The sequence below is a fragment of the Fundulus heteroclitus genome, chromosome 15, assembly GCF_011125445.2.
Source record: "Fundulus heteroclitus isolate FHET01 chromosome 15, MU-UCD_Fhet_4.1, whole genome shotgun sequence".
In the NCBI taxonomy this organism is placed as follows: Eukaryota; Metazoa; Chordata; class Actinopteri; order Cyprinodontiformes; family Fundulidae; genus Fundulus; species Fundulus heteroclitus.
In genome coordinates, this window is record NC_046375.1 from 11297173 (window position 1) to 11550810 (window position 253638).

Sequence of the window (253638 nt, forward strand, 5' to 3'; positions counted from 1 at the left end):
TACAGCTTTTATTATTCATGAATTTATGTTTCGCTAAAGATAGTGCCCCACTGTCTCGTTGCCCTCTTCTCATCTCATTTGTTTATACTGAACTGAAAGCAATCCTGCTTAAGGCCCTTTCTGTGTTTCCTTTCATCCCATTTCCGTTGTTGTCTTTGGAATGAGAATCGGTGCGTAATCAGGCTTTTTGTGTGGAACACAGACTCCCACTGGAAAGGAGGTTATCCTTTAATACAAGCGGGTCCGGGCTGACAAAGCTCTGCACCTTGTTGTTGTTCCCAGATCAGCAGGTGAACAACAGAGGCTTGGTTTCGGCGAAGAACCGCTGCCAAACTTGGCTTCTTTGTGCACAGATTCCTGTTGATGAGGTGAAGTAAAAAAGTAGAACGGCTAAACATAGCAAAAATATTTTTACTGTCCAATGATCGGCAACAAGGCTCTGCATGATCGTTGCTGTAAGAGCTACGTTCAGGTGGCAGATCTGGGAGGAATATGGCTGAGGTGAGAGTTTAGTTCTGCTCCGGGAGATTTGCGAGTGCAGTCTGTTCAGTCGTCAAGTTCCGACTTCAGTTCAGCCTTCATTAATATTTGAAAACAACACCTGCTCAGAGGAACTTCCTGTTCGCCTCTGCAGAGGTTTGAAGACCCATTTAACATATGCTCTCCTGATTTAATTAAAGACGGCTAAATCCCAACATCTAGGCGGCGAAAAGTTAAAACCTCCGCATGTGCTATGTTATATTACAGTTACAGTTCATTCCATATTGAAGCAGTTCATTTTAGTTTCACAAGTTACATTACATATAGAGATTAAAAAAAAAAGGCGGATCCTGCTCAGACTCACACATTTGAGAAAGTTTATTGATGAAACTTTTTGTTTTTTTTGGTCAGGCTTTTATTGTCCCTCCTGCAGATCATTTTTCTGTCTCTAACACGTGAATTAATAATATTACTGGAGGCAAACAATGCAAAGATATTTAATTTATTTAATATTAAATGAATTAAGCACAATGCATGTTTAATATCTTATGCAGTGTTGAAGATGAACCAGATCAACTTTGTTGCATTTGCAGTTGTGTAGATAAAAATGAATCCCTCTGCACTTCCTGAAATGGCCGGATTATTTTTTTTTCTTTCCACAAGGAAAACACACGATACATAATCACCGCTCAGCCTTATTTATGCCATTTTCTTTTATTGTTACTGCTACAAGGCCAGCATTTTGGTGTGGAATAAAGGAAAAGTGTAACCCAGTCCCCAGAAACTTTTCATGCCATCACTATTTATTTATTTATAGGTTTAAATGTTAAACCACTGACTTGGTATGGCAGAGTAAACGTATTTAAGTTTTTTTTTTTTTTTTAATAACATTTGAGTTTAATCTAACTGAATTCTCCACCCCCAAAAGAGGGTTCCATTATAGTAGATTTTTATCGGATAATGCTGTATCAAAACTTAAAGAGTCTGTCCCCTTCTTAATATCCTCAGTATTGCAGAAATGCCCTGTAGATGGCAGCATTGCTGTTTCTTCCCATTCACAAATCGATACCTTTGCTAACAATGTGACTTCCTCATTGCGTTCTGCATTAGACAATGTAGCTCCCTTGAAAAAGAAGGTGATTATTCACAGGAAGCTGGCTCCTTGGTTTAATTCAGAGCTGCGTTCCTTGAAGCGCAATGTTAGGAAATTGGAGAGAAAATGGCGCTCTACACACCAAGAGGAATCCTACTTAATCTGGAGGGACAGACTATTGTTGTATAACAAGACCCTCCGCAGAGTTAGAGCAGCATATTTTTCATCATTAATTGAAGAGAATAAAAATAATCCTAGATTTCTCTTTAGTACAGTTGCCAAACTTACCCAGAGCCACAGCTCTGTTGATCCATCCATTCCCTTAGCTCTCAGTAGTAATGATTTTATGGGATTCTTCATAAATAAAATTGATGCCATTAAAAATAAAATAATTGGCATCCTCCCAAACATGATTACCTCGTCCTCAGTAAGTGAGGCAGCATTGGAGGAATCTTTAGAATCTGCGCAGTGTTTGAACTGTTTAGAAGCAGTAGAGCTTTCTGAGCTATCTAAAATTTTAGCTTCATCTAAACCTTCTACCTGTATGTTAGACCCAATCCCAACCAAGTTGTTTAAGGACATATTCCCTTTGATCAGTGGCACTATTTTAGACATGATTAATCTATCCTTAGTAAATGGATATGTACCACAGGTTTTGAAAGTAGCTGTTATTAAACCTTTACTTAAGAAACCTTCTCTTGATCAAGATGAGTTAGTAAATTACAGACCTATATCTAATCTTCTTTTCTTATCTAAAATTCTTGAAAAAGTAGTTGCTAATCAACTTTGTGAACATTTACAAAGTAATGACCTACTTGAGGAGTTTCAGTCAGGCTTCAGAGCTCATCATAGCACTGAAACAGCTCTGGTGAAGGTCACTAATGATATTCTCATGGCCTCAGATAATGGACTTGTGTCTATACTTGTCCTGTTAGATCTCAGTGCTGCGTTTGATACAGTTGATCACAATATTCTCCTACAAAGACTTGAACATACTGTAGGGATTAAGGGGAAAGCATTAGGCTGGTTTAAATCTTATCTGTCAGACAGATTCCAATTTGTTCATGTTAATAATAAATCTTCCTCAAACTCTAGGGTCACCTGTGGAGTACCACAGGGTTCAGTCCTTGGACCAATTCTATTTACTATATATATGCTTCCGATAGGCAAAATTATCAGACAGCATGGGATTAATTTCCACTGTTATGCTGATGATACTCAGCTATATTTATCCATAAATCCTGATGAATCCAATCAATTACTTCGACTGCAGTCATGTCTTGATGACATCAAAAGCTGGATGACTTTAAATTTCCTGCATCTAAATTCTGACAAGACCGAAGTTTTAATCTTTGGGCCAGAGTCCTCAAAAAATAAACTTCTTAACCAATCACTTAATCTGGGTGGCATTAAACTGGCCTCTGGTAATAAAGTAAAAAATCTTGGTGTTATTTTTGACCAAGACATGTCATTTAAATCCCATATTAAACAGGTTTCCAGAGTTTCCTTTTTTCACCTCCGGAATATCGCCAAAATTAGAAACATTCTGTCCAGGAGTGATGCTGAAAAACTGGTCCATGCATTTGTTACTTCAAGGCTGGACTATTGTAATTCTTTACTATCAGGAAGTCCACAAAATGCAGTTCAAAGCCTTCAGCTGATCCAAAATGCTGCAGCAAGAGTTCTGATGAAAATCAACAAGAGGGATCATATTTCTCCAATTTTAGCTTCCCTTCATTGGCTTCCTGTTAAATCAAGAATAGAATTTAAAATTCTTCTTCTAACGTATAAAGCCCTTCATAATCAAGCTCCATCATATATCAGAGCTCTGATTACCCCGTATGTTCCTAACAGAGCACTTCGCTCTCAGACTGCAGGTCTGCTGGTGGTTCCTAGAGTCTCTAAAAGTAGAATGGGAGGCAGATCCTTTAGCTATCAGGCTCCTCTCCTGTGGAACCAACTCCCAGTTTTGGTCCGTGAGGCAGACACCCTGTCTACTTTTAAGACTAGGCTTAAAACTTTTCTTTTTGACAAAAATTACAACTAGTGACTCATGTTACTCTCAGCTACCTTTATAGTTTTACTGCTATAGGCTTAGGTTACTGGAGTATATCAGGATCTAATTTTCTCACTATATTGAGTTCTACTGTTCTTCAATTATGCATTATGTGTTGTCATTTCTGCTTTAACTTTCTGTTCTCTCTCTTTTCTCTTCATAGTAGGTACACCTGGTCTGGCGTTCTGTTAACTGTGACATCATCCAGAGAAGACGGCTCACCCGCTACTACCATCTAATGTAGAACAGATTACTGGATCAATGTGTGCTTCTGTGCTTTTTTGTCTCTCTTGTTGTGTCTCTGTTCTGTCTTCTGTAACCCCAGTCGGTCGAGGCAGATGACCGTTCATACTGAGCCCGGTTCTGCCGGAGGTTTTTTTTCCCGTTAATGGGTGGTTTTTCTTCCCACTGTCGCTTCATGCTTGCTCAGTATGAGGGATTGCAGCAAAGCCATGTACAATGCAGATGACTCTTCCTGTGGCTCTACGGTTCCCCAGGAGTGAATGCTGCTTGTCGGGACTTTGATGCAATCAACTGGTTTCCTTATATAGGACATTTTTGACCAATCTGTATAATCTGACCCAATCTGTATAATATGATTGAACTTGACTTTGTAAAGTGCCTTGAGATGACATGTTTCATGATTTGGCGCTATATAAATAAAATTGAATTGAATTGAATTGAATTGAATTTAAGTATAGAAAGCCTGCTCACTGTTAGTAGGACATATCTTGGTTGGTTGGATCTTGACTTTTACAGTTGTGGAGAAAAACATTAACTAAATACTGTATATTGAAATTTAATCTTTATTGAAGATCTAATAAAATTTACACCTTCCTCCTCTTTTGGAATCTGTTAATAACCTCCATGTTTGGCAAGAAAATAACACATAAGTAAAAAACATACATAAGTATTTTTGGCCCGTAGAGGAGTCTTCTACTTTCCTTACTCCGAGGGCCTTCAGAGCACAATTAAATCGACTTGATTATAAGAATCTTCTCCAGAATCTTTCCAATCTGGCCTTTTCATTTTAAGGAATAAAATAATTGTTCATATGTTGTTCTGTGGGCACCTTATATGGTACACCCATTCAAAAGCTTGTTAATGCAAGTAATGAATCAGACAATCACATGGCAGCCATTCAACGTGTTTATTCATCTAAACATGGTGAAGACAACCTGCTAAAAGTTCAAACAGAGCATCAGAACGGGGAAGAGAGGGGATGTAGTGTGGCCTGCTTCTTGCTGTTAGATGGGCTGGCCAGAGTAACTCAGAATCTGCTGAACTATGGGGAGTTTCTCCACACAATAATTTCTCTAGTTCACAGAGAATAGGCTGAAAATACCCAGTGAGTGGCAGTTACGTGCACTAAAATGCCTTGTTGCGGTAGGAGAATAATAGACTGGTTTGACGTAATGGAAAGGCAACAGTTGGTCAAATGACTACTCCTTGAAAAGAGGTAATATCAGACCACTACTCTGGCTGTCACACCTGTCAGCAAAGCAAAGGAAACTAAGGATGTCATTTGCACCGGCTCACCAAAGTTGGACCAAACAAACAAACAAAAAAAAACAATGCCTGGTCTGAGTCTCAATTTCATCTCTGAAGCTAAATTAACCCAGTCAGAAGCAGGTTCAAATTGCAGCCGGGAGTGTGATCATGTGGAGGATATTACCACGGCACCCTTTGGGCCCCTTAGTACCAACTGAGGATTGTTTCATTGTCAAAGCCTACCTGATGATTGTTGCTGACCATATCCATCCCTTTGTTACCACAGCACACCTATTTTCTGAAAGCGTCCTCCAACAGGATAGCACACCATGTCACAAGATTAAATCACCCCCAACTGGTATCTTGAACATCACAATAAGTTCACTGAACTTCAAAGGTCTCTACAATTACAAGATCTCAATTGAATGGAGCACCTTGGGATGTGGTGGAAAAGGAGAGAATCTCATCCTAGACTCACAAATCTGCAGGAATTGCACGAGGTTCTCATATCAACATGCACCAGTATCTCTCTAAGTAAGGCTTCTGACATCTCAGTGAATCTATAACATGATGAATTAAGGCAGTTCTGATGGTAAAAGGGAATCCATTCGGGTACAAGAAAGATTTACGCAGTGATGTGGCCAGTTTCTATATTTTAATGAAACATTCCTTTTTCTGCTGCAAGATAATCTTGCTGAGCATGCTAAACAACTGAATTTTAAAATGTGTGTCTTTTAAATTTGCCTTGTTTCTGCATAACAACCAGAAATGCTTTTAATGAGTGAATTGGATCAAACATTTCGAGGATCCAACAACTTGTTTGTGGAAATGTTGCAGCTCCAGACCTTGTTTACCTGGTTCATTTATCAGGAAATGGTTCTGGTCCCACTTTTCTTTCGTTTGTGTCACTGTCATTCCCGAAACCTCTCCGGCTGAATACTCTCAAATTAAGCAGTCTTATATAACCGTAACTCTAATATGTTTTGACGGACAACAAGAATTTCCAAAAGTGTTGGGTGATATTTCAGGATAAGTCCCTGGGGGTGAAAAATATATATGGATGAATTTAATTTACACTTAAGCTAATGCCCTTTGGAAGGAGGTTTAAACATTAATTTTCAGTGAAAGCTAAAAAAAGCCCTTGATTTGAGCTGTATAATTAAAATTTCACCAAGTAATAATGAAACGAATCAAAGGCTAAATGAGCATAAAGGTTAATCATCTACCCAGAAGGTCAGACTGGGTGTATTTTTAGATCATGACTTATATTTGGTGAATTCATACTCCTAATATCCATCTGTGCTCTGAGTTGAAACTAATGGACATGTAGAGCGCACGCTCTGACAAGCTTTGTCGATTAAAGGTCAATTGTTAGTTAGCTATGGTCTGTGGAAGAAACACTAATTGCAAAGCAGGAAGGGAGCAAAGATTATTCATAAGCATGAGACAATGTGACAGAGAGACAGTGGCAGAAAGTGAGCTAGAAAGAGAAAGGCCTGAATCATGCATGCTATACGTGCATGTGTGTGTTTTTTAGGCAATGCCGCTTTGCTCTAAATGTCATGCATCTATTGTGCCTTCTTTGAAACCTTTGATAGCCATGAATAACAAAGCCCACAGCTTATGGCTTATTTTTCTGAGTTTTAGCACATGAACCTATATGGCAGAAAGAATGAAAAACAAAAGGTTCACTGTAAGTCATTGGAAATTGCTGGTCCCCCTACATGGTTTACTTGCATTGGATTTCACTTCTATATAGGACACACAGCAGACGTGTGGCTTAAAAGAAGCTGATAATAATGATCATAATATATGTATGCATATCAGATTATCTTTTTACCTATTTTGTTTTATATTATATGTGTATTATAATGAAAGCTTTTTGTTTTGTTATAGATGTGTAGAATGGGTTCAAAGTCTCTTAGATTATGATCTTTAACCTGCTAGTTTTAAGAATCCAGATTTTCTTTTATAATAAATCTTATAAAATCTATTTGTTAATTCAGTTTTCTTTATATCTAATAACATGATTACATGTTTCATAAATTCATCTTCTGATTTGTGATCAGACCTGATGATGTGGGCTTCTCTTCCAGACGCTAATGGCTGAGGAGTCCAGCTTGACTCAATGCTAGCTAAATCTAAGAAGCAGTCAAGTAAATTAAGAGATTTTGACCATTTATATCCTATTATAATTTTTTTTACTTGTGCTTTTGCTGTCAGTAATATTTAATAATAATTTTTATTAGAGATTGTTAATTTGAACATTGCATCCACCATTAGTGTAAATTTTGGTATGATGCTAATTAGCGACAATAGGCTAGGAATGAATCAAACTTTTCAATCTCAGTATACTGATTATTTTATTGATGCTGTTATTACTACAACACTACCTTGAGTCAAAATACACGTTTATTGAATAACAATTGCTTATCCATCATTATAGTTAGTGTTTCAAATACAGCCAAAACTGCAAAATTCCTTTACTACACAGTCCTATGAGCTCCTACTCTCTTTACTATAATACTAAATCTGTGTTATAAATTAATCTTCAACATATGTTTTTAAATAATCATTGGTCTGTCATGTGTGGTTAGTAAGACCCTGGAGCAGACAACTATTACAATCCCAGGTTGAAGAGGTTTATTATGAAAAGGCGACAAGGGAGAAGTAGTCTTGTACATTCTCCTACTTTTTCCTAATTTAGCAATATTTGCAATTATTTCAATCTTTAATGTTATGTTGTCGTAGTTTTCTTCTCCCTTTATAGCAGCTATTACTACACAGTTATTGGGTACCAACAACTTTTAGTTGATCTGCGAAGTGGTGTTTCTCTCCTAGAGGAAGCCACTCAAGGAGCCTTTATGTTTTTACTTGCCTTTAGATAGAAAGTATTTTGACAAATCTGTCTGTATGATTTGATTGAATTTGACTAGTGCTTTGAGATGACGTGTTGTGAATTAGTGCTACATAAATAAAATTAATCATCGGAGTTCACCTCATTGGTTCAGCCGGGAACATATCGGGGACTTAGTTCATTAGAGAGTTGCATTCAGCTTCTCCTGTCCTCCTGTGATCATTATCTTCTTGAACTTTTTAAATTTTGTACAAAGCAGCAGGCCTTTTCTCATTCTCTTTAATCAGCATTCCTTTTTATTATAGAAAATTTCTTCATATTCTATGAAAAAGGGAATTATGACAGCAGCTTTCTGCCCTAACAGATGCCACCTCTCCGGGTGATTTTTACTTTTACTTGCATTGGTCGACATAACAAATTCCTCCATCCCGCTGGTGTATTGGGCAAAAGGTCACTCTGAGTTGTTGTTTGAGCCTTAACTGAGTCCTTTTCCCCATTCTAACCTTGAGTTTTACGTCTCAACTCTTAAATCATACAACATATTTTTTGGGTGTGTGATTTACATATGCCATTGTCACTGTTTCCACCGCTTGCTCTGGTCAGATCACACTCTCTGTGTCTGCTCTCTTAAACAGTCTCCATCTTCGTTGACAAAACAGCATGTCCTTGCTGCAGGCTGGATCTAACACATTACAGCCAGACTTAATACTTACGTTATTTACTATTATTGCAGATACATGGAAATCATTTCATGTTCTTAATCATCCAATTCATTAATACATGCAAATCTGATCGATTGATTTCTTGATAATATGGCCAGTCAGCATTGTCATGGTTCACTGTTACACCCACTGTTGCAGGTTTGCCTCTAAATATGCCTTTTTTGCGGATGCACTGAAGCCATGGTTAAGTGACATTATTATGGTGCCTCACAAAAATATTCATACCCCTTCAAAGTTTTAAAAATTCTAATACAATGCAACACTAACCCTCTACGTATGTTATTAACTTAACACAAGATAGCACAGAATAGGCGACAGAAATTAAAAAAAGATGCATAGACTATATTACATATACAGGAGAATCAGTTCATATTCTTAATCATCTGATTCAATAATACATGTAATTCTGAATGATTTCTTGATCATATTGCTGATTTATTCTGTAAAGGAAGAAAAGCAAATAATTAATGACAACATAGCAATCAGTGCAGGCTTCATTCTTAGGCCTTTAGACGAGTGAGAAAGGAATTAATTAAGCAGCTGACACGGACTTTTATTCCATGGCCTGCAGATTCAGGGGATTTCGATATTTTTAGTAATTTTTGCATGAATACGTGGAACGACCTCTCCTTATCTTGAAAAACCCCACCAAAGTGGTCAATTTATGATTTAATAAGGGATGGCACGTTGGCGGTATCGATTTACATAGCCTTCCTCTCTTAATGATTGAAATCTTCATTTGAAAATATTTTCTATTCACTCAGGTTACCTTTGTCTGATGATAAAGTTAGTTTGATGATCTGAAACGTCTAATTTTGACAGAGGAGCAGAATAATTCTCCACAAAATTGGATTCTGTGTAATAATTTGGAATGCAGGGTAGCGCAGATGACATATGTCTTGGTTCTGAAACTTTTTTTAGTGCCTTTGTGCTGTGATTTTGAGTGCATTTAAACATTAAAACATGATGAGGCTTTTGCACTTAATGGGATGATGCCTTCATCCGAAGAGGTACTAAGATGTGAGAGCCATGATCGTAATATTCCTAATGTTCATCATTTTGATCACCTTTTAGTGGAGACAGATTTCCATGGTTATACTGCTGGTAAGAAGAGAGGATTAAATGGTTAACTGGACCAAAAGACAAGTAACATTTCAATTTCAAGTTTGAAAACCTGTGAAGTGATGTAGTCAACTCATTTGTTACATATTACTCCACAGATTTAGCATTCTGTCCTGAAAGTCAATATCTCCTGTATTAGTTCAAACCTAAGACTCATCGGGGACGGGAAGCTCAGTGTGGCTGACATGACTTGCTTAGGGTGTGGGGTCATTATTGATTCAGGCTAATCCCTTCCCCGTGTACAGGATTATCCATCTCCGACACTAAAAATAAGACTGTTTACCAAGGGCAACAGCGTGTATCAGAAGGCCCAGGTGAATTCGGTCCGACCAGCGGCTAACAATGATCCATGCTAATCCGTCCAGTGATCAGAGCAGGCTGCCATGGTGACAGCTGATATGCTGGGATGGAAGGGGATGGCTTTTGTTGGTACGAACGGTTCGCTATGTAAAGATACGCCGGGCTGTTTTGTATTCTGTTCAATACGTTCTTGATCTCTTTCCTGGCAACGGGGAGCTTAATATTCCAGCGAAACATCAGGTAATTGACGGCAACAAATGCCTGCAACATTTTTTTTTGCACGCACACTCGTGGTTGTGAGTGTGCGTGTTAGCTCCTGGATGAGCTTGCCGAGCAGCTCAAAAGTGACACGTCGTTTTTCATCGGATCCCTCTAAAGTGTGGTACCTCTTCAAACGCTGTTTTTCCTGTGTTTTGTCTCTTGTACATTGTTTTGATATGAAATTCTACACACTCCTGTGGGGGCTGCTTTTTGACTTCCAGCCAGGCCGCCGGGTGGCACGAGACCAACGTCCGTGAGGAGAAACAGGAGCAGGGATTCTGGGAGCCCACCATGTAATTTTGATGCTACTGTCGACAGCTGTTTCATGATAACGTGGCCGGCTTAGAGTCCTGCTGTTCAATTCATTGGGATCTGATGAATTATCGCAACACACTCCTGCGTTCGCTCTTCGCATGTTTCATCGTGCCTCAGCAGAATGCACCCACAAAAAGCTAGAGAGTTGTCGTGTGTGGCGCACGGATGGTTGCAAATGGATGTTTGCGTGTTATTTTCTTTATTTGCAGCTTCAATATTTGAAATCTGGTTATTGTCTGTGTGGGAGATATATACGGCAGTCCAAGGTCTATTCTTCATGATAATATTGTATTGCACTGGTCTAATCACGAAGAAGATGAGACTCTGCTGAATTAACACAGCTTTCGTTGCCTGCACAAGAAACTCTATGTTAATTTAGTAGAGATCTTATTTCTTGGTAGACTTTGATATTAAACCTGGGATGTGTGCCTTGTAATAATCTGATGCAGAGCTAGACTACCTCTTAAAATGCATAAGGATCTAGCAGAGCCCTGCAGGGGGATTTCAGTTGTTTCCTGAAAACCTTTTGATTTGAACTTTATTAAGATGGCTTGTTTTACATTTGTTACTGACCTAAAAAGGATTTAAAACTTAATATACTATCCCTGAATTACTTAACTAAAATTGTATTATGCATGGTTTAAGGGTATGAGAATAAATCCTTACTGTGACTGTTCCTTTTTACGTTCAGTGTCTTGCAAAAGTATTATCCTAGCAACATATTTCATGGTATGATGTCTCACAATCTGGAATTAAAATTGATTGTTTTGAAGTTTGCAGCATGTCATTTACAGAACATGCCAACAACTTTGTAGGTTTATTTTTTCGCATGTAACTGACACATCATGTGACACTTGGTTTGCACACAGGGGGACTTGGTTGCAATTAGGTGCCTTTTGAAACTAACTGGTTGCACCAGAACTTTTCAGGGGCTTCACAGCAAAGGAGGAGGTTCTTTATGCACGTGTCAACTTTGCGTTTATTTGTTTTATTCTTCATTTTATATATATTGTTCTCATTTCACTGCACCAACTTAGACTAATTTGTGCAAATCTATCACATAAAATTAGATAATAAAAAACACATAAATTATGTTGTAATGTAACCCAGTAGGTAAAAGGCCAAGTGAGGCGAACATACCCTGCAGTAGTGTAAACAGGATTTCTTTCTTTCTTTTTCTTTCTTTCTTTCTTTCTTTCTTTCTTTCTTTCTTTCTTTCTTTCTTTCTTTCTTTCTTTCTTTCTTTCTTTCTTTCTTTCTTTCTGCCCGCCTTCATTCATTCATTCATTCATTGAGTGGCCTTTTCTTCACTTTCCCAAGACTACCAGTCAACCTGGTCATGGTTCGCTGTTGAACCCATTGTTGCAGTTTTTCCTCTAAATTTGCCTTTTTTATTCACACAAGATAGCACACAATAGGCGACTGAAGTGAAAATGATACATAGAGTTCAACATCTTTGCATTATGCCTTTAGATTCTGTGTGTTCAAACTACATGGGACTTCGTCTAACTTCCTCGAACAATGGCTATCCTCTTGTTGCTCTTGCATAAAGACCTGATTTATGGAGTGCCATACTAACAGGATGTTGACAGTTTTCCTGTCAACACCCTGAATCCAATGCATCTCATATATTTGTCTGTGTGGTACAAAGCAAATTTCTCCCAAAGGAGACAAAAAGAGACTTAGATGTCCATCTCCTACAGTTTCTTTGAAATTCCCTGACATTTATAATTGTAACAAGATAAAATGTGAAAAGGTTCAATGGTTTTGGATAGTTGTGCAAGGCACTGTACATCTTCAGACAAGAAAGGAAAGAAAAAAACATCCCTGAGTTCTAGGTTACAGATCTCAAATCGATCCACCGCAGGGAGTGCTTGCCGGTGATGTTGCACAACAACCTGTAGGTTGTATAAATTACAGTATTGCACCTCTGTTCGGCCCTGAAACCACACTTTATGTCCGAGTGCACAACAAACACACAAATCCAGTCAAAAAGGAGGGTATGTAACGACTTCAGCACACCAACTTCCCTCTCCCAGGGCACTTTTTTTTAACTCAAGACAGAGCTCGTGGTTCAGGAGGGAGGTTGTCAGAAGCACTCATCGTTGCATATCTGATTTGCATAGATAGTACAAAACGGATGAGGTGCATTCCTTGCTGCACTTTTCAGAAGGACGAATATCTGTGGTGATTCAGGTACACACACACACACAAAAACAAGACTGAGAAATGTAACCAGCTGTGATGCCATACGTTTGTCTCATAGACACTGCACAATAAGGTAGCCTTACTGTTCTTATGCAAGCAGTGTAGTAGAACCTTCACAAATTGAGAAAAACAGTTCATACCACCAGCCTGCCTAAACGGTGCAATTTGTTTCAATGCAACAAGGCCAAAATGAATCATAGCTGCTTATTGGCTGCTTTGTATGCGTCTCTGTTGGATTCTCCGTTTTCTCAATGAGCTATTTCTCTGCAAGGTGAAGGTCCTACTCTCTCCTCATAACGTGCTGCTTTTTCAGGGAGAAATCGATCTAAACTGCATTTTTCCTCTGCTGGCATCATTGCAGTTATCTTAGATTTACTTATTTATGTATTCTGTTTTGGAGGATTGAGGCCAGGAGAACTGGGCCCTTAATCACGACGCTGCTCAGAGATAATGTCTGAAAATTGTGATTCTATTGGCACATATGGTTACTACTTCAGAGAATGGAAGGACTTGATGTTACATTGTCAGCCATCTGGATGCAGCATTGACTAAATTAATCAAACAAAGAAGATTCATCATTTTTGTTGCTCATTGCATGCAATGAATTCCAGAAAATTGTGAAAGAACTTATTCTTGAACACATTTAGAACAAGTTAAATTGTTCAGGTCCAAGGCGTGAAGGAAACATGCATCACTGCCTCCTAACAAGAACTGAGTTCTCAGATATAGGATCTCAGACCTTAATGCTCCAGCTTAAAATGATTACCAGCCTCCAAGCAGATGCCCAGCATTCCAAAACCCAAGATAAGCAGGGGAATGCTCTGAGATATCTGCATTTTCCAGGTATCTATTTTCACAGTTTATGTGATTACAGTGGCAGATGGCAGCCTACAGGAAGTGAGCAGAGGAAAGCTAACCGTTGGAAGATCAAGAAACTTTCACAGATAACTGCTTTTCGAGCTGGTAATTCGGAAAAATGTTCTCCCATGAAGGCTGATGGAAAGAGGAAATGGATACAGAGCCACAACAGAAGTGAAGGTGAGATTATGTGTTTGCCATTAATTTCACTTTGCCAAAATCTCTTAAAAACCCATCGTCATGAATGCATAACACTTTAAACATGAGAGCATATCAAACTGTTGCATTAAAGCCGTCCTTTGTGTTTACATCATTGTACTGGCATTGCAATGATGATTGCTGTTGAGTACATTGTGCAGGTCTATGGGAATGTAACAAATTGATATAAGATGATTCATTATTATTAATATATCTGCTTGGTTAGGTAGCCCCCAGTCAGCCATGCAACAGACGCACGGCTCATAGCTGGAGAAAAGTGGTTGTAAGAATATTAGCTGAATAAAAGTGATGGGTGAATCCGTTTAGTTACCACAACATCACTATCATGTCTATCTTGTTTTTCCAGCTAGCTGACCCACACTATGCGGTAACAGGTAGGGGAGGGATAACATTGCATTACTGTTGTTCAGTCACTGCATTCCTTTTTTTGGAATGTTATAAAAAAAAATAAACAGTATAATTTTCTAACCTTTTCCTTTTCAAACCTTTTTATATCTCGATATAAATAGGTGGCCCAAGTCTAACGAACACAGGGAATATCAAATGAACCTGCATTTGTGCTGGTTGTTGTACTGCACAAGAGCTTATTATTACCATCATCCTGGAATGTCAGGTGGATTATCTTGAGTTTTTTTCCCCTGACATTGCCTTCATGCTTCCCACACAAGAATCTTATATCTTTAAAGACACAGAAACAGTGTGCACATTTCCTACGCATGCACACCACAAAACACCCTATAAGAATGCTAAACTCGGTCCTAGTGCATTTTAAATACTCCCAGATGAAAAATAAAAGTTTGATTTAGAGCAACATTGAAGTTTTTCTTTTGTTTTCCTATTAAATGTCATTATTTATTCATCCTAATTGGTGTTAGAATCCAGTCATCTATTGCTTTTTATACTGAGGGGTGCTAATTGTCCCAATATATCTTTATTCTTTGTCGCTGCTAAAGTTCGATAAACGTCACTTCAACCTTTAAAAGTTTTTTTTCTCTGGTCCTGGTCATCTGTGAGATGGTGCCAAGCAGCCGACTAAAAATTTTAATTATAAAGGTTTGCTATTCTTTCAAAAATAACAATTAGTTATTTTAAATGTTCTGCCTATTTTTTGTTTATGAACTAATCAAAATAATGTGATTGGGAATACTTGAGACATAACTATATGTCCAATATGATTGGAAACATACAATTTGATTTCAGGTAGAAATTCCTGTTTTACGTATATTTTTACTTTCTAAAAATATTTTGCAATCATTTAACCAAAAAAGTTTTTGTCTTTCCTGGTATTTCCATTAAAAACACATTTTAAAAAATGTGTCCCTTGAAGTGATTGCCTATTCCAGAAAAAAAGTAAGCATAGCATCATAGATGTATTTAATGGGGGACTACAGAAGGAAAATAGTCACTTTAGTTACCTTGAAGAAGAAGAATCCCTTGAAGGCGCTCCCCTCTTACGACTCAGCCAAATTGGATATTTGGATGGCATAAAAAAAACAACAGAAACCTTTGATATGAAGAAGTTTTGAGGGAATCGATTTTTATTTTTATTTCTTCATGACAGAGACGCTAATGGAGCAAACATGCTTTCAAATGCATTCATTACGTCTGAGTCATCTACCTCCAACCTCCAAACAATACCGACTAATAATGTAATGGGATAGTTTTCTTTTTAATTGTGGTTTCAGAAATGGGAAACTGGGAATGAATGCTGCCAGGGTAATCATTTCCGGCATTATCGTGAACAGTAAAAGCACTCCTAAAAGCCCTAACAGCTGCTCCAAGGGCTGCATTCAAACGCCAGCACCCACACAATTAACAGTCACAAATAGGCTCCCGATGCACTGTTGGAAAATTTAATGAGATTTTGCAAGATAAGGCCTCATCTTTCCCATTATGACTGTTTCACCCCCTCCGCTCTGTTTTGTATGTCTGCTGAGACAATACACCACGCCAAAAATAATTGCTGTTAAAGTTGAAACTGTATGACTAGAGGCAAAGATTTTTAGGGAACTGGGCTCACTGGCAGAAGCAACTGGGCTCTGAGAAGGTTTTCTCATTCCCACTGTTGTCCTATTTCCTGCTCCATCTCTATAAAAAGTCACTTCCACCCACTGTGTGAATCACGTTACGGATGCTTTCACACTCTCTGATCCATACTGTGCCTGAGCAATCTTCTCAGTAATTATTCAGGAGGAACAAAACCTCCTAGAGAGCACCTGATAAAGTTCGCCAAAGTGACAAAAGAGGCAGTGATAAACAGAGCTTCAGTGAAGTGAAACATTTTAATGAGTTATAAGTTAAAGTCTGAGCAGCCTGCCACTGGTGTATAATTTTCAGGGCAAATCATTGCTGCTACGCTGCACATTGTGATGACTTTTGTGACTTGCTGCAGAGGTATATATTTCAGTTCACAAAGTAAAAAAAAAAAAATCAAATTAGGTGTTCAAAGTAATATTTCATGTTTGTGCAGCTAGAGACCAATAAATATGAGTTTTATGCGCTCCTGGTATATTCTAGTCAACAAGAAACAATAAAAGAAGAGAGAGGAACTATCCAGAAGAAGCTGTTTTACTAACAGCATACTTTACTGTGCAAAAGTTTTCAACCGTGCTGGATGTCTTTATATTTTCCAACCAACAAACCACTCTACTCAAATATTTCAAACACTATATTAGAAAATGTTTGGGAAAAAAAAACAAAAGAACATAAAGAAAGGTGAGGCAAGACTACATGGTATAGTGTGGCAAATGTAATATTGCATACTAAACACCAGATGAAAAAATGTGACGTATCTGTCCTTGTTTCTTGTTTGTTGAGGAGGACCCAGATGGCAACAGGAAGATAGCAGACAATGAGGGAAAAGTATAGAAAGACATGAGCAAACATCAGGGGAAACCAGGGCAAGTGCAACAGCAGAATCCAGCCGTGGGAGAAAGAAACCAATTAGCTTGAATAAACAAGTAACATGAACATCAGGTGAGCACAATGCAGACATGCTGGGGGAACTCCAGACAGGGAACTGGGGAAAAGTTCCCTGATTGGAGTAATGGGCATGGGAGAAACTGAAGGGAAACATGAAGGATCCAACGAACCAAAACCCAAGGACTAAGATCAACTAATAGATTAAATAAAAATGCCTGTGTATTATTGATCCAAATAATGGGTTAGACTTAAAGGGAGTTTGCATGCTCCCCCTTTGTGTGCCTGGATACTCCTGGTCCACCCCACAGTCAGAAAACCTGACTCATAGGTTAATTGCTCTCTCTAAATTGGGTTTGTGTATGCATGGTTGTTGGTCCTCTGTTTCTCTTTGCTGCACTGTAATGGACTACTGACCTGTCCGGGATGTACCCTGCCTCTTCCAGGGTACAACTTTGTTTTTCCACTTTTGCACAAATATTCAAAACTAAGTCTTATTCTATTTTCTGACAACTAAAGCACTGATTATACAAATTAAAGTGTCTATGTGAGCAAAAAAACCAGGAGAGAATTAAACAGACATAAACGAGGTGGCTGTTATGGGAATTCTGCACAGATAACTGACTTCCTTGAGTTACTGAAGAAGGAGATGGTGGAGTGATGACGTTCGAGCACTTTATTGAGAAACAGAGCAGAGATCACATAGATGGAAAGTAATTGCACCCCACGGTCCCGCTGCAGTCTGCGTCTGCCCTGTCTCTGCCCTGTCTCGTTTCTCGGCTCTCCCTAATACTGCACAGTGGCCTTGGCTTGAGAAATAACAAAGACAGTCTATCCTAGACAATAATCATTTACGCAGCATGCGCCTTGAAATGAGCAAACAGTGGATCATATACACAGCCATCAGGTCTGCACGCCTCCAACGTCTGAGTGACGTGAGGCCATAGTGACTTCAGAATAATATTTCTTATAACAGTGGCAAAGGTCAGGATGCAATTGCTATAAGACCTGATTGACACCTGATTGACACCCTTCCTTCAAATAATCCCAACATCTTTAGTTTGATGTCCTAATCTAAAACGTCCCCTGTACATCAAGGTTCTTATGCCTCCTTTTCTGTATCTTTAGGTTTTGCAGAACTCTGAGTGGGAGAGTAGCTTTATTAATGTAGTATGTGAGCGTTGTGCAGTCTACATATAAATAGCTAAGTCTTGCAAAACCTTTTTTTTTTGTCAATGTAAAGTTAAACTCAAAATAACTCTCGATTATTGTGACTGAATTGATGAATAACTTGTTTCCCACCAGCCCGAAATGCATTTCTGGTAAAGGTCATTTATTACCAGCCGCACAATTGAATTCTTTCAAACAATGCCCTTTTCCCGTTCCACTTGCTCAACCCATCAAACTCACCAAGATACACACTTGATACTGTGCAAAGCCAGTAAGCTAAAAAAAATATGGAGGGGCCATTGTGTCCACTGCAGTCACTTCTGAAAACCTGCAAGGAAAGTGTACGTGCCTGAGGATCAAGATGGAAAGAATTAGTCTCCTACTGATAGGTGTAGAAATACAGATGGGATGAGAGCTGATATCAACTCTGACCTGGGGGAAACATTTCACGTGCAAAGTATTTGTTTGGGTTGATTATACTGGAGGGATGAGCGTTTTGTCTCTGCAACCGCACACACTAAGGTGATGATATCAGAATAATGAACTTTCTAGCCCAAAAGAGCACAGGTGATTAGGGATTCCTGAGATATCTGTTAAGAATTGACTACCTCCAATTGCGGTCACCCCAGGTTCTTTGCCTGAATAATGGGGTGTTCTCAATTTGTTGACTTCCTCAGTAATGAAACGACTCCTGAAATGGAAACCACATTTTAACATATTTAATCTAAAAGGCGGAGTGATGTTTACAGCTTCAGGACTGGACTCTCATACAAAAACAATGCGAGACGGGCAGAGATCCGAACGCCAGAGAGGGTCCAACTCTTCAGCTTATATGGAGGAGCAAAGCCTGCTCAGGACTGGTCGATTACCCCATGTTGTCTTAGGGGATCTACGTCACAATCAGGCTGAGAGCTTGGCCTCAGGGAAGATAAATGTCCGTGTGTTTATGTATGCCAAACGTCCTTGGGTTCGTTTCCCAGGTAACTGTCTTTCTCATAACGCGCAACAAATGGAGACTTAAGGTCAACTCATGAGAACAGAGCTAAATCCTTTACCTGTCACTCAGTGTTTTCTGGTTAATATAAATGGGAAAAGACCAACAGCAAAGACAACTAGTTTGAAATGCATCCAAATAATTTTTTTTACTGAACTTGAATGGTTTCAAACACATCCCCTCACCTTTTCACATTTGACTATGTTACAACCACAAACCTTTGTATTTTACTGGGATTCTACGTGATAGAAAGTAGTCGTGCATAATTGTGAATGGGAAGGAAAATAACACATGGAAACTGATTAGCGGCTACAAATGACCTGAGACTGAAGCATACCATCCTGCATGATAACATCCCTAACCATACTACAAGAAATACAGCGGAGTGGTTTAAACCACGACTCATTCATATGTTAGAATAGGCCTGTCAAAGTCCAAATTGAGTTTCAGGGATGCTTTTCATCCAGTCTGACTGAGTTTGAGCTAATTTGCACAGAAAAATAGAAAGATATTTCTAGTCTCTTGATGTCTGAAACAGACTTGATTGAAACGAAAGGTTGTTCTACAAAGTATTGACTCAGAGGGGCTGAATTTGAAGACACAGGCCACACATTTATTTTAGGATTTTAAAGATAAAAAATTGAAAAGCCTCATTCTTTTTTTTTCCACTTGAGAAATATGAACTACTCTGTGCTGATCATGAAATCACTATAAAATAAGTTTCAAGATGTAATCTGACTAAACGTGTCTAGTGCTGCGAGTCCCCGAACATAAATTCTTCCTCGCTCTTCATGTTCTTCCTTTTTTGACAATCCTACCCCTGACAACTGTAATGAGTTACTTGCGTGTGTGAGTAATGTAAAATGGGACACCCTGGTCTAACAGGCTCAATAAGTGTATAAGACACCTAAACTGAATGCTAACCAGACAGCTTATTCACAGGCTGAGCAAAAAATACTTAGCAAGAAGGCAAAAAATCAATGCATCTCATTTATATCCAGACCGAGACTCTATCTGCCACGCACAGCATTTCCAAATGAACCAATTTACCCCGATACTTGAATCTGGAGTCAAACCCACATGTAAGGCCATTTTCAGACTGGGCGCCTCCGCTCTGAGCTTTGACCCGCACAATTATTCGAGGTGGGATGGACTCAAAAGGCTCTCTCATACAAGTGGCACAGGCTCTCAGCTGATAGAGGGAATTTCACTTGCAGAGTGAGCCAAGCAAGTAGGGCAGCAGCTGGCGAAAAGAAGAGGATCCAAGCGGAATAAAAAGATCCTGCTCAGGGCCTGAGGGTGGGAGCAGAGCTACTGCCCTCGAACAGAGGGCCATCGCGAGGACACAGTTGTATAATCCGCTTTAACGTACATTTCTTCCTCCTTTTCTATTCACTGGAGCTGCAGATGATCAGCAGCATCTTGCACCGTTTTGCAATTGATCCCGAGGAGAAGGCATGATTCAAGCCGCAATGTAAATGACAAAAGTCACATGTTCTTTTTCATATTTGCTGGTAAATAAGCGGCGCGCAGCTGGTTTGTTGACCATGCGTGGGATCAAACTGCAGGCTCACTCTAAGCTCCTCAATACAAAAAGCCCGATTCTCTTCTTTTTTTTTTTTTGCTGGCTTTTTTCTTTGAACCATAAAAAGAACAAAAAAATGAGTCTGTCCATCCTCTGTTTCCTCTCATTATGAAAACACAAACATTTCCCCGGGAGCATATTTAAAAGTAATTTCCCGTGCATTAAAGCAGTTTCTGCTCTTCCTCTGGAAATTAAGCTACGATTGGTCTATGTTTCTGACCAAGTCTCTCAATTAAAAAAACATGTATTGGGTTGAAAATGGTTGAGTGTTTCAAATGCATTTTGTTTACAGATGTTCTATGCAAATACATATAAATCTGACTTTAAAATTTTTGACTTTCCTTGCTCAATTCTGAGAATTACAGTAGAAAAATCATAATGAAAGAGTAAACAGCAAACAAAAAAAATAATTTTTGATTTATTAGCTGCAATGTAGGATTTCAAGATATTGTTGTTTCAGAGTTGTCTTTCAATGCATGCGTGCGTCAGCAACAGTAAGGACAAATATTTGTACGACTCCTGACCTGGTAGGTGCCCACAGTTGATAAAACATTCAGTTATGTGCATTAAAGTACTAATGTACACAATGAGTCAAAGGTATGGACTCTCTTTCATTTTTCAATGGCCTTTGCCTATTTTTATGACTTTCTACATCGCAAGATACATGGTGAAGTCATCAGACTCAAAACTATATGGAATTATGTATCAAACACAAAATTGTGAAATGTGTTAACCTAACATGGATAATCTTGTCGGAGGAAGCCCAAGTATCTGGAGAGAACCCAGCATGTACAAGAACCTGAATCACAGAGAGGATTTGAACTTTTTGCTGCAGGGCAGAAGACACAATAACTACATAATCGTGCAGATATTGTTATAATAATAATAATAATAATAATAATAATAATAATAATAATAATAACTTCACTCAGTCACATATTGGCTTTTGCACATGTACAGTGCACACAAAATTTCTTTTGTTTGACATATCTCTTTTTTTACTGTAAGATTTTGTTTAGAGATCGAGATTCTGTTTCTCAGTAGGAGTACTTGTTCGACCAAAAGTAAATATAAATAATTAAGTAGAATATAACAAAATAAACACAAACAGCAGAATAATTTACGTATTTGCAAATTTTTTAAGAAAGTGACATTAATTCCAATGTAGCAAACTTGGAACTGCCACAAAAGTGATTTGTTCAAAAAACGTGTTCCCTGTATGGACTATTTACAAATATTTAATGACTAATGCACATCCATTAAACAAATATAATGTGTAACTGTCTAGTTTTTGTCTGCCAAGCTCTCAGTCTGCAGCTTAAATGCACAATGTACCCATTACTCAGACTGTCGGGGATTTAAAAATGATTAATCCGCCTTAAAATGTGTTTTTATACATGCTTAATGGTGTATTGTGAACCTTTACAGGATTTTTTAAGCAACTGAAATTAATTAATTTAAAGTTAGTTTAGCATTAAATCCACGTGCGATTTGCTGTTTCCTTATGTTCATGAAGCTCAGTCTCAGACACATCACTGGAAGCAACGGGCATTCAAAGTAAAGCAGCGTTATCTAAACCATCAAAGAGCCTTAGGATCTAAATGTAGATGTATCATGGGCTCTATAACTGCAAAGGGAAGGCTTTTTGTTCTCACAACATGCAGTAGGTAACAATACCAGTGGTCCTCTGACTTGCAGCTAATGCCATTAATAAAGGTAGTATATGTTAGACATTTCTGCATGGTAGCCGTTTCAACGTTTCAAACATAGTGTTCTTAAACACTAATATAAATTAATTTGAAGAGTGCCTTGTGGGTTAGTTAAGCTATCAGGAAAAGAGTAAAATCTCACCCTAACTCCAAAATAACTCTGGTCCTTAACATTCAAATTACTTTGTTTTCTTTGTCTGTACATTTGATGAACACTACTGCTGAAAAACTGAAACAAAGCCACCAGTCAGCGATAGCTATTGTATACTTGGCTTCAAATCGCAATGAAATATCAAACGTATTTAAATTACAATATGCAGTTAAGTGTACTTTTTGTGTCTGCACTTTATTTCCATTTTAACATGCCTATGGTGAAAGTTTCACATTCGGAGCTGCCGTTAAACCAGAACCCACAGGTATCTTTCTTGGCAATCATTAGCAACTCAAGCTCCAGAACTTGCAGAATCCATAAGGTCAGAATCCTGGTGCCGCTGTGTTATCCATAGCACTTGATTAAAAATCAAAACAATAAACTTCGGTCTTGTCAATAATGTTTTTCCATACTGCTTTATCCAATGTTAAACCACTCTAAATTACCCTCAACTACAAAGCCCCCCAAGTTTTCTGATTCTTGTCTGTCAAGATCAAAAATCTTTATTGTCACCATGTGTTACTATGGTGAAATTTCCTTTAAGGCAGACACTGGCTTAGGATGTACATGTATAACATGACACTCAGACACAACAGGCTTAGTATTTACAGGTTGATGTTTTTTTTTTATATTAAAGCATGCAAGTTTGTATTAGAAATTTTCATAAATCTTCATATATTTTTTTTATTAGGAGCACTTCAAATAAAGTTTCTTCTGCAAATCTTTTAACAAATTTTTAGCTCCACAGCAGGTGCAGTTAATGTTCTTTTAACTTGTATTGTCCATGTGCATCACTTATTTCACCCATTCATGATATACTGTTGTCGTTTAGCTTCTATAAGGCTGTATCTGCCCCCTGGCAGCAGCTAAATTAAAACAATTACTCATGGACTCAATATACATGAAAACAACTCTCACACTAATTCTTGTAAAATAAAATTACATTTATTAAAAGATAGGTAATGGTCCATATCCTTCCTTTACATGATTAATGTGGAACATAACAAAACTTAAAGGAACGTTAGCCCCTTTTCCATTACAAGCCCCAGGATTTTTGTGTTTCCTTCTGCTATGGGCCGTTTATGTAAAACAACCCAATGACGTATGGGACGTTGTGATGAAAAACAGCAGTACCACTCCCATCCAGCGGGTGGTGGTCAAACATACAAAGGCAGAGATGCTTCATCAACATCCTGCCAATCATCCCGACACTGGGAACAGGACGATAACACACAGTTGATGGCGTCACATTTCCTTAGTCCCTTTTACACCACCCCCAACCCTATTTCTCACAGACGGGCTCCACATTATTCAGCAAACATCTGGAGGAAGTTGTTCTGGTCAGAGACACCAAACTGGATTTTTGGCCTACAGTCAAAATAATGTGTGTGGCAGAAATTCAACATCCAAAACACGCCATCTACACCTTGTAACATGATGGTGGCAGTCTGCTTTTCTTCAGCAGTGACAGGTTAGATAGACGGACACACATACAGGAAAAGAAGAAGAAAATCTGTTAGAGGTTGCTAAGGACATCCTCTTTCAGCTTAACAACAATTGGTCCAGTCAAAGTCCACACCTAAATCAAAATCAGAAATGATAGCAAGACCTGAAAATTGAGATTGATAGATGAGCTCCATCAACGTTGACCGGGGTTGAACGATTATCAATAAGAATAAAAAAAAAACTTCAGCCTGTGGATGTAAATAGCTGGTAGAGCCATTGCATGAACAAGGGGTTTTGAATAAGTGTGCACGCCACACATTTTATGGATTAGCATTTGTAAAAAAAATTGAAGACTTCATAAATATACATCATTTTGTGTTAACACATAAAATGCAGGTGAAATACAACAAAGTTTATACATTTTTATTAAAGTTAGGCGATCTTTTTATAGCAGGGCAAAAAGGCAATACAGTAGTTGTAATTGTATGTATTTATTTCTTGTAATGAATGAAGACTTCTTTTGGCTAATCTGTACAAAATTTAAGAATTGTCATTGCAAGATAAAAAACAAAAAAAAGCTGCCAGACTTCCCAAATGCTTTTAAGTGTTCGGTCATGGCTTTACAGCTTATAACACAATTTACACTGCTATGCAGCAATATTTGAACAGGTTAAAAATGTAACATCTCACATTTTTTGCAAAATTTCCAGGTTGGACAAGAAGTGAACTCTTGAATAATATTCTAAGCTGTACTAACTTTGTCAATTTACTAAACTTTAACATTAGAACCAATAATCTTCCCTTTTCAGCCATTGTTTCTGAATGCATGTTAAATTTGATAAGGAATAAGTAAAGATTTGTGAAATCATTTAGTTCTAGAGAATATGAAAAGAAAAATATTTGAACACCCCATTAGGATATTTCTTTTCTCACCAGAGTTTCTAAAGTGTTAGACACCCAGTCGAGCTATCCATTTGTTTTTAAGCGGAGATGACAACAGAGCTCTTATGGTGTGGATGATGTGAGGAGAGTGCAAGGAGGAAGAAAAATCAAGAGGTGCAACTGGGAGTATATACGAATAAGAACAGGGGTGCCTTTGTAGAAAATAGAAAATCAATTTGCTCCTGGAGAACTTTTATTGTATCTATGTGCCAACGAGAAATGAATGTATGCCATTGGCAAGCAGTGGAGTCTGTAGTGTGATGGACCTAAACAATCTGCAGTCTTCTCCAACATAATAGCTTCTCCATCTTCTCCCACAGTTGCACTCTTATGCATCCAATGTGGGCACAAATGGATGTATTGTTAATCTGAGCACAACAGCGCTGCTAGATGTAGAAGTTAAGTTTCCAGCAGCATTTGCACACAATCAACTGAAATAGTTCAGACAGACTACATCTGTTGATGACGAAACAGCTGCAATTGTGTTGGGACACAATTGCAGCTGTTATCGGGAGATACAGAATATGCCACAAAATGTGGTTACAGCTTAGACGGTTAACTTCTTGAAGAATCTAAATTTGAAAAACAGATTGAAGCAGCAGACTGGGCACAGGGATTATGAAGCAGACCTGCTGTGAAGGCTCAATTTGTAAAAGTTCTGGATGCATAAAATAACTCTGCACGGATCATGTCCAAGACAAACAATGGTGTTACTTTGAGCAAAACATAGCTGTGCTGAACTGTTCAACTAAACATGAAACATTAAGCAACATTGCTCATTTAGCCACCCATGTTAACTCACCCCTTTTTTATTCCATTTTGAGGCCTTATTTTCCCAAGAGAAAAAAGGGACAAGCATTTTGCAATAAAATGTGAGTTTAACACACATTCTGAGACTCAGGTTGGCTGTATTTTAGAGCATAGATTTTATGCCCGAGCCTGACCCGAAATTCGTCCCTGTCGGGTCTTGATATCGCAAGACTGTCTGGTGCGGGTCGAACTTGGGTCAGGCTTTAGGATTTTCTTTATTTTTTGGCTCTCATGCGATATAGGAGCCCACCCTGCAGCTGCAGGAGCGGGGCAGATACCACATCTGCACAAAACGCACATCTGGGCCAGACCTGCCCTGGGCCATTGCTAGCTGCTAGTGTTCCTTGCGTGACCAGTCAGCGTGGTGCGCACCACATCTAGTAACAATACCTTAAATATTTATTCACTTTGGGTATTCATCGAGCTCGGGCCCACCATTCAAGTGCGTTGGTTTGGCTTGGGTCGAATCTTAACCCAGTGGGCCTGGATCGGGCTGGATTTAACTAGACCCGATCTATGCTGTATTTGTACAATTAACAATGGCTTTGGTGTAAGCGTCCATGTTTTTTTCCTAATATCAGACAAGCTGGAAACTGAAAAGGTGATAGTGTTTGAATAATCGACTCCGTACAGGGCAACAAATGCAGAGGCAGAATAGCAGCTAAACTAGTTGATTGAAAGAGGTAATAAGGTTTCAGGTTGGGTGTCTGGATGTCCAGGAATTACCTAGCTGACTGCTGACGAGAGGAAAGCAGGGTTTTAAGGGATTGTAGATGTTCACCAGGTAATGCAGTAAAAAGAAAATTTAGGATTGAGCTGTTGAAGATGGGCCGGAGAGTTCCAGGAAGAGGTGAGATACCCACCAGGACTGAGGCTAGCAGGTGATGAATTTATTGGCACAGAGTGTTTCTCCGTTTATTTCACTAGCAGGTGGAAGTGAATGGTGGAGTGACCGTTGTAGCAGGGTGAACAAGCATATGAGTGAAAGGCAGCGATGGTATGGAGGTGACTCTCGGTAACAGAAGGTAGGCACCAAGAGTCAATGGAAGACTCAAAGCAGAGTTCATATGTGGGAGCTTCACAGCAATTCAGCACTGAGAACTAAGAACTCTGGCCAGATTACCACGCTAACAATCTGAAGTCTCCCGCCTGTTTCCTTCTCCTTATGAACCCTCTTGATTAGTTCTGATGAGGATCACCTGTGGAACCGGCAAAGGTTCATGGGTGGGGAGTCGAACCCGGGATGGCCGCCTTGAGGACTAAAGCCTAAGACCCACTGGATGTGATTTGGCATCTGATCCTCTGGAAAATTGGACTGGATAAAGTCATAGCAGTTCCATGTGATTGAAGTGAATGGGGCCAGAGAGATTGCTGTATCTTCAAAGTTCCGACTGAGCTAGACCCGTTCAGATGACTTCTCTGTGATACACGCCGGGCCCTGTAGCAGCAACTCTATCAGACGTGAAAGTTTCCAGAATCAGCTTAGGCCCCTATTGGGAGCGATAGCTGTAAAATATCTTTGATGGTACGTGGCAGAAATAACAAAGCTAAAAGGATAACAAACGGCAATTCTGATGCCAATGCCTTCAAACTACAATTTTCTTTGTGAGAGCAGACAGCAAAGGAAAGGTGGAGGAGTGGCCACTTTGTTTAGTGATTCACTAAAGAGTAAAAAGGTGTTTCTGGGAAAATTTGACTCTTTTTTTTTTTATATATTTGACTCTCCAGGTAAAGAACCTGGCACAAACTATGTTTCTAAATGTTTACAGGCCTCCTAAGTCCAAATCAAACTTTTTAAATTATTTTAATGACCTCCTATCTGTGATATGTGTTGATTATATTATTGATATGTGTTGAACTTTCATGCTGACAACCCTGAAGACAGAGGTGCAAAAGAACTGTGTGACATGCTTAGAAACTTTGGTTTGACTAAACATGTTAAACAACACATCTGGACCTCACTTCATCAGGGCCTGCAACTAATTTGCTCACTTCTGTACAGAGAAAATACAAAAAATTGTCCCAATTGAGCCAAATAAACTACAAAAGCTTGTAGTTTTAAATCAATTGAATTACCATGAACAAACATACTATTTAACAATAGTCATATTTTAGCATGTTCAAAATAATAATAATTATTTATTAGTTTTTTTTTATTATTATTTGAAATTAGTTTCATCAAATAACAAATTCTGCAGACATAAAAATAAATAGAATTTGTTTCAGGTTCAGACACTTAGGTAACCATACACACATTGCAATAAAAAAAAAGAAGAGTGCTATTGTTTCCTTCTTGTATATAATTATCCTATGAAGAGACCCCATTGGGACTTGCCATGTGTCCAAAAACTGCTGTAACGCGATAGGAGCAACAACGGGTTTCTTGGAGTGTGAAGGAAGGACAAAGTCTGCAATGAATCATAATCAGAGTTTAGCTTGTTGATCATGTATTTTTACATAAAAGGAATTTGATGTGACTTTGTTGTGGTGCACAACATGCAACATATACAGCAAATTAAAAATATTAATAAAATTAAGTTGCAAGGCAAAAAAATAAGGATGTAGAGTGAAATATTTCTTGAGTAAGGACTTGCAAGTTGTTTCTTCACATTAACTGATACCTGTACTGCATTCATAGGCATTGTTTCATTCAGTATTCACTTATTTTATTTCATATTTGGTGTGTCTTTTAATGTACTATATCAGAACCAGAATATCTTAATTTAGGTTTCTGCTATAGTTTTTTTTTTTTTTTTAAGTATTACACGAGTTCACTAAAAGGCTCCATTTTATTCCTATCAGGTTCACCAGCTGCTGAATTCCTCCAACCAAATTATAGGGAATTTATGGCTATGAAATCCCATTATTAGGTTTGTAATTTTTATTCCAGTTTCCTGCAATATATCCTTATAAAAATTGTCAATCTTCATGCAAGATCACGGAACTAATCTTTGTCTAAATTGTTGATTCTTTCTTCCCGCAAAGTCTCTTCTGTGACAAAGCTTGACCTTCAGCACCTTTTGTTGTGCTACCCTCATTGTGCTAATACGAATAGCCTCAGGTGTGGGAGTAATTAAATGTGTCAGACTTGCGTTATTTCTCTGGGAGACGAGAGGAAACAAGACCGTATATTTACACCTGTGTTACCAACAAAATAACACACCTACTGAGTGTGCCAGATGTATTGTAGAAGGATTATGACATGTTGCATTACAGGTTCTTTTTTCTGTGAAAAGCCATCAGACAGCATGATGATACTCCATAAGTCACCAGCTGCTCTGTTACAAAGACCGAACAGGATCCATCACCGGTAATGTGTTTTTTAATTAACACAACATTGGTTCTAGAGCCTGTTGTGTCTTTTACCCCCCTCCCTTTTGTCCCTCACACACCTAATTTAATAGAGGGATTTGGGAATTTCTCTCTCTGTGTATTTATCCAGTGTGAGGTACAGCAGACATTCTGGGAAATGTCTGCTGATGTGTGTGTAACTAATGGCACAGATGGTTTCTTTCTCGACACTCTCGATGTCCTACTTCTCCCACCTATTGTGTTCTGTTGAGGAAAACAAGCACCCCACAGATATAAAACCTGATGCAATCAAACAGGGCTTGGTCATCTCACCCTGGGAGGTCTGGTAACACAACGAGACAGGTAGAATGGGTCATAAAATAAGAGAGAATAGGAACATTATCCAGGAAGTGCAATAACTGCCCAAGTTTACCGGAACACTGATGCTCATCTGTCAAAGAGATTCAATAAAGCAGGCCGTATTTGCTTGCAAATCACATCTGTATTCGCACGTCGGCAGCGTGAAAGGCATTTCTTTCTCTGTCTAGCCTGTTTAATTAAAAACAATATTAATATGGAACAGAAAGATATCCCTGTCTTATAACCAAGTGATGTATTTTAATGTCATCCAGTATGAAAAGCTACTTGATGGAGAGAGCTGAGAGCAGGAAAAACCCCTTGCTGTCAGATGTCGGAGAAAAATTATTAAAAAGTTTCATACTGCTTGCAGAAAAGAAACTTTCAAGTGTCAAAACGGAAAAAGGTGAAATATGAACAAAATCTAAAACTACAAAGATTAATATTTGTGGAACAAAATTACAGTGAGTTTGATTTGGTAAAAGGAGATATTTTGCCAGTGTGTAAATAGCAGCCAAAAACCAACATGTTTCCCTCTCAGTAAACTGTTTTAAAAAAAAAAAAAAACATTTTATCTGCAATAAATCTCCACCTCAGTAATCAAATCAAATTCCATTTATTCCTGTTTAGAGATGAATCAAGCTCGAACCTCCTCCACACGTGCATATCAAATGATTGGCTCACCTCTAGTAAAACAGTGCTAACGTACCATAAATAGTTCACTGTTCCAGGAAGTCATAATGTAAAGGTTTGGGAGAAATACTTTTATAAATTAAAGGATGTTTTTGCAGGTGAGATTTGTTTTGTTTCTGGATTAAAGTCATTAGTTTAGGCGGAAAATAAAGTTCTTAACTGCATCGAACTTTGTTTTGGCTTTTATTGGTTTTAGATTCTGATTGTTTCCCACTTTTTCCTGAGCTCTGTGCTTCCACTTCAGTTTTTTTAAAAAAATTGCCCCTAATATGTGTGTTCCATGTGTGGCAAATCCTCAATCCCCTAAACATGTAAAAAATGGGGTTTAAGTTAACATAAATAAGCAGAAGAAAGCATGTCTAGTTGTCTGCAACTGAAGGAAAACCTAAAAAAAAAGGCCTACAATGCAGAACAAGAAAGGTTTTTATAGTTTACAAGTAAAAATACTAAAACCCAAACCTTCATTAGGTGTGCTTTTTTGCAGTTTGTTTGTTGAAATTTATTTTTCCTAATAGCTTTACTTTTTTCATTTTTCAAGCCTAACTGCTTTTAATAAAAAAAACACAGGTCACAATTAAGATGACCAAAAAAAGTGTGTAGCCACTGGAAAGCAAATGTAGCATGTTTGAATTATAGGTCTGTGCTCATTTGCTAATTGATCAGTATGTATTTATTTTTTATTTTTTGTTTTTCCAATGCAGGAAAGATGGCAACTGAGACATTCTAGTCTATAAGTAATAAATTAAATATTCTAGTTGAGGAAATTATTCATTTAAAAAAAGAAAAAAAAAAAACTTAATGCTTTGGTTTGTACCACATAAGCGCAGTTATTGAACTAAAAAACTTGTATTTATTAACCCAGTCATGCTTCCTCTATATTAGTATAAAGGAACAGTTCCTGAAGCTAATTACTGGTAGTTGGGAGCAGATCTGACCAAGTGCTGAATCACTTTAGATCAGGGGTAAGGCAAAGCAAGTTTATTTGTATAGCATATTTCAGTAAGAAGACAATTCAAAGTGCTGTACATGAACAGAACATAAGAAAATAAAACATTACAGAGGGGTGACTAGGTCCAGAGCTGCTATCCTACAACTTTTAGATGCATGCCTTCTCCAACACACCTGAATCAAGTGGCTGAATTCTCTCCTCACAATGTCATTCTGTTCTGCAGAGGGCTGGTAATAAGCCATTCATTTGATTCATGTGTGTTGGAGAATGGATAAATCTCAAAGTTGCAGGATAGTGGCTCTTAAAAACTGGACTTGGGTTTCCCTGTTCTGTGATATTACATCAAAAATGTATTCCATCAGCCTCGAGTCTTTGACAGAGGAAATAGTAGCAAGTGAAGAGCTGTTAGTGAACTGTAAGGACACTTTGCAATCAGTGTTTAAAGATTACAACCGAGATTGTTGCCTCCATAAAAACACAAGTACTGGTCCCACAGCATTATATTCTGCAAAACAATTCTGGACATGGAAATGGAGAAACAGTCTGGCTGATACAGGTTTTACTTTAGATCCTAGTATCACAAAAAAATAAGGTTTTTATTGTGAGCTTAGTGTCCATTTATTAACTTAAAAACTGTGTGAATTTCAGGCCTGGAACATATCAAGAAGTAATTAAAAACAGACAAATTTCTTATTTCCTATTTTTTATTAAACTTAAGATATTTTTGGATTGTGGATACAAAGCAATAAATCATTTTAGGTGTTACCTTGTTGCATTTATTCTTAATTTTAATAATTTATTTTCCCACAAACTCATATGTGGGTACTGTATGTAACAGTACAAATTTGTCATAGTGTAGTACATTTAAAATAATTGTGTGGTCACTTTTTTGGCTAGGAAAATTAGAATCATTTTAAAATTTTCCTAATATTTGGATTTAATATTAAGCAAATGTGTGAGAAAGCCCACATTGTTTCTGGAAAGATATATCATTTTTTGACTAAGTTTTATTCAGGTTTATGGTTCTTTCCTTGTAAGTATAAAATGTCCCATCCCCTACCGGCACTAAGAAACTTGAAGGTATCCCGCAATACTTTGTGTGACATGACGTATCAGCTCAGCCCCCCTCATGGAAATCAACGAAAATGTCAAGAGAATAGAGTGCACGCTTTGTAGTTAATCTTTGGAAGGTTACAGGCCCAGTTTTGACTCACATCTTCCATGTGCGTTTCCAACAAGTAATCAGGTTGAGTTAAAGGCTTTTTCCGAATTTGGCACAGCAGTCTGAAGGCCCTTTCCTCCCCACAATAGAGTTCCTACTGTTGACCCTATGAAAGGTCAAGGAACAGGAGCTAGGAACCGGAGCTAGAAGCTATTTTTAAGGGTATTTGGATAGAGCCCTTGCCTTATTCCTGTATTGTTATTACAGACCACAGCAAATAAAAATCCATACATCGGACAGGTTAACAAGTAAGCAACTCTGACAGGTTATGGAGTGAGAATTTCCTCCCAAATAATCCTATAACACTACTGGAACACCTCCTCTACTAAGAGGAAAGCTTTGATTTGTATATGACGAATGGACAGACTATACCGTAAGATGGATAGGTAGAGCTGATACTCAACCTCCCTTTGAAATGACAACCCCAACCTGGCCGTACTGGGGAAGTGTATTGTGCATCCAAAAATAATTGTGTGGCCTCTCTTTTCTGTTTAGCAAAATTGCAATAATTTTCTTACTGTCCTAATAGCCTAGTAATTGCCAGCAGCACCTGTCCTCTTTTGTGGATGGGTGGGATGTCAGGTTGCTTCAGGCGAAGCTCTGCGCTCTGACACCAGATGCAGTTTATGTAATGATTTGTTATGGAGGAACCCAAATGTTAGCCGGACACAAAGCTGATGCTTAAAAAAAAGGGGTATATTAACAAAATTCAGGAGGCAAAAAGGTAGACTACAGGCAAGGAACAGAAGCAAACTGGGACAAAATCAAAACTCAAAACCAGGCGGGCAGAAAACTGTACGGGCAAAAACTGGCAGACAGGCAGGTTAAACTAAAACAGACAAGGGTGAAGTGCTCTTACCGAGTAGCTTGCAGATGAGGAAAAAAAAACAAGACGTTCTGGCAACAGACAAACAACTAAGGTAGGCTTAAATAGGAGGACGGAACAGGTGAGCAGGGTGGGACCAATTAACCAAAACAGATGATAGCAATTAAGGGAACATACAGACTGATAAAGAATAAAGCTAGGATAGAAAGCAAGACAAAGACTAACGAACACGAGCTGACATAAAATAATAACAAAGACCAGATAACTAAAAACAGACTAAGCATAAATCCAAAACAATACAAAAACAGAAATAAACCCTAAGACAGAAAAGTTGGCTAACTGAAAAAAATAACCTAAACCACAACAGAACGTGACAGTTTAGAAGACAACCGGTGCACATCATGTGTTTATTGCTGCCACTCTTTTTTTTCTGTGCTTTGCAGGGTTATCATTTTGTTACTGTGGTACCAATCCTGGGACCCTTAACAGTAGCTTGTTTAAAGTTTCTCACTACATTGTCTCCTTAGGACAAGTCAAGACTTCTGACAAGTCTGTCCAATAACCATGCGTTTAAACCATCCTTTTTTTCCTATCAGTAATAAATTATTGTGGCTGTAGTGGGTATAATGAGTCACATTATCCCCAGTAATACAGAAACACTGTATTAAAAATAGAGCAACGCTTACATGTCGGTCAATCTAAAATATATATTTTAGATGATATTCTATACTGCTCTGCTGACGCTTTTGCAGCATTTCGCTTTTGCTTTGACACTGAATGTTGTAGCCAGATGTTGATAAATGTCACTATCAATGGTCGGACTTCATGCTTTTCAGGGAGGCAAGTGTTTTGGAAATGCATGTAAGTGGGCGAGCAGGGAGGCAGAGGACAAAGAGGCGAAAGAGCTGGAGGAAAGGTTCTATGGAGAATCTGAGTATGGCTTGGAAAGGTAAGCTTCTTGGATCTGAGGCCTCTGATGGAAAGATCGCTTGAGGAATCTGAGGCACGATCAGGCAAGTCTTTTCCTCAGATGTTTTGCTCCTGAAAATGCAGAGAAGAGGATAACATTAAAAATGCTCAAAGAGGATTGAGGCAAGGATTAAGGTGTTAAGCATACTCATCAGACATCAAGTGGTTATCAGATAGCTCCTAATATGCTCAGAGGTGGATTAGGTCATTGCATACAGGTGGAAAAGCAACACTCTGTTGCCCTCAGCTGTAACTTGGGGAAAAAGTCCACAAACACGTGCAGTACATTTACATTCTGAACTATGACAGTAATGTTTTTTATTCATGTGTTGTTTTGAGTAACCACAGTTTGATTGAACCACTAAAATCTGACTAAAATTCCTGTCTTCTCATATTCTTTAGTGCCTCATTTGCTCTTTCTCTTCCTGCCTCTCCAAGCCAACCATCTTTTTTTTCTCCACCTTGACCGCTGAACTCAAACCGCAGATGCTGAAATTCTGGATGGTCTACCAGTTCACCCATCAAACAGATAAAATCAGTCTCACATTCATGGCTGAAACACTTTTGGATCTCATTTCCAGATCTTCTCAACCACTTCCTAAATCCGTCTTTGAATTGCTTTGTTAAATGTTTCTGACTGTTGTCGCTGTTCTTTGATCTGATCTATAGTGCACGGCTTTGCTCGCGCTTCTTTTATCTTTGCACGTTCTTTATCTTTTCAAACAGATGATTCCATGCATCTCTGAGCCTGCACTTCTTGAATGTTGATTATTCATTTTAGGATTCTTGTCACAGCACAGTTTACCCATTCTGAAGTTATGTGTTTCACACAGACATGTGGGCAAAAAAACAAAAATATTCTCTTTCTGATGTCATGTAACATAATTATGAAGATAAACCAACTAATTTCTAAACTTGTGAGCACTCAGACTGGACATATGACTAAATAAATGGTATAATAAGTGCAAATAAAAAGCATAACTAGGTCACGCATCTAATATTTACATTTTTAGCAACAGGTTTGGCATATTTTAAAGCATTCACAACAGTGTTTTAAATTAAAAGAATAACATTTGAGATGCAGCTGCAGGCGACTTGAACTTAATAATGTAGCAGCTCTCATTAAGTACTGTATTTCAGGAGATTTATACACAAGAGTGCTTTAAAATAACTTTAACTAGGCGAAAAGTATTTACAAATGCATTGTTCATGAATATGATCTTTCCCTGCAACTATGATAAGGGATTGTGTAAATTAATTTAAATCATGTCTTTTTTTTTTTAAATCTATTCCATACTGATGATATTGTTGTTGTGCCTCAAATTTGATTAGGGATACCATGCTAGCAGCTCTGGTGTTCTCTTAAAAATTGAATAACTTCCATTAATATGGTAAACATATTCACCTTTCTATCTTGCCTGCAGGATGTTTTCTGCACAGGACTGTGAAATGACTGTCACAAGGCTGATGAAACTTAGGCTAAGAGTTCATTACAGTCAGCAGTACGTGGCCTTGGAGCTGATGTTTACTCCCTTTGAATTGTCAATTTGAGGTTTTCACAGATAATAGAAGGGAATTTGACATAAGCACTGACATAATTGAATTCATTCAACTCATTGTGACATGAGTATTTCAGTAATTTATAATATGTTTTCTTACTTTAACCTGAGTTGACTATTTTCTTCACAAATTGCCCCTATATGTTGTTAAAATCTGTTATTGAAGAGGGAAACCAATATATTTGGCACTGACAGGTGGTGACATGCAGGGTGATGAGAGGGTTACATCAGAACAGTATGAGTGCTGAAGTAGCAAATTCATCACACAAAACAAACAACTGAGGTTGCTGTTAATGACGGTGGGAGCGAAGTTCAGGAGAGTCCTGATTGCATGGAGCACAGCCTGGAGTCTATTCTGTTGTTATACATTCAGACATTTAAAATAAAACCTGGACTTCATCTTCACAGTAAAAGATGATCTGCCCCGAATTCAAATTCATCAGCAAAGGCATAGTTGTCAGGATTGAGTGCTACTTGATTTTTTTGTACTTCTGAGGTAATAAATTGCTTCTAAAAAATGTGTAGGATGTATGTACTACACCCATGTTTAAACGTGAGTTTAACAGAAGACCTAAGGGCCATTTGTGAGCTGTCCTTCATGCCCACACAGTTAAAATACACCAAATGTAAAATCTTTAGTCTTAACTCATCTGCAGCAGCAGAATTTGTAAGATTTCATTTATTTAGACTTTAAGTAGTGATACCATCAGGAATACTGAAATTTAAATGAACAACATAATGTCATATTGTCAATATTCAACAAACTGTAGCTGAGTTTATGCAAAACTATACCTGAAATGCTTTCAAGTTATTTAAAATCTTTCAAAGTTCTGTTAGAAAGCTTGAGGGCTGAAAAAAAGATTGTATTCAAGTAAAAAAAACATTGAAAACTGTTTCTGAACGTTTTACACTATTGAGGGACCCGAATGATTGCGTGATGCACCCCATTTCTAAAGGAGCGTCCTGCCACCCCACAGAGGAAGCTCATTCCATCTGCTGGTATGTGGGATCTGATTCTTTATGACCCAAATTCCATGACCATAGGTAAGACAAACTATCCTTTTTCTAGTAAAGAAAAAGGACACAATAGATGTTTTTTTTTTTTTTTTTTTTTTTTTTTTTTTGCAAAATTGCACCCCTAAAAACCAGAGAACATCTGGAAACCAGGTTTTGTAAGTTTCATCTTCCTCAGACTTGGAAGAAAGCTTGAAAGTTTTTCTTTACAAAAACATATTGGTAATGTCAAGAAAGTAAAATGCTTTAATATTTGTTTACAAAGTGTGTCTCAGCTGGTACTTTAAGGTCACTATAACAAAGTGCCGGACGATATAGCACAAAAAGTATATGGACAAAATATAAATCATATTGATCGATATCCATAATTATCAATCAAGTGCTGCCCTGACCATTTTATGCTGTTGCTTAGTGATTTATTTTTAGATACAGAACACACAAACACTGAATTCAAACTCAACCCTTTATTCAACCAACGTTTTACCGAAACTGCAAGGATTTAAAAAATGAAAACGTATGCTTGCTTTCTCAACTCTTTGAAGAGGGCGGAGCATGGGGGTGGAGCATTCCTGGATGTAACCACTGTGATATTAACGTACATGATAGGCTAGAATGTAAAAGGAAGGAAAACTGTCATATTAAACTTTTTATTGACCCTTTTTTTCCTATCGATATACGTCTACCGATCGATAAATATTGTTATTGAATTATCATTCAGCCCTACCATAACATGCCCTTCTAACAACAAACGGCATCAAAACAACAATCATTGGCATATTAAATGATATAATCTGACACACTTGCAAAAAGAGCATCGATGCCCAGAAATCAATAATTGCTGGAGCCACTCAGACAGACCAGGAAAAAATAACAGATAAGTAAAGGTTCAAGCTAAGAAGGAATATCAGTGTGGTTGAATATGTTTGCTGTCATGCCGTACCGTAAAAGACTGAAATTATCTAAGATTTTACTTGACGTCTTGCTGAAGCAATTGTAGCATTAACGACCATCAGAAATCTGACTTTGTCCATGCAAATGGACAGATGAACACGCTTTCCCGCTTCTGAACAAGACAGATTGTTAGCATGAGACTTTTAGAACATGTAATGCTCGTGACCCTCAAGCTGTTTAGATGAATAATTTGTTGAGATACCTGGAAAAACATGTCAAGCATATTACTCAAAGTGAATGATCTCGTTCTGCTAGTTTAGTGCTCAATAAGCTTTTAAAGTGACCAGTTACTACTTTATGATCAGTCATAGTGTTGCAGTGTTAAAATGAATGCAGACTTGCATGCCTTGAAATAGACCTCTGCATTCAGCCAGAAGGATGTTCTCAGATGTTTTGGAACTGTTTCTCATACTGAAATCTGAATAATAGAGTTTAAAAAAAGTGTAGAATTTTTATTTCTTAACTCTGACACACTTTCTGAAATTTCCTAGGCTGATTAGCCCCTGATGGGCAGCTTCCTCTAAGCTGATCTCTGAGTATGAAGTCAGACTAAAAAAGACACAGAACCAACTCTAACTGGAGTGTTTGATCAGATACAAACCTAATCAACTTCTTTTTTATTATTCTACTGCTAAATGAATTGCTTTTTTTTTAAATCATTTTATTTCATACTTCTTGAAAACTTTTCATTTCTGGAAAGGTTACTCTTCAGTAATGTTAACAGTTCAATCCCAAATTCTAAAGAGACATGTCCAGACTGTGTCATAGAGCCGACAGCCTTCCAGTCCCAGACTGACTTCCCTGGCCAGCCTGAACAGCTGATAGAGCTGAGGCTGACAATCCCTCCAGCCGAGAGACAGATATGTGAGACCTGGCAGAACCCGAACCAGAAACCACAGCTGCTTCCAATAAATAAAACAGATGATTAAACCAAATGTAAGCACCCTCTTGCCTTGATCAATGATTATTTCAGTTCTGGTTAGATGCTGAAAGACCTAAGCTTCCTTTTTTGAAATTCTTCACTTTTACAAATTTTCCACCACAGATTTAAGACAGGTATTTAAAGAGACCTTGTGTAACGAAGTTGGCTTTTTTGTAATAGCAATAATCAAGAATTTCTGTAATAAATACATATCGTCTAATAACACAATCGCATCAAAAACGAAAATGTTCTCATAGCTTAGAATGAGTTGTTTAGAAATACATAGGTGGCGGTGCACCCAGTGGAAGACGCCACGTTGTCACCATTTTTACAGCCAACAGTGGCCATAAAGGGAGAAACTTGTTAGCCATATACGTTTTACTTGTATATGACTCTTTGCCCAGCGAGAGGGAAGATAAAGTAACCAAGAAAAGAAAAAGAAGTAATAACCGGCAGAAAATGAGAGTTTATATTGGTGCAGCTATCATTACCAGGCAGAGACCATTCATGAGGTAGCGAGGCTTCAAATGGATGTGGAGGTTGCAGGCTTTCTGCTGGACACGTAAGTTAATGCAACATAACAGTGAGGTTTATTTTGCCGTTATGTTAGAAACATGGGAAGTTTAGTCCGGGAACTACTCTGACCTCCCGGCAGAGACGGCTAGTTTGTTCGTCTTCATCACCCTCTCACTTCATCACGTGATCTCTGAGTCTGCAGGTCACCAAAAAACATTTTTACACAATCACCATAGCTATTAGCAGTAGCTTGGTACCAGATACATGTAAGACTAACTTGTTGATATTGGCACATTTATTACACTCCTTGGCTTCTGTAGTAGTTGTTATGCATTTAACGACGAGGTCATTTTTAATTAATTTAGCACACTACTAGATGGATGTAAATCTTACACACTAGGGCTTTAAGTTAAGATAACTTTATTGTCCTTCGCCTTTTGAAATTTGTCTTTGACATCTGGTAAAACAAGCAAGCACACAACATTTACAAATTTAAAAGGAAATAAAATGCACAATATAGCTAAAAGCAACAGCTTCATATAGACAATATACTGAATTAATTGAAATAATTTCATTATAAAAAAGACAAACGTGGTCTAATCAATGTGTATGTTTAAAGTACTGCCCATCAGGCTCTACACTCATAATCCAAACGTGTCACGGTTGTCATCTAGGTGTCTGGATTTTGATTTTCATATTGAGTTTGTATTTTTGACAAGTTCTTTGCTGTTAAGTTTCCTAGATTGTCCTAATGCTTGTTATCCTTTGGTGTTTGTGTTTTGGGGTTTTTGATTTTTCCTTTTATATCTTCTAGTTGTTCCCATTTAAGTTTAAACTTTTGTGGTTTAGTTAGTAAATTTTGTTATGATTTCATTATATGTACATTTTGTTACATATTCTGTTATATTCTTTCCATGTGTTTTCCTCCAGTCCCTGTTCATTGCATTCATCTATTTTTTAAGTCTCAGCTGTTCCTTATCTCCTCCTGATTACTTTCACCTGTTTTCTGCCTTACTTTTCTCCACACCTACTTCTGTATTTAAACTCTCTTGTCTCCATTTCTCCTTATTTCTTCAGTTAGATTCTCTGCTCCTAGCAGCTAGGTAGGTTTCATTCTCCCTGTTGCTCTGCCTCATTTGACTTTGCCTCTTTTCTCTGTCAAATTTCTCCATGCCCGGTCCAGTTCCAATACTTCCTGATGGATCGCCTTGTTTCCATTTACTTTTACATTTTTCACCACTGCCTCGCTCTGTGATTGGACCCTCATCATGAAAAAAATAAAAACATCATAATAAACACACTTCAAAGCATTGTCTTTATATTTCAAATTGAACTTTTGACAAATTAAGGCCTTTCAACCAGTTAAAAATCCTCTGAATTTTTATTATCAGGCCCCCTCAAAATTCCCATTTAAGTTATCAGATTTCATGTTGGTTTGTTTTGTTTCCTTAATTATTCATTAACATGTAGCAGTGTGATTACTGATTGGTTAAATTAATTATTAATTCTGCAAGTGACTAGTTCCAAAATAATTGTTCAATTAAGTGTTAATGTTGTGATTCTCAATATTAATAAATATCATAAATGGCATCCATTTCTATTAAGTGTGCAATACAATGGCTACATGATGAAAATTATTTACTTTTTAATAAAAAAATTTTCATTCATGATCATAAGTGTTTTCATATGCTGTAATTAACGGTAATTTGGAAATCTTTACCATTTCCTACAGAACTGAGAAAAAGAAAGAACTATAGAAATAGAGAAAGTCATAAAACATAATTTGGAAAAATCCAGCACTAAACAAGCTGCCACGAACAGCTGAGTTTTTTCCCCCAACATGTACACGTTGCAAGAGCCAAAACAAATCTTTGGGTGTTATTTGCTATGGGGGCACGGCTGTTCACATTCGTCTTACACCTCAGGTAATTGCATGGTGCCGTGATCACACATTCCTTTCCTGATGTTGGAGACGCATCACCCAACAAAACCAACTCAGCTGGCATCAGCTTCAATTGTGATTCAAAGTTGCTACAATCACAAAGCACAGTGGAAAATAGCTGCACGGTGCTAAAGAGTGCAGCTTACAGTTCAATATTGTCAAAACCTCCTTGCCAGACTAAGAAGGATGAAGTCTTTGCAAACTTGTACTGTATTTTTTTCTTCATTTTATTCATCCTTACTTACAGGCCAGTGTCCCAAATATTAAATCTTACTGTTCTTGGGCCAAAGACCTAAATATTTATTGCAATATTACACTCTCAGAGAGTAAATGATAACTGACAGGGTGCCATGTGGCAATGAGCTGACAAAACTAAAGACGTGCTGGGCAGAGTGGGAAGTTCTTTCAGTGAGAAGTGTGGAGAAACTGATCCAGTGTCTGAGCCAGCCTGGAGTGAGTGGAGGTAGACAAGGCTTTCAGAGAGACTGCTGAAGGCATGACCAGAATGGGAAATGATTTTGGAGCAAAAGGGGGCTGAAGGTGAGCATGGAGGGAAGGAAGGGAAACTGGCAGAGATGGGTGCTTCACAGGCACAGGCAAAGGTATCCGCAAGGGACTGACTGTGGAGCTGGTTTGTAAGTGTTAGCTGCCAATTAAAGTGAAAAAGTGGTCTGGCAAACACATGAAAAGAAAGCTGGAGTGGACACTGCTGATATTATCTGAAATCACAAAACTCCTGTGGACAGCTTCATTGCTCTTTAACATTATTAATGACCTGACAAATCATTTGAGATGGTCAATCTTAGTCTCCCCCGCTCATCTCAAGGTGCAGAAGATGTATTCCTTTAACATTTTCAGATTCTGTCACACTAAAATCACAAACATTAGTGTCATTTATGAGGATTTTATGTGACACATCTATACATATTGGTGGATAAATCTGACGTAGAAGGAAGAATTAAATTTTTTTTGTTTAACAACTTTAAGTAAATAAAAATCTGAAAGGCATACCGCCCTTTTATGGTCTTTGTTGTACTTACAGCTACAAGGTCTTTTGTGTGGTCTCCACTTGGGTTTCACATCTAAAGACTGGGATATTGCCAATTCTTTCTAGGAAAATGTATGGTTCCAAATTAACTTTGAAGGGGTTCGTTTAGGATGTGAATGTGATTCGACCTGGATTCAATACAGTTTTTAGGTGTACGCTGCATACTGGAAACAAACAGCTCCCCATAGCCAGGTTTGGGTAGCATTGTGGGATGTGGTAAACAAATGATTAAACAATGATGTTGCATCTTTTTAACAAAGCATAAAGCCCTCTGCAACTTTCAAGACATCTTCTCAAAATCATTTGATATACATCTCAGATCATTTTGAATAAAATAATATCCAGAAACCCTCAAATGAACAGACTGAACATTCCTATGAGGTTTGTAGGGGCACAATTTGGTTTGCTTTGGTCTGGTTCTCTCTGTGGGAAGAGAAACTGAACCACCCGAAAAAGTTACAGGTTAATAAACCCAGCAACTGATTCAACAAAACTAAATGAAATACTGGTGTGAAAACACCCTAAATGAGCCAATAGTTGGGATAAAATGAGAAGATGGGGCTTCTTGATTACTTCTGTCGTTTTCATTTGAAACAGCAAAAGTGTTCCGATGTTAATTTAAAGTGAAACAGGGGTCTCGCATTTAGTTAAAGATCTGTTCCCTCAATTTCATTGTATCGTGTCTTCTACATTTATCACCGGAGGATGGGACTTTAACACTGAATGAGATTAAAGATGAGAATGGGGACAAACACAGAGACACCAGTAGAGCAAAAGCAAGAAACGGTGCATTTAATAGGTAAGGCTTTGAAATATGGATGCTTTGGGAAAGGAAATTAGAAATTCTGAAATACCTTTTCAAAATCCCAGCTGAGGAAAATGACAATTTCCTCGTAGAACAATCTGAGTCCAACCAAATCTGTTGGTGTGTTTTTAGGCAGCCATTTTGCTGTGTCTTTGCCTCTTTTTTTTGCCCCTATATTCTTTAGGCCATTATCTGTCCAAGAGGACATCACTTTGCAGAAGATGTGACATGAAATTACCCACAATCCCCTCCTGCCCTCCCATCAACTTGGCAGTTTCACAGCTCCCTTGGAGTTACAGTATAATTTAGGATGGGATTTAGGGGAAATTGCATATGCCTGTGTGTGTGTGTGTGTGTGTTTGTGTGTGAGTGTGTGTGTGTGTGAGAGAGAGAGAGAGAGAGAGATAGAGAGAGATAGAGATAGAGAATGCAAGCCGGTGTGTCTGCATGCAATAAGGAATGAGACAGCAATAATGTGTATACTAAAGTTGAAAAATGTATATTAAATGAAGTGAAACTTTCACTCTTGCGGGAAAAGAGAGATACAGAAAAGCCTGCACATGTTTTTTTTCTCTTACCCTATCATTTGCAAAGTCATGATGATGTATCCGTTCTTTGATGTACACAATTTGACTGTTGAGGTAAATGCTTCAAGTTTCCTATTAGCCTGCATATGAACTGGACCCAGATTCCTCTTTGAATACTGCCTTAAGGGTTTGCATCATAGTGAAGCTCAGTAATCAGACACTAAAGCCCATGAGGCACCACCAAAAGCCTCTGCTAATTCCTTCTGGGATTTGGTGGTACCAGCACATTCCTGAATCAAACCCCGAACACCTGGCTCAATCCCCAGACTGAAGACAGGGCTCATCTACTTTCCATCTGTCAGGCTGTGGGGCCCAGATGTTCTGAAGAGAAACAGTAATGAATAGAATGTATAGAAGTGGAAATTCAAGGCAGTGGTGAACAAAGTAAAGTAAAATGTACAAACAAACCCCTTTTGAGCATACCCCAAAGTACAGATTGGTATAAGCAAGTCAATTTAAAGTACCTTGTAAAAAGTATTAACAACCCTTGAACTTTTCCACGTTTGGACACATTACAAACAAACTACAATGTATTTGTTCAGATATAATAGCAACACAAAGCAGTGCATTGTTGTGAAGTAGAAAAAAAATCTGAAAAGGACAGTGTGCATTTGCATTCAGCCATCCTAAACTTCTCTTTTTCCTGAAGCCACAAGCTGTATTTTGGTGCATGTCTCTACCAGTCAATAGACACACCCCATTTTTGTCCATTGTTTTGGCTTTATAGCTCAATCTCAGTCAGATAGATGGAGATAGATGTCTACAGATGGAGAGCATCTCTAAACTTCAAATTAGTTAGTTGGAATTGGGCCATTCTAACTCATGAATATGATTACATCTATTCCTTTGTATTTCTTGCTTCATGTTTAGGGTCATCGTCCTGCTGGAAGGTGAACCTTCACCCCAGTCTCAAGGCTTTTGGACTCTCTAACAAAATCCCCTCGCTAAATGCGAGGGGATTTCTTCCTCTTGCATCCCCTCGCATTTAGCGACATCCATCTTCCCATCAACTTCGACCAGTTTGTCTGTCCCCGCAGAAGAAATGCATCCCCACATTGTGATGCAGATATTACCATGCTTCACCATGGGAACAGTATATTATATATCTGACCAGAGCACCTTTTTGCACTTCTTTACCGTGTCACCCGCATGGCTTATAGAAAATGTTAAATGGGAGTTCTTTCAACAATGGTTTTCTTCTTGCCACTCTTCTGCTAAGGTCAGATTTGCAGAGTGCAGAACTAATAGCTTTCCTGTCAACAGATGCCCTTGCCTGAGCTGTGAATCTCTGCAAATTTTCCAGTTCTCACGGGGCTCTTGGTTGCTTTTCTCATGAATCCTCTCCTTGCCCAAACTTACAGCTAAGCTGGACAGGCCAGTCTTAGTAAGTTTGCAGTTGTGCCACCCCTTGTCCAATTTCAAATTATGTATCAAACAGTGCTCCATGAGATGCCCAAAGCTATTGTTTTATGACCTAACCCTGATTTAAAGCTCACCACCCACCACTAATCCCTGGGTCTTCAAAATGCTGCTTGTTTGCCTATGTTATCCAACAAATCTCCAAGGCCTTGACAGAAAAGCTGTATTAATACAGAGACTGAAGTATGCACAGTTGGAGTTTATTTAATAATTTGAAGGCGGGTGGTTGTGCTTGATTTTATACAAGCATGTCCGGCTGAAAGGGAATGAACACTAACGCATGTAACAATTTTCAGATTTTTGCTTATAAATAAATTAAGAACTACACATAACTGTTAACTTAGTAGGTGACATCTGAAGGCACATTTAGTTCATTTAGGGGTATCAGAGTAAAGAGGGTTGAATATACATGCATGTCACACTATTTACATTTTTATGGAAAAAAGAAAGTTTCAAATCATGTATCCTTTCCTTCCACTTTACAGTTGCACACAGCCTTGTGTTGGTTTGTTACATACATATCCCAATATGCTAAGATTGTGATTGCAATGTGAGAAAATGTAATGGGTGTGAATGCCGTCATATGTTATAATGTAAATCAAGAAGTTGGTCAACTTTTAAAGAAGCATTCTCATTCAACTTAGCTGTTGTCACAAATCTTACATCATACCCTCTTCTATCACTTTGGAGAATCCGTGGGGTGGGTAAACCAATCTTCTCCGATAGGCCGGCATTCATTATCCGTTGTCATCTGTGATGTATGAGGCTTGTGGTCCCACACCCTGGTAGACGTGTCTCCACACTCCTAAACTCAGGACTGATCTACTAACGACGTTTGAATTCATCAACGCAAGCGAATGGACTTTTAATAGTATTGACAGTAGCAGATCTTTTCTCCCTTCCACTTCCTGACTCTGCTTAACAAGCATAACTGCACACTTTGATTTGGGAAAGAAAAAGCTCAGGGAAGCAATTTTGGTTTCCAATAAAGAGTTGGAGTTGCCAAAAGCAGACAGAGAAATTACAGTGCTCCGATTATCCATCAGTCCACGTGGGGTAAGGTTGAAAGGGAGAAAATGACACTAGATCGAATAATGGTCCATTAGCTGATGGGTACATTTACTTCCTATTGTCTGTGGTTACCCATTACCACTAATACCATGTAAATGATAGGATGTACACCATCAGCTTTTGAAAGTGAATTACCCAACTAAATCGTTCATAGAAGGGTTAAAATTGTGGATAAAACATTTTTATTAGTCTGATGTAATATTCTAATCTTAAATGTTGCTTATTTTTATTGTAAGCAGAAGATCAATAAATTAACAGAAATAAAGGCTTTAAAATATAAATCTGTGTTTAATTAATCCATATGATGTGTTTCACTTAGTGATTTGAGTTATCAAAATAAATGAACTTTTCAGTAATAGTCATACTGAATGGGTTTGGACAACACTGAAGGATCAGAGCAGCCATTCTCTTTCTGTTTTGGTTGGGTAACTAGTAGCATCTATTCAAGCAGTCAGATCTAGTATATCACCAGCAATGTTTTTTTTTTCATTTTTTTTCTTTATTTTTACATTTGAGCAAGTTCATTATTAGAGGAAAATATATTAACACATAGTTAGGCTGTCCTCTGAAATGTTATTCCTACACTAGAATGCTGGCTCTTTGCATTGGTCCTATATAAGATGCTGCAATTGCTAAACAAAATACATAAATAGATAATTTGAACAACAAATAAAATACATTATTGTAACATTTTGCTGCTCCACCTGGTGCCATTTCATCATGTTGTGTCCTGAATAATGAATAAATAGAGAAAAACTATAAATTACTTAGGTATAATTCTATCAAACACAAATAATTGTTCACAAAAGTTAAACATGCAACTCAACCTGACCTGTTCATCTAAAAAGCTTTGGTCCATTTTTCTAAACATGCAGGCTATAACATTTTATCCTTACTACGGAAATAAAATGGACAAATATTTCTAAAACTGGTGCAGAAAACACTATAAACTGTAGTTTGCATCCAGATAATAATATACATTTGATTTTAAAGTAACCCAACACAAATATTTAACAATACATTTAATTTACACAAGGAATATAAACTGCAAGTTGCATATTAAAGCTACAAAAACTTATCCAAATAATTCAAAATTTAAGGTTTGTCAAAAAAACAAATTAGGATTCACACAAACCACAACTCTTATAAACCAGCTAGAAGGTTTATCAAATTTCTGTACAAGACTTGAATTTATTGCTTGCAAATAATTAACACACCTCATTGAGTTTCCCAGCTGGTTAGTACCAGGTGTGCAGCAAAAAAGTAAAATATGAACACTATTAACTAGACGAAGACTGATAATTATTTTTTTTAGAAACCCATCAATGTTTTTGTCCATGAATATTTTTGCTAGTTATATTCCTAGGTTACTTGTGTTTTCAGGATGTTTTTGTTTTTGATATTTATTTTCTGACATTTGAATTTTTGGACGTTGTTTTCAATGATGTGAGGGAACAATGAACAAAAACATGACACTTGTCTTTTTTTCTGTGTTGGTAAGACAAAGCCCAAAACTTGTCTTTTCTTGCATTTCGTTCTGTGTATTTTGTGTTATCCCTTTTTTCTTTTGTTAATAGATCCTTTTTGTGTTTTTCTTCTGCTCCTCCTGTGGCAAGTTTTTTTTTATACTCCTTGTTTTACCCCTAAATCTTTGTTGTAGTCTCCCGCGTTTCCCACTTTGTACGTTCCCTATTTTTTTAATTATTAAATCTTCTCAACCTCATGCGCCCGCCAATGTCATGTTTGCGTTTGGGTCCATTTCCACCACAGTGCATTAACCCCAATTCATGTTCCTTAGATTTTCATTTTCATTTTAAATATTTGCTCCTCATTTGAATACCTCTCATCAATATTTTCTAATATCTAATGCACATAAACTACCCAAAAAACATCACTATACCTAAACACTCTTCATCATCATTACATGAATCACAGCTAAAATGTTCATTAAGGTTTTTGCTTAAGTATTTATTTTTGTGCGCAAACTTAATAGTTTCACAGTGTGTTAAAAACAACTGCGGTTTTACATCGGAGGGCTTAACATTTTCTTTGTATGCCCTGGACACTTTGGCAAACTGTTGCCTCTAGAATTTGTTTCTGCTTTTAAAATGAATACATAATATCAAAAGAAAACACAAATTTAAAACTTCATTGTTAGCTTATGTCTACTTTTCAGTTGCTGGTTCTCTGTATTTACAAATCCAGGGTATAAATTGTCGCAAATCGTTATATTATGTTATAATGATGTCCATCTCTCTCATTTGGACCATTTAGCACTCATTGATCTCACCATTACTGTGTTTACTGAGCTGTCAGCTTTGGCACCTGGCATCACTGAATCAGGCAGGAGGGAAACAAACCAGTAGGCAGTCCCACTTATCATGCATGGCCACACAACATCTATTCTCTTTCTCGGAGGCCTGGCTACCTTAATTACATGAGGAAAAAGACTCTTTCACGGAGCAATGTATACTTCTACGGGCTTGTTTAGTTTATTATACTGTTTCGTGCTCAAAAGAACCACAAACAGCTCTGTTTTGTTGCATATTGTCATGAAAGTAAACTGAAAAACCTATCAGGTTTGATATCAGGAGTGAAAACAACAAAGTGATTGATTTGTCAAACTGTCAAACATGCTTTTTGCACTTCAGAAAATCAGATACATGTAAAAAAAAGAGCCTGATTAGCTCCAGATGAAAAAAAAACAACAATAATTTGGCATAATTTCAGCATATTGGATGAGGATAGATGAGTTCCATGTTTCATCCTTTTACAAGAGAAGCTTGGATAATAAATCATTGAGACCAAAGGGAGTTTACATGGTGCCCATTTAAATTTATGTTATAATTCAAACCCTTTTAGTTTGATTGAAACCCAGCAAACAAGCAGATGTGATCCATTCTTTTAAACAAAGACAAAACTTGAACCCTCTCAATTATTTGAAGTCATGTTTAGCAAAAATAAATGTGATTTTATTTTATTATCATGAACAATAATTTGGAAGTAACAAACTAGATAAGATGCATGCACTGATAATTTAATTATGATATATGTTCATTTGTCTTTGTAGAAAACAGCCTTATGGAATTGAAATAATGCATTTTATTATTCAGAGCGGGTTTTGGGAAAGCTTGAGTTTGCAAGCTACTAGCTACCGTTTGTTATCTTTACACCACGTTCTGTGGCTTTAACTGCTTCAGCTCAGAGAAATTTGCAAATCCAAAATCCAAAATTTGTTTGCTAGATCATTAACAAAAATAGAGGAAAAGTAACCAAATTAGCAAGAGCAAATAAAAATTTTGATATCCAAATTAAGCTAGCAAATCTTGGCTATCTTGCTCTAGGTTTAATAAGTCAAAGCGCTGATTTTTTGTTAGGACAAGAGTTATATGAGTAATGACATCAAGGACATTTCCTAATGGCGTTCATGTGAAAATACTTAAATGCTTTTTTTTATTCAATTGAATGTAAATTAATTAGTGTATGCAGATCTCAGCTAATGTTACGCTATTAACAGATCATAGCTACCAATACTGCGACTAAAAGTCTTTAACATCTTATGTTCTGGAAACACAGAAAAAAGGTACAATTTAGAATCCAGATTGAATTCCACAGGTAGAACAGATAGAACTACAAAGAGTTGTCTCTCTCAACAAATGTAAATAAAATGCACAGAATATTTGAAATAAATAATGAGATGTCAGTCTTTGTCAACTTTAACATCCAAACTGTTTTCCAATTCATGAGTGTTTCTATAGAAAAAACACATCATCGCGCGCCAGTGTTTTTCTCGTTCAGCGTGGCACGCCGGCTTTGTTTCCCCATCAAAACCTGTCCTGCTGACACTGATCAATGGCAATGGACATGCAGAGGATAGAGACAACAGGGGCACTGACAGCAAGAATGGATTTTACAGGCAGCCAGTCGGCAGAGTCACGCCGGGATTAGACATCGCGTGAACTTGTCGTAGCAAATGACTGACTTCATCCATTTCTCATCCTGCTCTCTCTCCTTCCTTCCATGTGATGAAAAGTGATGTGCGGAGATTAAGCGAGGTACTCAACCATCATAAACGAAGGCAATAATAACAACTACAGATACTCATTTGTATCGCCTAAAGTTGTGTGTTGAAATTAAAAAAAAAATGTATTTGCAGCCCTGCGACAGTGAACAACAATCTGGTGCCAGTAGTTACAGCCGCATGTAATGAGAGTATAAACAATCTGTGTGTGACAGAGATTAGTCTTGTTGAAACTCATATGCAAGGCTACATTTATCAGCCAAAGCTTTTTTAAATTCCAACTAAGCAACTGTCTAGCCACCCAGTCATGAATTTTAAATACCGCCATTTGTCTGAAGGGAATAAACCTGACACCAGGTGTCATTAAGAGAAATCTGGTGTGGACTCCCCGACTCAAAGCCTGAGCGCTAAAAGAAAATTTCAGAATATTTGAAGCTCATCAATTTGGTTGTTAAATATTCTATACGAAAAACTTCATTTGGACCTGTATTGAGTGGTTAAGCCTTGCTATTTTTGTTCACTGATATAGGGTGCGGATCCACACGAGAGCGGTGATTACAGTATCTTTTGTAAATTGATATCATTTGTTCAAAAGAGAACAAGCGTCTTCTCTGAATTACTGATTTTGAACCGAACAAAAGTAGAAACGCCGGCGCATATGAATCTCACCTACATTTATCATGAATACAATTAAGCTTCTCCCTATCTTAACAAACAAATAGGGAAATATCACCTGCTGCACAGAAAATTAATTCAGTGCGTCGTTTGTGTATTGCAACAAACAAATAGTTTTCAGCCTGTGTTCATTGTTAGTATGAGAAATGTTAAGGCTGCGTTCATTAGCCCGGTCCTCCAGGGACAAAGACCGTATTTTATTGATTATCAGTGGGGCGCTGCCTATTGCAGCGGTTGGGAATCACTCACACTGCAAATAACAAAGTTCAGTTGCCTGTCGGATCAGCATTTAGGATGTTTGCATAATCCCCCCACTGTTACTCAATACATTGAGTAACACCTTTCAATTTGTTTTATGTTAATTAGATGTTAAAGGTTTACTCCCTTACATCACAGGGTCATCCTGATTCCTAGATACCTTTGATTTGATTAACTTGTTTGACCCCCCCCCCTCCCTTCCTCAATCAAATCTTTGTCTTCATTCTTTTTTAATAAACTCTGACAAAGCAACCAAAGTTAGAAGGAAAATGCTGCTGTTAGTATTCGCTGAGACATGCATGGCCGTCAGTGTTGTCACTATTGGTTCTGGAGGATCAGATGCAATTATCTGCTTCAGCTTCAGCATCTGCCAAGAAGGCTGGACGCTAAGTCAAAAGACAAAATGATCTTTCTTTTGGATTGTCGTTTTATTTACTGAGACAATTGAACAGGCAAATAAAAACCTGGACCCAGAAACTGTTAAAAATAGTACACTATTATGCAGTGTGATATCCTTCAGCAGTGTAACATCTTCACTAAAGATGCTCTATGCTAAAAATGTATAACAAATTAATTGAGGTCTGTGTCAAAAAAAACAACAAAAAAACAAATCATACATCCTGAATAAACTGACCCATACATTTTTTTTAAATACTTGCTCTCTCCTAACAGGGTCCCTGGTGCCCTTCTCTAGTTGTCATTGGGTGAGAAGTGGGGTAGGCCGTTGGCAGGTCACCAGTCCTTCACTGGGCCACACAGTGGCACACAGAACAGACAACCATATATGCACACACTCGTTTAAAAGGATAATTTACAATGGCCAGATGACCAAACATGCATGTTTCTGGACAAAATAGGCAGAACCAGGGGCACCCTCAGAAAACCCACACGTGTGCGAGAGGATCTTGCAAACTGCACAGAGTAACGCTCAGACGGATCTAAACCAAGCACCATCTTGTTGTGAGGCAACAGTGCTTACAAGTGCAACAACATGCAGTACAAAAGAAATAAAAGAAACAAATTAATTATCTCTGGCTGGAAAAGGATTCAGACTTTTAAATGGAATCAAACAATTCATAACATCAATAACTGTTACCTCTTAATGTGGCTTGGAAACTGAGATTTACTTCAGTTGTTTTTTTCCTTTTTCTTGGGGGAGGGGGGGGGGGTTGTCTTCTAGGAGTGATTTTGGTGCAAAGTTGGAACATCATCCGAGACTCAGCAATCATAAACCAGGGGTGGCCCACTCGTAATGTGAGGGAACAGTACACATTTCCCTGGTTAAACACGGCTGAATCAAATGAATGATTGTTCTGCAGAACCTGATGACGTCCTGAGGAGGTAATTCAGCTGTACTAGAGCAGGGACAACTGTAAAATTTGCAGGACACAGGAGGACTGGAGTTGGTTAGCTCTGTCATAAAACATCCAAGAATACACCTTCGGTTTTATAGGCTTCCCCTATAAAGCGTGCAAGGAGTCTGTTTACCACATACATTTACTAACATATTGTTAATTGAATTGACGCTGGTTTTGTGTCTTCTGTCTGGAAGCTTTATTGTTGAGAGGGTCAGTGATTCTAGTAAAATTTGTGGCCCCTTTCAAATGCTTGTCTTTGAACGGAAGGCAGCAAGATCGAGTCATTTTAGAAACCCTGGATATCAAGTACAATGAAACCCGTAGCCTCATCACAATATATACAGTTGAAACCAAATACTTTCCAAAAAGACAAGCATTTTTCTCACTGTTGACATTAAATTAGACTAAACCCATTCTATTGTAGGCCAAGGATTACGAAAATTATTTGTTTGCTAAATGGCATTATTACAATCTATCTATCTATCTATCTATCTATCTATCTATCTATCTATCTATCTATCTATCTATCTATCTATCTATCTATCTATCTATCTATCTATCTATCTATCTATCTATCTATATATATCTATATATCTATATATATATATATATCTATATATCTATATATCTATATATATATATATATATATATATATATATATATATATATACGTCCCTAATTAACTGAAATGAGCCTTGTGCCTTAAAATAAAATGAATCCACAAAAGCATACTTTGAATGCTTTGGAAGTAAACTTGGCTCCTTCACTTCAGTAGTATAGGAGCGTGGCTCTATCCACCCACACATCCCAGATGACATCTAGCTCAGGAAGTTGCTGAAAAGTAATGATAAAGATTTTTTGCTTCAGCAAACAGTTTTTTTAGTCTTCAAAGTGACTGACATTTTTCTAATCAGAGATAGATAAAACCATTCTGTCTCACAAAAAGTCGAGTCATAGTTTGAAGTGTTCAAAAAGCATTCTGTCTTAACGGCTTATATGTGTATCAATATGACCTGGAAATTATGTTGTTGTTATTCAGAAGATGGATTCTGACAGACACATGAAGGAGCGAATGCTCCAAATAAGCACTTTTAGAGACAGCTGTACTCCTTGATGTCTTGGAGGCAAATACCGCTGAGAGGGAGGTAAAGTCCTTTTTGATTTATTAGATTTGAGGATATATCTGTGTCTCTGGCAAGGAGGAGTACCATTGCCATATGGTATATCAATCCTATTCTGCAAAAACAAAAGAAAGCAACTTTTTCTTCCTTCTGAAGTCAAAAGACACATTTCCTAAAACAATACACCATTAGAGTCATTATCAACTGAAGAACAGTATGTTAGAGGAAATTCAGGGAACACAAACATTAGAACACAATGTATATTTTTCTATATTTTAATTTTTGCAACTAAAAAAAATCTTATGTCTTCATGCCAACTTTTTAGCATTAGACTGTCTGCATGTTGCTTTTATTCATTTCGCTTTAACGCCTTTTCCAAATGTCAACTCTATTTATTGATTACAAGCAAAAGGGCCAAAAGCAAAGGTCTTTCTAAACCACCCCCTGATGGCATATGCTGAAAATTAGTAACAAGATCCATACTTTGCGACTGTGTGTGGGGCAAGTGTTCAAAGTTAAAAGCTAACACAGTAAGATTAATTGCTTGCAACATCCCTTCTGGCAGCCTGCGGGACTCTCTCTAAAGACTCAGAAATCAACCACATTTTGAAAGCCACTCAAGTGAAGTGGGTCATTTGCATACATTAGATTTTAGTAGAGCAGTTTTTATATTTGCTACATGTTATTTTCACCTTCTAGCCCATTTTACCGGAATGAGATATGGTGTATCGTACATCCAGCTTCCCGATTTAGGACATGCACTCGGCTGTCATGTTTCTGGGTAAGAGATCGATGATCGGAGGCGGCCAAACTTCTGGAAGAAGTCTGGCTGAGCTTGGACTAAAGCTTCCTCGTCTATGTAGACCGCCGGCCTCCTTGCGGTGACAAAGTACTGCACCTTCCTGAGGCTCCAGCCGAGGAGATACATGAGAAAGCCGCATACAGCCGCCGTGGACCTGCCGACTCCGGCGTTACAGTGAACATACACGGTGTGGCCATTTTCCAGGAGGCCGTGGAGCAGGAATACAGCCTGGGGAAGCATCCTGATCCGACCTTCAGAGGAAGACAAACGGACACCGTGAATTAGTCGTGCTGTCCGATCCACATTAACATAACTAGTGTCGCTAATTGTTGCTGAGTAAAATATACATATTCCACATTAAAGGATGTCTTTGAAACGTCATAATTCTTCAGTAGTCGCAATGCTTTTTCACAAGCTGTGAACTTGATGCCTTCTTAGCCTTTTTTCATAAAAGAAAAAAAGTTAAACATATAACAGTATAAATAACTAAATAAGGTGAAGACAACTTTGGGCAGTTTGCTTTGAGGGTCGCCCATATATATTTAGAGTCCTCATTTATCATAAACAATAAGTGCACATTAGCAAGAAATGTAGAAATTTAGGAGTCATGACTGTATTGACTGTTATAGATTACTTGGGATTTTAACCTATTTTCATTTACCTTAGAGTAACTTATAGTTTTATTTTAAACATGACATTTAAGAGACAAATACAAACCCTAATTGTGCTGTGCTGAGTTTTTGATGCCTAGCATTATAGCCGAAGGAATAGTTGAAAAAAGGAAATTAAAAACATTTATCATTGAGGATTATTTCTTGCATTCATCAAGTTCTATGAAAGATATTGGCTCAATCTGAATACCCTTATAGAGTAAGGACTCTTTAGCCAAAGCGGAAGTGCATCAGCCGTCTCCATGATCAGTGCTGTCCGAATAGTGTAGTCAGTACGGAAGGAGGTAGTAAAAGAAGCTTCTGTGCTTCCTCCCGCAGCTAGCTTTGCCTAGAAACCCTGTGACCTCCCTTACCGGTGCTAAGAAGACTTAAGGTATCCCACAATCCTTTGCGTGACATCATCAGCACAGCCCCCTCATGGAAATCAACAAAAGTGTCTGGAGAGAAGAGAGCGTGCACGCTGCAGGCCCAGATTTGAGTCGTATCATTCATGTGCGTTTTCCGTCACGTAATGACAGAATTCAGCACCGCAGTCCGACGCTCCTTTCCTCCCCCCATAGGATTCTTACTGTTGACCCCATGAAAGGTCAAGGAACAGGAACTAGAAGCTATTATTATGTGTATTCGGATGGAGCCCCTGTCTTATTATGTTTTGTTTGTGATGAAAGTGGTGATATGATTTTTAGATTGTGAACGATTGGAGCATCCAATGTGGAGAGAATGTGGGTCTCATCTGTAAGACAGATTCTGTCCATTGCAGTTCTATATTCTGGCACAGACTCGTTGGTTTTGTTTTCCTCCTTCTCTGCTTTTACCGAGCAATAATCCATTTTACACGAGTGTCGTTCCTATTATTATGTAGCTTTTAAATTAAAATGCAGATTTTGAGCAAGGCAAAATTGTTTGAGATGGATATTTAAGTATTAAATGTCAACTGTAATTTTACACAAGTTGACATTTCCCCAAATAATGAAAACCTGCTAAAAAACATTCCTTGGCCTACATGTTGTTTCATATGATCCTCTTTAAGAGCTTAGTTTTTATGTAGCAAAATTGTGATTTACTGTAAAATAAAAAAAATAAAAAATAAATATATATATATATATATATATATATATATATATATATATATATATATATATATATATATATATGTATATATGTATATGTATATATATATATAGATTTACTTTTTTCCTATATGTTAGAATGTAAGGAACAAAGTTTTGTAAGAGGCATCAGATGCAGGATGAGCTGAACTCAAAAAGAATGTTTGAGAGCTACTTCTGTTTGAAGTAAACTGACGTGGGAAACAATATTAAAATAAAATAACCTTAATAGCTGCAAACATCTTTCTGTTCAAAAATGAAAACATGGATGATTTTTTATTTTCCCTTAATGGATCCAAATTAAAAAAAAAAAAAAAAACATGGACCAAATGCTGTACACTAGCTCTAATTAAAACTCTAATACATACTCTCGTGGCGTAATCCAAATGTTAACGTATTACTCTTCAATGGGCACATAGCCAAATTCTAGTGTTAAGTAAGAACGGGATAACGCTTTCTTTTCAAAAGGGCAGTTTGCAATGTTGTTGCTTGTTAATAAGAGGCCTATAATGCAACATAAACTTTTTGAGTTTTTAGCAATGTTATATGTCATATATATGTGAAAAAAAGCATGATATAACACCTTAAAGCATTCTTTGATAATAGTAATGGCACAAATACTACTTTTTGTGATTAATTAACTGTTTATTAGTTTTTATTTTTTTATTCATCCCCCTTATCAGACTTCCACCTATGTACATTATGTTTAGCTTGTTTAGTTCAGTTCTTTTTTTTTTGTTTTTCATTGGCTCCTGTTTTTATGTTATATAAAACACTTTTCATACACAACCAGTAAAACATTGGTTGTGTATGAAAAGTGCTCTATTACTGACCGAAGGAAAATATTGAATTCTGTTATTTGCATTTTGTAGCATTGTGTGTTCAAAAGAGGAGCTTTTTTCACTGAGATATCATCATAACCGAAATGTAAGCCCACAAAGCCTCTCCTTACCCTCCGTGCTCATGTCCGGTGTCGGTAGCCACACGTACACAATGCCGCAGTCTTTGTACAAATTAGCCATGGTCTCAGGGGTCATGGCCTCCCCGGGGTTACGCCTGCATCCACCAGAGTTGTTTGCTACATCCCACTCCGTCTGGAAGTTCATCACGGCGGTGATGCCCAGTTCGTGCTTCATCTTTATGGTCACGTGCTCCAGCTGCCGTGGGCAACTTCCCAGCCAGACACGCGTCAGCACTCTAGGATCAGCAGGCAGGGACAGATTTATATTTCCTTTTGAGTCTCAAACAATGAATAACATGAAAATATATAAATACTTCTTTCTAGAGTTTCTATAAGCAAGACAATGCTACATTTAAGAAGGCGTTCTTAAAGGGACCAAGATCACTTTACATGTATTAGATCATATGTAGTGTGACGGCAATGATTTACTGAGACGAGTGATAATTCGATTCTAACGCTTGAAAAGTGAGGATACAGAAATCTAACGGTCAGACCAAAGATCTTTAGGGATTCTGTGAGCAAATCTGACTTCAGCTAGACCTCACAGCTAACAAATTAAAAGAAAGCTGACTTTGGCAATTCAAGCGGCTAATGAGCAGAAGGCTCAGCCTTTATGTTCCGCTTCTCGTCGTTCTGCCTTTCTCCATCAAGGCCCTGATGTTTTGTTGACCTCTCCTCCTTCTATTTTTGCTCTGGCAACTATAGCTGGAGACAGACTCTGCTCAGTGACCATTAGTATGCACCAAGTCAGCAAGTAGAGAAGGTGACACATGAAAGACACGACTGACACTTTTAACTTCTGATGTCCCGCTGTAGCGCCCTGGTCTCTGCATGGTCGTGTCGCATTATCTGATGTTTTTCAGGTTTATTCTTTAAAAAAAAATAAAAAATATCAGACAAAACAACATATCTTTTAACCTTTTGTTTTGCTGCCACGAATAAAAAGAAGCTAAAGTCTACACAATCATTAGGTCTCCCTTTTTTTTATCTAATCATGAGCATGACAGGTTAGTTATAAAATGAGAAAGTCCCTTTGAATGTATTGATGAGTGTGTGTGTGTGATAATTGGGGCTATGTGACTGCAAAGTTGGAGAGACTAAATTAGAAAGCTATTAATAGGTGAGTTACAAATTCACCGCGCTTCCTCCTGAACACCAGCCCTTGACATAAGCCTTGTAAGGTCTTTTAGGCACAAATTAAAACCCAATGGCATGAGCCCGGGCAGCTCATTCTTATGCAAGCAAAGCGCTCCCAACTTCAGGGATCTGTGGCTCATTTCTGTTGTGCCTGCCGTAGCGTGGCGCTGACTCTGTGCCCTGCAAAAAAAATCGACATGCAGGGGTGATTTGGCTCACACTGGCCTAAGATGCAGATTTCACTCAAATAGGATCATACAGAGTAGTTCCTTCTATGTTTTGCTTTTTTTAAATCAAAGCTAACGGCAGGTCCACTTGTTGTTCAGAACATGATATTTACTGTCCGTCGCTCCAGCTAATGCTTCAGGAGTCAGCCGAAGTTCATGTTTTCTTAAAGCCGTATGCAAGGCAGGGGAAAAAAATCAAACAGTGACGGTGAACTGGTTTTTTTTTTCTAAACTTAGAAAAGATGATGGACCGCAGGGCAGTCACTATTTGACAGCCAATAACTATATCTAGTTTCACTTGAAATTATTTAATTAAAGAATAAAAGTATACTAATCGCTATTGTTTCATACCAGAGTAAAGGTTTTTACTTTTATGTATTTTTTGTTCAGTAAAACAAAGGCTTTGAGGGGTAGCAGAGCTGCAGCTTGACTCTTAACATTTATTACTGTAAAAATTCACTAATTTAAAAAAAAAGAAAAATGAATTTTAAATTCTCCTTCTCACATATAAATCCCTTAATAATCAATCTCGAGCATACTTCAGAGATCTGATTGCTCCATGTGCTCCAAACAGAGCATAGGCTTGGGCTGCAGGAGGACCTAATGACCACTTTTCCACTCTACATATCCTTTCTTCTACTACTGCATGCTCCAACTGATCTCCGATTTTGCAATATTTGCTGATATTTCAACCTTTAACTTTATTCTTTCTCTGTTTTTTCTCTTGATATTAGCTACATCTGGCCTGGTGTTCTGTTTAGCTGTGACAGTGTCTTGAAGGGGCACATTGGCTGAGCTATTGCTGCCAGCAACTTCATGTTCTCCTTCTATAGCTGACATGCATGACCCTGTCATTCAGTGTTTAACCCTGTCTCTCTCCTAGATAAAGCCACTGGCTGAAATTTTACTGCAACAAACCATAAGTGCTAATTTTCATCCTATTAACTTGAAAACTGACTGATTCTATCTGTTTAGCTGTGCTTCTCTCCTAGATGAAGCCAGTAAAGGAGCTAGTCCTGCCATTTTTGATTTTACCTTCTCTCAGACACAAAGTGCTCCTGTGTTACTTTTGTGTAATGAGCCTGGTTCTGCTGGAGGTTTCTTCCTGTTAACTGAGAGTTTTCCTTCCCACTGTCGCTACATGCATGCTTACTCGGTATGAGTGAATGCTGCAAGTCAACGACTCGGTGCAATCTGCTGGGCTTCGTGAGACAGAAAACCTTTTGACCAATCTGTCTTTATGACTCAAATGCTTTGACTTTGCAAAGTGCCTGGAGATTACATGTGTTGCGAATTGCAGCAATATAAATGCACTGAATGTGATTTGATTTAAGTGCCTCACAAACGTATCCACAGCCCTTCACCCTTCTTGCATTTTGTCCCATTACAACTCTTAATGTCAGTGGTTTTTGTTGGGAATTTAGCCAACACAAAATAGAGCATCACTGTAAAGGGGAAGGAAGACAACGTGGTGTGCATTTTAATTCTGCCAACCTAGAAACTGTGAATTTTGCCCTTTTTTGGCAAAATAGCTCAAGCTGAGTCAGATCGGCTGAAGAGCATGATTTTGTTTTTCTTTGTGATTCTTTTTTATATCTAGACTCTGATTAGGCTATTCTAACACATGAATATACTTTGATCTAAGCCATCCATTGGAATTCTATTTATATGTTAAATGTTTTTGTCATACTGGAAGGTGACCCTTTCCCCAGTCTAAAGTGTTTTGCAGAACATGACCAGCTGAAGAAAATCATCTTCTGCAGAAGAAAAACCTTCCACATGAGGGCATCGGTATGAGAGAAAATGTGCTGCATGCAAATGCACAGAGCACTTTGGATTTTAATTTGTAAAATAAAATAATATCAAAGCCACGTATAATTTTCCTTTCACTTCACAGTTATTTTCTAGTTTGTGTTGATCAAACTATGTCAAGTTAACAGAGAGGTCTGTGCTTGCAAGGGGTGAAAATCTGAAAAGGTCCACAGGGTATGAATACTTTATATCAGCAAACACTGAAATTTAGAGGCAAACAAACATGGTCAATCCTTTAAAAGCAGTTGTAAATAGCGTTGCATTCAAACAGACCCGGATTTTTGTGGAGTATCCATGGTGGAGGTCTCTCTGAAAGTAAACCTTGAGCAGAGCTCAACTTCCCCTCAACTATTCAAGGTGAGAGTATGCAGTGTGCAGGAAAAACTGGCAACAAAAATTGGATTTTTTCCCCTGCATCTCTCATCAAGAATAGACGGTTGTTGTGTCATAAAGTACAGAAGAATAATTTTTTTGACAGAATAAATCCAACCAGCTGGCAGAATATGCAATATCTTTATGCAAAACCTTTCTTTGAGGAAAGACTGATTATGTACAGAAGTGGGGTTAAGTGAATAGACCGGCCTGATGCAATCCTCCAGGCTGTTCAAGAAACAGTCACTGTTTAGGGTTTCTAGAGGCCAAATGTTTAAGGCACACATAACAATAGTGTCTACATAATAAGGCAGCTCCATGTCTGTAGCATATGCTGCCTCTTGTCATATCTTTCTCTTTTCCCATGCCTCCTGTTTTTATACTGTAAACTGAAACGAAGCCATTCTGGCCCCTGGCACAATTTACTTTTTTTAAGCAGAAAAGCTACTTTGTGTTTGCGTTGCCGTTTTGGGAGCTTAAAGATGAATATAACGAGTAAATAACTGAAAATGACAAAAGAAATCTTCATTCAAGAAATACGTCAGTATTTCAGAGAATTTATAATCAACTTACACGCTAAGATGTAATATTCTCTCAAGATAACATCAGCGCTTAATGGTCTTTTAGTTTCGTTAAAACTCAAGATATGAATGCTGCAGCTAATTGTTTAAATCAATTTAATGAAGCTGACAAATTAAAAGAATCACCCACACCATACTGTTACCTGGAGAAATGTATGGCCTTCTGACCCGCAACCTTAAAGTAGAAGTTAGTGGTGTGTTTCATCTCATCGGTGTGTCCTGTTTCTTCTATCCAGTGACCAATCGGGTGGCAGTACACCCCATCCACCACGTTCCTCTCGTCATATGAGCAATACCTGTCATGATGCGGACCGCTACCTGTTGACAAACACAACCAGCATTTTTTTTCATGTTAAAGGACAAACTGACAGGAAGTTACATTTCAATTCTCTGTTAGCGTCCCCAAATTAATCAGAAAGTGTTAAAATCATTTCTAACTTGCCCTTTCAAGCATCTAGCATCCTGAGGTGAGTGAAGCACCGACATGTGATTACGCAATTAGGTAATATTATTATGTAATTGTTGCACTTTTTGAGTCAGATATGGTTCCGTAGCAGCGGTGAGGTATACTTAGTGTGTGAGAGCTAGCATGCACATGCAAAGACAACATAATTATTATTTAACATGTTCAAAAAAGTCTGTGGTTGCAAAATGAAATAGGTAACACTGATGCTGAAGCTTTTTTTCTCTCTCCTTCTATGGCATCTTGTCTTCCCGTACCATTGAAATTCAACAAAATTATACAAAAAATGGAACAGCAGTATTAGTATTTGGTATTTCACCTGAAAACCGTTTGAGTTGATTCATTAAGAAAGTAATTGGCCATGATTCCAATCTCTTGCTGTTCGAGTAGTGCCTCTCTGCTTATTACAGGTCAGTCTATAAATCCCCTTTTAAAGTCAATCAACTGGATGGGATTTTTTTCTTCTGTGGTATTTACAGACACCTAGATTGTTATTTGTGAAATGCAACAGCTCATACGATGACGTTTATTCTACTAAAAACGACGGGGAGTCTAATTTCGTGTTTTAACTTGGTATGCTTGGAGTGCTTCTCGTTTTGCTGCTAACTGATTCTCGTGAAGCAAAAAAATTCAACAAACGTGAAACTTTCAATTTAGTTTCAGGTAGTTTGACAATGTAGATACATAACAATACAGGCCAATGAAACTAAATAAATTAATGGCTATTCTTATTTAAGACTAACAATCTTTCTAATACCATTTAGAAATGTTTTATGGCTTTGATGGGGAAAAGATAATTTGCGACATTTGTATGCACTGTTATAGAAAAGATTTTGAAACTATCCAAGTGACTTTGCCGCCATCACGTGGCAGTGAGGGTGTATTACACCACAGGCACCAGACATGGCGGAGTAACATTATGTTCTCTCCATGTTAAGAAAATATGACATTTTATTCAACGATTTCCGTCTTGGCGGGTTGCATCTACGAGACGCATTGCTCACCTTCCCAGATAAAGGTGCCTCTGGCCCTTTTCACAAACTTGAACCACAGCGTGTCTGTGAACGGCTCGGCCAGCTCCACTTCGCCGGTCCACAGACACGGTTCATCAGGTGACGGCAGCTTCTGAGAAGCCTTCATCCGAACCGCCCCGTTCGGGTCCCAGTGGCCCATTTCCTCACGCGAACCCAGAACCAAAACCTCCACGTCCGAGGACTCCGGAGTCAGAATGACGCCGAACCTGAACAACATTTTTTGCAGCTCTAATTCATGTCTTCTTCTATTAGAGCGTTTATTCTGGCAGCGACGGGGGCGTTATAGCTGCTCTGTAAACCCGGCAGGCACGCAGATCTTTAAATAGGCCATGTTTGGGATGGCGCTCGGCTGCGTTCGGCATCAAAGATGTGGTTCAGATTCAGAGGGCTCACTCTCTCAGAAACCCGAGGAACCGAGCATGAGCCGCATCTCGTTAAATCCATCTCTGAGACCTCAACACAAGAAAACTGAAATGAAACGACGAAAGCTTCATTTTGACACATTCGGCAGAGCCGTGCAAAGTTCCATGAGGCCTTAAGTAAAAGTTCCTTTGTGGGCCATCCTTTTCACTTTTCTCCAAACGCAAATTATTTTTGCTTTAAAACTGGGATTGAAATATTCCTAAAGTAAATAAATTGACGGAATTTTGAAAGTCGTATTTTTTTTAAAAGAGAAAAATGGTTACATGATTTGAAAAATAATTTTTAAAAGTTTAATAATTATTGACCAGTGAGCAGCAACTTATTTAACTCACAAGAAATGCACTAGGGAAATAATTTATGGCTTTATACTTGGAGACAAATGTGCATCCATTTTTTTTTCTTACCTTTATTTTTTTTATGAATTCAGCATGGGGTAAGTCAGATAATCAATACTGGGAGGAATGATAGAGTAAGATTTGGGTCAGAATCATTCAAACATAATCATCCCACTGGTATGCTACATATTCTGTTGGTTGTATTTCTGAGTCTCAATTATTCTGAAATATAATTTAATTTGACATGTTTTGATTCCTTTTAAAATAGGGGTTTGACTCCTTCCTTGAATAAAAATGGTTTTGGCAGCAAATATTACACTTTGCTTTAGGATTTTACTCATCAAAAAAGTGCCTCCAGATGCTTCTGTGTTTTTTTATTTTTTATTTTTTTATATATTTTTTTTGGATGGGATGAGTCATTTTATAGTCACCAGCCACTTACTTCAAATAAGTAAGGCTGTCCCCCTTTGACTGCAGCATACTAAACAGTCAAGTGAAGACACGGTTGACATTTCAGATGACATAGTGGGATCTTTGCATATCAAATAAGTGGCCTGCACCAGTATACTATGGTGCATTAGGAGCTGGTGTGTTCATCAATGGCAATATAATCAAATTGGTGAAAAGTTGTATAAATTATTATAAGGTTTTAGTGTACACATTTATTATTATTAAGGGTGCCCTATAAACGTCACAATTCTATAATGCCCTATATTGCATTACAAATGTTTTAAAAATACTATTTTTCAGTTCCTTTTGGGGAGGAAGGGCAAGCTTGCATTCACAGGGGTTAAAAGTTGTTGTTCTATTTGCAAAAGGTTAAATTGTGCCTGCAATGGTTTGACAAGCTCAGACAAAATCCGTGGGATTTATTCAGTTCGCTTTAAATGGAATTCTGTTAACAAATTTGAAGGTTTTCCTGAGTTTGTGTGCCAATGGTGCATTTGGCAACTTAGGTTGTCTTTGATGAAATCAATTTGTTTTGGGTCCGAAGGACAGCAGGGGCCCCTGAGCAGCAAAGGGCCTCCACTGGCCCTGAAGTAGAACACAACTAAATAATTCAGGGAAATATTATTCCTACAAATATACAAAGATATAGACAACCTGTATTAAGGGTTTGATATGTTGGAATCTGATCTCTCTGTAGTTTTTCATCTGTATTGGATATTTATGAGTATTCCAGTAAAAAAATATTTTTATTCTTAAGGTACTGTTTGTTTGTAAAACACATTATTTTAAGTCGTAAAACAATACATCCGACTTCTTGGCTTCCCTACTTAGTATGGCACAGGACCAACTTGCCTCGCCTTTAATAATTTATTACTTTTTTTGCCTCTGCTACAGAGGTATTAGATTATCAGGAGCGGATTCAGTTCAGCCATCCTAATGCCATAGCTAGTTCAGTGAGAGCAATGAACACTTTCATTCACATCTTTATCTAATTAAAATCTTGAATAACAAGCTGCAACATACTACCTGCTCTTCTGGAAAAGACAGAGACCAATCATGAACTTTTAAAATGATGTTCAGCACCAATTGTAAAATAACTTTATTTTAAAGAATCTTTATTGTCAGCATGTGTTACTGTAGTAAAATCTTTAAGACAGACAACGGCTCAGATGGTACACAGTTTATATAACATGCAGACATATGAAAAAAGTTGCGCTGACCAACACACTTCCTGAGAAACTGGAAGCACACAGATAGTCTTTAGGGTCTGATAAGACTCATATCTGTGTTTAAAAAGTCAGATAGCAGTCCCTTTGCAAATACCATAAATTACTGTTGTTGCATGAACTGATCACCTGAACGCTCCCTGGATGATACATCCATGCCCACAGTTTTTGATTTAATGTTTCGGAACTGTTTACCTGATGGAAGGGGATCGAACAGTGCTTTGTCCAGGTGGGTGGGATCTGTGACAATGCGTCTGGCCCTTCTCTGGACATGTGCAGCATAAACCATGTCCAGATCTTGTAGACAGCATCCCACAATCCCCTGTGTTGACCTCACCATCCTTGCCAAATCTTTCCTCTCCCGCACCGTGCAGTTCCCATACCACAATGTTAGGCAGAGACACAAAATGCTTTCTATTGTAGCTCTGTAAAGGCTTTTTTTTAACAGCTTAGTGGAAAGTCCAGTTCATTTCAGTTTCCTGAAGAAGGAGAGCTGTTGATGGGGCCTTCTTCACCAGGTGGGAGGTGTTCACATCCCAGGGGTGGTCGGAGGAGATGTGCCCAGGAAATGTTGCACTCTGAGAAGGTTGTGGGTCCCTAAGTTCTGTGAAAGCTGCCCACTGCTCCCTAAGGGAAGGGTTAAATGCAGAAGACAAATTTGATTTGAATGTACAATTGCAATGACAAACAAAGATTTCTTCTTCTAATTGGTTGCTGAGATCAACCAAATTTAAATCAAAGTGTTATTACATGATATGACCTTGACTAAATCTTTTTTTTTTTTAGGTTAATAAGAGTTCTAAGCCTTACATGATCTGATCTACAAAATGTGCATGATCATTTCCTCTCTGGTGTGAAATCATCGCATTTATATCTGCCATGTTTTTGCCACCGTCTGATTTGATACTTTTTCTGGTTTTGGGTAAACTAGCAACATACCTTGATGTCCTAAGCCTATTTAAGAGTTGGATGGGTATCTCTATCTATCATGATACTTATCTAATTTCTCCTGCAAGGTAACGTTCACATAATTCGATTTTTATAGGGTGTTCTGTTTAAGTTAACTACAAATGTCCGATCTCAGCCAAAACTGTGTGGAAGAAAGTAAAAAACACAAACTCTTTATCTCTTTTACAAACTAGGTTGTGAAGAAATTATTCCCTTCCACACTGTGCATGCCTCACTCTGTATGTCAAGTTGTTTTTTTGTCCTAGATGGTTATCAGGGTTTGAAGCATGTTTCTTGTTAATGTTTTTATTTCTTTTTTTGACACTCACCAGACTTCCTGAGATCTTAACTGACACAACTCCATCCTCCTACCTCATTCTAATTTTTCACCACCAGAAGACAGACACTCACCATGTTTTAGTATGTACCCGCTTTAAAGACATGAAGGACCCATGATTATACACAGAACTTTTGAGAAACACTTTTAACTATACAGAAGCAATGCTGTTTTAGAACAGGTACTCAAATCACAGCGCTGGTTCATCCCTTGAGTTTCATGCTTGTTTAAAGCTGGTAATGATAATGGCTAACACCTAATGAAAACCCAAGATTCAGTTTCTCCAAAAATCTTAAGAAGATTTTTAGCACAAACATGTTGGCCAGCTGAAACATATTCACACCCACTGTACAGTATATGCAGTCAGTGCTTGGTTACGGCTCCTTTTGGAAGAGTTACTGCCTCAATAGCTCTGTGGCTCTACTGGACCAGCCCGGTTTGATGTCTAATCAAGCACAGAGATATGATGGTTAAAGCAGATGGTGATCCTTTTTTTGCAGTTTCAGCAGGTGTCAAGTATTGCTGGAAATTAAATCAGAATCTTTGATAAAGCTTCTCTGTAGAAGGTAAAATTAACTGGCTGCTGTGATTTGACATGAGAGACCGTGAGAAGTTCACACCAGACCTCATGCAACTTGAACTCTGTACATCTCTCCATCTTCCTTCAGACTCTGGGACCTTGGTTTTAATTTACTTTACTCTGAAAAGAGGTTTTTGGAGTACTGAGCAGCACTGCACTCCTTTTTCTCATTAGCCCAACTAAGACACTTTTGTTGTCTGCTGTTCAGGAGTGACTTCATGCTCAGACCACATAATTTCTAGCCCATTACTGATAAACTTACCCCACCTGCAGTCTGTGCTTTGTAAATTGCTCTCAAAATGTTTAATGGGCTTTGTTTCGCAATGCTTCCAATAGTAGTAGCTTGCACACCTTTTTCTACCACGTTTCTTCTTTTTCTACCATGTTCTGTAAATATTGTATATTTTTATACATATATCTCTTTAAACAGCCAGCTTCTTTACCAAAAAACCTTCTGTTGCTAATTTTCAGCACTGAGGGTGTCAGTGATCAGTTTTCTGGATTGTTAACTGTCTAGTTAGCAGTTTTTCTCAGGATTGCGTGGGACATGACATGGCCATAGGGTAATATTTCTGTGTAAAAAAATCTGTTTGTTTTTTTGTTTTGTTTGTCGCGATGGACTTAAAAGTAAAAAAATAGTAAAAGTCAATATTAATATAAAAAAATAACTCCCCTTCGGAGTTGTTTTTTTGGGTGTGATCTGTGCTGTTCAAGCTTTTGCCTTGATGAAGATCCAAGATGGGTCAAAAAAATATATACAATACATTTCCGCTGTGACGACGGTAAAGCAAGCCGCCCTTCCTATATTTGTCACCACAGAATTGACTTTAGACACTTGGAGGTGATAAATCTGGCTTTGGACAGAAACCGTGCCAGACTTGACTGTCAAATGTGGCCTTTGAGAGAAGCGACACAGAGCTGTGAATCAGTAGAAGCTGTCTGGCTACCAGCAGGTAAAACTTACTAAACGTGTTACTTGTCCGGTAGGACACGCCCCCTTCACATTCTTCCATGGTGTATCCAGGGCAAAAGTACTGAGTCATGTTTTGAATTAGGCCTGGAGACAAAGAGGTCCTGCTTTTGCTGCTGTAACCAAGACAGGTAGGTGTTTCATGGGAGTGCTTTTTTTAATATAGCATGACAGCGAGGAGAAGTATCACTCAGATGAAGGAACTTAACGTATGTTTGTCAACGCATTTAAGTTAGGGTTTTGTTTCTCTTCTGGACAGTTTCCTAAAAGAAACAATGGCTGAATACAAGCTGAAAGTGACAACTGGCGACATGAAGCACGCAGGGACCAGAGACAACATCTACATCATCTTGTTTGGAGCAGAAGGGCAAAGTGAGCGAGCAAAGCTGGACAATTCTGGGATCGACTTTAAAGCTGGGAAGGCAAGTGGCAGTCTGGCAAACACAGTTTATGATTTTTCAAACAGGTTATTCAGGTTTTCAAACAGGTTATTCAGGTTTGCGTACAATGTGCATTAGTTGTTGCAACACATCTGTCTTCCTTTATTTTCATGTTGGTGATTGATCCTGCTTTTACACTTACACATTGAAAAGCCTTTTCTGGTAATAAACGCGTAAGGATCTCTCCTGTGTGGAGAAACTAATCACATGCACGGTGCAGGATGTGGTTCTGGACGATCCTTCTACATACACGGGCTATAAATCCTTGATGTTCTGTGGATTCGGTCTTTGCCCTCTGGTCTTTGTTTCTTCCCATTCATTTTCTATTTGATACAAGTCAGATGAATGAATGGGCTATTCTAGCAGTTTGACGGTCTTTCTCTAAAACCATGTAGGATCATCTTGCTTGGAAATCCACACATTGTACTCGAGAACTTGGAACGGAAGAAACTGGAGATTCTGGAGACAGAATTGATCATATATGAAGTCTGCTCATGATTGATTGATCAGTGCACCACATTCATAATTGACCATGTTGTGCAAGTCAAAATTTTAGGCTTGTTGTTCAGGGTTAAGATACAATTTTTTCAGTCAATGGCATGTACATTACTCACTTTCTGGGTTCATATGTGTTCTCTCCACTCAAAAAGGAATATAAGAAACTCTTCCTTTCTTTATGAGAGGCTACAAAATAGGCAGGGGGTCAAATACTATTTTTCTCCACAATTATTGTAATATTTAAATGTCACTACTCTAACACAATACAATTTTTTTTCATTAATTCTCAGACAAGGATGTACACTGTCAATACTGGCTCCTCTCTGGGGAAACTTCTGCTGGTCAAAGTGGAGAAAGATCCCTTTTTCATCTTCCCAGAAGACGAGTGGTACTGCTCCACGATAGAAGTGACGACTCCGGAAGGAGACGCCGTTGTTTTCCCCTGTTATAGATGGATTTCCAGGGGGGAATTTGTGGAGCTCAGGGGAGGAAAAGGTAAGCTGTAAATGCACACTATAATAAATTATAGCACACTATATACTAGAGTCCGTGCTTTCCAGGAACCGGGAGGTTACGTTCCATAACTTACGAGACACTTTCTGGGAAATTTTAATTTAAATTGCCGACTGTTTTCCTTGAAACTTCGTGGAATCCTTGGATAGACATGCCTCCCACTTTGACAGAATTAGATGAGGTGACTTCAGCTATCCGCTGCAGTGTGTATATTTTCTGATTTGGCTAGCGTTATACGGTTTTCTGCGAGATAAGGCTTTTTTTTTTGCTTATGAGCTACAGACGTGTCAAAGTGGGTTCTTTGGGCCGCTTAACTAACATAAGAATGTGCCATCTGGGTGACTCCAATTTGTCATTGGTTCCCGACATAATTGTTTGGAGAAACAAATGATCAGCTCCATCTGCTTTATTTCTGCCATCCCGTAGTTCAAAAATACTGGGATTTCCATTCCAATATGGAGGAAATTTCACTAAAATATCTCCCTCTGTTGCTGATAGAACCATAAGCCTAAGCTTGGCCTATAGCTCAAACACATGCACTAAAAAAGAGATAGCCCTGAGAGAGACAGTGGTTTGATACTGGAGCTTTCTGCCAGCGTGTGAGCCATGAACGAGACAGAGCAAAGCTTCTGCCACCCAGTTCAGTTTTTTTCTTTTTTTTTTCTTTTTTTTTTTACATTATTTAATTCTGTGAGACTCAAGGTCATAGATTACTGGACTGACATGGCCAGGGGTCTGCAACCTGCTGCTCCAGAGCTGCAAGTGTGACCTTCTACCATGGCTCCTAATAACTTTGGCTGAACATGATGGGCCAATTAATGTTTTTTAAATATAGTTACAATAGAAAATCAATTAAATAACAACATAGATAGAGTGCTAATTTTTTTTTGGATCTGTTGCCTTGTTACTAAGCTGGTGCTTTTTCTTTACTACACAATTTTCTACAAATATCCCTTTGAAGAAAATGCTTCTATCCTTCTATCCTCTTTTTGAAAAAGTTTTTATTTATGCTAACACCTAAAATTCAATGGGTCGTTAAAAAGCGACAATACATTTCCTGTAGAAGATATTTGTCAAAAATTACAAGTCCCCCCCCCCCCCCCCCAAAAAAAATAAATAAAATAAATAAAATAAAAAGTCAGGTAACATTTGCTGCTCTAAAAGAATTTTGTTAGCTGGACTCAGAATAAAAATGGCTCTTTGGGTTATAAACGTCCGCCAGCTCCCCATCCTTTGAGAGCTAAGTAGTTAATCTGAAAAAAGAAGACAATTTAAATGAACAAATAATTAACAATTTAATAGAAAAGGAAAAAAAATTGTAATAAGAAGCAATTGATAATTAGATTTGTTAATGGTGAAATTGATGATACTGATAACCCTATTTTATTTTATTGTGTATGATTTAAAATAGCGCTAATCCATGGTACATCAGGTACTTTCCTAGAACTGAATACTTAGTACAAAGTGACCTATAAGTTGCTTTATAATACAGCCAAGTTTCTAGAAAGCTCCATGAAAGTTTCAGGAAAGCCACATCAGTTCAGGAAAGGAACTGGGTTTTAAGAAAGTAATCTTTAAGGTTCATGAAAGTTCTACAAAGTAACCAGTGAGTTTGGGAAAGTCAGCAGTACGTTTTCTGACACTTCTAGAGCAGGACCTCGTCAAGGATCTTGTAATTTCAGGAAAATTAAGTTCTGCAAGGTAAGTAATGCTTGGGGAAAGTAATGAGCGAGTATTATTAGGTAACATTGTATGCTTAAGGAAATTAAACAGTAGGTTCCATTAAAATTCCAAGAAGGAATTCCAAGAACCTCTACATTCTGGGAAAGCACAGACATAAGCACTGCTACCTTAAAATTTATCGATAACTAATGCCAATATTTAACAGCTATTTGTTACAATGTTTCCTATTGGCAATAATGCATTTGTTTTTTTTAAAACCTGGAAGCCATGACGGTTTTTGAGGAGGAACATTCCCTGCTGATTGAGCACCGAAAAAAAGAACTTGAACTTAAAAAGAGTTCATACCGGTAAGTTTCCGGTACAGTTGGTCTCAGCTGCTTATCTGAACAAATCTTTTAAACTCGTTTTTTCGGTCTCAGATGGGAGATTGCTGATGAAAAGTTGCCACACTCCTGTCACTTTAAAGAAATATCTGAGCTCCCTGCAGAAATTCGCTACTCTTTGTCCAAATCAAAAGAGGTTCAGCACACAAAAAGAAGGATGTGAGTCAAAACTTACTCCATGATTGTTTACAATCTCCTTATTTAAATTAACATATGTGCACCGTTTAACTCAAGGGCCTGTTTGTTTTAGTGCCTCTGAGCTGACATTTAAAGGAGTGGCAGGATCCCAAAAAAAATGGAAAGACATTGATGACATGAAAAAGATCTTCAGGTCCAAAAAGACGACACTATCAGGTAGGTCATCCAATTTTAGTGCAAGTGGTATTGTTTTGTTGGAATTTCTTAAAAAACAGGCATTCTTGCTTTCACCTTTTCAGCAGCCTCTTTAAACTATTTTAGTTTTTTTATACACATTTTCGAGAAACATTCAGTTTTAGTAGTGCCACTTGTGTTTCATATTTTATTAATCACTAAAGATTCTCTAAACACTGGTTTACATGGTGTGTATGTATATAATGCTGCACTTTTTTGTACCTCTCTCCTGACTGATACCTTTGAACAATGAAATAAATGAATCTTTTACACCAATGCAAACCATGTATTTTGGTAAAGAAAACTGATTTTTTTACACCACTAAAATCTGAAGCTTTAACAGTGGTGTTTGGACTTTTGAGCTTCAGCTCTTAGGCCATGTTCTAAAGAGGCTGAACATCATTGCTCCCTCGATATGGTTGGTGGGGAAATCCATATTAAGGTTGGCTCTGTTTACCAATCTTCCACACTGCTGTCTAACAGCTGATTTAGTGTCAAGATTAAAGGTGACAATACTTTCTCAAATCAAATTATGGGTAATTCTACTCTTATACTGGATGTATTTGTTTTTGGTCTTTGTTTTATTTGTGTGGATGATTTCCTAAGTGTCTAAGTGATTGCACCAACAGAAGAGTTATTGCTCTGCACTCGTGTAGTTGAGACTGTTGGAAACAAGTTAGTTTTGTTTATACTGAGTGTTAGAGTTGTACTGTTTAGTTAAGATTTTTCTTTGGTTTTAAAGTGAGATTAAATCAAGAGCCCAAAATTTGGACTACAATGACTGTTTTTTTGGGCTGTTTTGCTATAAGGTAATATTATGTAACCTATTTTTTTACTGATATTCTTCCAGAGTATGTTTCCCAGCACTGGAAGGAAGATGACTTTTTTGGATTCCAATTTTTAAATGCAACAAACCCCAATGTGATCAAGCGCTGCTCCAAACTTCCGTCAAACTTTCCAGTGACGGAGGAGATGGTTAAACCTTTTCTGGAAACTGGAACCAGCCTGGAGAGGGAAATGGAGGTTTTAAAGACTATTCATTGGTTGACACATTTATCGTTATGTATTTCCACAGCATTTAATCCATTGTTCCAAAGGTTTGTCTGATTCTACTATAGTTTGTTGTCGTGTACAGAATGGCAATATATTCCTGTGTGACCAGAGGATAATGGATGAAATCCCAGCCAGAGTGAAGGATGGAAATCCTCTGTATGCGACTGCTGGTTTGTGCTTGTTCTACCAGAACCCCAAGAAAAAACTGATTCCAATTGCAATACAGGTAATGCACAGCAAAGACAGATCACCGGCTATTACCATCTAATGTAGAACAGATTACTGGATGTGTGCTTCTGTGCTTTTTTGTCTCTCTTGTTGTGTCTCTGTTCTGTCTTCTGTAACCCCAGTCGGTCGAGGCAGATGACCGTTCATACTGAGCCTGGTTCTACTGGAAGTTTTTCCTTCCCGCTAATGAATGGTTTTTCTTTCCACTGTCACTTCATGCTTGCTCAGTATGAGGGATTGCTGCAAAGCCATGGGCAATGCAGACGACTCTCCCTGTAGCTCTACGCTTCTCCAGGAGTGAATGCTGCTTGTCGGGATTTGAAGCAATCAACTGGTTCCCTTATATAGGACATTTTTGTATAATATTATTTATTTGACTTTCTAAAGTGCCTTGAAATGACATGTTTCATGAATTGTGCTATATAAATAAAATTGAATTGAATTGAATAGCTGGCTCATTTTGGGTATACAGAACGCAGTTTTCATTTCTCATTTTGGCAATCGTGTTATTTTTTTGATGACAAAAATGTGTGGGGACAAGAGTGATCAACCAGCTAAGATGTGTTTAGTCTGACATCGGTTTTAGGTAACATTTTATTTTTAAAAGTCCTACTAAATTTTTTTTTTTTTTTTTCTGGAATGACATTTTTATTCCAGCTGCACCAACAACCCTCTGAGCAGAACCCCATCTTTCTGCCAAGTGACTCGGAGACGGACTGGCTTCTGGCCAAGCTGTTCATCAGAAGTTCAGACCAGATCGAACACCAGGCAGTCCATCACCTCATGAACACTCACTATCTGGCAGAAGTCTTTGCTGTTGCTACTCTCCGCTGCTTCCCTACCATTCATCCCCTCTACAAGGTATCAGCTGCCATAGCACAGCTGATGAGGCAATCCTCCACTTAATTTGATGTCATTTTACATTCATTCTTGGTATCTTTACAGCTGCTGATCCCACATTTCCGTTACACTCTGCACATAAACATTGTGGGCCGGGAAACTCTTCTTGGACCTGGCGGCGCTTTGAGTGAGGTGCTTCAATTTATCATGCATTCAGTTCTATCACCACAATCCCATTTCGGCAGCAAGGAGTTCTGTTTAGACATAAAGAATTACATAATGAACAACATTTAGACATATTTGACCAGATTTAAGTGAAGTTGGGATTTATGACTAACAGAGTTCACTTGGCGTGGAGGGGCTGACGGAGCTGATGAGAAGAGCTCTGTCTCAGATGACCTACGGCTCTCTCTGTCTGCCTGAGGACATCGCTGCACGAGGACTGGAGTCCATCCCCAACTTCTACTACAGGGACGACGCTTTGAAGCTGTGGAAGTACATCAACAGGTAGTGTTTGGTAAACTGCTCAGTTTTGCTTTTAGGCAACAATACTTTTTTTGTCAATAAATTGGGCCCAGCAAAAAAAAAAAAAAAAAAAAAAAATGGAATGATACATATTTTATAGTGTTGCAGTGGCAAACATTTCTTTCAAATATTGTATTTTATTTGGTACACTGCCCCCACTTACCCTGATTTGGCCTCATTTGATCAGAGTACCTTCCTCCACGTGCCACTTCTTCTTAAAGGCTAGATTTCTAACCTGCACGACCAATAGTTGTTCTGTCAACAGGGAAAGCTCCACTGTCCCTGCTTGAGAACGGCTATTCACAGCATAACACTGCCACTTCCATATTTTACTGTGGGGGTAGTGCGTTTAAGGGGATATGCAGCGTTCTTCTTCTGGTCTGTGGTGACCACCGCCTGGCTTGAGGCAGGGCGGTAGGGATTTCTTTTAGAAATGGCTAATTTTGTGGCAAGATTTGTCTTCGACTGATGACTGATTTTTGGTCTTGTCCATAGAGTAACCCCATCTGAGCAGTGATCCACTGCAGCTCCCCCAGAGTTACCACTGGCCTCGTTGCTGCTTGTCTAAATGGTTATTCAAGGGTGGACTTTTTTTTCCTGAATAGATGACTTTTGAAGAAACTGGGTTGAGCTGGACCAGACTCTGGTACCAGAGTAAGGAGAACTGAGCTCAAATGCATCCCACGCTCTAAAGATTTTATTTGCATAAATGTTTCACAATCAGGTGTTCTTTTACGGTGGCCTGTTGTAATAAAATTCTAATAAAATACAATAAAGTTTGAGTTTGTAATGTCAAAAAAGTATGGGTGTTAATACTTTTGCGAGGGACTGTATCGCTGGAATATTACTGCAAAAATGGACAGCCATGTTTGCTGATTTTGTGCTCTCTGTGTGCTTTCCACTAGCTTTGTGGAGGCTGTGGTGGAGCACTACTATACCTCGGACAGCAACGTGTGCAAAGACTCTGAGCTGCAAGAATGGATCAATGAGATATTCACACACGGTTTCCTAAAAAACAAACTGTCAGGTGAGTGTCAGAGTTTCCCGCGCTGTTTCAGAGCGTTCTTGATCAATATTTCTTTATAGTTCCAACATTTTTCAAAGCAAGCCTGACTTTTGCCAAATCCAGTACGTGGTGTGGCTTCTTTTTTTTTTTTTTGGTTGCTGTTAAAATGATGTTGCTGCCGGTGTTAACAGGTTTTCCATCATGCTTCAATACTATGGAGGAGGTGGTCAAGTTCATCACCATGGTGATCTTCAGAGTGTCAGCACAACATGCTGCTGTTAATAATGGACAGGTGGGCTAATAATATCTGTTTGGCACCTTGTAAATGACTGGAATGTTTAGGATATATGATCATTTTCTGATTTTGAATCAACTATAACATTTTTCAATATTAAACCAGAGTCTAACCAAGGGGAGTTTACATGATTTGAATTGTGTTTTTAATTAATAAATAATTGATACAATTAAAAAAGAACATTCTTTTATTCTAGTACGACTACAACTCTTGGATGCCCAATGGCTCCCTCCTCTTATGTAAACCTCCTCCGACCACTAAGGGGCAGTCCAGCATGCAGACCGTTCTAGACGTTCTCCCAGATGTTGGAGACACAGTCAAGATTGTGTCAACTATTTGGATCCTCTCAGACAAGTACACTGACGTGGTGAGTTTAATGTTCCTTCGTGCACAAAAAAAAAGGCTGATTAAAACTTTTTTCCTATCCTCTAAATGAATAGGTGCATCAGTCTTACTTGATACCTTTCTTCTGACTGCAGGTTCCCTTGGGCACATACCCTGAGGAACATTTTGACGAGCCTGCCCTGAAACAGATGATTAAGGAGTTTCAAGCTGAGTTGAACTACCTGAGTGAAGAAATTGCATTGAGAAATTCTCAGCTTGAAGTACCTTACCCTTATCTGGACCCTGCCCTGATAGAGAACAGTGTGACCATTTAAGAAACGACGACAGCAGATACCTGATTTGTTATTTTTCCAGCTGGCTCCTCCTGTTATTGTTGCAGCTCCTTATGATATCCAATCATGTTTTATTTATTATTTTTTAGAGATTGTATGTTTAAAATGATTTTGCTTTTAAATTTCTTGACAGCAAATGTTTATTTTCTTCTCATAATTCCTGTAAACCTGGAAGCAAATCCAGGCTTTGGTTCTGTCTGCCAGAGGCAGGAAAGCTGAGTTGAAGAAGACAATGAAGATTTTGTTTTTTGCTCCTGGTTTTGAGATCTTTCCAACTTTGCCCAGTCGTGTAATTGCTACAGTAGTCCCACAGCCGCAAATGCTCCAAATCACATTTGAATCAATAAATAGTTCAAGATTAAATGAGTTTTCCGTTTTCAGTGGAGCTTTTTCAATCTGAAAAAAAGCAAAGTGGGCCAAAACTACAGAGGTGGACAAAGTTGCGGACCAACATTGATATTAATCCAAAAAACAAATGTTATATATATATTATGTTCTTTGGTCACAACTACATTGGTTCCATATACAAGACAAACAGGTGTGCCTTTTATCTTCGTGAACAGATGCTATGCTTCCCACCTGTCCACAAAGTGTTGGTTTTCCACATTGAAGTTAGTCATTTTTGGAATTGGTGGCACAATGTGACCGGTGGTAAGCATCTGGTTGCTAAATGAAAGTCAACAGAAAGAGGAGGATTGTGAATCCTGAGAGCTGCATAAGGTGGGTAGCGCTATTGCCATGCAGCAAGAAGGCCCTGGGTTCAAGTCCTATCATTGCCCTGGGTATTTCTGCATGGAGTTTGCGTGTTCTCCTTGTGCATGCGTGGGTTCTCTCCGAGTACTCCGGCTTCCTTCCACAGACCAAAAATCATGACTGTTAGGTTAACTGGCTTCTCTAAATTCTCCTTAGGTGTGAGTGTGTGTGTGAATGGTTGTTTGTCCTGTTTGTCTCTGTGTTGCCCTGCGATAGACTGGCGACCTGTCCAGGGTGTACCCCGCCTCTCACCCATTGACAGCTGGAGATAGGCACCAGCAACCCAAAAGGGATAGACGTGTTAGAAAATGGATGGACGGATGTGAATCCTGACTGACACCCCAGCATACCAGGGCATTCTGAGACCTGTAGTATTAGCTGTGCCTGCGCTGTATACAGGTTTATCTCGCCGGCCAAATACATTTGGACTGTGAGCCAAATTTGTTCTGCACATATGCTTTGGAGTGTGGGCCAAATTAATGGAATCAAGAATTTCTGCCAACTTCCTCTTAGAACGTTTTAGAGATGGAAATCGGCAATACGAAAGGGTTTTTCTTACATCTTCACCATAAAATCAATTTGAGATTTATCTGTGCAGGAACAGCAGAACCTTTTGCAAATGACCAACAACACCTTGCTGCCATCATGTGGCAGTAAAGATACATTACAGCATCTGACTAAATCCTAAACGCCAAACTCACCCTAAACTTAAAACCCTTTAAAAAACCATCTCTGCTATGGGGAAAATTATATGTAATTTTATGGTATTAATTTGTTTTTATTTTTATAGGTGGTTAAGGTTTAGGTGACTCAGAAATTGTTGGTTTTAATCAGGCACACAATCTGAACTGGACCAGTTTTGTTGTACATCCTATTACCCTTTTTAAAAAAAGCTTCACACAATCAGGGAAATTTTTTAAATCGAGTATTTTTAAATCAACACAACCTTTCAACATTGCATGAAAAGTCATCATAGGTTTAGAGTCAGTGACTGACAAAGGCATCACGTGGTCAAATAAAGAACCCCAGCAACCCCTTTACAAGCCCACATATAAACTATTGTAAATGTTTGCATCTCTCAGGCATATACACACAACGTGTACAGTACACACCAACACACTTTTATTTTCCCAAGATTATATTTTGTTGAACCGCTGGTGCATTTTAATCAATTCTAAGTTCATTAAAGGGTTAAAATGTGGCATTTATTTAAAAAAAAAAAACTTGAAACTTACATAGATTAATTGTGCACAAAGTTATACTTTTCAAGCATTTGTGTAATTTTATTGTTTATGTGAAATATTTATTTTTTTATTTACCAGGGCAGTGCATATTGATGATAGTACACCTGGAACATGCCAGAGTTAGCAGGTTGAAATAAAGTTTTTATTTGGTTATCTTTTTCCCTTTTGGATATAAACTGAGAATTTGAATTTCACGTGAAGTCGAATTTGTGTATGAGGACATTTAAATCCTTTCAATCACATTTTTGCAGGTCTGTTGTCATATTCACACTTTCAGGGAGCCGAATGTTGGACTTTATTTGCTTGAAGGCATGATAATCAAAATGAATAGAAATAAGTTCCTAAAAAAACATTACTGTGTATAATGAATACACAGTAATGATACATGGATTTCACTTTTTGTAGTTAAATGACGGAAATAAATTACATTTTGATTACATTTGAATTTATCAAAATGAACCTTTATGTCTTTAAACTTTACCCTGACTGTTTTCTGCTTTTAACCACTCACCTAACCTGTTGTCCCTAGTTAACCGCACACCTGCGTTCACTTTCATGATTGCAGTTTCCCTCCTGCATCACCTCCATAACACCGTGGCTTCTTTTAGTCCTCAGATAGCTCCCTGTTAAGTTTTTATTTGGTTATACCTACACTGGTTTTGTAAGTAAAACTTTATTCATTAGCTGACATGAGTCTGAGCATTGAGTGGGTCTGATTATGTCTTCCCTGCAGTGTTTCTGTCGTTTGCTTCACAAAAGACAGCTTTTCTTTAAAACTCATCAACTGGTCTAGAGTACTGCACATTTTTTTTAAAAAGATAAATGTTTGCAAAATGTTCCATCTGAATGTATTACATATCTTACTCAGGCGTGCCGATTTCTGTGAAATTACCTCGTGGGAGCAAAAATAAAATTCCTATGCCTCTGAATGTGTTGGCATCTAAGGTTAAGGTCTGGGTAAATTAATTATCTTTAGTGCGAAAATTACAAAGTAAAAATGCTTTAGGACTTTTTTTCCCCTTGATGTAAGCCTTCAGTGTTTTAGAACAATGTGGAAGTTTTTAAAACAATGCTAAAAAGCCACTTTGATAGGCAGTCAGAAGGTCACTCCTCTCCCCCATCAAATATGAATGGGGGGGGTGGGGGGGACTGTTCTGTAGGTGCAGTTGTAAGGAATGGCTTGTACAACTTAAGCTATACTGCCTTTTCTTATTCTTTAGACAGTAGAGGGACTGATAGTTTTTCTTAAATGGAATAACTTTTTTTTTTCTCTTCCTACAGTGTCCATTCAGACAATGGCTGAATACAAGCTCAAGGTGACAACAGGTGCCATGAAGCATGCAGGGACGATAGATCACATCTATGTCATCTTGTTTGGAACCGAAGGGCAGAGCGAGCGCACAGTGTTGAACAACTTGGGGATTGACTTTAAAACTGGAAAGGCAAGCTGCAATCTATTGAACAACTCTTACTTTAAAACAGACAAGTCAAAATATGGCCTACGATGTAAGAGTGAATTTCTGTACGGTCTCTCTTCAGTTGTTCTTTTGAATAAAAAAAATAATAATAGTAAACAGAGATACAGGTGTCAAATGTTCATTGCTGTGATCTCTATGAGGGGTTGCTGATTTTTGTTTTGGATGGTGATTTTCAGACTGGTGTGTACATGGTCAAAACCAGCTCGTCTCTGGGGAAACTTCTGCTTGTCAAGGTGGAGAAGGATCCTTTTTTCATCTTCCCAGAAGACGAGTGGTACTGCTCCAAAATAGAAGTGACGACTCCAGAGGGCGACAACCTTGTTTTCTCCTGTTATAGATGGATTTCCAGGGGTGAACTTGTGGAGCTCAGGGGAGGGAAAGGTCTGAAACAAAGTGCAATAATCAACCATTATTGACACTCTGCAGGCTTTGCAAAGTCTACTCATGATTTGTTGGCTATGTGATCCTAACTGTGGGATTTATCTATTTTTTTTTTCCTTCCACTTAGCAATAAAGAGTTTGGAGGAGGAACATTCTCTGCTGATTGACCACAGAAAAAAAGAACTGGAACTCAAAAAGAGCTCGTACCGGTAGGTTTACGGTCACTCAGGTTTGTCCCCGAAATGTATCTTAATGGGTACAATTTAATTTATTTTCTTTTTAGATGGGAGAGTACAGATGATGGGTTGATGCATTTCAGTCACTTCAAAGATATATCTGAGCTGCTTGCAGAGGTTCGGTTTTCCTTATCAAAATCAGAAGAATTCAAGTGCACACAAAAGATGATGTGAGTCTAATTCTAGTTTACACACACTCCTAATGCGGTTAAGTCAGTATTTGTTCACAAATTGTTGCTTTATACTCTATACTTCAGTTCTACTGAACTGCTGTTAAAGGGACTGGCCAAACCTGGTAAAAGATGGCAAAGCATTGAGGAAATGAGAAAAATCTTCACGTTTAAAAAGACCATCATGTCAGGTGGAAAACGGCATCGCATTTCTTTATCAATTGTATATTTACGTGCTGAATCTGTTTAAACCTCTCCAAATGAAACCAACAATTTTTAATTCTTCCAGAGTATGTTTCCCAGCACTGGAAGGAAGATGACTTTTTTGGATTCCAGTTTTTAAATGCAACAAACCCCAATGTGATCAAGCGCTGCTCCGAACTTCCCCCAAACTTTCCAGTGACGGATGAGATGGTTAAACCTTTTCTGGAAACTGGAACCAGCCTGGAGAGGGAAATGGAGGTTTGACTTTCATTTTTGGACAAGTGGTGATTAATGCGGGGTTTCTGGCTATCATACAAACATCTGCTCTAACAGTGGGCAAATTTATTATTTTGTCCTGTTGCAACCACAAATGTTTGTGTTGGGATTTTATGTAATTGACCAACAAAACAGTGTTAAATTGAAGCAAAATGGCACATTATACTTTCTTTACTGATAATGAACTGAAGTGCTCAAGTAGGGGTGCATTTGTACAAAAAAAATGTATTTTGTAAGATGCTGCATTCCCAAAACATTCACTTCCACGGACTTCCATCCCCTCTGTCCTGCACAGAAAGGCAACGTATTCCTGTGTGACCAGAGAATAATGGATGGAATCCCAACCAGAGTGAAGGAAGGAAATCCTCTGTATTCGACTGCTGGTTTGTGCTTGTTCTACGTGAACCCTGAACAACATCTGAAGCCGGTTGCAATACAGGTGATAAGGAAATGTCTTTGTGCAGGTCTTGCACATAAACATGCTTTATTCGTGCCTGGATACAGATAAATGCGTCTTTGCTATTAATTTGACACACTATTAGTGATTGTTTAAATATTTCACCTACAATTGGAGTACATTCAGGGATGAAGTGCATTGGGGACATTAGGTATTTAATTAACTTGATTATCCAAGCTTTGGTGTGTATGCTTATGGGGGTGGGGGGGCTGTTTACACTGGGAAATTGAGTTGCAGTATGACTTTTGAACTTGGAAAAACTTTTCCTTCTTCAGCCAGTGCACAAATATAGCCAAAATATTGAAAAATGACCTTGTTGCACAGTTCTAACAGCTCCCCTTATTGGCACTAAAACTAATTATTTAATCATAAAAATCAAGTAATTTATATCTCGCATACTTAAAATATATGGACTTGACTTACAATTCCTTATATTTTATCCAAATATACATCACTATCCTGTTAGTCATTTAAGTTAAAGGAAAAAAGTAATGGAAGCCTTGATGTCATTGATCACAGATTACTACACAAACATCCTTCTGATATTAATAGTGCAGATTAATCTCCCTTAAATGTCTTAAATATTTTGGCCATGTTTTACAATCCCTTCAGCTGCACCAACAACCCTCTGAGCAGAACCCCATCTTTCTGCCAAGTGACTCGGAGACGGACTGGCTTCTGGCCAAGCTGTTCATCAGAAGTTCAGACCAGATCGAACACCAGGCCGTCCATCACCTCATGAACACTCACTATCTGGCAGAAGTCTTTGCTGTTGCTACTCTCCGCTGCTTCCCTACCATTCATCCCCTCTATAAGGTATCGGCTGACATAAACTTGGTCCAGTAATATTGGAATTGCCTTAAACTTTTCTTGTTTTGTTTTGTGCAGCTGCTGATTCCACACTTCCGCTACACTCTGCACATAAACATCCTCGGCCGTAAACTTCTTCTTGGACCTGGTGGGGCCTTAAGTGAGGTATGAGTGGGGAAATATTTAGTCAAGCCTTTAAACTATTTGGCTTTTTTCAAATTTAGGAAGTATGCAATGTAGCTTTTAATCGTCAGAGTTCTCTTGGAGTGGAGGGGCTGACGGAGCTGATGAGAAGAGCTCTGTCTCAGATGACCTACGGCTCTCTCTGTCTGCCTGAGGACATCGCTGCACGAGGACTGGAGTCCATCCCCAACTTCTACTACAGGAACGACGCTTTGAAGCTGTGGAAGTACATCAACAGGTAATCAAACTCTGCAGCTTATTTTAGAATACTTTTGCTCCGGAATGCAATCCTAACCCATTTTCACAAGTTTTGCAACAGGCATGGTGGAGCACTACTATCCCTCGGACAGCGACGTGCTCGACGACGCTGAGCTGCAGGAATGGATCAATGAAATATTCACACATGGGTTCTTAAGAAACAAACAGTCAGGTAAAAATGTGTAATATTGTACATTTTGTTTGGTAATTACGGCTGCAGAATAAAGGACGATGACTGTGTGCAATAGGTTTTCCATCATGCTTCAATACCACGGAGGAATTGGCCAAGTTCATCACCATGGTGATCTTCAGAGTGTCGGCACAACACGCTGCTGTTAACGCTGGACAGGTGGGAAAATACTGTTCATTTTTTTTACACCGGAACAGTGTTGGGACTTTAAATAATGCTGCCGCATAAAATCGGAGTATTCTTTAGGTGCAGCTTAAATGCAATTACAATTGCATCTCAGTAAATCAGAATACAATTGAAAAGCCACAGTTGTTGCACTAATGTGAAGGACTTTTTATGCACAGACATATTTAGAGGATTTAACTCCAAGTGTTCAAGTGTTTTATTTCTTTTAATGAAAACCCCCAAATTCAGTATCTCATAAAATTAGAATATTAAGACAATACAAAAAGGATTTCCAGAAATGTTGGCCAACTGTGAGAAGTATGACCATGTACAGCACTCAGTACTTGGAGCTCCTCTTTCCCTGGATTACAGCAGAAATGCGGCGTGGCATGGAGTCAATCAGTCTGTGGCACTGCTCTGGTATTATAAGCGCCCAGGTTCATTAGTTCAGTTCTAATCAAAATGAAAAATTAACACATTTTATTCATTACAGACTGATATATTTCAAGTTTCACGTTTTGAGCTGAATTATTGTGAAAAACTTTCATGATATTCTAATTTATATGGCCAGCATCTATATATCCGTTGGTGCTGCTCCGTGGCTTTTTCTCAAGTCCAAAGTCATGAAGGTGGGGATACTCCTGCAGACTGTGGCTCCTGCTCACTCTGCCATCAGCACCAATACCTGGTTTCATGACCTTCAAAGAGGTTCTTTTATTCTAGTATGACTACAACTCCTGGATGCCCAATGGATCCCTCCTGCTGTGCCAGCCTCCTCCAGCCACTAAGGGGAAGACCAGCATGCAGACAATTCTGGAGGTTCTCCCAAATGTTGAGGAGACGGTCAAGATCGTGTCAACTGTAAGGATTCTATCAGAAAAGTACACTGACGTGGTATGTTTTTAGTAATTACTTTTTTTATGTGCAATGTTTTAAAGTCAATAAATGGATTTTCTCTATGAACTTTTCACCGAGTGTCTTTGGGACATGCAGGTTCTCCTGGGGGATTTTCCAGAAGAGCATTTTGACGAGCTGGTCCCCAAGCAGATCATCAAGGCCTTTCAGGCTGATTTGTCTTACATGAGGGAAGAAATCGCAGCAAGAAATTCTCACCTGGAAGTACCCTACACCTATCTAAACCCTGCTGTGATAGAGAACAGCGTGGCCATTTAGGGAAAACAAAAAGCACAACTTATTTTGTATCTCTTTTATTGTCTGAGGTTGGTCATGTATCACATTTGCAAAATAAAGGATTTTGTGAAAGGCTGTGCTTTAATTGCTCATTGTCCAAAGTACACAAGTAGGGAAAAGCCTTGACTGTCAAAATACCCCTGGAGACAGGTCTGCACAGTGCTTTTAGAAAAAAAGTATTATCTTTGATGCGCACTTTAACATTTCCTTGGGTAAACTGGGTCTCACAGCTGTACTTGTGATTCACTTGAATATAAAAGTGTGTACAAGGGTGAAAGTCCATATAAAAGTTTGTTCCAAAAGGCAACACTATGTTTGCAGCATTGTTACAGTGAGTCCTGAAAGTGTGAGTGATTAAAAATTAATGATCGGGGCTAAAAGTGGGATGACTATAGAAGAAAATGGATGTAAAAGTTAAAATGTGCTCTTTTAAGAGCAGAGTACTTGCTGGTTTTACTTGAGGTGCCGCAAGAACAATGCACATCCTGACCCAGACCGTTTCATACTTTGCAAATACAAAGTTTTTACTTACAAAGTATGCAAGATATAAATTACTTATGCTCTGTCCCTAAGCTGTCAAGAACATGCTGCACGTACAGTTTAATTTAGTAGTCTTAGCCCTGGGAGAGGGAACACGTTCATTTCTTCTTACGGAGTACATGTAGGCCTCTGGACTTAGACAATGTTGACATTTGCCTGGGCCATTGGCTAATTTAGGTGAGTGACACGAGTCACTCGAAGCAAAGCCGATTGATCACATTTAACTAGACGCACCAAAAGGAGCTTGTGCCCAAAAAACTCTGGACCTTTTTAGGAGTGTTTTCTGAACTCATCACTTTGTCAGATATTACAGCAAAAAGACTGAAGAGAATGTTTAAAACTTTCATTAGCTTTGTTTTGTGAGGTTCTTTTTAAATGTTGAGACAAGTCTGTAAAGTGATGGGATGGTCAAAACTACAAAATCCGTATTAAGGCGATCCCAGAGTGGAGGCTGCATGGATGTCAGTGGGATGATTGCTGGCAAGACTTCTGCACAGACTACAATGCATAACCATATCTTCATAATATGTATGCTTTAATTTTGATACTCTAAAATTTAAAATGGGGAAAAAAGAGACACAGGCAGTAGGAATGAATAGCCCTCTTGAGTGTAATCTTGGTAAACAATTTTTTTTTTTTTTTTTAGAGAAATGTTATAACTCAAAATCAAACCAGAAATCTAATGATAAATACTTCAGTCCACATTTGACCCATTCACGCTGCTTTCATTCAAGTCCACTTTAATTTTGCACTAAAGCCTAGAGAGAGCTTTCAGAAGGCTACTTAGCTCCAGTTGCTCGGTGAGCCACGTTATACATTTAGAAACCTGCGCCAGGATGGAGGTGCAGGGTATAATCAGAAGATATAATCAGATTTTATTCCAGCTGAATTCCCAACACAGCTGCTCTGAGTTTTAATGCTCTTGTTGGCAGAAATCGAGTGAAATATTGATGGAAAACTGGTTCATTAGACTATCACTTTTAACCTATCATCACCCATTCAGAGGATTAGATTTTTTTGTTTTGCCCTTTAAACAAGTGTTGCACAGACAAAAAGAGTCAAACTGAGTAAATGCCAATTTGCCCCTGTAAAATAGTTCTTAATGTAAAACACAGCATAGTTTAGCTCAAAGTTCTCATAAAGGTTAGCTCACACAACTAAAGCTTCTTCTCTTTTCTCTCGCATAAATATATAAGTCAACCAATCAGAGACACCTTAAAATCAAATATTAAAAAGTCAGTAAACACTTTATTAAATTGCAGCAATCAGATACATTAGACATTTTGTGACATCCAACTGTTAATACTCCAAAGATCAGATAAACCTTAACATGCACGCAGCATTTGACCCTTGCTAGGGAACGGAAGCTCGTCAGACCAGGTTCACTGCGCAATTTGGAAGGAATTAAAAATGTATATAAAGTGCTGGCATGGTTTATGCTATACAGAAATAATGGAGTTTTAATACGAATCGCTGTTTTTCATGGATACAAGTCAGAGGCAGAATAATAAACGTTTAGTTCACCCTTCAGGAGAATATAAATCTATTGTGCACAATTATCAATTATCTTTGTCAAAATATGTTTCATCTTAGAATAAAGGTGCGCTTTCAGCACAAATCCATGCAAAAGTAAACGCCGATTTTCTCCTTCCAGATACAGACCTGAAGTCTTTTTTTTTTTTTTCCCCCCCCATTAAGGCGTCTTTGTAATCAAAACTCATCGGAAACCGTTCCATTTCTTTAGCAACATTCACATAAAGCTCCGCCTGGTTTGGTCAAGTGTTGACGTGGCGCAGGACGCGACGCAGCGACAGGCCGTCTCGTGCGGTGCACATGGCAGGCAGGGGGATGGGCTCCGTCTTCTGCTCCACGACGTTGAAGGGGCACTTCTTGAGGTGAACCGACATGCTGGGGACCTCGGTGAAACCCCACGAGGACACGGGAGTGAAGGCGGTGCTGAATCTCCACACCTGTGACAGTGATATATATATATATTGATTTACTTGTTTTGTAAAAAGTATTTCACGTTTTCTTTACCTGTGCGACCAAACCCTCACAAAAGTAGTGCATGACTGCAAAGTGGAAAGGAAAAAAAAAGATGCACGGTTTCGTTTTATGTGAGAGCTCCATTTGTGTTCAGTCCTCTGGACAATGTTGTGTGGCATTAAGCTCAGCTGAAAGCTGAGACTCCTTTGAGGTTTTTCTCCACCGGCTTTCTCGGCGCACAGATGCTCGATTGGATTGACGTCAGCACTCTAACAGATGAATCTGCCTGATCAAAACCACTGCACCGGTCGGCGGCATGTTCAGGGTCACCGCCCCCGCTGGAAGGTGAACCTCCACCAGGTCTCGAGCCGTTCGCAGCCTCCAACAAGCTTTCTTTCAGGGATGCCCGGAGATTAGCTCCCATCAACTCTGAATGGCTTCAGTGGCCCTGCCTGAGAGAAGCATCCCGACAGCATAGTGCTGCCACCACCATTAGACCCCCAACCCGCCACGGTGGTGCTGATTAGCATCATGTGCAGTACTGGTGTTTTGCTAGTAGGTGGAAAAAGTCCCATTTTGGTCGGTTTGACCTGTTCACACATCTCCCACATCTATGATGAGTACCCTACATTAATTGAGGCAAACTCCAAATTAGGGTTGGGCGATATGGATTAAAAAAAATAAATCTCCGATTTTATCATACCAAATCCGATTAATCGATTTTTTTCCTCCTTTTTGTTTCATAAAAAGAAATTATTTTAAAACCTTGCATTTATGTCAACCATTTCGTCAGGGAGTTGACCTGAATTCAAAGTGCAACTAAAAACAAGCTGTGAAACATGCTTGTAAAACAAGATGGCAGCCGTGCCATTATAAACAATGAAAATATAACAAAACATTTGCTGCTAGTGGTATTACACATTGAGCTAAGAACAGGCTTCACTACACTTGTGAACTTCAAACCAAGTAAAAAAAAAAAAAAAGTAAATAAGTAAACAAAGTACCTCGTATTATGGTAAAAAAAAAGTTTCTACTTAACAATATTTTGACAATATATTTGCCTAAACATATATTCAGCATCACACACTGTTCTCTTCATGGAAACCCAATGAGTGTATTGGCAAAATAAAATCCAGATTTTCCAAAAATGAAATCTTAAAGAATTGTAAATTCGAATTAATCGATTAAATCGATTTATCGCCCAGCCCTACTCCAAATTGATCCTTTTATGGCTTTCTTCTGAACTGGATTTTAGTTAGGGGCGATGCAGCCGAGAGACTCATTTGTGAAAACCACACCATCCTTATCTTCCCACTTCACTATCGTGCACCATTTTGTGCTGATCTCTCCCATTAAATCTCAGTAAAACAAATTAAAAGTGTGTGGATGTGGAATGACAAAGCATAGGAAAATTCAAGAGGTCTATAAAGATATGCAGTTTTTTTTTACTATTTTCAGTAGTATAATTATTTTTACACGTCAAAAAAATGCATCTGTTTTGAACTCACCTTACTTTTGACCTGCCATGACACGTTACGAGGCCCGCCGGGACAATCTGTCCGCTCCCACTGCAGCTCCACGATGCCCCTGGCCTGGAGGAGACTGCCACACACTTCCCTCATAGTCCTTGACACCAGGGACAGCTGGCACAAGCTAAAACTGTCCAGGAATCCGGTTATGTGCCACAGTATCTCAATTGGGAGCCCACTAAAGCGGTCGGACTGGCAGTCCGTCGGTGGTGCCAGTCTGGTGCAGGGCTGAACCCCAAACGCCTTGAGGTGCCTGTCGTGAACCACCTTGGCTCCCCGGGTGGAAGGGTAAAACCGACGCTGGGAGAAGGTGCAGCCATAATACGCGAGGGGGCACCGCTGCTCTATCCAGCCACTGAGCCAGGCGTGAATCTCGCCGTGGATGTTCCTGAAATGAGAGGGGAACTGGTCCCGCCTGAACGACTGCCCGCACGAGAAGGGAAAGGTGTGCTGGTGTTGGGGGTTAGGCGGGAGGTAGCGATTGTACGGCACTGCCTCCGACTCCAGCGCTTCGAGGACCTGGCCGAGGCGGAGGGTGCGGAGAGGGCTCGGGTAAGTGAGCTGCGGCGCGGCGTGGTCGCAGGCCGAAGCGGACGCCATGTCGCCCACTCTTGTATTGGTCACCAGGATGGCAGCCGGGAACGTAAAGGTCTGCGTGCCCAGGTCGACACGGTAACCGTCGACGTAGACCGTATCGGAGATCCTTCTACACTCCCTGGACTCTTCCAGACAGAAGAGGAGGGCGGCTGGGATCGCGTCGATCTCTCCGAGACCCATGGGATCGTCGTCGTGCTCCAAGTCTGACGTGTCCACCGCTTTGTCTTCCATTTCTGTCCGCATTCGGTACGGCATCCTGTCTGGTTTAACCCCCAGTTGTCCGTTAGCTAAACGATATTGGCCCTGGCCCTTAAAGTAGTGGCTGAGGTGGAGCAGCCTCTCGGGTCCCGGATTTCCTGGAAGAACCAGCCCTTTATCGTCCAGAACTACGTGGTCAGCCCGCTGTGCCACACCCTGGCTCACGTGCACCGGGGATGCCATTTGAGGGGTCACGGGTTCTTCGGACGCATCAGCGCTGGCTTGTGTTGCTCCCGTCAATGGTCCATTGGCTGTGCTTTTGCTCTGTAGAGCGATTCCTTCGAGAGCTCTAGTTTCCTCCAAACAGCTCAGAGCAGAGCTGTTCTCCTTTCTGCTACTTTTGTACAAACTATCAGCGGCTTGAGGGGTTGTGTCTTCCACTTCGTTCTGAACGTTTCCATTGCTGTTCAAGCTGCCCTTTAGCAACGCGTCTCCTACGCTCTCTCCCACTGAGCTGCTTTCGCCACAGCTGGCGCTGCTAACAAAGTCCAGGGCAGCGGCCAAGCTTCTGGCGGTCTCTACCGTGGCTTCATACAGCTTACTGAGGTGTTCCTCTTTCAAGCCGTTGATCCCGCTGAGAATTTTCTCCTTTGCCGAACATTTGGAAGCTGACTGTGACGGATCGGAGGGGGACGACTGCGAAGTTGGGTCTTCAGGAGCGGACGGCTGTGAAGCCAAGGGTTTCGCTTTAGCCTCCTTTCTGACAGCTGGGTCTTCCTGTGCGGGTGGCGTCTTGGCGATCATCTTCATCGAGTCAAGGAGTGTTTGCTGGTCCTGGAGTGCGAGCGCCATGTCCAGCTGCTCCATCTCCTCCAACAGACTGATCAAGCTGTCGTAAGAGGTGTAGTTCAAGCAGCTAACGGGCCACCTGTTCCACTCCATGGTGCAGCAGACGACTCCGGCCGGACACACGTCCAGGTGTGCGGACATCTGGCCGCGAGGCAGCATAGCCGGGCAGCCGTAGCCACTATTAAGGCAAGGGACCTTCATCAGCGGGCACAGGAGTTGGTGCTCGCTAACTTTGCAGGAGTGAAACGCAGCCCCGCACACCAATGGGCACGTGATAAGATCACAAGAAACTCCTGGTTCGGGTTTGACCGTGCACCTCAGGTTAACACAGGAGAGACAGTGAACATGGTGCTCCATCTTAAGGGCCAAGCGGGGTGGAGTGGTCTGTTTGGCTGCCTCTGTGGGAGAATGCAATAAGAAATAAGAGTCAAACTGCGTAGACGTTTTGAAGATACACAAAGACAAAAATGCTTTAAGGAAAAAGAAGACTGATACCGAGACTAAGGCAACAAACACCGTTTAACCTCTATGAGTTATCACATTTCTGCCATATTTTTGACGTAAACTATGTTTTGAAAATGTGGGCACTTTCTATTTAAACTGAAATATAAAAAGTTAGAAAATCTGTAGAGATAATAATTATATAGATTCATACAGATTCATGGAATATTTGAAGGCTATATTTAATGATAATGAAAACCCAAAATTCAGTGTCTCAGGAAATTTGAATATTACAAAACAATTTTTAAAAAAAGGGCCATATTATGCCTTACACAATCATGGGCAAGGCTGCTGACAGGACGGATGTCCAAAAGACAAGGAGGGTAAGCCACAAAAGGTCATCACTGCTGAAGCTGGTTGTTGCTATATCCAAGAATATTCATAGAAGGTTTAGTGAAAGGCAAATGTTTGGTAGAAAAAGTTTAAACAGCACCCCTGAGAGGATTGTCAAGCAGAATCCAATCAAGAATTTGAGGGAACTCCAGTCGTGAAGAGTGAACAGAGGCTAGAGTTAGTGCATAAGCAGCCACTACGCACAGACGGATCCTACATTTGAGCTACAAATGCTGCATTCTTGATGTCAAGCTACTCCTGAGCTAGACACAACATCAGAGGCATCCTACCTGGGATAAGGAGAACAATGCAGATGAACCTAAGAATCCTATCAAAGCAACCCGGGTTTCCCTTACACCTTAGTGGTGCCACGGGCTGATCGCATCCATGCCACGTCCCCATTGAGGAAGTAATTCATGCAAAAGGAGGCCCAATCAAGTATGGAGGGAATATATATGAAAACACTTTTCAAAAGCCTTGCATTTCTCTTTAAAATATTCCTTTTTATTGATTGAATACGATACTCAAATTTCCCGAGACACTGAATCGTGTGTTGTCATAAGTAAGCCGTAACCATCAACTCCAGAATCAGATAAATGCTTGCAATATTCGACTCTATATAATGTAGGAGTTACATGTTCTGAAATGAGTGACAAAAAAATCTGAAGTATTTCATGACATTCCGTGTTCAGTCTTGAAAGGCCGCTATAACATCAGCAGCCAGCAGATGTCACTGGTAATTCATGCCTCACTGTTTGAAATGAACTGCAAGTGACATAAGAGAGCAATTAAGTATATGATTGAGGGACTTTGTTCATCTAGAAAAGAATCCAATAGGTTTCAAATAAAACAGTAAATAAAGAGGACATGCTGATGTTTTCACGTTTATTTTATGTGCAAAATTGAAAATAATCACAAATAACTTCTCGGGGTCTACAATAAAAGGTAGTCAGAGTTAGTTATCCGCTCGTGTCTTTTGGTAAGTTTATTTGAAATAATAATTTTATCATGTATACGTCTTCACACCGACCTGCGTAAACAACTAATAGCGCGAGCAGAACAAACCAGAACAAATGCCTCTGGCAGTATAGAGCTTCAGATAATCTAATTTAGTTCTTTGAAAACAAAACAGCAAAGGCAAAGGCGAGGATATGCAGTTAAACAAATGTGCGTGATACTTTTAGGTCCAATTTTAAAACTATACAACTAAAAAAAAAATAAATAAATAAATAAATAAAGTCAATGAAATATCATAGCACAGATAATCCTAATTTCCAGTTTGGCCAATGTAACAAAGATCATGATCCCCCTTTTCTATCCTATGGCTAGGATAGGAAATTATAATCTTTTTATAGACTAATTATAGTATTTTGATTGAAAATCTGTTGTACATGGTTTCGTTTTATTAATGTATAAAACTTAACCCTTAAAACCTATAATCAAAACCACTAAAAACGTTTTTCTAAGTATCAAAGATGCTACGAGGCTGAAAAAAAAAAACAGCTTGCAAAAATCGAAAGACACAACTGCGTTAGCAATTTAAACATGTAATAGAGCAAAGGACAAATATGTATGTAAAGTGTAAAACAATATATACATACCCATATCCATAACCTAAATGAAAAGGTGGTGTATTTCTTCAACACATTTCAAAGTCCTTGTGTTTAAATTAATTCTTTAAGGAAACAAGCTAACCTTAAATAAATCAACTAATCAAAGAGTCCTCCAAATCGTACATTATCTCTTGTTGGGATGATTGGGGAGTAAATATAGCAGCTACACTGATAACAACTGAGACCATAACAACAGATTGGAGCTGCTTTATGTTAACAGGAAAAGTTCAGTCCCAACTATCCGCTCCATAGCAAAGTTTCCAGAAGTATTTCTTTTGTTTCGGTAACCCGTACAGTTTCTTTATGCATCAGCCTACAAATAACCCCCTTTGTTGTCATCTGTTATTTATTGTTTTAACTAAAGCAACTTATAAAGGTGACAACAGCCGGCTAGCTAAAAGCTCAGCCTGAGCGCTGCTAATGTTGGCTAAAAACAGCTAGCTCGAGCGGAAGTTGGAACAGTCCGCAACAAAAAAAAAAACAACTTTTAGTCAGATCAGCGTCCCAGGTGTTTCTCACCTGCGTGTGGTGTTGACGGAGGGGGGAGAGAATAAAAAGGAGTGTCACGACGTCTTTGGTTGTTTCGACATGAATGCGATAAAAATCCTAACCGTAGTTGCCTCAGAGGGGAAGAAACTGCTAAAGATAGCTAGCCACTCTCAGCCAGTCATCATCTCCACAGCCTTTTTTTTCCCCCTCTTCAAAACTTTATTGAACATAAGTGCTCAACACTCAACAATGTGGTTGCCGTTTAACCCATAGATATCTCTATGGTTTAACCGACTGAGGAGGATGTAGAAAAAAAATATATATGTCACGGTGAGCCAATGAGTTGTTCGGAACAAATATATATATATATATATATATATATATATATATATATATATATATATATATATATATATATAGATATATATATATATATACAAATATATATAAAATACAAATATATATATATATATATATATATATATATATATATATATATATATATATATATATATATATATATATATTCAGATTCAGACAAACGTTAATGATCCCAGGGGAAATTACTTTTGTTACATGGTCCAGAATGCACACATTGTTATATATATATTTACAACATTCACGTAAGGTATTACCACATGTCACTTCACCTAGGGAATCCAAGTGAAGTGATGGTGACTTCACTTGGATATATATATATATATATATACATCCATTTATGCAAGAACCACTATTGGCTACAAAAAGTAATTAGTTTCAACTTTAGGGTAACAAATCTCTTTATCTAAATATTTGTATCTTATCAAAAAAAGGTTGCAGTTTAGCACAACTCCACTTATTTGAGTAAGCTGAGATCTTAATTCGATTGTAGGTCATCACCATTATTTTTAGATGACTGCTGTTTTCTAAATAATTGTTAATATTTAACATTTTAACATTATACTGTATGAGGAAAACCTGCTGTTATGTTTCAGTTATTCAAAGTACTAAAACTGGCACTTATAAATTCCCGACGGAGTGGAATGGTCTCAGAATGTGGCTCATGTTTTCCGCTTCTTTTTGCTTTATTTTTCAACCTCTGCTATCTCCTATCCATTTCTATTCCTCTGTGTGATGGAAGTGGAGACAGCTGGTTTTTGTTCCCCTCCAGTCGACTACACAAGTTTAGGCCAAACACTTTCTGTATACAGCTCGTTACCTGATGGACAATTTGATATTAAATATGATTCAATATTTAAAACTGTAAGCAGAGATCCTGTGTATGGATGGTCAATATATTGAGTTCTTGAAGATAGTAACATATTTTTAGATTAATGGTAAGATAATATTGCCTAAGTGATATGGGTTCGTTGAGGCCAGGCCCAATACTGAGAAGAAATATATATTACAGAAGGAAAATGTAACAGTAATAAGATTAGCAAAATCGTAAGTGTAAAACTTGTCAGTTTTTTACGTTTTTAAGGATAATTTCTTATATTTCTAGGTTTTTTTCATGTACATGTTAACACCATGAGGCTTGAAGTTGAAAGTGGCTTTATGATACTATGAATTTCGCTCATGTGGATTTGATTTAGTACTGGCTTTTGTTCTTTGTCATTTCTATACAATGCAACTATTGATCTATAGATAGATAGATCTAAATAAAAATATTGCTCATGTTTCTGTCCCATATTTGTATAACATTAAGGGAAGTACCAGCACTTATTTTTTTCCATATAAAGAACTGATTGAAAAGAACGTGTAATCGAAAATTGTATATTTTTTTACTGCCTACATATACATAGATGGAATTAGAAAAGGATGATATTTATGAAGCATACCCCGACCAACAAAGAAAAAATTATCTGGATGAAGGGGATCAACTGTGTGGCCATCCCTCCACTGAGAATGTTAACTCAGTAGATGGCTAGAGGATCTTAGCAGAAGTCAAGATGGACCAAGATGACCACTTTTGAAAAAATATCTGTCTCGCCTGTTTGGAAAAACATCGAAGTTTGACCAAAGGCTAACTTGATCAATAATTTCCACATATACAGATGCATCTGGGGAAACAGAATATAGTGAATTTATTGTAACAGTTTACATTAATCAGTCTCATACCATTTTTATACCTTTGTATATGCCTTAATTGAATAGCAGAATACCACATATTCATCATCCACTTAATTGGTGACTGTTGCAGATGTCAGAGTTCTGGGTGTATTTGTGTTTGCATCTGTGTGTGTTGAGAAATGTAGGAACAAATAATCCTTTATAGCACCCTCAGTAAAATGCTTTGCTCCCCTCAACACCTGCAGAATAAACTGCCTCTCAGTACCTTGTTTTTATCATCGACATTTATAATAATAATAATAACAACTAAGCTTTGATTCTTGGGCTGCGCAGTGGATAGCACTATTGAATGTCCTGGGGTCTTTCAGCATGGAGTTTGCATGTTCTCCTTCTGCATGTGTGGGTTTTCTCCAAGTACGCTGGCTTCCTCCCACAGTCCAAAAACATGATTGTTAGGTTAATTGGTCTCTCTAAATCGCCCCCGTCTTTGGATCAACCCTGTTGAAGACAGGGCTATTATTTGCGTGATCTGATGGATCATCAGTTAAACCCCACAAGTGCACAGGAGTGAAGGCAAGGCTAAATCTCAACACCTGCAACATTAAAAGATAAAGGAGTGAGTTCACTATTGTTCAAACGGGAAATGAAAACATGATTTGCAGTCAGTTCATTTTGAATTTACTTTATTTTTTGTAACTGTCACCTCTACTTGTGAGGACGGCCAGGGAAATGTCTTTGTTCCCACTGCAGCTCTAGTACGACCCCTTTGAAAGGGAGGAGACTGGCATACATTTCACTCATAGTCTTTGACACCAAGGACAGCTGGCACAGGCTAAAACTGTCCCGGGAATCCAACTATGTATCACAGTAACTCAATTGGCAGCCCACTAAACCGGTCTGCCTGGGAGTCCGTCTAAGATTCCACCCTGATGCAAGGCTGGACCCCAAACACCCTGAGGTGCTTATGATGAACCACGTCTGCAGCCCTGGGTGGATTAGTACAACCTCTGCTGGAAAAAGCTACCATCATACAACACCAGGAGGCAGTGGGACTCTATGAATTAAGAAAGTTGGGGGAGAAAGTCGTAACACATTTTTTCTATAAGGGGGGATATGGGTTATGTTGGAGCGACTCACGATATGTTAAGTATATTTATATATATGGGCTGCTGTTTGTATTTATTATCAATACTTTCATGAGTCCAGCTTTCACCTGAACAGATCAGACTGGAACAGTTCTTCTTAAGTCTCTTTTGTTTAAACCTTCAGCATCTCCGGATGTTCTGCATTCCTGTCCTTTCGGAACATTTCCATTGCTGTTCAAACAACCTTTTTTAACGGGACATATTTCCATGCTCACCCTGCGATATGCTTTCACCGCAGCTAATGCTACAACATCTAAAGAGGCAGACAAGCGTCTCTCAAGCTCAGCTTTGGTCTTATACAGCTGATGTAGGTGTGGTAAATTTAAACTATTAATTCCACTGACAACTTGCTCGGTTGTGTTCCTTTGAGAGCTGATTGCAATTAATGTGGGGAAGACAACTGTGAGGTTGGAGATTGAATAGCAGACAACTCCAAAGCTAATTGCATTGCTTATATTCCCATTACAGGATCTTTGCAAGCTAAGCATACCAGCCAATCTCTTCTTTGGTATCAAGGAGTGCCTGACAGTGCTCCAGAGACAGGTGAAGGTTTCTATGGTGCTTGATCACATCCAATATACTTCCTAATTCCCCTTCAGGTCCCAAATCCAAGAGGTAAACAGGCTGCAGCTTCCATCCTTCGTCCAGAAGTCAACCACACACACGTGTCCAGGTTTGCAGGGATTTTGTTATAGATCAGCGTAGCTGGGCTAATGCTATTAACACATTGGACTCTCATGAGTGAGCGCAGAAGTTCTGCTTATCAGCTTTGCTGGAATGAAATGCATTCCACCAAACCAGTGTAGATTTGAGGACATCACAAAAGACTCCTAGTTGGGGTTTGACAACGGACCTCTGGTTAACACGGGACATACAGGGAACATTGTGCGCCGTCTAAAGACCTAAGCATGTGGAGGAGATTGTCTGGGAGCTTCTGTGCAAAAATAAAAAATAATTTGTTCAATATGACAAAGATCAAATGGTGTAAGACATGCAAAAACACTCAGATACAACTGGAAAAGGTGAATGAGATCAACACCGATGCAATAAATGCAAAGTAAACAATTAAGTAAGCACAGCTTTCTTGAGTTATTTCGTCCTGTCTTAAAAAGCCACCAGCAGATGTCACTTGGCTACCTGCAAATATGTTCATGTTTTACAGCTTAAATTTCTGTTGCACAGGAAGAGTGGGCTCGAACACCTATCACATCACAGAAGCACCAAAATGCCTCTATTTCAGAGCTTTAGTTTATACAGTTAGGCTCAGAAACATACATATATCTGTTACATTCAAGGTTAAAGCTATACTTTATTTTTACTAAACAATTTATTAGACTAAAAGTAGTATTAGCCTTTTTGGTGTGACCCAGCCTTTGGAGGAAGCCAAAGATTAGGGTGATTGGAAGGAGGCCAACCAACTGTAGACACCTTGAACTTATCATCATAAATAAATTTACAAAACATCAATGGAAATGTACAAAAAGATGGTCAGAAATGAGAAGAATAGTTTGAATGCTATAGTGCCAATACAGACCTTTCTACTGATTATTGAAAAGAAAATTAAGAATTTTGGACTTGCTATTTTTTATAAAAAAAAAAAAAAAAAAGATTTATATATGTTGCCAAGTAAAAACTGACACTGTGTTGTGGGAGTTTTGGATGGAATATTAAACAATAATAACTGAGTTCCCATCTTTACTAAATGACGAGACGGTGGTATAACGTTCCAGCACTTTTATTGAGAAACAGAGCAGAGATTCACATAGTTGGAAAGTAATCGCACCCCTCGGTTCCGCTGCAGTCTCTGTCTGCCCTGTCTCTGTCTGCCTCGCTTTTCGGGCTTCCCCTAATACTGCACTGTGGCCTTCCCATGAGACAAAACAAAGACAGTCTATCGTAAACAATCAGTATCCCTCAGCAGCTGCAGCATTTGGCCTTGCAATCAGAAAACAGTGGATCTTATACACAGACATCAGGTCTCCAGGCCTCCTCTGTCCGAGTGGTGTGAGGCCATAGTGACTTCAGAATAATAATTCTTATAACATTCCTCTCTTTTTTTTTTTTTTTGATGATGGCGTCGTCAGCATCAAGACAAAACAAGATGACCCATCACAAAACACAGAGGAACCATTTCTGTAAACTCGTAAAGTGGGACCCAAGGGGTTCCCGTGTTGGAACCGGGTAGTGCTGGAACTTTTAATACAGATCAACATGAATGCTTCATAGAGCTTTAACACACAAGATCAAAGGTTTAGCTTTCATCTACAATTTAGGATTCATCTAATTAGGTAAGGCCTGTTTTAGGTACCTATGCGCACATTATTTTAAAATTACATTAGACTATGGTAAGCTAAACCCTGTTCAGTAACCAAGGTCGAATCCGTCTACTCTTCACCCACCCTGTAAAACCCCTTACTTGGTTCTCCATTTACCATTCCCATGGACAATCATCCATGACTTTCATACCTTACAAATCCAGGAGTACCACTGAGGGGCATCAGAGGGCAGGCTGGGCCTTTGTCATCAGAAAAATTCATCCTATCTAAAAGATGACAAAAACTGATTTGACCCCAGGTGAAATCACGCTCTCGGCCAATCTGAGCCTGAAAACCCTGTATTGAATCTAAGTCTTATCATTACCAGCTAATATTAAAGGATCTTTAGAGCCAATCCGATCCTGGTTCTTCCTATATCAAATCAAAAGGTGCATAAACCATAGATCCTTGTGTGTCTGAAGCAAACAGTTTCCAATTTTTCATAACCCCATATTGATCAACATGATGTAACATTAAAGTGTAGATCTCATAACACAAAAAAATCAAACATGTGAGTCAGTGGAACAGAGCAGTTAAACAAACAGCAACACAATATGAGAAGAGTCCTAAACGTCAAGAACGCAAAGTTAAGGAAGCCTTCAGGCCATTCAGGCACAAGGCAGAAAATAATCTAATCGCGCTTAGGGTCTCTTCAGGCAACTCCTCCCGTTGAAGAATAAGGAATCAGAGTTCTCTGGCTTCTTCATCCCCAGTCCTCTTCTTGGTTCCTCCTCGCAGGCTGGACGATTGAGCTGGATGGTAATAAGTGTTCAGTTCTGGATGGGCACTGAGCATTTTATTTTGCATTTCTCTCTAATAAAACACTTTGTGAAGATGGTCTGCAGACACGAGTCCTTGTTCCCACTAGAGAACAGAAACAAGGTGTAATTAGTGTTCTTATCAAAACCCCTTTCATGTGTCATTTATTAAAACATTCTTCAAGCACTTTCACATTCAAGATATTTCTGTGCACAATTATTTAGCTTTCAGAATTCTGCAATTTAATTATTAATGAAAATAGTAATCTTTAAGCTCAAATGTATCTGCAGTAAATTCATAATAATTCTTAACAGAATGCTTTTAATGTGTGTCTTAACTGTTGTTGTCTGACAGTTGAAGTTCTCTGCAACATAATTTCATCAACATATTCGTTTCATGTCATTTCCCAATTATTTTGAAAACCCAACTGAGAAAAAGAAAGCCTTTCCATGTGAAAGCCTTTTCCCTCTCTCCCTCTTTTTTTTTCTTTTTTTTTTTTAAGGAAAGCGAGGTGCTGTTCTGCACCGAAAAGACAAAATATTTACACCATGCTGTTACTGTTCAAGGACGCCATGGTTCTACAAACAAAGCAATGAGAGAGAACAGGAGCTTTTGAAAATGCTCTAACATTGTAGAACAACTAAAGCTACTTAAGCAAATCAGAATTAGTTCCCAAATTAATCCTAAAATAAAGTAAACCTTACATTGTGTACTTTGTGATTATTAATCTATTTATCTTCTTAAACTGAGGATTAAGGACTTTGATTAAGAAGTTGTTGGATGAACGCGTCTCTGCGTTCCTATTTGTCTAGGCCTCTGCAATCTGATCTATGATCTATGTATTCTGAGTACCCGGTCAGGAAGGGTGAAAGGTTCTCTGAAGCTTTCTGTTTTCAGCAACCCTGAAAACCCAGAACCATTTACAGTCAGTGTCAGGTGTCAGGTGACCTGTGGGACCACCTCGTCATCCCTCTGGTTCCACCAGCTGTGTCAAGTCCACAGCAGCTCGTCCTGGGTGCCATGCCCCAGGGGTCTCCACACCCCCCTGTGTGGAACGTCTCTCATTGTAAGGATCTCACCTTATGTCCCGTTCAAAACAGGAGTTCCAATGTGGGGTGTCTTTGCTGCTTTAATGTTCCTCAGAGAAAACCTTCATTCATTGATATCACCTTCAAGCTGTTACCCTTTTATCATCACAGCCCCCCAACCATCCTGACCAGATCCAAAATGTCCCCATAATCTAATCTAATTAAATTAATCTTACTTATGTTCTGTATGTAGGACGATAACCATTAAATTATCCTGATCTAAAAGCTGTCAGGTTAAAGGTTTGCTAAACTCAGTGTTGTGTTTTTTCCCTTAGGATGTTTAACTGGTTAATAAGACTACTGAGATATTTGTGTTCTAGTTGAAAGAAATTAAATCTCCATAAATATTGTAACCATTGTACCCTGATGCTTTAATCCTAAATTTACCCATGTTAGTTAGTAGGATGTGTCATTATGCTAATTTTTTGCAACCTTATCCATTTTAGCCAGTAACCTTTTCTTTGCGTTTTATTGATGCCTGCCAGAGTAGCAGAAATCAGCTTACTCTTAAGATGTTTATTAAATGAAATGCTATTTAAAAGTTCACATTACTCTACTTATATAGTGAAAACTAATTAATTCATTTATTTATTTAACTGTTGATATAATACCCACTTAATTTATTAAGTTGCTCCATGATTCCATCAAGGTGCTTCTTTAAAAATTTTCACCTTTACATAATCTTAATGTGTTTCGTAATGTGTGGTTTGTTTTAATTGTGTACAACAAAATCTGAAGTGAAATGCATGAAGTCGTGTCTGCAGAACTCATCTGTGTTTGTTGTCGAAGGTTGTCCGATGCCTCAGTCATAGTCCTTCATTGTCCATTTTCAGTCCAATGTCTAAATTCAGCAGCCCAACATTCTCCTTCTCATCAAGAGTCCATCCTCCAGTCCTCACGCCTGCAAACAGAATGAATTCTGCCAGCATTTTTTGCCAAAGAAAACGCTCCATAGGTTGAAAAGAAATTACAGCAAAACAGTCACAAACATTTTAACTACAGTGTTCCCTCTAACATGACAAACATAAAAGAAACAAAAGGATAAAAATAAATCAAACTTTTGTCTCTGACAAAATAAAACTCAAAACTGGATCAGGCTGAAGTCAATGACATCACCTTTAGTCCTTGTCCCCAGGATCAGCCCCCATGGCACTGCGGCACTGTTTCGGCATTCTCTCGCATCTGAGAATGTCTAAAATGAGACTAAATCTCTATGTTAGCACAATCCTATCATATTGACCAGGTTTATTTGCAAAGAAAAAGAAGCAGAAAGATAGAGCTGTTAATAGCAGAAAGCAACAAACATTTTTAAGACACCACCTTTCCCCGCTGGAAGATCTGGCATAACTTGGTTAAAACTAAGTATAATTTAGTGTCCAAATCTGATTATAACTCCTTACCGCACTGCTATCACTGTCTTTTCAGAGTCTTCTGTTGGCAGAAAAGGTGGCGTCTCCTTTAATCTGAAAGCAATAACTCAGAGAAAAACAAGAGTGTTAATAGCATGCAGTTAAAACTCTGGTCCCCTTAGTGTCCCTTTAACGTGATGTTTTTTCCCTTTTTTTTCTCTGATCCTGGGAAGGTTTCTATTCTTCCCCTTTCCTTTGAAACTCTGTTCAAAACACCTCCAAAAGAAAGAAAACAAAAAAACGAAAGAAATGAACCAAAAAAAACTAAAACAAAATTGTTTTCCAAGGAGCACAATTATGTCTTTTCCAATATGACATAGGTTTTTTTTGACTTCTTACAAACCTTTTTGATATCCTTCTGGTCCTTTGACCATGTGTATTTGCTGTTAGTAATACTTTTATTCATTTATACCTTTTCAATCTTAATTGGTCAAGTGTGAAACTTTAAAACAATGATTTTTCCCTTTTAGTTTTTGAGCTTTTAGTGTTTCTCTATAAATGATAAGAGTTTTCCCCATAATTCAGCACATTGAGAAGGCTACCCAAAACAAACCAAGATTAGAATTAGAATTTAACCCCTACAGAAGCTGGCTTTATTTATTTTTCCCCCTCTGACATAGTTTTCGTGCCCCAGGCCAGAACACACAGACCCAGCCTCGCCATAAACATTCAGATGTTTAAATCATGGTCAGATTTGTTTATCATATCTATTGTCCTTCTCAGGTTATGCTGTCCGTCTGAGGTTCACCTCAGTTCAGCATAACTAATAACATCAGATGATTTTGTAACTGATGACGCGTGTAACGTGGCCTTCTGATATTTTGACGCTTTTCAAAATTTCTCATTAGTTGCATTCAAATTCCAAGTAAAAAATAAATAAAATAAATGAATAGGAAACCCTTAGAAAAGCAACCATATTTAGTTCCATACAGTTTTGTTCAAAGCACAGTTTTTCCTCATCTATTTAAATCAAAAATCTTGTATATCTAAACTTCTTTCAACTGGACTGGTTTGTGATGAATCATTATTATTATAAGCAATGAGATCTCGGTAATTTTAAATTACTTTAGGGCTAAAAAACAAGTGATAGGATCTCAGCCTAAATTTGTAAAACAGTAAACTTAACAAGCTTATGTAACGCTTGTTTCCAATTTCTAACAAAGCTGAAATATTTCGGTTCAAGCCATGTTAATCTCTCCGTGTATCAATTTAATTTGGTCCTGATATTTAATGTTAAAAAACAAACTTTGTTATTTTAAATCTCTCTTTTACTGTACCTCTATTGTTAACACAGTCCATGCTTAAAATGTCATTTGAATTACGGAGCTGCAGTTCTCCCAAAACAAATGAACATTCTGAAACCATGAACATTAATTTTACCCCGAATTAATTCACACAGACGAACGTTTAGTTACATAGATACATACACACGTACGGTTACATACAAACGATGACATTCAGACAGACAAACACGTGCAGGCCTGCTTTTTCACCATCTTAAATAGTTATATGTTTTTCATAATTTTTAAACGTCAACGCCGAAAGATGTTTTCAACGCGTTAAGTTCCCGCTTAGTTTAAAAGGTGGAGAGCGTGCGCTGGTTACGACCCCCCGATGCTTCGTCCACACGCGGTTTTACGCTTCAGTCCCGCAAGGATACAACTCTGTGTCTCGCAGACACTTGGACGCTTACCCATTTTTGAAAGTTATACGTCGCTATTAGCAGTTTTGACCAATTTTATCCACAACGGAAGTGCCTAATCGGTCCACACGTAAACGCTTCCCCGGTGCAACGCCTTTTTAGTTTCGTTTCCGTTTCCTTGTTTTTATCGCTTTTCTTTTTTTCTCTTAATTTTATTTTTATTATTTAGTAGCAGTACTGCAATAAAATAAAATAATAGTAATAATAATAATCCCTATGTGAGAAATCTGCATGTTTAATCAAATCATTTCAAATCATTTATGCATGTCATGCGTCTGGGCCCCTACGTTTTTCAGCATGAAATCGAACGTCTCACCCTGGGGCTAGGCTGGACCCTGAAAAACCTCTGCCTTTGAACCATTACACTGACTCTTCTGCATCCAGACTTTTTTTTATTATTTTATTTATTTTATCCTTTTTTGTGTTTTTATTATTATTTTTTACGTCCTTAGCACGATCGACCAACTAAATGAAAGGCCTCACATCCGATGGTCGCCTTTTTGGTATAATGGTCGGGGTCCCCACTTATCAAAGCTGCAAACGTCTTCGCAACAGTCAAGGACTTAAGCATCCCTGCCGCTTTCATCCACAACAGAAGTGGACAGCCTCTTGCACAAACCCAAGACAAGAGGACTTTAATGGACCAGCTGGAAACTGCTCAGCCGGTCACCTGTTCTCCAGGTGAAAATCACTCTGCCACTCCTCCCCCCTTGTGGGAAAGTCCGTATTTCAGCTGAAAACGTATTCTAATTAAATTTTGAATTTTAGTTTAATGTTTAAACCTTAGTCACCGTTCGGTATTGCGAACCCTGTTTTATTTGCCTTAAGGATTAAATATAATTCATTATTTCTACCGGCTTTTACTTTTACTACCTTTTAGGTTTACAGTTTTTAATTTTAAAATTTCTTGAGGTATACTTCAAAATGGGGTTTAAAATTTAAAAGCTTGCAAGCATTTTTGACCAATTGTGTTTGTTTTTAAAAGAGCTGGACAAAAAAATCCCCTTACCGTCTCATGAAAGAAAGGTTCGGATCTTCGCGCCGACGCCCAGAGACGCTCCGAGACCAGGAGCTCCTCCACATCCCTTGAAAATCCATTCGGGGTACCAGAGGCCGGATAACCTCTCCGGGCTGGCCAAAGCAGCTCCTGTCCCCGGACTCCCTCGCTCGTCGGTCGGAGATCTTGTTCGTTTACGCCAAATTGTTGTGGGAGTTTTGGATGGAATATTAAACAATAATAACTGAGTTCCCATCTTTACTAAATGACGAGACGGTGGTATAACGTTCCAGCACTTTTATTGAGAAACAGAGCAGAGATTCACATAGTTGGAAAGTAATCGCACCCCTCGGTTCCGCTGCAGTCTCTGTCTGCCCTGTCTCTGTCTGCCTCGCTTTTCGGGCTTCCCCTAATACTGCACCGTGGCCTTCCCATGAGACAAAACAAAGACAGTCTATCATAAACAATCAGTATCCCTCAGCAGCTGCAGCATTTGGCCTTGCAATCAGAAAACAGTGGATCTTATACACAGACATCAGGTCTCCAGGCCTCCTCTGTCCGAGTGGTGTGAGGCCATAGTGACTTCAGAATAATAATTCTTATAACACACTGTCAGTCACATTTAAGTTGTAAAGAATAACTGAGTACATTTCTAAATACTATGACAAACTATATATCAAATGAGAAGAAAAATCATACTTCAGAAAAGAAAGTCTCCATCAACACTCCTACAATGGCTCTCCTAATTACTATGGTATCTTTATACCTAAGTTGTTTATTATATGAGGCGCAAACTTTCACCACTCCTTTCACTACTTGATTTCCTGGAGCCTAAAGACACCTAAAGTACTGAACACAACTTTTTTTAACTAATATGTAGTAACCTGGTTGAAACAGGAGATGTCACCGTAACACCTCACTTTTTTTCTCTCTGTTGAGGAGAGCCCTGCTCATGAATGTTGACAGAGGGAGATGCCACATTTCCAGGCTGGGGTCACCTACACAACATAAAGGCCCCCAGGAGCAGGAGGAGCTGACTCACGAACACATCAACAGCACGGAGCATCCTTGCCATGAAGGGTTTAAGCAAAACTGTCATGTGGGACCAATGTGATTGTCATGTCTCATCTAAAAGGTATTATATTTAAAAATTAGAACAATAGTTCTATAAAGCTATATTATTCAATATATGACCTCTTCGAAGTCAGCCAACTAAATCAATCAATATCTTTAAATAAAACGTGAAGCTGATAAAGGAGAAGTAGGATGTCATTTGGCAATATTATGCTCAGCTCAACATGTTTTAGAATATCTGAATGTAAAAGTATAAAATTAAGATTTTACAAATTTTCATGTCTACAAGCCAGATATTCACTTGTGGAGAAAAGTTTTTTTTTTTCAATTACCTAAATACAGTGTTTTGCTAACTTTGCTGCATTGTTTGTTGTGCGAACAGTTCACATTCTTGTTTTGATCACAGTTCAATGTTCATTTGCACATGAACACATTTTAGTGTTTTGTTGAGTTAAAATGTTTACATCAAAATCACATTATTTTGATCTGCCATTAGAGGATCAACAAACTTCATTTCAGTATAATTAATTTCTCATAAGCCCATCTGAAGCTGCAGAAGACCACCACACTAATCCCTCTCACTGCGATGAGCAGACCGATAACTATAAAACAGAGATAAAGACTTTTTGAGACCAACAGAAAGGGCAACAGTGAAGGCTCTTTTGAGAAAAAGAACATTACAGACAGAGTGATTTTTTTTATAGTATTAGAATGGACTGATGTCATGTTATAACCTCAAATGAATCATCCTACTAAATGTTTGGGCTAGAAAAAGCCTTTGTCTGAAGAAAATTAGACTTAACTTCACACAAGTCCTGTGCCATGCCACCAACAATACATTCTGATGCAACCTATTTATGGCGTATCTTGGGTTTGCACACAACTGTGCAAACACAAGAACACTACAAGAAGAAAGAGTGGTATCAAAACTTCCTCCAGAAAGAATCTGGTGAAAGTCCAAGTAGCTTCCAGCACGAGGGAACAGCATATCATGAGGGTATATGTCACTGTGGTGAAATTATTTCAGGACAGACACTGGTTTAGGATTCATACAAACAATATGTACAGGTGGACACAAATGACAGACATTTATTTATAGGGATTAAGTCAGTCAGTGGGCTTCATTGGTCAACCACATTTAGTGAGAAGCCCAAGTGTGCATAACAGTCTTTAGGGTCTGTTAGGATTCACACCGTGTTCAGAAAGTCAGTAACAGAAAGTAGTAACAGAGTTTCTGAACAATTTTAATCTCATAAAACCTGTGGCTCCAAGTACTAATCCCATTACAGTACATGTCATCAATTTTCAAGTTTGTATACCTGATTATCAAGCACAAAATCTAAAACTGTTAATGTCACAAAACACTTTTTATCACTGCAATTAAATGATTAAGCATATAAATCACATTTAGCTCAAACGGTAAATTTTTTTCTATGAAAAACAGACAATCAAAAAAATAAAAATAAATAAAATGCCAAAATATATAAACTGGATATTGTTGCCATAAAAAAGCACTTTCCTATATTAAAGTAAAATACAAATAAAAAATAATGGGTGATAATTCAGAGCCTCGTGGATCACCATGCGGGCCCCGCTCCGTGGCCCGCATGGACGGGGACGTGATCATCGGCGCGCTCTTCTCTGTCCACCACCAGCCTGGTATATTTTAATGACGCGTGATGTATATATACAGACCACAATCTTAACATTAAATAAATTGAGTTGTTAGAATGGATGTTTGCAGTATGGATTATAATAAACCATTTTAAACAGGAAAACTCTTAATGTGAATACCAAATCCTCCATTCTTATTGGTTTGAGAACGTCATTGAAATGCTTTAACCTGTCAGTTTATTTAGAAAGATAAAAATAGTATCAAAGTGAGTTACATAAAAGTAACATAAAAGTAGAAAGTTATAGAAATAGACTTCCCACAGTTTTAAGACGATAGAAAAACACCAATGCGTCTATTATTAAAACAATACAATTTTCAGTTCTGTTTAACAGCAAACCTGGAGAATAAATTTAACATAATGTAAAATGCATCATCTAGTTCATATCATTTCTTTATGGCTGATAAGTAGACTCACCATCAACAATGTGTCATGATGATAACAATAGGACTACACTGCTTAAGTCATTGGTATGCCTTGCAGTCAACCCACGCACACTGCATAGCGAGAATAGACCAAGCTCAGCCGTAGCCCTTTGGCCTGAAGAGCGTCTGCAGCATCCAAATAGTCTTTCCTTCTCATACATGTCACTTTTATTGAAGGTTCAGTAACATATGATAGCTCCCCAAGCCTCAGGCAACAGTGTCACAAAGACTCCTTAAGTTTATTTGTGATTTATACCGCCTGGTGTGAGTCACGACATGGCCCTTCATGTATAGGGCATGTGTCTTCAAGGAGGTGAAAGTTGACCTACTCACTGTCTCGTTTGGCACTTTGTGGTGGACCGTCTTAAAGGTAACTCGCAGATTTGCATGTTTTTTTTCTTCATGGAAATGTTTTATGTGAAGATATTTAGACAGAATGTCATTACAGACCAACTTTGCTTCACCTGGTCTGTATATAATATAATTCAGATTTATGATGTGTAAAGAAGTTCTCATCGTCTTTATTTGAACTTTAAACAAATGGTAGATGTTACACAAAAGGGAGTCAAATGCTTTCAGTGGTGCTGAAACACTATTGCTCTTCATTTCAAGCAATGGGTTCCAGGAATATGGAAGTTAAAAAGTGCCACAATACAAATTTCTTGATAATCACTACATAATTACTTAAAAGTACACATGTCATGACTAAAATAATATTAAGGAATGATTACAAATCTAATGTATTTATCAGTACATCTATGGTGGTTAAAATGAATATTGAATATGTCAATATTTTTCACAGTAAATATACATATTTATAATATCTCTATTGACTTGACACTTTTATGGGATGTTGGTAACATCCCAATTCCCACATGCAAAGAATTAGAATAAAATTTGTACTTGTGCAGATTGATTTGAGATGGTTTACATTAACTGATTGTTATCACACCAACCATCTAGGACTCCAGTCCTAGATAGTTGGTGTCCAGAAACCTTTAGATGTGTCTCTGATACAACACACCTGAATTAAATAGCTGAATTACCTCCTTAGAATGCACTCTAGGGTTCCATTCAAATTTGTCTAATTATGGCTTCTAGCTCCTGTTCCTAGCTCCCGTTCCTCTACCTTTCATGGGGTCAATAGTAGGAACAGTATCGTGGGTAGGAAAGGAGCTTTTAACTGCTATGCCGATTTCATACAGCCTTCAACTCATACGTCATTATGCAATGGAAACGCAGATGGATGATTCTAGTCAAATCCAGGTCTACAGCCTTCCGAAATAGAACTACCAAGTGTGCGCTTTCTTCTCTCTGGACATTTGCATTTATTTCCGTGAGGTGGGTTGTGCTTATATGTTATGTCACTCAAAGTATTGTGGGATTCCTTATAGCTCCTTAGCACTGGTAAGGCACATTGCGAGGTTCCTATGCTAAAGTAGCTGTGAGAGAAAGCATACAGGCTCCTTTTCCTACCTCCTTCCTTACTGACTGCACTATTGGGACAGCAATTATCATGGCGACTTCTGACTTACTTACCCAAAAGATGTATTCAGATGGAGCCAAATTCTTCGGGGTCCTGCTAATGACCTAATTATTTGACTCAGGTGTGTTTAAGCAGAGACATATATAAAAGTTGCAGGACACCGGTCCTCGAGAACTAAAGCTGACACTATTTTTTTTTAAATGAAACCTTAACAGCACACTTTTTCTACAAATGTAAAATTGTATTAATTGTGAACTATTGTTATTTATGTATTACGATTTTTAACCATCCATCCATCCATCCATCCATCCATCCATCCATCCATCCATCCATCCATCCATCCATCCATCCATCCATCCATCCATCCATCCATCCAATATTTACACCTGAATGTACACCCTGGATTGGTCGTCCTTCTACATTTAAGGACTAATTTATTGATGTGTATAATATTTTGGCACTTTTGGATATCCATAAGATATAAACTTGGTAACGCTTAAAAATTAAACTTGCTGGTATAGTTGCTAGGGATCCAAAAAGATGACGCAATGCCACAATTAACGTTTCATGTTTTCCCTCAAATTCCGGAAGTGGGGACTTTATGCATTTTACTAGATAGAACAACATAATAATTGAGCATATGTTGGTCATAGTTGCCCGCAAAGAAAATCAGATGGGTTATTTTTTACTGTTAAAAATGCTTTAAGTAAAACCAATTAAGTTCTACCCTAAAGATACAGACTCAGAGACAGCTCTGCAGAGAGAGAAAAAGAGAGAATTTGAGAGTGGGGTGGCATGGGGGGAGGACTGGAGGGGGTCCTCCTTTTTTACATTTAGAGTTGGGTGAGTGAGAGGGAGAGGGAGTGGGAGAGAAACTCAAGTAATACCGACACGGACCACGCGCCACAGAAGACGGACGAAGGCACGAGACATGATCCAAGGATTGAGGTAAGTTTGGATGCGACAACAATCCGTATGCATGGCATGAGAAACGGAGAGATTCAGGGTAATAATACATCTCCTGCTTCATTGTTAAAGATTATAAACCAATTACTGTAATAATGTATCTTTAATGATCCTTATGTCATCTGGTGATTAAGAGAGACATGAAATGAACGAGACAGCAATGAAAATTCAGGATCTGTGAGAAAAAAAAAACAGTCGAGGGAAGCTGTTTTGTGACATTGTTCAAAGGAGATACCGACTGGCACTCGTTTTTGTTTTTATTTTTGAAATATAGATTATTTAGGTTAAATCGTGAAGAGTTTGTCTCCGAGGGAATGGTGCGTGCAGACAACAGTCCCAAAGACGTCCTTGCCGCGTGTTTGGAAAGCGCGCTGTCCGTGGTGCTGAGACCTGGTTTCTGTCTCCTTTTTCTCAATGGATGAGACACAGGCAGCACCAGCATTCATCAAGCGCAATAGTTAGATATTTATTTTCTGCAATTTTTAAAAAAATAAAATAAAAATAAAACAGTACTAAAAAAAGGATCGTTATTGGACTGTGGATTAAGTGCCTTGCACAAAGGCATCCTGATGAGAGAATGTAAAACAGGTTGTATGAAAAAGAGCATCCGTGCTGCTCACTAAACTCTTAGCCTTCTTTCTGCACATCTTAACAGTTTTCTCGTTTGTCCCGCAGGTGCCCGTGGACATAAGCGTAACCCCCACAGGTAATGGCTGGGATAAGCGTAAAAGCCCCGACAGACAGCAGATAATATGCCATCGAAGTCGGCAAGGCTCACGCTCCGTGGCACGATATGGCACGCGTAAAGATGGGTGTCTTCGCTCTCCTGTGTCTCTCCGCATGCCTCGTGCTCACCCACAGCAGCATCCACGAGAGGTCGGCGGTGCCCCGCGCCGCGCCCCGCTCCGTGGCCCGCATGGACGGGGACGTGATCATCGGCGCGCTCTTCTCTGTCCACCACCAGCCGTCCGCCGAGAAGGTGGCCGAGCGGAAGTGCGGGGACGTCCGGGAGCAATACGGTATCCAGAGGGTGGAGGCCATGTTCCACACGCTTGACCGCATCAACGCCGATCCACACCTCCTCCCGAACATCAGCCTCGGCTGTGAGATCAGGGACTCCTGCTGGCACTCCTCTGTCGCCCTGGAGCAGAGCATCGAATTTATCCGGGACTCCCTCATCTCGATTCGGGATGATAAGGACGGGTCCAAATGGTGCATTGACGGAACCCCGTCTAACCAGCCGCCGCCCTCTAAGAAACCCATAGCAGGAGTCATCGGCCCCGGATCAAGTTCTGTGGCCATTCAGGTGCAAAACCTGTTACAGTTATTCAACATCCCACAAATCGCCTACTCTGCCACAAGCATAGACCTGAGTGACAAGACTTTGTTCAAGTACTTCCTAAGGGTCGTTCCTTCAGACACTCTGCAGGCCCGGGCCATGCTGGACATCGTCAAACGCTACAACTGGACCTACGTGTCTGCAGTCCACACTGAGGGTGAGAAAAATCATCACAGACTCCAGGGCCAGACTTTGGAGAATGTGGGGCAGGGGCTGGAGTTGGTGCCCGTTCACAAAAGTGTCTTTAAAACTTGCAAACAACAATATATTGACAGATATGAGGGATCTAAAAAGCCACAATCCCCAAAAGAAAAACAAGGCTACCCTTGTAAATAGCTTGTAAATAATTAATAATTTTATGTAACTAAGTCTCAAGTGGAAAATAAACATTTTTTTTTTTTTTTACCAGTTACAAGGCAGCTATAAGATACTTTTCATACTCTGATACAAAATAACTTTTGGCCAATGTGCTGTTTACTTTCAACATAAATTACATCCTTTAAATAGCACACTTTAACGGCATACTAATGGTTTATAAAATGTCAACAGGTTCACTATTACCTGGTTGAATAAGCATTTATTAGTCATTTTAAAAATATAATTGCAGCATAAGGAGTACCTTATAAAATAAACTGTTGTTGTTTTTATTAAATGTGTAAAGTAATAATGAAAAGTTAGAATGAAATAAAAACTGACTTTCTTAAATAGTAAAAACTGCATACAATATTTTCAGTATTCATTAGATATCTCTATTCCTGTGCTAGAGTGCTCCAGGAAATTATTTTAGCTGTTGTCTTGAATTTTAGCTGTTGTTTTCACCACAAAAAAACAAACAACACATGACTGATTACTCTGCATACCACGTGAACTTTAAACCAATCAGTGTTACCTATCAAAGCATTAGCTCAGCCCAACTCCTGACCATCCTCATCTATGAGAGTCTAAAGAGTCATAATTCAAAAATCAATAAAATATATGAACAATTTTAAATGGCAAGAATATGGAAACAAATAATAAGTTAAATACATCATTGGGAAAATATATTTTCTTTATGAAACACAAATAGTTAATTGTCCTCATAAACAAACCTTATTTGTTTGTGAGGTATGTGCTGCAAATCATCATGCATTAATATTATCTCCAGCCTTACCCTGAAAAAGTCAGGGAGAGGGACTAACACTAACTTACATCCATATATATATATATATATAAATATATGCACATATCAATATTATTATATTTACCTTGTGGCATGGAGATATATTTATTTATTAATTTGTTTACTTGTTTGTGGCATGTTTAGCCATTTATACCACCATAAATAAACTTTAGACTTTTTATCCTCATGAAAACAGAGTTTTTCTAAGACAGTCTTTTTATTTACCTATTCTGAAAGGTTTAGCATTATTTCTTGAAATCTCTTCATCGGTACAAAGAAAAAAAACCTCAAAATGTAATAAAAATTCTGTCAGGTTGTTTGTAGATATGTAAAGCAGTCACTGAAATACACCAACAACAAAGGTGGCAAAGAGCATGCACTTGAAGCTTGATATTATCATGTTTGGCCGTTTATTCAAAGTATATTGATTTTCATGGACCTCAAAACTTTCGTGCTTAAGGTTTATGCCCTCAAAATCTTGTTAAGGTCTAACAGCTCCAAACCCACTCCATATTACAGCAATGGATCTTAGGAATTGTGTTGTCTGTTAATAAGGGAATAGTTAGTTTATTGTGACCCAGTTCCTCTTTGTGACAATTTTAATTAACTATAACATCAAAGCAATGCTTTTATTAGGTCTGACACAACCGCCTATTAGCTGTTACATTTATAGAAGAGTCATACACTTTGACATATCGAGGATCACATGCGACCGAGGCTTCACAGGTCCTTGGGGTTTTATGCTGGATTATAAATATGCTCAAACCCCAGAGCGGTTTTTATGTGTGTGTTTTTTTTTTTTAAATCCAACTGCACACGGGTTCTTTTTGTGTCAACCTTTTCAGGTTGAACTTGATATCATTCTCATTGTAATAATGCCTCACACTTTGTTGGAACATTCACGTCTACGTCTGCACACTAAGCGTGTAAAAAGGGCAGCTATTGTTTCCACAAATTCACACTTAATTTGTTTCTTTTATCACACAAAAAAAAGTGTGAACTTCCTGCCTTTGTCAGGATGGTCACCACAGCAAGTTTCGCAACTCTTGTACAGCACACAAAAGACTATTTCAGATTTGAAGTCAGACTTGGATAACGTAATTTGTATTACACGTTTAATTGAAGAGGGCATGACTAAAAACCGTTTCCAGTTTCATCAGATACATATTAATTAAAATGAAGATTAAATACTCATAAGTAAACTCAAATTCAGCTTTTCACATAATGAATGCCTCAATGCCTATTTGAAAACTTTTCCTCGTTTGTGGATCCGAGCAGCACACCGGTGTGTTGTGGTAGAGGCAGGAGATAACAGGGAGAGACGGGTTGAGTAGACAGAGTAATTACTGTGGAATGAATTATGTCCGTGGCTTTTCATTAAAGTCTTGGTGAAACACAGTCAGTGATATGCACCCAAATTATGACTGACAGGCTGCATTAACCAGGATCCCTCCCTCAGGAACTGCAGACATGCCTGGAGTGTAAAATATCATTGGAGGGCCTTATTATAGTTAGGTGTGGGAGATTAACACGGGCAGGCATTAGGTAAATAGCAGAGGGAGTTAGGAAAAGTGTAGTACCTGAAGGACCAACTCTGTGACAGCAGGTATCCGACCCTCCTGAGGAACTGCAGTCAGAGATTAAAGTTACAGCAGAACAGTGGCAACAAGGAAGTGTTGCTAACTAATTTATATCTAATGTACAGTATAACAGTGGTAGAAAATACCTCCACTACCTATATAATTATATCTATATTTTATTGGTATTTGCAGGCCAGTTCTCACAAACATAAGCAGCTAATCAGTAGTTTGTACAGAATATTTTATTTATTTATTTTCTGGCAGCTACAAATCACCAGCACTGAGCAATGTACTAGCAAAATCCTGAATCTTTTCACTGCAATAATTTTCCTTCAAATGGCTGCTATATGGTTGGGAACTAATCTGATCACAAACAATCCCATGATTTAAGAGGTAGAAGTAGCTGGTGGGAGTTCTATGATGTTGCCTTTCTAACTTTCGGTGGCAGCTAGCTGTGCTGCAGCACGAACACTGTCTTGTACCTCATCATTTCAACAGCGATTTACAGATAATTTTATAATTATAACTATAATTTTGCAATACAATACAATGATACATTTTGTATGATTGTATGTTTTTTGTGGTTTTAGGTCACAGACCAATGCACACAATGGTTTCCCACTGTTTTATAACGACAACAACTAAATAAAACTTGAAAAGTGTCGCTTGAATTCGTAGCTAACCTCCGCTCTAGATAAAAAGCAGTGTAACTGACTGTGTGGGATTTAATCTCAGTATAGAAACATCTGCTCTGGGAAGGCTTTAGAGGTTTGCCACACGACAGAAAGCTTCACGAAGACCAAGTAATAAAAAAGATAGGTAATGGATCAAGTTTTTGAGAAGATTAAATCGACACCATGCTATAAATCATGTTCATGCCAGCATTACGCTGTGCATATGCAAACATTTAGAAATCCACATAATCGTTCCTTCACATCACCATTTCGCGCCTTTTTTTGTCGTCCCGTTACAAAGAATCTGAATAAAACACATTCAGGTTTGTAGCTGCAACAAGACTAAACGGCTGTTAACGCGTACTTTTTGCAAGGCGATGTTCTGGTTTGTCTCATGTTGTTTGAGTAATCTCTGAATTTGTGGTCACGACTGGCTTAAGCTCATCAGTTCTCTCCCTCCATCGCCTGAGACAAGTTATAAGTGCAGCTTGTTGCCTGTAGCAACAGCCAGAGCTGTGAAATTGCATAAATTACCTGTTTCGATTATCATCTGTCTGGCGATGAATGCTCAGAGCATGTTTTTTTTTTTTTTGTGCGTGTGTGTGGTTGTTTTGGTGGTCATTGTTAGGTGTCAACTAATGCACCACCACCCACCTGTCTCATAGCTGAGATGGAGAGAATAAAATAATTGGATATCATTATTTCCATTTACCTGCAGCAGAATGAAAAGAGGCAATTGAAAGTATAATCAAAGGACTGTTGGCAAACCAACACATGGACGCATTGTGTGCCTGAGTAAATAAACGACTGATGTCTATTCCAGCAGCTACGTAAAGCTGCTCCATGCACAGGCGCCGGTTGCTCCTTCTCCTCCACGGAGGAGCATGGCACGGCGTTCCTTCGGGAACCTGGCCACTCATCGGCTGTAAGACAAATGGTTTCACATATTTACAGCGAGGTGCTTCTGATTTCCCTATGATGACATGTCTGTTCAAATGCAAAAACATGCTCTGGCACACAGAAGTGATTGGATTGCCCGCGTAATCCAGCTCACAGGCTGAGAAGCTGTGGGTTTTCTCATCAATTCAGAGCAGCATTGCACTCTGCGTGGAAGGGGAAGATTTAGGCGCCGAAACAGCTTTGCCGGGCTCTTGATTGGGACAGTTTAGAGTTAAACAAGAAGAGTCGTCTTCACCCTTTTCAGTTTGATTGCAATCAGCAGCAAGTCAAGCCTGACTCTCATTATCAGTGGATCAGAGACGTGGGTCAGTCAAGAATTGAGGCATTGAGAGACTGCTGAGAGGAATACTTTAGGCATTACATTGTTTGTCTATTACTGAAATATGTAAATTATGTGTGGTGGATACACCAGTCACACCAGTGATCAATATATATATATATATATATATATATATATATATATATATATATATATATATATATAACCAAACAAAGACAACCCGAGTGAATACAAAATACAGTTTTCAAAAGATATTTTATTTTATTATTGGAAGACATTATCTAGTGAAAATATGATCGTCCCCTAAACATATTAATTCCTTGTGCCACCAGTAGCGGCAACAACTGTCATCAAGCGTTTGCCAGACCTAGCAATGGGTATTTTCAATAATGATTGGCCTGTTTGGGGTTGTACCGCAGCATCTCATGGATTTAGGTCCAGGCTTTAACTAGGCCACTCCAAAACCCCTTCATCATTTTATTTTTTGTTTTTAAGACTTTCAGAGGGAGACTGGTTGTGTGCTTCGGATCTTAGTCCTGTTATGTTACTCAATTGTCCTTTACGCTTAAGGTCACAAACTGATAGCCAGTACTGAAGCAGCAAAAAGGGCCCATATCATCACACTACCATGTTTGACTGTTGGTATAACGTTCTTTTTCCCTGAAATTATGTGTTAGTTTAATGCCATATTTAACAGGACCCACTGAGTGATAGTTTTGCAGTTAGTGGACAATGGGCCTCACTGTGGTTTGCTGGACACCCAAAGCCTTAGAAGTGGCTCTGTAACCCTTCCCAGACTGTTTCATATCCATCACTTTGTTTCTCATTGCTTCTCTTTTATTTGATCGGGGCATGATGTGTTGCTCTTTGAGTTCATTCAGTCTGCTTCTCTTTGGCTAAAGGATCAATTGATTCTGCAGGTCAGACAGTAATCAGGTCTAGATGTGGCTACTGAACCCCATAGTCACGGCTTGGTTAGTAAATACCTTTTCACATTGGGCCAGGATGGTTTGTAGCGCTCCCCCCCGAATCCAAATACTGTTTGAAAAATGCACTTTCTCTGTACTCCTGTCATATTTGCCTAATTTTAAAAGGTGTTTAATGAAGCGAGCAAAGCTGACCAAAAAAAAAAAGGGGAAAGAGAAATCTTTACATCAGATTAACTTGTTTTCACGCACAAATTCTGCAAGGTAAAACAAGCAGTGGTAAACAAATCAATATGAAAAGTAAAGCAAGGGATATAAATCAATGTATGCTCTGTTAATCACCTCCAGGAAACTACGGGGAGAGCGGCATGGAGGCGTTCAAGGAGCTGGCCTCTCAAGAGGGCCTATGCATCGCCCACTCAGACAAGATCTACAGCAACGCCGGGGAGAAACACTTTGATCGCCTTTTGAGGAAACTACGGGAACGTCTACCCAAAGCTCGTGTGGTGGTGTGTTTCTGTGAGGGCATGACGGTCCGCGGTCTCCTGATGGCCATGAGACGACTTGGGGTGAACGGGGAGTTCCTCCTGGTTGGCAGGTATGGATGTGTGTGTCTGCCCCCCCCCCCCCCAACCTCTTTAATTCACAGTTCAGAGCGTCTTACCGGATGACAAGGACTCTGTTAACAGGCTGGGAGACTGAGAGATGCTGTTTTGTCTTCCTAAGGCACATGTCACCAAGGCAACCAAGTAGAATTAGAGCACAGATCAGTGGCAGTGAATAAAAATGTTCGGCTAGATTGAATAATTATCAATTCTGTCGCAGATGCAATACATAGCGTGGCCGTCGATATATCCTGTCCATTTTCTGACTGCTTGTGGGTGCCCTCTACAACATATTCATCTCTCAGGTTGCATTTTCATTTCAGCCTGGATACATTAGAATCCCTAAAGCTTTCTCACTGTATAAATACCGCATTTGTAAAAAAAAAAAACACCACCAACAACAACAGTAGTAGTTGCAGCAGTTTAAGCAACACATGATTCCATTCCTGCTGCTAATAAGTAGCCTGAGTCTTTTATGAGTTATTTTTCCCCTTTTTATAGACAAATGATATTTTATATCATTATACAACAGCTTCGTGTGTTGACATTTTCAGCTGGATGAAGTAAACCACCTTCTGCTCCTGTTTGCAAGAATAAAAAAGAAAATCACTTGAAGCAAATCAAATAATATAAACCTGGTGCACCGTTGTGGCGGCTCGCTGAATCAGATCCTTTATGGTGTGCAAATAAATGGATAAATGAGCAAAGTGTTCACTGTTCCCCAATACAGGCTAACAAAACTACTTAGTCACACGTGAGTCAAGCAACCGAAGCTTGTTTTTGCAGTCGTGCATTTTTGATAAGATGACAAAATTATGCATGTGATTGACAACTATGTTTCCCGCAGGACTTATGTGATCAGAATGACAGTCTGTCTTTCCAGCTTTTTGTGAAAAAAACTGAAGTCCTGACCAGCCAGTGTCCGATACTGCTATGTTAAAGTTTGCTCATGGTTGTAAAGATGCTTCAGCTGCTCACCTGTTAAGTGCTTTTCTAAGCTTTTCAGTCTTTCATAAGGGACTTCTAGGACGGTGTTATGCATCAAACCATTGGGCCGTGGAACGTCATGATTTTGTGGAACTGTCAGAAAAAGTTTCTGAGCCGCAAAGTCTTCTGCCTTGTTACCTCACAGCATTAAGGTTTGAATCCCAGGTGTCCAGGCTTCTCTGTGGGTTTTATCTGGGTGCTTCAGAGGCCTATTTGCATGTCAGGTTGAAACGATTATGGATTTTCTTCCTCTTTTTTTTTGAGCAGTGGGAGTCTGAATGCATCGTTGTTTTTTATTTGTTTCTCAGTGTTGGTAATGTAACGAACTGATGACTTGTTCAGGTTGTTCCCCGCTAAAATGGAGAGGTTTTGTAATGTTGAGCAATTTGTAGATTATTCCAAAGGTTTTTTTCCCCCAATATATCTTTTGGGGTGTGTGTGTGTGTGTGTGTGTGTGTGCTGCTCTTTTGTTAGTGGTTATTGTTGCTTTGAGTCTAACCTGCCTTTTCGAATTTTGACCAAAAGTTGAAATTTGGTTTCATCAGACTGTAACACATTCTCCTGCAAGGAGATTTTCAACAGTTCTCGATGTTTTACTTGGAAGGAAAGGTTTTAAATTAGCCCTACTCTTTATTCGAATAAACAGAGGCATGTATTTCCCCAAATGAGGAGGATTTTGTTGTAGAAGAACACAACCAGTGCCATAAGTTTCTGCACTTTATTCTAGTGTTGCTTTTAGCCTCTTGGTTGCTTCATTGACCCTGTTTTGTTGTTTGTATTTCTATCAATTTAAGAGAAGCTTCAAGTGTTTGAATTGTCAGTTACTGTACTCTGGTATTTATTCTGCTATGCTGTACAGACAGATTGACAGACAGGTGTATGTTTGCTCAATGAGATTATGTGGCTTAAACTGAAGGATGCATATAACCAAAATGTCAGCAAGTTTCTATTAGGAGATCTGAACTCTATTTCTGCTTCTTCAGAAACTGTTTCGTATGACTGAAAGCTGTTATTGAATCAAAAATGGCTTTGAGATATAATTTGTTTGAAGGGGACATATAATGCAAAGTCTGCTTTTTAGCCCTCAAAAACATTTTGTTGTATACTTGGAGTCTTTAGGAGTGCTGAAAATATGAGGTTAGTCTGTCCAGGTACAGCGTCGATATCTTTAAGTTCTGTTTGGGTCATATTTTTAAGCTGTTCAGCTTTCTCTCTCCTCTATTCCATTTTTTTAAAAACAGTTTCATCACAGTATTTGCTGCAGAGCTGCTAAACAAGGTTACAGACTTCAGGTTAACCAATTTCACAAATCCACCATTTTTATTTCTCACAACAATTTTGTAGTTCAAGCTCAAGGATGCTGAAGCTTTAAGTGTATAAGTGAAATTTTTCGTTTCTTGGGTGTAATAACCCACACAATTCATTACACCATCCCTCCGCATACTAGAAAAACGGCTGAACGGGGTGGAGTGGAATGCTCTGTGACCTGGAGGAGGGCGGGGTGCAGTGCCCCCTTTACAATTCAAGAGACATCACCAAAACGAGTTGCACACAGCACAGGCTCACTTCAAAACAGGGGCAAAAGACGGGCTGTGGAGCTAAATTAACAATGAATACAGCCCAAATAATTACTGTTCCACTTTATATCGATCACAGCTGAATGCTGGTGCAGTTAATAGTTGTCATGTTTTGCCAAATGGTGTCCAAATAAGAAAGGCATTGGTTCAAACTGCTCAGAAACAGCAGAACCAGCACAATAACAATAACAGGTGTCAAACAGATGGCACTTTTTTACTGAAAAAGGAGAGAAATTTATAGCAAATATTGACTGAGGAATCAAGCAAAACAGATGCGGGTGGACTTAAAACAGAGCTAGTTGTATTAAATAACACCCTATTGGGTAATGGTTGCTGTCAGCAAAAATTGGGTCTTTGCTTTTTAAACAGATCTCTGGTACTGAGTAAGACCGTTTCTCAAACAGACCAGAGATGCTGTACACACAGTCACCACAGTGGTGGTGTCTTTCTTCGATTCTCGTTCAACGTTTCGGCGGCATCGTTGTGTAACCATAACTGAACTTTGGGTTTGGACTTCTTAAACTTACCAGGAGCAATAAAGTCCAGAATCTCTCCACAAGTGCCCAATAAAGAAGAAATAAAGTCATCAGGACACGTAGTCTAAATTGTTGTCTTATCTGGAGGTTCCAGAAATCCCCATAGAACACAAAGTTCAAATGGCTTTTGATTTTCACTGCGCGGTTTAGCCTTGTTTCAAATTTTGTTAGCATCTGGACAAATCCAGTCTAGTGCCTATAGGTCCAGTTCCACCTGAAGTTGACATCCAGCAAGGCATCAGATGGCCCTTTTTGATTTATTAAATGAGTGAGCATTTAATCATTATCCAAAAAAACCAAAATACTATTGGGTAAAATGTTAAAGAGTCAGGTATGATTTAGAAAATGACAGCTAAAGAATGTAATTGAAATATAAATCCATCGAAATCCTGTCGCTATTAATAATCGTCGCTAGATATCTGTCCTTAAGAAAATCTAAAAACAGAAAAAAATTTGGAAAGCAATTTTTCCAGACATTTCAAAACAGCGCTTACTAAATGTACATCATACCCTCTAATCCATCAGATCTTTCCTTTTTAACGACCTCTTGAGATTCTTTCATGCTGAATAATATTCATTAGCCTTTGAATATAAGCCTTGCCCAGTCCCTGTATTATTTCCTAAAAGCAGAAGCAAAGGGGATTTAATTGGGGCTCCTACCGGCTGCCTGTTTATACTTCTATGACCACTGCAGCCATGCGTATCTGAGTTCTTAGCAGGGCACTCTTTCTTTTTCAAATGCCATCTAAATTATCTATTGTAACGACACTCTGACTGGCTGCATGCCTCCCATATGTCTCCCTTTCTCTTTCCTCCATAGAAGAGGAAAAAGTGAATCTTTTTTTAGCTTTTTGTGGAAGTCTCCATGGGCGGAAGAAATACTTCTAGGTCACAGAGAGAGAAAAAAAAGAAGAAGATAGAAATAAGGAGCGTGTCCAATGACAGAGCAAGTCTGGGCCAGCGCAGATGCTATGCCATATGTGTGGCCAAATAAAGCTGGCAGGTAGGTATTAGCTCACCAAAGGGAGCTTGTTTTCCTAATTCATGCTTTCACCTCGCAGGAAGCCTCCTCATACGTCATGTGCATGTGTGGTTCTGGTTGTGTGTGTGTGTGTGTGTGTGTGTGTGTTTCCGTTTGCATCAAGCAACAAGGGTCATTAATACTGATAATGTGCAGTTGGCAAAAAGGTCAAGACGTGATGTTGCAGTTTAAACCAACATTTTGGACATAGCTGTGCTTGAAACAACGGGTTAGATTTGCTGTTTCACTTTCTGTGTTCTCATCTGGTTTGTTTGCAGTTGTCGCCAGTAGCTAGGTTTTTTTTTTGTGAAAAACCCCCTTGGAGACCACTTTTTGCTAGAGAGCACACACATAAACAGATAAATTAGCACTCAAACAGTGTGGAGTGCAAATGGATGGCAAGAGCTAAGCGTACGCTTGTAGCTGAAAAAAACAAACAGTTTCTTCTGAAAACGGAAGGGTAAATCAGCACAGACGTGATATTAGGACTACCGACAGATGAAGTAAATATCAGTGATTATTTGTCTTTTTCATGGCACCTGTCAGTGGGATATGTTAGACAGCGTGTTAACGTTTTGTCCTCAAAGCTGATGTCTGGACGCAAGAAAGGATTTGAATGAATTTGACAAGGGGTGATTGATGAAGGCTCGAAAACTGAATCCAAGGACCTCCAAAAATCCAGCTGTTGTTGGGTATATCTATCAAAAGAGGCCCAAGAAAGGAGCTGTCGTGCGACTGAATGTCGAGTTGCCTTGTGGATGGGGGAGCTATTGAAGCATGTGGGGAGTGAACGGTTGCCCCTTTAACCCAATCAAACAGATGAAAAACATAAACACTGAATTGGGGGAAATGGTATTAGCTGATGGCTGTGGTCTCTTTCATCAACTAAACAAAAAAAAGTTTTTTGGATGGTTTGAGAAGCACAACACCTTTCCATCTGGTTTGCTATCTGATACTAACACTGCCATTTAAACCACAGCTATTTAGGAGTTTGGAGATCTGCCTGATGCCATTGCTTAGCCTCACTGGTCTCTGGATAAATTTGTTTCTGATTGGCTGGCGTTGTAGATCTCACACTGCAGAGCATTTAAGCAAGCTATCGAGTGAATGCTAAGTAGAAATTATATATATAGATCTAGACAGACAGGAAGAGAGAGAGATTCATCAGACATCTTGGAAGACCAACTAGCAGGAATGTTTAAACGTTGCAGAACCATGTTAAATGTAGACTCCATCAACTTTCTCATTCCCAAATGTCTGTTTTATAAGAATTGTTAATGCGCTCTTCATGGCATGCTCTCTAACATAGAAAGCCGGGTCTTGCCTCGTGACATATAAGGAGATTTTCTACTGAAGCCCACATCTCTTTGACATTGTCTCAATTGCTACTACGCCAATTCATTTGATATACCAACAAAAACAACATAGGGCGGCTGAATAAAAGCTCCAGGGCTAAAACATTTCAGTATCCTGTCGGCGTGGTGGTTTTCATCCTCATCTCGTGCGCTGGGATATTCATGGAACACCACAGAGGCAGACAAAAACACTACAGCAAGAGGAGATATGCAAGTGGTTTGAATCTGAGAGCTTTTGTTGTTGCTGTTCAGCTAACCTGCTCTTCAGACAAGGGCCGTATGTGGCGTCATCCTCGACCCACTTCATCCTTTCACTTCAACATTTTCCATCCACTCTGCTTCTCTGTGGTCCGAGGGTCTTCTCTGTCTCTCTCCATGTTGTTAGTCACTGTTGTATCAGCCAGCTCCCTAAGTTTCTCTAGGGCTGCAAACATGAACACACACGCCTGCACGCATAAGAGGAAACCTCCATTTCATAAATGCAGTGCCTTGCGTATGTATTTATGGCTCTTCTTCTCAGATGCTGTCACCTTACAACTACAGACTTCAATGCATATAGGGTTTTTGTACGCTGGACCAACACAAGGCAGAAATAGAAAGAGAACAGTACAGGTTTTATCAAACAATTTTACATATAGAAAATTGGAAAATTGTTGCATGCGTTTGTATACAGCGCTGGTAACTCTGACACCCATGCATATAATCCTTTGAAACATTGCCTTCAGAGTTCACCTGTGTCTAATATAATCTCGCTCCATATGGTATAAATACTTTTCCAAGGCACTGCACAGACATGATACATCATGGTATTTTCTATATGATCCATCATGTCTGCCTTCATATTGCCTGACGTCTTTTTTCGTTTAAATTTGTTTAATTGGTTGTGTTTTTAGAAATGAAAAACAGTGCAGAGGCATAAAAGGATGATAGATGATGATGATTAGAGGTGAATGGGGTTTAAGTCAGTGGGTTGTTTTTCAGCTCTGCAATTAAAAGTGGTTGGAGATGAAGATCAGGATTCTTCATGTATGGATTTAGATTTTCTTTTTTGAAGTAACTGTTTTGCAAAGTAACTGTTGAGAAAAAGAAATTGGATAAAAGAAAAACATTAGGAGATGTTGACAGAAACATAGACAGATTGAAAGCAGATAGGAGAGCTGAGGGAAGGGATTTTGTTTGATTATATCTGTGGTTTTCAGTTTTCAAAGATTGTGCTCTTCCCAGCAGACTGGAATCTGTTGTTGCTTTTAGTTTTGCAGGGAATGTGGGCTGCACCATGGCACAGCTGGTAGCATTGCTACCTTGCAGCATGAAGCTCCTGTGTTTAATTCCTAGCCTGGGTCTTTCTCCATGGAGTTTGCATGTTCTCCCTGTGCATGCGTGCGTTCTCCAGTCTGCCTTTCTCAGACTGTCATGAACATAACTGTGAGGTTAATACCTATAATGAAAATGCACATTTTGGTCTCTACTGCTTCTAAAAACATGCTAAGCAGCTTTCTGGAAGTGTTTGTTTATGTTGAGTTTGTGCTCCATTGTTTCACCGTGGTTCCAGTTAATTGAGTGGGAACAAAACTTAAAGAACATGTTTAGCTGTTCTTTTTCAAACATTGGCACCTACAGTATTTTTCAATGTTATAAAATTCAATTTCCACTTTTTCAGCTGCCTTCTTTGTAGCTCTGCTTGGACTGACACACTGGCCTTGCAACTTGTCAGAGCAAATGGACAGACCATGGATATGGTTATGTTCAATAAATTAGAATAATATTTTAAAATGTATTTCCAAAATGTCATTTATTTCACTAACTCAGTCCATTAGTGAGTTACACACAAACTGATTTTTTGAAGCCTTTAGTCGTGTTAATTATGACGATTTTCCGCTCATAGCTAATGAAAACATGCCATTTAAAATTGGAATATAATATCAGACCAATAAAAAAAATATATATAATGTAGACCTAACCTTATGATGCAGAAATGTGTGAAAACAACATTTGATACCTGCTTTAAGGTGAGTTTCAAAATATACCATATAGAAAGAGAGTGTTGGAGAGAGATGATAGATGAAAGTACGAAAGATTTAGGAAATGGAGTTGAGTTATTTTCCACCCAACTGAAATGTTTTTCATTGTAGCAATAACAGAGTCAGATTCATTCCAATATACGGCTTTGAAGGGCCATGAAATATTTTATTGCGTGGTTTGTGGAATCCTAAATCTAGTTTTGTTCATTAACAGCTGAAAATCTTGACTTGATGTATGGATGCCATTATATAAATGTTCAAATTGCTGCCTGAGAAAGAGTCATCATGGCAAAATCAAACGTCCTCTGTATTAATTTACCCTCATGACTGAGTGCAAACTGGGATGTTTTGACATTTTTATCATACTGGAAAGTTGATAGAGTAGCTTAACGCTCTCCTCAGGTAAGGGCACGGTAATGGGAAAAAAAAGCACCAAACCCGAAGCAAAATTTGTGTATTTGACAAACAATTTCATTTTTAAGAGTCCCTAGCCTCAATAATATTATAATATTATAAGTTTGTTCAACAATATAATATTATTATAATAATATTTATATCTAGCTCCAACAGGTTTTTGTAAAATGGTAAATTTACTAGTGTGATGACCTTCCAAAAGCCCTGCATAAGACAATGTTTTTGAAATGCTCAAAGAGTTTATTGATAGAAGGGTGACCTTGCATCAGTTCTGGATAAGATCAGTACTTTTTTCTGCATATCAGTGAGGCTGTTATGTTTTGTATGAATGAAAGACTGACTTCAAGAAGAAATGTGAGCTTCTCAGAGGGTGATTGTGCAGATGGCCACAGAGTGTTCACTTGTTAGCTATGTGCCAAAGCAACATGCACAATGACTCCCAGTCTGCCTTGTTGCAGCTCCAACTTGATTCTGTTTCTGCTCCTTTCTTTCATCAGTACCTTAACCAGATGTGAGTTCTCTGAGGCTGTAGAAGCATATCATAGAACACTTATAGGACACAGTGAGGGTCCTATAAGTTTTCATTTTGATCTACTTGTGTTGGCAATATAGTGTCTGGCAAAAATATTGATACCCCTTGAATTTGATATGACGGGAGTAAAACTTTGTGAAGTGGGAGAAAAATTCATAAAATTCAAATCTGAGAAGTGTGGGTGTCTGTGAAAATTAGTTTTCAAATCTTTTTTAAAAATTTAGCATTTGGATTTTGAATGCTTACTGAGTCATTGTGATACACAAAAATCATTTGATTTAAACCAGTCTATTTCTAGCTCTTGCTGTAATGTTTCTGTGCCATTGCGCTGCGAAAGGGTGAACCCTCACCCCACACCATAATGTTGCCACCGCCCTGTTTCACCGTGGAAATGGTGTTAGTTTTCTACGTTTTGCAAGTAAGCTAAATGTTACGTTTTGGTCTCAATTAAGCAGACCACCTCCTTCCAGCTCTTCTCTTTGTCCCCAACCAACTTATGGTGAACTGCAAATACAAGCTTTTTCTGTGGACTCTTGCATTAAGCTCAAATTCTTGGAGTGCCGAACAAATAGTTACTATTTAAAAAAATCCTCTCACCTGTGCTGTAGATCTCAGCAACCCCACCAAATTTCAAAGAACAGTTGTGCTCACATATTTTTTCCCATTCATTAGGTGATGTCTGAAGGCAATTGGTAGCCCCAAAGTATATTTATGGGTTGCAGAGCACAATGCACACCACACTTTTCAAATTTCTATTTACATTAAAGCTTGGTAGTCACATTTCATATTACTTCCACTTTCCTTCTTTGGTTCTAGTTTGTGTTGGTCTATCCCATAAATGCCAGTTAAAATGTTGTAAAGTTGGTAATTATAAGGTGAGGGGAGTTGAAAACCTTTAAGAAATATGAACTTAGTGAATATACGTTGCTATAAATGTAGATTTTGACTGAAAACCTTAACATTACTGCCACATAATGCAAATAAAATTCTCAAGGTCAAGTCATTTCCAGCTCATCTTAGTTCCTTTACGACTGACTGCTTTTGATGTCAGTTTCAGCAAAAACCTGCAAGATGTAAAAAAAAAAAAAAAGGAGTTGTGTCTGAGAGAGTGGCCCCTCTGAAATTTGTTCTGGAGACTGCATCAAATTCAGTCATATTCAATTAAATTTAACTCAGTTTTATTTATATAGCGCCAATTTACAACACATGTCATGGCAAGGCACTTCACAAAGTCAAATTCAATTATATCATCCAAATAGATTGGTCACAAATGTTCCTATCTAAGGAAACCCAGCAGATTACAGCAATCGCTCAAACTGAGCATGCGTGAAGCGACAGTGGAGAGGAAAACTCCGCTTTACCAGAAAGGAAAAAACCTCCAGCAGAACCAGACTCAGTGTGAACAGCCCTCTGGCACAACTGACTAGGGGATATATACTGCCCCCCTGGATGGTGTCAGAGCTAACAGAACGCCAGACCAGATGTAGATACTATGAAGAGATAAAGACAGAGAGAGTACAAGGTTAAAAGTTGAAATAACAACTAACAATGCAAACTGGAGAACCATAGGAGAAGTTAGCAGAGTGAGAGAAATAGATATTGATGACGATATGGAGTCAAACCTGGTTTGAAGTTGGCATATTTCAGTTTTTGATCTGCACACTACCCAGTTAGATCCTTATTATAGCCAACAACATTTAAAAAAAATCCATTATGTTTATTCAGAGATTGCTTCGTTGTGAATGTGTTTTGAGATGTTTATGTATCTTACAAATACAGTGTTCAAATGTGTGTGAGTTCCCTGGGGCCAACGCCATTAGGTTCTTTTGCAGTTCAAACTATTTGAAGGAAGCTCTGAATCCTGAATAATATTTTCCACCCACTCGGTTCTAAAAAGAAATTATCATGGTATTCAAGTCTGTCTGCTAAGCTCTAGTTCTTGCGGCTTCATAAAACCAGATATACATTGACTGTACAGTGGCTTTTGTTATTATTCCCTCTACTGCTTCCCCAGCACCAAGTTTCTGAATGGTGGCATGCAGTGAATCCACCCACTCATTTGCCTGCCTGCTCTCTTGCAATTAGAAGCATTCATTTTCTCTCTCTCTCTCTAATGCTGCTTGAATGCTGTTATTACCAAACACCATTTGCATAAGCTGCTTTTCCACATGTAATGTTCAATTCTCTCCCTCTCCCACATTCACGGCCTTTTGGTGGGGGTCCAATTTTCAACACTTCGGTCTTGTTTAGTCTGTCAAAAAGGACACTGACTAGCTTGACACCACTCATTACGAGTTGCATGACTCTTTATCTGCAAAGAGAAAGCTTGAAATCCAAGCTGTATGGGCCAGCTGTATTCAGCTGTACCATTGACTGTGTGTGTGTGTAAGGATATTGGTGTTTTCCTCTTAGAGTGAATCATAAAATGTTTAGGGCTACAGGAAAAGAGGACTTTTTAAAAGGACACATTTTAAAGCTTTCTTCCTTGTCATTCCTGGTGCCTCATCTTCTCATCTCACGAAGGAGAGCACTAGGGATGCTCTCTCTTGGCTTCTTGAAACGAGTTTTTTTGGCAAATAGCACGACATGAGCAAAGAGAGATTCTCCCCCTGTCAATAGCAATAAAAGGAATGATGAGATAAATGGGTCTCTTTTCTGGCCAAAACTACACATCTGGAAGTATTTTTCACTTGTTGCCAAGCACAATCCATCCTCCTGAATTAAATGTTCCAAACATATTGCGATAATAAAAAGAAAATGAAAAATATTGAAAAGAATCAAGATATTTTATCACATGTTTCATAAATGGTGATGGTTGCAGTTTATCAAAAAGAGAAGATAATATACTAAAACACACATAATAAAACCATGATGCTAAACAGGATCAAATTTAGTGTTTCATTTTTTTTATTGTGTTTTTTTTTTGGGTGTAACTAAGTGTTCTTAATCATGGCTCTACCACCACCATGCTTCATATAAAATATACATTTCTTAACAGAGCTTCATCCAGGAGTTTTTACTTTTATCAGAGTGAAGGTCAGACTCATATAGGGCTTTCGATTTTTGGTTTGAACATTTCAGTTTTGAGTGTGGATTAATGATTGAAACAGTAACTTCAATTATTGACAAATAATTAAAATAGTGCAAACAGGTTCAAAAGTTGACATAGACCTCCAATTATATTTACATAAAAAAAACTTTTTGTAGCTAACTTAAAGGTGCCATGACATCACTGTATAAACCATTTTAATTAAATTTAGTTCAATTCAATTTTGTTTATATTGTGCCAATTCACAACATATGTCATCTCAAGGCACTTTACAAATTCAAATTCAATCAAATCATACAAACACATTGGTAAAAATGTTTCCTATCTATAGAAACCCAGCAGATTGCATCGAGTCTTGACAAGCAGCATTCACCCCTCCAGAAAGACCTTAGAGACACAGTGGACAGTCGTCCGCATTCATAAAACCATGCTGAGATGATGGCCCTGTTGACACAGGTGTTTAAACTCTGCCTCTAAATTACTGGCTTTTTTATTCTTTTTCCAAATTGCAAGAGGAGGCTTTAATGTTTCCATATCAATCCCATATTTCTTTCCCCTCCAACACTTATGGTTTTATGGCTATTTCAGTGTACCTGATGACATTTAGAAGTCCTCTAGACCATTAGACAAAAACACTGCATTAAACACAAATCTACCAAATCATACCGTCCATGTTCGGTATCATATGAAACTGAAAAACAAAAAAAAAACGTTGAGTTTTGTAAAGCTCATCTTTGTAACATCATATCCGATGACACAATTCCGTGCATAATCAAGCTTATGATTTAGCTTTGTGCATTGCTTTGTGTGTTAGTTACATTTTTTGTTTTTTATTTGATAGGGACCCGTGTGTGCAGTGTAAACACATTTATTAAATACATTTATTCACCTTTTCAGCCCCATCTACTTTTTCAACAGCGGCACAAAAGGGAGAAAATGACATGGGAAGAAACTAATACATTGTTTTAAAGCTCTAAGGGACCATGTCTTCCTTGTCAAAGGGCAGGCTGTCACAAAAGAACAAACAAAACACAACTTTAAGAGAGCTTACAAATTCACATTATACAAAAGTCCAATTTAAAGTCAGTTCATATTGCATGAAATATGTCTGCCACGTTGATTCCTTTTTAGAACATGTTTAAATTAATTTTTAAAAATCTCCAAATCAAGGTCCTGTTTCAGTTCAGGAGACAAGGAGTTCCGCAGTTTGGCTCCCTGGATGGAGAAGGCCGACTACCCAAAGGTTTACCTCAGGGAAACTTTGACATTTCCGTTTGAAGTTCCTCGTGTGATGGAACCCACTGATCTGAGTGGGACTATGAACTGTCTGAGGATGTCAGGGGCCAAATTGAGTACACATTTATGCATTCATTTTAAATTGGAAAACTTTGCAAAGTTTTCAAAACTAAGAAAATGAAGTCTCTGCAAAACTTCACAATGGTGTGTTCAGATGGATTTTCTGTCACCTATTTTCAGTGCTCTAGTTGTAAATCATTCTCACCGGTCTGATCGTTGATATAATGCCGTACCCAGTGGTACATTTTAATGATGCAAAGGATAAAAGTGTTGACCAAAAACTGTTTCATAAAGCTTTGACCAGATTCCATCTGATGAGGTGAAAAACACATTTGGCACAGTTTTAGCACATGGAGCTAAATTATGCCAAAATTACAGCTTCACCTGGCACACGGTCCACTGAAACGTTTGTGGAACAAACATGCTTCAACTGATTCACTTAAAATTTACTGCATTTATAGTCAAGATGGGGCTCTATAAAGTCTGATGCTTTTCCTAGTTTAAAAGGGGTTTGTTCAATCAGCAGTATACCAGGCGTAGTAAGAGTTGCATTAGTGGCTTCACTGGAAAAAAATCTTTTCTATCTTACAATTACACAAGGTAACACCTGGATCTGCACAGTTGTAAAAGTCATAAGAACAGTAGAGAGATTTGCACACACAGCACCTAAGATCAAGAAAGAACCAATGGACCTGACCCAGGAAGGCTGCTGCAGCCCCAGGCCAGGTCCAGGGCCTCCATATGCTCCACACAGAGATAGGTCTTCTGTGAATCACAGGAGCAACAGCCCCTAGGCCAAGAAACCACGGGGTGAGACATGTGCCACGTTCCCCCCGACCCAAACCGACCACACCAGCATCTTCAGCCACGCATATCAACCTGAACCAGCCCCCCCCCCCCCCCCGTCCCCCCAGAAGCAATACATCTCCTCACCAAGCTGGGGTGTCTCTAATTGGACGAGTTTCACACTTCTTTACACCTTCTAGACATGTAATAGGTTAAGTGTGCTATTTTTTGTTCATTTTGCTTACTTTCCTTAAAACGTTTGTGAAATTTAGCCCATATGTGGCAGATTGCATACAGTTATGAAGAGTTAATTAATGCTGGTGTCTCCCCATTCATTTAAGGAGCACTGCACAAGTTTAAAGATTACATTTTTTTATTTCACATACATGTCCTTACAATTGCCTGACATGTAAAATGAGTTTTCCTCTATTTACCACAGTTGCCCCTATAGGCTCCATTAGTCAGTATATGAGAGAGTGATTTATGTAGCATTCTCTGGGCGTGTGCATTGGTGTGACGTGCTGCGCGCTGTCGTTCACCTTGATGCCTTAGTGAGAGAACAAACTTCTAACCTGACCAGATGGATGTAGTTCCACCGAGCTCCACACGGCTCCACACATGTGGATTAGGTTAAAGTGCAGACGTTTGATTGAGTTTAGATTTCAGATTTTTCTTTTGAATGCCTCATGTAAGTCATTCCAGTTTCTGTCTGCAGAGAAGAATTTATTGAATCAAAGCAGGAAGAGACAAACAGAAATAAATTTGTGTACTGCTTTCACCATTGTCTCCATGGAGACATTGTTTGACCTCTTGACAAAGTTGGTGTGATCATTGCATTGCAGATCTGTTATGTGCTCCGTCAGTGGGGCTTTGCAGAAGACAACATCACAGCTCTTTCTCAGAAGATATGGCAGAAAATATTCCCTTAATAAGTAAAATAATTAATATATAGGTAAGGAAACCAATGTAACTATTTATTTAGCGAAGGAGTTGTTTATAAATACATGGTTGATGCATTTATTTGTCTTTACCCTTAGAGCACAATGTTCTGCATCTGGATATTTTTAACACACCTATGATGTTAATTGAGAGCAGCCACACATTGTCAAGGGCGTCTCTCTCTTTCTAATTGATGCCTTGTGCTCCAAGTACAAGGAGATGGCTCCACGGCATTAGAGGGATCAAAAATAGCACACTGGCCTCGCATCTGGACATAGCTGTCACATGCTGATTAGCAGAAGCTCTAACGTTTTTTTGTGCAGACTGGAACAAAGTGTGTGTGGGTCCCAAACAATTTTGCTAAAAAAATAACAAAACTTAATAATTCTTAACATGTATCAGTAAAATCTTTCGAAGAAGCATCTTTAAAATTGTATTGTTTTTGATATTTTTCTCTTCTGCGTCAATCCTTCGGTGTTTGAGAAGTAAAAGAAGCAGTTTGAAAAGTTTCTGAAATCTGAAGGGTAAGAGAAGCTGAACATGGAGTTTGTGAAAAATTAAGATGGCCATGGTTTGCATGTGCACTTTACAAAACCTGCATAAGTAGGCACATCTATCGTGATGGGGAAAAAAGTATTTGCTTTCAATTTTTCTTGTTTTAGATTTTGTCACACACATCAGATCACCAGAGAGGTTTTTTTTTTTCAAATCAGACAAACACCACCTATGTAAATACAAAATGCAATTTTAAAATGATGATGGCCCTGTGTGACAATGTAATTTCATACATTCTCCAACCATCGAATAACTGGAATAAACCACATTTTCTGAAAGCTGAGTTCAATTTCAACAGCCACATCCAGGCTTGATTGCTGCTAGAATTCATTTCAGTAGAATATTTTCCTGATCACATAAAATTGGGGGTTACAAGGCCATTTTAAAGACTTTGAGAATCCACTGAACATTGGAGAGGATATGCATCTACGGGCTGCAGGATAGTAGCTCTGAAGGACTGAACTTGGGCACCCCTTATCCAAAGCTTTCCAGGCCTCATTTGCTTTAGACTCTGAGAAAGAGACATAAGTCTGATTTCCCAGGCAAAAAAAAAAACGATGACCAAAGGAACAAAAGGTTTATTTCACATTTGCTAAAGAACAACTCGATGATACCCAAGATTTCAGTGAAAATACTCTGTGGACTGAGGAGGCAAAAGTGGACCTTTTTGGAAGGTCTACACCATGTTACATCTGGCATAACTCTAATACATTTCTGGAATAGAGCATGATGCAAATGGACAAACATGGTGGTGGTAGTGTGGCAATCTGGGCTTGTCTTGCTGTTTCAGGACTCAGGACAGCTCCCCATAAAGTCTCTTCTACACCAGCATATCCTGCAGGACAATACCATCATGACCTTAAGCCTAAACCCGTTTGGGTCACAGTGCAGAACATTTAGAAAAACTGAGTTATATATTTATTCAGTTTATATTTTTATATGTGAAATATGTTTTCTTAAATATTTAGAAGACTGTAGGTTATTACCTCAATGGACCGTCATATAAATTAAACTCAGGCATGCCACCAGTCACCCTATGCACACTGACTATGTTCTGTGTTGAAAATCATGACTTGCGGCAATTCACACTGGATGCCTTTAAAATCTGTTCATGCATACGTCAAATGCAGAGGCAAATGGACTCATCAGAGCTCAAATTTGTGGGGGAAAAGCAAGTGCACACGGAAAGTGACGAGTTCACGCCTAAACAGCCATAAATATATGTGGAGCTGCGTGTAAACTTCTTGCATGAACTTCTCATCATCCATGGTGTGAAATAACTCTTGAGACTATCTCACTTATATGTGACCTCATGTCACTGGTCCTAATGTAATGTTTGCATTGCATTAGGATTGTGTGTCTCGTATTGTGTGTCTGACTTGCTGTCAGGCTCCATCTAGTCTCTGGAACTTGAGGCATGCTTGCTCTAACCTGACTCCCGCCAGATGGATTTCATTCTGAAGAGCTCCATGTGGAGCTCGGTGGAACTACATCCATCTGGCGAGAGCCAGGTTATGTTTGCTCTGCCAGCTATCAAAAATAGACTCAATCCGTATTTATGATGGATGACGGGGGAGGGCATCATAAATAAACAAAGGAACTTAGGTACTTCAACACTACCTGAGTTCCTTGCTAGCATTATTTTGAAATTAGGTATTTTGTTCCTCTCTTGACTAAAAAAATATTCTGTCAAGGAATAACAAACAAATTGATTAAACTATAAGGTATTATTTCAGGATAAACTCTGCTTTGGGTTGTTACTCTTTATACAAACAACCCAGAGACCCTCAAATGTCCCTGACAAAATTGTCAGATTGCAAAATTGTTAAATGTTGTGTGTGTGTGTGTGTGTGTGTGATCTATTTAGTTTATTCCTCCTACCATTAACTAGCTTGCATTTGTTTGCTTATAAATCTAACATTTCAGAAATAAATCAAACATTAGACAGGAGGGACACTAAAAAGCATTTACTCTGTGAGCCTGTTGAAAAGAAGTTCAAGAGTATTAACCGATTTCAAGTTTTTAACTTTTGTTGCAGTTTGGAAACTACCCTGCACCAGATTGACTGCAAATAGAGTTTGAAGTTATTGCCCAGTTTATCAGCATGGGGATGGGGCAATTTAAAAACAGTGCTATAGATATTTTATAAACACCCTAAACTGAAGCATGGAGTTACCAGAAAGTTACTGGGCAAAAAAATGCAGATGCCATTTTTTAAGTACAGCGTAAAATTACTGTACAGACCTTTCTTTTTCCATGTTCATTATTATTTAAATGTTAATGGTATTTTATCCCAAACTCCTAAGATCCGATAATTTCAATCTAAACATTGGCTTTTTGATGCCTTAAAATTATTAGGTTTTTATTTTCAATCAAACATATATATTTTTTTCTCCTGACAGATCTTTAAATGAGGTTGAAAACTGATATGTGTGAAGAGAAACAAATCTTATTCAGCCTTTTGCAAGTGTCTAAAAGCCTATGTTTGGACTAAAGTTCTCAGGTCTTAAGCGGTTAAAAAAACATAGTCAGGTTTTGAAATCTTTTCTGTATAACTAATGTGCAAGTACTTCTTCACTGTTTGCAGACAAGAAGGTTTAAATTTCAGAACTTACCCCAATTGAATATGAGCAGCAACATATAACTTGCTACTTTGAATATTTTAAAATCTCATTCAGACGTTTTGGTGCTTGCACACCGTGAAGGGATTTAAGAGTGAACTAACATCTATTTGTAGTAAAAAGGAAAACACACCCCTCCCCCTGCGGTCCTGCCTGTTAACGCCGAGGACACTGATCTCGCAACCTAAACTGGGGCAGAATGAATTAATAAAAACAGCCTGCATGGCTTCTATAGACCACTTTGGGCATCGCATCAAGAAAGCTTGAGCTGCTACTACCATGACAGGAAAAAGCCAGATCATTCTGTTTTTAAGCTTGCAATATAACAAAAGTAGAACAATGCATGAAAATGCTGCAAGTGGGTTGATATTGCTATTGTTTCCTGTAGATTTCCACCCTGGCAAAGACTGTATTTCATGATTTCTTCACTACATTTGAAAAACATATCATTGCTTACAGATGTAGATCAAGTTATCTGATAAATATGAGCAGGAATATATTCTGGAGACAGTGCCCATCTTCAGCAGTCATGGGGCGGTCCTCCCTGGACAGGTCACCAGTCCATCACAGGGCAACATGGAGACACACAGGACAAACAACCATGTACACAAGCAATTTGGAGAGACCAATTAACCTTAAAGTCATTTTTTAGACCATGGGAGGAAGACAAAGCACCGGACAGAACCCGGGTACCGAGAACATGCAAGCTAATGCGTGTAGAAAGTTCCTAGGCCCAGATTTGAAACCAGGAACGTCTGGCTGCAAGACCACAGTGCTACCAAATGTGCCTTTGCACAGTCTTAAAATGAGGTTATTTTCTATGATTTCTGAAAATATATTTATTGGTATTATGCCTATTTATCTAAATTATATGCAGAGATAATTTAGATAAATAAAACTTTGTTTATCACATTAAAGCAGCATAGTGTAAGTTTTGACCCAAGTGATAGCTTAAGATGGGATATGTTAAATTATCTTTTCAGTCAATATACAACTCTTGGTGCGTACCTCACCCATAAAACTAGAGAGGGTCAGATCTGTCATTGCATGGGTCATGTGACCTAGAGCATCGCTGTGTGTGTTTTTGTGTGTGTGTGTGTGTGTGTGCGTGTGTGTGCGTGTGTGTGCGTGTGTGTGTGGGTGGGTGGGGGGGCATTAAACTTGTGCTGTCGGAGACTCAAAGCTGCACCGGTCGGGGTCTTACTTTTTTCGCAAGTCATCGCAACTAAGAAAGTAAGGTGTAGAGTGCCATCTAGTGTTTGTATATACAAATTGCCATCTGTAGTCAAAACACGGGACATCCTGGCTACTACAGGGCAGTTGGCAAACCTAAGGTCACATGACCCATTCTAGGTTATGGCAGTATGGTGACAACAAAACAAAAGAGATATGCTACGTGATGAGACATATTTTTGGTTCTATGATGCAGGGTTTAATCTAGAAGGATAACTGTGGCCTTGTCTTCTCAAGTAATCCGATTACTTCTCCGTCTGCTCGTCCAAAATGGTCTGCTATCATATTCCAAAACATGGAGGCGGACTGTTTAATTTTGAACCAGTGCAGGTGTTGCTATTGGCCATCAAGGGCACTAAACCTCAAAGTTGCAGGTATAGCGCCCCTAGAGGCTAAAAGTTACACGGTGTGGCTTTAAATGTTATTTCTTCCAAATTCTGATGTATTTATTTGTTTACAAGTAATTAATATAAAATTGTAATAGTTTGTGCAATCAAAATCCCTTTAGCAGTTGATATAATAAATTATTATTTAATATTTTTCAATAACATTTTAAAATTATCTGCACACATGCAAAATCTTTAGTCAGACTTTGGCTTCTATGTTCATGAGCTAAAGATGCACCAATCTGTCTTTTGTCATCTTATTTTCTCTTGATAGGTTCTGATTGGTGATCGCCAGGTCAAACACACAAGAACTTACCTGCCCTCCCCCTCCAAACATTGAAATTCATTAAAACTAAGAATCCCCACTAAAATCTCATAACACGTACTTTGAATTACTTTTTGAATGATTATAAAAAGTCAAACGAATGTCAGGGGCACATTTATTCTATTTTATGTGTTATAGTTCATTGAAAAAAAAAAAAATCTGAGGGGCTCAAAATTAGATTTGGCAAATCAGACCTCAAAGAAAATCAGAAATCTGGATTGGCCAGGACAAGCCTAATCAGTCCATTTCTAATTGTGGACATTGTTCTAATTTGTGAATGATTACTAGTTTTGTTTTGTTTTTTTAATCTACTCTGCAAATTTGGGAACTCTTTACTCTCCTATCCCACTTTTTTGAAGCAACTCTTCTCAGTCAGTCTCCAGGGAAATGGGTGCATGTGATTAAATCTCTTCCCTGCCAATTAATTCATGATTTTATAAATATACAACTGTACTTGGAACCAGATCATTCGACAGAGCTCTCAGTTCTCCATTTTGCATGGAGATCTGTAAAATGCTTTTGACATGTTTTTTCACCGTGCACATTGCAGTGTCAGTAAATCAATTATGCATCAAATTAAATTGACTTTAAGGAATAAAATATGGCATTTGGAAAACGAGACCGGTCTTCCTTTTATGAATTTTCACCCCTTAGCCCCTCTGATCAGGTTTAGCTAAACGTTGGATTAACATTTTTTTTTATCTAAAATGTTATTCAGCTGAATTTTTTACATTTTTTGATATACAAATAACATGTTTTCTAAAGTTATCTTGTGTCTTTGAGGGAATGCATTCTCAGAATCAAGATAAAATAAGAGTTGCATAATCCCATTACATAATTTATTTGGCAAACGGTAATAAGGACAACCAAGATTTATTTATTACGCAATAAATCTGCAATTATCTAACTCAAAAGTTAACGTTCATCCATCATAAATGCTTTAAACTCACATTTGTCCTTCAAAAGGAACTATGACAGGATATTCAGCAGCTAAATTGAAGATTGTTTTTCAAATAACTATTGCTATTTGACTATATCATGAGTCATCATAAACAATTTATGACCCAAGGAGTAACTGTTTTTAATTTCTCCTTTAGAAAATATTTGGAGATCTGTATTCAGCATCAGTATTCTATATGTGGACATTTCTCTGAACACTTGTCCTCTTGTGTGTCTGCAGGCAGGTTGTAATGGACAGAAACAATGACACTGGGGGACACTAGATCAGGAGTATTTTTATGCTTTTGTTTGCTCAAGTCCTGCAGCAAATTTTGAGTTCTAGTTTCAAGTCATTGTTTGCAGGTATCTACAATACAATATACAATGTTTTGAATGTTGCATTCATTTTAAAGGCACTGCACGTTTTCTTTCTGGCTTTTAAATTTAATTCATGATGATTACAGGTCTTTGATTTAAATTAAAACAGTTTTTCTTGCATACGGTTGGTTTAAATATGCATTGAACTAATGGTTAAGCTCAAAGTAGCGCTCTCCTCTTCATTACTGAAATTCTTTTTTGGAGATGAGGAAACAGCCGAACAGTAAATGAAAATGTTTAATTGTGTAAAGTAAACTCAAAATCTGCTTGATTAAGCAATTTCCCCCTGTACTGGGTTGGACCCCATTTTTCTACCAGAACTGCCATGTGTTGAATTACATTCCTCAGAAATATCAGTCCATTTTAATAAAACATGATTACACATTTGCTGCAGTTTTGTCCACTGCACATCCATGATTAGAATCTGCACTTATATCATATCCCAAAAGTGATGTAAAAGATCTGATGAGTGTGGACGCAACTAGAGTACAGGGAACTCACTGCTCTGTTCAAGAAACCAGTGTGAGATGATTTGCACTTTTTGACATTGTGCATTAGCCTATTCTGTTGGAAGAAGCCATCAGAAGATGGGTGCAAAGTGGCAACAGAGGGATAGATATGGTAATTTACAATAGTTAGGTCGACTGTGGCGTTTAAACAATGCAGTCTCCTGGTCTTGGTTGACATGATCGGTGCTGGCTGTGATCTTCTGCTGCCTTTCCACATCTTCTTTAAGGATTCGTCCATTGTGCAGTTAGTTACACTTAGTATTCTGGATATATTGGTTGCAGTGAGTAGTCATTTGAGCAAATGTTGTCTTTTTGTCATCTCGAACCACTCTACCTAATGTCCTCTGACCTCTGACATCATCAGGGCCTTTTCCTCTACTCAGCTTGACTACCCAGTGACTACTATCGCTGGATATTTTCTCTTTTTCAGACTTTCCACTGTAATTCACGGCTGTCAATCCTAGCGAATCTGGCGCACACTAATGGTGCAGGGGTAGTTAGCATGACCCATGTACGGAGGCCTTAGTCCTCGACGTAGCTGATCTGAGGTCCTTTGCTGACCCTCTCTCTCAAATCCCCTTTCCTGTCAGGGTACTGTGTAAAAATGAGCCACTATTGCCAGAAAAATAATAAAATAAAATAATCCCAGAGAATCTGCAGTTTCTGGAACACTGAGACCAAAGCCATTCAAAGTTGCCTAAATCTATTTTCTGACCTGCTCTTATGCTCACCTAATGAAATAACAGGTGTGTGCATGCATACATCTGTAAAGTAATCATTTTGTGTATGTTTACCACCAGATCCTGTCCTTTTTTTTTAAAGCTCCTTTTTCTTGGCTGACCTTGACAGGTGCAGAAAGAGGCCAAATTCACCATTTTAACCACGGAGTTAAAAAAAAGAAATAAGAAATGGAAAAACATACATTATAAAACAGCATATTTGTTGCTTCATTTATTTTAAAGTATCAAAAGTTGTGATCATTTCAGCTTCCATCATGGAGCCATCTGCGTAACTAATACCACAGTGAATCTGTTTAAACAGGTGTTTCTCTGTCATACCGGACTGCTGTTATGCAATAATGGACCGTTCAAATATGCAGTGTGAAGGCGCAGAACATTGAGGTGACAAAAAATCCGATTTGGTCCCGTTAGGCAGCCCTCGTGTGGCACGGTGAGCTTTGATGAGCTGTTTGGACCTTCGCCAGACAGGAATATCCTCAGAGAGAGAAGTGTGAGAAGAAAGAAATGTCATTTCACTTTATCACAAACTGCACTGTGAGACACAGTCAAGCATGTCTTCAGCGCACTGTGAATTATTCATGTGGAGTGTTGAACAGCACTCCTCCTTCCCCTCTTTCTCTCACTGTCTTTATTTTAGAACCGCCTGCTTCCTTCTCTTCGCTTTGACCAAAACACAAAATTGTACTGCTCAGACTTTCCCAAACGCCTTTAACCTTTCAGCTTAGCATATTTGTGGTGCGAATTAGACTTTTTACATGATACCATGTTGCTGTTTTTGAGTCACTTGTACTAAAGACGAGAGAGAGAGAGAGAGAGCAACAGAGATGGCATTCACTCGGAGAGACTGAGGGAAATGTGACTAATGAACCCCTGAAGTTCACGTGTTTCTGAGTCTTAACTCAATTTGGAGAATTTCAGTGGTGAGTCACTTGAGTCACATCAATTTTCCTTTTTAAACAGTCAGCAAAAATGCAGGAAATGTTGTTGGTACATATCAGGCAAATATTGGCCAATAGAGACTATTTATTGGGGTTTTAGAAGTAGAAGAAGAAGGTCGTTTTATGTTGTAGGATGGGTGTCCCACTAAACTATGGCATCAACAAACAGTATTTGATCAGAACTTGACCAAGTATTTTTGACACCAAATTAATGTTAAGCCCACTACTAGATACACACTATTTCATACATGCAAAAAGAAAAAACAGTGTTGCAGTACTCGAGACCAGCAAGTACCATATGTTCAAAGTCTTGGTCTTGTCTCGGTCTCAACTCCATTTTTACCAGGTCTTATCTTGGTCTTGCTGATTTATTTTTCATCGAGACCAGTTAAGACTACAGCTACATCCTTTTTTTCCCACTGTACCTTAGTGTGAAACTCCTGACCGTATTCAACTTCCACCAAAACATTTTTTCTAGATTAAAAGATTTTTATGATGCCACTTGTGAGATGAGATGAATGAGAAAAAAAATAAGAGGGCAAAACCATCTGCAAATATTGTCGTAATCTTTTGATGCAGCCTTAATCATTAGAGTTCCAGCCTCTTTGGAGTTTTTGTTAAAGTGTTTCTGAGTACTTGGTCTGCTTTTTGATTCTTCTATTTTCCAGCAATCCAAATGAAAATGACAGCATATTTTTTAGTGTCTGCTTAACTAATAAAGAAAATGTATTATTTTGCTAATTACTTTTCAGTTCACTCTTTCTTATGTGCATCAAACATTATGTTTGGTGCTTTTTTAAATAAATTGTAAAAGCTGTGTTTGTGATGGGCTGCTAGAAACAAAGCGGCAGAATAAATCATCTACATGTTGTTGTCTGTTATGCGTTGATGCAACACTGGTTTATTGTGGTTAGTGTCTTATAAAATCGTTTTGCATCTGAATGAGTCAGAAGTAAGAGTAACATGGCTTAAATATAAATATAAATAAAAAACTCCCTCTTAAAATTGTTGGAACTGAAAATAGATGAAACAGCAGCAGACAGATAAAAAAACCTGTTTTTAAACCCTTAGTGTTCATATATTTCTTTTTAAAAAATGTCTAACTCATTGGAAGCAAATTTGAAATAAGGAATGACTGATTGCCTTGTTTAAAGAGCACTCATAGTTTCCTTTTTTTTTTTTTTTGCTTTTCTGTTACTCTCAGCTGTTTCAGAGGAAGTTTGGCCCACTGCTCTTTCCAGAATAGTTTTAATTCAGCTACTTGGGAGGATAATGACGCTTGAATGTCCAAAGTTTGTGATTTGTCTTGGCCACCCAACTTTATCTTAAGCCACTCAGAGGAGGACATGCTGGTGTGCTTTGGATCTTTCTCAGACTGCTGCATCTTAGGCGCACAAAGCAGCATTGTTGCTGATCCTTCCTCCTTTATAACCGTCACTTCTCCTAACAAATGGCAAAATGGCAATTGGCTTGGATTTGTATAGCGCTTTAACTAAGTCCGACGACCCCAAAGCGCTTTACACTACAATCAGCAATTCACCCATTGACACCCTGAGAGTAGTGAGCTATGTTAGTAGCCACAGCTGCCCTGGACCAGACTGACACCGGGCCCTTTGACCACCGCCAGCCAGCAATGCGGGTGAAGTATCTTGCCCAAGGACACAAAAACTGAGACGGTTGGAGCAGGAGATGGAATCGGCAACCCACCAATTACTGGACGAACACCCTAACTTCTACACCACTGTCGCCCCAACAAACTCAAACAAGTGCTAAATTCCCTGCTGTTATTTGTACAGCTTTTTTTTTTTTTACCTTTCTTCAGTCAGTTGTTTTTTTATGCCCAATTAGACATGCAAAGCTCGTACTATTTACAAATTGTCCTACTCAGTTGTCCATTTCTTTGAATTTGAGGATTTTATTTGTAAAAACAGTGCACTAGTTTTTCTTGTGTTGTCTCTTCTTTTTATTTTTGTTGTACAATTTTGCTTTATGTGATTTTGAATGCTTCTGCTTTGCCTTTGTTGCTGGTAGACTTGATAACAAGTGGTATATTCTATTCTGTACTGCCATAGGGCAGTATTGGCATGGATTTATAAATCACTGAGAAATAGCTGTAATCATAATCTGAGTGAATTTGTCGTTAAGGACAAATATAAAGTCCCTTTGAATGTGTCTCTAAATTTGCTTGGTAGGATACACAGAGTTGACGTTTAATGAAAGTGTGGCAGCTTTTACACAAGACGACTGGATCGGAGGGTCGGACGTCATGGTCATCTAACTTCTGAATAGCTTGAGCTTTACCTTCTGCATAATTTCCATATTTTCCTCATTGCAAGTTGAATAAACATATGCATGGCTTTTGCCTTGATAAGGTCCACACTTGGCTTCATTGTGTCTCCCACACAATTTCTCCAATTAGTTCGAATGGCTCCGTTTTCCTGACGGGCAGTAATTGTGGACAAAAAGGTCAGAGACTTTGAGCTGAACTGGGAGACATGCTCGTGTCCTTATCCATCACCCAGAACAACGCGTGAGGTAATTGGTTCCATGGTGAGCTGCGCATAATTGGATTGTAGCTGTCAATAGCACAGGTATTTCAAGGCAGGAGCCCGGAGCTAGCATTGAAAAGACAGAGGGACACGGAGAGTCAAAGAGCTGAAAACTCACAGGCCCAGTCTAGGAGGAAAAAGGTAGCCCCAAGCGGCCCTGTTCATCTCTTAATTCGTCTTTCAGTGTCACTTTTACTGATGTTTTCCATTTCTTTTGGAGCCCAGTGGCCAGATTTGTCCAAATGAGCTTGATAGGGTAGAGATTCAGGCACATAGGATTACGCAAGCCAACCAGCAAGCCGAGAGGATTTCTAAAGCCAACAGTAACAGCTGAGACAATATTAGAGAGATTTCCATTCTCTTGATTTAAAGATTGTTGCTGCAGATTGTCAAACGCATACATTTCTGCACAAGCTTTACGTCATACCATCTTCATACGGAGTTTAGATAAAACGATGAAGATACATTTTTAAATAAAAGTTCATGTATTTATTTTGCAAAATCAACCCTCTCTGTATTCATTTAATTAGTGACAGTTTTCAACCTTTGCTTACGTGTCTGGTGAGACCTTTTCATGCATCAATAACTCAAAATAAGCAATTTTCTCTGACTTTCTGACAGAACTGGTCTGAGTCAGGTTTGTAGTAGGAATATAAATCACCACGTTATATTGATTTGTTTGATATTTGCTGATATTAAAGTTCTGTTATGATTTCTGATCAATGTGATTGATATGATGCAATAGTATGTGGTCATCTAATACTAATATTTACATTGATATCATCTCACACACACAACAAATTATTTGACATTACAGGTATCAGGCATTTAAATCAAATACAGTATCCTTCTACTTTTAAAATAATAATAATAATAATAATAATAATAATAATAATAATAATAATAATAATAATGATATATTAATAATAATAATAGATCACTTGCTCACTATAGTATCATACCTGATATTTCAACAATAAAGGAGTATCTTAAAAATCATGATATGGATTGATATTTTCGTCTTTAAATGGATCATTTAATTGATATATTCTCCTAAAGTTCCTAAAATAGCTCTGCGATCCTCCTGGGGAGAACTTGGATCAAATAACAGAATGCATCACAGATTATATCAACTTATGTGTGGACTCCACTGTACGTCTTATGAAGATGAGGAGCTTCTCCAACAGCGAGCCCTGGCAAAACCCAAAGGTTACATTTTTGTTGAGGGAAAAGAAAAGGACTTTCAGGTCAGGAAATAAGAGCTGAAAGATGTACAGAAAGAAGGAAGATCAGAGAAGACAAAAAAAAAAAACAGCTACAGGAAGAAAATGGATGTGCATCTGCAGGACAACAACAGCAGTGACGTCTGAAATTGCTTAAAAAACCCATCTCGGGTCACAAACAGAATGCCCAGGCTTCAGGTGACTTGGGATGGGTGAATAAGGTGAACCAGCACTTCCTGGGGTTTGACCAGCCTCCTTACAAAGCCATGATATTGTCTCTGGGATTTGTCTGCATTTAAAGGAAGTAATGTAAAAAAATAAAAATCTATCTCTCATTATTCCAGTACGTAGTAAAAATAAACACTTTTGATAATCCTAACTTGATAATCCTAACTGACCTAAAACATGATTTAATGTCAGACAGTGAGAAAAACAAATGTATGCTCTTTTTATACTTTTTATAATGTTTGCAAATGTGTGATTTCAACTGTATGCACGCTGTACCAAAAAAAACAAAAAAAAAAAAAACATAGAGGTAGCTTTGACAAGGCTTCATTGTGACAATTTGGTGCCTTTCATGATCTTTTAATGAGCATTAAGAAAATATGCACTTAATTTTTTTTTTTTAATTATCACTGAAAGCAGCTTCACAGCTAAAAGCTTTTAATTTTGGTCAGTTTTAAGATCACCTGCTAAAATGAGCATCAATTCATGATGCTGTGTAAAGTAACACTGCATTGGTGAAATGAGGGACTGAATGAACTAATGAATGAAATTCAAAGTTCTTGCAAATGTTGTTTTTTTCCTTGCATCAGTCTATTTTTTGCAAATTACACCCAACAACAATCCGCGTTAAAGGACCATTGACAGTGACATGCACAGGCTGTCATTACTGTCTCCTTTGACTTCTTACTGGTATGTCAACGCTTGATTGCCTACAACTACAATCAGTTTCTTGATCACTATAATTTATGCATTTTATTCCTTTGTATTGTGTTGTGTCTGCAGTGATGGATGGGCTGACCGCTATGAGGTCGTGGAGGGTTATGAGCAGGAGGCAGAGGGAGGGATCACCATGAAGCTGCAGTCTGAGGTGGTGAAGACCTTCGATGACTACTACCTGAAGCTGCAGCTCGACAAAAACACCAGGAACCCCTGGTTTGCCGAGTTTTGGCAGCATCGATTCCAGTGTCGCCTCCCCAGGCATCCGCTGGAAAACAAGAACTACGAAAAAGTCTGCTCTGGTAGGTGGTAACAGAGACGTTCACATCACGTTTCTGAACAGAACAAAATGGTTGCACTGGTGTGTCTCGGGATGTTGTAAACTGTTCTTTTGAATGCTTTTATCTCGCAATGGTACCATTTATGGTAACCCATAAAACAAACTAATAATGATGAAAAATTTTAATTTATTGTATGTTTCTATTTCTCTTTTTTTTTTTGTTCTTGACAAAATCAACCACCACCACACTCAGTTTAATTAATTGCACCGCCTGCTTTTTTTCAATGGAGGAAATCAAATCTTATGAATTTTACCATTTTAAACAGTACAGCCAGTTTAGTTATGGCTGCTTTTCTGCTTTGTCTGTGTCACTCTTTTTTTTATTTTTTTGTTTAACCTTCCAAAGATCTTCAAGGTGGTGAGTGATTATTCAGGTTAATTTTTTTGGTCACTTGTATGTAAAAAGAAGGGTTTGTCAATAATCATTTCAAATAATAAATCTTTGAAATGTAGAGCAGGAATTTCCTACTATAATTCATATATATATCTATATCTATATATATATATATATATATATATATATATATATATATATATATATATATATATATCTATATATATATATATATATATATATATATATATATCTATCTATCTATCTATCTATCTATCTATCTATCTATCTATCTATATCTATATATATATATATATATATATATATATATATATATATATAGATAGATAGATAGATAGATAGATAGATAGATAGATAGATAGATAGATAGATAGATAGATAGATGGATAGAACTGTATAATCCAAACCAAGCATAGATAAATGGGACTTATCTGGACCAGGAATTGCTAATTCTTGAGTGAATGTGCATGTATTTGTCACAAAGGGCGCAGTTCACCCCTTTGCCAATCAACACCAGTATTAGGATTTATTATGGGGATAAATAGTCATAAAAATTTTCAAATTGTACATAAATTCAATCAAATATTTATTTCACTTCATTTTATTTTGTAGTTCAAATAAGATTGATTTTATTTACATTTAGTGTAATTTAATTTAAATGCATTGTATTTTAGGACCTTTTCAAAACATTTTGTATCTCACCCTAAGTGCGTTCATTCTAGTTCTGATTCCTTTGTGGGTCAGGTGACTCCTCTGAAATATGACAGATTATTGTCCTTGATCACACCAAAATATCTGCACACCTCTTCTGCTGGTTCAAATGATTTGTTGGGCTCACATAACTACTTATCCTTACATGGTCAAATGAGATTATACAAAAAGACCAAAGGTCAAAGGGGTGAAATGACCTGCATTCATCACAAAGATTGACACATTTTTACCTATAAAGAAACAAAGAAATGTTATTTAACACCAACGTGAAACTGGTTTATTTGAATTAATCATTTATTTTACAGAATGTCACAGTTTTCTAAAAGGAAATAAGTATATGATCTCTGGGCAATGCCATTAAATGACACAAACTCCCGACAGGGATGAAAATCATTCTAATTTTGGAGCTTTTAAAGACACATTTGAACACTTCTTTCCAAAGCAAACAATTTAACTCGTGGTGGATTCTCTCTAATCCATGCACAGTCAAAATGTGCATTCAGGTTCAAATAATGCATACAACTCCAATAATATCTGCATACGTATAGTTTAACAAGTTGCAGAGAAACAACGTTTGGCAGTCACTGGTATAACTCTGGCTAAAAGTTTGACTAGTCTCTTCATTAGAATTAGTGGATCTCAGGCCAACAGGCTTGGCTATGATCTAATGGACTTTAAATTTGTTTTCTGTTTCATTCCTATTGTTCTGTTTTATATTTTGCTCTGGTTGTCTTAGTGTTCAATACTGCTTGGTTGCAGTTTTAGTTATTTCTTACTTGGTTATTCGCCTTTTCATATTTTGGTGTTCCACTTAGACAATGACCCCAAAGTACACATCCAAACTGGTTTGGGTTGGATAAAGCTTACAATAATTTTGACTGCAAAAAAAAACAAAAACTTTTGCACCTAGCCCTAGTTTTTTTTATCACTGAAGTTGTTTGTTGTATAAGTACTACATCCTGGAAAGAAACACTCCAAATGCATCTTTAAGAAACCCCAAAATGAATATGCCGTTTTGGCCCATGTTGCATGTATGTAAACTTAATTTTATACACGCATTCTCACAGTATTCTCCTGAATGTTCCCCCCAGTCTGTTTCCTATGGAACTATTGAATGAATACAATGATAAATGCACTAAGAAATTTCAGCAGAAAAGACCTTGGTTTGCTTTCATGTTTTCTGCATCTGATTCAGATTTCTTCACGCTTCTAAGGCTTTCACTCCCAACCTAAACTGGCATAAAAACAGAAAAAAAGACATTTCACAACTCTGTATTTCCTTTCTACAGGAAACGAAGACCTACACGAGAACTACGTTCAAGACAGTAAGATGGGTTTTGTCATAAATGCCATCTACGCCATGGCTCACGGCCTGCATGATATGCACAAGGAGCTGTGTCCGGATCAGCCAGGACTCTGTGAGGCAATGGATCCAATTGATGGCAGCAAGCTGCTGGACTACCTGCTCAAGACGTCCTTCAAAGGAGTGTCGGGGGAGGATATTTACTTTGACCAAAATGGAGACACTCCAGGCAGGTGAGAAAAAGGAGAAAATTAGAACCAGAGCCTTCGTGCACAAGCCCATACATGTGCACAGGTCCTGAGCACGGAGGGATGTAATTAGTTTGGACTGAAACAGATTCAGCGGATGGTCCACTGTGCCAGTCCACTTCATCTTTTGTTCCCCAGCACAATAGACACCATTCAACAGTGGGAAAACAGTGTGAGGTCAGGGTCAGAGGTCAGGTGAACCACATCATGGCCCACTTTAAAAATGAGAACGCTTTGTACTCTTGAAGACACTAAAAAGATCTCCCATTGCAAAACAAAATTTTAAATGAAGAAAATGTTTGCCAAGTTGCTTGATGTCCTCAAATCACCCCCCCCCCCCCATTATCTTCGTCTTTCTCCTGTTTACCATGTTTGTCTGCCATCTCTCTCTATTTCTCTCCGGATTTCCAGGTATGACATCATGAATCTCCAGAATGTGGGTGGCTTTGACTACATAAATGTAGGGTCCTGGCATGAAGGCATCCTTTACATGGACGACAACAAGCTGTGGATGAACAGCAGCGAGATAGTTCGCTCAGTCTGCAGTGACCCTTGCTCCAAAGGACAGATTAAGGTGAGCATTCGAATCCTGCTTGAAGGGACATCTGCAGCCTCAAATAAACGTTCCCAGAGTTTCATCAAAAAACAAATGTCTGAAAAATCAATAGTCATTTAACAGCTCCAAATAGCTACTTTAGCAAGAGAAGATGAATTTAAAAATCGATGGCTTTCTAATGATTTTAAATATGATTTTTAAGACTTGGAGCATGTGTTGGTCCAAGTTTGAGGTTGAATATCTACACAAATCCCATTAAAAGAGTAATTTTAAATCAAGACAAATCTATGCATGTTAAGCTTTTAGGGAAACTTCTTCAATTTAAGGAAACTTTCAGCTATTTTGAGGAAACTATACATCATCAGCAGCATTTTATAAACCATAAATTTGCTGAATCATTTGAACAAATTCCAATTTGAACAAGATAATCTCTGATGTGAAAATCTGGGCCAATATTGGTATTTGCAAATATTATATATACTATATATATTAGTAAATATATATATATTGTTCCCTAAAACTTGTGAAATTGCTTCTTTGCTTCAGCTAAATATCCCACAATCCTGTGCTGCATCACTATCACGTCACATGGCCATCCAAACCTCCCACGCCCCTCCTGAAACAAGTACACAAACAACAACTAGATGGAAATAAACATCGATATGAATATTGACCCAGTTTCACCCATTGGACTGGTGCCAATTTTAATGTCTTTAGGCCATTTCACCACCAAATTTATAGGTTTTGTGTTAAACCACTCAAATGTTGCTTTAAGGGTGTGATCATTTCTATTTTCCATGTCCAAAGACTATGGTATTGTTTTATAACATAGCCCTTCTTTATAATTCTCTTCAACTTTATCCCCGGTCTATGTCGCGTGTGTCTTTGTCTTGATGATGCCGTTTGTTTGCTAATGTTTTCTAAACCCAGGTTCATCTGATGCAATTCTGCTCCAGCAATAAGTGATGAAGTCCTTGCATCTTCAATCTTGCATGTTATAATAATTATTATGTTGAACTTGCAAAGCGGGAAATGTCCACAATTGCCCAATTCCAGAAGTCTGTTTTTAAACTCATGGCGGCCCATACTCCTCGGCTAATTCCAAGTTGGATGCAAATCAACGCCCCACTCGTCACTCTCCTGGGTCGTTGGGGTCTATTGTTCGGTGTGAGTTGAGTACTCCTAAATCATGATGAGACAGCATCTTTGAAATGAGTCTCAGTAAAGGGTTTCATAAGCTTGGGAGCTTAAACTGCAATTGCGCTCCGACTATCGGTAGCTCAAGTGCGAGCCAAGACTCCTGGTGTTGAAACAGTTCCAGTTGCCTCCTATTTAAGCTCATTTGGGGTTGCCATTACCCGGAGAACTGAGATGTTGCACAGCCATGTATGTACTGCCCCAGGGCTATGTACTGGTGAATGTCATTAGTATTTGCTATTAATGAAATACATTCTAAGTCTTAACTACTTAATACAACCTTAAGTGGAATTTACCTTTCAGGCGTTACTCTGTCCTGAGCGATTTCATTTGTGACCATGCCACAATTCACAAACACATTGTTGTTCCTTAAAATTACTGGGACATTCAGTCTACCTGTATGAGGAGAAGGCCAATTTGCCTTAGGGAATAATCAAACTGGGACTCAGCCCACCTTCATGAAATGCCCCGACTGACCTCTGCAGGGGTTGATTAGTTTCCATGGCTGTACCATAAGCTGCCCTAAAGGGAGGGTTCAGCCTCTCCCTGTTGCCTTCCCTATCCTTCTTCCTCTATGCGCTTTTGTTTCTTGCCCCACTTATCACATTTTATTTGCTTATCACAGAGCCGGTAACAGCTTCTGCGGGAGCAGAATATAAGAACAGTTAGCCTTGTTTTCCCACTGTCACGTACTCGAGAAAAAAGGCAATAACAGATGCCTGGCTTTGACATTTTCCTTGATGCCTATCACTATTTTATGCTCCTTAAGGTGTACTGTGCTCCGTGTTGTGATTGGATTAGTGTTATGATCTGCTCCTTAGATGCCTATGCTCCCTCTATGTGAATCGTGTCTATGTGCAGGTGATAAGGAAAGGGGAGGTGAGCTGCTGTTGGATCTGCACGACCTGCAAGGATAACGAGTATGTTCAAGACGAGTTTACCTGCAAGGCCTGCGAGCTAGGATGGTGGCCCGATGAAGAGCTGGCAGGTAGGAAAGTCTTGCTTTGTTTCTATTTGCCATTTTTGATACTCGATATTTACATACATTGTATTAAAATGACACATAGGCTTGTTGTCTTTCCTCATTGTCAGACATTAAATAACCTGCAGCTTTTCTTGGGTTTGATCAGTTAGAGTTATTAGGCACATTTTAAGCGTGTAATGCCAGTTTTTTTTTTTTTGTTTTTTTTTACATTTTTTGTAAATTTTCTGCAGGTTCAGACTTGTCCATATTATTGGTGTTTAAAAAATGGTGTTAAATGTTTTGGTATCCAGACATACTCCACACACTGTCTTCCTGATATCATGCCTGATTTCTTATGCTCTCTTCTTGATGTCATGCAAGAACCTGTGTTTAAGGTGTGCCTTAAAATACTCCAACACAGGGGCCGCAATTGTACTCGACTGTGGTTTATAATACAATGCAAAGCTTACAATGCCATGGCATGATCATTTGGGATTTTCCAAATAGGTTTAAGCAGACTTAGTAAACCTTGGAATTTAAATTATTTTTGAAAAGTTTAGATGAAATATTTCATTTTCATTATTCTGTTTTTATTTCTTTTTTAGCAAATAGAAATAATTAAGGAAATACTATCTGACCTAAGCCAGGAAAAGTTTTGTCTGATCTGAATACCAAACAGTGAGGATTAAACTGAGTATTTATACATTTTATGTGACTATCTGTTTTTAAGTGTAATTATTAAAGTTTCTGAACCAACCAATAATATTTCACCTGTTTCTGTGCCCATCAAAGCAATTGTTTGCCTGATCTGAATTATTAGGTCAATGTGTATTGACATACAGACGAGTTTATGCTTTAAAAGTTCATCCTTCCACCTGAAACTGATCCTTTCCTCGCCAGTCTCGCTGCCTTTTTCCTACAGATTCTTTTCATCAGTTGCATCCTATGCCCAGGCTCTCTCACTGCTTCCTTGGGCTCCTTGTTACTTAAAAAAGAGGGATGTTGCCTACTTCCTTGCTCTCTGCTCTTCACCTTGTTGAATCCCGGTGGTTGTTTTGACAGCAATTTATGAAGTTGAGAGGAGCTCTCCATTCCCAAGTGTAAAATCCTATTACTGCCATGAGGCTAGGGAGCACACTTCAGTGGAGTGTTGAGAAAGAAATTTCCCCTTCAATCTCATTAAGTTAGGAGAAAAGAATGGTGAAGGTGTCCTTTAGTTTACCTAGAATGGTTTCTTTATTCCAGGATCGTGACTGAACAAATCCAAAATGGCAGATTTAAGTTTTGATTCACCCAAAATAAAATAAAGCACATTCTCTCAGTGATAGGCTACAAGGACTACTTTAAAATGTCAGATTTCTAATGCTTTGACATGTTAGGCGTCAGATCAAAAGTGGGCTTCTCAGTGAAGTCATTTTGATGCTATTAGCCAAAGCATATAATTTATGGAGTGTTAAGCTGGGGAAGTCGAGGGATGTCAGTTTTTCCCCCCCATTAAGCTCTTCAATATTCCTCTGCCTGCTAGATGACAACCATGCAACTAGTACAGTTAAAGCACACATGGTCATGTTTTGTACATACATGCATGGTACCAGTCAGAGTTTAACACGCACTCATCTTTTAGTCTATTAATTTTGGGGCTATTAAAGATGAATTTCAATCGCTCCTTCTTCAAACTGGAGTAATGATACCAGACATAACCTTTTGCAAGTAAAAATTTAAATTTGATGAGCAAGACTTTTACACAGATTTCCTCTAACGCACAGAGTCAAATGCACACTAATCCCACTAATGTTTGTAGCAGGGAATCTAGGCTCTTTATAGCCAACAACTAGGTACCAGATGTGTCTGACGGGCACATCTTGTGGACTTCTCAGCATAGTCCACAATCGTTTGATAAAGTTAAACTCAGACAAATGTATACAAGCCTTTTGATGTAAAACATGTTGTATTTTTAGTGTAACACATTGGTGCATTCATAATTGATACAAAAAAAAAAGAAAAGAAAAACATTTGTGATAGCAGACTATGAGCAATCCTTGATCACAGCCATTATTAACTGAACCAGAAGCCTGGAAGTGACACATGAACTGCACCAAGGAGGGTGTAAACACATCTTCCCATCATACTTCAGGGTGTTAGTCAGTCGGCATGCCACGCTGCTGTTTGTTCTTATATCTTTCGATGGGTTGGGAATTTTCGAAAGAGGACTTCCCTTTGAGAACGTGGTTTATTTTTGCAACCATATGCCTGGCATTCCAATATGCTTTGATATATTGCGTGGTTATATTCCATGATAGAGTATAGATCGGGACCAGTAAATCCAGCCAGACCCAGGCTTGTGGGCATGAAGCCCGACCTGAGCCTGACCAACACTGTTGAACTGTTGGCTTGAGCCTGAAGAAAACCCCACGTGAATAAATATTTTATCTATGGTATGACTGCTACAAGTCCATGTGGCATGCACCACTGCACTGACTGCGCACACAAGGAGCGCTGGGTGAAACTGCACTCAGTCAGCACAGTGCACTCCACAGCGAGCAGCGACGTGTCGTGCAGGTCATGCTCAAGGTGTACCAGAGCAGAGCAGACTCAGATGTGCTATCTATCCACACCAGACCACACCAGACCGAAATGCGTGACATCAAGTTGCGGCCTGGCCCAAATTTCGGGAGAAAAAAATCAATACTCTTTTCCGGGGCCTGGTGCAGTTGCTACATCATAATGTATATTCTTGCGTGATTAGAGTAACAACGCGTTATTTGGATGCCAAGATGGCAGCGCCCGTGAAAAGCAAATTTACTAGTGATAATACCTCACGTTTGGCATTCAGTAATACATAGAAAAAGAACATTTTGAGGATTGTTTTTTTTTTTTTACTCTATGGTTAGGCCCATTCTAGCAGCTTAATATTAGCCTCATTTTTCAATTCCAAAACCTGTTTTGAAGCATGTTTGGAATCATTGTCCTCTAAAGCACCCAACTATGTCAGAGTTGCAATCATCCGATCCCGTGATTTAAAGACTTTGCTCAGAATGTTTGGGAATAACCCAGGAATCATATGCAAGATGATGCTGGGACTCCAGTGTGACTATACACAGTTAAATCAGTTTAATATCCACTTGGACAAAGACGACTGGAACATATGTTGCTGCTCTAAACAAAACAACTAGTGTGAATAAAAGTCATTGCTGCCAACATAAACAAACCAAATTTAGTATTTCAAAATCTTTTACGATTATAGGAGAGCTGTTAAGCTTCAATGACAAGAGGTTTGCTTAAAGGAGTGAAGTAAAGGCTTAAGATATTTACCAAGTGTCAAGCATGGTGGAGGTTGCATCATACTAAGGGTCCCTATTTTATTGCGATTGGTGCCGATGCATTTAACAAACTGGGTTGAATATTAAGGAAGGATGACTTTCTCCAAGTTGGACATATTCAAAATAAACCAACAGCTAGATTGTTTACACTTCAACACAATTGTATGCTCTAATAAGACAATGATCCCAACCACACATCAAGACAGGTCGATAGTCCCAAACACCAAACTATGCTTGATTTGGAATGGATAAAGGTACAATCAAGCTTCTGCAATGCTACTAACCTCATGTCTATTGGAAATTGTGGTCTTTACTTACAAGCTCAGTCCATGCTATAAGACTATCATTTATAATAAAGCAATAACTATGTGTGAGTCTTTGTTAAGGCTCCACAAAGCACGTGTACTCTGCAGCACATTTGTGCACATAAATGCATGTATTGTCAATGTGCTTCCATATTTGAAACTGACGCCACATTTCCTCCTCTGCTTTCAGGCTGCCAGCCCCTGCCTCTGAAGTATCTCGACTGGGCCGACGTGGAATCCATTGTCGCAGTCGTTTTCTCCTGCGTCGGCATCCTGATCACCTCCTTTGTCACCTTTGTGTTCATCCAGTACCGTGACACGCCTGTGGTGAAATCCTCCAGCAGGGAACTCTGTTACATCATCTTGGCAGGCATATTCTTGGGTTACATCTGTCCGTTCACCTTAATTGCTCGCCCCACGGTCGCCTCCTGCTATCTGCAGAGACTCTTGGTGGGCCTTTCTTCTGCCATGTGCTACTCTGCCCTGGTGACTAAAACGAACCGAATTGCTCGTATTCTGGCTGGCAGCAAGAAGAAGATCTGCACCAGGAAACCACACTTCATGAGTGCCTGGGCCCAGGTCATCATTGCCTTCATGCTTATCAGCGTGCAGCTAACTCTCGAGATAACACTCATTATACTGGAGCCTCCTGAGCCCATCAAATCGTACCCGAGCATAAGTGAGGTCTACCTCATCTGCAACACCAGCAACTTAGGCATGGTGGCGCCACTGGGGTACAACGGCCTGCTCATCATGAGCTGCACCTACTATGCCTTCAAGACACGGAACGTTCCTGCCAATTTCAACGAGGCCAAATATATTGCCTTCACAATGTACACTACCTGCATCATCTGGCTTGCCTTTGTGCCAATCTATTTCGGCTCAAACTACAAGATCATAACCACATCGTTCTCCGTCAGCCTGAGTGTAACCGTGGCGCTGGGCTGCATGTTCACGCCCAAGATGTACATTATCATCGCCAAGCCCGAGAGGAATGTCCGAAGCGCCTTCACCACATCCGACGTGGTGCGCATGCACGTCGGCGATGGGAAGTCTGCGGCTCAGTGCGGCAGCAACAACTTTCTAAACATGTTCCGCCGGAAGAAGGCTGTGTCTGGAAATGCCAAGTGAGTCTCTGATCTTTTTAAGATTTCTGAGCATTTTATCATGTTCCATATCGTGTAATCAAATTAGAACATAATGGTGCCTTCCCTTTGAACTTGTAAGCCAGAATTTATTTGCATAATTTTGAGTGGAAAAAAACAACAACAAGCATGGTTTGTTTCATCATGGAGCACAACAGTTAGCACATTTGTTTGAATTACAGATTTCCAATCGGGAAACCATCAAGCTGGTTGTTCAGTATATTCCCATATCCGAGTTCTGACTTCAGTGGCAAAGGGAATGCAATAGGATTCAGTGCAAAAAAGAAAAAAAAAAAGAAAAGAAGTCTGTCACCTATTTTTGCAAATGACATTGATGTGTTATGTTCTTATGAAGTGTAGTCAAAGGCAAACGTTTGCATAAAATCATCATGGACAGAAATGCTATGAAAATATAAAATAAAAATTCAAGCGCAATATGCTTTTAAGAAATCTTTTAGCCCATAGTGGCTGTTGTTCAAGAAAGCAACATCAACTCCGCATTACATTGAATTAAATTTGGTTTAGCACATTTACATGACCTATTTTAAGTCATTCCTTTGAGTTGATGCCCTGGGAAATGATAGTCTAAGTCCCTTAGAGATAAATCTCTTAAGAAAAGGTATAATCCTTTTTCTCATATCTGGATTGAGGTCCACTGGCCTAACTATTGCAGTATTATTGGTCTAATGACTACTGAGAAACAAGCTCTTACCTACTGGAATAGAACTATGGTCATTAAGTGGACATCAAAGGGCCTTTGGATGCTGATATGTTTGGAATATCAGTGCTGAATTACACACACACACACACACACACACACACACACACACACATATATATATATATATATATATATATATATATATATATATATATATATATATATATATATATATATATATATATATATATATATATATATATATATATATATAAAACTGTATAAATACAATAAATACATATCTAAAAAAAATCTTTAGGAGAGGGAGCCAACTTTATATTTCACAGTAAAGCAAAAACAGATGAAGCCATGACATCCATGTTCATGATGCATGTATGCAAGTTTGTGCATGGATATGTTAGATTTCCTTTTTGGAACCTGTTATTCTTTGTACCCCGTTGATTTTTTTTGCATTACTACCACACACCTCAGTGTATTTTGCGAGTTTTTTTTTTTTCCAAGAACAACATGGAGTTGAACACAATAGTGAAGTGGAAAGAAAAAGATACATAGTTGCTTTTTCTTGCATGTAAAAATTCAAAAAGTTTGTGGCGCAGTTGTATTCACACTACAAGTTAGAATTCACCTAATTAGTAAATAAATTTCAAGACCAAGGCTCTCACACCTAATCTGTGAAAGTCTCAGATCTTCTTTCCAAAAAACCCATTAATGAAACAAATATCACGAAGGCATACCAGACGAAGTCGTGAAGGAGTTTAGAGCGGAGTTAGATCTCAAGCGTTAAAGTTTTTACAGAGCACTGTATGGCACATCTGCAGACCTACCAAGACATACCTATCAAGGAAAACTGAAAGGCCGCCTGAGTATAGCAAGAGAAGTAGCCAAAAGGCCCATTTTAACTCTAGAGGAGCTGCAGAGAAGTACAGCTCAAGTGGGATAATCTGTTAATAAGACAACTATCAGGTGTGCTCTCCACAGTTATTGCCTTTATGGAACAGTGACCAGAAGACAGGCAATGCTGAAAGAAAGACATATATGGTGTTTGCCATATAACCTTAAACGCATCATCCCCACCCAGACTAGTAATGGTGGCAGCATCATGATTTACTCTGCAGGCACAGGAAGCTGGTCAGAGTTGATGGGTCAAAATTAACAGATTTTTAGTTTTTCAAGAATTATGAGAATATTGATTTATTTCCCTGTACTTTAGAATTGTGCAGGGCTTTGTGTTAATCTATAGAATGAAAATCCAACAAAATACATTAAGGCTTGTGGATGTAATGCAAGAAAATGTGAAAAGGTTCAGGGGACGTGAATACTTTTACAAGGTTCTACAATTGATATAAATGTAAATTTAAGTACCTTAGTTTTAGTAACACAGAAATTATATTTTCTTTGATAAACATTGATTCTTTAGGCACATCCCCCTCCCCCTGAGATATAAAATACTAATGATGAAATTAACTTCAATGTATCACAAAACACACAAAGATTGGTCTCTGAAGCTAACTGGCCTTGCTACATGTCGATGATTATTTAAGAACAGATGTTATATAGCCAACCATATTTTAATGTAACTCTTTTGAGCTCCACAGCAGTGACACGTGGACAGGTGACTAAAGTAAGGAGTGGGGCAGAGAATGAGTTTGATCCTATAATGTTTAGGTGTTGTCTCTAAATTCTTGCTATGAAGCCCATCTAACATTAACCTTTATTCATCTATACAAGCACTGTAGAGTCAAGGCTGGAAAATATTGTGGCAAGGGGGATTTATTTCTCTTCTTTAATGGAGGGCTGCACTGTCAGTCAAACTGTTTTTACTTCTGGCATCAAATAAAATGGCTTTTTTGACACTAAACTGCTAAAAGGTGTATTATATAATAAACAGGCAGAGTATTATCCAAATTTCTTTAACCATTTCTGTATTTCTGCACTTTGCTTCCAAAAATCCATGCTCTCCTCTAATCTTTTAAAGTACCTTTGAAGTTGCAGCAGATATTCGGTAAAATATGCCACTACAAAGTCCAACAAGCTTTCAGGAAGCCGATATGTGTTGATGTCATTTCCTTATATGTAAACAGACCCAAACTGTTGGAAGTGCAAGAAGTCATACAACGCATTATGCCAGGGGTTCCCACACTTTCTAGCCTGCGACCCACCAAAAATTAATAGTGCCACGGACTGGTGACCCCCTTTTAGCCGATGTTTTTTTTTCTTTCTTTCTTTCTTCGGGGGAAATTATGAGAATAAAGTCATACTATTTTGAGAAGAAATGTAAAATTACCAGAATAAAGTAATATCTTTCTAAGAACTCTTACAAAAAAAAATGCTGCCTTTCTCCTGCTTTAAAATGAGGACTGTTAAGCATCTTGTAAAGTTATACTTTACTACCGGTTTCACAAAAGAAATATAAATAAAAAATGTTTTTAGCACATCACTGTCAAATCTTCTCACAACCCCTAAGAGGTCTTTTGAGAACCCCCTGGGATTGGGGGGGGGGGGGGGACCCGACCCCCACTTTGGGAACCCCTGCATTATGCAGTGATGTATTGCATTTGAAAGTATCAAATTATAATGCTTTAAAATTTGTGAGCTTCCTCTTTAGCAGGACGTGCATCATTGAAATATGCCCCTGTTTGCGGGGGGTGGGGGCAGAAACCTTCCATACCTTTCTGCCCCGCCCCCTAGATCACAAAAACTGATTGGATTATCCCTAACCCATGGCACAAATACCCAAAACATGCTAAGAGGTGGAGACACGAAATGGAAATAACCCAGTTGCGTAATTCAAAAAGGCACAAGCAGCTCTGGCAAGCACATTCTTAAATATAAACCTCTTAGCTCACAGTTCGCTATGTGGCCATGCAACGCACAATAAAAAAAATGAAACAAACAAAAAACCCCTGTGAAGTTTAAATGTGAAGAAATCAAGGCTTGTCACGTCTTTAGAAGATGCGTGCTGTTTCTGATTGTTTTCCCAATTTGAAGAGTTAGATTTCACACTGTTCAGCTGAAGGCATGGAGCCCTTCAGCGTTCATTATGTGGCTTTCTGTAGAAACTGAAACCTGGGTGGCTGCAGCCACAGAGTCTTGCTGCAGGTCTTTTGCTATCTTTCTGCGTCCTTCTGCTTGTTTGTGCAAGGTTATGATCTCTTCTCTGATTTTTCTTTTAATTCTCCAGACTTGGCCATATTTCTGACATGCAATGAATCATTGCAAGGTATATCTGAAGACCTAGATTATTTGCATCAGGTGGGCCTGAGACTACAACAGATTTGCTCATGTTTGCTTTAATGAAGAATTCAGGGGGTTGAATAATTTTAGGTTGTGTTAGTCACTGAAAAAATGATTTAGTGTTGAGTATGGAAAACAGACTTATATTAGTTTTATTTAATTATTAAAACTGGGTTCAATAATTAGTTTAGTGCAAACACCTGGACCGTTCTGAATGTTGCCAATCTGGAGTCAGGGCTGAATAATTAAAAGTTTTATATACGTACATGTTGTAGCATCACATTTTTAATGCTCAAATACTATTTTACTTTATTAAACTGTGTAATTTTTTGGTATTTTCTACCAATGTGAGAAAGATAGGAGCAAAATGTGTCAACATGACATGTCCATTTAAAAAAAAAAAAGAAAAAAGTACCTTTGCCATTGGTTAAATGTAAGGGGCTAATTATTTGAGGTCAAAAGATAAATGGTTTCAGAAACATAAACTTGTTCCTCTGAAACTGGTCCGGTATTCGAAAGACCATGAGTCAAAAAGCAAACAAAGTCACAAGAAAAACCCTAAAATATCTGTAGAACGTTGGACAAAATCTTGTTGAAGAGCACTTTGGTTTGTTGGAAGCAAATTGTAGAGATTTGATGAGTCAAGATTCTTGTATAGTACTGAACACAGCGGTCGTTAAAGCGATTGGCATTTTCTTTTTGTTTTGCATTCAGCAGACATCTGCCTGACTGAAGTATCACTTGCTCGATGATGCTGTCACTTTGGTGTTTTTGACCCTGCAGCCTTCCAAAGAGGAGACCGGCCATCCCTGCTGCTTTTGGTCTATCCTGAATTAACATCACATTTAACTTTTCTCAGCATGTACACCCTCCCCTGATCACCTTCCTAAATAAATTACACTAGAGCCAGTCCAAGCTCATTTTGGACTAAACTGTGCGTCCTCGTCAGGCCAGTTGACTTAAAGAAAAAAAGAATCTGTGCTAATGCATGCATCCTGTTTTTTCAGAAAAAAAAAAAAAAAAAAAAAAAAGGAATTGAGAAATGAGTTGGATGGCTCCCAATTCTTTAACTGTCTAAAGCAACTGGAGGATCATAATGCTGTCTGCAGCGCATTATGAATCACTGTTTGTTGAGCTACATGTAACAGTCCCTGGGGCTCACGAGTTAGCTGCATAGCAAAGCCTTTAATTTCTAATCATGTGGTTAAAAAGTATTTTGACATGCATCCGAAATGTTGAAATGCTACAGCCTCTTTTCGTGGTACGTTGCTGCTGTTGTGTTTTGCTCTTTTTCTGCCTCCACCTCCTGGTTTCCTCTGATAGTAACTTGGGTCTTTATCTCATTCATAGTTCTAATGGCAAGTCTGTGTCATGGTCTGAATCAGGTCCAAGACACCCTCCGAGGGGGGGGAATGTGTGGCACAGACTGTCTGTGCATGTGAGGAAACAGGAAGCCGGCTCGAATCAGACAGCGGTCATCAGGCCCCTAACTAACACCCCCGACCCCCACAGTTGTGAGCCCTCCACCAGCAACCTTGGCACAGACCCCCACCCTCCCCAGGACACGCCTGGCGCCAAGCCTCCGTGCAATCAGGCGGAGGAAGACGGCGAGGGGGATGCGCAGCGCCCCCTCTGGACTCCGCCTTGCTCTGAACAGAGGCGAGCACCGGAATTTGATATAGATGAGCCGGCTTCTAATCTGCCCTCTGACTTTGCACGCCCCACCCGTGAGTGCTTTCAGGGTGCCATGGTGGACACACAAAGCTCCCACATCCCCGCACTAAAAAAACGCACCGCTAGGGAGCAGATTCCTGCCAACGAGCCTTTAAGCCGAATACCCTCTCAGCTTCCTTCATCCCCAAGACTGGGGGACTTTGGAGACGAAGTGTCTGAGGACGAGGAACTGGACCTCTTGCACAGCTATATTTATGATGCCAAGGAAGAGCGGGAGGGGGAGGTAGGAGAAGGTGAGGATTTACCTCCGAATAAGACCAATTTGGAAGAATCCCTGGCCCTGTCTCCCCCCTCCCCCTTCAGAGACTCTGTGTGTTCAGGGGAGTCGGCGAGTGGCTCCCCCATCATCGATTCCATGCTCGGTAGCTCGATCTACGCCTCAAGTATCCTACAGAACTTTGCACACAGCTCCTCAACACTGTGAGAGCAGAACCGACAAAACTCCAGTGGACATTTCCTCCAAAACATCCAGATACTCACAGAAAACAACTTTTCAATTTTTTTTTTTACCGGATAATTTGCTTGCTTGATTTATTTCCTTTATTAGTAGGTGAGTAAAACGAATGTGTAAGTATAAATACACAGGGAATAATTTACTGTAAGAGTGCTTTTGGGAAGGGTTGTCAGAGCACAATGCTATTTTGAAAAAATGTAAAACAGTGAAGCAGGCTAAAGCCGATTGGAGGCTTGTGCTATGAAGCAGATTTAATGGCTTAATGATGTAGGTTAGGTTTCCAAAATAAGAGATCAACAAATACGAAGAAACCAAAAGGTCACCAGTGCCCAGACAGTGACCGAGTCTCTTCTGTTTCTCTTTGAGTTACACAGTTAAGTTTTATTAAGTGGCCATTCATAACGTAGATTTATTTTAGAGCTTAAATGTCTGAAAATCAACCTAAACATTTACAGTAACCCGATGAGCTTCACTTTGAATTGTATCTATGGTTAAGAATGTGTGGGAGGGTTATTTTCTTATGATTTGAACTTTTTCTCAGGCCTCAGTAACAGGAACCATCTTTCCTCGAAACACTGGACACCCATTAGCATCTTTTTATAGTTATTTGGAGTTGGGCAGAGGCATTGCCATTATTTAGCCAATACCTACACATAGTGTCAAAGTTAGCTTGAACAAAAATAATAGTAGAAGTCAATTTCGGTTTGTCCATTTAATCAACCTTTCAACTACATTCAGAGATTAATAAACATCCTTATCTAGACATACTTTCATTTCTCACTTTTCAAAAACATGTTCTTAATGTTTAGTGGTTCTCAACTGGTCTGGCTTCAGGATCCATCACCACACCTTAGTGAAAACTCATGAATCAAACTAAGTCAACTGCTGAACAATTTGGAATTGAAAGAAGAGCAAAAGTGCGATTAGAACCGTAGATGGTAGAATGGGAATATACAGAAACTTTGGCCTTTTTTATAACAAACTTAGCAGTGCCTTCATGATCAAACATGAAATAATACAAGAATTAGCCTAATAACTTAAAATGTGTAAAATTAGCTGAGTACACTCTCACCAGGTAAATAGCTCCTCTTTAAAAGGTGCTATTGCATCTATTCAGTCACTTATTTAGACATTTCTCACAAGGTTGACATGATGAGTAACAACCACTTTTAACAGATTCTGTTGAAATTTTTATGCTTAATACATTAAATGAAAAAGGGCAACTATGATCAAAGAAGAACATCCATATCTCATCCGGTCTGCATTATACCTGCATTTTAACATGTTCAGTTACCATAGATATTATATATATAATGTGAATAACTGGTTTCAAACGAAGGTCCATTCATCTGAATTCACAAGATAATTCAAAGTGCTTTACATGAAACTAAAGTAGTTGAGTGAAGAAAATGACAATAGTCTTAGACTACATTAAAAGATTAATAGTAACTTTTAAGCAACACATAAAATAAATCATTGCAAATTAAAATTAATAGCTAATTTGTATGAGGGATGAAGCATAATTAAGGTAATGCAATATGCAACGATAAATCTATTTGTACTTTAGTAATGTGGCATTGATATTGGTAAGCTTATTAATCCCTGTACTTTTTTTTTTACCCAGCTTTGCCATCTGCCTCTTTATTGTCATTGATCCAACAATTTCAATCCTATTAATCTTACATAAAGGGATGGACATCCAGAGCCATTAAACTTGGACTGACCAAGTTTTAGCTGAGCTAAAACAAACAAAATAAACTTTTGTTGAACCTGCTTTGTAGTACAGGCCTCTCCTTTTAAGCTAAGATGGACGCTCAGAAGCATGATAAAAGATGCAGTTTTGGTTTTGATGGTGCAATCGCAAAGGTCTGTAAGAATAAAAAGAAATGTATTGAAAAGGTAGAGATGTAACGGTACAGAACAGTCCTCCGTTTAAAGTGCACGCAAGCATCAAATGCAACTATATTTTCAGTCTGATGAAATTGAAGGATAAAATTAGTTTTTATCACTGTATTAAACTGTGCAACAGAGTAAATTTCTTGCCAAATAAAAACTCTGTTGAAAAAAATAATGTGCCAAAGTAAACTTAAAAGATTAAAAACATAAAACTATTAAAATGTACATCTACAATATTGTACAAAGATTCTTACAAATGCAATATTTCCAAAATCTAAACTTTTCAGCTTTCTACATTTTTCCTCTCGGTATTTGACATGATCAACATTTGACTAAATTACTCAAATAAGAAAAAAACAGTGGTGAATCTGGTTTTACATTTGACAGTTTGGTAAATCACTGTTAGACAGTTTTTTTTTATTTCTCCAAATTTGCATTACTTCAAACTGAATAATTGAAAAAGGCTAGCTTGGATTATCCAACAGATCAAATACATTTAACTCTTACAACAGTTTGGGAGCTGCTATCTTACAAACTTACTTACGTTTTGTTTGACAATTGAATTGAACCCAATTCAAGAATACTGAGTCCTGTTTAATACACAGAATTAAAGAACTTTGAAAGCTAAAAAAAAAAAAAACTTGAATGGTACTTTTGGATAATGGATATTGGACACAGTTTTTACCATTCCTTATCCAGAGTTGAAAATGTTGTACAATCAAAGTCAATAGTTTTCCGGACATTTACAGACTGCACAGGAACCCTGGAAATATCATAGTTTTTGCATTTAGATCAGCATTTGAATTAGTAGTGAGGGCACCAGAACAAGATCTTGATCGGTTGTGGTACACTGCTCCTTCTTTCCTATATGAAGCTGATAGAATGATAAAATGCTGATGAAGCAGGTCTTTATGATGTGGCTCTATTTCTTTAAATATATGTTTAAGATTGAATTTCTCCATATAGGAATATAATTGTGTTATAAAGATTTGCACTGCATTTATTTTGGTTTAGGCCAAGCAGCAAGAGGCTGTCTGAAGCCTAGGCAGCTTCTTCATATCAGTTGTGTTAACACACAGGTGGTGCCATTTCCAATGAGCACCTATACATACAAACACATCTTCATTTGTTCAGAGCAGGCGCTTGCCAAACTGAAAGGCTTGTACCAAATATTCTTGTGCCGTCACATTTCTAATAATAGTAATAAAAAGTAAGACATCTTTCCTGTTGAGACTCTAAATGCAATTCATTTATGTTTAGATCAGATCAGTAAAAAACTTAAAGATGCGTTACAAAAAGGCTTTCCCAATTATTAGTTCAGAGAACCTCCAGTTTTTTCCCCCTCCTCAGATATGCAAGATTTAAATTTAACAAAATATTGGGAACTGTGCCAAATCTTGGTTACATACTAAGGTCTCAACCCAAAAATACCAATAAACTGCCATTCAGCTGAAGACTTAAGCTGTACGATATATACATATCATGCAATTCCCTAGTTTGAAACCTTTGTCTATCTAAGTCATCTAATAAAGGTGATAGTGCGATTGTAGAGGACAGCATTGCTGTTGATACAGTTTACACTAAATTACAGCCCTGGGAACAAGTTTTATAAGCAAGAAAGGTGATTTTTGTTCAAAAGAAATGGTTTTGCTTTTCATGCCGCGCTGATATAGTTCCACGTTTTTCCAGGTTTTGCTGTGTCATTGTATTGGAAACACACAGTACAAGTTGTGCAAGCTCTCAAAGTTTGTAATACTGTTCAAGCCATCTCTTGTTTTTGTTCCCCCCGCACAGGTGGTTTGTTTGTAATATGGATAAATGTTTATATATTTAGAAAGTGAACAGAAAAAAAGAAAAAAAAAAGTTTATACATTTTGAAACTGTCCGCAGATACTTGTCAAGGAGCAGTGCGTTTCAGTTTTGGGTACCTTTTAAGATCACTTGAGTTAACTGTATCCTCTTGCTTACTGTAATGGGATTATAAATGTTTCAGTTTTGCTCAAATCTTGCTATAAAACTAAATAGTTCACTTAAGGCTAAGTTCCTTTCCCTTACTTTTTTTTTAAATCTTTAGGATGGAAAATTATTTCAAAGTAAAAGGACTACACAGTACATACTGTAGTGCAACTGTATTGTATTTCCAAATGTTTTTAGTCCAATATAGTGTAAGTTGTTTATTGATTTAAGTTGATGTAAAATATACAAGGTGCCACCTGTTGAACACTGTTGATAGAGTGAAATAGGCCTTCATGTTTTGGGTGAGCTGGACATGAACAATGCTGTAAAAATAAAAGTTATTTATATTAAGAAGTCTGATCACTGCCCACAATTGCTTTCCAGAATGCTTCAATTAACACATTTTAACCCATTAATTATGTGTTTTTTGGTTTGGGCCATGTTTGCAACATTAGGTCAGCAGGTGATAAACGTAAGTTAAAAGGTCAGTACAATTATCTATTAACTATTCTTCTATAAATATGCTTTAAAGTCAACATAAGGGTTGTAAAAAGGAGAAAACAAAGACTTTGATTTGATACCATGATTATTTTTCCAGAACTTGAAAAAAAAAAAGAAGATATTAAAGCCACGAAACATTCAATTAAACCATGTTAGCATTTGTTTCCATAACTCATAAATATTTCCAAATTACTAAATTGAGTTTTGTAGTGGATTACTCAGCACAATCAGGCAGAGTACACTAGTTTTGGGAAGTTTTTGCCTTAGGATAAGTTTTCTTTAGAATGTGCCATGTTATATGGTCAAAACGGCCCCTAAAAGGTTGCTTTCTTACCAGAACTTTGAGATCATGTTTTCATTTAGGGGTGCTGCCAAAACAGACAATTGAAAAAGGGACATTGTCGAGGAAGAAATAAAGAAATCCTTTAATATTAATTCAAAAATCAATCATTTGTGTCTGTTCCTCGTCACATTCAGGTATAATAATATTTATGAATGTAAAAGACTGTCGGACCTGGGGTGGGAAGCAAATTAGACCTCTGCCCTCTGATTCAACCTTTCTTCTTGTTTATTTGTTTTTTATTGTTATAAATGTGTTAACATCGTAAAAATCTCATAACCTTCATAGGCTAATAAAACGTAGCAATTTAAAAAAAAAAATGTCACAGTAATAGTTTTCCTATGGACATTAAAAAAGAGACAACTTCTTGATTAATACCCTGAGTATCTTTTTCATAAAACACATACATTTTGCACATAATCGATTCAGGTAATCAATTAGTTAATCAATGAATTAATCATTGACCTATACAGCTTTTTAACACAGACAATAAAGGTGGCCCAAGTGCTTCAGAATAATAATAAAAAAGACAATTAAAAAATCAAACAAATAATAACAAAAATAAAACACAACAAAAATAAATAAATAAAGAAAACTAAAACAAAGGACAGAACCATACAGGAAACGATGATTCATGAACAGAATCTCGGGGGTGTTGGTATTAAATGTCAGAGTGGAATAAAATTAGTTTTGAGGTTAGATCCGGGGATAAACTCGTTCAGAGTCTGGCTGCTGCCGCTGAGAAATAAAAATAACACGGTGGCATAATAAATACAGGATTTGGCTTTGGTGATTGATTATCGGCGGGCAGATCGGAACAGAGAGCTTTCTGGGTGGGTGGAAAGGGAGATTGCTAATAACCAGGGCAGGTTCGGGGCAGAAGAGGACGCATGTCTAAAGTTACCCAACGCTTCCGGGTCCTGTGACTTATCCGGTGGTTGCAGTGTGGCAGTGGGAAGAGGAGGAGGGACGGAGTGGGGGGGCTCTCCTACCGAGTCACAGATCTCTCTGACCTGCCCACCCAGTCCTCCTCCTCCTTCTCCTCCTCCTCCTCGGCTCCTGTCAGCGCCGCTTTGGGACCCAGAAAGCAGAAGTTGCCGAAAGTTTCGCGATCAGGCTTCAGAAAGTGTCAGCATGGCCGGAGGCTCGGTGTCAGAGTGTAAGGAGTATCTGTTCAAAGTGCTGGTCATCGGGGAATTAGGAGTGGGCAAAACCAGCATCATCAAACGCTACGTCCACCAGCTCTTCTCCCAGCACTACAGGGCGACGATCGGAGTCGACTTTGCTCTGAAAGTCATCAACTGGGACAGCAAAACGCTGGTGCGTCTGCAGCTGTGGGACATCGCAGGTAAGGGACCCATGCTTTATTTATCTGTGTTTTTTTTTTTCAAATGACAAATTAAACCGGATTTCTTGGCTTATAGTTGATCCTATTTCTAATTTCATGCGTGCAAATATCATGCGCCACGGGCAGCGAAGTTTCCTCTTTCTTGCAGATAGGTGTTGAGAGAGATCCTTTTTGCAGCAATCGTTGACAGTTAACCCTGAAATCGTGCAATGTGCCTCACACTGAATCTGAAATGTCAGCAGACAGATTTCAAACAGCTGGTTTAGTTCCCTCAGGCCGTGGGGTTTCAAGACTCCAGATAGGAAATTCCCCCAGCCTTCATGGCTGCTCATTGTGTTTTCCACTTTATGATCCCAGCAGCTCATAATTGTCAGTGGAATGTAGGTCACGTTGTTATTACCGACTAAGCTCCGCCCCCATAAGTTTGGCCCTTTTGAGATCGGTTTTAATATCTTCTGTTAGAATGAAAACCCACATGGTTCTCAAGCTGTTGTGCGAGCAACACCGATGGTACCTGGGCTGGCTAAGAAATGTCAACAAGTCAGTAATGTAAAGCTAATACACTTCAGTCAAAGCAAAACAAAAGGAAGTTGTCCGATCACATGGATCTTTGCTTTATTAGAAAATGCCTCAAAAGAGAAGTCCTATGGAAAACGCTCTGATGTCGGACCTGAAGTTGGTGATGTTGAACAAAGGAACAATGGCTACTTAGTTAAATGTATGAACTCATAACATACCGTGCGTTTTCTTTGTGCTCGTAAATAGGATTTGCAGCGTTGCCATTCAGAATTCTAACAAGAATGCCTCTTAATTCCTAGTACAAACGCCTGAGTTTGCCAAGCCCCCACCTTTTACTTCTGATTAAACATAAAAAGCAAAACAGCATCCTTCAATGAATGAATCAATAAATCAATCAACCAATTACTCAATCATTTAATCAACCAACCAACCGGTGTGTCACCAAAATTTCACAATGGTTACACAATAACAATGAAGACTCTTGATTCCTGATCAAGCAGCGCCAATGGATGAAAATATTTTCTTTTTTTTAAGGATAAAACAGAGCAAAATGGAAAATTCCTGTTGCAATATGAACTAGAAAGTGATTCTTTCTACTTCTTGTTTCTACTGTTTGTGAGATATTTTGCTCTTTTTAGTCGTTTATGTAACACTTTGACCAGGTTTTAAAATTAGCTGGCATCAAGAAATCCTCCATAAAGGGCAACCATTACTTTGCACCATTTTGTACTGTCCCTGAACAAATAACGTCGAATGAATGACTGATTGCGGGTTTAAAATGTGTGTGTCAATATGGTAGTGCTAAGACATTTTAGTAACTACTGAGAGGGTAAAACTATAAAAACCCCAGGAGTGAACTGCTTATGGGTTTGCTCAAAGATCCAGTCTCTTATCTTTATGTCTTATCTCTCCTTTTATTATTGCATAACACAGCGGAAGAGTCCCTTGTTGACTTTTTATTTCTGCTTCAACTTAAATAACCTTTTGTTTAATGCTGGCAGACTTGGCCCACATGCCAGCTTGTTGCATTCCAGCAGCTTGAGTAAGCAAGCTGAAAGAAATCAGAGCCAGGTAAATGCAAGTTTTCCCTTATGAAGGGAACTAAAACTTCTTCTGAAGACGAAAAAAAAAAAGAATAAAAAAAATAGAGTTATCAGAAAAGTGAGAAAGTGACATGCTTGAAAAGACAGATGAATGAGGAAGTGAGCAAAGTAAAGACAGTGAGAGGCTTTCATTTCACTAGCTGCAGCCAACTGGGCTTTCTTACGGCTCAGTCAACATGAATGAAGGTGTGTTGTTCTATTGGAGCCTAAAAATATATCTGACATCAGGGCTTGTGAAATTCTTTGGTCACAAACCCTTAACTGAGCAGGCTGGAAGTCATGAGGCCACTTCATGTGGATTATCATTTTGTGTGGAAGAACATCATGTGGCACGGGGCCTCCGAATGTGTATGTTTTCTCCAGTTACTGGAGAAGCAAAATGTAATGTCTATAGACTTAGTGACCTTTTTTTTTCTTGTATTCTCTTTTTAGACCATTCTTAAAAAAATAAGTCCTGAGCAAACAAACTTCTGTACTGTCATTTAAGAAATAAGATAAACCCCACAGATTTCATTTAGAAACCAAACATTTCAGCTACTCCTTAATAGTGAATACAGATAAAGGGATTACAATCCCTTTATCTTTCAATTGTGTGCCATCATTAAATCAAAATGCCAAAGTTAATTGAATATACCTGATGCCAATAAGCCCTATTCTCAATTTTATCATATTAGAATCAACTTCTACTGTTCTTAAATCAATCAATCAATCAATCAATCAATCAATCACTTACCATGGAACTATGTTTTGACCTAAAACAAGACTAACTTTCGTTAATTCAACCATGTAGCTGTCTTGAGTTACAGGTAGCAAGATGTTCTTAGAATAATCAAACCTGCAAGTTATATAAAATAAATTAAGAAACAAAATGCAAATATATATATGTATGCATGTTCCTGTGAAAATTGACTTCTTTGACGCTGTTCAGAATAGAACCTTTGAAAGCACAATGTGGAAAATCCGGTTTGCCTGTGAACACCAAGGCAAGAATCCGGCTTTCTGGAATGATGCACTCTGGCCAGATCAATCAGAGAGGGATTTTAGACCTTACTAACAGAGGGCAATGTTTGTTCATGACCTAAGACTCCTCTAGAGGAACTTCATACCAACTGTTTTGCATGGTTGTTAAGATAATGCAGTTTTGCAGCGCTGTGCTGATTCAAGGTCTGAACTGCTTGCTGTGACTAATCTATAAAGGATTCTGCACTAAAACAGTGCTAGGACACACTGTCAAATCACTGCATTGTACACCCAGAGCAGTGGGTGCAGACTAACCAAGAGTTATCACAACACCTGGAAAAATAAATCTGTACGAAGGGCTAATCCCTATGGAAATGTGTCAAACTCCAAAAGACCTTCTCATTTTATTTTTTGAAATTGAAAAATAAATGTATTTGGCAACTTCTTGTTAAATAGATATTTCCACTTTAAGAAAATAAATGAAAGCAGGGACTCCCAGCAATTTATTATATACATTCTTATTTATTACGTACAAAGGTCAACCTGTAACTAGCTGGTTGCCGGTTCGACCCCTTGCCCCAACCGTCTGGGTTGTTGTGTCCTTGGGCAAGATACCCGTATTGCCTGCTGGCGGTTGTCAGAGGGTCCAGTGGCGCCAGTGTATGGCAATTTTAGCAAAGTGGGAATGTTTCTTATTTCTATTTTTTTTTGCTTGTTTGTTTTGAAAGAAAGCTAAGTTGTAAATTCTCTGCAATGACTTTAGCTAACATGATTAAAAATTAAGAAGATTAAAAGCTATATTTTTTCCATAATTCATCTGTATGTTTAAGTTGAATTGTACGGAAATTATCCCCAATGAAAGGTAACAAAATATTTTGGACACCTAATTTACATTCCCTACATCATGAGAAACTTTACGAAGAGATTTTGTTAAGGCCATTCAAGAAGGTATTTATATTAGGGAGTACAGCTACGACTCGTTAAATGTTTTGGTTTAGTTTTCTCCCAGTCATTTCTCAACATATGCTTATATATATATATATATATATATATATATATATATATATATATATATATATATATATATTAGGGCTGGGCAAGTTAACGCGTTAATTTCGCGTTAACTCATTAGACTATTAACGGCGATATTTTCTTTAACGCGCATTAACGCATGTTGGTCACATGCTTTTATTTTGTGAAGGTCTGTTGCTGCGGTGTAGGGGTTTGAATCAGAACAGTAGGTGGCGATAATGCGCCAATAACCTCGCTGTCAGCCCAGCCTCAGATTCAAAGAGGAAGAAAGGTGCTGGCCGGAAAAAAACACAGCTGACATGCGGAAGGCGGTGTTTCCCGCAGGTACCGCGAGCGAGCTTAGGCGGGGCGAGGCGAGGCGGTGAGTTGGCGGCCGGAACAAGTTTTGTGCGGAGCGGAGCGGGGGGGGGGGGGGTCTGCATCGACGCCGTCGGTGAAGTCGCTTCTCGTTTCAAAGTATCCATGTATTTTTGCCTGTTTTCCCCCTGCCATTCACTATATGCGCGCGAGAAAGCAACAACAAAAAACCGCGTGTTAACGTCAAATAAACGCAAGCATATCGAGTTAGCAAGCATTTCAGTTTAAAGTTCTTCCAGCATGGAATATGACAGAAACAAGTTAGTTGTAACCACTGCCAAGTTAAACTTTGGTATTGAACATAAAATGGTAATGCTGCTCCCTGCTGTTACCTCAGAAATTGCCTGTTTTTGGTAGATTTTTTCCCCATAAAGAGAATTCCCTGTCAGTGGCAATAAGCTTTAATATATTATTATTGCTATTTTTTGTTTTACATGTTTAAGTTGAGCTTTACACTAAATATGTGTTACTGATAAGTGCTACAAATGTTACAACACTTTTGTTCATATGGCAGCAGAACATTAAAATAAAAGTGCTCTTTACACTACTTTTGAATTCATTCTTGGAGTTTGTAAATACAATGCGATTAATCGCGATTAATCGCGATTAATCAGTGCGATTAATCGCGATTAAATATTTTAATCGTTGCCCAGCCCTAATATATATATATATATATGCATTTACAGAGCATTCATATTCTGTATTTTATTAATATATTTGGCAGGTTATGGGTTAACCACAGTCAATATTGTGATCGCAGTATGCAACAGTAGTTTTGCTGTTACACATTTTCCTCATATTGTGAAGCCCCAATTCTCAGACATTAGAAATCCTTAAGGATACGATGTAAGGGGATTTCTGGAGCTTTTCACCAGACTCATGTAAGACCTGGTATTTAATCCTACAATGTGACTTATTGCCAATTGCCTGATTTGAGATTTTAAAACTTGACGCCTAGACGTGTTCGTCACGATAACGTCTTCTTGAGCTTCAGTGGTTGGTTCAAAAACCTGAAACTTCTTCTTCAAAATGGTTTTCTACCCTCTGGAAGGAAAAAATATGCCCTGCCTCTAGATATATTCTGTTCTACCCACTCCTTCAATCAAACAAACTTCATATGCTGAGACAGATCAGGACAGATGGTTAGAAAGGCTGCTGTTTTTATATTTATTCTATCGCTCACAGCGGTGACAGAAAGGGGGCGAACATTTGGGTGCTGGATAGGTCGTCACAACAACTTGCGTCTCTGTCAGAGGCTGATTGGCAGTCCAGGCTGACGTTCAGACCCTCGCAGCTCAAGCTCAGCAAGTGTGCACGGCATCCGTGACTAAATATCGGGGTGGGCCGGCTGCCTGTCACAGCAGATCAGAACCTAATCAGAAGATCGTCAAGGATAAATAAAACCCTGATACTTGGCCTTGTGTTTTTGGATTGAGCCAATGAGTCATTTGCATAAACTGAGGCAGCACCGCATTTACTCACAGTGGGAAACATGAGGTTACCCACATCTACACCAAAGTTGGGCTTGAGGTGATTTAGAAAAGGTAATCTAAGAAAGACAGCTTAAGGCTGTGGTGTCCAGACTTTTTACCACATGGGCCAAAATTGTCAAATTGAAAGTGCTTTTGGGCCGCAAAAATACAATTTTATTCTATTTTTTTTTTAAATGCAACACATTCTGGGCATGTTTTATTTCTGCTCAACAACAAACTAAAGAAAACGTTTTGTGGGAAAGGGATCTGTAAATAATTTTTGTTTTTGGTCCTATTTAATATGTAATTATAGAGAAATGCAAAAAGCATGATTAGTGAAGGATAAATACTTTGTGATGTACCTAACATTTGCCATTTTAGGAAGATCTCGATTTGTCCGTAAAAACTTTGCTCTCATATAAAAAAAAAAAGAAGTCTATCTGCATCAACCATCTCCGGCGAAATATGTATTGTTATTAGATTGCGATCGGGCGGCGCACACAATCAGTCCAGGGACCACACTATGCCCCCAGGCTGCACTTGGTACACCTCTGGCTTTAAGGTAGTATAGCGGAGTCATTAATGAGTGGCCTTTAGGTCATTTGATCATGCAGAAAAAGAAAGAACTTTCCTCTTCAGCAATTTCTGAGTTGTATAGTTTTTTTAACAACTTCAACTGTGATTACACTCTGCCTGGAATGATAGTAATCAGGGGCTTTTATAAGAGGTAGGAAATCAGTGTGAAGCTGGCAAGTATCCCACCCCCTTTTCAAACACAATTGCTACTTTCTCTGGGATGTTTTTAGCTTTTGCTGACAGGATGTGGTTACCACTATGGTATAGTGTAAAAGAAGCATGCCTCTCGTTGGGAAGAAAAGGTAAAAGGCTGTATGAACACATTTCTATGGACATCACGTGAACCTTGGGATATTAGCCTGCTGTATTGCCTTTAGCGTTCATCACCGGTGTCCCCTGATATTAGCCGAACACAAGGTAATCTTTGTTTAAGTTTGTTTTTTTATTGACTAAGAGATCTTTGGCCAGGACTTTTCATGTTTGACATTTGGAGGTTCATCTTAAAAGACCCCAGTACTGGAGCGTGTGTTTTTACAAGCAGAGAGGATCATGTAAGATATTTTACTGAGCTTTAAAATATGGAGAGAGCAGAAAAGGCTCTCGTTGTGAAGGTCTGAAGAAAGTTGAGCTTGAGCTCATGTGCTCTGATGAAACTTTTGACAAAATTCAAATACATTCTTGACAAATTAATGCTGACTATACAGTAAGTTCGTACTTTGTACGCAAGTTAATTTTTTAGAAAAAAAGAGACTTTAATGTCTAATTACTTGGATAAATAAATTATATGTATGCATACAATGCAAAGGTTAGTCACTCTGCTTGTAAAAAGCCAAATTATTAATATTTTGGCAGCTTTGCCAGGAAGCCCTTCGACTACTATATGTAGCAGCCTATGTTAGACAACTTACCTATACTGCAGTCAGATTGTTTCCTATTCTGCTATGTATACTGATGTGTTGAAAAATATATGTTAAGCATGCTAAACACGAGAAAATGAAGTGGAGTTTGGGGAACATCTGGTCCTGTCTTTCTCTCAAGTATGTGTGCCGCTTTTGCCGTGCTCCCACTCTGAATAGCGTATGTGTGTTGGGATCGGGGGGTGGAGGTCAGTGTTCTGGTTCTGCTGTCTCAGGATTTGTAGCTTTACTTTTGTCATGACATAACCAACTGACGAGCTGGGAATAAAACTTCAGTATTCTAGGAGTTTCCCTCAGGTGGTCTGACAATTATTAGCAAAATTAATTAGAATGTAGTGAAGTAATATATTGGCATTAACATCGGTATCGGCTGGTCATGCGTTGTTGTTTTTTTTTCAGTCGTGAAAGTGACAGTAATGCATCACGGGTCAGAACAATTTGTAGATAAATAAGTCAAAAAGGCTGTAAAGTGCTGAGGTGTGCCGAATACACTGAAAACCAATTTAGCAATAGATTCCATTTGAAGGATGACATAACAATGCATTCAGTGTGACTGTGTTCTTCTTTGCCAGTTCCAGAAGAGCAGCTCTGATTCTCTAATCTCAAACAAAATGAAAAGTTGTGATTAGCTGAATGGTCCTTCAGTCAAAATGATGACCCAGCGTGTTTAGCATAAATCTGTGGGGACATGATAATTTTGCTCTTGGACCATATCAAAATTGTTTAAAACGATAAAGGTTGGAGGATGAAATGATGTTTCAGAAAAAGGAAAGGTATTGCAATTCACATGTCTGGTCTGGGTCGGTTCCTGGAGGCATCCTTCAAAGCCATAAACAACAATCCATGTATTTCCAGAATTGCTTAAATCTTTTGGCACCACAATGCAGTTAGAGGCAAACCAGTCTTTAAATGTCATTTTTCCATAGGGGGTTGTTGGAATAATAGAGCACATCTTTCCACATTCCAGTGGAAAAATGAACAGAAAACAAGATACAGAAAACTTTGATGTGCAGATGAACTCAGTATTTTTTTTTTCTTGTTTTGCTATTTTTTTTTTCATGCCAGCCAGCACAAGTTTCAAAATGATGTGAAAGTTGTATAATCAGCAAATTCTGTCTGTGTAGCCAAGATGATGGGAGTATGCAGCCAGGAATTTAAGGTAAATATAATTGTATGCATTGTATATAGTCTGTATACAGTTAATGGGTTTTTTAACAGCACATACTATTCCTTAGGTTTTTCAGTCTGGTTTTAATCACATTACAGCACAGAATCTGCACTGCTCAGGGTTTTTAATGACATTCTCTTAGCTACTGACTCTGGAAATTGTGTACTTTTGGTCTTATTGAATTTAACAGCTGCATTTGACACTGTGGATCACAGCATTTAAATTTCTCGCTTAGATCACTTCATCGGCATTCGGGGGAACTGCCCTTGACTGGTTCAGGTCCTACCTCACTGAAAGGACTTTCTGTGTCAGCTTAGGTGATTTTAAATCTTCTTCTGCTTCCCTTTCCTGTGGGGTCCCACAAGGCTCAGTTCTTGGGTCTCTGCTTTTTTCGTTAGACCTTCTTCGCCTGGGCTCTATTTTCAGGAAGCACAGTTGTGCATTCCATCTTTATGCTGATGACTGCCAGGTTGATGTTCCCCTGAAACATGAGGGAACCTACTCTGCATAATAACTGTTTGAGTCTCTTGAGGAAGTAAGAGCCTTAACTTCCTTAATCTTAATGACAAAAAGACAGAGGTTTTGTGTTTTAGTCCCAGGGTCTCCAGTGGGTCATCAACTATAGAGCTTTGCCTTCTGCATCAGTATAGAAAACCCACTATCACCAATCATGGGGTAAAAATGGACAGTGATTTTAACCTTGATAGTTAGATCAGTTCAGTGGTGAAATCCAGTTTTTATCAATTCAGACAACTGTCAAAGGTGAAACATATTCTTTTGAAATAGAACTTTGAAACTGTAATCCACAACACACATTGATTACTGCAACTCTGTATTATGGTGTATCACAACAACACTGTCTCGTCTCCAGCTGGTACAGAATGCAGCTGCTCGCTTTTTAACTGGTACACGATAGAAAGAGCCCATACCTCCTGTTTTAGCCTCAGTGTAATGGTTGCCTGTTCAGTTTTGGTCTCATTTTAAGATTATTTTATTTGCCTTTTAAATAATTTTGAATAGTCTGGCCCCATCCTACCTCGCTGACCTTCTCCAAGTGCATTGCCCTTCCCGCTCACTCAGGTCAGCGGACCAGCTTCTCCTGGATGTGCTGAGGACGCGGCAGAAGCTCAGAGGGGACAGAGCTTTTACTGTGGCAGCTCCAAGGCTTTGGAACCTGCTGCCGTTACACATCAGACAGTCTTCTTCACTGTCCATTTTTGAATCTGCTCTGAAAACCCACCTTTTCTCATTAGCTTTTGACATATCATGACAGAGCCTTTGCATCTTTAAGTGTTTTCTAATGTTTTACTCAAGTTACTTACCATATTTTTCAGACTATAAGTCGCACTTGAAATTCTTAAATTTTCTCAAAAATGGATGATGCACCTTATAATGCAGCATACCTTATATATGATTACAGTACCTGTGCTTACTGACCAATTTTATGTGGCACAATGCGCTCAAACATCTGTTAAAATATGTAAGTAAGACTATGGTCAGCAACGAAGCCGCTCCGCTCAAAGGTTATTCGTATTATGGTACACTGTGTCACTACCTGATCGGACACCTGAGCAGTCTACAAGACTGCCTGACTGTAATGTCTGAATAGAAGTGTGCTGGTGAAGATTCTCAGTCATCCAGGTCATGGTCATTCAAAAAAAAGTAAAAAAAAAACAAAGCAACTGGACTTGTTTTCCGTAGTTGAGTACGTTTCGGTTCAAATGTTCGTTTGAACCGAAACTGGTCCACTCCTCTGTAACGAGGAGTTGTTAGGGTTGTTACAATCCTAACAACTCCTCGTTACAGAGGAGTGGACCAGTTTCGGTTCAATCTGCTGGCCTAATGGCTTTAACAACCGCCCATTACTAAGGGGTTTCGGTTGAATTTGCATGTTGTCTAAGCCATTACAAGGCCTTTGTTTAGGCAGTAATATAAAGCTTGGTACTGCACATTACTCCAGACTTTTTAAATTGAGAAAGCTTCCTGGAGAGGAAGCGAAACGTCTTCAACTACGGAAAACAAGTCCAGCTGCTTTGTTTTTTACTTTTTTTTGGAAAAACTAGAAGTGTATTCATGCAAGGCAGCCTGCGCCCTATGTGCTAGCAACAATAAACCAAGAAGTTAATTCAATATAAAAGTTAAGTTTATTTTGGCATTATGTTACAAACAGGACAGTGTAGTCCAACTACTCGGCCCTCCTAACAAAGACGGATAGCTCTTCCTTTCAAGGGAGAGCTGTGTATTTGGCGGGGCAGAGTGATATTACACATTTGGGAAGAATATTTAATGCGCCATATAATCTGGTGCGTCTTATGTGTAGACAAAGACACACATAGGAACGTTAATTCACAGTGCACCTAATAATCCTGTGCTCCTTATGGTCCGAAAAATACGGTATAATATTCTTGTGCGTTTTATAATGTATTTTACTCTAGTTGATTGTAACTTATTTTATGTTTATCGTGTGTGCTGTTCATTTTTGTTCAGCACTTTGGTCAGCTATGCTGTTTTTAAAGTGCTTATAAATAAAGTTGGCTTGGCTTGGCAAATGCGCGTGATTTACCTCAATGTAAAATGTATTCAAAATCCAACCCCTGTTTTTTTTAAAAGTCTAACAATAATGGTGTTTTTTAAATACCTAATCATATTATTCATGTTAAAAATAACGAGGTAAAGTTAAAGAAGCATGAATTCAATCAAACTTTACTCAGTAACTCTTCGCTGTTTTTTTAGTTGAGATGTGCCGATTAAATGACCTCTACCAAGACTAATACTCAAAACGCTTTGAAAATATTATCTGCACCAGCCTAATTCCTGTGACTATGTCAAGTTAAGCCTTGTAATCGTGTGTTATATTCATATTGGATACACAAATGGGAGCTGCTTTGAAGTTTTTCTGGTCTATTGGAAACACCATGAAAGAATGTGTTGGATTAGATTTACAAGAATAGTCTCCTTTTGAACAACTGACACTTGCCCATTATATTGAGTTCCATGTCGGACACTGTTGATCAGCAAAAAGACGTTTGCCAACCACAGCAGGACAATGACGTTACATGGGATATTAGATATTTACATGCAAGAGATGTATCTCTGTGTTTTAGTTTTATTCAAAAGTTATTTCAGGCTTTGTTTTCTAAGACAAAGCTGCTAAAACAATTGTAATAAGAAATCTCAAGGAGGTCCTGATGTAAAAATTTTGTATCAAAAAAAGAGAAACTTCAAAGATCTGAAGGGCTTTTTTTTGTACCATTTTCTGTTTGTTGCCCTTTTGTCGCGGTTGTTCAAAATTGTTCCAATTTGGTTTGTAGCATGACAAAAAGATGTTTTGGGTTAGATTGTTTTTTACTGATCAATTATAACACTTTAATGTGATGAAATTAACCAAAAAAGGACAGATTTATTACTACTTTGATTATCAGATGGAAACACCATACTCTACTACAACAAGACTCAGATGTGGACAATTGAATGGTTGCATTAGGAGATTAACCTACAATACACCTTTCTAAGAATTGCACTCTGATGTCGTTTTTCTTTAGTCCATGTGCATCTCCGGTGCTTTTACATGTGGCTTTTATTAGTTTTAACTGTTAACAGCGGTATGTGTCTTTGTAGCTTTTTACACAATTTTCAACAAAAATGTCCATCCTCATCAGAATAGTTTATTAAAATCCAGTTTGACTGAATGTATTTATGGAAAAATGGTAAAAGAAATCTGTTTTTTTTTTCCCACTATTGTACCTGCAGACCAAAGATCAAAATCAAACACAAAGAAAGTGGGCCGATCCCTGGCTGGTGGGTTGGTGCATCTAAGAGGCTTTGTTGCAATACTGTGTTCCAACTTTTTATTTTATCCTAATCAGGATGCCTAATTGTTACTTGAGGTCATGAACCAGTGTGCGTAACTTTGGTAGACCGAGCTAAAAAAAAAAAAATCCATCTTATGAAACTTGCTGATTTTCTTCTGCAACTTCCCTCACCGTTGGCAGTTTTAAATATGTTTATCTAACACTTGATGAAATTTGATATTTTTTTCAGACATGCTCATTTTTGTCCAATGAAACACGAGACTGGATTTGGTAGATCAAAGATCTGTAGTCAAAAACAAGTATATTAAAGGTTACGTACTTTGACTATGCTTGAAGCTCTCCGTATTGCTTACCACTATGTATTAAGGTCTGGATTTTCTTTAGATGGTGTCTCAGAGTGTCTGGAAACCTACACTTTGAGACACTTTAAATCAACTGTTAAGATGTTTATTTTGGTGTTTTCTGATCACTGACCCCCTACTCGGCAGCTTTATAAACTATGTGTGCTGCAGCTAACCTCAATTTACAACTTGTCCTTGCTCCTGCAGATTGTCATTCTAACTACACATACTTTTTCCTATTCACTGTGAAGTAGCTGGAACAATGGTGCAAAAACTGTTAATTTTCCATCAATCCCCTCTAAATCCATAGTACTGCACTCTTGGAATATTTTCCACTAGAAGATTAGGATGGCCGTCCTGGATTGTTGCAGTTTTTCCTGATATTTTGATCAGATTAGTTGCAACTCTGACACTTAATTCCTTCTCTTAAGAATTACACTTAATTGAATCTTGTTCTACTGCATTCAGTGGAATGTAGAGGATGAACAACTAAACTAGAAGTTGTGGATTCCACCCCCACCCCACCCTCAATCTCTGTTAAGCGCGTAAGTAAGCTGTAGCCTTTCCTCACATGCTGCTCAGAGGAATTTTAACGTGCCGGTCATGTGTTCTTCGCAGTCTCGCTGTGGAATTCCTGCTCAGGACTACCTTAAAGACAGAGCTCTTGTGTTGCTTTTCTTATTTCAGTGTTGTTGGGATGAGGGTGGAGGGTATGAGGAGGGTCACAGGCGGTTGGCTCCCTAACAGATGGAGGCTGCTGCTGGTGTTGCATCTGCAACGTCTGGCTTGGACAGTTTCTATAGTAACCCACCCACAGGAGCGAGTATGACCATAGAGGAAGCAAGGGCTGCTGGGTCTGTGGATAATGATGAGACTGTGCTTTCTTTCTGTTTCTCCCACGCAGCAAACGGAGATTATCCAGTGGCTGTAACTTAACCATTTCATAAAGTAGTTGTGCAAGAAGTCTGTTTTTGATGTGTATCTAATCAGGATGCCTAATTGTTACTTGAGGTCATGAACCAGTGTGCGTAACTTTGGTAGACCGAGCTAAAAAAAAAAAAATCCATCTTATGAAACTTGCTGATTTTCTTCTGCAACTTGGTGTCTTGATGCACAGCTTTAGATGTGTGTTTTTCTTTAGTTTGCTGCCAGTTGCTTCATGTTGCTTCATGTTGCACATTGCACACAACAACATGCATCTCATGCTCCTCTGTGGCATCCACTGAGTAAATTGTCAATTGTTCACATAGCTCAGTCCATTCCCATGTTTTTGGTTGATTGGGTTAGAAGCATAAGACTCTCATTAATGTTTGTGTTGTGATTTTATTTTCCCCTTATGTAAGAAGACAACTCTAGATGCTGTCTTCTTTTGCTTGAATACAATGAATTATGATGGATTAAATGAAGTAGAAAAGTATGAGCACTATTAGAGGGATTTTTGCTGATCATGTTTTTTTTGTGTCTTTGTGGGAATCACTCCATCAGTAAAGCATGTGTGCTAAATTCGTGTTATACTTCATACATGAACAAGCTTGTTTAATATAAGCAGAGGAATGCAATAATGTGTGATTGAACATTATTTCAACAACAGTTGGATAGCATATAATTTTACTTCATACAAAGTTAATTATATGAAGCCTTGAGTGCATGCAAATGGGAACTGGGACCTAAACAATAGGTCAGCAAACTTTCCAACAAAGGTACCGGTTCTACTTTCTAAATGAGGGGGTCTGTCTGGTAAACCAAAAGTAAACTTAATATTTGCACCTCACCTTCACTTATCAGTCAACTCACTCAAAAAGAGTAACTGTTTCCCTATTTGATACACAGCACACTTAAAAAGGATTGTTGGCTCTCCAAACTGTGAGCCCTAAAATAACGCTCGAGAATCTGCAGAGATTCACAGCTAATGTGAGATAAACTTTCAATAGGACAAATATCAGGCCATATGAAAGAAAGCCTGTTTAAAGTTTGCCCGTCGTGTAGGAGACAGATATATGTGGAAGAAGATACTCTGGTCAGATGAGGCACAAATGTTTACCTTTTTACTGTCAGGCAAAACAATATGTGATGGAAAACACCGTGCATCACTCTGAACGCACCATCTCTTCTATCAAACATGGTGGTGGCCGTATAGTGGGAGCCCCGCCGGAGCTCGACAGCGCTGATGCGAAGGTGGATGAAGCCAGAGTTTGGGCAAGCCTTGAGGAAATTCTGTTTAGAGGCTAGAAAAGACTTCCACCTATGGCAGAAGTTTATCTTCTGGTACATCGACCCTAAACATAGTCAGAGATGCAATGGAATGGTTTTAACCAAAGCATATTCATGTGTTAGGATGTCTAAGTCTAATTATATAGCTAAATTCAATTGAGAATGTGTGGTACTGCTTGATGATAGCTAAAAATGGAAACTCCCCATCCAGTTTGACTTTTTTTTTAAATTAAAGGGCATTTAATTATTTAGCTATACAGTGCTGGTGCAATCATACCCCAAAATACATTTAGCTGTAACTGTAGCAAAAGCTTGGTTTTATCAACTCAGAGGCGGCTGCATACAAATGCATTCCACACTCGGGTTATTAAGGTGGCTGTATATCCTTCTGGGTCTGTTACTCTTGCTATGCCTGTTGCCTAACTATAGTTTGCTGAATCTTCCCCCGTGTTCTTTCCCCCCCCATCAATGAACAGTGATGCTGCTGTGTAAAAATGTCACTCCATTCTAGCATAATTGTAGCGTTTGGCTCAGCCAGCCCGTTTACAAGAGCAAAAGTTTGCTGAAAATGATGAGGCCCTTTATTTCTGGCTCGATCCTGCCCTGGCCTGCTCATTTCTGGACGTACGATCTGTACGAGGCCTGGAAATTAAAGCCTTATTTTCAGTCCATCGGCTCTTTATCCCACTGTGTCGTGTCTCTGGTGAATTCACCTGGGGTTATATCAGCTAAAATTAGACACTCAATTATGAGCAATTACTGTCAGGCCTGTGGGCCCCACAGTGGATTCGCTCTCTCGCGCAAACCCGCACTGCAACACACCTCTGCAGCCCTGCGTGCTTGGGAAGGCACCTATAGAGTAAAGTGAAAGTGTGCTGGGAGGAGCTTTGCTTGCACTTCCTCAATTGCTTTCTAAATGCATTTCCTATTTTTATGAGAAATGCTGGCTATCTTATACTCAATACACCAGCCTCGGAGTCTTCGATTTCTGTAAACCAGAGCCATAGAGCAAAAATATGGACTAAATCTGTCACATGCTGCCACAAATCATTGGAGACCCCGTCTTCATGCCTATTGAAGTGAATGACCTGCTGCAAACTGAAATGCAGGAAATTTATAAAAATGCTGCAATGCTACAAATGTGATGGTCTCAAGATCTTCTGTATTTAATTCTAGAGGTTTTTTTTTTTGTTTTTTTATTTTATATTGAGTGTTCACTTTTGTTTAAATGTGTGGATGTTTGTAAAAACAATCAGAACTTTGCAAACACTTACCAGCAGTAATTCCCTATTGATTTGGGGATTTCAATAATGTATTTGAAGCAACATACAGCTCTACTAAGTTTTGAAAAAAAGAGACTATGTGCACAAGTTTAGATTCAATTGAAGTGTTCGTTGACTGACACAAGTTCATAATTATACATGCAGCCTCAAACAACTATATAAATCCCCACTTATCTTTTGATATATGTCCTATTAGAAGTTATATTCTTTATATAGCTATGGGCAAGCTTGTGGCATCTTTCAAACTGAATTTCGACCACTATTCTTGACCGGATTGGTCGAGATGGTTTAAATGATCTAATTTCCCTGGCACGTCTTGGCTTTTAAGTCCCTCACTTTTGAATATGGCTACAGATTCTCCAGTCTAACCCAAACTTTCATCTCTAATGAAAAGGAATTGGTGAAGATCTGCAGAAGGAACCACAAAGGCAGAACCTTATTATGGACCTGCAACTATTAGAAGACTGTAGTTGCTTTTTACCTACTCTGGTGAAAGGTCTTATGCTCAGATGGGACAAAAACTAAGATATTTAGCCACAGTGACAATAAGTATTTTTGGAGGAGTCCATGTGAAGCTTTCAAACCCATGAACACACTTTACCAACTGCCAAACATGATAGTGGTAGCATCATGATGGGGGTCTGTTTAATTCCAGTGATTCTGTTTGGTGAAATTAAGAAGGAGGCACACACATTTTTCAATGTTATCTCAAATCAACAGCTAGATTATTGAAACTTGGACCCAGTTAGGCGTTCCAACAGGACAATGTTCCCGAACCCACAACAAAGCAGGTTAGGGAATGAAAAAGACGGGCTAACATTTATCTTCTGGAACACTCCGGACCTCAGCTCTCTCAAAGATTTGTGTCTTATGCTTTAAATCCAAAGCTGTGGCACAAAACCAACCAATGCAAATAAACTCTACCATTCCTGATGAGAAGAATGGTCCAATTTCCATCCAGAATTATACTAAGACCATAGTAATTGCAATAAAAACAGGGCGTCTGATCAAATAATTGACAAAAACTCTAGATAAAATACAATTAGTGTCCTGGACAATTTCTTTGTATGATGCTCATTTGGTGAAACATGTAACTCCTTAAATTTTGGGAACAGCTTGGAAGCCGATGAAAAACTGTGGACGTTTTGGAAACTATTTAGGAGGGGATAAAACTACTTTACAACAAAATAAAATGTGGATTTTTTTAAAATTAATTAAACTCAATGAGATTTAGTTTTAGTCAGAAAATTAGTAGAATTTTTGCACCCAGAAATTGTATAAAGATGCCCCCAAAAATTAAATATGTCTTTTGTCATTTTATTCAAAGTTAAGGCGAAACTATCACTAAAATACTCCTTGTTTTAATAGTGTGATCTTTTTTTTTTTAATTCCCTTTGGGTTTATTAGATTCCTCAACAGCAGCTTTTCTGTGTTGCAGACTGTTAACTGATTCAATACTGCTTTCCTTTTGTGTGGTAAGTAGCAGAGTGTTGTGACGGTATTTGTACTCCATCATGTAAATTTGTCCCATCGTTGGTTGAAAAGCCTCCAGTGAGAGCCTCCACTACGACACAGCGCATACCTGCCTCCTGTGGAAGTTTGCAAATGTGACAACGTTGTCAGCATTCATTTCTGTTAAACAGCGCATCTGTGTTACTGTGTGTCTCCACGTTGAGGAGAGGCAGCTGTGCTCAACATTTGAGAGGTCATACATGACTTTAAAGGAGCATTTGTTGTGGTTTAATGGCTAGTTATTGTTTAGGATCTTATGTCACCCAGCAATGATATGATGAGTTTTCCTTGACTTAGTGCGATTCCGAGCAAGTGATTATTTGACTAAGATTTGCCGAACTACTCATCTCTTAAAATCCCAGCAGTTACTGTTAATGTGTCCTTTAGTTTTTCGTTGTTTTGTTTTAACCAAAACAATTTAAAAGATTTAATTTAAAAGCTCCAAGAGTTTTGGTATTTGATTGACATTTCTTCATGTTGAAATATATTTATCAACAAAATCCTTTGGTTTAATCATGTCTTTCCTCTGAGAGCTGAATGCCTACCAAGTTGACAGATGCTCCTTTTTTTTTTTTTTTTTTTTTTACATTTACAGGGATGTGATTTTAGGGAAATACCAAGACATCTTTCCAGGAGAGGTACACTGCTCCTTATTAATATGTCAGCCCAAGTGTTTCAGTGCTTTTAAACGATTAAACTTTATTTAAGCACTGATTTTAAATTCCCATCCTGCTTCTGACTTACTGTTTTGTACGCCTCACTGAGCACTTAAATTAAATTATGGGCTGACTTAGAGGAGTTTTATTTTCCTCTGGAAAGTGTATTTCCCCATTCTATTTTAAATCAAGTTTCTATTCTCATATGCAAATATAAGCATGAGAGGTTGAAATAAGTAACGCTTCCACTTATTAAATATTACACCGTGATAAACAATAAATAATAGGGTAGCACTTAAACAAATAAATACCTAAATTAATTACCACTGTTTGTTTTTTAACTTTGTGACAAAGCGACAGAATAAAAGCTCTCAGACCCTCCCTGGATATATCATTACATAACTTCTAAGTTTTCTCTTAGTTAATGTGATAACTTTTGAAATTTGTTTGGGCAGTGGTTTTCCTTTTATCAATAGGTTCATTTTTATTTAGTTTTTATGTTACAGGAACTTCCGCAATCAATTATTTGCACTTTAGTACAGAATTGCAAAAACAGCAAAAACACATTTTATTGCAGTAGAATAGTGTCACGCTAGAAATGCAGAATGATCCAACTTTTAATTCCATGTTAAGAATTAATGTTCCCCTTAAAACCCCAGACAAATTCAACAAAATAAACGTGAGGGACATTTTATCTGTTTAGTTTTGAAAGATTGGTCAGTGTCTGCAAATTGATAATCAGTAATCTATGAGGGGTATGGATACAATTTTACACGGAGGCCCATTTCTTTTGGCCCCACTTCAAAAGGGAAAAGACAAGAAACATGCCTGTCAGGTAAGACATACGCCACATACATGTTGTATGTACAGTCAGAACGACAATTAGAATATTTAAACAACTAAAAATCGGCATGTGCGATATTAGTAAAACCTGCAACGTACTATCTTGCTGGTGAATATTGCTTGAATGGTGATTAAAAACTAACAAATATTTAATGAAATAGTGTTACTATCTTCCTGCCTTGGATCTTGTCAAGCTGCTGGAAGCAAATTTTGTGTATTATTCCCTTACATATAACATGGTTTTATTGAAGCAGTTGCATCTGGCTACATCTGCTGACTTGGCACAGACACAACATTGTTGAAATGTCTTAATACCTTTACCAGAATATCTTAATCCCTCCTAAAGGCATGCTACTTATATATTTAGCTTATGTTTATCGCAGTCAAAGCGATTATTTGCCATTTTGATGTTGCCTAGAATGATATTGCGATAACTATAGACTTAGAATATATTCCACAGACCTAACTGGATCTGACAAACAAGGCTGGATGATGGCCCACGTTTTTTTCTGTCACTGTGCACAGTGAGGACGAAGGTATAGGATGTAAAAAAAAAAAAAAAAAAAAGAAACCAACTTAAAACAACTCAGTGTCATCAAGTCGCCTTAACAACAACGTTTTTAAGGATTTTGTACACATCTTTTCCAGGCATGCCAATGATAGTGTCTGCTCACTGTGTTTATAAGAGTACGTTTAAATGATTAGAGCAGTTTTAATATTATTCAAAGTCCAAAATTCCAACTAGATAAAAAAAAAAAGCATAAAACTGCATCTGTTAATCAGTTTAGTGCATCAGTATTAGATCAAATAATCAGATGGGGCTTCGGTGGTTTCTTCCCCTCAGGTTAACCTAAATCTTATTTTTTCAAGTATAGATGTTAAACAACTTCTGTTTAAGTGCTGGATCTCAAGAGTGCAAGCATCACATCATATAACGTGTGTAATTCCTCCTCCGTTGCCTCTTCTGAAATATTATCACAGCTTTTTGCACAGAATGATGACAGAAAATGGTTACGTTACTGAATAAAGGTACCGGTATGACTCTCTGCATGTGAAGCTGGCTCTTAGCAAAATTGGGAAACGTACATTTATTTTACCTAATTTGAAAGAGCAGAATTGTGCAAATTCTCACTGGTTTGAAGTTTTACGAGGAACTGATGTAGAAGGCTATTCCTCTCTAGCATTTAGTCCTATTTAAGTTTTTAATCACCGCTGTTCTTATAGCATTAGATAAATCTGCAATATTTAAAATATCATCCATTTCTGAGACTGTAGCCCTCTTTCAAGCTCTTAGCTGCAAACATAAATATTTCACTCCTTCTTTCCATCCCTCTAGGGCAGGAGCGATTCGGGAACATGACGCGGGTGTACTACAAAGAAGCCGTGGGGGCATTTGTTGTGTTCGACGTGACGAGGGGCGCCACGTTTGAAGCCGTGTCTAAATGGAAGCATGACCTGGACAGCAAGGTGAAGCTGGCCAATGGCAACCCCATCCCCGCTGTACTCCTCGCCAACAAATGTGACCAGAAGAAAGACAGCATCAACAATTCAACACTAATGGACAATTTTTGCAAAGAGACGGGCTTCCTGGGCTGGTTCGAGACGTCCGCTAAGGTGAGAAATCAGCAATAACCCACATGCCTCAGAAATGTATTTGTCGGCTTACAAATTTGTTTTGTTTTTGCTTTTTTTTGTGAAACTTACATTTTTCAGATCCTCCATCTGGTTTTTATATCTAACAAAAATAACAAGAGTGAAAATAAAAACATGTTTTAAATGATGGTTAAGCAACTCACTCATGCAATTTAAAAAAAATAATTTCTGTTAACTAAAGTTTTTTGGCTCCGTTTTACTAATCGATCCCATGCCTGATTAATGCCAGACGTGTAGAATCAAGAAACAATTTGATTGAACATATTTGTGCCAACAACAATTAAGCTGAAAGGTTTCCAAAAGCAACAAATCATACCTCCAATCAAAAGAAATTCAAGAACAGTCCATAACTAAAATCGTCAACATCTATTTGTGCGGTGATCGCGACAGACATCTATGAGGCTTTGACACTCCATCAAACTATGGAGAGAGAGAAATTATCCACAAGTGGAGACACGTTGAAGAGCGCTAAACTTTCCCTTGAGTGGCCCGTCTGCCAGGATTACTGTGCATCTGCAACATTTCCACAAGGTCACAAAAGAACCCCAGAGCAACTAAAGCATTGCAGGCTTCTACCTTAGTTAAAGGTATAGTGGGCAATCTTTCTCCGGTTTTGAGTTCCAACGGGTTCATCTTATCTACTGGTCGCTCAACATGCCAATCACTCACATAATGCCAGTATGTGTGCACGTTCCTTGCTAGTTTCCTCTTCATGCAACTGCGCACTTCAAGTGTTTATGTATCCAGTTAGCTTCGGTTCCAGCCGTTCATTGCAGCGCCGCTGCTCTCACCGTATCCTTTGAAAATGGCTGAGAGTCGCAAGAAGCAAACGGCCTTACAAGTTTATGAGAAGAAGAGGAAGGCCTCAGTAAAAAGTATTTGGGAGATTCTTTCACGCGATCCTCCTGACGAGCGATATCGCATTGTTTATTGTGTCCTTGGAGTAAAAAATCTGGTGAAAATAGCTGAAAATATTTTTGTCGTCATCCATAGCACTTCACATTTGGGAAACATTTACAGACACCCTTTAAAGCAGATGTGTCCAAAGTGTGGCCCTGGGAGCCATTTGCGGCCCCTGTACTGCATTTCATGAGAGATTTGGCCCACCAGCACAGGTGGCTGGCACAGATGGAAACTTGTTTGATATTTATTTATTTTTAAATTGGAGGAAAATTATTACAAAGATAAAGACTGTGGAATGTGTTGCCTTTTTCTTTTGGCTGTCTTGACTCTTCATTCTTTTTAAGAAGCAGTTGAAGACCCACTTGTGCGGACTGGCTTTTAACTAGTTTTTCACTAGTTTTATGCTATGATGTTGTATTTATGCTGTTTTATCTTTTTATTTTGTGTTGTTTTATGGTTGTTTTTATTGTGAAGCACTTTGTGGTTGTTATTCTGTGAAAGGGGCTATATAAATAGTTTACTTACTATAAAATGTTACAGTTTAAAACGTATTACTTTTTTTAAAATCACACTTTCTACATTCTCTTTATTCTCATTGTGAATAAGACCACAACTATCCGATGATTTTACTCAAATGCAGACTTTGGTGCATTAAAATCTGCTTTGAATCGGTTAGATACAGCAAGCATTTTCAAAGAAATATTGACCCAAATCCTGTTCTTATATTGTTAGAACACAACAATTTTTTTTTTTTGTCTTTTTTAGTACGATGTAAACTGGGTGACCATCTTTCAATACAGCAAATGAGCAAAACCCATTTTTACTTCTGGATTTAAAATGATTCACACATTTCTTTCCTACAAAGATTCTGACTAATTTGTTTGATTAAAATGATAAATGTTCGTAGAGCAGGTAAAAAAAAAAATCACAACATATATTTTTTTGGTCTTATTTTCCTTATTAATTTTTTTGTTTCTCAAGTACTTTTTCGGCCCATGGGCTGAAAAGTTTGGACACCCCTGCTTTAAAGTTACATAACTTACAAACCAGGTGGTTTCTTGCATGTGAGATGTTTACAAAGCTCAACTGGCAATGCTGTAGTCCACCATTTAGGGCTTTTTGATTGTTGGCAGACGGAAATTCTGACTAAAAAGCACATGACTGTCAGCTGGGAATTTGCCAAATGGAACTTGCTTTACAAGTCCTCAAAGGTTGGTAGGAATGTATGGAAGGATGATTGCAGCATAAGAAAGGTTAATTCTGGTTGAGGGCTTTCTACAGAGTAGTCTGGATCTCACAAAATCTGGAGGATTTGCAGGTCAACAAGAAAACAACCACAGTAAGGGCTTAAGAAAACCTCAGCAATTCTAATGTGATCAGCTACAGGGCCTTGGAAAAATATTCCTCACAATTTTTCTCGCATTAAAACCCCAAACTTGATTATATTCTGATCAGATGTTATATAATACGTGAATAATTGTGCAACTAAAGGAAAAGAAAGCAGTTTTTAAAATTGTTATTGAAATAGAAATCTGTGTGCGTTTGTATTCAACCCATTTACCAATACCCCTAAAATCAGCAGTAACCTGGGTCTCAGCGTGACCTCTGCTGTTCTATGAAGGCCTCAGATGTTTGTAAGGGAAGAAACATCATGATAAAAACCAAGAAACACACCAGACAAGTCACAGACAGAGTTTTGCAAATGTTTAAAGGCCAGTAAAAATATTAATTCTATAAACTGTTGTTTTGAGAAGTGCATTTCACAAATTCTGACTAAATTACAAGACCTTGCCTTTTATATTTTACTTCGAACATTACTTGTTGCCCTTTTCTCACTGATATAATAAACCTTTCTAGGAAAACGCAAGGAGTCATTAAACCTGGAAACACTCTTAGAAAGAGGCCTTTGTACATTTTAAACTATAGCCACCTATTGTCACACTTCCACGTCTAAGGGACACTTTGAAAGGCTTGGAAGGAGTTTACTCTATTATCTAATTGTGAAAAACTTTTGCTCCTGGAGCTGTGTCATGTGAAGTGTGTGGGTGTCTGCGCGATGAGTGCAAAGCAGTTTCCTTTCTGTTAGCGCAGTAGAGTTCTGGTCACGTTTGTGTAAAACTCCACCCCCACTAACCAGGGATGGGAGCTCTTTCAATGTGAACCAAATGTTCACAGCACATTGTGTTCTCAAGGCCATAAACAACAATAACACACACAAAAAAGAACATAGTCATGTTGAAGTAAATCATTGTTTTTTTTCGAGGATTTATGGAGGATGGGTGGTAAATGGAAAACTTTGCTATTGGAGAGTTTTTTTATTTTATTTTTGAGAAAAGAATACCATAATAATCAACATGTAAAGCACCTGAGTAATCATATTTTTGTACAAAATAATTCTAAAATGACATTTAAGACTAATTAGAGTTTTGTTAAAGTGCTAGTAGCATCTCATTGACATCAAGAATTACTTAGCACATACTGGAATCATTAGCTCATAAGTAATTATGAGAGCAGATGGGAAATAACACTTTTGTAATATATCTACGTTCTGTTTTCCACTTAGATATTGCCTTTCTATTGCAGCACAGGCCAGGCATCCGGCATTCGAACATCAAACTGTTGCAAAAGCATAAACAGTGTCAGCAGTTTTAGGTGGCTCAGAACAATTAAACTACCATCTGCTTGGGAGAATATTCTCAAATAGAGTTGTCCTAAAATACCTAGAAATATTTCCTTGTCCAATCCCCATTTTTTTATACCCACAAGTTGCCATTTCTTCCCAGTATCCTCTATTTTGGTCACGTAAACAAACCATTCCCCACCTGCATCACTGCCGTTGCCCGACCTTGTTGTTGTTTACATTTCCTTACCATACATTAGTATTTAGATTTCAATTCAATGAAATATGATTTAAAATTAAAAAGATTATTAAGGAATGTGCTTTATGTAGTTCTACATAAAGCACATAAAATCTTTTTAACTAACCATTACCTGCACATGCAAAAAAACAAAGCAATAAAAACCAGTTCAAGCTGCAATAGACAGGCTGTATATGTTTATCTATCGCTTTTGTGCGCTTACGTCCAACCCACAAAACTGTAAAAATATGAAATGGCAAAGGGGCGAAATTACCAATATTTTCATCGGCTACTACAGTTTCAGTAGATAAAGAAAGAGTAGGGAATACCTCATATTTAAACTTCTTGAAATCTCCCACTGCTGGCTTTCGACAGTGTAAACAGAGTTTACCCACACTTGTGATTGGGACAAGTTTATATGTAACTGTAATAACTGTACTTTATAACTGTTAAGGTAGCATGCTTCATTTGAATAATTTTCTCTAACCCCCATCTGATTCCCATGTGTTCTCAGGACAACATCAACGTGGACGAGGCAGCTCGTTTCCTGGTAGAGAACATCCTGGCGAACGACAAAGGCTTGCCGTACGAGGAGAGCAACGGAGAGCGGATCAAACTGGACCAGGAGACTGTAGCTGCTGAGAGCAAGTCAGGCTGCTGCTAACATTCAATCCACTCACATTAGCCATCCGCCTCCCTTTGGTCGGGTCCAGTGAGTTCACCCAGCCTGTGGCTCCAGCCCCCTGATGCAACATCAGAGACGAATATGATTTTTATTTAATTTTTTTTCTCCTTTTGTCTCTTCAAAGCTTCAGGAACTTCTCCCTGCATTGATGCCCGTTTGACCTGTGCATCCAAAAAAAAAAAGTCTCATTACTCAGTTTTATTTTTTGTCTTGCCTCAAAGGTTTTTCAGTGCATCCACTCTGCATGTTGGGGGATTTTCCCTTGGTCCTCTAAAATCGCTTACAATATGCACAGCGGATTTCACGACTGTTGCCCTGACAACCTCTTCAGTCTTGGACCTCTGTCAAATAAGAAACGAGGCAGGGGCCGTGTTGCGTTCGCTGCAGAAAATTGACAGGTGCAAAGTTGAAAACAATTTTTTGACTTTGTGATTGTCACTTTAGTGTATTCCTAATCAGTAACATTCCGTGTATGTTTTATTTTGTGAGGTAGCAGTTTTCTGTGAAAGAAAAACAAATAAAAATTAAAGATGCTTTTCTTTAGTGCCTGTAGATGGACATTACATGTTATTGCACACAGAATGAATGTCACCTACTGTTTTCATTATTAGACTACTGTTAGCCAGTCATTCAGTAGAATTTTAAAAATGTTATCTTGGATTGCTGTCAAGCTGTATTGCATATGTCCTCTTATCTCTTGTGTCGTGCTATAACATTGGTATTATTCTAATGAAGCCGTGGGTAACGATTTTTGTGCTTCAAACAGTTAACCTGACTCCGCCAGATAGATTTGCTCCGCATATCCATCTGGAAACCTTCCGTTGAAGTAATTTTGGGAAGGGGCGAAAATACTGGTTAGCTGATTGGCCTATGTTGGTGATAGACGGGCCAAATGAACCAATCAGATTCGTCGTCACTCTGTTACGAGCGACGACGAAAACACAACCACAAACCAAGCTACTCTTGCTGCTGCAGGTAAAGGCTTGTTAGCTCAGCAAAGAAATACTCTGTAATTCCGATAAAACTTGCTCGATAGCCACGCTAACGCTAGTTTCATCGGCTGAAGCCGCCATGTTGTTTAGACTGAACTGACGCGCTTCCCGTTGCGTCACACCTCAACCCGCCTCAAAGCCAACGCTGATTGGACGTTCGTTTGGTGAACGGCTCCAAATTTTCTTTAACGGAGAGTATCCAGACTGATCTGCGAGTGAAACCTTGAAAGCTCGCGAGATCCGGATGGTCTCACGAGGCTATCAAACAGTAGCCTACAGTCAAAATTACATTGCAGAACAATAATACAGTATTTCACTAAAAAGAACAAAACTATTGATTTTATTGTAATACAGGGGGGACATTTATAGACCTTTGCTTGGTTATGTTCCCGCTGATAGGGTTGTGTACATTCCTGTGCTTTTCAAATGTTTTGTGTCAAGCGATGCGTAGCTGCCGATGCGTTGAAACCAGACCCGGACAGAGGTTTACAGGCCTTTGTAAATGGCAATCTGTTGAAGTGTTGATGAAATGTAAATGTTGTTTTAAACATGTTTACAGGTGAAAATACTTTAAATATTCCAAACCAAAATAGAATAAACATTTTTATCAGATTTCTGCTGTCTACTTGTGTCTACTTTGCACACGCATGTTGTCTGCTTGTGATTTAACAATAATGCCTGGTGCAGGGTACTGGTATTAGATAGGTAGTAGAAGCTCAGAGAGTAGAGTTGCACCTGAAAGCTCAAGATGCAGGAGATATAACTTGTATATGTCAAAAACACAAAAGACACTGCAAGAAAGCTATGATTTAGGTAAAACAGACATAGTGCATTAAAACATAAGCAGCTGGGCTATGCATATCCCAGGCCGATCTACCATAGCTAATCTGACTGCATGCAAAAGGGAGGCATTGCAAAAAATAAAGATAAAATAAAAAGATATGTGTCCTAAACCCATCAGAACAAGTTAAAAGTGGTTTATAGGTTGCATTTCACATTAAGGTCGTCTGACACGAAACTCACTGGCACCTTAAAAGTAGACTAATGATCCGACAAAATACAATGTCGTGATTGGCTATTTTCTCCTGATCTATTACTCCATCATGTAGCCTATCATAATAGTCTAGTATTATAATAGCTACCATAATAGCTTTTTAAAAAGTACTTATTTAACAGGGACAGTATGTAAATGTGTTAGAATTAGCTACAAAGCTAATAAACTTGTCCCCGGACACGATGTATAAGGCCAACAAATACTAAACGTTCAACCATTTAATAAACAGAAAAGCTCACAAAAAACTTAAAGTTCATACTTTTTGTTTAATATAAAAAGTCTTAAATATACACAAGTCAATAGCCCGGACTCACTCCCTCACTCAACTGAATGAGAAAGCTAGCATTAAATGCAGCATTAAATCTCATATTTGAAGACTACAAAATTTAATTGGGGCAAGGGCAGGGCTTGTAGCTCCAAAGTCAAAACAATAAAAAATGATAATAGCCTATAATAGATCTTTTTATCTGCTTCTGTTTTCCTTTTTTTTTTTTTTTTTTGTCAGTTAATGAGTAAAACAACTACAACATATGTATCATCTAAACTGATTATGAAATCAGTTGGAAGAAAAGTTTGAAGATAATAAATATACAGGCAGAACTGAGAAGGCAGGAAATGCTCCTGCCTTAGACCCCGCCCACATTCAAGGCCGGTTGCGTAGCAACTGTCAAACTTCCACGGGCAGACTGGGAGACGCTAATCAAACGAATCTAATGAAGGCGCTTCAAGTTACTTCTTTTTGATCAAACACGATGTCCAAAACACAGCTAAAGAGAAAGGACCCGTCGTCCAGCAAAACTTCTTTACCTGACCGACACACGGAGTGAGTTTGAGTTAATCCCACGTAATTATAGCGTCCTATTAAATGCACGCGTGTCGCAGCTTTACCGTTGGCTCAGCCACCAGAGCGAGGTGAATGGGGTGTGTCGGTGTTTCAGGGCAGCCAACTCATCCGAGAGCCTCGGCAATGTCGGGAAAAGCAGAGTTTACATCTGGCCTGAGTGGAACGATGCCGAAGTCAGCAAGGAGAAGTGGGACTCGTCTAAAGGATCCGAAGGCAGAAAGCCAAGCAAGAGTCGTAATTGTGTAAATAATCACTGTTTTGATTTTGTTTAAGGAATTGATTTTATTTTCTCTTCTTGTTTCAAATAAACTCCCCTAAATATTAACTTAATAATTAAGTTAATATTTAGGAAGGTATGAAAGGAAATAATATTAAGTTAATATTCTTTCCTTTCATACTTTACTTCTTTTTCTCCTTTTTTATTCTTTGGCCGGTCTTTCCTTCTTGTTGTCATTTTAGGCATCCTTCGGTCCATTCACCTGTCCATTTTATTTTATTTTATTTTTTTCGGTATTTTCTTCTGATGTCTTTTTCACCCTTAAGCTTAATTCCTTGTTTCCTTCCTTTCTTTTTTGTATAATTTGGTGTCCTTTATAGCCTTCCTTCCTTCTTCTGTTTTTGCAGGTTGATCACTTTGTTTTTTTTACTTTTTTTGGAATGATCAGTAAAAGCCTTAACATGTTATTCGAGTTCATTATGAATCTTTGCATTTTACATTTTAAAATGATTCTAAGAACTGTGGAAATATGAATCTGGAGGGAAAAGTGTTGAAACTGTACGTGAAACATGTGCTGGAACCATAGAACAGGGATAATTTAACTTTGTCTTCGTTTCTAACAGTAAATGATGTGTTTCTCAGATACGGTGTTCAGTGTACATTTTAAAATTAGGTTGCATTTGTAGCTATTCTTTGAAGATCCAGAGGGAAAGCCTCCTTTGCCATCAGTCCTGAAGGTGCACGTATGGAGGCGCCCTGCAGAGTTTATTGTTGAGAAGGTAATGATACAATCTCCTTGAGAATTATGCTGTTCTATGTAAAAATGAAACTTCCAATTTCTGTTTGTTTAGAGATAACTGTTAACTTCTGATGACATAAAACCACAGTGTTTTAGGTTCCCAGTTTCATTTATTTAGTGGATATTTTGACTTGTACTGTGCTTTAAATGTTGTCCAGCATGGCAGCATGTCCCACCAAACCATAAAATCTGTCCAACCAAAAGAAAAATAATGATAATTCAAATAGGTAATATTTCTTATAAGCAACATATTTTCTAGTTATATTTTTTGATTACTTGTATTAGTTATAATTTTTGATTACTTGTATCTGTGCAAGGCAAGGCAAATTTATTTATATAGCACAATTCAGTACAGAGACAATGCAAACTGCTTTACAAGATTAAAATCTAGGAACATAAAACAGTATGAAAGCAATAGGGATATAATGTAGAAACAAAAAAAAGATATGATATATAATTTTGCATCATGTGTCAGATTCAGTTGCAAACATAAAAGCATAGATTTAGTGCAAAACTATTCTTATCCCTTAAACCTTGACACATTTTTTTAAAATTAATTTTAATGGGATCTCATATGATAGACAAAAAAAGTGCTGTCTGATTGTAAAGTGGATATACATAATTCGTTTTTCGTAATAGAAGTCTGAAAATTGTGAGCCAATGCTTTAGAGCCTCCTTTGGCTGCTATTAATGTTATTTTTAGTTGTGCTTATATAGAAACTGAAATTCTGACCATTTTTCTCTGTAAAATACCTTTTTAGAGTTAGTCCGGTCAGATGGAGAGTGTCTTCGACGAGCAATCTTCAAGTTTTTCCAAAGTTCTCAATTGGATTGTAGTCTGGGTTTAGACTGGGCTTTTAAAGCAAACAAATATGTGGCGATATAAACCATTCTATTGCAGCTTTGGTTATATCAGTGTTGTTCTGCTGGAAATTGAAACGGGAAGCCAGTAACAGCTGTTCTTCCATCAATGTACTGCATTTAGCCTCATATCAACTCCAACCAACTTCCCCGTCTGTCCTTGGGGAAGAACATCATTCCTACTAGCAGGATGCCATCGCCACCATGTTTGACTGTGGGGCCAATCTGTTCAGAATGATGTGCTTGGTTGCTACCAGACATGGTGGGAGGCTGGCCAGAACATCATTCTCCACAGTTTAGATGTACATGTTTTTTTTTTTTTTAAAGCTGGAAACATGATTTTTCCAACAACGGATTTCATTTTGCCACTTTTTCATGAAGGCCCAGTCTGCTAATCACTGACTACCAATTTTTCACATCTGAGCATTAAATCTTTGCAGGTCCTTCAGATTGAACAGATTTTCCTTTAGAATTAACAGATTAAGTGAGGGTAAACACAGATGTATGCCACAGTTTCCAGATTTATTTTCATCTTTTTAGGTCAGAATTAAAATATTTACCTCCCACTTCTCAATTACCTATCCTCGTGTACCAGTCTAGCACATAAAATCCCAATTGTACATTTTAATTTTTGTGGTTTATACATTCACAAAGAGAAAAAGTTCAAGACATAAATTATTTTGCAAGGCACCGATTTCTTGTTACCTTATTTAGTCTTTTTTATTTTATTTTATTTTTAATCCAGACTTATCTGCATGTTCACTGTAGGATTTATCGGCTAATTCAATACCAACAGTATAATTTACATTACAATATATCTCTAAAGTAAGTATCTCTGTGTCACAATGTGAAATGTATTTAAGCAGATACATTCTCTAGGTGCCTCCAATTAGGTTTAATTGCCTCACTTTAGTTTTTCCCGTTGCTGTATAGAACACTCAATAACTGGAGCTTCCTGTTATTTTGAATCAGGCATTGCCAGGTTACATGCTGCCTTTTCTCTCACGCTGTCAAAACCATTTCAGTAGTTTTATACACAAGGAGCAGGGGCTAATCAGGGGAGCAATCAGCCATACAGACGGAAGCAGGCAGTCTTCTGAAAAAGCAGTGTACATTGCTGAAGATGCACATGATGAAATAAATGGTTTAAAGTCCTTGATAGAAGTTACTTCCAGTGGGAACAACAAAAACTTTCTTCTTCGGCAAAAAACAAACAAACTGTGTTTCTGCATGTGACACAGGCAGACATAAATACAACATTTTTTACATTAATTCAGCCTTAACCATTTCCACTATTAGGTCAGACAGGATTGCCAAAGCTATGTTTGTCACTTTCTTGAAATGCAGCAGTTTACATATACCATGATTACTAAATTCATACTATTTGGGAAAGCCTACATTATTGTCATTGCTTTCTAAGCTTCTGATTAAGTGGTTAACTCACAACATTTAAATTTGTTAGAGGTACATGCCTTCCTTTTTATATGTTATCATAAGAACAAAATTCAATGTATATCCTAAGATGTCAGGGATAAAAATGTGGACCTCCACAAGTCAGGTTGTCTGTAGTTTCAGCTTTCTGAAGGTGCAATGATTCAGTTTGAACAATAGTTGCAAGTATAAACGTAATGGAAATATCTAGTCACCATACTGTCTAAGAAGGAGATGATTTTTGCTGGTGCTGGAGTGCTTTAGAAAATAGATGCAGTTGCAGGGAAAGAAAATTATGTTATATTATTGCAGCATGTTAGGACATCAGCCTGGAAGGTGATGCTTGGATATGAATGGGTCGTCAAAATGGACAATAATCCCAAGAGTACCTCCGAATGGGTTACGAAGTGGCTTAAGGACAACAAAGTCAATGTTTATTTTATTTTTTTTTAGTGACCGTCACAAGGCCCCAATCTCAAGCTCATAGAAATATCTGTGGGCAGACCTGAAAATCTGTGCAGCAGGTTGGCCTACAAACTTTACTCGGTTACGCATTTTCAGTCGGGAGGGAGTCTCAGCAAGCTGTATAGAGAAGCTTTTGGAAGCATAGCCAAAGATGTTTAACCCACTCATACAGTTAATGGGGCTAAAATCTACTAAATTATGAGAAAATTCATGTTGACTTCTGAATTTGAAGATTGCGAAAACAATGTAAAACAAAAAAAAAAATTGAGAGAATTTTCACTAAGAAGTATTTTTTGCAATTCTGACTCCAAACACAAGGAAAGGTTTAGCTTGTTTTTAATATCACAGTAAAAGCAAGGTTGTCTCTTTAATACTGTGTGTAAATATCTGTTCTTAACTATATGTATTAATTTCACTGTTTTGGGGATCAGCTTAATTCCTTACTATCAAGACAATGCTTTTAATTGGTTTTAGGATGTCGCTGTGGTTGAAAACCACATGGACTTCGACTTGGTCTCCCCCAACAATCATTTGTTTGGTTGTGAGGTTAGTTTTTAACATGTTTTACATCTGCATTTTACATTTGTGTTGAACATCATTCAATAAAAATATATTGCATACAGTATGTTGACCGTGATTTTTGACGGTCTTCTTTGCCGTTTCTATCCTAACTCTTCTTAAGCTGATGAGGTGGATCATCAGTGAGATCCATATTGTTTGGACCCTTTACACCCGCGGCTCAACTACACAGCAAGATGGCTGGAGACCATGGGAGCACATCTATTCGCTGTGTGATGTGGTGACAGGTCACGTGCCGCTTTACAACAGCTACGGGAAATATGTGATCAGACTTTACTGGATGGTAAGCCTGTCAAAAAAAACAAACAAACAAACATACATGCATACAGACATTCCTGAAATCAATGCCGATCAGCAGTTAATCACATATGATCAGGGACACAGCTCGTTTGTTTTTGCAGGATTTTCTACTATATTTAGCCAATGAGAAGATGATGAACTTAAAAAGAGGGAGGATGGGATAAGAGAGCCTTATCCTCAGAGCTCAAATCAATCAGTATTACTGCTGCGCCAAAATGGATATAGTTATGTTGCCTGTTGAATAGATAAGGCTTAAGAGGAGTCAGCTGTTTCTCAAGGCTCAAGTGTGATAGCTCCACCTATGTCGCAGTTTCATTATCATATGTGCAACTTTTGAGAATTTTTTTTACCGCAGCTCTAAATTCAAATGCTTTCTCTTTGGAATAAATTAAAGTTGCTCTTCTGTGAGTTGCAGTGCAGATTTCTGAAGTGATGGCCGCTACTACATCACTGTGTCTCTTTTCACTTTCTTTTTTTTTTTTTCTCCACAACAGTTTGGGTCAACAGCAGAGAAAATGGGCAACAGTGGGAAAATGATTTATTGTAACGCTCATTCTTGCTTTGACAAACAAGCATAACACAGTTGTAGGCATCACTTCTCGTGCCAACCATAACATCCCAACAGATGGTTGTTGAGATGCTATTAGGCACCCAGCCCCCACCACCCTTCTTTCCTGTTTCCTTTCAGTTTTCAGGCTGCTTAGCTTTTTTTGTTCAGGTTTCAGTATTGCTTTAATAACTTTATTTTAATTTTTTCTACAGTTCATTTTCTCAAGTTCTATTTAATCTCTTTTTTTTTTTTTTTTGGCTTTTTAAAGTCTCCCTGTACTCACTGTCTTGCACTGTATTTCACCCCACCACGTAAGCGCATCAAGATCCTCTGTGGCAGAAAGATGATGATGGGGAAAGGAAGAACACAACCACCACCACTGTTCTGTTCTATAGATGTTTACAGTGCTTGTTCACACTGGCCTGATAAGGAAATAATGCATAGCACAGACCAATCACATATCTATCACCTAACTGTGCTTGTTTTGTTTACAAACCGTAGCTGGTTAGCAGACAGACATAGTGTGACAAGCTATTACCCCACATAAAATAGAAATAAGTGCTAGGAGATACAATGAGCAAAGCATGAAATCCATGATTAGCAAGTGAAGTAATTCTTGATCAATGACTGAATGGTTTTCTTTTAGTAGAAAAATTAACAGTCCTGTTATGAGTTACTTGTTACCTACTGACTTTTTAAGATTAATGGGAATATTAGGAGCACTGTGTGTTTTTGTTTGATTGTTTTGACTTTACTGTTTGAATGATTACATCCGGTGCAACTTGCTGTTATTGCCTCCACTAAATCTGGTTTATTTCAAATACTGTAAGTCCTTGAGTAGGCAAGGCAATCTTATTTATATAGCACATATCGGCAACAAGAGAAATCATCTAATGAAGTTTCAGTGAACTACAACAGTTCGAATTGAACATTAACATTTAAAGACAACTCTAAACAAAAAGGCTTTTGACCTTGATTTAATGGAACTTTTTTTTTGCAAGCATTGAAAAACTTTTTTAGTAAAGAGACCTTTTTTTTAAAAAAAAATAAATGCTTGCTATATAGAACGTTGGTTTTATAGTGAAATTAAATGGTCACCATTTTATAACTGTTGGGGCTTTACAATTAAAAACACAACTTTTTACAGTTTTTCGGAATGCTTTCAACAGAATCCCTTTAAAATACATACACATAAATACAAAAATGACAATGAATAACTCATATCTTTTGCAGCCTATTAACATAAAAAGCCTAAACAAAAAACATTCTTTCAACCATCATAATTGCAGTTGTTCCCTGCACCTCCTTCTCCATTATTGTCCTCATCATTGTCGCCCTCTGCACCTCATGTTAAGCCATTTACAGCTCCACTCAACCCTTACGTTCCTGATTCCAAATTTTCTAAGAATGTCGAGGATGACTTTCATCCTCCTCCTGTTCCCTAGTTCTCTGACTAGGGTACCCCGGCGAACTCGCCTCACGTTCCTCTTTCTGAGTGTCGTCGTGGGATCCTCCATCTTCCAACGCCTCTGTATAGTGGTCCTTTGAGGATCCCCCAGCTTCCATGCCCCTCTCCCGAGCTCAGTCAAAGGTTCCCCTGGCATCCATGCCGCTCGGTCAAGGGCTCCAGCCAACCCCAGCACTGCTTACCAGGGTTCCTTTGAGGGTTTCAGCAGCCCCATTGCCATTAGTGATTGGTGGATTAAATATAAAAACTATAAACTCCCACTAATTTTGATTTTGTAAACCCGTTAGCCTGCGACATGTACCTTGATGTAAAACTAGATAAAGATTACTACTACCTTATTCAAAGAACTTGGGACATACTGTATATCCTCTAGATTATCAGACCTCAAAGAAAACTAGACATATAACAGAAAAAAATCAATCACCAATATTTACCTTTTAAAAATGTAGTATTCTACTGAATGTATTAATACCTGTTTTCATTTGCTTTTCTATATGTTTCACGCCTCTTGGTTTTTAATAGAGCGGGATAACTAATAAATAACTGCTTTTGTCTCGCCTCTGAGACACATACTGTAGCTCATTCTGTTTCTTTACCTTCAGGGTTCCTGGAGAAAGATAACCGTGGATGATTCCATGCCATTTGATGAGGACAATAATCTGCTTCTCCCTGCCTCCACTTGTCAGTCAGAGCTATGGCCAATGCTGTTGGCTAAAGCTCTAATTAAAGTAGCCTGCACAAGGTGAGTAACTGCTTTCCAACAGAATCACCCTAAGCATCTTATACCTCTTCGGGAAAAGTTTCATTGTAAAATGTAAAGTGTTTGGGGAACATTCTCCACCTTTATTCCAAGAAGATTAATTTGCAGTCTGACTGAAATAAGACCACTGGGAGATATAAAATGGAGCACAGTGTACACACACAAATCCACATAACCAGGCTGACAGTGCATTATGCAGGCTGGTACTGTTGCCCAATTTCTAATAAATCTAATAGATTAATAGTAAAATCCAGCAAATATAACTGAATTATGATAGTGTCGAACTAGGAGTTAAACGTTAGAGACCCTACCCCAGGCTGTGTCTGGCTTGAATTTGGTGACGGACAGTATTTCAAATCAGAGATGGACCATCATGGCGTGTTTAAAGGTGCCTGCTCCTCTATCCATAGAAGGTCAAAACATAAATGTTGGATTAAGGACAGGAAGCAAAGCAGCCTCTCGCATGTTGAAACATTTATAACCCCATAAAGTATGTTGGAACGAAACTCTGCCCGGTTATTTATTGTCGCTTTTTCAGGATAGATATTTTTAGTTTTTTGTCAAGAGCAGACTTTATTCAGCCTAAATCTTTGCTTGTTGGCATTAAGTTTCTTGTGGAAATAAACAAGGTTATTACTAATTGATTTGGATTGTGTTGAAGCCATTGTTGGAATTCTATTTCAAACTTTTAACTACTTCTAAACACTCTTGGCAATTCTTAAGAAAGTGTTAAAATTCCTGAATAAACTTAATGAAATAAATTGATACCATATTCTTGACATTAAGTAACCATTTTGAGAATATCTAAGAAAACAAGCTATCCAAACAATGTAGTTTATCTGATTTCATAAGTTCCCTTTTTTAGTTGTTTTGTCAAAAACACACATTTCTTGAAGTCAGTGTTATGTATTGTTATAATTTTTATCTACCTATGATTACTTCAGTTTAAATAAGGCTTTTAAAAACACTGTTTAAAAAGACACAACCTTGTTTTCTCACTGACAAAAAAACAGTTCTAGGTCATTTAGGATTATCAAAAGGATTGATGTTTCTGAAAAGCTAAAATAATGACATTGATTTATTCACAGTTTACATAAGTTGCTATATCTTTAAAAATTTAGGAAAACCTGGATGATGGTGACGATATTAGCCTTGTAAGCTTTAGTATTATTCACAACTTTCGAATAAAATGACAGTACAGATGTAGATGTGTTTTTAAGATGTATCTAAGACACAGGTTCTCATTTTATGATAATAAATGTAAAAACAAAAATCCACTAAGATGGTACTAACCTTTATAACTCTAGAGATAGAGAGAGAGAAATCCAAAAAGATTTTCTTTTTTAAAAATGGGAAATTTCATCACAATTTTTTTTTAAAGACTTTAGACAGATAAGACCTCCTCAAGTCTGGTTCTTCTTGGGTGCAATTCCCAGAGGCTTGCAGGTGCTACACTTCAGTTTAAACAATCACATACAAGTATTAACAGCATTTAAAATGGCCAACCGTCATACAGAGAGGAGCCTGCTTTGGTGTGAAATGTGTATCCCAACTCCAGCACAAAAGCAAAAGAGCTTGTGAGGATTCTAGCTCAAGTTGGCCAGATAGAGTCATTATCCACAGTGAAATTAGTCCTTTACTCACTTAGGCTGAAAGGCAACTCAGCAAAAAAAGATCCTGTCAAGGCAAAAATAAGTCAGATTACAGTAGACAAGTACCATGAGGTACAAAGACCTTAACTTTTGGCGACGTGTTCTGATGGCTGATAAAACGCCAAAATGGAAGTGTTTGACCATGATAATTGTGTTTCAATGAAAAAGGGGAACTCTCAACCATGAGCACACCATCACAACCGTAAGGTACGATGGTGGCAGCATCATGTTGTGTGGATGTTTTGCAGCAGACCGGTACTGGTTCACTTCAAAGAATGGATGGCATCATGAGGAAAGACATTAGGCATTCCACCAAATGAGTGACAAAGTGGCTTCAAGACAGCAAAGTCTGTGTTTTAAGTGGCCAATAGGAAGACCCTACCTCAGTCTCAGAAGATTTTATTGGTTCTGTCAGAAAAAATTGACAAATTTTAAATGCCAAAATTTAAAGGAGCATTGCACAAGTTTCAAGGTATTTTTTTTTTCTTTTCCATGCATGCCCTTAGAGCTACCCTAAGTATAAAATGAGTTTTCCTCCATTTACAGTGGTTGCCTCAGGGCTTAATGAGAGAGTGATTCGGGTCGTTTTCTCTGGGTGGGTGTGAAATACTGCATGCTCTCGTTCACCTGGCTACTTTGTTGAGTATCCACCGCCATTGACGCATTAGCGAAAAAACACGGGCAAACTTTAATATCTATAACTTTCTCTGAACAAAAGACCTTTGCAGCTGCAGCAGCAGATGTTTTTCCTCTTCTTCCATATGCGTGCACAACACTGATGTCTTTCATTTCCACTTGTCACCAGAGAGGCATACTTCTGTAAAAACTCATTTGGAAAATTCATTTAGAAAATAGAAATAATTTCTGTAATCCAAACTAACCTGAAACTTTCATCTGATTGTCAGACTGCGAGGGGGGTCTCAGTTGTATGCTAAGGAATTAAGTTACTAAACCAACTATATTCTTGTGAACTAAACTGATTGCACTCCATTCGCATGCTACTGTTTGCATAATTTTAGCCAGTTTCCTTTTTTTCTATTCCAGTCCAGCTTCCAGGATTGGCAGGGAGATGGGTGAATTCACCTTTATCCACACCCTCACTGGCTGGTTGCCAGTAATAAGTCCTATAATGTAAGATTTTTACTGATTGATTGTTTGTTATGAATAGTGGTCTTTGATAATGGTGTAGCTTATGTGCTGCGCAGAATGTAAAACTAAATATACTAAAAGGACCCAGAAATCTAGAACTAGCTATGAAAAGCAACTAACTGTTGGATGGGATTTTTGATTTGGTTTTGATTTTGGTTGAAATGCATCTGTCAGTGTAAAGAGATAAAACCCAGCAAACTAAATCTATTCTAAATAACTGCATTTACTTTTTCCATTTCTAAATTAGCGGCTTTTACACAGTGAGCCTTATTGCCTACACTAATGCTATTCTCTTTTCACACCCTCAGGCCGGGGTACTCAAGACAAATATGGGATTTCCTTCAAGACACCATTCCTAATTTTAAACACGAGGATGAGAATTTGACAGGGATGAAGGCTGCCATTGAAGATCCAGCTGAAGGGACCGATTCCCATCCAAATGACAATAAGAGTCTGCTGCTGGAGACGGATAACAGCAAAGGTCCAGATTGTTCTATAATTAGACTCATTCACTGTCACAGAAAGACAGTTGTGAACAGATAAACGCCTACATCATAAATCTAAACTTTTAAATGAGTCAGTCACTCAACCATCCAACATCTAACTATATGCATGTGTTATTTTATTATTTTTATATTTTCTTCTTTGGCATCTATAATGACAAACATTAATAATATTCTTCTGTTAAACACCTTAAAATATGTTTTTAACCTTTACAACATTTGCGTGAAACAACACACATTCCTAGATTACAGTTTTTATTCTCTCATTAGATTTAATTACTTAATTATTCTGGCCCATTAGCTCTGCTGGTCTTTCTGTGTCAAGCATGGCTTCCTGTTTAATGTGTTATGGAGTGCATGTATGCATGTATTTTGGACCATAAATAAACCAGCAGAGGGAGCAGTAGTAGGCTGAATAGTCTGGTCCTCCTCCAGGGCAAGAGAGCCTCCCAAGTCAAGTGTGGTTATTTGTCTGATTCAGGTAGGAATGAATCATCCTCAGAGGTGAGCATGTCACTGAATCTGAAGATAATTTGGAAAGCCTCCATTGTTCAACCCACTTAGCTGATTATAGAATAGAACTCAGCAGAGTTTTTTTTTTATATCCTCTGACAGCTTGTCATTTTCAACTGCCAATTAATTTAAACCTGTTAATTTCCATATTCTAACTGGATCTTTCTGACTTTTTTTTTTATCATCCTCTCAAATCTACACTCATATGTACATAGCCTAACCAAAATATGTTTGTTACCTAAAATCTGACCAGACCGGTTTGTAATACTTAGCAAACTGCAAACAGTACTTCTGATGGGTGTCTTTTAGTGATCACCATCTTCTTGTCACTCTCCCCAAAAGAAGAGATTTGGTAAGTGCATAAATGACAGCCATCCTGTCGACAGATTCTCCCACTGAGCTGTGCAGCTCTGCAGCTCCAACCAACTTAGGGAAAAATTAATATAAAGTTAAATTCTTTAGGGTACTATTAAGGGAGTGTTATTTATTTCCAAATTTCATTCTTTTTTTTTTCAATCAAGTTTTTCTGTTTTCAGGTTGTTTTCCAAAGCAAACACTTCAGTTCTACAAAGAATTTCTATGATCATGTGGTTAATTAATACAATTTTAACAGTTCAGTAGAAAAACAAACCACATTTATTAGGATTCAGTTAAAAAAAATGGTTTTGTAAAGCTCCTAAAAATCCTCTTGTCAATTATCAATAATCCATCCATCCATTGTCTATACCCACTTATCTGTGTATGGTTGTGGAGGAGCTGGTGCCCATTTCCAACGGTCACTGGCAACCTGTCTAGGGTGTACCCTGCCTCTCACCCAGTCCATTACAAGGCGGCATAGAAACACACAAGACAAACAAATAAAATGTGGATTTCCAAGTTTGTTCTCTAACAAACCTCTGAAGCATCCACTTAAAAGCTGTGTTTATGATATTATTAATATAGGCACTGATACTTGATTAGTTAAAGAGCTGTTTACTGAAAGTTACTTGGTTGCACTGTATCTTAAGGGGTATCATTGTAAAAGGGGCAAATTGAAAATGTGCACCTTAATTTCTCCTCACTTTTCATATTTTTACTTGTTAGTAAAGTAAAACCTTTCCATTTATAAACTATGTTCTGTTGATCTATCAAATGAAATTCCAATAGTGAGGTCTTTGATTGTAATGTGACAACAGATGAAAAGGTTCATGGGGTATATGTACTTTTGCAAGGTACTAAAACAATTCAACTCTTGGAGGTTAACATCATGCAAAGCTTGCTTATTGTAGAGGGGGCTGAGTGTTTCGGTCGCTTCACAATCAACATTAAAAAGGCTTTCTCTGTTAGTGCTATTGATGTTCACTGCCACATTAAGATGGAAAAATAAATATTTAGGCATGAAAATTGCAAAACTTTAAAATTTTGGATGCGTTACCTTTTTATCTTAGCCTATCGATCTTCTGTTTTCTCCTTCCTGTAGGCAGTCCAATTGTTGCTGTTTTTTAAGTCTCTCTTGACTCATGTACCTCCACGTAGGAAAATGTCCTGATTCACTAACCAAGGCTTTGTTTTGCCTATTTATGTCTGTATTTTTTTCAGATGCCCTAAAAGTGGCAGTATGTGCCAGCTTCTACCCTTTTCTACACCAAAAATCCTTTGGCCTTGTTCAAACGGTATTTATTTGTCCAGTGTACTTCTGTTGTTGCCGGTAACTTCGGCCCATTCTTTTCAATGAGAACGTGTTGTTTAATCGCTCTGTGTACAAATTGGGAACGAGGACATTTAAATGCATCTATTTTTGTTTATTATATTATGTGCACAATAGAATACATAAAGATTAGTTTATAAATACTGCTTAGACTGTGAATCGTATATTATTGATATTGCTTCCAAGGCTACCTAAACAACCCCCACAGCCACCCCTTTTTGGGGTTGGTTTGGATGGGTTTTTCCTCCCAATAAAATAATTTAAAAACTGTTTGGAATTTACTCAGGTTATCTTCTGTATGTGTGTGTGTGTGTATATGTATATATATATATATATATATATATATATATATATATATATATATATATATATATATATATATATATATATATATATATAAATCTGAAACACTTAAGTGTGAGGAAGGAAGGATAAGAAGAAATGTGTATGGGGCAAATACTTTTTTGTACTGTATAAACATATGTATCTCTCACCTTTGCATAACATTTCACATATTTTTATTTCTGTGCAACTGACATGTGATTATCCAGGGAAATTCCTCAGAGCTTTTACGTCATTATGGCTTGTCCATGCTGCACAGCCATGTTGTTCTGTTGACCAGAACACGTGCGTGTCAACTGGACCCTCCCCCCAAACCTCCAACGGTGCCCCGCTGGAAACTCATCCGTCCGATCAAGAAGATATTGATGTCTTCTGAGCCACAATGTAAGAAAAAGAGAGAAAACCCTAAATGAGCTGATATCAATAGGATGGCAAAAAGGGGAAATTGGAGTAGGATGCATAGGAGTATATCAAACAAATGGGAAAGTACAGGCAATGTCACAGCATGAGTGTCATAAATACATAATATATCAGGAACAAAAGTGAATGTCAACACATGGAATTTACAGCAAACAAGACATAGGGCAACCATGATAATGTGCTAATACACAATAATGAGTAGTACTGGGACATAATTTCACTTTTCAGAATAGCTTTTTATCCAACATTTGCTGACCACTGAAAAATGCAGCAGAAAATGTAGGATCTGAGTCTGATCAAGCAATGTTGGCATGATGTGTTGAAGGTTTATGTTTTGTTTTTTTGTTTGTGTTTGTTTGTAGACCACCCTTTGCCAAAACCAGAGCAATTCATCGAGCTTGCCAGCCCTTTTCTTTCTCACAGTGTCATAAGCAGCGGAGGCTGCATCCCAGATTTGTATGTTCTTTGAAACTCTCAAAAGTTAAAATTAGGTTAAATTTTTCTTTTTTCTGCAAGATGGTATTGTCTTTTATCTTAGCCTTTCACTTGTGCCCAATGAGCAAGAATAATTGATTCCATACCTGGGTCTATGCAAACAATCATGCTAAGAATTTTCATTTGTAATATCTGTCCTTTGATGACACATGGCAATGTAACATCACTAATTCAGAAGCGTAAGATACAAAAAAAAAAAAAATCAGCTTTTGGTTCATATTTCCCAGTAATATTAATACTATTATCCTTCTGTAAGTAACTGTTTTATGTATGTCTATGGGCAAAATAAATTCCAGATCAAGGAAGGTTAATGGCAGAAACGCTGCTCTGTTGTTGGGTATACAGCTTAACATTCATAACTCTTTGCTTGGCAAAAGGATTTGTACTGTAATGATTATCTGTCTTTGTGTGGCAGAGAGGCCAAGCAGAGCCCTCTAAGGAAGCGTCTCCAAGGATCCCCTTTGATGTCGATTTCGGAGACAGAGGAGACAGGGAGCCTTGAGCCTGATGAAGCTGAACCAAACAGCACGGGCGAGCTGAAGGTACACAGAATCTCTGCCTGCACATGCGTGCTTTTGGATATATTCATTTTGTATGAGTGGATTTAACACGTGAAACATGTTATGGAAAACTGATGGCTTAAACGGCTTTAAGTATTTTTGAGAAATCTACATTTTGTAGCCTTTTCTTACTGTTTTTTTTCATTGTTTCAGTCTTGTGCCCTTACACCTCCTTAGACCCATTATGCATGTGGCTGAGGGCTGATCAGTAGAGCTGTGTGTGTCAGTGACAGCATGGCTGCCATCCCCCATCCTCAAAGTCACTTCTGTTATCTCCCAGTCAGGCCACTACTGACCAGAGGCACATTTAGATTAAAGAGAGATCCAGCTCAGAAAGGGAAATACCAGAGGCTAGCATTCAGAGCAGGAGACGCACAGATGCTAAGATGAAGGCAGAAGCAAAGATGGCAAGGAGCACGGAGGGGACAACTACCGTGCGATAGAACAAGAAATGCAGATGGACTAAAATGGATAGAAAATGATAGTTTGACGGGTGAGGTGAAAGCCGAGAAAGAAAGGAATCTGTGTTGTGTGGTGAACAAGCCACATGGGTTTCATACAGGGAGAGGTCTTGTACTATGCTGATGAAAAAAAGGGAGTGCAATTAGATGGTGAGCCATCAGTGTCTACGTCTCTCGGGGTTTTCATTATTACACTTCACTCCTAGCATACATAAGAGAAAATAGTGTTCACATGAATCGCCCTCTTGTGTAACTGTGAGCAGTTATAGTGTGGATAGGTTAGGACAGTGCTGGCATGCTAATTGGATTTGTGGGCACAGACTTCTCAGATCGGTTTGCATGTGTCATACATGTGACACTTTTCGTGTCGAGCACATGGTGGGTCACATGCTGAGACTGATTCAAGCAAGAAGAGTTTCTTGCTGCATTTTCCCCCTCCTGCTGTTTATGCTAACCCTGACCAATAGCATCGAGCTCTGTTGCTGACACCAGGATAAAGGGAGGTACTGTCACATGACATCATTAAAACCCACACTGGCATACTCCCTCTGCTGGAGTAGAGTCTAAACTATTAGAGCTTGCTGCTTTTACTTTTGAAATGCTTTGATGGTCCACAAACCTTCAGTTTGTCATTTAATTCCCTGTTTTCTTTAGTGTCATAACCGACATCTTGAATTTCCAGTCTGTGTCCCATCTCCCATCACCGATAGGTAGTCTCATGTGTGGGTGCAGAAAGCTTGACTTAAAGTTTTATAAACTTTTGCCAACATACAGAAAGACATATTGACATTTCTGTTGCAGCAAAGGTCTTTTACAGCGGTACAGAGGAGGTCAAGTGTGCCTCCCGATCACAATGCCTCTTTCCGTCTGTCTGCGTCTCTGGGTACTTATTTGAATAAGTGGTGACTCACATGCAGCAACAGACACACTCTCTGCCTGTCTGTGAGTCAGAGAGTCTTGGCAAGGGCTACTTTGAAGCTAAACAATACAGAATGATTATTTTTCAGAGCTGAGTAAACCCTTGGACGTCCACCAGATTGGTTCCTCAAGGGAATGGTTTTTTGACAAATACTTCAAATGAAGGGAGGAAGGTTTAGATCACAGACATGTGCACATCTTCTTTCACTTGGCTTTTCTGAAACAATCATTTTGTTTAAATACCCTTAACCTATCTTACTTTTTAAGAGCCACTTCACAAGCAAGTTCATTCTATAGCACTGCAGATGCAAGATAAATTTATAAATTTTTAATACAAAAACTCCTTGAAGTTACTTACATTTCATCATTTACAATCTGAAAGTCTTATATCCTTCTGGATTTAATGTGAAAGACAAACAAAAAGTTACGCATAACTAATGGAAAGTGAAATGATTCAGGGTTGTATTTTTTTTTTTGCAAAAAAAAAAATATTTTCAGTATCTGTGTTTGGCGGCATTTACTCTGATTTCCCAAATTAAAACAAAGCACAGTCAATTGCATTCATAGGTCAGGCCTTTTCTCAGGCAAACGGAGAAGTGAGTAGAGAAGCCAGCAAAGTTCACAATAACTCTGGAGGATCTGCAGAGACCCATTCAGTTTTCGACATGACAACTATTAGTTGTGTAGTCCACACATTGAATCTTTATGGGAAAAGGGCATTAGCAAAACTACTGTTAAAAGAAAGCCATAAGAAGTCCTGTTTAGTTTTCCACAGCCATGTAGGGTACACAGCAAACGTATGGAAGAAGGAGCTCTGGTCAGATAAGCCTAAAATGGAACTTCCTGGCTACATGCAGTCTGCTGTTTCTGGTGGAATACAGCAGGTCATTGAAAACACTGTCCTGACCTTGAAGTATGGCAGTGGCAGCATAATTCTGTGGAGGTTGTTCTCTACAACAGGGACAGTGATAATAGTTCCAGTTGATGAGCCCTGATGAGCTAACTAATTAATTCCCAGCAGGAAGACAACCTTAAACATACAAACAGGGGTACAATGAATGGTTAGGGTCAAAGCACATTATGTCATATAGTACAACATTAGGTCATACCATACCAGAATCCAATTGAGAATCTGTGGAAAGTTTTGAAGATTACTGATCATACTGTCTCCATCCAATCTGACTAATCTTAAATAATCTTAAATAATTATTTTTTAAACAAAAATGGTAAAAATGGTTCAGTCTTTAGATGTAATATGGAAAGGAGCTAAATATAAAATAGACATTGATGAATATGATTAAAGTATTTCATCGCTTGCACTTCTGGACCAAACTGGTTCAAATATATCCTAATGTGGATCCCACTGGTGCTCCCTGCCTCCAAGTTCCTATCCCCCTGGTTCTTCTGTTTTGGTCATGCCCGGACTTGGAGACACACTGGTCAGAGGTTTTCATTACATTTTCCTACATTTTTAAAGGGAAGATCGACCCACTTTCTATGTTTCAGGGTGGTACATATTAATGGCAGAATCTTATAGAGCCAAAACCAATTAATTGCATTTTCTATATAATTAGCTCGTCGACTACTTCTCACTGACTGGAAATCTCCCTCGCCTCCAAAATACTCAGGTTGGGTGAGCAACCCTGTGTCTTTCTTCCAGCTTGAGAGAGTTTGAGTTCAAAGTACAGTTCAGAATTCAAATGAAAAGTTTCAAAAGGTATAGGGACCTTTGTTGGTTTCATGCAAACTATGTGGATGTAATGAGTCCTTATCTCTTCCAACTAAAGAAACCAACATTTTTAATCAAAGGTTTATTCAGATTTAATCCTTTAACCTTAACAGCATTAATTTCCTCACTTTCTTAAAGGAAAAACACCTCAAGGAACAGCAGCCAACACTATTTAGCTGTAGACTGAGAGGACAAGGAGGGGAGACATAAGGGAAAAATGGCTGAAAAAAGTGATATTTTAGGTTTATAATTCTGACTCATTAGCTCTATATCTTAGAGGTTGGGTAGACAGGCAGGGAACCAGAGCCACTGCGTGAATCACCTCTTAAAGGAATAAGAAACTACACAACACAACAACTCCTCCTTTGTCACTTGCATTCAAAGTAAATTAGAGCTGGTATTCCCTGGTGGTGTTTTTAGTAGGGGGCGGAGCAGCCCCTGTCACATTAAACTGTGTCTCTGTGTCGGGTGAGAATGGCACAACACCACAGCTGGCGTGGAATAACTAGAGGGTAGAAGCATATCTCTCGCAGTGGTACTCTGTCAGCATCCCACAGTTCATGCCTCTCTCACTTTTTCCTTTTTTTTTTCTCTCTCTCTGCTATTATCCCTGTAGGTTACAGCAGAGGACAAGATAAAGGACAATGATCACATCTCCAATGGTAAAAGCTCTTTCCATGCTGGATTTTCACTACTTAAAAGGAATATCGGTATTGGAAAATGACCTAAGAAGTCAAATATTTGATGAGAAACATTAAAGATGATCTTTAATTATACCTTATCTGAAGTCATTATAATTGGTATAGTTTAAAGTATCAGCGCAGTTTAGCACAGTTGCTGAGATTAGTAATATTTGCATCAGCCTTTCTTTCCCTCTGTGGGCGAAACGAACATTTCAAGAAAATCGGACTGAAATTTTGACATCAAACCGATTCTCTGCCTCCTCTGTGCCCCCTTTTAGTTGCTTAGTAACACCTGCAGTTTGAGTTAGCAGACCACCATTGCTCAGCAGCAGAGATGCTTGCCCTCGCCGCCTCATCTTACTGATCAGAATCTCCCTTCAAGTAGAGCTCGGGGGTAGACTGTGTGCCTGTGTTTTTTGGAGCTGGGGCTTGTATGTGTGCATATGTCTGTGACTTTGCACAGGATGCACAGCGATAGTAGGAGTTTGAGTGGGTGTATGGATGTGCATGTGTGCTTACATTGTGCCATTACGTGGGAGTTTGGCCAGTTCAACTCCCTGTAATGATTTGAGTCTAGGATAACTTGCTATGAGTCACACACATTTACTTACATGGAGTTTATTGAGACTGGAGATTTCACTGTTATATAAAAAGTGCCAATCACTTCAGTCATTCACTATTTTGTTTAGCATAAAAATATTTAAAACACAATCCTAGGCAATGGTGTGCTTTAACTAACATTCCAGTAGTCGTGATGAATTATTTTTACCGGCCTATTTGCAATTTATTTCCTTCTAGATCAGCCAACATCTGCAACTGAAAAGCCTGCAGCTACGGATGGCAGGCCTCTACTAAAGACCTGGGTGGACATTGATGACTTTGCAAAATGTTTTCAGTGAGCCACAAATGCAAATAAAAGCAAGATATATGACTGTGTACTAGGTGATGGTCGAATGGGACAAAAATAAGCATCCCTTTGTCCTTCTTTTCAGAACTCTGTTGGTCTTTCATAAACCCCAGATGTACACTAATCATATCCAGAGATCACATTTTAAGGTACAAAATGCATCTCAAAATAAGTAATTTAACATATAAGAGCTTTACATTTTTTCCTAACATTATTTCATATGCTAATGCTTTGAATGTTAAAATGATTATTGCCATAACTGTAGTTTGTTTCTTTTATCATCAGAGCACTGTCCTGCCAAAAGATATGGGAGGTATCGGCTGCTCTGGATCATCCTATCATCTTTCCAATAGATCTGTGGATGTAGCAAGTGCTGAGGTACATACGCAAATGCTTGATACCACCGATGGTGTTCTGGAAAATTATTTAAGAGGTTTAAATCACCAAATGCATTTTAATAATAGACAAATACAATCAGAGTATTTGTCTATTATTAAATAGACAAATACTCTATTTAATAATAGAGTGTTTCAATTCAGCCTCCATTGTGGCTGAATTGAAACACTTATGCAAAGACAAGTGGGCCAATATTCCTCCACAGGGATCAAACACGCTCGTTGTCAGTTACTTTTTTTTACATAGTTTGGATAGCTTGTTTTTCTTAATAAATAAAATTGTCATTTGTAAAGTGCATGTTATTTTTACTCAGGTTATCTTCGGTCGATAAAAAATAAATGAATGATCTGAGACATGTCTCAAAATAAAACAATTAGCTGAAATATTTAAAGATGCAAATACTTTCTATAGTACACAGTACTCTACATGTATAACTACAGTGAGAAAATATTTAATTTTCATTTCCTATTTTTCCTCTGTTTCTACTACTGAATTGTTACCTTAATCATTTGTTTCCTCCACAAACTCCTCTCTGTGCTTGTTACGTTCATCTTTCAGTTTCGAATTGTTATCTAAGAACAGTTTGGACTTGTGTGTGTTTCTTGGCAGTGTTCGGAGGTGAGAGGGACTTACTATCTTTTTGTCGACTCCCTGCAACCTTCCCAGATTCTCATCAGTTTGTCTGCCCTTCTTCTCTGGGGGGACATGGGTGAGGAGAGTAAGGCATTTTCTGAACACACACTGAATAATTTTCTGTGCAGTTTCTGTAAGAAGCTTAACTTTTCAGTAATAGTCATTTCTAGCATTATATATTTACAGTATAAGACACTGTTACTATACCTGAATATGCATAAAATAATAATGTTTGCACTTAACTACTTTATGAATTTGTAACTGAGATTTACAGTAAATTGTGCAACCAATTTATTTTTATTCCTTCTCATTTCAGCAGCTCCTATAGAGAAACAGTTGCCTGGAGTACACAGATCTGCAGGGCTGCTTATTCAACCTCACTCCTGGACAAGCTTGCAGTCTCAGCTTCCAATTCTCACCATCAAGACCACCTACTCAAAGGCAGCTATGCTTAGCTTACCAGCAGGGTAGGACTTAATTGTTATTTAAACTGCACTGATGAATATAAAAGCTTCAGCGAGTTTCTAGACTGTATCAGTTATCAAGTACTTGATGTACTATACGATAGTACTTAAAAATTGCACAAAAAATTACACATCCAAGCAAAATATATATTTTCTATAATAAACGCATACAAGTGGTTATATATTATTTCCATATGATTTAACTTTTTACCTTCTTTGCATTGATGTTTTTAATAAAAAAAAACGTAAAAATCTTTTCACCCATTTTTGGTGTTCTCAGCCATGGGAAAGTCTGTATCAGTGGGTTTTCTAATGTGACCACCTGTCCATCATAGGTGTCCTGAAAAGCAGCAAAACATATCTGTCCTAGTCTCTATTAATGGCATTAGTTTGACCTAGAAGGAGAGGTCCTAGTTTCTGGGGTCAGGTGCAACGGTGCAATTACCGCTGAGCCATAATGACACACGACACTCAATTGACAATGCCCTGTAATACTTCCTCTCCAGTGAACTGTTATCAAGCTCTTTTGTAATAACATTATCTGTTATCACACATCTCAAACATATTCCCTTGTTCTTTGTTTCCTTTTTTTTTTGTTTCTGTGACCCTAGCCAAGCACTGTTTCACTGCTCACCCATCGACTTATGATTGTTGAAATGTTTAAAGCCAATGGGCCTAGTGTAGCAGAAATTCAAGCTCTTATGTCTGGTTAAGTTCCTGGAAACTCACGTTTCTAAAATAGAGGTGATTTTAAATAAAAAGGCAAAAACGTCACTGAGTTCCAATTTAAAGTGTTTTGCAACATCTGGAACATGCAGATGCCATAACCAACTTGCTGGGAAAACAGTATGAACGTTGGTGTTCTCTGAAGCGGAGCTGAAGCTGTCAGGGCTCAGATATGACTGCAGAGTTGATTGATGTGAGTAAACATCCTTGAAATTAACAATAGCAATGCGCCTCTTAGCCTCTACAGTCTTAAGTACACACATTATAAATAGATCGATTGATTGATTGGTTCTTACCTTGATGCTGTGTCTCTGTTTCCGTTTATGAACGATAATTTTCTTTCTCCATGATGTTCTGATATGAGGCTCTTAGAGTTGCTGTAGATTGGCATATTTAATTAATACCGGTTGGTCTTTGATCTCACCGAGCTGCCGCTTGACCACAAGGCATTGCAGAGGGGTCAGACTTGGTCCAGCATTATTTAGTTGTGATTTATTAGTCGCCATATGGCTTTCTGATATTTCTGCTTTACTGCCTGTAGATGGCGCCGCGTCTGTTTATATCTGCTCCTCGCACCCGTAAAGGAGGTTAAATTTAGGATGTGGGAAATGATTTTTGGTGGGGTTTTTTAATAAGCGTATAACGTGGCTATTCACTTAGCACCAGCTGGAAAGAGGGAGTGGAGGTTAGTGAATGTGAAATGTGAATGACTTAATTGACAAAAAAGAAAACTAACCTCTAAAAATAGTGTTGCTGATTTCAAGGTCCTGAGTGGGTAAATCTCTCCTGTCAATAAGAGGACAGAGTGGACAGGCAGCTACCGGTTAAGTATATACTATCTCTTTCCATCCACTGTGCTGCCTTTAACCCCAGATGGGCTTTCATTGTCAGATGACATCATAACAGATTGGGGTAACTCTTTAGGATCAGAGTTTGGTGTACAGACAGTCTGAGGAATACAGATGGTTGGGAGGACTAGACGGTCAGATGCTTAAATAGCTGGGTTTGCAGGCGAAGGGAAGGAGGAAGATTGGCAGGCGCAGGTGGGCCTGAATAAGCTTAATGACTTGGTGAGTGTGGGTGAACTGACAGAGAAGCAGAATGCTAGATTGTCACAGTACCCCCTCCCGATTTGATCAGGATGGACTCAATGGAAGTCTTTGAGATCCTTATCAAAGATGCTCTTGGCAGCAACCTGTGAACATTCCTCTGGGTCATATACTACCCAGTCGAACAGGTACTGAAGATCATGGATCGGAGAAGGTGTTTGAACACATAGGCGAGCGAGCTGACCAAACATTTTAAATTGGCGCCGTGTCAAAACACAGTGGGAATGAAATAAATTGCCACATAGACCATGGGAGCTCGTGGCTTCACTTATGCATCTCAGAGCGAGCACTACTTGCGACTGTGGCTTGATGGCTCGAGTAGTCGTCTGGCAATCAGAAGGTTGTGGGTTCGATTCCAGCTTCCTCTTGCTGCATGTTGATGTGCCCCTGGGGGACTGTTTGCTCGATGGTGTGTACTGATTGGAGTATATGAATACGTAGAAAGACAACCTACGAGGGCTGGGCGATAAATCCATTTAACCTGCTGTCAGGAAATCTCCATACTCCACCGTCCAACCCTTTGTTTCCAGATGGAGGTGGTAATGGCGGCAAACAATCATTACTAGCCTGCATCTCTTGCCACAATTTGCCAACCTCGGGAAATGTACTCCCCTCCCTCCTGAATTTTCCTATCTCCACAAACAGTGGGAATTATCTTAATCAGCATCATCAGTTCCCAAACTCTTCATCTGTTTAATATTTTCTTTCTTAGTTACTTGCTGGATCCCTTTTGAAAATCCCAAAGATACATTTACTCTTTTTTTTTTTTGTCAATAAATAATTTAAAACACCCTCAGTTGTCAGTAGTTCTCTTCACAAAGGTGCAAGTAGACACCAACATCACAGTAAATCGTTCTATAGAGTCTCTGACTGTGAAAGAGACTTACAGAAAAAGATGTGCTGCATTGGGGAGGGATCTGTTTAGTTTATCAAATGGTGGCTCTAGTCTTTATAGTCTGTTTAGTAAATAGTCTGGACTGAAACTCCGTGTTTAAAAATGTATTTTGTCACTTCTTCTCAGGCGCCATGTGTTTTGCCTCCATGCACATGGGACTCTGGGCTACCACATCCACCTGTGCAGCGAGACAGAGTTCTTTTTTGGAGATGAAGAAACCATCATGCCCCACCTTGCAAAGGTGATCAATAACTGTTGTTGAAAGTTCACATTGTTTTTTGTAGTGGGCAATATAGTATCCGTGATTCCAAACAAAAGTGTTTTATTTCTAATGTGTGTACATTTTGACAGTTAAGATTTTAAATTAAGTAATAGTGTCACAATAATGTACAATGTTAAAGAGGCTCTAAGAAAATCAGTGATAAATTGTAAAAAAAAAAAAAAAAAAAAATAGAATGAAGTATAACACCCTTTCTTAATAGTCGCTCTCTGTGGAAATTGAGGCGCTGAGAAATTTGTGAAAATGGACTGACAAACCCTTAGGTTGACTATGTCTCTTGCAGCAACACAGTAATTTTGTTTCCGGTTAAAACTGGAGCTAAAGAAGACTTGTTTGAGCAATAGTTGGTATTTTCTTAGTCAAAAACATAATGGAAAACAACAAAATAAGGAGAAAAAACATGGAGGAATTCAAAAAAGAATAAAGTTATATAAAACGGAACTTGTTTAAACATTTACTAAAAATAAGCTTCTTTTGCCATTTTTTTTTTCACTAAATGATATTTAAAATTGATTTTCCTCCAGCTTCTAAAAACACGTCCCATGTACTATCTTGTAGTTTTGATCTTTGTCTGTTATAGAATGTTTTTGTTTTTGTTTTTGTTTTTCAGCACAATTTGAAAGTTTGAACTTCTATTTCCCCGTTTCAATTTTTAAGAACCATTTACAGCAATTTTAGTTTGATTTTGTTTAACTGGCTGCAGTAAATGAAAACATATACTGCCTTCCTGTCTTAACAGGAAAGTGCTCGCTTCACTGTGCAGGCCTTGTCCATATTCAGGGCCTTGTCCAGAGTGGTTGCTTCCTTTAATGATGAGCAGACGCTGCCATCACTCAGAAAGACTCTGAAAGAGACTCATTTTCCCCACACCTGCTCCATCACAGGGTCATGGACACACCAAAAGGTAACTTGTAACTATGATGCAACATCAATACTGCCCTGCAGAAGATGATCTTATTAATTAGTACATATGTATAGCTAGTGCAGAGAAACTCTAGCCCCAAGTGCTGGGCTGAGCATTTTTGTGAAAACAGAATTAGTGATAGTAATGTGGCAGTCATAATAAACATTTATTAGCAAGCATAATGTTGATGGGTGAAAATATTTGTGACACTTTTTATATAATTGTCATGGATTTGTTGCTTTCAGACTGACATTCTTCAGCATTGCTAGGAATATCTGCCAAAGTGACACTTTACCATTGAAGGTTTTTTAAGTTGCAATGCAAATTATTAACTCAGCTGTGAAGTTATTCTGTATTAGAGAAATACTATTAAACTACATATTTGTTTATGGAAATATAATCTACCAAGATCTTATAATCCTACAAGAGAAGGTATTGTGAGTTTGTAAATAATAATTGCTGGAATGGGGCTTGTATAAATTAGTATTGCAAGATAATCATCAGTTAGCATGACTCCTGGTGAGCATGATAAATAGCAGTCTAACAGCTCCTAAAATGTGTTTTATCTAAAAGTTACCCATTGTTCTCATATAATTACAATGTTGTAAAGTTTGTGTTTTTACACAAGTGTATGTTTTTGTGTGTTTGGGTGCATGCATGTGGACTGGAAACAAAGGTGTTTAACTCAGCAGTTTACCACATGGTTTGTGAGGCCCTGGGCAGAAACCCGTCATCAGAGGAGCACTTTGCACTTAAAGCCCTTACTGCTGACCCCTCGCTCGTGGCCTCTGACCTACAAGTATCACCTCCAACATGTTGGTCCTATTTTTATTTTATCTAAAACATTGTCTTTGTTTGCATATGTTTGTAATTCAAAATTATAGAATACAACCTTGCAGCTTATTTTTGCAACAACTGTTAAACTGTAAATCTACTTAGAGCGATATTTTGTTGTCTTTATTTTAAACTTCATACTTATTTGCTATAATCTATGATTTAGTCCTTATATGAAGCTGCCTTAGGGAATATATTTCAGAGCATAACTTGTAAATGTGCTAATCAACTTTCTATCCAGTTTTTGATTTTTTTTATGTATTGCTTTTTTTCCTCTCTCTGCACTGTTTGCAGTAGATTCAAAACCATCTGAAATATGGAAAGACAGGGAGCCAACAGACAAAGAAACCCAGGCAGCCATCATTCTGCAAGCTGGATTTAAAGGATACTTGGTTAGAGGGGTGGTTAATGCCTCAAAACCTGGTAAATATCCTCAGAAGTATACAACAAAGCATGCAATGAATCCAGAGGAGCATTCACTCCCTTGCAATGTTTAAATTAGGCTCATTTTTGGAAAGCTAAGGTACAAAGCAGAAGCACAAATGGCAGAAAGAATGGCATCCGTACCATTACACTGACAACGAGCTCTGTAAGTGGTTGTCAAAAGGAAATGGATAACGACACGACAACACACAGTTGATGCACCACATCTCCTCAAATTGTTCATCAGTGGCACACTAAAGAAAATTGGAGGACAGAAGACGGTGAACCAGTTCAACATTTCTCCAATGTAATCAACTCGCGTGGTACATAACAGTGCATATTCAATTTCGGTCTTTGTGTAAACTACCGAATGTAATTTTAAGGCTTTTAAAGTTATAGTTGGTAATCCTGTTCAGAAACACTTTCTGTTATACAGGGTTAAATGCCCCTTCCATCCTGACAGTAGTCAATACATTGTGTTCAGAAAACTTCAATTGAGCCCACACATTTCAGATTGACTACTCTAGACTCTGAGCATAGTATGGAGATTGCATAAAAAACTGATTAGATCCATGTTTAGTCCATATTAAATCAGTTTATTCAAACACAGTGCAAGCATACAGTCACATTCAGACAAATGCATAAACGTATGCTTTATAAAAAAGGAGTAGAAAACGGAATGTGAGCTACCATGGCTCTGTAGATGGATAAGGAGATTCTGGAGGTGACATCTGCTTTTATCTCAGTCGCCTAAGGCTAGTTCTGGCAACTCCAGGCCTGACATGTGACAGTGTCAAAACAAAACAACAGTTCGTTCTATGAGGAATTGCTTTAAAAAAAAAAACCTTGACGTGTGGTTGGAGCCTTACAAACATCTAAAATAGTTACATTGTTATAGAATCTGCCAGCACTGCCAGAAAATGCTGATGGTGATTATATGCCATTAACCTCAGCAAAACTATACACACTCAGGCTCAGCTCCTTGATCTGACTAGGCTGTCAAGCTTCTTTTTTTTCTTACCTCTTTCCTGTTTGGAGATAAGCTGCTTCACAAACAAAGAGCGAAATAGAAAAGATGCAAACACCTAGCCGTGGCACATCATGGCATTTAATTTCAAATTGTGACTACTTAAGTGAGTCTTGAATAACAAGAAGTCCTGTCAAAAGATTGAGGAGTTTATCACATGAAAATAGTGGAAAAATAATAATGTCAAAGTGTACCTTTTCTGGTGAATTTTTAAAAACATGCTAAGGTGGGAATTGTTTTCTGTATCTTGTCTGCAGGGCATGACTCTGTGAAGACATCTTGACTTGACCTATACTAAAGCACACAATTTTGTTGGCCCTGTTAAATAGAAATGTGAGGGTCCTAAAATGAACAATCCCACATTGAAATATGCTGAAAAATTCAACCTTTAAAATAAATGTATATTCATTGATCATTTTTAGTTTACAATTAGACTCCATCAGTTTTTTATAATGTCCTGGTGTTTCAAATTGATTGGTTTAAAGCCCTTACAAAATAAATATATCCATACTTTCTGTCACAGACCCACTTTCTCACTTATCAGTGGACATGAGGCTACTACAATAACCTGTTGACATGTAGATGGGAGTCTAAAGGTTGTTCTGAAGTGGGCTTTGAAGATTTTCTTTTCCATGATCCTTTTAAACCTCATCTGACCTAGTGGACCCTTGCTAAAAGAAATGCTCCTCGGTGTCATGTCATATTTATACGCTTGAGAATCAAAGTGATGGATTACATCTTAAACGCCTCAGAAGCTGATCACCTTTTAAAATACAAAAGTAATGAAAAAAAAAAGAAACAGATTAAGAGTACAAACATTTGTACAACCACTGCTTCTGCTCCAAACAATTATTTCTTGACTTTGGATTTAGTATTTCAATGAATAAATGTGCTCAAATTAAAGGGTGGATTTTTATTTTTTTTTAGAGGATGCCCGAGGAAACTTTTTGCACATTTATCATGGTTGCCAGCAAATCTTTACCCCTCTATATCTGGAACAAAATACCTAAAAACATAATTCTTTAAACACAGAACAGAGTCATGAATGATGGATTGCAGATGTGAGGGCAAGAAACTACAATGTGGCAGATTAGCAAGTAGAGCAAAAAGCTAAATTGAACGCATAAATTGTTGACTAAATAAGTAATGTAACTCAATAAGACAAAGGATTAAAAGCAAGCAAAATATCAACTAAAGAACAATATCGTCCTGTCAAAAACTGACTAAGAAAATAAAATAAAATAGCTAAACTGACCTACAAAATGAGTCTGAGTTCCAGTTTTTGTGCCCCTTCCCTAACTAGCTGATCAATATTAATGAACTTGACTGAAGTATGACTGTAATGCTTGCAATTGCCTCAACAGATTTTGCTCTGCAAAGGGAGAGCCTAAGATACCCCTCCAGTTGCAATTTGTTTTTATCGATTTAAGTTGACAAGGGCCACCGGACAACGCAGGCTGAGAGAATAAAAAGAGAATACTAAAAGGACATCAGTATAGGAGAAAAACAAAACAAAACTACACAACATCTACAACACCAAAGATTACTAAACCAAAGAAAGAAGTTTAAAATAGATCTAAATAATATTCTTAATATTAAATATTACTTCTAATAATTATATCATGTTCACAGTAAGAGATCAAAATGAAAACAGCTGCCACCAAAACTTCAGACGTTCTGTATGATATGGTAGCTAAATGTCATAAAAGCATGTTATTTAGGAGTAAACAAGTGTTTAAACGGTATAAGGACCGGCATCCATGTGTAGCTGTGCGTGTGTGCGTGCACATGCATGTGAAAGAGAGAGAAAACGAGGTGCATCTTTTGGCTACAATCATGAGTAGTTGTAGGGAAGCCGTTTTGCCCCATCGACACCGAGCAAGCACAGCACGCATACGATTTAACAGATCGCCAGGCAAACCACTGGGGTCACAATGCACTAGAAATGCCCCCACTACAGAAACAGCCGAAAGGACCTGCAGCCAAAAAACAGGAGGGGGGGCAGGGAAAGCAGGCGCTAGCCGGGTGGGCACACAGGGAAAGCAGACGCTAGCCTGGGGGGGGGCTTATGGGAGGCACAGGGGCTGCAAGGACATCCAGCCTACAATAATGATTTGGTTGACAGAAACATGTTTTGTCTTTTAGCCTTAATAGTGGCTGCTTTTTCTGTCATTGTATGCAATTCAGGTACAAAGGAAAACCTAAAGGCTTCCAAGATCCTTTCAGATATGTGGCTGAAGATTGAATCCGATGCAGACAAACATGCTGCCTTCCTGCTACGGTAAATAAGACAGGTTTTAATATTGCTAAACTGTTATGAGGAAAAGAGCCACAATTGTACAGGAACATTTCAATGAATTAGACTATCATTCAAAAGTGCATTCATTTCAGTAACTTAATTATCTTAGAGAAACACATTATATGGAATAATTGCATACAGGCTGATGTTTTCAAGCTTCTGTTTCTGTTGTTAATGTTTTTCCGCTTACAGCTAATGAAAATGCAACTTTTAATTTCCCAGAATGAAATATTACATTAGTAATAAGGTGTGGGCTTAATGAAAGGTATGTTTAAAATGCCTTCTTAAAGGTAATTTTCAAAAGGTACTTTTAATCTGACAAACAAGATTTATTTGAACAAATATTCCAGTTTACTGAAATGTACTTTATTACATCAATGTTTACCTTTTCTTCTGTGGACATTTCGAGCCACAAATGCCAATATTGAGGGAATGCAAAAGCATTCCTGTTTTAGTTCTTTGCCAATACTGTGTAGACTGTGAGGTCATGTACTCTGCCTCTGATGCACCGCATACCCAGAGTTTGCTCCCTCTCCTGGTTGTGGCAGCCTGTGGGGGCCATGCAGGGAGTATTTTCCACATTGTGTTCCATCTTTTCCCAGTGGTACCATCTGCTGTTTATACTCACCCCGTACCAATCAGCTTGCAGCGTCTGTCGAATGACCCCCTGCCTGAGGAAGTATATATGTGCATGAACACTGAAAGCTCAATTTGTGTATGGAGGGCAGAGCAGACATTTGTTTGGGTGTTGTCAAGCTTTTAGCATGTGCTTGTCTTAGCTGACAAAAGCATCCACTTCATGCTGAGAGGCAAAATCTGCATCTATTCTTCTCCATAGTTTTTTATTCATGCACTTTAGTTATTAGGTTTACTCTGTTTTGCTAAAGTGTAAACATTTATTGTTCTGAGAATACATTTTAGAAATGGTCTTGACGTATACATAAAACTTATTTCATAATCCTACTTTTTTATATTCACTCTGACTTCCATCTTTCCTGCCTAGGTACATCATAAAAAATTCTGAGAAGAAGGGAGAACTCTACCCCTGTCTGCAGGATGAATCTACAAGAATCACCTTTGCTGATTACTCCGTATCTTTCCCAGAGACGGCCCACTCCTGGGCTTTGATCTTCAGGTTAGAGAACAAATAAAGTTTAGGAAGTTAAACAGTTCCACAGCAGAATTAAATAACTCTTATTTATGTTGTCAACTCAAAGTCCCTCTTACAAGCTGTCATAATGACACATTTTAAGAACTATATTATAGTAAAACATTTCCCTTAGAATTTAAATAGAGATGCACCTTTCACAATACTATGGAGGATGGAAAAACTGCAGCCTTCATGTGAATATTCTAGAGAATAAAGTCCCTTATGTTAACTTGTATAACGTGGGCAATAATGGGCAGAAACCTTTTTCGTATTATGTTCTGGCTCCACTTTGTCTGACTTGTAGAAAATACAGCTTAGTTTTAATTAGCATCTTACATTTCCTTCCCTCTTCTTACTAAAACCCCTTCTCTCTTTAAAGTTTCCAAAACCAAGAGTGGTGTTGTCAACCCAACCTGTATGGTGCATTCAGTAATTAGAAAAATATTGTTTTTAGTTTACAATTACACAATGGTGCCAGTAAAGCTGAAACACTGTCTGATTCTAGACACCATTACTAGTCTTTTAACTTGATTACTTACCTAAAATTGTAACTATAGCTGACCACTTAATTTTTGTTGTTTGTATAGAGAGGTACTCCTTGTTCCAGAAGAGATGCTGCTGGTACCAATCGTCTTTTCTCCTGTTCCTAACTGTTACCTGCATGTCACAAACAATGATACGGGAGAGGAGGTCGAGATGCTCAAAGTGCTTCCTCATGTTTATAAACCCAACAAGGTCTGTGGATATGGGGATTTGTCTACCTTCTCAAAGTATCAGAACACAATGTTTTTTTATGGTAGTTATACTTTGGTATGGTTTTGTTTTTTTGTTTCTGTTACAGCTCGGTTATACGTTTGTTGCAGAGGTAAACAGACCTGGCATCCCTGCCAGTGACGCCAAGTGGAGGATGCGATTGATCTCTTCAAAAGAACCACTTCCAAAACTGTCTCGTGAACCTCCTCTCAGTGTATTCTCAGTGAAGGAATTCCAAGATTATTACATTCCCAACAACAAAAATCTCATATGTCGGTGAGAAGACGAATTAACAGCATAAACAGTATGGTTAGGCCAAAGTTAATAATCCTCTGAGACTAATGACACCTATGATTATCTGAAAACCTTCCACAGTTACAGCGTTCAGGTGACAAGAGATGTTCTCGGCACAATTCAGTTTGAAACTTCTGATCCACACGTTTTGATACACCTGTCAGTCTTGGACCAAGAGAAGGAGGTGGCTGGTTACACTGGGAACGGCTTTGTTGTACTCCCTGCATTTTTCTTCCTGGCCAACAAAGGTTGTGGTTCATCAGGTACACTTGCTTAAGGCTTTTTTATTAAAACCTTGTACATTAGGAGAAAGCTTTATGAGTCTCAGATCTTAATGTGGCAGAGAGTAAAGATGCCATTAGATTTTGGAGGTTCGGCTGCCATGCTGATGTTTTTAAAGTCTTCTCCTGTATTTGACACTTTATTCCTTGCTTAGTAGCATCCACCTTTTCAGTCATTAATATCTCAAGATGAAAATGTTACGTCTGTAATTTGAATGACACTGAACAATAAATTTGGAATGAAAATGTTTATGGTCAAAGATTTTGCGGTTAAATAATTTAAATAATTTCCAAACTAAGACAGCTGCAGTGAATGTTATTGGTGTGTTTGAAGCACTCAGTCTGCAAGGCTGCAGTTTCCTGATTTATTTATTTTTTTCCATCACCCCGGAGACCCACACTTGTTGAATCGGTATGCTGTTTTGGTCGGCTTTTGTGCTCTGTCAATGACTTGACTGTGGACATTTTCACTTCAGCATCTCAGACATACACAGATGTCAACTTTGTGTTACAGACCCCAGTTGTGCAGATGAAAACAAACAAATTCTACCCTTAAACCAGGATATTCCCCAACAAAGAGACTGTGCAGACAGCGCCGCAGTAAGATCAGACGTCTCCTCTGACCAAAGCCAGGTACACACAAAGACTACTGTATCACTGACCGCACGTAACCGGCCTCACTTTGAATGCTTGTCCTTCTCACTCAGTTAGTTGCTGGCTGTCCATATCAGTTTTGCTTCCTGCCAGATAGCACCTGATTTGTAAGCATGCACACACGTACTGATTTACATTCACCCACACACACTTACACAGTGAAGATCTGACAAAAAGAAGCAACAGAATGTGGAGGGGTGTTTTTGTTGTGACTGTGTGACTTATCAGTATTTGGTACGGAATGTGAAATACCTGTGATTAATTGCCAGAAGATAACAGGCATGTTCTGTAATTGTATACCATCACAGGTTTGCACCCTATTTATCAAATTACAAACCTGTTATGCATCATAAGCAAGCCATTGTTCTTTTGACATTAACCACACATGGATTTAAAAATAGGGAATTTTTGCTGTTAGAAGTTTAGCACCCCATCATTCTTGTATTATTTGACGTTTAGAATATAATTTACTAACAATTTTTATAAATCCTGTAAAACTTTTTAAAAATCTCATCAGTCATCAGGACTACTGTTTGAGAACATGTCAAATCCAGAGGACCAGTGGACCATCAGAGCAGCAATCAGCGTGATCAAACGGCTATTGATCCAGACCTTGAATCAATCAAGATTGAGAGCAAAGCAACAGTGATAAGGCACAAGACCACACAAGATAACGAGTTCTAGGGGTTTTTACTTTAAACATCCTTTAATTATAATCAGTCTTTAACCTATAAATACAGTTATGTCAAACATAGGACACCCTATGATAGCGTGTTTGTTTATCTAACATAAGCCCCAGTTCTACTGGCTGATACTTTTCAGTGTTTCAGGAGCAGTTTTTTTTCAGGACCAGCCTGGGTTCCTCCGGCTTCGCTGAAGACCAGGGTCAAAGCGAGCGGACCAGGGTCAAAGCGAGAAGAGTTTTGAGTGAACGCCTCTCTTTTCAGTGATTGGCAGCGGGGCGAGGAGAAATGGGGGGTTTTCTCTGAGGAAGTCCAGAACAACCGAAGAGCAACACATTAATATTAAGGCCCACTTTGAACAGAGTGGGTCAAACCAAAATATAATTTTATTATTCTCAAACCATAAACCACACCTGAAGGGTAAAGCTTTCTTAAGCTTTCTGTACTCTGACACTGTGTGTCAGACCTGTGGATTTATCAAGGCTTTCTCTCATTTCACACTGAAAGCTGTTAAGTTTTGTCTCTGAAGTGTTCATCCATCCACCTTATGCAGTACAAGGTAGCGGCTGTCTGCCTTTCTCTACTTCTGGCCTGTCTTTCTGTAATAAGACTCACAGCACCCGGGAGGAGCTGTGGGATGCTTTTGCAGAGTTGCCCAGCTGAAAGTAGCTTGAGCTTGGTCAAGCTTCAAGCTCCATCTGCTGACAACAGCAGGCCGCAGCCCGATGGTGACCATGTAATCAGACCGATAAAAACCACATCACTGTAGTTAAAAATCCTTTGAACTTTTAAGGTGTTCTCCTCGCTCCCGCGATGGCTGAGACAAAAGCTCTAACACAAAGCTTTAAAATGCAGACAACTCTCCCTTTAAAATGCTTTAAAATGCAGACAACTCTCCCTTATATAATTTCCCTTATATAGGAAATTTTTGTATAATCTGACCCAATCTATATAATCTGATTGAATTTGACTTTGTAAAGTGCCTTGAGATGACATGTTTCATGAATTGGCGCTATATAAATAAAATTGAATTGAATTATTAGTTCAACACACACTACGTACGCACTGCCGTCCTCCTTCAAGCATGACGCAATGCTCCGCGTGCTTCCTCGTTCCAAAACCAACACCAACACTGCCCACCTCCGCTCAACGGTGCACCTCCCGCAACCATCACGATTACCCTATTTCTGAAGTAAACCCTGCAGTCAATTAGATTTATAGAATATAGTCTTCAAGTTGAGGACATTCAAAACAGCTGGCAGTGCCCTAGACAGGTTATCCTTGCAAGTTCATCTTGAAAGCAGACTCTGAGACGCTAAAAGAAGTCTCCAGGAACTCTAACCATGTCATCATGGGAACTACTGCAGGCTCTTACTACTATTGATATGAAAGTGCATTCCTATGCAGTCAGAAATATAGAATGGTGTGTCCTAATTTTTCACATGACTATACAGTGGCTTCCTAAAAGTTAGTTTTCACATTTTCTTTTCAAATTTTGACAGGTTGCAACCACAAACATTATTTTTTTTATTGTATTTTTTGCATAAACAACAACAGCAAAACAAAGTGGTGCATTATTATAATGTAAATGTGAACTTACATAATTATTAACATTCAGTTTTTAATTTTGCTCCGTGTGTTTCTCCTCTCCAGTAGATTCTAGGTTGAATTTCCTTTTTTATCTGAAATACTGTTGGCCTTTTCTTTCACTGTCATGAATGTGGGTTGTCCATCAGGTTTTATCTTGACTAACAACTTTTTTCCCTTGCTCGCATGTGTTTTATTTAAATGAATTACGGAATATCTAAAACTAAAGTATGTTGCACTTTAGCTTCTTTATCAGTGTATCATAAGTTATCTTTATAACTTTATGATTATCATACTGTATGCATAATACATTTATGTATATTTTCGTACTGAGTGCACTTCGTTGTTTATATTTTGCAGTGTTCATTTTTAATGTTTTTCTTATTTATGTTTCTCAGGATCATAAGTATGTGGTGCAGGCAGAGGTTCTCAGTAGCAGCTGGAATTTGGATGAATCCCAGCTGGCTTTTGTCCATATGCTACAAGAAATGAAGAAGAATGAAATGCGAGGTGTGTACTATATATAAAACCTATCTAGTTACCACATCAAACATTTAGCCATTCTCAATAGCCCCTAGGATAGCAAGAAAAGCATATCACTCTCAAGTCAATCTCGATCTGAACATTCAGATCATAATATGCATTCCGCATGATTCATATAACATGGAACTAAATGTCATCAGGACTACTGATGGAGATCAGTGATATAAGTGCTATTGGCCATTATAGGCATACATGTATGCCTATAATGGCCAGTGAAGCCTTTTACATTTAGTTTTTGTATTAAACAATTTGTCAGCGTTTAGGCTCCTAGGATCCTAATGTTTTTTCCATATTTTCACATCTGTGATCTTCTATATTTCATTCTTTGTTTGCCTTGGAATGTGATCGATATTTAGGAAGCAGTGTTAGAGCCAAGGCATTCTAAGGTTTAATCTCTGCTTCTGACAGCCAAAAGCCTGTAATGGCAGGCCTAATGCAAACTAGATGAATACAGCCACTTTTTACAGATTAGAGAGTGATCTTTTAAGCCCATTTCTTATTGGCTGGTCCAGGAACCTTGGCTTCCAGGCTTTGCACTTCTAATTTTAGCCATTAGATAAGATCAATTGAAAACTTTGCGTAGTCCTTTGAACAATTTGAAGGGAATTAATGGAGTGCTGCATTAAAAAGGGACTGTGTTGCTGTGAAACGGATCTGTAAAAGGACAGTATGGACGATAGCTAGAACAAAAAATGCCAGTGTGCTGTCATTAAAATCTGACAAAGTTGTTTTGTTTCTTTTGTTAATGTTGCTATCATGATTGAAACCAGATATTTACATACACGGAATAAAAAAATATATATAGTCTTTGTATGTACTTTAACAATTACTTTAGCAAAATGAATTCTTGGCAAATAAAATCATGGTTAAAAAATAATATATATAATCCTTTCATTTAGACGTTTACATTAGCTTTGAGTGTGTCTTCACATGGTTTTCAGAACTGTGCTGGAATTTTTGCCAATGCCTCCTCCCAGAACTGGTGAACTGGATCAGGTTTGTAGGCTGGCTGGTTTGCACACGTTATTTCCTCATGATTCCATCTATTTTGTGGATAGCACCAGTTCCTCTTGCAGCACTGGCGTTCTGTTAACTGTGACATCATCCAGAGAAGACGGCTCACCCGCTACTACCATCTAATGTAGAACAGATTACTAGATCAATGTGTGCTTCTGTGCTTTTTTGTCTCTCTTGTTGTGTCTCTACTCTGTCTTCTGTAACCCCCAGTCGGTCGAGGCGGATGACCGTTCATACTGAGCCCGGTTCTGCCGGAGGTTTTCCTTCCGTTAATGGGGAGTTTTTCTTCCCACTGTCGCTTCATGCTTGCTCAGTATGAGGGATTGCAGCAAAGCCATGTACAATGCAGACGACTCTCCCTGTGGCTCTACGCTTCCCCAGGAGTGAATGCTGCTTGTCGGGACCTTGATGCAATCAACTGGTTTCCTTATATAGGAAATCTTTGACCAATCTGTATAATCTGACCCAATCTGTATAATATGATTGAACTTGATTTTGTAAAGTGCCTTGAGATGACATGTTTCATGATTTGGCACTATATAAATAAAATTGAATGAATGAATGAATGAAGAGCACATCGCCCACACAACATGACGCTGCTTCCACTGTACTTCAGTTTGCACTGAGGCTTGTTAGCTTCCACATGCTTATCCTAATATTAAGGTATTTGTCCCTTAATGCACTCACAGATAAAGAAAGTAATATTTTTGGTAATCCTCATTGATGGAAAACATGAAAAGTTTTGTATGATCAAATGTCAGACAGTAAGAAAATTTGGCGTTGTGTCTTTAAGGCTATGTAAATATTTGGTTTCAACTGTACCTATTTAGTTTTTATTGTTTTTCTATACATCCATTATCTAAATTGATGTTAAATAAGTTCATATAATATAAATGCATTATATTGTCCAAAGTATTTGCTTACCTGCCTTGACTCACATATGAACTAAAGCTAGGTTTCATTCTTAATCCATTGGGTTTGATATGATGTTGGTCCACCCTTTGCAGCTATAAAAGCTTCAACTCTATTGTGAAGGCTTTCCACTAGGTTCTGGGTTGGGTTTATTGGAATTTTGACCATTCTTTTAGAAGCGTAGTTGTGAGGTCGTACACTAATGTTGGACGAGAAGGCCTGTCTCTTTTCTCACTTATGCCAAAGGTGTCCTGTCAGATTGAGGTCAGAACTCTGTACAGGCCAGTCAAAATCATCCAATCAAACTCTCTCATCCATTTCTTTATGGCCTTTGCTCATGTTGGAAGAGGAAGAGGCCATCTCCGAACTGTCGGGAGCACGGAATCGACAAAAATCGTTGTCTGCTAACAAAGCGTTGCTTTCACTGTAATTAAGGGGCCAAGCCCAGCTCTTGGAAAAACAACCCCACATCAGAAACACGCCTCCACCAAACTTTACTCTTGGCACAATAAGGTCAGACTGCCAGATGGAGAAGCGCAATTTGTCATTCCAGAGAATGGGAGTCCAGTGGCGTCATGCTTTACAACTCTGCATCTAATGCTTTGCTTTGCACTGGGTGATGTATACTGTGCTGTTTTTTTTTTTTTTTCTAGTGCAGGCGGAAAACTGACCCTGCGGAGGGAGGGGAGAGGGGATTAGATAGAGGCATACATGACGCCGATTGGCTTAGGAGACTTAAGGTGGGCGGGTGTTCACCGTGCATTGCACCCACACAGACAGAGTACGGTGCACCAACAGCAAAAGCCACACACCGCAATGCAGGAGATGCCTTGCAAATTCAAAGGCCGTGGTCGGAAACTAAAAGCTTAGGCACTAAGTCCAAGGCAAAAATGTGCTGGATGGATGGATAAATAGGTGAAGGGACACTGGGCAAAAAGGCCCAATTTCCAGAGAGATCCAGTAGTATACAAATGTACATATCTGCCACATATCCAAAATGTTTACGGTGATATATGGAAACATTTAGTCTTTAACGGATCCTTGCAGAGGATATCCTCTGTATACACATCTTTAGGAAATCTTTGTGTAGGATATTCTCTGGATACACATCTGTGATAGATCCTAGTTTTGGATGTCTGTCTTCCGTATACATACATCATACATCGATATCTTTTTCTGCTTTTTTTCATAAATCTTTTAAATAACTTTCTTAAACAACTTCTTCAAACAAAGTTGATTTGATATCATTAGTATATTTTTAGTAGAGTTAGTAATTAATATGGTTTATTGTTTGGATTTTTAATACATAAATGGTCAGAAGAAGGCCAAAGCTTATACGTTATGTTTACAACCAGGCACATGCATCTTCAGTGGCATGCTGTTATTGTTTACCTTTTAAAATCAACAAAATACTTTAAGTACATTTTCCTGGCTGTTGTCTGGAATGGTGTGACTCCTATTTAATTTTACCACAAAGTGTATTTTATTTTGTGAAAAGCATTTTTTTATTGCCATGGCCGTTTTATAGCTGGTTGTAGCCTGTCAATGTGCAATAATAATGAAGTTCTAAAACCTCTAGTTTGTTTTATTGTTCTGTTTTAAACCTTAGACATAATAGTCTACATGACATCTACATAAATATATATTATGTTTGATGTTTCAAAATTGGACTCAGTAGTAATTTAAAGTTCCAAGAACAGGAAAATCATCCAAATTCATTGACATTTTAGATTGTACAAAGTACATGCATAATTACTTTCCCCACTAACTAGTTACTTTGATATTACTATAACTAAATTAGTAACCAGTAACTATAACTAGTTACTTTTTGGTTCACTAAGAACCTGAGATCCACCCACTGTTTCACAAATGTTTATAGAAACAGTCTGCTTGTCTAGGTGCTTAATTTTATACACCTGAGGCCATGAACATGATTGGAACTCTTGATTTTGATTGTTTGCATGGGTGACCAAATACCTTTGGCAATATAGTAAATCACTTTCAGCAAGTCATATCAGACAAATCCATACTTACAGACAACATTGAGATGGATATATGTGATTATTTTATTTGTTCCAAAAAGGAGTGGAATGGGCCACCTGCTTTCAACTCAAACAATAGTATTTTAATATCTCACAGTATTGTTATAGCATAATATAGTAGAAGTAGAATATATTTAACCTCTTGTAATATATCTTACTATAATTTTGTTTTATTGTTATATTTTGGGAAATGAGAAAAAACACGTATTACCCAAATACAATAAGAAAATCAATTGTACAATATCCCAGCAACAGAAAACGTTTACTGCCATTCCCCTTCCTCCCCTCCCACAATATGCTGTATAAATACAATTTATTTGTACTTTGATTTAAATTGCAGAATGTTTGGACACAATAAATCATTGTAATGCATGTTATTTGAGAATGTTAAGGATTTTGCCACCGGGTTTGTTCGTGTATCTATGGAGGGGTCAGTCTACAAAAACCTCCCGTGTTCTTCAGATAATTTTGTAAAAATGGGTCAATGGGATGTCAGATGAAGTTGGCTCTTGCCCCCTGGTGCCGAGGGAAATATCCAAGCAGAAGACTGGATTAATTTCACCCAATTTTACTCTGTCTCAGTGGTGGGACTGTGCCCTTGATCATGCTCCCTTCACGCTACACTAATACACATGTGGTGCATGCCAGGCAACACTTTTAAGCTTATTTTGCAATTTGCGTAACATGATGCAGTTAGAATGGTGTACAGCATGTGTTTGGCACATGCACAGTATTGCATATCACCTGTATATGCTTTGATAAGCTTTTAAAAATATTTAGCTACCAACAGTAGCTGTTTGTCCACTTATGATCTGTGATAACTGTGACACTTACCATTGAAACATAATCTCATTTTTATATTTAAACAAACTTTGTCTTATATTTAATTTTTTAAAGTGGTGAGATTCACTTCATCTAAGCTGGAAAGTGTGTTAGTTTTAGCTTTAAAGTGCAACAGTGCCATCTAGCATACATGTGAGTGTAAAACACATGTACTGATTTGATCACATTCTGTCAGTGGACTTTATTTGAACTAGATTGAAAAGTTTTTCATTCAGATATGGACATGACTTCTATTTAAAAAACAGTGTTTTTTTTATATTCAAATATCACATTTATAGTGATCAAGGTAGATGTATAAAATATAAAAACAACTGTTTATTACTGGATTAAAGAAATTTCCAAACCAATATATCATGTTATATATATTCTCTAAAGTCCTGGCAAATGTACTTGTTCATTCTTTTGAAAATTACTAAGCACATTTTTTTAATGATAGCTAGGTCTTTTTAAGATGATGTTAAAATAACAACAGAAACAAAAAATGCTTTCTTGCTGTCTTAACCTTTAGTGTTCAAGCATGAAGATTTAAAGTCTTCCTCTACAGTCAGCACATCAAGCCAAGATGGAAACAAGCCGGACGCACAAAAAACTAGCCGCAAAGGTGAAGCTGACAAGCAGAAAGGGAGAACAGCTGCTGGCCACAGATCTGGGCACAAGCAGGAAACGGTAATGTATTACAAAAACACAGTAACAAATAAAAAAAAGTGACAAAGTAGGGCTGAAAATTTGAGATTTTAAATATGTGAGGAAGAATATGTGAGTGTTGGATAGGGGTTACTGTTCAACTTAGCATTTATAAACAATGCATTATATCAGATTAATTACATTTCCTACAGATATCTTTTATATTGTATAGCCTCTTTGACTTAGTAAAATGTGTTTAAATATCAAGCTTTAGTAAGTTAGACAGGAACAAGTGCGAGCATCACATGTTTTTATTGTTAGTCTACTTGCCAAAGCACCCTCAGATCAGACAAGATGCTTTTTATTGGAGTTCCAAAAACTGAAAAGTTAGCAAAAGACAAAAAAACAAGGTAATATGAGAGGGTAAAGTAAGGTGTATGTCTTCTTTTATTTGGGATGCATAGCCACACAGCATTTACTGACATTATTTGTTGTCTTAGTTGACGGAAATCTCATTTGTAACATTTGGAGTTGGTTTTATAAAGTTGCACTAAATTTACACATTTAAATAGCCCTGCTTTTTATTGTGACCTTTCTGTCAAAAATACCTAATCATAGCAACTAATCTGAGTTAATTTAAAGGAGGCTCATTTATAATACAGCATATTCTTAAAATTGAATTGTGGTGATGGTTTGATAAAAATGTGATCTATCTAATATATAATAGTTGGTTTTGTACTGATTGACAAGTACATTTCCTTGTTTTTGTGTATTTTCTGCAAAATCTTGCTAAAAGCAAAGGACTAAATATTCGTAAATTATCCAAAATGATCTAATCTTAGTACATTTGGTCAGGACATGGGGACACGTAATCTTTGATAACTGGGTATCTGGTAGTTTTCTATTCTGAATTTCTCATTAAAAATATCATTAATGGCAAAAATATAATTACCTTCAGCTCATGTTTGTTGAAATGAGCATGACCTTTATTATCTTGCACAGAGCCTGGACCTCACTAAGGCAAACTGGACACTGCGGATCGTCACTGACCAGACCAAACCAGAGTGTATTGAAGTGAAGAAAGAGACTGAGCGAGCGGACCAGATTAGATCCAATAAAAAAGCCTGGGAAATGGCCGAGCCAGGACGCTCTGAAAAGGTAGCCCACATAACCCAGATAGAAGTCTTGAATCCAGTGATAACATACTCACTCCCTATCACAAATGGAAATAAAGTTTGCATAATGTACTCAAAGAAACATACTAAATACTACAGAGACATTGTTCTGTTTTTGTAGGCATTTCAGTCCCGCGTCCAGTTCCTCAATCAAGTTCAGCTTAAGGAAAGTAATGATGCTACTTCAGATGAAAGCAAAGACATTGGTATTATACCAGAATGACTTAAATGCATGTATTTAGCTTTTTTGTGTTTTTAATGCTTTTGAATAAATACAATCATTGCTTATTTTGCAGCTCCCTCCGACTCTGAACCTGATACCCATATCAGTCCAGCCAATGGTAAAATGGCTGCCCCCTTCTGGCCCCGTCTTCACATAGACTACAGTCACTTGATCAGGTCTGATGTTGCTCTTTTTGCATGTAAATTACTCCTCGTGCTGTTACTACTTCAGGGAATTGCAGTTGCAGACCTACAAAGACTTAATCTCACTGAGGAATATTTTATTTTGGGACATTGGTGCAGTTTGTTGAGGCTTCAGGATGCATGATGTATCATAGGTACATGTGACGGCATCCCTTTTCACAGCAAGAGTAGATTAAACTAAATTTCTCTTATATGACCTTAGCTTTCCTTAGTGCAGTGAAGACATATGTCTCCTGACTTTTCCCCATCTTGAAAGGGTGATGCATACATCCCAGAAGAGAGGAACTTTTGAATAACTGTTCGTGCCTCAACTAAAAAGTGGTGGTGGCTATTTACACTGTTTTTTTTTCTTAGAATCGCGGCCTTTCAATGTCTTCAAATGTACATTTTACCTCAACCTTAAAGTAACAACACCTTGAACTAGATGTGTTTCAACATTAAACATTGTCAGTATTTTTAGGAGACAAGTCTCCACCTGAATTCCCACTGAATCTCCCACATGCCATCTTTCATTCGCTCTCTCCACCTCTCCTGTTGTCCATCCTTCTCCAGGACAAATGAGATGGTATTTGGGTGCGTTAATTAGAGAGCTATTTCTGAGCCCCGACGAGCCCGTTGTTCCAAAGAGATGTGCCCCTTTTCCGTCACCTTTTCCTTCCTCTTGTGTTGCTCCAAGGTGTGTGTGATAACGTGCGTTACTATGTCCAGGCGTGAATGACTGCTGACGCTGTGGGAGGACGTTTTAGCAAACACAGTGTTCCCAAGGAGTGGTCTGTCAGGGGTGATGGTTTAAACCAGGAATGCACTAATCTAAAGAGCAAAATTTTTGCATGCTATACTTGTAGCTTTATTACACAATGTTGATATTGATAAATTAGAATATCATTGAAAACTCATTTAAAAGTTAATTTACTTTAGTAATTAATTTGAAAACATAAAAGTCATGTGTTATAGTCATGTATATACACTGCTTAAAGAAATTAAAGAGACTCTTTGATGATACATAACATCTCAATGGAAAAAATGTCACGCTGGATACCCATACCAATAATGAATAATATAATGTCTTGGGAACCGAAGGATGCCGCATTATTTGATAAAAATTGAAATGATCAACCCAAAGAGGGCTTAATCCAGTCTAGTCCAGTTTGCTAAAATGTCATTGCAGCAAATCAAGATGGTCCTCGGTGGTTTGTATGCGCCCCACGTAGTTGTATGGATGCCTGACAACGTCAGAACATGTTCCACGATATTTTTATTGGGGTATCTCTTCCCATGTCTTGACCAGGGCTTCACTGAACTGCTGGGCAGTCTGAGGAGAAACCTGGTGGCGCCTGATGGACCTAAAGACGATATCACAGAGATGTTGTTTTGGATTTAGCTCAGTGTAGTGTAGAGGCTAGTCAGTGTTATTGATGTGCCGTCCTGGTGGAGTTGGACTACCCGTGCAGCCTCTCTAAGGTCCAGATATTGTCTCACGGTATCAATAGTGACATTGATCCTCAAATACAAAACTGCTGAAAAGCAGTCAAACAATGGGGAACAAAGAAATGACTGACTTCTCCCAGAAAATCCATTTGGGCTCATCTCATTCTCACCCCTTTAGTGCACCTGTTGGTAATTTCATTAACACCACAACTGCCGACACTGATCAACAGCCCTCTCTAGTGCTGAACTGAGCTGATCAATATTACACAGGTTTAACTAACTTGATATTATGTTGCTTAAATGTTTGAGCAGTGTATTTCAAGCAGTTATTTCATTGAATTGTGGCAGATGGCTAATGAAAACCCTACAATTCTGTTTCTCTACAAAAAATAAGTGTACTAAATAAGAGCAATAGACAAAAAATATATATATATAAAATATGCATACAAATCTATACTGTGTGTACATTAAGGCCTTGTGCTTGGATGCAGACACCAGAAGGACTATCCAGAGCTAATGGACTCTCAGCAAGAGGAGGCCAGGCAGCAGGAGCGCTTTAAAAAGATCCAGAGCTATCGGTTGGCCCGTGAAAAAGTGCTGGAGCTTTTCAATCAGCACATGGTGGAACAATGTGAGCTAATGAAGCATAACCTCGAGGTCTATGAGAAGATGCTGGTCAGTGAAACCAATACATGGGATGTTGGTCATCGTTTCAGAAGACCATAATGAACTATGTTGGCTGCATCTCTCACTGGTTAGACATCATACTGTCAGTTTTTTCCTCTCTGCAGGAGGCCAGTGAGAAATCGTCATATGATTGCAAAGAACTTTGAAGCCATCTGATGAAGACTTTAAACAAGGAGCAAGTGGAGAAACCAGCTTTAGAGGAGCCTGAAGCGGCAGTTTCAGAGAAAACCGCTGCCACTCCTGGCCTTGAGATTCAATGTCAGTTCAGCTCAACAAGTCTGCTTGAACTCTTAAGAACCTCAATTTAATTTGTGTCTTGCTCTTTATGGCACATCGCCAAACCAAACGTTTGGTTGCACAATTCAAAGGTGCTTTTGCTGCGGTCTTAAAGGTTACTAAAAAGATACCGCAGGCCGTAGATGTTCATGAATGTAACGATGCAGTGCAGTGGATTAGAAGTGAATTTATTTTTGCAATTCAAATAAAAAAAGACCACATGGATTATTTTAAAACAGAATGAGGTATTACAGATATTCCGTTAAATTTGATGATTATAGTGTAATAGTAATACATTTGAGTATTTTAACATTTTAGAAAAGAAATGTTGGCCAACTGAAAAGTATTGCATGTATGGTACATTATATACACTCAATACTCAGATTGGGCTCCTTTCACTTTAATTACTGCAACAATATACCGCAGCGTGGGGCGGCGTCAGCCTGTGTCTCTGATGAGGCAGTAAAGCAGTTCAGGGTGGCCTTGAGCTCATCTGTTGGCTCTGGGGTTTCTCATTTTCAACTCTTCCCCCATATGCTGGGACCTTGATTTTATGAGAAACAAAATTTCAGATTAGCTGTAAGCTCTATCCATTCAAATTTAACAGTAATAAACTCTTGAAATACATCAGAGTTTTGAAATTAATCTATATGAGTTTCACTTTGAATGGACTTGCAGAGCTAAATGACTTTTGATAAATATTTGTATTCACCTGCAGGTATTTTGTTTGTTGATTTCACTACTGTGACAAACTATTTACTCCTTCCACTTTTAATAACATAAGATGAATAAACTTTTTTTGGTTTATTTTAATGCTTTTCCTAGTTAAAGAGCTGTTTTAGAAACTGTTTCATGTTTGCAGTTCAACATTTCTTCTTTTAAAAGTGAAATGGAAAATGTCTTTACACAGACATTTAGGCTTTAAGAGTGCAGCCTCTTTTTGACGCCAGCTCTAGTTTCATTTCTAAGTAAAAACTAGATATCGAACTCTCCAGTGTGATATGGTACTTTGTCATCCATCACAAAGGCATTTGGATTTGTTTTTATAAATAAAAGAGATCGTTTTCACCTACACATCCTCTTGTTCTGGATTTCTTTCATGAGTCGTACTGTATTTTGTTTTCTGTGTGACTCAAACAAAGAGGCACATAAATAACTTAATGAGGGAGAAATTTGTTGAGTGGAAAAGTACTAATTAATGGAGCTCAGGCAGGGGCATATGGAGAGGTAAAAGAGGAGGGCCTGAGGATTCAATGTACATGGCAAGTTTGTATGCAGGTTTTCTTTCTTATATGTGCTAGATACCGAGGCTTGTGAGCACAGCAACAACAAACACAAGTCAAGATGAGCAGCCATCAGAAGGGAAGATCTACAGGAAGGGGTCAAGGATCATGGAAGTTTATTGCAGCTTTTGGTTTGCCAGATTTTTATTAAGGAATCCAAAATTTGCTCTGTGGGAAGCTCAAGGTAGGTTCCAGATAAGTAGTCCTAGGAAGAGAGAAACAGGTGAAGTGCATGAAAGCTTAAAAGAAATGCAGGATCAGCGTGTCAACAGGATCCTCTTTCTGTGGCCGATGCGTCTGATTGGAATCAGGGTTGTGAGCTGTTCAGTAGATCAGCTCCGCTCTCACAGAGATTGATTATGACATTTTTACCATGAGGAATAAGAATTCTCATTCTTTAAATTCCTTAATAGCAAGCACGTCTGAAGATCGTTAATCATCACCTTCATCTACAGAAAAAAAAAACAACTTTGATTTGTTCTTTGGAACCGCTTCTTTCTCTCCAGTAGACGGCCAGAATGCCTAGCAGGCCTGATCAGATTCGGCTAATCTTTTGTTTGGATGAAGGTCGTTGTATTGACTGTCTGACTCAAGTCGAATGCAGCCGACCTCCCACAAGCCGAGTGCCGCTGATTGATTGGTCAGTAGATAAACTGTATTCTCTCTAGCCACAGTAACACTCTGAAAGATAAAGTGAGGCTCAAGAAAATAAATACACTGAGAGGGCCTCATGTAAACTGGTGAATGTGCTGCCTTTACAGGGCCTAGCAAAAGTATTCATAACCCCTCTGACTTTTTCAGAGGGGTTTTGCCACATTAAAATCAGAAACTTTAAAGTAGTGAATAACTGGGAAGTGTTAGGAAGGTCTTCCTCCTTTGGGTCATTACTTTGTAGATCTCCCTTTACTGCAATTACAACTGCAAGACGTTTGAGGTTCGTCTTTGCCAGTTAAAGACATCTTGAGATAGAAACTTTTGCCCACATTCTTCTTTGCAAAATAGCAGAAATTCAGCCAGATGAGGTTGAAGGGTATTGCCACAGAAAAAGCAACCTTCACAGCATAAGGCTGCCACCAACATTTTATGCAACAGATGTTGCCAGTTCTGTGGAATAGCTGCGCCTTGTTAAGTTTCCACTCTTGCATTTTATTTTTTCTTTATTTTTAGATCGCAAATACAGCCCGCTCTGTAAGAATTTGTCTTCAAAGCTTGGGATTTTATTTCATAACCTTATTTTGGACGACAGAAAAACTTGATCCCAGACCTGTCTGTTGTGTTACTTGGTTTTCATGATGCTGTTTGTTCAGCAGAGGTGTCATGTAACTAAGTACAAATACTTTGTTACCTACTTAAGTAGACATTCAGGTTATTCATGCTTTAGTGGAGTAGTTATTTTTTTAACCTACTTTTTACTTCTCCTCCTTACATTTTCATGCAATTGTCTGTACTTTCTACTCTTTACATTATAAAAATATTCTTGTTACTTCTATTTTATTTCAGCTTGTTTTCGTTCCGGCAAAATCTACTGTACACAGACAACCATACAAGTGAATTTTTACAAGAGGGTAATATACAAAATTTCATGTCCAGGTTTGATATCTTATATCGGCTGCCCTCATCTGTTCCTGTAGCAACACTTGGATGTTCATTTACATTCCAATAATAACAAGTAAAGTATTACTCATAATGTCTCTGAAGTTTGACTTTTTGCACCAGTACTTATAGGCAACTAGACATCAGATTTTCTTCTCCATGAAATCCAATACACACCTATATGGACCTTTTAATATGTTTGCATTGTATTAAATGGGTAATTTTCAATATGTGGGTGATACAGGCAATCCTAGTTTATTTTCAACATTATCACACTATACAATTATAGTAAAAGGGGGTATTAGTTTTACTTTAATACTTTAAGTAGTTTTATACCTGATACTTTTATACTTTTACTTGAGTAAAGTAAGGATATTAGGGTTTAAAGAATACTTTAAACCCTAATATCTATACTTCTACTTGAGTAATAGAATTACTGTTCACTAATGTTCTCTAACAAATCTTTGAGGACTCACTGAACCCCTGGATTTATACTATTTACTTATCCAAAGAGAGACAGCTAGTCGACCAGGGGATTTCTGAAGCCAATTGTGGCTGTAAGCAAATGCGTGCCACACTTTTTGATTTGTAAGATTTTTGAAGAACATGTTTCATTTCCCTTTTACTTCGCTGTTGCACAGCTCAATGTTTTAACCGGGGGAATACTTTTGAAAGTTTTGCTTTTCTGGCTTTATTAGCATCACACATTGCTTTGAGCATGATGAACTGCATTAACCAGCACTCATACATTCACAGAGCACATGTTAGTCTGTGATAGGCTTGAAAGAGCTTTTACTTATCCAACATACACAGAATCGCACACATTTATAAAAGGGTGAAGGGCAGCTATCAACAACCAACCTAATGTCAACTTTTCCAAAGCCTTCATAACAGATACTTTTCATTTCCATTATTTATTTTAATTTTTGTTGTCAACCACCCTATTACCTTATTGGTCTGTTTTTTCGTTTAGTATTTAAAGTGCAAACGGGTCTCTTTATAAACACGGCTGAGAAATGAGGATGTAAATTGGAAATGAAAGGAAGGATGATGCCATCTAGTGGCTGTCTTCATTAATGAAGTTCTATTACCGTGTCTACTGGTTGTTTCTCTGTCGCTGGAGCTATGAAGGTTAAACTGGGATTATGCTGTAGATGCGTTTGTGTTGCATGTGTGCAACAGACAGCTGGGTGAATAGAGTTATCTTTATTTCCCCGCATTGTCCCCCTGCGGTGTTCTCAGCCAAAGCTTTTGAACGGTGCCCCTGACAGAGTGCAGATTAGCTTTCTCATCAAAAAATTGACTTTTATTACGAAGTTGAACGAGGTGGGGGACTTCTTGTGCACATAAAACGTGTTCCCTGCATCTGCAGCTGTACCTGAGGCCCAGAGTGAGCACTGTGATGAACAGGGCTGCTGTTTTTTTTCAGTCAGCTCACATTTTCTTTTTTCTTTTTTTTTTATCGGTGTATTGTAACTGCATGACAAAGCAAATTCTAAAAATCTTATCCCTGCACTGCTCTCACTTCCCCAGTTCACTCCTCCCCCTTCAACAGAATTTGCCATTCAGTTACGTCCACCCTGCACCTAAATCGGTTTTCCTTCAGTGTTTGCGTGTTGCAGTATTTTTTAGCCTGCTAGGAGAGAGATATCTCCTGACTCTCTAACTGGCTGCGACATGTGTGTATTAACAGAGAGGCTGTGCGTTAATTGGCAGCTGTTGGCTTGTGGTTTGATGCAAATGTGTTGTGAGCGTCAGAGGGACTCCAGTTTAACCTTGAAAGCAAGAGGACACACAGCAACTGAGCCCCTCTCTCTCTGTGTGTGTGTGTGTGTGTGTGTGTGTGTGTGTGTGTGTGTGTGTGTAAGAGAGAAACTTCCCACAAGTAATAAGAAAATATTTGATTCTTAAATGGACCCACGCTGTAGAGGGATGATGAAATTAAGTGAAACTAGATCCACATTCCTGGAGTGCTGGGGAGCTTCTCTCCATTGTCTGGGCAATAATTCAAGAAAGCTTTAATCAGTTTCCTATGCAGGTTCTTTTGTGAAATGTAAAACACAATTAGTTGTTCTATGTATGCGCATTGCAAAAAAATGTTCACACCCCCTCTGCACGTATTTACCTTTGTTTCCATTTAAATCGCAAACTTCTGCGTATTGAATTAGGCTCTTAAGTGAAAAATTAACACAGATGGTGCAAAATTGTGAAGTGAAAGGATGAGGACACATGCTCAAGACACATTTCTTTGCGAATGAAAATCTAAAAAGTTTAGGGGTGCATTAGTATTCAGCCTCACTTAGTCAACGCTTAAGTCTGATGTGTCTTTTTAAAGATGACGATGTTGCAGAGCAAAGGTCCAAGAGGTCCGGGGGATTGAAGACCAAAGGAATGGAGAGGAGTTGGCAGGCGGGTCGGTGTGGGGAGGTAACGTCCTTGGAAAGATGAGGTTGCCAGGAGATGACTCGGTTCATCTGACGACAATCCGTTGGAGGTAAGATGAGGCGGACGGAGGGCTGCCAGGAGATAACAGCAGGGAAGAAACACGGATAAAATCTAAAATAAAATCTCAAAAAAAATGTTTTGTCAAAGGAGACTGGCTTTAACCGTCTGGTGTTGAGGTCTGGAGGATTTGTGAAGAGCGTAGCTAACATTTCTCCTCTTGATAGATTCTCCCACCTGAGCAGTGAATCTCTGCAGCTGCTGTGGCGTTACCACTGGCCTCTTGGCTCTTTCTCAGAATTACGCTTTAATTGCTCAGAGTGCCGGCTGAGATGGACAGTCATATCTTAGTTGCTTTAAAGTTGTGTCACACTCTGTTTTTCAATGTTTGCAAACCTTTGGATATCATTTGGATAACCAGATTTTGCTTTAAACTTCTCTACAACGTTATCCCTGACCTTTCTGGTGTGTTACTTGGCCTTCATGATGCTGTGTCTATGACTAATGTTGCCTAACAAGACATTGGGACCTTCATGACAAAAAAGGTGGAGGCTACTGTGCAGAATTAGTTGCACTGGATATATATATAATATATATATATATATATATATATATATATATATATATATATATATATATATATATATATTCTACTATCATATATATCTAATATATCATATATACTATCTATCTCTATATATCTCTCTATCTATATATTATATCATATCTATCCTCTATATCTCTATCTATCTATATCTCTATCTCTATCTATGTCTATATCTATATCTAATAAATGCATGAATAAATATCCTCTTCCTTCCACTTTACATATATGCCATATGTTGTGTTGCTCTATTACATATAATAAACTGACTGACACAACTTAGGATGTTCATTTAGAAAAAAAAAATATTTTTGCAGTGCACTGTGTACCTTGCACAAGTTTTTTTGTTTTGTTTCATGTGATTGAAACATTTTTTGGCAAACTATTGAAACTGAAAAAACCTTTCTGATATATTTGCAGCAATGCTGGTAAATTAATATTAGGAGGCATCAGTAGATCCTCTCTTGGATATAAACACAAGACGGGAATAAAATGTAGCCAAACTCCAATCATTCATCATGAGCGCTCAGTTATCAGGACACTCCATCTTTACAGAATCCAACAAAAAGTCCTCCTCGGTATCAAACCGGATGTCCCCCCCGATGAGTCATTGTGTGTCTAACACATTGTGTGATTGACTTTAGCTGAAAGGAATGAAGTGAAACAGAGTGCACAGCTGTCCTGCTGCATCTGTGAGCTTAATCCACCTGTCAGCATCTCAAATGTTGGAAAATGTACATGAGTCTACTTATTTCTCCGTTTTTGAAACTGTTGCAGAGAAGGTATGGTTGTTTGGCTTCGTATTCTTCCTCCATGCGTAGACGTGTTATACAATTTCTCCACACAAAAGTAACAACATACACAGATATCCACTCGACCCCGTACTTTCAGATAGTGTGAGGTGGACACAGTCCATTCGCGTATTGACTCAAAAGTCCATGGCATTGTGCCGTCGTCTCTCCCTCTGGGCCCCACGGTCCTCCTATGCTGATAAAAGACAAAGCAGCGAGGCTTTAGACAACGAGAAGCCTGTGCTGTCATGGCTGAAACTCAGCCCAGACGACAAAGAGGAAAAGGCCAAGCCTTTATGTCGTTCGAATGATAAGGCTAAAGTGTTAAAAGGTGAGAGCTCAGAGACTAATGCCAAAGCTTTGCTGCAGTAATCGATGCTCCCCTGAAACTTCCCCCTCACACAAAAAAAAACGCTTTTATGACTTCAGAGGACATTACATTGACTTACTATCATCTCTGGAAGCCTACTTTAAACTCTACTTTAAGAAAGCTTTCAAGTACAACCAGCCCTGAAATTTCTTCTCAAAAGTTTTTGTTCTAAAATTGCTTTTTGTACCAAAGGGGGAAAGAAATCCACATAAATAGACATGTATACATTTATTGAGATTGTACCTAAAGTGTATGAGACATTCTGCAGCTGGTCAACCTAGCATCTCAAATAGATCCATGACCTTTTTATTTATCTTACCTATGTGCCTAAACCCACATGTGGACCGTCACAAAGTCACTTGTCACCACTTACAGAAGTTAGGGACATCGCTTCAAAAACACACAGCAACGAGACAATGTCAGTTATTTTCATCCTGCAGCCGGTGATGTAGGATGGAGGCTAGTTGACACCTCATTCTTAGACAGAGGCTGCCTCATTATTTCTCACTGGTTTCCCAACTTGCCAGAGGTTTCCCTCCTTTTGTGTTTTTTTTTTTCACTACTTATGGTGTCTGCTAGATTTCGAGCAAAAAAGTTCTTAAGAGGACATTCTGATGAGCATGTACAGTGCTCTGCAAAGTTATTTTTTACCACAGGAACTTTTTCACATTTTCTCACGTCGTTATGGCCCATGCAGTGCATAAGCGGACAGGAAAAAGATGCATACATATTTTTGAAAAAAAAAAAAACGACTCAATACAAAAATATATACTTGCATGTCCTCTTTACCCTGGTACCCCTAAATAAAGTCCAGCCCATTTGTAGTTTTCACCTGTCTGCAATAGAAGCTCAGTGTGAATACAGCTGCTCTTTTATTCAAAGGTTTGCTAAAGGACATTTGTGGACAAACGGCATCAGGAAGACCTAAGGGACACATGATGCTGGTCTGGAATAAAGTTGCGTAGAAGCTTAAAGTAGACGTGTTGTAAAACAGCATCGCAAGGTTTGCTCAATCGATCTGCCACAATGCACAGGGAGTCATGTTTGCAATCTTCCTCCAGGCCGTTCAGGGGACACAGCAAATATGTGCCAGTAGGTGCCCTGCTCAGATGAGACCGAAGCTAAGCATATTAACAAACATGCAACGTGTGAGCTAAGATCGCACATAAATTTTTGGGGCCCCCAAGCTGGACAAAGCTGATGGGAAGATGGATGGAGCTCGGTGCAACTCTGGAAGAAAATCTGTTAAAGGCTGGGTAGAGTGACGACTGGGGCATCCACGCATTTTTGTAATGCTTTTCTGGTTGTAATGTGACAAAATGTGAAAAAGTTCAGACAGTGGGATTTTATTTCATAACCTTATTTTGGACGACCAAAAAACTTGATCCCAGACCTGTCTGTTGTGTTACTTGGTTTTCATGAAGCTGTTTGTTCAGCAGAGGTGTCAAGTAACTAAGTACAAATACTTTGTCCCCTACTTAAGTAGACATTTTGGTATAAATTCACTAATTTATACTTTAGTGGAGTAGTTATTTTTTAACCTACTTTTTACTTCTACTCCTTACATTTTCATGCGCTAATTGGCAGCTGCTGCTGCTAAAGTTAGTGTAGACAAGTCCTGAAGAACATGCTAATCTATAGCAACTACTTTTTATTGATAATAAAATGTATTAAACGTTGGAGGTTAGATTACTTAGTATACCATTTCGGTCTAAATGGGTATTTTATACAATATGTTTAAAAATTCCTGTTTTTTTTTTTTTTTAGTTTAATAAACCAAAAGACTGTCACAACAAACCCCATTATCCATTATGTCTTAAGCTGGTGTCTGTCCATCTTATTTCACTGTGGCTGCCACTTCCCGTTGCCTCCAGGTTCATAGAGAGTCCTAAAGAAGGAGCCTTCTGTTTGAAGGTCAGTCCAAGTCAATATTTAAGCTAAGAAAGCGCATGTTGAGGCAGATTTATAAACTGTGCCTGAGCCTGTGTATGCACTTCAGGATTCAACACTGGCAGCCGCGCAGAGAGGCAAGTCCCTATTCAGAGCGGAGGCTTAGGTTGACATTTACACCAGAGGGGATCAGAGGACCGTGTGTATGTGTGGGCACGCTGTCATGTGAGGTGTGGCGGCGAAACGACGGCTGCTAATGCTGTAATTCCATTTTAATGAAGAACTTTTTTTTTTTTCCTCCTCCTTTCCTTCAGTTTGCTCTCCCTCTTCGACTGCACGCCAATGCACAACACAAAAGACTTTTATAATTAAACTATAGCGTCCACATGAAGGATGGTTCTGTATGCTCTGTAGGGTACGCTTTAATCTATTCCCCACAGTCGGTCTGTCTTCCCACTAAGAGTTAGTGCGTGTTTGATTTACTTTGTGCTGTTTTACAAACCAAATATGCAGATTTTTCCACCCATTTTCCGCTGTCAGCGTTTTTGTCATATTATTTTAGGAGATGCTATATTTCTGTCCTCAGCCTGCTGTAGATACACACTGATCTCTACCCTCTCTATACGTTTCATGATCTGTTGGAAGGGTGCTGGAGAATGTTTTCTTTATTATAGACAAGAGTCTACTGTCATCAGCATTCAAGCTCCTCTTTGAGCAATTGGTCCTTTTGTAATTATTAAACCTCCAACGCCTAGTTTTTTGTTCTTTTGTCTGTCTTGACTTTTATTGGCACAGTTTTACGATAACAAGTTTAAATACATGTGTAATCTTTTTCCTTATGTTTTAAATTTCCCCTTACTCCTCAGTCTTGAATCATTTTTGACATTTTTACTTGTATATGTGTCTGCAAGCTTCCTTTTTCCCTGTCATTTGTTGCTGGCATATCTGTATTTCCCCACTGAGAGAAAAGAAAGGTTGTTTCTATTCTTCTATTTTGTGCTCGCAACAGAAGCGTGATCAGTTATCGGCATTCGTGCTCTACTAAAGCAATTAAGCACACTTGGGTTATCACAAACACCAGGGAAGCCCATTGTTCCCACTATTATGGAGCTCTAGAATGGCTGTGGGATTGAAATGTAAACCAAAGACTGGAAAGTGCGCTTTATTCACCACTGAATGGTTTGATATTGAGTTTGAAACTGATGAGCAGAGGGGTGACTCAAAGAAATCTGCATCTTTGTCCCAAAGATTTGTCCAATATACAGAGGGAGAGCGCTGCAAACAGAAATATGAAAGACGTGGGTGTCTGTATAAACACATATTGTTCCCTAAATTCCACAGATTCATATTGAGGAGTACAAAGAAGGTTAAAAAAAATCCTACATTTTAAATATGTTTTCATTGTCAGATTACCAGAACAATTTGGCCAGCGGCGGAGGAGTGGAGGTGTCCTGCAGAGGTAATGCACACAAATGAATGGAGGAGAGTTAGCAGGCCGATCGGTCTGAGTTGGTATTATACTCGGGCAGACTGATTTTAACATTCTTGTCTCAGCAACAAAAACATACTTTGGTTGACTCTATACGCACTTTTAGTGCATTTTAACTAAACAAACTTGATTGAAATGTGATTTAGTTTGACCCAGGTCTGCTTTTGAGTCAAAGTCGCTGAATATTTGTCATCCCATCTACAATGAAATAAAAAAGAAAGCAGAAATGATGACTATTAAAACATAAACACTTTGGGGTTTTTTGCCTAGAATTTTCAATTGTACGAAGATTTGTTTTATAAAAATGTATTCTAATTTATATTTTTAAATGTTTCCATCGTTATCATCCACCTGCGCTGGCAAGCCAAATATGTATCATTCCTCAACTGGGGTCTGGAGCCACATAAAATCAGCCCAATGGCCCCAAGGACGGCACTTTGGACACCCTTGGTGTATAGCTGGGGAAACTGAACTTAGCTGTCAGAAAAGGTGGTGTACAATGCAGTTACTCTTTTACCTGGGTTAGAGTTGGTGTGTTAACAATTAAAATCATCATTTGAAAAACTGTGTTCTGTGTTCACACTGCTTCTTTTGTTTGATATTAAAATGACACTTTTTTTGAACCGCTTTAATCATTTGGTGTTCCAGTCTCAATCCCCCTAGCTTCAGCTAGCATGTGGATGAAGCAGGATCTATAGATAGTTGGCTGCAGGGATACACACAATTTCCTTCTCAAATAGCATCACGTGACGGCTTGAATTGCTGTTTAATTGCCTCATGTTGGAGATGATTGGCATTAATTCAGCGGCGCAGACTCAGTTTACACAACAGAGCCTGGAGGTATCGGGTTGCCAATAAAACAGGAGTCTAAGTTTCATCCCTCTTTATTGGATTGTGCAATGGCCTTTGCCAATCAGTAGGGATAATTGCTCGGCGTAATTTACCATCAGAGGCCACAGGATGAGAGGAGCTCTCCGTAAGATCACTTTATTTATGCTCTGCAAGGGTGTGTGGGGGGGGGGGGGTGATTTAAATCCATCAAAATCCTCTTTCAACAGTCCTGAGCTAGGTTTCACAGCATGCCCGTGTTCGCTTTTGGATTACGATAACAAGCCCTGACAGACCTTCACTTCTAATATGCGGACAAAGGTGGCGTTTCACGTGTTGTCTCACACCAGTCCGGCAGCACAGGCAAGGTCATGATGAAATCCTGAAATGATAAAGTGTGAATTGATTCAAGCTAACACAAACAGCAGGTGGCTGCACAGGCCAGCCATTGATAACCTGCCCAGAGCTCCGTATTGATTATTACTATCTAAGAGCCAGGTTTCTGCGGTGCACAGGGATACATAATTGTGTGTTTCTTGGTGTTACTTATATTAAAACTGTGTGCACTGTTTGGAAAATAAATACAGAGTTTAAATAAATCTTAAAATTTGGGATAATGTCCATGATGCTGCAGAAAAAAAAAACAGGATGATTTTGATCATTTAATAATTTATTAAAATGCAAGCACAAAGAGAATGACTTATTGCATCCCTACTGAAAAACTGCAATGGATTTAAGAAGCAAAAAGCCATAATTTCTACTAACACACTTAGGAAGGTTGGAGAGAGGTACTTTATATATCAGTGTGTGGCCGAGCGTGCTAAGTGCTGCTGGGTTCGGAGCAACAACCTGTACTCATTAGAGACACGTACAAATTACTGAAAATTAGGTTGTTAGACGTTCCTCTATAACTCTGATTGTGATGACATCCTGATAATGTAACAGTTATATTTTACATGAATAGTTATCAATCTGGTCCTATGGTTGATATTTTTTCATTCAGGACATATTTATCAACAATAATATTGAAGATTAACATGAATACAAACATATATGCATTCCCTTGCATTGTAGGTAGTATGATTTTATATGCTAATTATTTAGAAGTGGGAAACATATTGTTACATATCGTCACCTTCCTGAAATAACGGCCAAAGTAATTTCTTTGCAAAAAATTATATTTTTGCCAAATCAGCTGTTGCCATATTATTGTGTGCTCTCTGAAAAAAAAAAAAAAAAAAAAATGACATAGACCATTATTTCATTTAAAAACGGGTGTTTCTTGCATTTTCTTAAAGAGTCAAAACTTTGTAGAACGGCCTCTGGCTTCAGTTGCAGCTGCAGATATTCCAGGTTGTGTCTGTTTTAGCTTCGCAAACTAGAGATTGAAGGTTTGTCCAATTATTGCTTGCAGTGCTGTTCAAGCCCCCTCGGACTGGATGGAGAAGAAGTCTATTAACCTCTGTGTTCTCAGTCTTCCCTCTAATAGATCATTAGCCATGACCTCTTAGCTGGTGCTGGTTCAGGCTGAAGAAAAGCTTCCCCCACAGCATGATGGTCAGGATGATCTGCAGGGTGAGGGTCTGTCACACACGTCGTCTTGCATGTATACCTCTCGATGAAATTAAAAGGACACATTTTAATGACAGGATAAGGGTGTTAATCTTGTGGAGCATTGATTTGGTTAGTTTCAGTTGTAGGAGGGGATGTATCGGCGGTTTCTGGTGTTAATAAAATTAACAGGTACACTAAAGGGAAACAATGAGATTAACCCCAAGAACAGGAATGGTTTTACAGGTGTGATCACAGAATTGTTTTTCCCACTTAAGTTTTTTATGATTTTTTTTTTAGACTGCTTTTTGAG

General features: G+C 38.4%; 7 protein-coding genes across 12 annotated transcripts; 5 read left to right on the plus strand and 2 right to left on the minus strand.

Annotated features, from left to right (window-relative positions):
• Positions 1 to 53276: 53276 nt before the first annotated feature.
• epm2a (EPM2A glucan phosphatase, laforin) lies at positions 53277 to 62823 on the minus strand. The gene is made up of 4 exons (XM_012867382.3): positions 62423 to 62823; positions 61099 to 61273; positions 56818 to 57062; positions 53277 to 54336 (listed from the first exon to the last, which is right to left on the minus strand). The coding sequence occupies exons 1-4, from the start codon at positions 62667 to 62669 to the stop codon at positions 54053 to 54055; spliced, it is 951 nt and encodes a 316-aa protein (XP_012722836.2). The 5' UTR covers positions 62670 to 62823; the 3' UTR covers positions 53277 to 54052.
• A 4952-nt stretch (positions 62824 to 67775) lies between these two features.
• si:dkey-17e16.9 (hydroperoxide isomerase ALOXE3) lies at positions 67776 to 76597 on the plus strand. Its single transcript, XM_012867381.3, has 15 exons — positions 67776 to 67852; positions 67981 to 68143; positions 68950 to 69154; positions 71121 to 71202; positions 71275 to 71397; positions 71489 to 71592; positions 72461 to 72633; positions 72746 to 72889; positions 73549 to 73752; positions 73837 to 73923; positions 74072 to 74238; positions 75162 to 75283; positions 75454 to 75554; positions 75754 to 75924; positions 76037 to 76597. The coding sequence occupies exons 2-15, from the start codon at positions 67997 to 67999 to the stop codon at positions 76214 to 76216; spliced, it is 2010 nt and encodes a 669-aa protein (XP_012722835.2). The 5' UTR covers positions 67776 to 67852; positions 67981 to 67996; the 3' UTR covers positions 76217 to 76597.
• Positions 76598 to 78754: 2157 nt separating this feature from the next.
• On the plus strand, positions 78755 to 84273 carry LOC118566161 (polyunsaturated fatty acid lipoxygenase ALOX15B-like). Its single transcript, XM_036147384.1, has 15 exons — positions 78755 to 78892; positions 79513 to 79673; positions 79886 to 80090; positions 80218 to 80299; positions 80374 to 80496; positions 80584 to 80687; positions 80786 to 80958; positions 81272 to 81415; positions 82046 to 82249; positions 82322 to 82408; positions 82498 to 82664; positions 82735 to 82856; positions 82933 to 83033; positions 83763 to 83933; positions 84033 to 84273. The coding sequence occupies exons 2-15, from the start codon at positions 79527 to 79529 to the stop codon at positions 84210 to 84212; spliced, it is 2010 nt and encodes a 669-aa protein (XP_036003277.1). The 5' UTR covers positions 78755 to 78892; positions 79513 to 79526; the 3' UTR covers positions 84213 to 84273.
• Positions 84274 to 85998: 1725 nt separating this feature from the next.
• On the minus strand, positions 85999 to 93081 carry fbxo30b (F-box protein 30b). Of its 2 annotated transcripts, none has more exons than XM_012867395.3 (3): positions 92896 to 93081; positions 88265 to 90327; positions 85999 to 86740 (listed from the first exon to the last, which is right to left on the minus strand). In XM_012867395.3, exons 2-3 carry the CDS (start codon positions 90284 to 90286, stop codon positions 86546 to 86548), a joined length of 2217 nt encoding a protein of 738 aa, XP_012722849.2. In that variant the 5' UTR covers positions 90287 to 90327; positions 92896 to 93081; the 3' UTR covers positions 85999 to 86545. The 2 variants fall into 2 exon arrangements, with proteins under 2 accessions (XP_012722849.2, XP_021174567.2); XM_021318892.2 differs by lacking the exon at positions 92896 to 93081 and adding an exon at positions 92365 to 92415.
• Positions 93082 to 109732: 16651 nt separating this feature from the next.
• Positions 109733 to 163618, plus strand: grm1a (glutamate receptor, metabotropic 1a). Of its 2 annotated transcripts, none has more exons than XM_036147385.1 (9): positions 109733 to 109938; positions 110632 to 111452; positions 117223 to 117472; positions 145397 to 145632; positions 148026 to 148272; positions 148699 to 148861; positions 150902 to 151028; positions 154820 to 155756; positions 161076 to 161279. In XM_036147385.1, exons 2-9 carry the CDS (start codon positions 110750 to 110752, stop codon positions 161182 to 161184), a joined length of 2772 nt encoding a protein of 923 aa, XP_036003278.1. In that variant the 5' UTR covers positions 109733 to 109938; positions 110632 to 110749; the 3' UTR covers positions 161185 to 161279. The 2 variants fall into 2 exon arrangements, with proteins under 2 accessions (XP_036003278.1, XP_012722854.2); XM_012867400.3 differs by having other exon boundaries at positions 109737 to 109938; positions 161041 to 163618.
• A 3851-nt stretch (positions 163619 to 167469) lies between these two features.
• On the plus strand, positions 167470 to 193269 carry rab32a (RAB32a, member RAS oncogene family). Its single transcript, XM_012867425.3, has 3 exons — positions 167470 to 167919; positions 188018 to 188295; positions 192610 to 193269. Exons 1-3 carry the CDS (start codon positions 167706 to 167708, stop codon positions 192757 to 192759), a joined length of 642 nt encoding a protein of 213 aa, XP_012722879.1. The 5' UTR covers positions 167470 to 167705; the 3' UTR covers positions 192760 to 193269.
• Positions 193270 to 195470: 2201 nt separating this feature from the next.
• adgb (androglobin) lies at positions 195471 to 241550 on the plus strand. 4 transcript variants are annotated; one of them, XM_036147387.1, is made up of 35 exons: positions 195471 to 195649; positions 195765 to 195912; positions 196574 to 196666; positions 199918 to 199989; positions 200126 to 200305; positions 202943 to 203082; positions 205797 to 205883; positions 206210 to 206382; positions 208496 to 208569; positions 209156 to 209330; positions 209729 to 209822; positions 210277 to 210403; positions 214146 to 214191; positions 215011 to 215107; positions 215205 to 215268; positions 215405 to 215497; positions 216125 to 216233; positions 216465 to 216615; positions 219469 to 219583; positions 220362 to 220526; positions 221203 to 221341; positions 221655 to 221783; positions 224998 to 225091; positions 226113 to 226244; positions 226847 to 226994; positions 227101 to 227288; positions 227388 to 227569; positions 228102 to 228220; positions 230910 to 231021; positions 236377 to 236534; positions 237495 to 237650; positions 237789 to 237873; positions 237964 to 238066; positions 240013 to 240196; positions 240313 to 241550. In XM_036147387.1, exons 1-35 carry the CDS (start codon positions 195579 to 195581, stop codon positions 240352 to 240354), a joined length of 4245 nt encoding a protein of 1414 aa, XP_036003280.1. In that variant the 5' UTR covers positions 195471 to 195578; the 3' UTR covers positions 240355 to 241550. The 4 variants fall into 4 exon arrangements, with proteins under 4 accessions (XP_036003280.1, XP_036003282.1, XP_036003281.1 ...); XM_036147389.1 differs by having other exon boundaries at positions 221658 to 221783; XM_036147388.1 differs by having other exon boundaries at positions 216468 to 216615.
• The last annotated feature ends 12088 nt before the right edge of the window (positions 241551 to 253638 follow it).

Coding starts and splice junctions, on each gene's coding strand:
- epm2a (XM_012867382.3), bottom strand. CDS start 62,669: ATGTTGTTCAGGTTCGGCGTCATTCTGACTCCGGAGTCCTCGGACGTG. Junction 61,274..62,422: donor AGGCACCTTTATCTGGGAAG/GTGAGCAATGCG, acceptor GTTTGTCAACAG/GTAGCGGTCCGCATCATGAC. Junction 54,337..56,817: donor ACCGGACATGAGCACGGAGG/GTAAGGAGAGGC, acceptor CTTCCTCTGAAG/GTCGGATCAGGATGCTTCCC.
- si:dkey-17e16.9 (XM_012867381.3), top strand. CDS start 67,997: ATGGCTGAATACAAGCTGAAAGTGACAACTGGCGACATGAAGCACGCA. Junction 68,144..68,949: donor TCGACTTTAAAGCTGGGAAG/GCAAGTGGCAGT, acceptor ATTAATTCTCAG/ACAAGGATGTACACTGTCAA. Junction 72,890..73,548: donor TGATTCCAATTGCAATACAG/GTAATGCACAGC, acceptor TTTTTATTCCAG/CTGCACCAACAACCCTCTGA.
- LOC118566161 (XM_036147384.1), top strand. CDS start 79,527: ATGGCTGAATACAAGCTCAAGGTGACAACAGGTGCCATGAAGCATGCA. Junction 80,300..80,373: donor CTCAAAAAGAGCTCGTACCG/GTAGGTTTACGG, acceptor TTTTCTTTTTAG/ATGGGAGAGTACAGATGATG. Junction 82,665..82,734: donor CTGTGGAAGTACATCAACAG/GTAATCAAACTC, acceptor CATTTTCACAAG/TTTTGCAACAGGCATGGTGG.
- fbxo30b (XM_021318892.2), bottom strand. Junction 86,741..88,264: donor CATGGCAGGTCAAAAGTAAG/GTGAGTTCAAAA, acceptor TCACTGTCACAG/GTGTGGAGATTCAGCACCGC.
- grm1a (XM_012867400.3), top strand. CDS start 110,750: ATGGCACGCGTAAAGATGGGTGTCTTCGCTCTCCTGTGTCTCTCCGCA. Junction 117,473..145,396: donor GAGTTCCTCCTGGTTGGCAG/GTATGGATGTGT, acceptor TTGTGTCTGCAG/TGATGGATGGGCTGACCGCT. Junction 148,862..150,901: donor GCTCCAAAGGACAGATTAAG/GTGAGCATTCGA, acceptor GTCTATGTGCAG/GTGATAAGGAAAGGGGAGGT.
- rab32a (XM_012867425.3), top strand. CDS start 167,706: ATGGCCGGAGGCTCGGTGTCAGAGTGTAAGGAGTATCTGTTCAAAGTG. Junction 167,920..188,017: donor GCAGCTGTGGGACATCGCAG/GTAAGGGACCCA, acceptor CCATCCCTCTAG/GGCAGGAGCGATTCGGGAAC. Junction 188,296..192,609: donor GGTTCGAGACGTCCGCTAAG/GTGAGAAATCAG, acceptor ATGTGTTCTCAG/GACAACATCAACGTGGACGA.
- adgb (XM_036147387.1), top strand. CDS start 195,579: ATGTCCAAAACACAGCTAAAGAGAAAGGACCCGTCGTCCAGCAAAACT. Junction 216,616..219,468: donor ATGCTTAGCTTACCAGCAGG/GTAGGACTTAAT, acceptor ACTTCTTCTCAG/GCGCCATGTGTTTTGCCTCC. Junction 240,197..240,312: donor AGGTCTATGAGAAGATGCTG/GTCAGTGAAACC, acceptor TCCTCTCTGCAG/GAGGCCAGTGAGAAATCGTC.